This window comes from Dromiciops gliroides, chromosome 4 (genome assembly GCF_019393635.1).
Source record: "Dromiciops gliroides isolate mDroGli1 chromosome 4, mDroGli1.pri, whole genome shotgun sequence".
In the NCBI taxonomy this organism is placed as follows: Eukaryota; Metazoa; Chordata; class Mammalia; order Microbiotheria; family Microbiotheriidae; genus Dromiciops; species Dromiciops gliroides.
In genome coordinates, this window is record NC_057864.1 from 170,959,428 (window position 1) to 171,212,762 (window position 253,335).

Genomic DNA, 253,335 nt, shown 5'->3' on the forward strand with positions numbered 1-253,335 from the left:
TGACTCAGTGAGGCTTTGGAGAAGGACTCTAGTGGAGGGCACTTCCATTTGTGGTGACATTTTATGTATCCAGTTCTCACTTGTACTGCTGAGCACAGTATTGATTGAGTTAACACAGGTTTTACCCCTGCCCTTTAGTAACTTAAAATCTCAAATAGGCTCTTTGTTGTCATTCAGTCATGTCCAACTCTTCATGACCCCATTTGGGGTTTTCTTGGCAGAGATTCTGGAGTGGTTTTCCATTTCCTTCTCTGGTTCATTTTCGCAATGAGGAACCGAGGCTAACAGAGTTAAGTGACTTGCCCAGGATCATACAACTAGTAAGTATCTGAGGCTGGATTTGAACTCAGGTCTTTTTGACTCCAGGCCTGGCATTCTATCCGCTGTACTATCTAGCTGCAAATAGGCTCTACCAAGATGGATCCATCCTTTTTTTGATTCCATGCATTGTGAGTATAACCTGTGTATAGGAAGCAGCATGGTATAGCTAGAGGAAAATGAGCCCTAGAAACAGAGGAACTGTGTTCAAATCTTGTACTGGCTAATTTCTTGTGGGCCAGGATGGTAGTGGAACCATGGGGGCAGAGGTGAATTAATCCTTACATTCCCATGGCACCACCTGGGGTTTCTGTGAGCCAAGACAAATGGTGAAGCAACTGTGCAAGTTTCAATTATGGAAGTAGATTGAGATCCATCTGTTGGTCTTTTGGATAAAAAGTATTTTAAAACAATTCTAGCACTCAGTCAGGGAGTTTCTGAGACCCCAAGAACCTGCCTTGTGGACTGCTTTTATCTGTTTGCAGTCTTCTAGGTGGTACAGTGGATAGAGTGCCAGGCCTAGAATCAGGAAGACTCATCCTCCTGAGATCAAATATGGCCTCAGACACTAGCTGGGTGACCCTGGGCAAGTCACTTATCCTCATCTGTAAAATGAGATAGAGAAGGAAATGGCAAACCACTCCAGTATCTTTGTCAAGAAAACCCCTTCTTGCATATCAGAACCCTCAGGCTTTGAGTGGACCATTACACTAGCTATGAAACTATGACTGGGACATACTTGCTACCCATGTGACCATGGGCAAGTCACTTAATTTCCCTGGGACTGTTTTATCATCTGTAAAATGTGGCCATGGGCCTTTAAGGTCCCTCCCAGCTCTAGATAGAGAGTCTAGAATCCAAATGTGCTTAGAGGCACTGTCCAAGTGCCCAGGGCTCAGTGACATACTCAGACCTGGGCAGAAATGAGGATATATGAAGGTGAGAAGTGAGTGACAGGCTAACCTGACTAGGTAAATTTGCACTGATTGCACTCCATAGACTCCCCCAGCCACCATTCAGATACTGCTGGGATGAAGGCATTTTCTGGGAAGCATCTTGTCTCTTCTGAACACTCCTTTCTGTTGCTTAGAGTGAGGAGATTTGCAGATGGAGAGAAGCACAGATGTAACATAAATCTGCAGTGTCACAGCAGCACGAGCTAACTGGCCTCCTTCCTGCTTCCCATCCTTTTCATTCCACCCACCGTCTGTCTTCACATAGGTTGTATGCTAGACTATGTATGTCCTTTCTGCTCCTCAACACTTAGAATTCTGCTTTTAAGACCACCTTAGATTCCACCTTCTCTGAACCTTCTCTATAATGTTTTCCTCATCTCCACTACCCCCTTTTTGGGGGTTCCTTCCTCCTCATTTGTCTAGAATTTACTTATCCATGTCCCCCTTGCATCTCCCCAGTTAGAATGGAAGGTCCTTGAGGGAAGGGACCATTTCAGTGTTTTCCTTGCTTTCCCATGCTTAGTATATCATTGATGCTTCAGAAATGAGGGTTGAGTTGAGTCGAGTTGAGTTAGATTGAACCACATAAAAGATGAAGCAGGATCGATTTCACTAAATCTTGGAGCTTGGTGATAACGTCCTAAAGAATCATAGATTCTCCAAGTCCCGAGTGACTGAGAGGCCATCAAATTGAAACAGTTCCTCCATGTGAACTTCTTGGATATTATTCCTGACAAATGGAGATCTGGCCTTTTGTAGAAAACCCCCAGTAAAGGGGGAGCCTGCTACCTCCCCAGGATGCCCATTTTACTTCAGGATAACCCCTATCGGCTAAACATTCTTAGTTACTTCAACCAATCCCCATGTGGAACAGCTTTGAGTCTGCCTCATGTAAAAGGTTCAAGCCCCTCATTTTCAGATAAGGAAATGGAACCCGGGGAGGTGGGGTGAAGGAATTTGCCCAGAATCTCTTGCCTGCTGTTACTGAGTGACTAAGTCAGAACTAGAATCCAGGTCTCCTTATTCCCCATTGCTCTTTCTTCCCATTGAAGCAACATGCTTTTCCCTGTTTGGAATGAAAACTGGATATGTTAGGTCATTAGTACAAGGGAACTCCAGGTGAGGTGGGGGATAGTGGGATCTGGGACATTGTGCCCTGGGAACATTTTGTACTGTCTTCCCCATTAGAATGTGAGCTTCTTGAGATCTGAGTCTGTCTCTGCTTTTTAAAAATTTATTTGTATCCCCAGTACTTTGCACACAACAATCACTTAATAAATGCTTTTTCATTCATTCATCTATTAATTTGTTCATTCATTTATTTGTTTTGTCATCATCCAACAATCCATCCATCCATCCATCCATCTATCCATTCATCCATCCATCATTCATTCCTTCAGAAGCCAGAGCTCTCAGGACAATGAGAGATTACTGCTGTGAAGCATGTCCTGGGCAACTCTTTTTTTTTTTTTTTTTTTTTTTTTTTTTTTTTTTTTTGCAGGGCAATGAGGGTTAAGTGATTTGCCCAGGGTCACACAGCTAGTAAGTGTCAAGTGTCTGAGGCCAGATTTGAACTCAGGTCCTCCTGAATCCAGGGCCGGTGCTTTATCCACTGCGCCACCTAGCTGTCCCCCTGGGTAGCTCTTTATTTTAGCGAATCCTTCTTGCTAACTAGATTCCATGCTTAGTGTCCCCTCGTGCTATGGAAGGCATGTGTGAGTATATCTAAATATTGGTACCCTGGTTATCTCTGCCCTCACAGTCTCCTCCCTCTCTGCCTTTACTCACACTGTTCTTCCCAGCCAACCTAATATTGCCCTTGAGTCTTTCCTTCTTTCCCAAGCTCTGCCTAACTCTTAACTTCAAGGTCCAGTTTAAGGGTCACCTTTTCTCTGAAGGCTTCCTGGGTCCTTCTTGTTAGATAGAGAATATTATCTTTCTTTTCTTTCAACTCCCCAAGTATTTTGTTCTTCTCTTATTGTATGAGCATATTTCCCTTAGAGTTATGCATGTACTTCTTATCTCATCTTATTCTCTATTATACTATAAGTTCCATAAGGAAGGTATTATTCCACTTCTTTGTAGCTATCTCAGAAACAAGAACAGTACTCTGTTCTCAGCAAATGTTTGTTGACTGACTGACTGACTAGGGCAATTTTCCCAAGGTCATAGAACTAATTAATGATAGAGTTAAGACTAGAACCTAAGTCTTCTGACTTTCTACTCTGCTGTCTACTTGTGTTTTCTGCTGCATATCTTTTTCTCTGTTGTCTATTGAAATATCACCTCTTCCACAGAAACCTCCTGGATTACTCAGGGGGAACAGTTACCCCCTCTTTTTCCCCTTCCAGTATATAAAATTCCTGCCAAGTAGAAAAGCTTGCAGTTCCCCATACCTAATGTCCCCTCAGCTGCCGTTGAGCCACTTTCCAGTTTGTACCTCTTTCTACCTCTTGGAAATCCCTAGCTACCTTCAAGGTGAATGTTTTCCATTAATTCCAGCAGCTTCTTGGTTTGTCCTTCATAATTTGTATTGATTAACTATATAGTCAAGATTAAGTGCTAACTTCTAAACCAAGTTCTTTCTTGACTCCTCCCCCAATGATTACTGCAAATTATTTTGTGTAATGGGGATTGACTAGGATAGCCCTTAATCAACTTGATGAGGTCCAACCTTACAGGCTATGGACTTTTGCTTGAATGGCACCTCCCATGTAGGTGGTCATGCATCCTGGCTCCTAGAGAAATGGGCATAGGGAACCCCTATGATTGGGACTACCTCTAACTTGGCTGTCAACTGAGAGTCAATGAGGGATGAACCTGTTAAAAAAATTGCTCTTTTCTCCATGGTATATAAAAGTGAACATGATAGCACTTTGGCTCTTTTGGAGTTCCAGACCAGAATATAGCAGAGTGAGGTGGTAGTAGAAGGAGATGTCTCTTCTCCTGCTCCCCTTCCCCCCCTCTCCCTGCCATTCCCCTCCCCCTAAGTCAGGTGCAGAAATGGTGACTTACAGTAGAAGCATATGGCCAATCTTAGAGGTGGAATTCCTTGACTTCTAGTTCATACTCTGCCTTTCTGTTTCTTTTTCTGAACACAGGTCAGAGACTAAAGTTCCTGAGAATGGATTTTCCCAGTCTGGGGGGTGACCTTGTGGGTAATCAGGGGTTGGAGAAATCCCAAATTCTAGAGTTTCTTAGTTTGAGCATTAGGTACCAAACCTTCAAGAAGGAAATATTTCCTCAACAGTACTCCTTGGAGAAGAAATAAGATTACTTATGTGACCTCTGCTGCTGGATGACTAGAGCCACATCATGGAGGGCCATGCCAACCCTCCATTAAATTACAGTGAATTACTCAAATAGTGAAGGTGGAAGGTGATTGGGGAATGTTCATTAAACAGCCCCAAAGTATATTTATCTTTTGGGGAGAGTCTACAAGGCGATTTAGGTGTTTTATATATTTGTTCATGGACTCCTATGAGTCTTTTGTGTCTTGTGCATTTTCTGTTGCAGGTGAAAAAAGGGCTTTCCCATGCCATATGCCCATGCTATAAATTGCATGCTTATATAGAAGTTGGAAATCCTACAAACCTAGACATAAGCTGTACCAAAGCTATAGAGATTTCTCTGGAATAAAACTCTAGGGTGGGAGCAAGAGTCAGACAGACATAATGACCCTAGGGGCTAGCCTTGGGGCTAGAACTCAGTCTATGTCTATGTGAAGCCAGGAGAATTCTTAGGGAAAGAGACACTCTAAGCCATTGTCACACCCGCATTTACTTTCTACATCTTTGATTTTACAATATCTAACTTACCAGCTATATGACATTGGGTAAATCATGGGACCTCTTTGGACCTCAGTTTCTTCATTTGTAAAATGAGAGGGTTGGATTAAATGGCCTTTAAAGTATTTTTCAGCTGCAGATCTTTGATTCTTTGATCTATGTACATCTTGTGTCTCTCCCCTCCACATTAGAATATAAGGTATCTGAGGGCAAGGACTATTACTTTTGGTCTTTGAATGGCCTCTGTGCCTGGAACACAGTAAATATTTAATTAAATGGTTCTTGAATGAAACAATTTCTATGCAGGCTTTCTTTATTCTCTGCCCAATTAGGTAGTCACTTTGCTCTCACCCAAAAAGTATACTTCTTTCTGACCTGTGCACAATAAAAAATACTTCCTCATCCATTCCTCCCTTCCTTCCTTCCTTCCTTCCTTCCTTCCTTCCTTCCTTCCTTCCTTCCTTCCTTCCTTCCTTCCTTCCTTCCTTCTTCCTTCCTTCCTTCCTTCCTTCTTCCTTCCTTCTTTCCTTCCTTCCTTCCTTCCTTCCTTCCTTCCTTCCTTCCTTCCTTCCTTCCTTCCTTCCTTCCTTCCTTCCTTCCTTCCTTCCTTCCTTCCTTCCTTCATCTTTTTCCTTTGTTCCTCCTCTTCTTCCTCCTCCTCTTCCTCCTCTCCTTCCCAGTTTGCCTAGGCAGGCAGAAATCTGTTCTGGGCATCTTTCTTTGGATAGTAATGAACACAGTAACATGTGTATCTGGGCATTTATGAAATGTTTTTGGGTAAATTCTTATTAACTGACTGACTGATGATATTGACGGCATAAAATGGTGTAGTTTCCATGGCCAGTATGCTACTCATCATCCATTTTATGGAGCCTACATCACTATTTCTCAACCTTTTCAAGGGATAGGAGCACACTCTTTTTGATGTCACTATCCCACTAATACCAACATGATAATAGTTATGTTACTTTTTCATAATTGAAAAAATTAAAATGGCAAAAAAGTTACTGTAGATTTGGTGCTTTTTTTATTGCAACAGGATAGTGTAGTGAGCATAGTGTTGAAAACATGGATTTGAATGCCACCTTTGATACCTAATAGCTGTGTGACCCGTGGCAGGTCACTTAACATGTCTGAGCCTCACTTTCCTCATCTATAAAATCGGATCAATAATTACACTCACAGGCCCCAAAGAGATCATGTATATACAGTGCTTTGCCAACTTAAAGGCACCATATAAATGTGACTCAATGTGATTATGATTTCCTTTGAACAATAATAATGCATATATTACAACACACTATTTATTTGGTATTCCAAAGGCATCTTTACTTATTTGTTATACTGAATCATGAAGCATATTTTGTTTGAGCCAGATAAAAGATCAAGAGGATGATGTTTAGTGGTTGCTCAGAGCTCTTGCAATAACTTTGGGGCCCCTTGGGGATCCTTGGTTCCCAGGTTGGAACCTTTCTCCGTATTCTTCCTGGAATTTTGACACTTGAAAAAACTCTAGGTCATGGAGCCTTGTCTATATTCCAGATATCATGTAATTACCCTTTCAGGCTCTCAAGCCTCCTAAGACATCCACAGGTTTGGAAAGCCAGTGTTGGTCAAGGCCTCAGTTTCACCTCTTATGGGTCACAATTTGTAAAAATAATTTAGCACCAGTTGTAATTGCTGTAAGGTCCTGGTCTGTGGCTAAAAAAACCTCAATTTAAAATAAAGTTTTTAGTCTGAAGACAGTAAAATGGAGAAGAATGAGAAATAATAACTATCTACAGGTCAAAGGAAGTTCCACTACCCCTCATCCCCCATTCAATTCTCTACCCTTTCCTCATCAGGATTCTGCATGTGAGTCACCCAAGTTCTCTTAGCCTCACATGAACCATCAAAGCACGCCTATGGTTCCAGTTCCTTGGAAGCAAATCTCTTCAATCCTGTTACCATGGCAACCTCACCAGGCCATAATATTTTTACTAGCTTCTTCACCGTTTGAAAGCACAAAGATAGTGGAACAAATCAAGACCATATCTCTTTTACATTGTGAGTATTATTCACAGCAGCTATGGAATTCCTGTTTACTGTAAAGAACTCAATTGGCCATCTCAACTGTTCAGATGTAATGTAATTATTCTGGTGAGTCCTGACGCATCACATTCACAGTCTGAAGAAGATATAGATGATGTAGGGCTGATGTTCAATCCGTGCATGATGAATAAGAGATGAAAAAATGTACTCTGACTCCAGTAGGAGGACAAGGTAAATGCCTATTAACTGACTGACTGATGATACTGATGGTGTAAAATGGTGGTAGTTTCCATGGCCAGTATGCTACTCACCATCCATTTTATGGAGCCTACATCACTGTTTCTCAACCTTTTCAAGGGATAGGAGCACACTCTTTTTGATGTCACTATCCCACTAATACCAACATGATAATAGTTATGTTGTTAGTTTTTCATAATTGAAAAAATCAAAAGAAGGATGCCCAGAACAGATTTCTGCCTGCCTAGGCCAACTGGGAAGGAGAGGAGGAAGAGGAGGAGGAAGAAAAGGAGGAACAAAGGAAAAAGATGAAAGAAGTAAGGAAGAAAGGGAGGAAGGAAGGGAGGGAGGAAGGGAGGACAAGGAGGGAGATGACAAGTGTCTATCCCTCTTCTCAGGTTTCTACTCCTTAGAACTCCTGGATCGTAGACTTTTAAAAATTTTAGGGCAGGGGTTCTTATTCTGGGGTCCACAGTCTCCCCAAAAGTCTATGAATAGATTTTTTTTTATGTATAAGGTATTTTATTTTTTCCGTTACATGTAAAGATAGTTCTCAACTTTTGTTTATACAAGCTTTACAATTTCAGATTTTTCTCCCTCCCTCCCCTCCCTCCCCCCTCCCCTAGACAGCAGGTAATCTGATATAGGTTATATCTATATATCTCTATACATATAGATATAGATATATACACACATATACATACACATAATAACATTAATTCTATTTCTGCATTAATCCTGTTACAAGAGAAAAAATCAGAGCAGTGATGCAAAACCTCAAAATAGAAAAAAAAAAACAACAGCACCCAAAACAAAAGAAATAATATGGTTCAATCAGCATCTATACTCCACAGTTCTTTCTTTCTTTTTTTTTTTTCTTGGATTTGGAGATCCTCTTCCATCATGAGTTCCCTGGAACTCTTCTGTACCATTGCATTGGTGAGAAGAATATAGTCCATCACAGTAGGTCAACACTCAATGTTGATGATACTGTGTACAATGTTCTTCTGGTTCTGCTCATCTCACTCATCATCAGCTCACGCAAGACCCTCCAGGTTTCTCTGAACTCCTCCTGCTCATCATTTCTTACAGCACAATAGTATTCCATTGTATTCATATACCACAACTTGTCCAGCCATTCCCCAATTGATGGGCACCCCCTCAACTTCCAATTCCTTGCTACCACGTAAAGAGCAGTTATAAATATTTTTGTACATGTGGGTCCCTTTCCCCCTTCCATGATTTCTTTGGGAAAAAGACCTAAAAGTGGAATTGCTGGGTCAAAGGGTACGCACAGCTTTATCGCCCCTTGGGTATAATTCCAAATTGCTCTCCAGAATGGTTGGATCAGCTCACAGCTCCACCAACAATGCATTAGTGTTCCAATTTTCCCACAGCCTCTCCAACATTTATTATCTTCCTTTTTTGTCATTTTAGCCAATCTGATAGGTGTCAGGTGGTACCTCAGAGTTGTTTTAATTTGCATCTCTCTAATCATTAGAGATTTAGAGCATTTTTTCATATGGGAATAGATAGCTTTGGTTTCTTCATCAGAAAACTGCCTGTTGTCTATGAATAGATTTTAAGGGGTTTCAAACTTGGATTGGAAACAATATTTTCATAGTTGTAATTCAATGAATCTATTTCCTTTGTAATTCTATGTATTTTATTTTATGCATTTAAAAACAGAATTCTGAGAAGGGGTCCATAGACTTTACCCAATGGCCAAAGATGCCTAGGATACAGAAAATGTTAAGAATCTTTGTTTTAGGGGAATCTGCTGGATAGGAGGGTGGGTATGGGTTAGTTAGTCAGTCATTCAGTAATTATTTATTTATTTACTAAGCCAGGGAATGCAAATAATAACAACTAGTAATGACATAGTGCTTTAAGGTTTGCAAAGCATCTTAGAAATATTATCTTATTTTACAAAAATAATGTGAGGGTGAGAATGTGGGCAAGGGGAAGAACAATTGGGATTCCATTGAAGGCCAGATGGAAAGGAATACATGGAGTTGAAGGGTAATTTGGTGATGAAACAGTGAAATGTGGGAAATTTGTCAGTGCTGCATCTTACTTCTCCCCATCTCTTCCTCAGGGACTGAGCTAACATCATACCCTACCACAGTACAACAACTATTTATTGTCTACTCTGTGTAGTCTGTGCTAAGTATTGGGACTGTGGGTTGAATACAAGGTTGAAATAGAACTCATGGCAAAAAAAATAGAACTCAGCCCTTGCTCTTGGGAACCTCATATGTTAGTAGGAAATTAAGACACCAACACATGCAACCTTATTAAACAATATTTCATGATAAGTTCATTGTAGAACTACAAAATAAATGGCTATGTGAAATCCAAGGGGAGAAGTTTGTGATTAACCAGGAAAATGAGGGAAGGATTCATGGAAGTGTTCAAGTTGTCCTAAAAGATTGATTTTGTATCTCTCTTCTACTCCATCAGATTGGTAATCTCATCGATGTGAAAACTCCTTCAAACAATGAAGATCACAACCTATTCATGATTGATTATCCAGGGGAGCATTCCTTGTGGAGAAGAGCCCTCTGTCCCTGATAGTACCAATACCAAGTGCTGACTCACTGCTGCCATTGAGCGCATAAACCCAAGAGGACTGAGCACAATAGTTCCCTTCACTAAGACTTCATTCCCAAATCCTGATTTCAGCTTGGCCCCTGAAGCTATCTTCCAAGAGAATGACCTTTATAATGAAGGGTTCTGCCTTCTTTTCCATCATTAATACCAACCGTTGATCAGGGGCCACCAATGATTGGCTAAACTCAGGATCCTTGGCAATAGTAATACGCTAACCCAGATCATTGGACTAATTCCAGCCCAGGCACCACCCTACGGTCATCATCTAAGAAGCAACTATGGTGTATAAGAGACCTGGTAATTGCCTCTGGAGTGGCTGCAACCATAGCTACTGAAGACCTGGGAAATAGGAACTTCTCAACACTCAAATCCTTGGCACTGCTAAATTTTTGGCATCAGAGTCAATGACATTAAAGAAGATACGCTGCCACCTGATTTGTTGCTGCACTCTCGAGAGTACCGGGTCTTTCCATCTGACTTGCAACTTTAGCTTCCTGTATTGGTTATTTCCCTCTATTAGAATATGACATCCTGGGGCAGCTAGGTGGCGCAGTGGATGGAGCACTGGCCCTGGAGTCAGGAGGACCTGAGTTCAAATCTGACCTCAGACGCAACACTTACTGGCTGTGTGACCCTGAGCAAGTCACTTAACCCCAATTGCCTCACCAAAAAAAAAAAAAAAAAAAAAAAAAAAAAAAAGAATATGACATCCTGGAAGGCAGGGACTGTATCACTTTTCTATCTTTATCCCAGGGCTTAGCACATATAGTTAATGTTTAATAAGTGTTCTTTCTTTCTTTCTTTCATTCATCCATTCTTTCATTCATATACTCATTTCTTCATTCCTGTTCATCCTGTACAATTCTCATGCATGTTCTATAAATCATCCATAGTGCTAGGACTCTTCCCTGAATTCTCTTGATATTGAATACGGTCTGTCCAATGTCCTTGTTCTCACATCACTATGTGCTATACTGATGTCTATTTGTAGCATGGAGTTGGACCTTGGGTTTTCTTTTCTTTCTTTCTTTTTCCTTTTTTTTCGTGGGACAGTGAAGGTTAAGTGACTTGCTCAGGGTCACACATCTAGTAAGTGTCAAGTGTCTGAGACTGTATTTGAACTCAGGTTCTCCTGAATCCAGGGCCAGTGCTTTATCCACTGTACCACCTAGCTGCCCTGACCTTTGAATTTTCTAAGGTTATGTCAGTGGAATACAAGTTCTATCATACTGGGAAGTCTTCTAATATTGTCACAACAACAGAGTAAGTCTGCTTCCTGAGGACTAGCCTATTTAAGTACAGTAGGATGGCCACTTAATGGAGAATGGAGAATTCTTTGACTAGAGCATATAGTACTTTACATATAAGGCAAATGAGCTTACTAGGCTGTTCATGAAATCAGGATTCCATGTCCTATCATCTTCAATGGGCTCCTTCTTCACCTCTGCTGCTCATAATTCTTAGCTTCCTCCAAGACTCAGCTCGGGTTCTACCTCCTATGGGAAGCTATTCCTGACCCAGCCTTAGTTGTTGATGCCTGTTAGCTCCTCAAATTACCACGCATTTACTTGCGTACATCACTCACTCAATCAATATTTATTAAGTACTTACTGCGAGCTAGGGAATATACAAGTGTGATGAAACAGTCCCTTCCCTCAAAGGATTACAGTGAGGGAGTTAACAAATTCATATGAAAACAGAGTACAAATAGAAGGTGAATAAATACAAATATACACAGAGTAGTTCAATACATTGCATTTTGGGAAAAGAGCACTAGCAATTATGTGATGTATGAAAGGCTTCCTATAGAAAATGGTCTTTGAGGGGCTTCTTAAAGGGACAAAGGGATTTTAGGAGATGAAGGTAAAGGAGAAAGTGTATTCCAGTCATGGAATATAGCCAGTACAAAGGCATAGAGATGGCAGATAGAGTTTCACATAGAGGAATAGAAAGAAAGCCAGTTTGATTGGATTACCAAATGTGGGAGAAGTAATGCCCAATGAGACTCAAAAGATAAACTGGGGCCATGTTGAGTAGGGCTTTAAAAGCTAAACAGAAGAGTTTATATTTGATCCTGGGGTGATAGGAAGCCACTGAAATTGATGAGAAGAATCATGTGGTCACATCTGCCTTGAAGCAGGTCTGCATTGAAGATCTATTGGTAGCAGTATGTGGGAAGGACTGGAATGGGGAGAGGCTTGAGGCAGGGAGACTAATTAGGCAGTTGTAGAAATAATCTAGGTGAGGGGTGATGAGGACATAAACTATTAGTGATGGCTATATGAGTGGAGAGAAGGGGTCAAAGGGGAGAGATATGAAGCTAGAAATGGCAATATTTGGCAATTGATTGGATATGTAGGATGAGGGAGAGAGGAGTAGAGGATATTGTTGCAGTTACAAACCCAGGAGACTGAAAAGACAGTGATACCTTTGATAGAAATAGGGGAATTTGTGAAAAGGGAAAGATAATGAGTTCAGTTTTGGACGTGTTGTGTTTGAGATGTTTATAGGACATTCAATTTGAATATCTAATAGGCAGTTGGTAATTCTGAACTGAAGCTCAGGGTAGAGACTGGGACTGGATATATAGATCTGGAATCATCTGCATAGATATAATAGTTTAGCCTATGGGAGCTGATCTCATTGCCAAGAAAAAGACTGTAAATGGAGAGGAGAAAAAGGGCGTAGGATAGAAAGGGCCTCTGGGGCCACCTAGTCCAATTCTCCCATTTTATGGATGAGGACACTAAGGTACGGGGAGGTTAAGAGATACCCAAAGTCAGGCAGTTAGTCAAGAAGCAATTATTAAGCAGTTACTATATGCCAGGACATCACTTCAGCAATAAACATTTCTCCAGTTCAATGCCTTGCTAGGCATTATATAGCAAAAATAATATATATTATTAATATTAATATTAAAATATATATTATTAAGCAAATGCTTAATATGTAAGTGCTTGCTGACTAACTATTTGACTCTGCATGTCCCTTAACCTTCCAGGTCCTCAGTTTCCTCCTCCATATAATTAGAGAATTGGATTAGGGATGGGTGATACAAAGACATCACCTCTGATAAGAAGGCGTTTATAATCTAGGATGGATTGGAACACAACCACAGAGGCTGTTCTGAGTCTGTACACCAAGGATGACAGTGTATACAAGAGGAGGGAGATAAAAGGGAGCGATCACTTCCAGCTGTTGGCCTCTGAGAGAATTTGCGCTTGCACTGCTGATTTCCTGGAGATAACTATTGGCTGCTGTTGTGATGGAGAGTTGTTTTAGTCTGGGTTCCTAAGAAGGAAAAGCAATTTTTCTTTTTAAAGAATGGAGAAGATGATGAGACCCAGGGAGGAAGGCAGGGGCTTTGTGCTCTTCCCAGACAGGCTGGGTTGGAGAGAAGAGGTGGGATCAAAAAGGATGAGGAAGCTTTAGAATTCTCACAGTCAAGGTGGACTACTTAGGAAGGTGAGGATTCAGAGACATTCAGGATATAAACATGAGAACAATTCACTTTCCTCTGGCACTTTAAGGTTTGTAAGGTATGGGATGGGGGAGGAACATGGGCTTTGGAGTTAGAGAAACAGTTCAAATTTTACCTGTTCTAGCTGTGTAACAATGGGTGAGTCACTTCATTTTTCTGTGCTGGACTGTCTTTATCTGCAAAATGAGAGGGGGTTGGACTTGGTGGCCTCAGGGTCCCTTCCAGCTCCAGAGCTCTGTTCTTTACAGTAACCTTGGGAAGGGGTAGAATCAATATTATCACTCTCATTTTGTCATTCCCTGCCCCCTTCAATCATGTCTGACTATTTGTGACCCTACTTGGGCATTTCTTAGCAAAGATACTGGAGTGGCTTGCCATTGCCTTTGTCAGCCCATTTTATAGATGAGGAAACTGAGGGTTAAGTGCCCAGGATTACCCAGATAGTAAGTGTCTGAGTCCAGTTTGAATTCAGGAAGATGAGTCTTCCTGACTCCAGGCCTGGCACTCTATCTACTGTACCACCTAGCTGCTTCACTCTCATTTTAGAGATGACTAAAATGAGGATGAGAGAGGTTCAATGACTTGCCTATGGTCACAGAGTGTCTGAGGCATGATTTGAACTCTAGTCTTCCCCTTCCCACCCTATATTTATTCAGTTTAGGAATAGATTGAAAGGACTATAAGTATCCAGATAAAATTAAGGCCCTTGCTGATTAAATTTCAACAGTTCTCTATCACTGTTTGCTCTGGTCTTGCTTTTAATAATAATAATAATAATAATAATAACTGATATTTATATAGTACTTTAAGGTTTGAAAAGTGCTTTAAAATATCTTATTTTATACTCACAACAATTCTAGGAGGTAGTTGCTATTATTATCCCTATTTTACAAATGAGGAAACTGAGTCAGGGAGACATTAAGTGACTTGCTCAGGGTCATATAGATCCTAAGGATATGAGGCTAAATTTGAATTCAGGTCTCTTTGAATCCAGAAATTAAATTAATTTATTAATTCAATTGCTTAATTAGTTAATTAAATATTCTGAATGAAATAGCACTTATTTTTGTCTCATCTATGCTTCAAGAGTTCAAAAGCTTTTCAACAGTTTCCTATTTGCCTTCTTCAAGCTGGTCAACTCTTCTTCAGGATCTCAGAGAGGCTTAGCATCAAAATCTCTTAATTTCTTGCTTGTGATTTATCAGAGAGAATATTTCAGTCTGTTTAGTTTGTTAAATATTTGGTGTCTGGCCTGAAGATCCAAAAAATCATACAAAATGTTCAGTTCTAGTTTAAAGTGAGTGGTCTTCTTGACACTGAGTCAGGGGCTCATGAAACTTTCCCAAGCTGCCTTTTTTCTGCCATGCTACTCCCCTAAAAACAGGGAGATCTGCTAAGTCATGGTTTAGGTAGCATTGGGGGGAGCAGTTTCAACTTGAAATTTGGACCCAGGTGGAAACAAACTCACTTCAGTGACCAAAAGAACTGTGAAAAAGACCTTTACCAGGGTAAGGGCTTAGAGGTAAGAATGTATTAGGAAGAAGTAAAAATAATTGTGGAAGTCCAATCCATATCAATGAATTAATCAAAAAGCATTTATTAAGAACTTGGTGTTTAACAGACACTAGATGAGGATACAAAGGAAAATTAAAAAAAATTAGTTCCTGCCCTTTTACATACTAATGGAAGAGACCACATATGTGTGTGAGGTTGGAGGAGAGGGAGGGGGAAGATTGAACACTAGGAAGTTTGTTTGGGGTGGGTTGGTAGTTGCTGAGTTGTACTGGTTGATTCTGAGAAGGAAAGGCTTCTCTAGAAATAACTGGGTCAAAGTTATAATAAAGAGTATTCTTGGGGGGCAGCTAGGTGATGCATTGGATAAAGCACTGGCCCTGGATTCAGGAGGACCTAAGTTCAAATCCATCCTCAAATATTTGATACTTAGTAGTTGTGTGACCCCAGGCAAGTCTCTTAATCCTCATTGCCCCACAAAAAGGGTATTCTTTAATTTTTCTTTCTTTAAAAAATTAAATTTCTTTATATCTTTTTTTTATCACCTAGATTTCCTTCTGTCTCCCTCCTCCCACCTGTCCCAGAAATCCATTCTTTTTAAAAAAGTACTCTTCCCCACTACGGCCCCCAGGGAGAAAATAAAGTTCAGCAAAAGTCACTGACACATTGAAAAATTGTGATATTAAACACGACATTACACATGTACCTTCTCCCACCTCTTCAAAGAAGCAGAGGAAGAAGTATCTTCTCATATTTCTTCTTTGAGGCCAATTCTCGAGGAATCACAGTTATTTTTTTGTTGTTCTTTCCATTTTCATATTTGAAGTCATTCTGTATATTGTTTTGCCGGTTCTGCCTCAGTTCATGTAACTCATTCCATACTTTGCCATATTCATCACATTCATTATTTTTTACAGCACAGTCATATTCCAAGATGTACCACAGTTTGCTCAGCCAATCCCCAATTGATGGGCATCTACTTAGTTTCTGGTTTTCATCACCACAAAGAGTGCTGTTATAAATATTTTTGTGTATAAAGGATTTTCCATTTTGTCACTGATCTTCTTGGTGCATTTGCCAATCAGTGGAATATTGGTGTGAAATGGTATGGACATTTTAGTGACTCTATATAGTTTCAATCTGCTTTCCGAAAGAGTTTGGACCAAATTCACGGTACTACTAACAATGCATTTTGTGTCCATCTTTTCACAATTATTCTAACATTGACTGATCTTTCATCTTTTGTGTCTTTTGCCTATTTGCTGGGTATGAAGATTGTTTTGGTTTGCAATCTCTTCTTATGAGTGATTTGGAACATTCTTTCATATGGTGGTCAATAATTTGCATTTCTTTCTTAGGGGCAAGGGAACAAGCATTTATTAAGTGCCTGTTATTTATTCATATCTTTTCATTTATCTATTAGGGAATGATTTAAAATTTATATATTTCTACTAGTTATCTGGATATGAGAGCCTTGTCAGATCAATAAATAAACATTCATCAAGCACCTACTATGTGCCAGGCACTGTGCTAAACACTAGAGATACAAAAAGAGGCAAGAAAGTCTCTACTCTCAAGGTAATCCAATCTGAAGGGGGAGATGATATGCAAACAAATATATACAAAGTAAGCTATATACACAAGATAAATAGGAAATAATTAGCAGACAGAAGGCACTAGATGATATAAACATTTTCCTCCAAGTGCACTACTTCCATTCTTATCATAGTTGCATTAATTTTGTTCATGCAAAAGTCTTTCAATTTCAAATAATTGAAATGATCTACTTTTTTCTTTTGTAATTGCTTCCATCCCTTGTTGGTTAAAGTGATGTGATGTTATGGATAGAGAGCCAGGAATATTTGAGTTCTTCTCTATTTGGCTTCTAACACATACTGGTTATTTGACCCTGGGCAAGTCAATTAACTACTCAGTGCTTTAGGCAACTAACTCTCTAAGATTAGTGCCAAGTTACAGTAGTAGCAGGTATTTCCTCATCTGAGGGATCTCTATAGAAATGAAATCATTATTCCAGTCTTTTTAAATCTTCCTATACCTCCTATACCTGTATATATACATATATATATAATATACATTCCTGAAAATTATATAATCTGCTTCTCTTCTAATTTTTATGGTGCAATCTTTAACATTGAAATCATATATTAATTTTGACATATATTGTGTAAATTGATGATCTAAACCAAATTTCTGCCAGATTGCTTTATAGTTTCCCCATCAAATATTGTCAATATGGGAGTTCTTTCCCAGATAATTTATGTTTCCACCTTCATCATATAATGAGTTATTGAGTTCAACTATTTTTGATTCTTCCTTGTCTAGTCTGTTCAATTGATCTGCTTTTCTATTTTTAACTAGCTGATATTTTGATGATTATTGATTTATACTATACTGTGAAGTTTAGAAGTATCATTCCCCATCATTTTTCTTGAAATTCTAGATCTATTTTTCTTCCAAATGAATTGTATTATTATTATTAATATTATTATTATTATTATATATAGCCCTATGAAATGATCCCTTGGTGGTTTCATAATCATTCTGATTTTTTTCAATCATGTCCAACTCTTCATGGCCTCATTTGGGGTTTTCTTAGCAAAGGTACTAGAGTGCCTTTTTACAGCTCATTTTACAGATGAGGTGACTGAGAAAAACAGCATTAACTGACTTGCCCAGGGTCTCACAACTAACTAGTAAGTGTCTAGAGCCAGATTTGAACTCAGGAAGATAAGTCTTCCTGACTTCAGGCCCTGTTCTCTACCCACTATGCCACCTAGCTGTCTCAGTAGTTTGATAAGTATGACACTAAATCTGTAAATTAAATTAGGTAGTATTGACACTTTCATATGTTGGTAGAGCCTAGGCATGATAACTCACTATTCCGTCAATCATTTAAATTATCATCCATTTTCTTTAAGGAATATTTTGCCATTTGATTTATACACACATTGGGTATGTTTTGGTTTATTGGCACTTAGATATTTTATGCATTGATTTTTTAACTTGCTCTAGAATAAAAAGGTAGCCACTTCTGCAGAGAAGCCCTTGAATGTCATGCCTTTTGTATGTGGAGGTGATGCTTTTGAGCACCATCAGTAGAAAGCACCTTTGGAATTGTGAGGATGAATTTTCAATGAGTTTGTATTGGTCTAGTTCTTGTTCTCAAGGGATAGAAAAACAATCTCATAATCCTTTTAACTAACCACAGGATGTATTGATTATATATATATATATATGTATATATATATATATATATATATATATATATATATATAAGCCCCCAGTGGTATAATAGAAAAGATTATATTAAATAACAAAATATAAAATTTATAACATTTATTTATGATAAACATCTATTTACAAATACACAATATGAATACCTTCACAACAAACAAATATAAATACATATTTATAAATGTAAATATAATATATTTATATAGTATAAATTTATAATATAAACATAAAATAAAAATATAATATAAAATAAAAATATAAAAAGGATTCAAGGATACATGGTCTAATCAGCTTCACCGGCTACCCATTTTTTCTGTTGTCCATTCTGGTCCTTGACAGGAAAAATAGCATATAAAGTGGTCACAGAAAAACCATCCCTGTCCAGAACTTCATTCTAAGTCTGAGTGGCTACAATAGTTAGGGGGTAGCACTGTTTTATCCTTGGGGAGCAAAGGGAACAATTGGAACCTTGATCTAGGGTAAAGAGACCTCAGGTAGTTTTCAATACACTAATCATGACACACGGGTATTTGGGAGTTATTCTTGTACACTACTCTATCAGTTATTTTAGTTGTTTCTCTCTACCTTTTTCCACCTACTCCTTTGTGGGCAAAGGATACAGTTTCACCATACAACTCTGGGGTCATCTCTGCTTTCTTACCCAATCTCCCTCATGAAGGCTAGCCCATACTTGTGAGATGCTTGGCTAAGGTTAGAAGTGAAGTATGTACATACAGAACAGGTTTTCTTCCATGGGAAGCTAACTGATAGATTGGGGGATCAAACCCATGACCTTGGCCTCATTGAGGTTTATGTTTTAACCACCAGAGGTCATCAACTTAGACAGAAATGTCTTCTAGAAAATATCACTAACCATATCTGAGTCAGTTGGTACAAATGACAGAGACCCTCAAAGCCTGGTAAGAATCTGGGCAGGATAGGGAGGAATTCAACCTCAACCACTATGTGATGGTTTCCTCATTTATTTTATCTTGATAGTCTGAATTTAAGAATTCTCTCCTCCCATCCCCCTACCAAATGAGAGCAGTTTGGGCTTCCTCTTTTAACTAATTATTCCTACAAATTTAGTACTAAGATCCATTGTTTGATGGATAGTTCCTTGAAGGGAGAAACTGTTTCCCTTTTTGTTTTTGAGTCCTCAGTGTCTAATGCAGTGCCTGCCGGGGCATAATGAATACTTAAAGTGATTATTCAGTTGGCTAAATATACCATTAATACTTTCCAAATTCAGTGCTCTGTAACTTTAGTGCCCTAGGACAAAGCTCAGATTGCCCTTCCTTTGTTACAGCTCTGGGGAGAAGTTTAGTTGCTTCTCAGTCTTTTTTTTTTGGGTTTAAGCCCTATCTCTGGGAAAGACCCTAGTCAAGCAGCTTTTTACAACCCTCCTAATCCAGCATCCCAGGAGCTTTTGAACATCTTCCCCACCAGTCAAGAACTAATTTTTTCTAGGCTTCACCTTAGAGGCTGTTGATTAAATGCAGTCTTAGAAAATCCATGTTCTGGCCAGTCTGAACGCATATTAAAGCATTTCAAAATGTTGGAAGAGGAAGTCTGCATACTTAATATGTAATTTAACTGAAAGAACTGGAACAACTTGCATTTCAGTATGTTCCTCATTTTGCAAATGAATGTTATTTTCGTAATGGACCATAATGGTTCCCTCAGAGTTATTCTGGTCTGTCTTGGTAATGTGGATGATGGTGCTTTAATACGAGTTGACTTTTGACTCCCTGGGCTGTACAACATGTCTGCCTGGCTCCTGAGCACCACATCCCTAAGTTCGTTTTTGCCTTTATTAATTGATTTTTATTCCTCAGTTCACTACTTCCCCCAAGATGAGAAAGTATATGAATAATACATCAATAGGCTTTGAGCCATGTAAATAGGCTTTAAGTGACAAAGAGCTGGTTTGAAAGTCTTGATGAAACTGGGATGGAGAGAAACAGAATGTTCTTCCTGTCTCTGCTGTTCCACTTGTCTCTGGAGATGGAACCAAAAGGAATTTCCAGGTTTGCAGTTTCTCCCTCTGATTTAGTCTGTTTCAAAACAAGAGATGTTCGTGTGGCAAAAAGAACTCGAAGAAGCAGGGCATTCACAGGATAAGATTTCCTGGAAAGTGCCTTTTGGTTGTTATTGTTACAGAGAGTGGTTTTTGGTCCTGGTTCCTGGAAAGGAAAATCAACCCCATTTTCCTTCTCAAAAGATTATCTAAAAATGTCCTTTTGTAGGCTACCCAGGGCCAGGAAAATGGCTTCTGCTACTCTAGTCCCTGAAGGTGTGGCATTGAGAGATTCCTCAGGCTGCCTCTCTCTCCACCCCACCATGTCCTCATGGTTGCTCTATGGGTGACAACAATCAAGGGCTTAAATCTCCCTTTGATTGACCAGGGGCATTTCTGCCTCTTTGGCAAGAAGTCCTTTTCTCCCAGGCTTACTCTCCATTGCCGGTCTTTGTGTTCCCTATCTTCAGTCCACTGTTACCAGGCTATCTATTCTGGTCCTACTTGACCACCCCATCCCCAGTCCTTATTCGGTCTATATCAATTTCCCTTTTGTCAAGTCCCTCCTTCCTCTATTCCTCACTGTTTCCCCTCCTTCTTGTTGGTAACTCTTCATTTGCTGCTCTGGTATATTTGTAAAGCACTTTTAAGAGATGGGAAGGGGGTCCCCTCTTATATGCTGAGGACCCTCATGCCTTTCTGTTGCTTCTTGTTCTTGTTCTCCTCCTCCCCTCCTCCTCCCCCCTCCTCCTCCTCCTCCTCCTCCTCCTTCTCCTCCTCTTCCTCCTCCTCCTCCTCCTCCTCCTCCTCCTCCTCCTTCTCCTTCTCCTTCTCCTTCTCCTTCTCCTTCTCCTTCTCCTTCTCCTTCTCCTTCTCCTTCTCCTTCTCCTTCTCCTCCTTCTCCTTCTCCTTCTCCTTCTTCTTCTCCTTCTCCTCCTTCTTCTTCTTCTCCTTCTTCTTCTTCTTCTTCTTCTTCTTCTTCTTCTTCTTCTTCTTCTTCTTCTTCTCCTTCTTCTCCTTCTTCTCCTTCATCTCCTCTTCCTCCTCCTCCTCCTCCTTCCAGCTTTTCCTCAAGATCTCTCTGGCCTCCTCCACCAATTTTCTTTTCATTTCCACCCACATCCCAGAGAAGAGAGAATTATTTGTTTTGAGGCCAAACTCAACATTTACACCCAGAAAAAAACAAGTCCTGAAATATGGTCTATTATCATTTGAGCATTACATTTGAACAAAGCATTTTAGACTCAGCTGAAAATTACTGTCCTGCGGGGAGGCATCAACTGGAGGAGCTGTTGTGTGTGAAAGGAGGGGGATGTTTAATAGCTAGCTGGGAAAGAAGAGTCAAGTCATATTTTTGCTTGTTTATTTATTCATTCAATTTTGAAATTGGCAAGTTTTCAGGGCAGGGGGACACATGCTGTGTACAAGTAAATACAAAAGCGTAGCAATTTACTAAAGTGTTGGAGGACTCCAGTGGAAAGGATCCCTCCATAAGGAAGTAAAAAAGGCACCAATTAAAAAATGTGGGTCTTACAGTACAAGCTAGAGGGAAAACAAGCAGGTTGGATCCCATGGTGTGTGGATGCACTGTGAGAAAGGCTGTCAAGGAAGCCTCAGACATTACCTCTTGCTTTCATCCCAAGATTCACATACAAACATGCAGAGGCTCAGCCAGCAGTTATTGTACAATTCCTCCCCAACTGTTATTATTCAACTGGAGATAATGATCTGGAGCCAGGTATGCTGGGTTCAAATACTGGCTCTGCCACTTTTCACCTGTGTGATCTTAGGCAAACCACAAAGCCTTCTTCACCTTTTCTGTCACACACTGATCACTCTTTTTTCTTTTTCCCCTCTTGCATTTAGAGACAGTACCATAATTTATTTAACTGTGCTTTGGGCCTTGGTCTGCTTATTGGTAAAATGAGGTATTTGTACAAGATCAGTTAATCAGTTAGCATTTGTTAAGTGTCTTCTGCATGCCTGGTGCTGTTAGGCAATGGAGAAACAAAGTCAAAAATGAAAGTCCCTGCCTTCAATAAACATAATTCTTATTATGAGAAATGTACAGCTAGTTCTGATTAGTTTGAAAAATATATCTCCTGAAGTGGTCCTGCATTATCTGAACTTGAGCTACCTATTTCCTTTGGGTGGGAATCAATTACCATATTTTAAATAGTTAAAGCTTAGAATATGTGAATTAAAATACTTGTGACTATGTTAGGGGTTCAATTATTCATACCTTCATATTGTGTATACAGATATAGGTTATATATAAAATCTGTGTATACAGATAAGTAAAGTCAGACTAGGTACAGGGTGTCTCAGAAGTCTTTGTGGAGTCTTAAGCATTAATGGCTTAACATATACAAGAAACAGAATGTCCCAGAAATCTTAGTGCAGTTTTAAGCTTTAATGACTCAGATTTCATATACAATCTATATCTGTATACACAATTTTAGGAATTAGTGTGAATAATAAAGGGCATCCCAGAAGTCTTATCTTAGTTTTTAAGCATTACTTGGAGACAGTTTATATACAGTAAATGGGATGATCTGCAAAGGTCTTTTTTATGAGATGGCACTTAAGAGAAATTTTGAAGGAATCTGGGGATTCTTAGAAGTCCAGGGGGAAGAGGAATTACATTTTAGAAATAGAAGGCAGCCGGGGGCAGCTAGGTGGCACAGTGGATAAAGCACTGGCCCTGGAGTTCAAATCTGGCCTCAGACACTTGACACTTACTAGCTGTGTGACCCTGGGCAAGTCACTTAACTCTCATTGCCCCCAAAAAAGAAAAAAAAAGAAAAAATGAATAGGGGGCAGCCTATTTAAAAGTTGTTGTTTGTCCATCATTTTTGAAGAGGACCAATGACATCACAGAGTAATGTCTTGACTCTTGGGTGAATTAGATTTAAGTGAGTCAGAGTTGCACAAAGTTGTAAGACTTACTTTCTCATCCATACTCATCAAAGTCCAGTGGCAGGACAAAAATCAAGATGCCTGGTGATGGCCTCAGATGTAATGGATGACCTTGGCATCTCTGATGTCTAAGTTTTTTTTTTAAGGGTACAATAACCTTTCCTCTAATTTCTCTATTTCCTTTTTTTTGGGGTGGGGGAATGAGGGTTAAGTGACTTGCCCAGGATCACACAGCTAGTGTCAAGTGTCTGAGTCCAGATTTGAACTCAGGTCCTCCTGCATCCAGGGCTGGTGCTTTATCCACGGCGCTACCTAGCTGCCCCCTGACTAAGTTTTAAGTGCCTATTTCAGCATCCTTTATGGCCATTGGAATGAATCGTCTACCCATTCTGCCAGAGGAAGTCTTCACATGCTTGGGATAGACACCCCCCTAACTCACCAACAGCTTTGAGGTCTGTTGGTTAACCTCAACCTGGTCTAGCCCGTTCACTGAGATGGTTTAATGGGGTGTGTCTGGCTGTGTATACTATAGTTTCTTGGAGCCACGGGTAAGAGTCGAGTGCCAGGTAGACTACAAAGGTGGATGTCCAGCCTAGAAAGGGCAATCCCTCACAACAAAGGTGCTAGTCTTCCTTGAACACTCCATCTACCCCAAAAGGTACAAGAGATGAGAGATGGAATAACACATGTGATGAGCACGTGGCAGATGTGTGGCAAGCAGGCCAATCTAGTGAGAATGTAGAATGGAGGAAGGCTGGAAATCAGAAGTCACACCATGAAGGGCTAACGACCTAAACAGCGGAGCTTATATTTTATTCTATGGAGTCTGGCACTTTTTGAACCAAGGAGCGATATCATCAGACTGTGCTTTAGAGGTATTCCTTGGTCAGCTGTGTGGAAGGTCGATTAGAGAAGAGGGAGACTAGGGGTAAGGTAACCAAGGAGGAGACAGGCCCACAAAATAGGTGATGAGGGCTTGAACCAAGGCACTAGTGGTCTAAGTGAAGAGAAAGGTTAAGATGGATGAGAGGGTTGAGTCCTTTAAGGTCCCTCAGACTCTAAATCTCCAATTCTATGATCTGAATGTGACTTTTGGCAAATTCTTTGTGTGTATCTATAACATAGAGGCACAGCATAAGCTCTACTAGCTTAAAACTTCACTAAGGTGTTTGGATACCCTGAATATGCATGAATATTTATGATGATATAAAGTCTACTTGCATGATATGCATGCACATATGTAAACAACAATATGCATGGAATATATATATATATTATACACACTTAGAGATATAGGTGTTTATGTGAGTGGCAGAGAAACCTTAGCCTGGACTTGACAGTTCTCTTCCAGTATTTGGAAGATTCTCTTCAGGAAGAAAGATTGGCCTTGTTTGATATGGCCCCATTGGGCAGAATTAGGGGCAGTGGTCTGAAGTTTCAGATGGAATAATAATTCTAGCTTAATGTAAAGAAAAACTACCTGATGACTAGAACTCTTCCAGAGTGGATTGAGCTACCTCATAAGGTAGTGAGCTCCCCTTTCCTGGAGGTCTTCAAGAAAGGTTATTAAGGATGTTAATAGAGAGAATTCCTTTTTTGGTGTGGATTGGCCTTCTTTGAGGTTCTATGATATTATAGTTCATCTGATCTATACAGCTATATTCCAGTAGATAAATACTTGCTATCAATCAATAATTCAACCAACAGCAAAAATTTATTAAGTCTCTATTATGTAGGGGCAGCTAGGTGGCACAGTGGATAGAGCACCGGCCCTGGATTCAGGAGGACCTGAGTTCAAATCCGGCCTTAGACACTTAACACTTACTAGTCGTGTCACCCTGGGCAAGTCACTTAATCCCAATTGCCTCACCAAAAAAAAAAAGTCTCTATTATGTGCCAGAAGTAGTGAGACTAGGGGATACTGAGGGCCAGGAAGATGCATATCCCAAGCCTATCTCTGATGTAGAGTGACTGTGTGACCTTGGACAAGTCACTTAATCTTTTAGTGCATTGGGCAACTCTCTAAAACTATACATTTCTGAGAAAGAGCTGACCCAGATTAGTAAAAGAAATGTCCTCTCCCAGGAGTCCTCTATACTGCTGGACTCACAGGGTCTATTTCCTGTCCTGGTTACTATGTGCTAGGCACTGTGTTAGGCCCTCAGGACACAAAGGCAGACATGAAATATATCCTGTCCTCAAGAAATTTATATTCTCTCTGGAAAAACAACATATACATATCGAACTATCTATGTGATGGTTGTCATTGGGAATGTCCCATCTATCCTCAGTTGCTTTGGCTAGTGTATATCCCGTGGAGAATATCAGGAGTTGGTCCCTGTCCAGTAGTGCACTTCCTGTGAATTGGGTCTCTGCTGAAAGATTTGGTGCTTTGGGTTGATACATCAAGGCTTGGACGGTCCCTTTGTCCCTGAAATAGCTACTTCAGAGATCATCAGCCAGTGAGCCTGGGAGGAATCCAACTCAATATATCCTAAAGGGAAGTGATCTTGGTCTCTAGATCAGGGCTTCTTAACTTTTTTTGTGTCATGGACACCTTTGTCAGTCTGACAAAACCTGTGGATACCTTCTCAGAATAATGTTTTAAAATCTGCACAATAAATAACAGGATTACACATGAAACCAAATATATTAATAGCTAGCCTTTATATAGCATCTCCTATGTGTCAGGCACTGTGCTAAATGCTTTTTTTTTTTTGGTGAGGCAATTGGGGTTAAGTGACTTGCCCAGGGTCATACAGCTAGTAAGTGTTAAGTGTCTGAGGCCAGATTTGAAGTCAGGTCCTCCTGACTCCAAGGTTGGTGCTCTATCCACTGCACCACCTAGCTGCCCCTTGTGCTAAATGCTTTACAAATATTATCTCATTTGATCTTCGCAACAACCCTGTGATATAGCTCCTATCATTATCCCCATTTTACAGCTGGGGAAACTAAGGCAAATGGAGGTTAAGTGACTTGCCCAAGTGACATAACTAGTAAGTGTCTGAGGTCATATTTGAACTCAGGTCTTCCTGAATCTACTCTCAGAACTCTATCTACTAAATTAGCTAACTGCTTATATTATCTAACTATATTGAAATACAGTTACCCAAATATTTAAATTTTTATACCCTAGTTTAGGAACCTTTGCCCTAGGGTTCTTTTTTTTCCTGTCTGCTTAGCGTGTCAAGACTCTTTTCATCTTTCCTTGGAGGAGTGGAGGAACAAGTATTATAGCATACACAGATTCCCTGGTGGGTCCCAGGGGGGGTGGTGCTCATCTTCTTCCACTAATGAGTCCCTCAGCTCTGGACCCTCAAGAGGTTCAATCTTGGAGAGTCCTGGCTTCTAAAGAGAGGAGTCAGGCTCTTTTTCTTGAATGAACTCTTTGGCTCTTTATATACTAACTTTGAAGTCTTGGGAATAATTACTTAAAAGTTTAGGCTTGGCTCATATTTAACCTTTTCCCAAAATGAGGGGTGGGAGTACTAGAAATGTACTCATTGTACAATATAAATCAGGTATAGAACAGCTATTTGTTTTCTCCACACAAAAACCTCCTAAGACTCTTTGACAGGGACTTAAGCAAACAGTAGTAATTTACAACTACAATTATGATCTCCCAGGAAATTGATTCATAAAGTTTGAAACATTTTGTAGGCCTGATGAATTGGCATTTAACCTTCAACTCAGCTTTATACTGTCTTCTTCAGAGTTGATATTTGCTGCCAAGCCAGGCTAGGGGTTGGATTCATCTTATCAATGGTCATCTTCTCTCCCAAGAAGCACCTTGGACACCTCTTGAAGTGTAGCTGACACTGACTGAAGGATCCAGAAGCTCCCATTCTCTTCAGTTCTTTGCTAAGTCTGGAAATATCCATATCAGGATCACCTTTTAGTCACCTGTGTTGAAGAACAAAACAAAAAAGTATCAGCTATAGTTTTGACATCTAGTCTCATGCTTAGGTTGACTACCACAAGTGATAGCTGCCCTGTGTGAGTGGTTCCTGATTTCTTCCAGCATGGCAGAGGGTACCTTCCCAGAGATCCCCAAGGAGAGGCATTAAAGTTTAGACATGTCAGGCAGACGGTCAGGGGGGAAAGTCTAGAGGGAAAGGTCATTCCTACTGAGTGGGTGGTTCTTCCTGGTCAGTTCTTTCTGGAGTAGTTGCTTCACCCTGCTGCCACCAAAGGTATGAAGAGACCACCCAGGGTTTGCTGCCTTTCTCCCAAACACCATATCTTTAAACAGTGAGCCAGCACAAATGATCTATTGGAAACGTGTCACCAGAAGGGGCCTAGCACCAGGCATGCTACATGGGGTATACTCTGGCCCGAGGGTATGGGAGGGAATTCCCCTGATCACTCCTATTACATATACAGAATAAATACAAAGTAATTTTTATGAGAGGGCCACTAAGAGATGGGTGGGTGAGGGGATCAGAAAAGACTTCACATAGAAGTCAGTATTTGACCTAAGCTTGGAAAGAAAGATGAGGAATGAATACATCTCAGGCATAGGGGACATCCAGTGCAAAGACACATAGGTGGCAGATGGAGTATCATGTGTATGGAATAGTGAGAAGGTCAGTTTGGCTGGAAAGTAGAGTGTGAGAAGGTAATAATGTTTATTAAACTAGAAAAGTAGGTTGAGTTATTCCCCAATTGATAAATGGTCAAAGGATATGAATAGGCAGTTTTTAGATAAAGAAATCAAAACAATTTATAGTCATATGAAAAAATGCTCTAAATCATAACTGATTAGAGAAATGCAGATTAAAATATTCTTGAAATGTATTTTACACCTATCAGCTTGGCTAAATGATTGAAGGGGAAAGAGATGAATGTTGGAGAGCATGTGGAAAAATTGGAACACTAATTCATTGTTGGTGGAATTGTGAACTGATTCAACCATTTTGGAGAGCAATCTGGAATTATGCCTAAAGAGTAATTAAACCGCCTATATCCTTTGACCCAGAAATCTCACTTTTAGATCTATTTCCAAAGATGATTAAAAAAGGGAAAAAAGAAAAAAGGAACCTATATATTCTAAAATATTTGTAGCAGCTCTCTTTGTGGTGGCAAAGAACTAGAGATTGTGGAGATTCCTGTTAATTGGAGAATAATTGAACAAATTGTCACATATGATTGTGATGGAATACTACCGTGCTACAAGAAATGATGAGTCCAATGATCTTAGAAAAAGATGGACAGATGCATGAAATAATGAAGAGAAAAATGAGCAGAACCAAGAGAATGCTGCAAACAGTAACAGCAAATTTTTTTGGGGGGGGGGCAGGGCAATGAGGGTTAAGTAACTTTCCCAGGGTCACACAAATGGTAAGTGTCAAGTGTCTAAGGCCAGATTTGAACTCAAGTCCTCCTGAATCCAGGGCCAGTGCTTTATCCACTGTGCCATCTAGTTGCCCCCAGCAATATTATTTTTTAAAGAACAAATTTGAGGGAATAAGTCATTTTGGCTATTATAAATACCCAAATTAAAGGACCTATGAAGGAAGACTCTATCTTCATCCAGAAAAAGAACTGATAAATAGAATTTATAGAATGATTTTTACATATATACATACATACATTTATATATACATATATATATATATTTATATATACATATATACACACACTTTGTGTCTAATGGTAGGCATATCTAGGGTGGGGGGAGGGAAGAAAAAAAGGAAAAAAAGAAATTTACATGATAACTTTATTATATATTTACAAAGAATAGAAAGTTGTACCTATTAGATTTGCAGTTTTGTGTGCAATCATCTTTTTAAAAATCATACTATATTAGGGAAATGCTTGTCTTATTCCATAAATTAAAAAGGAAATAAAATAAAGGTAGGTTGTAGCCTGGGTCTCAAGTACTTTGAATGCCCAAAGAGTTCATATTTGATTCCAGAGGGAGTGGGGAGCCAGTGGGCTCAACAATCAGTGAAACAACATGGCGAGTCTTGTGCTTTAAGAAGATCACTCTGGCAGGGGTGTGGAGGATAGATTGGAGAGCAGAGATGCTTGATGCAGGGAGACCAATTTGAAGTCTCCTGCAATAGTGCAGGTGAGTGGTGACAAGAGCCTGAACTAAAGTGATGGGAGAGCCATAGAATAAGGTAGGAGGGGGTGGATACAGAAAGTGTTATGGAGATAGGATTGGCAAGATTTCCCCACTATGCAAATACTCTGTGCCTGGCACTTTCCTAGATTGTGTGGGGATATGGAAGAGATCTAAGACACTGTTTGGACTGCCAGAAAGCTTACAATTGAGTTGGAGAGAGAGAGAGAGAAAAAAACATGCAGGGACATGTTAGAAGACAATTGAGTTCTCAGCTGTATGATGTTGACTGAATGCAAGGGATTCAGTAAAGTGAGAGGTCAACGTGGGATGGATGAGTTTGGAAAGGCTTCATGGAAGAGAGAAAATTGGAACCGGTCCTTGAAGGCTGTGTAAAATATGGCTAAGTGGAGGGGGTTCATGCAAGTTTTTTTTTAAAAACAAAAGTAGGACAATGATGCCCCTAGATGGCGCAGTGAATTGCGTGCCAGGCCTGGAGTCAGTAACACTCCTCTTCATGAGTTCAAATCTGGCCTCAGACACTTGCTAGCTGTGTGATCCTGGACAAGTCACTTAATCCTGTTTGCCTCAGTTCCTCATCTGTAAAATTAGCTGGAGAAAGAAATGGCAAAGCACTCCGGTATCTTTGTCAAGAAAACCCCAAATGGGGTCATGAAGAGTAGGACACGACTGAAAAACAATTCAACAACAACAATATGACTTGATGCAAATGCCTTGGGGAGATTAATCTGGGAATAATTGTGCAAGATGGATTGAATGAGGAAGACACTAGAGGTAGTGATATCAGTTTTGAGCCTGGACCAGCATACCAAATAAAGACCTTAACTAGGGCAGTGGAAGTGGGAACGGAGACAAGAGAGAGTTTTTGAAGAACGACATTATAGGACTTCAGGACAGATCATATGGAGGTGATAAAGGAGAGGGACATTTATAGCTATCTCTCTATCTATACAGATCTACAGTTATCCCTTTCACATTTCAGTGGTTAGGGGTATGGCACCCTCTTGATCTGGAAAATTCATGTAAAAATTTTTGGCCCTCCCTTTGTACCAGAGAAGTCTGAATTTTTTTTTCTTTTATGGGGTGTTTACAGTACCTTATTGTAAAATTTGGGTTAAGTATTTGGTCATAGACTCTGTGTCGTCTGTGGCTTCCTCACCCCCCCCCAATTCCCGTTTAATTTTTTATACTGGCCCAGGATATATTGAAACCTTGCTAAGGAAAGTTGCAATGTGAAAGGGATTTATTTATATCTCTTTTCATCCCATACATAGTGACATCTATTTTTTAAAATATGTTTACTTTTACTAGTTGACCAGGGGATACAATTAATTCAAAGCAAGAACACTTAATGAAATAATATTGAAAGAAAACTCGCAAGACAATATTTTCCCCACAAACCTGGGGGACCCTTCCATAACTATACTTAGCATTAGTGGTACAAGTTGACAAACCTAGGGAATATGTATAGCCAGGACACATGCGTTGAAGGGTAACCCATACCTCCAACACGATAGAACTTCTACTGTTCTCTAAAGATATAATTACATGTCTATTAACAAAGAGGATGTGCTTAGGTTGTGACACTTTGTTGTTAGAGGCTTAGGAGCCCTTGTGAAATCAATTAATTATTGATTAATTAGTAGTTAAGAGTTTTATTAGTCACAGCAGTAACCATTATAACCCATTTCTAAAGGCTTAGATGTAGAACTATTTTGTATAGGCCTTGGTAGGAGACTATGCATGCAACTGAGTGTAACTGTATCTTGATGGAGGTGAAGATGGATGGAGAATGATTCAACCTGGTCAGGGGATGCTTTTTTTAGCACAGGGTTTCTTTGGTACAGGGGAGTATTGAGTTGGGGACTTTCCAAAGGGTGTTGACTATGTCATCATGGACTCTGGAAAACCCTTGTTGCAAGTCTCTAATTATGGACTAATCACAATCACCAATCTTAGTTTAGTTGGCACCAGTTGACATTATATAATGAATGCATATAAAGGATGTCTGATTGTGTGGTGAGTCTGATCACTGGGGGATCATTGTCTTCTATTTTTGGTAATTGCTAGCTTTACCAATAAATAGATTATGCTCTGACGTTTGTGCCTCAGTTTCCCTTAATTGCAGACTTATTGCAACATCCTTTGGTTCTAGGATGTCAGGAAAGGCTTCGTAGTAGGGGACAAACTGCTGAAACTGGAACTTATAAGATCATAGATTTAGGGCTGAGAGGGAGCTTGGAGATAATTTCCTCATTTTACAGGTAAGGAAAATGAAGCCCAGAGATTAGTGACTTGTCTAAGGATACATATTGTAATAAGAGGCAGAACTTTGACTCAAATCCAGGGGTTCTGGCTGCAAATCCAGGTTTTTTCTGCTCTACCACACTGCCTCCCTAGTTGGGGAGACCTGAGTTAAGATCTCATCTCTGACTTTCATTAGATATGTGGGCCTGAGAAGTTTGCTTCACATTCCTAAGTCTCAGTTTTGTCATCTGTAAAACAGAGATGATAATAGCATATAAGGTACTATGTATATATGCACACACATATGTGGATGTGTTTGTATATATGTGTATCTATCTATATCTATGTTTGTATGTATACAGGGCTGTGCTGGAACCTTCTTGAACCAGAGATGATTGTTAAATTTTCATTATGGGCATTTATGCCTCAGAAATCTGGGATCTGGGTTCAATTTCTGGTTCTGACTCCTGGCAGCTATGTGACCTTAGGTAAGTCATATAACTTGTGTATATTTTTATTTAATGTATCCTGATGCTATATATTTAGTATATAAAGGTTCTTACTTTATAAAATGAGGGGGTTGAACTCATCAGACTCTAAAATCTGTTCTGCTCTAAATCCATGATTACACAAGCATGGTATTATGATCAAATGAGTTGATTTAATTTAAAGTACTTTTTTAAACCTTAAAGCACTATACAGGGTATCTTCATTACACAAAGAGGTTTTGTTTTTGTTTTTTTGAAGGACAATGAGGGTTAAGTGACTTGCCTAGGGTCACACAGCTAGTTAAGTGTCAAGTGTCTGAGGCTGGATTTGAAGTCAGGTCCTCCTGAATCCAAGGCCAGTGCTTTATCCACTGCCCCACCTAGCTGCCCCCCTACACAAAGAGTTTTGGGAGACCCTATAGAAATTTTAGCTATGATCACTTTAATGATGGTGGTATAAAATTATCATTAAATGCTGACTCAAATAGAGTCAAATATTAATTATACATTAGGAATCTTAGGGCAGAGATTGGGGAGAGAACCCTACCTTTTCTCAGGCAGGCAAAAGGGAGAGAGGGGCTGAGCTTCTGCATTACATCACACTGTACCTTGGGCAAAGAGATTCTGGGACATGTCCTTCAGTCATGTCTGACACTTTGTGACCCCATTTGGGGTTTTCTTGGCAAAGATACTAGAGTGGTTTTTACCATTTCCTTTTCCAGTTCATTTTACAGATGAGAAAACTGAGACAAACAGGGTTAAGTGACTTGCCTAGGATCTGAGGCCAGATTTGAACTCATGGCAATGAGTCTTCCTGATTCTGCGCCCAGTGCTCTATCCATTGTAACACCTAGCTGCTCAGGGAGCTCTGAACACCCAATGAAATCAAAAGCCCAGACAAATACAAAACACATCAATTTCCTGTTCATTCCCCTTTTCTCCCTCATTATATTATTATACTCACGAATCACGAGTTAAGGGATCGATTTTAGCACTTGCTCAACTACCTTCCTCCTCACCTTTAGCTGCTTGATTTTTAACCATGGGACTCCCAGAGACCATATAGTGGAGAGGGTGTGATTGGGAGTCAGAGGACATGAGTTAGAAACCTGACTCTGCTATGTCCTATTCACAAAGCCTTGAGCAAGTCCCTCCTCTTCTTTGTGTTTCACTTTCCTCCTTATAGTGAAGGGAGTTGGATCAAATGACCTCTGAGGTCCTCCTCCTAGGGACCCATGAGTAATGCACTGAGAGACTCATTCTTTTTTTCTTTTTCTTTTCTTTTCTTTTCTTTTCTTTTCTTTTCTTTTCTTTTCTTTTCTTTTCTTTTCTTTTCTTTTCTTTTCTTTTCTTTTCTTTTCTTTTCTTTTCTTTCTTTCTTTCTTTCTTTCTTTCTTTCTTTCTTTCTTTCTTTCTTTCTTTCTTTCTTTCTTCCTTCCTTCCTTCCTTCCTTCCTTCCTTCCTTCCTTCCTTTCTTTCTTTTGCATGAGGCAATGGGGTTAAGTGACTTGCCCTGGGTCACACAGCTACTAAGTGTCAAATGTCGAAACTCTTATTCTAAAAAAGTCCATTTCTTCGAGGTTTAGGCCATGATCCTGAAATGGTGCTGGGTCGAAAGTATGCACAAAAAGTCATTAGTGGAGGGGAAAAAATGAGGAACAAGTGATAGCCACCACTGCTACTGCATGGAAATTGTTTCTCTTCTTCTTCTTCTTCTTCTTCTTCTTCTTCTTCTTCTTCTTCTTCTTCTTCTTCTTCTTCTTCTTCTTCTTCTTCTTCTTCTTCTTCTTCTTCTTCTTCTTCTTCTTCTTCTTCTTCTTCTTCTTCTTCTTCTTCTTCTTCTTCTTCTTCTTCTTCTTTTTGTGGAGCAGTGGGGGTTAAGTGACTTGCCCAGAGTCACACAGCTAGTAAATGTCAAGTGACTGAAGGCTGAATTTGAACTCAGGTCCTCCTGAATCCAGGGCTGGTGCTTTATCCACTGCGCCACCTAGCTGCCCCCTGTTTCTCTTTGTATAGTGTCCATGCCCCAGTCTCTGACCCCAGTGGGCACTGGGACCCAATAAAGACTTATATGGTTTGCCTTCTCTCTCCGAGCCTTTGAAGATCAACTACAGAGCTCATTTTTCTGGTTAATTTGCTCACATGCTGCTTCTCCCAGGGGCTTCCTCAAAGGCTGAGGTTGGTGATTCCTGGATGGTTTCTATTGGCCCAAGGCAGCAGGAACCTTGGCTTTGCCAACAGCAAAGTAGAACTGGCTGTTGGAGGCCTGCTCTAATCCAGCATTGGAAACACTTTCCATCCCGAGCTCTGGAGGTTTGTTCACCACAAACATCGTCATTGCATCGAGACACCCCCACCAGCAGAGGAAAAGAACCATTTTATCCTACGGGGGAGGGAACTTGAGAAAATGAGAGTCAGGAGGAAATGCATCAGGGATGCTCCTTGAAGAAAGGTCAACTCAAATAGGACAAAATTAGCTTCCACTCCGGGCTCACTCATTCCAGTCTGGTGGATCCAGAGGATAGAGTTCTTCAGGATGAAAAAACAAAACAAAACAAAACCAAAACCCCCCACATCTTATTTTCCCTAATGAAACTATCCCCGATTTATTTATCCAAGCAGTAACATTTTCCTGACATTGATGGTGTGAGTCATAGGTCATAGGAGTTAGAAATGGAAGAGGCCTTGTAGATCATCCAGTCAAACCCAGACATTTTACAAAGGAAGAAACTGAGGCCCACAGAGGGGTGGTGACATAGTATTATTGGATTGAGAGCTGGTTATAGATTTTCTAGTTCAGGGGTTCTTAACCTTTTGTGTGTGTGTGTGTGTGTGTGTGTGTGTGATGGATCCCTTCTCAGATCATTAAAAAAAACCCAATCGAATTTCACAATTGAAGGAATGATAGATTTCACTTAGAGGTTAGATAAATAAAGATGTAATTTTTTTTGGCCATCTAAGTTCATGGACTTGAATTTTAAATTGAACTTAAATCCTGAAATTTATCTAATCACTTTTGGGGTCCATGAAACCCAGGTAAAGAACCTCTGGTGTAGTAAAACCCCTTACTTCTCCCCTTCTTCCCCCTGTTTGTTTTTTAAACTGAGGCCCAAAGAGAAGTGACTTACTGATTGTCACATAGACCTCAAGATACTTGAATCCAGGTCATCTTATACTAGATCCATAACTCTCTTTTATGAATTCTATTAACTGGAATACCTAATTAATTGAAGCCCTGCACTCTCTGACAGGGGACAGCTAGGTGGTACAGAAGATAGAGCATTAGGCCCCCAATTCAGGAAGACCTGAGTTCAAATCCAGTCTCAGATACTTACTATCTGTATGACCCTGGGCAAGTCACTTAACTCTGTTTGACTCAGTTTCTTCATCTGTAAAATGAGCTGGAGAAAGGAATGGCAAACCACTCCAGTATCTTTGCCAGGACAACCCCAAATGGGGTCAGGAAGTCAGACACGATTGAACAACAACAACGAATTCCTCCGATAACAGAGCATTCTGGGTGAGCATGTGCTCATGAGTCTCTATGTATATGCAAAATATTTATAACTAATGTGGCTTGGTTACCAGTGAAGTAATAGGATCATTATTCAGAACTGGAAAGGACCTCAGAGGCCAATCCTCTGCTTTTATAGAGGAGAAAAGCATGGTCCAGAGAGAGGAAGTAACTTAGAAGATTTGGGGATTTAGAGCTGGTAGGAATCTTCTAGGTCATTGACTTCAACCCCCTTATCTTACAGAGGAAGAAATTAAGGCCCTAGAGAAGTGACTAGTCCCAGACACTTATCTGGTTAGGGGTGGGGGTGGGATGGGAGGTAAGGGCAGCTCTTGTTTCAATTTCTAAGACTCTGAGTACCAGACAGCTGAGGGCACTGAAATGTTTGCAGTACTTTTCAGACCTTTGTAAAGAGTGCATCCATTTGTTCTCTTTGCCTATCTTTCCCCTCTGCACACTACTGGCTGATGATTCCTACCAGGATAGCTTCTTGTGAGAACCTGGGATCGGCTTATGTTGTCAGTCAGAAGGCTTTTGGGGTCAGTAGCTCAAAGAAGGTGGAAGATGAAGTTCATTGACACAGGGATTAATTTCTATAACTTGGACCCATCCTAAATGTTTGGTCCCTGAGAAGAGAAGCAGTAGACAGTGGAATGTCTATTCTCCTTTATGTTTGTCCTCATTTGGGACTTAGAGGGAAAAAACCAGGAATTCTGGACGGATGTTTAGGGGACTCAGTAAACTCCAGTGGTTCCCTATTATTGTCTGTATCAAATAAAAAAATTAACTGGCTGGCTGCTAAAAGCCTTCATGATGTGTTCCCTTCCTTTCTTTCAAGCCTTCTTTATTCCCCTCCACACGCTTTATGTTCCTACTGTAATCGGCTATTTGCTATTTTCTTTTTTTTCTCTTTCTGTCTGTCTGTTTGTCTTTCTTTCTTTTGGGGCAATGAGAGTTGAGTGACTTGCCCAGGGTCACATAGCTAGTAAGTGTTAAGTGTCTGAGTCCAAATTTGAACTCAGGTCCTTTGGAATCCAGGTCTGGTGCTCAATATACTGCACCACCCAGCGGCCCCCTATTCCCAACTCTTAGCACTGTGCCTGACACATAGGAAATGTTGAATACATGCTTGCTGACGAACATTTAAATCCTCATGATATTAAACCTGGAAAGGATATTAGAGTTTATCTTGTCCAACCCCCCCTCCCCTCCACTTAACGGATATTCTACAGCCCACTCATTTTTCCCCTATTCCCTTCAGCTAAAGTAAGTGCCCTTCCCACCCCCACACCCCTCCGGGCTCTAGCCTTGGACCCAAGATTTCTCCTCTAAGCTAATGGTAAAATGGCAAGTTTAGCCTGAAGTCAAGTTGAAAATTCATATGAAGATGGAGTTCCGTGATGTGCTCAATGCCTTGGGCCATGGCGGTTCACACAAATAGGTTCAGTTTATCCACTCGGAGCTAGAAATGTATAGTATAACAAGATGACCTCATCGGGAGCTAGCCAGACGATGGCATCCATAAACAGCCATTGAGGCCAGCAGCTCAGGGAACAGAGAGGGAGCCCCACATGGGGCAGGTGAGCTGGGGAAAGAGAGATCTAATTGTTCAGTCTTGCAGGAGAGGCCCATTGAACAAGAAACCCCACACAGGCCTTACTCATAACTTCCAATTGCTGAGAGCTTTTTTTCTTTCTTTCTTTTTTTTTTTTTTTTTTACCTCCAAGCAGGTTAAGCAGGTTTTCCATGGAAAGGTGTGGAACATACCCAAAGCAAGACAATTACAAAATTTTCCTATTCAAGGAGCCTTCTTCCTTGCTGGCTAGAACTCTCAGCAAGTTCTCCTTTACCCCATCCCCCACGTCCTTCCACCACCTCTACCTCTTCCCTCCTTGCATCTCTCACAACTTCCATCCTTAGTTCTAGCTCAGAAGAAATAAGTTAAGTCACAAATTCGGCCTACCCAGCTGAATAAAGGCATTCTCTTCTCAAATGAGCTAAATGCTCCCTTTTAAAATATATAAAATGTTTATTAAAAGAAAAAAAAAGATCCAAATGTTATTGTAGGACTTGGCAAAACTAAGAGCCAGAATGAAGGAAAAAAACACTCTTGAGGGGTAGTGGTTTTCTCTTCAGGTGCCATTTAAAACACTGTCACCCAAATACATGCCACCTGTAGAATCTGCATGTTAGTGAATAAGGTTTCCACACACACCCACATCATAGGATTGCAGATCAGGTGATTGTCCTCTCCGGGCCAGGGAGTTTGTTTTCTCCAAACTTTTATTTCAACTTCAATGCACCTGCACCCTCCACCCAAGCTTTGGCCATTACTGTGCTGCGCCATCTCTGACTGTCAACATGGAGAAGTGAGTCTTAGGGTAAGCTTGGCATTAGGCAATCTGATTTCCTAAGGCAACAGTTGTTGCTGTTCAGTCGATTATCAGTCGTGTCACTTTTTGTGACCCCCATTTGGAGTTTTCTTGAAAGTGTTTTGCCATTCCCTTCAGCTCATTTTACAGATGAAGAAACTGAGGCAAACAGGGTGAATTAACTTGCCCAGGGTCACACAGCTAATAAGTGCCTGAGATCATATTTGAACTCAGGAAGATGAGGCTCCCTGACTCCGGGTATGGTGCTCTATCAAGTCCAAGGTAGTAGTGTCAAACTTAAATAGAAATGGGGGCCATTAAATCCTATATAAACTTCCCTGTAGGCAGCATATTGACTTAGAAGACCATATATGAACATTACCTATGTTTTATACTATTTTTTATCATTTTATTATTTTACTATTATTTTATTAAATATTTCCCATTTATATTTTAATCTGGTTCAACCAAACTCAGGAGTCCCGTGGGGCTGTGCTTACTGGCCATGTGTTTAGCACCACTGTTCTAAGGGATTTGAGAGGAAAACACTAAACCTTGGTGAACTGGGTTTACTTTGATTTTTCAGGTCCTTAATAATGCTTCACCTGCCTTTGGTTTGTTCTAGAGACACTCCAGTGCTTGGGTAGGATCATGGGATTGTAGAATCATAGATCTAAGGATAACATTTTTTCCTCCTTAAATAGCTACTTCCTAACACACAAGATAGGCACCAGTTAGCTTTGCAAAGGACAGAGATGAATATTTCAAGGACAGGAGGTGAATTGTGGGTGGCAAGTTTGGTTTTGGCTTCCCATCATTCTGGTCTGTTTGTTTGAATGATGGGGTGCCGGCGGTCTCAGTTTTGATGAAAGTTTTTTCATTTATTCAACATCTCTATGCTAAAGAATCCTATTTGCAAGTGCTAAGCAACCTTGCAAATATGGTTTGAATTATCAACCACAGCAGGCGAATATTTACAGTATGCATCTTGAGTTTAGAAGAGATTAGTGTCCCTCTGGGTGCAATCCATAGCCATTGATGTCATTAATCCAGCTCCCATTATGTGTATCTCCATCTCAGTGTATTCCCATCTCGGGGCACTTAGGGTTGTCCACAAGAGGACAGGCAGGTGTTCCTTAAATGTGGACAGTTTACTCAGACCTACTAAAGGAAAATCCCCAGAAAGAAAGTGAGCTCCTGTGATTCAAGGTTTGCATTAGAGTGGTGGGAAGCTCATTTTTCTGTGTTAGCCCAGACACCCAAGGTGGAGACATCACTGGTGGACAGTCATCAGGTAGGATGCCTCATGGCCCATAGGGACAACTTGGATAAAACTTAAGATAAAAACCTTGGCTCCATCAGTTTCCAGTCATTTATGTTCTATTAATGAGATGCTGTGGATATGAAGGCATTAATGACACTGTCCCTGTTCTTAAAGAGCTTACATTTTTTTATAACCCAAAGACATCCCCTAGAAAAGAAAAAGACCTATCTGTACAAAAATATTTATAACAGCTCTTTTGTGGTGGCTAAGAAATGGAAATCAAAGGAATGTCCATCAATTGGGGAATGGCTAAACAAATTGTCATATATGATGGTGATGGAATATTGTGCTATAAGAAATGACAAACAGCATGATTTCAGAAAGGCCTGGAAAGACATATCAACTGATGTATAGTGAAGTGAGCAGAACCAGAACATTGTGCACAGTGACAGCAATGTTGTTTGATGAAGAACTGTGAAAGACTTAATTATTCTCAGCAGTACAATGATCCAAGACAATACCAAAGGACTAATGATAAAGTATACTATACACCTCCAAAGAAAGAACTGATATTGATTGAATGCAGACTGAAGCATGATATTTTGCACTTTCATTTTTTCTTTTATTTGAATTTTCTTGTACAAAATGACTAATATGGTAATGTTTTACATAATTATGCATGTATAATCTCCATCTGATTGTTTACTGCCTCAGTGAGGGGGAAGGAGAGGGAGGGAAGGAGGGATATAATTTGGAACTCAAAACTTTAAATAAAATATTTATTATTATTAAAAAGCTTCCATTTTATTGGGGGAAACAATATATTCATATCTATATCTCTAGACACACACATATATATGCACATGCACAGATATACATACATATGTATACACACACATATATATCTACATACACACATATATACATAAACAAACACATTTATAATACCTACTAAATAAATTACAAGGGCTTTTTCTTTTTCTTTTTTTTTTTAAAGGGAAGGTATTGAGTGAAAAAACCCCAAACATTTAACAATGTTTAGCAACTGATTAGAGAGCTGCCAGAAATCTATTTCTCAGCTTTGAACATCAGGGAAGGCTTCATATAGCACAGAAATTCTCAACCTCTTCTGTGTCTTTCCTGGGCCTTTTTGGCAGTGGGGTAAAGTCTAGAGAGACCTTCCTTGGAAAAATGTTTTTAAATACATAGAATAAGATACAGATCACAAAGGAAGCCAGTTTTAATGAAATACTATGATAAAAAATATAAAAACACCCCAATTTCAAGGACCCCACGTTAAAAATTTCAGATATGGGGAGAGACGCTTTAGAATCAGCTGAGGAATCTGGGAAAAGTAGAGACAGACCGAGGCTTGTTACTGAGTAGAGTTGAGGAGCCTCGAGTTTCTTTTGTTTGATGAGATTTTGTTAAACTCCTGGTTTGATTTTATTTGGTAGGTTTTATTCACCAATGATCCTCATTTTATACCTCAATAAACACTGCCTTTCCCTTTTTAAACCAACCCCATCTCTAGGCTACCATCTTTATTTTGTCCATTTAGCGGGAGATTTCATAAGACACTATGTGCTTGCCTACAGCTAAGGCAAACAAGGTGGAACCTGGTGCCCCAACATATCAAGTGCATTGCTTTGGATCACTGCTTAGTCCTTACCCAATCTGTGTACTTCTCAATGTATGTGTGGGTGTGGGTGTGTGTTTGTGTGTGATTAGAAGCCAGTTTGCTTATCCATCCCTGGGAATGTTGTCATGCTGACACTGTTACCTTCTAGCTGTTTGGAAAGTGACTCTGTTTCTCCCCAGCCTCAATTAAAATAATAGGCTTCAGTAAAGAATGATCCCCAAGGAGCCTTATTGATGGGGATTGAAGAATCTGCTTTCTATGGAGGTAAAGAGTCCCTAGTTTCAAAGGAATTCATTTTCTGGGAAAAGATTAGGGGTTTTTTTTGTGTTGTTTTTTTGTGGGGCAATGAACGTTAAGTGACTTGGCCTGGGTCACAAGGAAGTGGCAAGTGTCTGAGGCCAGATTTGAACTCAGGTCCTCCTGAATCCAGGGTCTCTGCTTTATCCACTGTGCCACCTAGCTGCCCCCAGGATTTGAACTTTTTTTTTCAGGGCAATGAGGGTTAAGTGACTTGCCCAGGGAAAAGATTAGTCATATCCACTGATGTTCAATCTAGTGGTGCCTGGTATATAGTGAGTGCTTAAGAAATGCTTGTTGGTTGGTTGGCAGAGCTTGGAATGCAGAAGACACAGTATTAAACACTGCCCCCCACTTTCCCCCAATTCTTAAGAGGACAAAATGAACAGAACCAAGTCTTGACCACTGGGCCTTTCCCTTCTGGAGCTGAAATCTTCCATATATATTGTCTTTCCCTTATTAAAATGTGACCTTCTTGAGAGCAGGGATTGTCTTGCTTTTCTGTTTGTGTCCCTGGCACTTAGCACCTTGCTTTGTATGTAGTAAGCACTTATTGAATGCTTTTCATTCATGCTGGCTGTGACCTAACTTGGCTGGAAGGAAGAGATGGGACTTTAAGAAACAGGTCTTCTGAGGTCAACATGGATCATTCTCTTTTCTCCACCTGGTGGACAGGGTGGGTGGGAGTTTCTTGGCTCTACTGTTTTTTTGTTTTTGTTTTTGTTTTTTTTAGTGAGGCAATTGGGGTTAAGTGACTTGCCCAGGGTCACACAGCTAGTAAGTGTTAAGTCTCTGAGGCCGGATTTGAACTCAGGTACTCCTGACTCCAGGGCCAGTGCTCTATTCACTGCGCCACCTAGCTGCCCCTTGACTCTACTGTTTTGGTGTTGGGGAGAATGGAATATTGGGGAGAATTGGTGGTTCAACAATTCCCCATGGACAGCCATGAAGAGAAGTTTACCCTTCTGGAAAGCAGCAGAACTACCAGCGAGATTCATCTATACAACTCTCTCTGCTAGGAGTGGGGAAATCTGTGTGGCCTTGTGTCAATAACCAGGCCCAGGAGATCCTGGGCTCTGATCCCAGGCCCTGATCCTCTGAGAAATAATTGCATATTTCATACTTTTATGATTATTGGTAAGAATTCCTATTTCATTATAGAAGAGTTGTTCTGGATATATTTGGAGAGGTGGCCTGGCATAGTGATTTGGGTGTTGGATCTAAGGTCAAGAAGGCCTAGGGTCAGGTCCTACCTCAGGATACAAATTCTGTGGCCCTGGGCAAGTTACTAAACCTCTCTCTTCCTCACTTTCTTCATCTGTAAAATAAAGATGTTCATCTCAGTGGCCTCTAAGGTCCCTTTCAGCTGAAAAAGGTGTGATCCTGTTTGCAGGTGGGTGTGTGTGAGCAGGTATATATACATCTGATAGCCCATGTGCTTGATAGTCCCCATTAAGTCAATTCTCTCTCTTCTTTCTGTCCCTTTTTCTTTCCCCATCTTTCAGAATTTCATGATTATTTAGTAGGGTTTGGTCTTCTAGTCACTTGATTGGTCAGCACCTAGCAAGATCCCAAGAAGATCCTAAAGTCCTCAGTAGATTTGGGAAAATCCCTGCTTTCAAGAAGCTCACATTTTAATAAGGGAAAAACAACATATATGGAAGATTTCAGCTCCAGAAGGGAAAGGCCCAGTGGTCAAGATTTAGTTCTGTTCGTCTTTGTCCTCTTAAAAATTGGGCAAAAGTGGGGTGTTTAATACTGTGTCTTCTGCATTTCAAGCTCTGCCAATCAACCAGCCTCATTAACTCTCTCTCTCTCTCTCTCTCTCTCTCTCTCTCTCTCTCTCTCTCTCTCTCTCTCTCTCTCTCTCTCTCTCTCTCTCTCTGTATTCTATTGAAGTTCCCCTCTGGTGGCCTATCATGATGTGGAACTGATGCTTGAAGGCTGTGCCAGTGGGATGGAAGCTCCTACCAAGCTTGAAAAGATAACAGATTATTGTCTGTGGTCCATTTTAACTATATTTGGAGATCATTGAGTTAGTCATAGGATTGTCTTTCCTTCCTCCCTCCCTCCTTTCCTTCCTCCCTCCCTCCTTTCCTTCCTTCCTTCCTTCCTTCCTTCCTTCCTTCCTTCCTTCCTTCCTTCCTTCCTTCCTTCCTTCCTTCCTTCCTTCCTTCCTTCCTTCCTTCCTTCCTTCCTTCCTTCCTTCCTTCCTCTTGCCCTCCCTTTCTCCCACTCTCTCTTCCTCTCTTTTTCCCTTTTTCTCTTTCTCTCTCTCTCCTTCCTTCCTTCCTTCCAAAGGCCATCTCCCAAGATGGAAGTGGGTCTGAAATCTGCTTTCGTGGAGGGAGCACCCACATTTACACCAATAAAATCATTCTTCTTTTAAGTATTAAAGGTGCTCAGATCCCTTTCTGTAGTCTGAAGAGTCCCTTATTCTGGCTAGATGCCAATAGTAAAAACAATGACATGGCATTCAAAACAAACCAGAATACAAAAAGCAAGTACAGGAAATGAAATAATTTAGAAAAAAGAGATACAAGGGCTTTGCTTTTTGTAGTGTTGTCCAGAAAATTTGGGCGATAAACATCCTGAAGAGAACTCCATAGACTCACAAGAGGCTACGATGGAGTGCGGTAGGGGTAGAGATGTATGTGTTTTGGTGGCTGCAGTGATTTAGGAGATGGTGAGTTGGTGGGCATGGCCTATGTCTCCGTTATTTCTTTATAGTTTACAAAGCACTTTCTTTCTTTCTTTCTTTCTTTCTTTCTTTCTTTCTTTCTTTCTTTCTTTCTTTCTTTCTTTCTTTCTTTCTTTCTTTCTTTTTTGGTGAGACAATTGGGCTTAAGTGACTTGCCTGGGGTCACACAGCTAGTAAGTTTTTTTTCAGTGTCTGAGGCCAGATTTGAACTCAGGTCCTCCTGACTCCAGGGCCAGTGCTCTATCCACTGTGCCACCTAGCTGCCCCTACAAAGCACTTTCTTTATAGCCTCCCTATAGGACAGTCAGTGTGAGTTTTAATTATCCCACTTTACAGATGGGAAAAGTGAGGTTTAGGGAGGTGAAGTAATTTTATCACAGTCACACAGTTGGAAAGTATATACCTCAATAAACAAGAGGCTAAGTAAAGACTTAAAGTGACCCCTTATGTGGAAAAATTATCCAATTTGTGTAAAAGATACTAGGACTCTACCATCTTGGCCCTTGGAACCAGGATCAATCCTCAATCAATCAATTAATATACATTGGTTAAACACCTATTATGTTTCATGAAGTGTTAAGCATAAAACAAAATGAACCAGTCCTTGCTCTAAAGTTGTTAAGAATCATCAAGTAAGAAAACATATACACACATATATGTAGGTGTAAATACATACATGTGAATATAGAAGATATAAAAACTAATATGAGGGAATATCAGGGTAGGGCTCTAGTAGCTATGGAAATAAGGAAAGCTTGAAAGCCAGGGAGAGGAGAGGAACAGAACAAGCATTTATTAAATGCCTACTGTGTGCCAGGCACTTGCTAAGTATTTTACAATTACTATCTCATTTTATCCTCACAACAACTCTGTAAGGTAGGTGCTATTATTATCCACATTTTTTCAGCTGAAGAAACTGAGGCAGAGAGAAGTCAAGTGACTTGCTCAGGGTGGCATAGTCAGGAAGTATCTGAGGTCACATTTGAACTCAGATCCTCCTGACTCCAGGCCTAGAACTGAACTGAAATTGGAAGGAAATTAGCAATTTTAGGGGGCTTAGGAGAGGAGGCAACACATTCCAGGCATGGCTCATAGGATTTCACAGGATCACACTGATTTAGAACTACAAGGGATCTTAGAGGCCATCTTGTCTGTCTCCCTTATTTTGCAGATGAGGAAATTGAGACACAGAAAGTTTGACTTGTGCAGGGTCATACAGTCAGCTAGCTAGTAAGTGCCTGAGATGAGATCTGAACCCAGTCTTCCTGACTCCAGGTCCATTGCCCTGTCTATTAAGCCATTCTGCCTCCTTAGAGGGTTACGACCTATCAAAGGCACAGAGAGGGGAGGTGGAATGTTGTGTGAATAACAAGAAGACAAGTTGGGTTGGAAATCAGCATGTGTGAAGGGAAGTAAGTCTGATAATCCTGTAAAGGAAGGCTGGAACTGGAATGAACATGAAGGCCTTTAAATGCCAAACAGAGAACTTTGTATTTGATCGTAGAGACAATATGGAACAGTTGGGGCTTTTCAAACAATATGGTAAGCTGGGCTAGCTCTTGATAGGTCCTATATTTTTGCTCCTTGGTGAGCAGTTCAAGTTGCATCTTGAGCTTCTGAGACTCTAGAAAATGCCTTTGTATGCAACATCATATTCCTTCTGAGATCACCTCCTATTCACGCAGTATATATCTTGTAGTTGTTTCTATGTTGTCACCCCCTTTAAGACTGTAAGCTTCTTGAGGGTAGGGATATATTTTTGTTTTTCTTTTTATTCCCAGCATTTACCACAGTGCCTGTATATTGTAGACATAGAAAATGCTTGTTGACTGATTGACTGTTTTCCTCATTTTTTCTACATTAAATTCATTTTCCATTAGAGATATACTTTTTCTCCCTCCCACCCTACCCCTAATGAAAAAGCAAGGAAAACAAAACCCAGCTGACCATGTTCAAAAATTTTTCTCAACCCGAATTCTGTGAGTGATATGATGAAAAATGTCTCTCCTACATTGGATAGAACCCCACCCCCCTGCCCTTACTCTTATCCTCAATTTACAGTTGATTATTCAGTTATCTCATATGGTAAGTCAGAATGAGACTCCCCCAAAGAATAATGGGGGCCCTGAGAGGGGAAGCTTGATCTGAACTGTTTGATGGTGAAGTGAATAGAGTTCTGAGTCTGGAGGCAGGAAGACTCATCTTTCTGAGTTCAAATCTGACCTCAGACATTTACTAGCTGTGTGACCTTGGGCAAGTCACTTCACCCTACTTACCTCAGTTTCTGTAAGAGCAGCTGGAGCAGGAAATGGCAGACCATTTCAGTATATCTGCCAAGAAAACCCCAAATGGAATCACCTAAAGTTGGATTTGACTGAAAACTACTTAACAACAACAAAAACAATAGAAGCAGTGTCTTATACCCCACCCAGGGGCTTGGAACCGCCAGAAATATCCCCACCTTGCTTTGTGGGACTCAGTCTACCATGCTGTAGGTTCCCAGGTCCCTTTCTTTCCTTCATCCTCCTCCCTCCTGCTCATTGGCCCTCCCTGGCTCATCAGCACCTCCACTGAAGGGTAGAACAGAGGGCCTAATAAGAAAACAGGCAGAAGAAATTCAGAGCAGCCAGTGTTGCTCCCCATTGGTGAAACATTTGCGGTATGCGCCTAGAATGAGGCGTTTGTATTAATCTGTGTATTACAAATTAGCCACGCTTTCCCTGTCCCCCATTAGCAAGGCTAATCAAAAGCTGGCTGTCTTTAGGAACTCTATGCAGTTAAAAAAAAGTGGAGCAAATCTACTAAGGTTTCCCCCACCCCACATAATCTGGCTGCTGGTACGATTTAGGATCGATAAATCAGGACATAAAGTTGGGTGGGGGGTGGGGACAGAACGCGGAATGAGCTGAAGATTTGGTGACCTGGCCTTGGGGGAAGAGAGAAGAGAAGGAAAGAAGGGACCTGTGTCCATTTGACAGGCCCGGCAGCAAACTGTCTGCTGCTGCCCGCTTGGCGATGGCGGGCCAAACAAGTCCTGGAATTGCTTAGACCTGCCTCTGTACTCTTAGCTGTCCGGGTAAAAACATCACCTCTCTAGAGGCCTGTGTTGGAGTACAAACCCATGTATTGTCTGGCCCCTGGCAGGCGGGCCTGCGGAGGGGACACTCTAAGAGAGGCCTATTTTAATCTCTTGGAGTCAGGCCAGGGCTGGAATTCAGCTGCTAGCACGAGGGCCAGTCCCCCCCACCCCTGGCTTCCCCATCCCCCACCTCCTTGCCCTACCTCCCCCCACCTCCAGACCCCTCCCCTCCCCTGCCCATTTCATTTGCTCTGACCTCCCATCATGAGAGGTGCTGGTGTTCTTTTTTTTGAAAGTACCACGGCTCTTTCATTCCCTCTGACCTCCCAAAGTGAAGCAGAACAGGACTCCCTCCATGGGCTACTGGGGGCTCTGAGCTGGCAGGGGGCCAGCCCTTGAGTCTTGAGATTTGACTCCAGATGTGTGTGTTGTGTGGTGTGTGTGTGTGTGTGTGTGTGTGTGTGTGTGTGCGCGCGCGCGCGCGCATGCATGCATGCATGTGTGTGAGACCTTTCTGTCCTTTTTGAGGGGGAAACTCCTGGAGTGGGAGGTGGGCAGATAGAGGGAGTAGTGTGTGCATGTGTGTGTGTGTGTGTGTGTGTAGTAATGGTGAAAAGGAGAGGGCTCCCTAAGCATGATTGCCTTTCCAGATCCCCTACAAACCCTACTCTCATCAGCTGTTCCTCAGATACAACTCAGGTGCAGCTTGCAGCCAGACCCCTAGACCCTCCAATTCTTTGGAGGGGTGTGTGTGGGGATGTCTTAGTAGAATGTCTGACTTAAGAGTCAGAAGCCTTAGGTTCTAGTATCAAGCTTACCACCTACTAGTTGGATGACTCTGGGGAAGTCCTTTTATTTCACTGAGTTGGCTTAATTTGCTCATCTCTAAAATGGGGATAATCTTAGATTTCATCTTGAAAAGTCACCTCAACCAGTGGTGTTCAACTCAAGTGGGAACCTGGGCACTAAACCACAGATAAGGACTGCTGCAGGTGGCATATTGACTTAGTTTTAAAATGTAATGTTATCTATGTTTTATTATATTTTTATTTATTTTATTAGATATTTCCCAGTGACATTTTAATTTTGGTAGGGGGACTCAAGAGTGTTGCTGGTTTTGACACCTCTGATCCAGTCTAATACTCTCATTTTACAGACTGCAGTTCAGAAATGCCAAATGACTAATCTAAGGCCAAATGGCAGAATCAGGATTTGAAGGGGACTTTGCTCTCCGCACAGTGCTTCGTGAGGAAACAATGGGGTTACAGTGGAAGGAGCACCATCTCTGAAGTCAGAGGACCTGGGTTCACAGCCCATCTCTCCTGTTTACTATATGTGTGACCTTGGGCAAATCACAACCTCACTGAGCTTCACTTTCTCCATCTGTAAAATGAAGGATTTAGACCATGAACTTCCCTTCCAATTCCAGATTCAATTCAATGTAGTAAACATTTATTAAGTGTCTTAAGTGCCTACTTTGTCCCAGACACTGTGCTAAGTGCTAGGGATATAAAAAGAGGCAAAAGACAGTCCCTGCCCTCAGAAAGCTTACAATCTAATGGGGGACACAACATGCAAACAAATATATACATACATACATATATATATATATACACACATACACACATGTATATGTGTATATATGTGAGTGTATACACACATATTTTAGTATATATGTGGGTATATACATTAATGGTGGGAAGGCACAGGGATTGAGGGGTTAGAGAAGGCTTTCTATTCATGATACTATAAAACATCTTTCATATCTAGTCTGCCTATTCCAAGGAGCTGGGAAATTGTTTTCTGGGAATCTTATATCCCTGCCCTATGTGACCTTGGACAAATCACTAAATCTCTTTTGGCCTCAGTTTCCTTATTTATAAAATGAGGTAATTTAGTCCAATCTCTAAATATCGATAAAATGGCATTAGTTCAGTCCAAATCTTTCACTGGTCTAGAGGTCCCCCTTGGTCCCCTTCCAGTCCTAGACCTAGGGTTTTCTGAACTTTTGCCCCAAGACATCCTGACCCAGGCACATTGGGTTTTGTTATGAACATCTAATGAGATAAAGTATGCGAAAGTATTTTGTAAGCTGTGCTACCTTTACACAGGTAAGACATTACTGTGATTTCCCAGGTCTTAGCAATGAGCCTGTAGTTGAAAATTGGCTCGTGGATAGATGATATCCAGAGAGAGAATATCCAGGGTTCTTTATCAGTGGCCTACCCAGTTATCTGACCAGTCTAGATCCACAGAACACCTGCCTTTGCTTGCCCCTGGGGGCTATGGGAGTCAGTGATTCGACCCCACCTGGACTCTCCTGTTTTCTCCCTGGTCACTCTGGACAAGCAAGATTTTCCGCTTTGTACCAGCCTGGCCTCCCAAACTGAGTCATTACCTCGACAGGCTAGCAACTTCCAAAACAAAACTTTTTCAACCAAGGAAAATATAACGATGAGGAGGAAAACATTTCAGGATCATGTCCCCCTGGGACCTGCGGAAATGTACTGAATGTTTTTCAGAGTACGACGCTGCTGTCCGGACTTCACAGAGATGGCAAGGCGAGAACAATGACTGGAGTTTGGCACTGACTGAACCAAAATGGTCCTCACGAGACTCGTCTGGTTTTCAAATGGATGAAATCTGGAGGATCAGAATATGCTTCAAGCTATTGTTGAAATAGATTCTCCGGTGGTATTAGAAGTATCCAGGAAATAAGGCAACCTAGCCCCACCTCCTATACATTCCCTTTTGCCACTTTGCCCCCTTCCCCTATTCTGGATTCTGAAAGGGAGGTTCTCATTATAATCTTGTTATTCTGACAAAAGGCCTTCCTCAGAATGGGTTCTGGGAAATGGCAAATGGAGGAGATCTCTAAGGGAGAGACCCTTATCTGGCATATGCCAAGATGGGGAAGCATTGGGGTAGAAATCAACCCCATGCAACTCCAGCTTGCCTGGTTGGCTGCCTGCTCTGAGTCATGAACCAAAGACGAAAGCCCAAGGGGACACCCTGACCCCATCACCCACTCCCTCCCTCTTACATAATGGCACCCTGGCGCGCAGAGGGCAAGAAAATCAGAACCAGATGGCCATTTTCCTGGAGACATTGAGGGTAGGGAAGGGAGGGGGCAGAGAGCGAAGACCATATGGGTGAGAAAAACTGATTTGAGTTTTGTCAAGATTAATAGAACTTTAGATTTAGAGTTGAAAGGATGTTGGTGGCAATTTAGTCCAATTTTTCAATTTAATACTTGAGGAAACTGAGAATGGGAGTGATGGGGTGACTTGCCCAAGGTCATACAGGTAGTGGAGATGTAATTTGAACCCAAGACCTTTGATTCAAAATCCAAGTGTTCTTTGCACTATAGTGGAATTCAGATTGAATACTGCTTGAGCTTGGCTAATGGCCATTCTCCAGTCTAAATATAGATTCAACCCAGTCTCTTTCCTTTCATCTACCCCCATTTAAGTAAAACCACCAAGCCCCGCTGTTATCTCTGGATGTAAGAGTTTTGTTTGTTGATTGGGATTTTAGTTGATTTATGTCTCCATAGCCCTTACACATGTATGTCCATATTGGAATATCCTAGGATATAAGATCCCCAAGGACACTCTTGGTCATGAGGATTTCCTCTTGTAATGATTGGAATGACGCCACCTACTGGAGACTTGCTGTGGAGAGCTCCACCATGAGGAAAATGCCTCAGAGGCATTGTGGCTTTTCCTTGGCGTCAGGAAATGACGTTTGCTCATGGGTGCTGTCTATCAAATCTACCAGCCAGTCAACTGGAGGAGCCTCCTATGGTCTGGGAGGAGACAGGAAGGAGGAAAGGGAGCCTGCGCAGAGAGCGCTGGGCTTTTTGGCTTCCGGACTTGATGGTGGTGGCGGCAGAGGACTTCACAGGAAATTTGAGGAAAGATAGGAATGCCAGGCTGTTAGAATTCTGTTCTCAATCTTTTTCTTTCTATTTTCCAATAAACCCTTAAAAACCTAAACTCGTTTTATCAGTGATTTTTAGTCAGTTTCCCCCAAACTGGGGGAACACATTAGAATCCACATTTAGAATCTTAAATTACACACTCTTCTTACAGTCCCTAGCATAGTGACATCTAAATTTGGGTGCTCAATAAAGGCATGGTAACAATAATGAGAATGGGAAGACAAGTAGAGACTGGAAGTGTTTGTAGTTTCTTGTAACATCCAGAACACATGGCCTGGAAAGGCTGGCCTGAGGAGAACATTGGATTTGGAGTCAAGATTTCTTGGGTTCAGGGCCTGGCTCTGTTCTGTATTCCCTGGGCCACCCTGGGATTCACTGTAGCATCCTGGGAGTCACTGTTCTCATTTGTAACTGAAGAAGATTAGACCAGGTGATTTCTAGGGCCCCCTCCACGTTCAAAACCTTTGATCCCTATAACTGGCTATGCCATTCTCCTAGGCTGCAGAGACTTGGAGTATTGCTGCTCTGATTCCTCTTCTGCAAGCATAGGTTTCTTCCCCAGCCCTTGGGCAAACGACCTTGGCTTTCTTCTTGGGTAGGCTGACCTGGATCGGTGTGCTTTATGAGGGTCAATTGAAATAATTACCAAAAGGGAAGTTGAAAGGGACTGAGGGGTATAGGAAAAAGAGTACTGGACAGGCCAGGCGACCTGTGTGCTAGTCTGAGCTCTAACATTGAACAGCAGCTATACACAAGTCACAATTTCTCTCTGAGCCTCAGTTTCCTCCTATGTAAAACAACAACGACAACAATAACAGTTAGAATTTATAAAGTGCTTTAAGGTATGCAAAGTGCTTTACATATATCATCTCATTTGAGCTTCTCAACAGTATTGTGAAGTAGGTGCTGTTTTTACCCCCACTTTACAGATGAGAAAACTGAGGCCGAGTGAGGTTAAGTGATCTATTTAGGATCACACAGCCAGGAAGTGTCTGAGGTAGGATTTGAACCTAGGGAGGACTCCCTGACTCTAAGACCAGCACTCTATACACCACCTAACTTTCAGTGCTTGTTAGGGTTGAGCTAGATGACTTATAAAGTCCCAGACAACTCTAAATCCAATGATCCTCTAAGTCACTCACCTTCTCTGAGACTCCATTTTCACTCCCTGAAAAATGACGGAGTCGAAGTAGATGACCTCTGAGGGCTTTACCAGCTCTAAATTCAATGTTCCTGTAAGTTACTTCCATTCTCAAAGGACCACAGCTTCCTTCTCTGTAAAATGGTTTGTGAATATTTAGAGTTGAGAAGACCTGGGTTCCAGGCTGTCTCTGACATAAATTAGCCACGTGATACACAAGTCCCCTAACTTTAGTGTCCCAGGTAGCCAGGACTAAATGCTGTAAATCTCTTTTTTATAGAAGGACTCTGAGGGTGACTCCTAGGAAAGGAGGAGGGCTACTTCATAACGCTCAGGCCCAACATGTGTATGAGGGGCAGGCCTGTCAAGGGGATTCATTTGAGCAAAGGACCAAACCATCTTTTTTTAAGCCTCGTATGGGAAAGATGGAGCATAATCCTCTAGTTCTTTAGACTCTGCCATGTTATGGTGCCCCCCACCCCTCCGCCCCCTGCCATGCAGGAAGCAAGCATCGTATGTGAGGGAAGGATGCACACTCTGGCAAAACTGACCCTTGTCTGAACTACATTCCAGACACCTTAGGGCTGACTAGAGATTGGGAAAGTCCATTTGCGGATTTGTAGATTCTCATCAAACAATGACTTTTGCACATAGTCACAGAAGGAGTTAATGTAATTTTAATAAAAGCCTGAGCTCTTCTATTTTCAGGTTTTGGAGGTCATTCACTAGAAATGGAGTGATCAACGGTAGTATGCCTTGCTGTTAAGAGATCCAGGTGACTGCTGATTGCCCAGTCCCTTCTAGCTAGGAAGCCCTTCTCATGTGGTATGATAGAGAAATTATTGAACTTGAATTCAAACAACCTGGCTTTGAATTGTACCAGTCACTTTTTGTATGACAGTGACTATGTCCAAGATGTTTATCTTCTGTGAGCCTCAGGTTCCTCATCTGTAAAATGGTAGTGGGGTTTAATATTTGGAGCTGGAAAGACTTGGGTTCAAGCCTACCTTGACAAGGCATGTAACAAGAATGGGCAACTTAACCTCGCAGTGACCATCTCTATTTGTTGTCATTCATTCATTTTCAGTCCTGTCTGACTCTTCTTGACCCCATTTGGGGTTTTCCTGGCAAAGATACTGGAGTGGTTTGCCATTTCCTTCTCTACCTCATTTTTCCTTTACAGATGAGGAAACAGGAAAACAGGGTTAAGTGACTTGCTCAGGGTCATACAGCTATTAAGTGTCTGAGGCTAGATTTGAACTCAGGAAGATGAGTCTATCCACTATGCCACCCAGCTGCCCTGTACCTCTCTAAAACAAGGATTATCAACTTTTTGTGTATGTCTCTGTGTGTTGTAGTATGTATATGTGTGTTATAGACCCCTTCGACACTCTTGGGAATCCTATGAACACCTCAAAATATTTTTTTAAAAAATTCATAATGGAAGAAATGCTACACTTCACTTAGAGGTTAGTGAAAATAAAGGTGTATTTTCCCCCATTTAAGTTTACAGACTTTCTCTCCTTTCCTGAAATCTATCCATGGTGGACCCCAGACTCAAAACCTGGCTCTAAGACTAGAACAGATGCTGCTAACCTGGACTATTGGACCACTTCTGTGCTGGGAGTTTTGCAGTTTTCTCCTTCAGTCTTTAGGAAGGCACTTTGCATATTGTAAAGCAAGTAGAAATAAGCCATTTTAATCCATCTAAATCCCTCTGGATGCAACTTTATTTCAATAAGTATGTAAGGAGGACCTTCTAGGTACAAGGCCTCAAAAGCATGGACTGAAGTTAGGCTCATGTTCTTTTGCTCAGCCGGCCAGAAGACATCAAACAAAGGTGTGAACATGGGACAATCTACAGGGAAGAGAAGGAACTCCACTGCTAAGAAATCATTTAGAAGTTACAGCCAAAGGGACAGATAATATAGAGCCAGGGGATTTCCTTGTGAGCTTCTCTCACTTACAGCCTCTTCAAATGGACAAGAGAGAAACCTTGAAGGGTGTCAGATTTCCCAATAAGACCTTTTCCTTTCATTGAGAAGGGAAGTAAATATTTATTATCAGATATGTTAGTCTGCACTGTATGCCATTCGTGAGACCGAAGTGGAAAGACTCAACAATGCTATTAAGGCATATTTCTTATTTATTAGTGTAAATTTGAACATCTCTATCACCTCTCCTCCCAATTTCCCCAGCACAGATAGATAAAAGAGAAGGCATTAACGAGGAGCATAATCTGTTTGGTTTGGGGGGAAAAAAGGAAACTTTTATTTAAAGACAGAATTAGAACGGAGAAAGGTCATGGTTTGCTTAGAAAGATAACAATTTGCGGAGGGAAAACAGCACATTTGGATAGGACAACAAAACAGAGATCTGAGGACGTGAGAAGAGCCGATCACAAACATGCCGATAGAAGAGCTTAATTCCTTTTGTGTTTGCTTAAAAGTATCCTGTAAAACAGTGCAAGACCAACACATGATACAAAGGAGTATGTTTCCTTCTTGCTGGAATGCAGGGCAACCTTTGTCCAGGTTCTTGGAATTAAAATGATCTCTTTGTCATGTTCTTGCACACAGAAGAAATCTTAGACCTCAGCCAGTTTTTTTTAAAGGATTAAAAATAAAGGGGGGAGGGGGGAAGGTAACTTAGAGAGGTATGGGATACATGCAGAAATGCGCTGGACATTTGAACATGCAGTGGGAGAGAATGGGGAGAGGCTTCTATTGCCAACCTCTATGGTGCAATCTGGTAATGGTCTTTGCCAGAGAAATCCAAGGATGAATTTTAAGATTTGGCCAGTGACAGTTATGGTAGATAAATGGACAAGCTGTCTTTGGACATTTTAAAACCAGAGTGGTTCAGACTCATCACTGGAGGGCCAGTTAAGGTCTGAACCTTATACATAATAATGAGGGGGGTTGGTTGTGGGAGTGAAAGGGCAGTCATCAGTAAAACTTAGAAAGATTAACTAGTCTTAGTTGAGACACAGGATACACTTCAGTAATAGCCAAGCATTGAAAGTTATAAAGGACTTAGAAATTGTAAATTTACATAGCTAAAAATCTCTCGCGTCCAAAACAAATGACTTCTTCACTCTCCCCCAAATGAGATTTCAATAATATCAGGTTAGATAGAAAATGCTAGTATTAATGAATGCTTCAGAAACAAAGCCACTCACTCCAACGGAGCTAACATTTCTTTGTTTTTCTTGCAAAGACAATCAGATGAATATGAAATTATCAAAAATATTTGCCATCAGGAAAACTATTTTTAAAAAAAATTCTCTTGAATCTTCTACATCTTCTTCTAGATTAATAGGTGGAAGAGGTAGGTCCATTCCTGGGGCTGCCTTATTGAAGCTATTGGTTATTTCCAATAGCTGCTTGAATTTTTCAAAGTTTGCAAATGTGCATATGACAAAAATATTATTGTGTCAGAGTTTGGAGGTCACCATTAACATACTATATGTGAATAATCTGTATATTTACAGAGGTCTAAAGCACACAAAATTGTGCATATATTGTACCAAAATTTAAACTTCAACATACACTTGGTTGCATGTATAGCAACAAGATACAATAAAATCTGAACAAAGACAACCAATAAACAGCCAAATTACTATTTACACAGAAGGCAGGAAATGATGATTAAACATCGCCTCATAGAATATCATCAATGATTATTTTTTTTCCTTCCAAGGATGACAAAATCCCTCAACTTCTTAAATTCTCTTTTCCTGGACCACCTATGAAATAGGTGCTGGTGACAGGTTAACATCTTGATCCTTCTGGCTTTATCCCAATGAGAGACTGGGACCCAGGACAGCAGCCTGGAGTGACTTAACAGATCAAATATTCCATAATGAGATTTTCTTTTAAACCACTGAGTACACTGTCATCAATACTGGTCCTTTATCTTCTACCCACATATCCAGATTTCACTGTCACAGTTGGAAAGAACTCTAAGCAGGCATCATTTGCTAATCACTTGATACTATCCATAGCTAAATGAAAAATTGGGCTTTATAAAGTAACCCTGGTCCCAAAGTCCTTTGGTATGGGACTCTCTCCTAATTAGAGAAGATGGAATTGATCTTCACTAATAAGAAGAGATTTACATACCAATGGACTTTGCAACTGAGTTTACATTAAAACTATAGACCAATCCCTGGAAGATAAAGGTCTAAGGAATTTTTTTCTTATTTTAATAAAATTTTTTTAGGAACTCATATCCCTTATCAAAATAGAGAATTTTCATTGTCTGGTCAGCTGACTGCTTAACACAACACAACTGCCTTTTGCAGTGACCAAATTAGAAGTCCATAGATGATAGAAACAGAAGAATTGCTTTTTTTTTAAGGGGAGAAAAGACTTTACTGAAACCAAACCAAAGAAACAACAGCAAAAGAATATTCTAACTTTCGTGAGTTGCTATGGGGTAATAACCAGAGGTCTAATCATGGTAAAACCATATACATTCAGTGAAGTTTTCTAAAAGGACTTCTTCCTAATGGCAAAGTTCAATACTTGGGAAAAACAGAACAGAATGAAAGGAAATTACTCTGAATTAAGATCTTAGACTCAGTTTCCAAGTGGCATAGCATCATTTCAAGTACACTATCTTTGCTGTTGGTAAGGCTGTATTGAAGTTTTTACTTAACAGTCATGAGCCATGTGTCAGAACAGCTTATGGGAGCTGACTGGTCCCTTGAAGCTCTCCTGGGGAAGGAGGTATGCTGCCCTCCTTTCCCAACTCTACTTTACAAATACCCTAAGGACAGAGAGCTCAAGAGAAAATATCAGATCTGCTTCACTGGATCTATATTTTTTAAAAAAATATTTACACTTTAGACAGTGAAGTAATATTACCCAAAGTTACTCCTCCCCCCCCAAGTGTCCACTTGCCATATATGAAGATCTTGTCTTTAGTTTGTATTGTCTCAGTTGATAACATAAATATATAGGAGAGAAGAATGATTTGCTATAACTTTGTTATGTCTAACTTGGCTGTGAACAGCAAAACTCTGAAATCCAGTGACAGTGATTGGGAGGGGTGGAAGGAGAGGAATTGATTTTCAGATGGATGTGATTTTGATTTGAGTTTTCAACTTGGCTAGAAAATCCCAGTGTACCTCCATCCTATCCACGGATTTGACATAGTTTTCTATGCTGGATTTTTTTTTAAACTTTCAAAGAGAAAGTGAACATGACTTTGGTGAGAGGGTGGGGCCCTTGAGCACTATCTCTGCCCACTGGGAAAGGCTAACTTGTAAAGGATAACAGTACATCTACAAGGCCACCCACATGTGTGGAGAGAGAAGAATTTATGAGAGGTCATTGCTCTTTTTCCACTTGTCCTACATAGATTACTGGTGGCAGGTGGTGGGTGGGTGTTGAGGCGGTGGAGAATATGCTATTGGTCAGGCTCTTCCAGGACTAGGTTTCTTTGGAGGAAGTTTGGCCATATGGAAAATGTGACTAAGTTTTAGATTTTACTCTTTGTTAAGTGCTTTGGGATCCTTTAGTAAAGCGTGTTGGCAAAATGCAAAGCATTTTTTTACACGTGTCTGATCTCTAAAATTAAAAAGTACTATTTTATTCTTATTTCCAGTTATTGCATTAGATATTAGGCAAGGTAGGGAAGGGAAGGGAACCTTCATCCATAAGAACTTGCTTCTTACATGCAGTGGGTCATTATCATTAACCCAAATGCATGTTTCCAAAACCTTTTGACTCATGTTTCCCTCTGAGATTACTTCCCATATACTCTGCATGTATCTTTTACATACTTAAAAAATTCACTTCCCCATTAGATTGTGATCTTCTTGAGGGAAGGAGCTGTCTTTGCCTTTCTTATCCGTAAAGCTTAGTACTTTAGTGACACCAGTATCTGGCTACATAGTAAGTACTTAATAGATCTTGAAGACCCAACATTTCTCTCTAGTAGTAAAGTAAATCAGCATCAGGTCAGCAAAGATTGATAAAACTGACACCAAGTGCCTTCCACATTTTCTAGGTTGCTCTCTCACTCTCACACACAATTGAAGGTGATGGGAAACTCATTTGTACTTAGCAGTTGGATATTCCTCAGACACAAACTTGAGCTCTCCTTGGTCAAAGGGGCAAGTGCCTCTTTGTCAATTGTTATGGGAGTTAAAAGGTGTGATAGTTCCCTTATTCTTCAACTATACCATGATATGATAAGGGCTCACATTTGTTTTACTTCTTTTGTATTCCACAGTGCCCAGTGCTGACTTAAATACTTAGAATATGCTTGTTCAATAACCCTGGAAGGTTCCCACAATGGATGGAGGTTGGGCAATCTTGGCCAAAGGCAATTTAGGCAGAATTATGATAGAAAAGAAGATCAGGACAAGATAGTTTGCCTGGAGAAAATCAGTGTTGTTATTATGAGTTGTATATTAAATTAACCTGGGTATTTGAAACACTGTTTTTGTTGTTATCGTCATTGTCATCAATGTTTTTGAAAGGGGTTCAAGGAACAACAACAAAAAAATTGGAACCACCAATCTTGTCAAACCAAGTGATTTTACAGATGAAGAAATTGAAGCCTAGAGAGGGTAAGTGACTTATACAGGTAAAATAGCATAGACACTATTCTACACTTAGGTTTTCTCACTTCAAATCTAGTGTTCTCTCCAGTGTCACAGCTGCCTCTCCAAAGTAAGGGACTTGGGCTGTGGCCCATTACACCCCGCCAAGAAAAACTCAGTCACTGTCATGTCCCGCTAATTGGAATGAAGACCAGTAGGAAGTGGTAGATTATGAAATAGAGAATATTTTCTAAAGGAGTGAAATAGTCTTGCTTTACTTTCAAGGACATGTAATAAACCAGGAGTAAGTCTACAAACAGCTACAAGTAACTTGTAGACACCTTTAAAAATAGACACAGAACAGTGATTTATAATTAGCTTACACACTTAAAATGTAAATGGTGTCTCTAAAACAGGATAAAGTTTAAAAATTTTTGGTTAAATGGGCTTTCAGCAATCTTTTTTAATACTATTTAATGAATTATGAAACCAAAGAATGTTTGAACAGGAAGGGACCTTGGAGAGCATTTTATATGTAAGGGAAGCAGGAATAGGGTACAGCAGGGAAGAGGTGGGGAGGGTTAAGTCATTTGTGGAAAGTCAGGCAGATAATTAGTCATAGTCACTAATTTGATTAGCAGTCCTTTTCTCATAGATTTTGTGAAGGTAAACATCAGATCAATCCCTGTCTGGATTATTACAAGTTCCAAATCTGAGCTTTCTGAATTAATGAAGTTGTACTTCTTTTATGGTATAGTTTTCTCTTGGGCTCATGTTCTCTGATTTTTCTAGGAAGGATGGAGAAAAAGATAGCTCACTAGAGAATGTTCTACAAGTGGTTTCGGGTGACAAACTTGCTTTGGGTTAAAATAAGTCTCAAATGTCATTCAGTTAATTTAAAAATAATAACACTGGAACCTACTTTAATATATGTTAAAAAAAAAAAAACCTCGCAAATGCCCATCCTCATACCCACATACTTCACATGAATTGTCGATTAGATAACAATTTATGTGAAAATGACCTGTAGGTTTTATTCTTTTTTATTTTTTAAATTTAGAATTTTTTTTCTTTGGGCAGGGCAATGAGGGTTAAGTGACTTGCCCAGGGTCACATACCTAGTAAGTGTCAAGTGTCTGAGGTCAAATTTGAATTCAGGTCCTCCTGAATCCAGGGCAGTGCTTTATCCACTGCGCCACCTAGCTGCCCCCTGTTCTAAATCATTTTTGGGGGGTGGGGCAATGAGGGTTAAGTGACTTGCCCAAGGTCACACAGCTAGTAAGTGTCAAATGTCTGAGTCCGGATTTGAACTCATGTCCTCCTGAATCCAGAGCCCATGTTTTATCCACTGTGCCACCTAGCTGCCCATGACCTGTTGGTTTTAATGTAATTCAGATTTAATCTGCCTCAAGAAAGTGACATGAGGGTCTAGGAAAGATAGTTTAATCTTGGGCTGTCAGAAAGAGAGGTGTAGTGTCTAGAGTGAGGTAGAAGTTTGCCTCTTGGTTCCATTGACTTAAGACCCAGCTCAAATCGCATCTTCTGTAGGAACTCTCTTCAAGTTTATGGAGTTATCTGAGATTGCCTTTCATCTGTGCTCTCTCTCTATCTCTGTCTGTCTGTCTCCCCGTTAAAGATATTTATTTACATATTTGTCATTTGTCCTTCACTGTACATCAGGAAGGTGATATCTTGACTTGCAGGTGAATTGGATTTAAGTGAAGAAGGGCTGTGCAAAGTGACCATTAGGATGTTAAGTTACTTGAGGACAGGCTCTGTTTCTTTTGTTTTCTTAGTACCCTCATCATTTAGCAAAATGCCTGAGAAAATACTTAATGAATGTTTGCTGATTGATTGACACTGTCTTGGTTAGGCCACACTGGAGCATTTCAGTTTTGGACATTGACATTTTGAGGAGGGCAATCAAGCCGTGCCATGTAAGAAATAGCTCAAGGGAACTAGGGATGTTCAGCCTGGACAAGAGAAGGATTGTGGGTTGGGGGAGGGGAAGAAGGGGTATTTTTTATAACTGGAGAATATTGGGTAGAGGCAGTGTGGCAGGATGACAAGAGGGGAGATTGTGTGGGGGCAGTCAGGAGAGCCAACTTGTGATCACATGGCTATTATTTATCACCTTTGTGGCCTTAATTTCTAGGCCTCATCTATAAAATATATGGATTAGATATTATGATTTCTGGCTTTCCAGCTCTAAATGCTATGACCCTAAAGGGAAGCAGATTTAAATTCAATACAGAGAACTTCCTAATAGCTAGAATTGTCCAAAAGTGGATTGAAGCTGCCTCTGGAAGTAGTGAGTTCCCCAGCACTGTAGATCTTCAAGAGAAGGATGGAGGAGCACTTGTTGGGGATATCGCAGAAGGAATTCTTGCTTATGGGAAGGGCTGAATTAGATGGTCCCTGAGGACTTTTCCAACTCTAAAATGCTACAATTCTATATCCACTGATAATACACAGCCTTCACGATAACAGAAAAGGAATGCAACCAACTCTCAATTATCCAGATTAATAAATGGGAACTGTGGTATGGTTGATTCACAAGAATTCCCTTCACATTCAAATGACAACTGTATTTAACTGGATCCATTTTTTTTTTTGTTTGTTTGGCATTCTAGAGACCTTAAGCTTCTCACTTGGTTCAGGCTAATATTAAGATTAATTTGCCTAATTTGATATATAAATACTCTGATTGTAGAGGTGCGGGGCATCTGGAGCAGTTCTAAGGTGAGACAGGTGGGAGAAGGTAGATGGATGGGGGATCAGGTATTATGGGTGATCCACTGAGTCAGCAGCCCCAAGAGTGGAGTATACCTGCAGATGGGCTGTATAGTATTCTAGAAGGAACATGAAACTGGGCATCAAGAGACTTGGCTTGGAGTTCCAATTAAGGTGCAGATTTGCTGTGTGATCTGGGACAAGTTGCTTCATGCTTCCAGGACTCAGTTTCTTGGTCTGTAAAATGAGGGGTTTGAACTTGGAGTTGTCAAAGTTTTCTTCGAACTCTAAAATTCTCTCTTTTTAGATGCATACAATCTGTACCCTAATAGAAATTGCATATTTACATCCCTAGAAGCATGGAAAACTAAGAGCAGTGACTCAGAACAATATTATCTTTTTGAGTTTCACCAAGAAGAAGATCTTGAAGCAGTATGCTGTTGTGGATGGGAGGTTAGCCTTGGAGTCAGGAACACCTGAGTTCAAGTCTAGCCACTAAAGAATATTGATTGTGTTAGCCCTTGGCCAATCATCTTATCTCTTGGTGTCTCAGGCAACTTTTTAAGATGATAGAAAAGGTATCGATTGGCATTGGTGGATGGGAGTTCCCCATGCTAATGAAATCAGAGATATGGCCCTGAAGGGGAAAAATTATGGATTGATTTGTGGAGGCAGTGTGGAAAGAACGTTGACTCAAAAGTCAGAGAACATGGGTTAAAATCCCACTTCTGAGACTTACTCCCTGTGTGACCCTGGGCAAGTCACTTAACCTCTTTGTGCTTTAGGTTCCTCATCTGTAAAATGGGGGAAAATAATAGCACCTGCTTCACAGTTGTTTTGAGTATACAATGAGTATAGCACTTTGCAAACAGCTAAGGTGAGTGAGAGGCAATGTGATGTAGTGAGCAGAGAGCAGATCTTGGAGCCAGGAAGACCTGGGTTCAAGGTTTACTTCTGATTCATCCTAGCTATGTGAACCTGGGCAAGTTGCTCCTCTTTTCAGTGCTTTAGGTAAGTCTCTAAGGTGCAAAGGTGCCAACCTGCACTGGTAGAGGGAGTTTGTTGACCTGGGAATTCTCTAGACCAATAGAATCACAGGTCTAGGCCCCATCCCTTTGAGAACCTTAAAGTACAATATAAATGTTTATTATTATTACTATTATTCAGCCATCTCCTGGGGCCTTAAGATGATTTACAACCCATTTTCATGTCCAGGTTTTGAGTTGGGGACTTACTGACTGATCAGAAAGATATTTAGAGGGGCGGCTAGGTGGCGCAGTGGATAGAGCACCGGTCCTGGAGTCAGGAGTACCTGAGTTGAAATCCGGCCTCAGACACATAACACTTACTAGCTGTGTGACCCTGGGGAAGTCACTTAACCCCAATTGCCTCACTAAAAAAAAAAAAAAAAAAAAGAGAGAGAAAGACATTTAGGAAATGAGTCCTCAGGACACATCTCAGGATGTATAGGGCCTAGAAAGCATCCCAACCACTGTTCTGGGTTCAGGTTATGGGCACATGGCACAGAAAGAAGCAAAAAGTAGTCTTCCTAATAGGAAAAATACAGGCATTCAAATGGGCTCATTTGGGTCTTAAAAACACACACCTGGGTTTTAAAAGGGTCAGGTTTAGCTGTCTGAGGCAATCCCCTGGACTAGAGCATTCAGAGACCCCTGTGCCCTGTGGATGATACCCCAGGCTCCTTCTCTAGCCCTTATTGAGGATCTAGCTCTGACCGTGGCTCAGGGCGGTGGGTTTGGGATGAAGAGCCCAGTGTTTCAGAGGGAAGTGTGGTGGCTTTGGAGTAAGATAACCTGACTTTGCTGTTTACCACCTGTGGGACCTTAGACCTTACTGTGTCAGTTTCTTCATCTATAAAATGAGGAGGTGGTGGTGGGGTGAACCAGATGACCTCTAAGTTTCAATCCAGCTCTGGATCTGGGATACTATGATCTTGCTATGTCCCTCTACTGTCTTATCTCAATTCACCACAGGATGGAAGCCCCAGGACCTGGCCCTATAGCATATTCTTGGGCTGACGGTCAGCTGGCATCCAGCTGTTTGAGGTCATTCCCATAGGTAAAGGTATCATCTAGTGAGCAGAGGCACCATGAGTTTATATCACAGTTGGCTCTGTTCAGGGTTCTATGAGGAACACTGCCAACTCAATCCATAGCCCCTCCCTGTAACAAAAGACTAGCTAAATTCCACTCTAAGGACTTGGTGACCAGTAACTTTTCTACTTTAAAATTCAAATCCTTTTGAAAATGGGATGGGGAGATGAAGAAGCAGTGATTGGGGCTGAGCTGAGAAAATGGCAATGGTGGATGTTATGAGGAAACAAGTAGTTCAGATCCCTAAAGCATGCTACTAAATATTTCTGATACTGGAGAGGTGCTCTGGTCACCTGGGCTGACCTCCTGGTCCTTGGGCCTTTGCATATCACCTTGGTCTCCTGGAGGGGAATTGAGTCCAACCCATGGCTTATCATCATTCACCAAGGCTGTGGGGTAAGGTTCCACATAAATGCGTCGCACCATAGGTCGCATGTCCTGGTACTTGGTTTTCTTCTCTTCAGGGAGGCTTGAGGTATGGGGTAGGAGTAGGCCCCGGTGCCTATCAGTGGGGATCCTGATCTGCTTTGCCTCAGTGGTCTCCTGGGACAAGTCTGAAGCCCTGGAGAGGTGCTGAGTGTAGACTCCCTCAGAAAGGGACAGGGACTGTGTTTCACTGTGGATCCGGAGCCAGCGGTGGTGACGGCTGAAGTAGCCATAGTGCTGGTGTTTGCTCAGCTTTTTCCTCCCCAGGAAGCTCCCTGCTTGTTGGGAGCTGCCTGCCATCTTTTCTGGGTTCTTGCCCATGAAGCCTGAGAGTGTCAGGCTGTTGAAATACTCAGCACAGGAATGGTCGGCATCTGGCTCCAGGGTCTGGCCCTGGGTGTCCCCTCTCAAGGCCATGCAGGGCTTCATATCATGCACCTGTAAGACATCAGGGGCACTGCCACTCATGGCCTGATGGGAAATATCATGGGATGACAAGTATACCAAGTCCAGTTCTCGAGGGCTAAGGGCATCACTGGAATCATAGTCGCTATCCGTGGGGAGAAATACCTCTGAGCAACCTTCTTCATCTGAACAGGGTTGGGAGTCTGTAAAGAACAGACTATCATTAGGAATATCACATGTGAAACCCAGAAATCCAGATTACACTAGATTATTCAGAGGGAAATTTATGATAAACTTTAAAAAAATATTTTATTTTTAATTCATAGTATGAAACAAGCATTTCCATAACTTTATATAATAAAAAGATGATTGTACATGAAACTGCAAATCAACTATACAAAACTTGCTATTCCTTTCAAATATAGAAAATGATCATGTAAATTTCTTTTTTTCCTTTTTTTTTCTTCCCTCCTGCCCTAGAGATGGCTCAGTATGGCAGCAGACAGGCTCCTAAAACTCCCTTTGTAATCTCCTCTACCTTCTTTTACTTCTGTGTAACAAAAATAAAGTGTGAGGGTCAAATGAGCTAAAATGTGCTTTTTTGGGTTGTTTTAATTTTTTTTTGCTTTCATTTTTTAAAATATTATCTTCATTTTAAATTATATCCTTTTCTATCTCCTCCCTGGAGAACAAGTTCTTAAAATAAAGAATAAAAAAGAAAGAGAAAAAAAGTTCAGGATAACTAACCAATACTTCAACCAAGCCTGACAGTGTATGTATGCAGTGTGCCACATCTATAGTTCCCCACCTTTACAAAGAAGAAAAGGAGGCATGCTTGTTATTTAAACATAAACACCCATTTCTGTCTTTTTCCCAACTAGATTGTAAGCTTTGAGGGCAGCGGTCATGTTTTATTTTACTTTGTATATGTGTGGATTCGGATGGGTGAAAGTGCCTTGAAAAATATTATTACTAATAATTTAAAGTTTTAGTTATTGCTCCTTGAAGGCAACTTGACATAATGGATGGGGGGGGTTGTCCTTGGAAGCATAGGGCTGGCATAGAATGGATCACAGGGTTTGATCTGGAAGAGACCTTAGAAGCCATTTGGTAAAATCCCTTCATTTTACAGGGCAGGAACTGGGACATTAGTGGTATAGTGACTTGCCTGAGGTCATATGGGTAGAGTGGCAGAGACAGGTCAAAAACCCCAGTCTTCTGACTCCAAAGCTATCACTCTTTCCATTGCACCACACTGCCATATTGAGGCCAAGAAGAACCAGAGTTCAAATGGTCTCTCTGACATCTGTTACTTGAAGGGTGGAGCTGACAAAGAGCTGGGTTCAAATCCTGCCTCTAATATTCTCTGACATCTTGAATAAGTGACTTGCCCAGGGTAATGTAGTTAGTAATTGTCAAAGGTGAGACTTGAGTCTTCCTGATTTTGTGGCTAGCTCTCTGACTCTTATACCACACTGCCTCTCCAAGAGCTATGTAGTACTAAGCATTTGGTAAGACTTCTATCTGAAAGGGAAAGTTGGACCTTGCTACCCTTCTTCTACCCCTTGCAGTGGCCTAAGGTGGATTGGTTAAAAAAGTCTAGAGATCCAGCCAGTTTATCTTCCTCCCTATGTCCTTTTCCTATAGACAGCTTCACATAGGGAAGAGAGATCTAGCCTCTGAGTCAATAAGCTAGGTGGTCCAGTAGATAGAGTGCTGGGCCTGGAGTCAAAAAGACTCCTCTTCCTCAATTCAAAGCTGACCTCAGTCTAGATTCATGTTGATGTTGATAATAATGTCTATGGATATATGATGTATATGCTATATAATGTACATGACACATGTGCACATGTGATACACACATGATATAAATGTATATGTTGCATATGTATATGCCCTTGTGCATGTATCAGATATATTATATTAGTAGGTATGATTGTACATATCTATATACATATGTATATATGTATAGGCCTTTATGCCTATAAATGTATTATCTAAGTAGCTGTGTACACAGACACATGTATATACACATTTATACACATATATGCACACAATGCATATGTCTACATATGTATATTATACAAGTATATATCTATATCTATATACTTGATTCAATCTTCAAAGAGTGTGTGAAAAATCAAGTTGTTTGTAAGTCAAATCCTAGATATTAGAATCCTACTTTCCCAAGGATCTGATTTCAGAGCTAACACAAGGAAAGTTCCTGATGGGTCTTCCACAACTGTCTACTGTCTTTGTAAAGAGCTTCCTACTCCTTCTCCTTGACCTCCAAGAAAATCTCCTTGTCATTGTTGTGAGTCCTAATGAAGAGTTGAGCTGACGTGGCTGAGGATGAGCACTCCAAACACACCTCACCTCACCAGGATACCAAGAGCAGGAACTGGTGCATCTCTGTCTTTCTATCCTCAGAACCTAGCACAGTGTTTGGAACATAGGAAACACTTAAAAGATTGTTGGATGGACTTAACAGTCACTTTAAACCAATCCAGTTCAAATTAATAGGTATCTATTATTTACCAAATGTGAGATACTTTTTTGGGGGGGGTGCTAAGCATAGAAAGACAAAAGGAGAAAGTTTTTGCCATCGAAGTATTTATAATCTCTCCTACTGGGGGAAGATAATAGCTAAGCAGATAAGTATATACTTCATGACTTACAGATGAGGGAGAGAGTACTAAATAGCTGAGGCACCAGGAAAGGCTTCCTATTTAGGACTAATATCTTCTGTCTCCAGCTACTGGATCAAGGAGCTAATGTAAACAAATCCTTAAAACACGCCAGAAAAATTCTCTCCTTTTAAGCAATCTTGTGGTGAATTTTCTGGGTGATCTTGGGCAAATTATTTCATCTCTCTAGGCCCATTTCTTCCTCTATAAAATGAAAAGTTTGGATTAGATGGTCTCTCAGGTTCTTTCCAACTCTGGTGGTCTAAGATTACAAGCAGCAGGTCGCTTTGTACCCCTTTAGTATGGGAATACTTTGAAAAGCCTGAGACCAACTCTCACTGGAGAAGGGACAACAGATATTTACCAAGGACCCTAAATTTGGTCCCTTCATAATAGGACTTTCACGATTTTAGTTAATAGATACTTTGGGGGCATCTGCTTCATAGCAAGTGACGCAAAAACTTTGCACCCAATTTCCCAGGCAGGAGAATTTGGGGCCAAGGATAAGATAAGTTGGAAAAAAATCTACAGATTGAAGTTGCTGTTTCTTACCACTCACGGCCTTTCTCCTCTGGGTCTCTGGGGATGGGGATGGGGATGGAAGACAGTCTATAGGTGATGATGTTGAATTGACCTTCTTTTCATTCTGCTCATTGGAAGGGTCAATTAGTTTCATGATGGGCAAGCCAGTCCCTGGTTGTTTGTACCTTGCATACTGGAGTGCATCTGTGATCCATCTCATTTCACGCCAAATTTCATCTATTTGCTTTGGAAAAAAATTGTAGAAGATAGTGAATGGAGCCCACAAAAGGTATATTTTTTTCTTTAATTTCAAAACTGTGAATTTCCCAAAGTATTGGTTTTGAACTCATGTTCAAATATAAAGAGAACCATTTAGCTAAGGCAGAACATTCTACTTATTTTTGACCTTTTGGCAATTGAAAGACTTAGGTTATTGTCTTTGCCTTTCTGATGACTAGTTGCGTCCTTGAACAAATCATTTCACCTTTTCTGGACCATAGTTTCTTCATCGCTATAATGATTAGATTTAACTAGAGAATCACCAAGGTTCTTCTTAGTTCCTTGCTAAGTTCTTGAGAGTAAGGATTGGTTTTTGATCTTTCTTTGCATCTCAGCACTTAGTACAGTGCCTGGTACACAAAAGGCACTTAATAAATGCTTATTAATTTGACTTGACTTGATGATCTATGATTTTATGATCTAAATCCCTCATTTAAGCAGTTGGTTATATTGGGTTTTCTGAGATCCAAGATGTGAGTGATGCTAGATTAATGTCCTTTTATTTCCAGTTTATGCCCAGGTGCTTATGAGTATCAGATTGGAAGAAAAATTATACAATCACAGGTCTGGGGTTGGAAGTGGATTTAGCAGTTATCTAGTCCATGGTTCCTTAATCTTTTTTTTTGTGTCCTAAGGCCACCACCTTTGGCGGTCTGGTGAAACCTATGGATCCCTTCTCAGAATATTTATTAAATGTCTAAAATAAGATATATGGGATCACAAAGGAAGTCAATAATACTGGAATACAATTAATAATTAAAAAAAAAGTTCATGGGGGGCAACTAGATGGCACAGTGGATAAAGCACCGGCCCTGGATTCAGGAGGACCTGAGTTCAAATCCAGCCTCAGACCCTTGACACTGTCTAGATGTGTGACCCTGGGCAAGTCACTTAACCCTCATTGCCCCATCCCAAAATAAAGAAATTAAATTAAATTAAAAAAAAGTTCATGGATCTCAGATGAGGAACCCCTGATAGTCCATTTAAAAGATGACAAAACTAAAGCCCAAGGAAGTTAATTACTTGTCTAAGTTCAATGACTTGTCTTACAGGTCATCAACATCAAATAAGGGATTTAAATTCTGGATCTCTGACTCCAGATACAGGCTTCAAGTCTGAAGGTAAGGAAATAGGAAATGTTACATTTTATTTTCAAAAGCTCCTTAGTGTTTCATGCTTTTCTCCACATCTACCCTTAATAAACATCCAGAGCATTGGAGGTGGTGTGGTGGAAAGAAGCCCACATTCGGAACCAGGTGAGTAGGTCTGAATCCCAGCTTTGACTCTTGCTACTTATGTTACTTTTGGCAAATCACTTAACCTCTCTCTGATTCAGTTTCCTTATCTGTTAAATGAGTGATATGGAATGGATACTCTTTAAGACTCCATTTACCAGTAAATGTATCATTCTTTGACTCGTAGACACAAAAATCTTCAAGGAAACAGAAAATTATGCTGTTGCTAAAACCAGTAGATCAAGTACTAAGGGAAGTCAGAGAATTAGCAACTACTCTAGCAGCTGGTGTTTTATAAGGATAGACACAGGAAGCCAAGAGAACCTGGTGCCATGCTTACTCCCTCCTCCCATTTCCTAAGTAGAATGGAAGCTCTTTGAGGGTAGGTACTTTTAAAGTTGTATCTTTGTACTTCTGGCAGCTAACACAATACCTTGGACAAAGTATGTGCTTAATAAATGCACTGATTAAATGCTTGTTAAAATAAACATTCCTATCTTTGATTTCTAGTCCATGATTTTCTAGTAGGGTGGTTGAATCTTCTGGTTTGCTAAAACTGCAATTCCCCTAGGTTGGGTAGGTCTATCCACAAGGTTGGGTTTGGAGATCTTGAACCAAGATGGTACCTATCTTTCAGTTGCAGGAACTTCAAAAAGGTAGGTACAGGGAGATAGGCCTAGGGAGTTCATCAAGGGACACATGCAAGGCCTCTTTGAGCCTCAACTTGTCTTCTCTATAAAATGGGAAGGATGTACTAGATAAGGGTTCTTAAACTGTTTTTTGGGGGGTGGGTGTCATATACCCCTTTGGCAATGTGGTGAAGCCTATGGATGCTTTCTCAGAAAAATGTTTTAAAATGCATGGAATAAAATACATAGGGTTGTGAAGGATCAATTATATTGAAATCTATTATCTCCCTATCTCTATCTATCTATTTTTCTATCATCTATCTATTTATCTATATGTATCTATCTATTATTTATTTATCTATCTACATAAAAATCAAGTTCATGGACTCTAGACCCAATGATCTCAAAGAGCCTTCTCGGTTAGACATCTGTGGTCCTAAGGTTGACTTTAATGGGACTTTGCTAAGTAGTTTTAAAAGATGCCCAATTTTCACCCATTTTGCCTTCTACTGTTGATCTAAAGGTACCTGACAACATAATCCTTTCTGGACTTAAAGGTCCAAATTCAACTCCTAAAGACTTGCTGACACATTAAAAAAAAAAAAACAAAACCAACAACTGAAAAAACTCAACCTGTAAGCTTCATGGATCTATTTGTTACAATGCTCAGGACCCATTTCTTTTCACCCTGCCTTAAAAAAAATGAGTTTTCAACTCTTAAATTAATGCCCTCCCCGCCCCCCATTCCCACCACTGTACATAGGTGAGATATTATTTTTATTAAAACATAAGGGTGATCAGCTTTCTCACAACCCGGTTACAAGGTGCCCATGGGGATGATAGATTGGTCATATTAAATGAGCTGTGTTTCTAATACAGCTTAGGAGCATTTGAAGCATTACAGTATATAAATTATATCCTAATTGCCATCTCAGCTTCAGCAGCTCCGGAATATGCCAAGCTCGAGGCCTGACGATTTCTGCTCTGGGTGGGCTGTTTGGAGAGTCCGCAGACCTTATCTGTGATTTTCTACACTGCCCCCATTCCCCTCCTTTTTGGCTGTGACTGCTGGCTTCTCTTCATAACCTTATTTACATAGACTCCATTGCTCTCTACAATGTTTGGTTTGTGTAGTAACTTCAACACTGTCTTAGATCTGGAATCATACAAATGCTCTCGTGGCTTGTGGTCACCTCTGAAGGTTGCAGTATGCGGTGGGCTGAGACGTGTGCACCAATAGGTGAGTGGCTGCAGCTGGTTTTCATTTGGAGAGGGGTGAAAAAAATGCGGGTGAAGGAAAGGCCTGATCAAAATAATCCTAACCCAATACCCAAGGTTTCTTTCTGGGGGAAAAAAGAGAAATTTGGGGCTGAAATGATCCCACACCAGCAGGAGTGGGAGGACTCCCTGGTGCCTGGGGAATCTGGGAGAGAGTCTGACTTCTCTTTGGCCGGAAAAGATGGGTTTTTAACCCTTTGGGAACTGGCTTCTTTCCAGGGCATTTATGTCCTTTCATCTTGGCTGACTGGAGGAAGGGTATCCTGGTGGGGGAGGCCATGGTATAGAATGGGGGTGTTTCAAATTCCCTGCAAGGGGAAAATGAAACAGGTTGGAGCTCAGATGAATTCCCAACCTGTTCTGCCTTCTTACAGCTGCCTGGGTTGATTGGCTTGACTGTGGGAAGAGTGGAGGGATAGAAAGAAACATGTGGTGGAGAATGGAGGAAAGACAGGTGTAAGGGGCATATTGGAAATCAGGAACCGAGCCAGAACACTCATTTGGGACCTAGACAAATAGAAGAAGTTTCATCTGAGTAGAGAAACATATAGATCCATGAAGAAATAGATAGGGACCTGGACCTGGACATGGACATGGAATCATGTAGACCTGAGTTCAAATCTTATCTTAGATATTTGTTGGCTTTTCAATTTTGGGCAATCACTTAACCTCTCTCAACCTCAGTTTCTTCATCTATAAAATGGAGGTAAGTGATAGCATTTACCTCCTAGGCTTATCATGAGCAAATGAGAGAATCTGTGTAAAGCCCTTGGCATATCTTAAAGTGCTATATAAAGGTAGATATCATTTTGAGTTATGGGCAGAGTGGCTTATGTAAAATAGGAACAGAGTCTAGAATAATCAGTGAGGCACTGTCCTAAACATATTTAGAGCCATTTTGGAAGAATGGAAAACAAGAGAGGGAAGGGACCTTAGAGATTCCTTTCTGTTAATTCAATTTGACAAATGCTATTCCTCTAGGGGATGGGGATATTATGTGATATGTACCCAGAAAAGTAAAAAAAAATAATTTCAAAAGGGGTAAGAAAGCACTAATGATGGAAGAATAGTAGGAAATGTCATTTGAGCTAGTCCTTGAAGGAAGCTAGGAATTCTAAAAGGTACAGTTGAGGGAAGTTATACAGCCTATTCAAAGAGATGGGAGCTAGAGATGGGGAATGGCATGTGAAATAAACCTGGGAAGGTATACTCAAATCAGGTTGTGTGAGGCCTTAAATGTTAAACAGAGGGTTTTTATATTTAACAGAGAGGCAATGAGGAGCTGCTGAGTATTCCTGAGGAGGGGAGTGACATGGTCAGATTTCTGCTCCAGGAAGATTATTTTGCCTCTCTAAGGGGAGAGACTGGAAGCAGTAAGACCAATTAGTAGACTATTGCAGTAGCCCTGCCCAGAAAAGATGGTGTGGACTTGGGTAGCTGCATCAGTGGCAACAACACATTCAAATGCTTGTGAGAAATGCTATAGAAGGAGTTTTGACAAGACTTGACAACTGTTTAGATAATAGAGGTTAAGGAAAGTGAGGTGTTAAGGATAGTTAGAACATTGTGAATATGGGTGACTTTAAGGATGATTGTGCCTTTAACCAAACAAAGGAAATCTGGAGGAAGGGGAATTTCAAGAGAAAGCATGATGAGTTTCATTTTGGGGATGTTGGGTTTAAATTACCTACAGGCCATTCAGGTGGTGATACCTAGCAGACAGTTGGAATTAAAGCCCAGCAGAGAGATGAGGGCTGAATATGTAGATCTGGGAGTCATCCCCCTAGAAATGACAGCTCAATCCATGGGAACTACTGAGATCATCTGGATCCCAAAGGCAGAGGGAAATGAGAGGACCCAGGACAGAACCTTGAGATATCACTTCTTTTAGGGGACAGGAGAAGGGTGAAGAGCCTGCAAAGTAGACTGAGAAGGACTGGTCAGACAGGCAGTGGAGTAGCATTAGGAAAGCTAGGAAGAAGAGTGCAGAAGTAGGAAGCAGTGGGCCATTTCAAAGGCAGTAAGAAGGTGAAGAAGGATAAATTCTGAGAAAGTACAGATGACCTTTTTTCCTTCTGAGATTTTAGATATGAAAGGAAAAGAGAGATGAAACAATGAAGGGATTACAGGGTCAAGAAAAAGTTTTTAAGAGTTGGGAGAGGTTCAGGTGTGTTTGCAGGAAGCAGGAAAAGGGGGAAAGAGACACAGAGACAGAGACAATTTGTAAGGAGGAAAGAAACACATATATAGCACCTACTATGTTTCAGGTGATGCGCATTTACAAATTTTATCTCATTTGATCTTCATAAGAACCCTGGGAAGTAGGTGCTGTTATTAGCCCCATTTTACAGATGAGGAAACTGAGGCAGGCAGAGGTTAAATGATTTGACTGAGGTCACATGGCTAGTAAGTGTCTGAGACTGGATTTGAACTTAGGTCTCTCTGACTGCAGGCCCAGCACTTTTATCTACTACAGCACCTAACTTCCTCTAATAAAGCACTTAGCATAGCACTTGGTTCATGGTAGGCACTTAATAAATGCTTCTGTCCTTTCTTCTTTAACTTGACTAGTCTTGCAGGGCTTAGTGGCAGAGCTGGATCAGAGGCAGCTTAGTGAGTAGTGCTTCTTCCATGAGCTCCCGTTGCCTGTGTATTGCTTGTATTTTATCATATGACACTTTTAGGTCAGTAAGAAGCAAGTCCCAGAACTATGGGAATTACCTCATTCTTTGGCCAAAGAGCAGATTTCTTGACTAATGCCAATGCTGTAATAGGGTCCACAATACGTAAAAACTCCAGATATCCCTAAAAGAAGACCAGCATATAGAATACTTCCCCTCAAACTAGTTGACTTAACAGAAGCTGCCACCATCACATTCTCTTTCTATTGTTCTTTCTATTTCTATTTCTTTTTCTTTTTTTCTGAGCTCAACTTCTCTGAGATCAACCTATCACTCATTCTCTTGTTCTTTTTTCCACAGAAAGCTGCCAATGAAAAATAAATTATGTTACTCATCCCTAGGAATGAACAGGTAAGAGCAAGATTCTTCTACTTGTCTTTATCTTGTTCATTTTTACTTGAAGTTGAGAAGGTACTGTTGCCTATGGCTATGGCAGAAAGGGCTCTCTATGTAATTCTGACTGAGCTATAGATTTTCATGGAAACTGATAGGACTCTTTTGTTTTGTTTGTTCTGCCCTGGGCATTGTGCTTCCCTCAAATGGAATAGGAAATATGTTGAAAGTACAAGCATATTCTTTGAATATATGAACAATATTCTATATTTTTTCCAAGGGTATAATACCTCTTTTCAATTCAACATTTATTTATCAGGCATTTACTGAGTATAGGATGTTAGATACTGGGAATATGTGTACAATATAAGGATATGTGATCTTTTTTAGCCTGGGGGTGTTCCAGCCACCAAAGCAGATGCAACTTGTTTATGACTTGGTAGATAAGTTGTAGGGAATTGCTTGAAACGCATGGAAGTTAAGTGACTTTGCCAGAATTACCCAGGTAGTAAGAATCAGAAGGAAGACTTGAACTCAAGTCTTTCTGTTGCTAAGCACCCTATCCATCAAGTCATTCTTCACTAGTGATAAAATGATTAACACACACACAGAGACCTTTTCCTTAATGAATTTGTATTCCAATGTGGTTTGGGGGCAAGGAGGGGATAAAGACATATACAAAATAACCGTAAATTAGAAAATCATTAAACCCTCAAGAGAGGTTCAATAGAAATGGCTGATGGGCATATAAGGGAGAAGGATGCATAGATTTAGAACCAGAAGGGGACTAATGGTCACTTAGCCTCCCTCCCTCCCCACTCAACTGATGAGGAAATACAGGTCCAAGAAATGTGATTTGTCCAAGGATGCCCAGGTAGTTACTGGGGATACCAAATTCAGTCTTCCTTCCACTCCATCAGGCTGCCCCCATTTCTCTAGTGGAGGAGAAATATGTTGGGATGTCCGTTGGTTTCTCATCTCCCACCCCTCACTTCCTCTCCGTCACCTCAACAGGAGCCCACGGTTACCTGCACATAATCTAAGACTTGCTGGTGTCTTTGCTTGGCTGCTGCTACTTCACTGTCTGAGATCGCTTCCCGCAGGGATTGCTGGGTGTTCAGAGAATCGAGCTCTGCGACAGCAGAAAGGCGGCAATACAGACTAATAAATTTCTCCCTGTAGCTACAAAAATGAACTGGAAAATGGACAAGCAAAACAAAACATGTTAAGATCTGGTATCAAAATAGAGAAATTCATACCTTGGAGAAAACAAGTTGAATGAAAACATGATTTATTAATCCGATCAGTGGAAAATATTAAGCCATAAATAAATTATAAATGTGCTCTTAAGGGGCCAGTTGTCTGGCTTCAGTCAGACAGTTTTTCCTTTTAAGGTTTTTTACCCAGCCCTGGGTAAGACACAGAGAAATGGTGTGGGCTAAAGCCAGGGTTTATATGGACTTTTCCCTTGTGAAGGATATATATATATATGTGTATACATATATATGTATGTATACACAGATATACATATGTATATGTGTATGTATGTATGTATGTGTATGTGTATATATATATATATATATGTGTATATATATATATATATGAACATATACATTTGTCTGTCTGTCTGTCTGTTTTGTGGGGGAGATTTGGAACTGACATTCATTGGTGTAGGAAACTCCTGGTAAGGAAATATTATTAATAATAATAATAATCAACACTTATATACTGCTTACTATGTGCCAGGTATTGTGCTAGGGGCTTTACAATTCTTATCTCATTTGATCATTGCAAGAGCCCTGGGGAAAATGTACTAATAATATCCCCATCTCATAGATAAGGAAACTAAAGAAAATAGAGGTTAAGTGACTTGCCCAGGGTCACACAGCTAGTAAGCATCTAAGGCTAAATTTGAAGTCAGGTCTTCCTGATTCTAGGCCAAGCACTATATCCATTACACCACTGGACTGCCCCATAGAATATCACTCTATCAATGCAAATCAGAAAATGTTCTTTTCAGTGCCCAGGGCACTGAAAAGTTAAGTTTCTTGCCCATGGTCATAAAACCAGTATATATAAAAGGCAGGACTGGAACACAGGTCTTCCTGACTCTAAGTCCAGCTCCTTATCCAGTATGCTATGTTGCCTCATACATACATTCCTATTTTTTTTAACTTAAAAAGTATTTCTTCCCCCCCCCCTCCCAATTACATGTAAGGATATTTTCAACATTCATTTCTGTAAGATTTTGAGTTCCAAATTTTTCTCCCTCCCTCCTATACCTCCCCTCTCCCCAAGACAGCAAGCAATCCGATATAGGCTATACATGTATAATCATGTTAATCATATTTCCACATTAGTCATCATACATACATTCGTATTTTTGTCTCCAGATTCATCCCCATCCCCATCCCTATCCTCATCCTCTCTTTGTCCCTATTTCAATTTCTTTCTTTCTTCCTCTTTCTTTCTTTCTTCCTTTCTTTCTCTCTTCTCTCTCTCCTACCTTCTTCTTTCTCTCCTTCCTTCTTTCTCTCCTTTTCTCTCTCTCTACCTCTCTCTCCATTTTTCTCACTTCCATCCATATCCATGTATGATTATATCTACACAGTCTAAGTCTACATATTCATCTATAGGTACATTGACTTTATATCTATAGAGATGAGAGATTGTTTTGTTTTTTCTAGTTGTACCCTCACTGCCCAGCACAGTGATTGGCACATAGAAAGTACAAAATAACTACTTGTTGATTTATTGATATTTCACATTCATCAAATTAGAAAAATAAGTTTGCTTATTACTTTAAAAGGGAAAAAAAAAGCACAGCAGAAAACTTGAAACCTGGGTTTGATTTTTGAGTTTGACTTTCACAGAATGTTGAGATTTTAGCCAGGACTAGAAATACTGAAACAAAAGTAGGAGAGATTATTCTTCTGGACTCCCTATCACCCATCTTTGAAAACCTGAGTATCTCTTTCTCTAAAGGAGCCTGTCATGACTGGAACTGGTTTTTCTTTCAGTCCTCAACACTGCCCTGCCCCCTCACACACTTATCCCCCAGCCCCGAATACATTTAGCTTCTTTGGAAGTTAATGGAAATTGAGTTCCAAGTGGGGCATGCCAAGGTTGGGCCTCTTCCCCTGAGGGCAGTGGAGGCCCGGGGTATGGGGATGGGGAGAGTGGGGAGGGATCAGCTGTGGCCTGAGTCCTTGGCATCATGGGGATATGCCCGGCCTGCTTCGAGGAGGTAGCCCCACCCTGATCCATGGAAGGGTAGCTGGCCCCAGACCACATTCCACACCTACTGACCAGCTTCTGATGAACAAGCCAAGTCCTGGTTGCTTACTTGAACTGCCCTGACTGGCCACACCTTGAAGCTTACCCCATCAGTGTCTCCTCCGAAGGGGTGACATGACTGCTCTGAGTCTGTCGAGGGTCGTTCTTTGTCTAATCCTGGGCATTGTGCAACATGGAGTCACATTTTCCTGAAACCTCATTTGCTCCCTCAGCAGATCCCTGTACTGTTGTCTGTGCTCTGGATTCCAGATGGGCATGGCCAGTTAGGCAGCCCTTTGCAGCCTTTTTTATATTTGTTTCTCGGTTTCTTTGGTGAGGGGGACCAAAGGGAGCATCTACCTCCTGTTCTGTTAATGGTCAGTTTGGTTAACAAGAGGGACCTGCGTTTTAAGTCTCTGTTCCTGAACCTGAGGCCTGGATACTTGGGAACAGACCCTTGGAAGTAACCAAGCTCCCCTCCTTCAGCGGGCATAAAGCAAGCTTCTCTACTCTAGCATCAAGTGCCCGCTGGACCTGGATGAAGATGACCCTCATGTCTGTCCCTATCTCTCCATTTTTGCAACCATTACATGACTTCAGGCCTTCCTAACCTTTTATCTGAACAATTGTGACACTTTCCTAACTGGTCTTTCTGCCTCAAGTTTCTCCCCTCTCCAATCTACCTTCTTCCATATAGCTGATGGAGTGATTTTTCTAAATCTCAGGTCTTACCACAACACTGTCCTACTCAATAATTAACCTGCTGTGGCTCCCTGTTATTTCAAAGGCCCAATAAAAACTCCTGTGTTTGGCATTTAAAGTCCTTCACAGCCTGGCTCCTACCTTTCCAGGTTTATTACACGTTACTCCCCTTCACAAATGCTAAGATCCAACCAAGTTGGCCTTCATGATGTTTCTTACTCCATCTCTTGTTGCCGCTCATAGCTGTCCTCTATGCCTGAAATGCAATTTTTCCTCCCCTCTCCCTCTTATAATCCCTACTTTCTTTCAAGATGCATCTTAAGCTTTACCTTCTAAAGAAGTCTTTCTTAGTTTGTCCAACTGCCAGAGCTTCCCCCCTCTAATTTTTTCTTACATTTATTTTGGGCACATTGTATTTATACCTATATATGAATATGTTTTTTTCTTGATAAAATGTATGCTCTTATCTTTGCACACAGCAGGTGATTAATAAATACTTGTTGAATGATTGAGTATACTCTATGTCATTATTACTATTACTATTATTATTATTATTAGGTAGCATGAATGTAGATCTGGCTTAGAGAGTTCCTTGGGACCAGTGAGAGGCTAAGTGACTTGTCTGGGATCCCACAGGCAGTATATCTGTCTTTTATCCAGGTTTCTTGATTCTGAGAACCAATCTCTGTTCACTAGGCCTTGCTAGTTTCAGAAGCCATTTAGTTCTTCCTTAGGAATAGGCCACTGTTTTCATAGTTAATGACCTGAGACAGTGGACAACCTATCTAATGTACTGTCTAGTGAAAGAGCCCAAAGAGTCCACCAATGGATAGAATGAATGAGCCCTGTTTCCTTTGCAGAGGTGACAGAATACTAACTCTTAACCCAAAGCCAAGGCCACTTAGATCTTTGCTTCAAAGGACCCCTTTTACTCCACTTTATCTTGTGCTACTCTTAGATTATTCTTAATCTGAAGGGTCTTTCTGGGTTGTGAGAATTTCTGGGACTTACTGTAGGGTTACAGAATATGAGCCCTAGAAGTTTCTGCGACATTCTAGTTTTCTTTTGTCCCTAAACAGCCCCATAAATCTGACCTCATGCTTTTCAAAGTAGGGATTATGTCCTGTTAGCACTTAACAGATGTCGTCTTTTGGCAGGAGAGAGTGAAATGTCTTAGAGCCACTCTTTCTAAGCCAAACCAAAATTTAAAACTAACCATCTCTCTCTGTCTGTCTGTCTGTCTCTCTCTCCACTCTCTCTCTCTCTCTGTCTCTTTCTCTGTCTGTCTTTCTCTCGCTCCACTCTCTCTCTGTCTCTTTCTCTCTCTGTCTCTGTCTGTCTGTCTGTCTGTCTCTCTCCACTCTCTCTCTCTGTCTCTTTCTCTCTCTGTCTCTCTCTGTCTGTCTGTCTCTCCTCTCTCTCTCTCTCTCTCTCTCTCTCTCTCTCTCTCTCTCTCTCTCTCTCTCTCTCTCTGTCCCTCTCTACTCTCTCATCCAATCTCTCCCTCCCTCATCCCTTTCTGTCATCTCTGTCTCTTTTAGAAAAAAGGGAAGGAAAGAAAAGAAAGAAAAGCAGAGAAAAAAGTATATAATGAAAAGAGGCCTGGATTTGGAGTCAGAAGACCTGGATTTAAATTCTGGCCCTGCTTCTTACTGACTGAACAACCTTAGGCCAGTGCCTTCACCCCTCTGGGCCTCACTTCTCTAACATGAGGAGGTGGATCCAGGTAATCTCTAAGGTACCTTCTAGCTTTTCATCCCAAATTTCTACGATAATGACTTAGAATAGAAGAAAAAAGTTGACATAAACCCTTTAAAAAAGAGACACTAGACTACTGTGCCACATAAGGAATAAGAGGATTAGACATTTTCTTTGTACCTCATGGCCTTTCAAATCTTTCCAAAATGGAAATTAGGTACCCAAAATAAGGCAACTTCAGTTGTTTCCATAGTCTAGGACTCCCAGAATACAGAGCAAGGTTAAAAAAACCTCAAACCCAGGAACCTATGCTCACTGACCCTAAGCTCACTCAGCAACCCTTCCCTACCTCCCATACTACCAACAAACAAGGTTACTCTCATGGACCCAGGGACATGGCACAGAGTTTTTTTTGTTGTTTTTGTTTTTGTTTTGTTTTGGCTGGACAATGAGGGTTAAGTGACTTGCCCAGGGTCACACAGCTAGTAAGTGTCAAGTATCTGAAGCTGGATTTGAACTCAGGTCCTCCTGAATCCAGGACCAGTGTTTTATCCTCTTCACCATTGAGCTGCCCCATGACAGGTTTACATGAAAACCCACTCCTACACCCCAGTCCCCACTTCCCTCTTTCTATGGCCATGGAAACCCTGGCTCCAAGCTGAGGATATTTGCTCGGGCTTTGACCATTTGCTAGGCCACAGCCCATTCAGGAGCAAAAGCCTGCCAGAGCTGCAACCTGAAAGCACCAGTGCTGCAAAGCTTTGAACTACTAGTGCCAGAGAAAACTGACTTTGAATTGTCAGTGCAAGGCAAGAGAATTGAGGAACAGGGGGAGCAGACAGATCACCAGCACAGGACACTATATGTGTGTAAGTTCTGTGTAGTATTCTACAAAGTCTGAGGGAAAGAGCACAGTATCCAGCTGGGGTCAGTTCTGACTCAAAAGTCAGTTGGGGACTGAGACCTAGGCTATTGAATGGTGAATTGTCAGTGTGGGAGGAGCCTAAGATGCTTTGAGATTCAGTCTCCAAGGAAACCACAATCAGAGAGGATGGAGTCAGGATGTAAGTAATAAAGAAAATAAGGAGGGGGAAGACTGAAAGGACCAAAGATTTCAGGAAGAAGAAATCTCAAAAATCATAAACATAAACAGATAAATCAAAAGGGAAAACAGTAACAACAGAAGGAAATATGGCCTCCAGATCTGGTAAACAAATACAGAGATCTATGAATAAATATTGCAGAATAAAAGAAAATGACCCAATCCTTAACGAGACAGAGAACCCTGTGGAATTTTAGAAAAACATAGAACCACAATATGTGATTCCTGAGTGGTTTAAAAGAGAAATGAGAATGATGAGAGCAGAACTTGTGTTCTGCCCAACAAAAATAATGAACAAAATAGAAAAGCTTGAATCTGCAATGTCATACCTCACTGAGGAAACAAAATAGAGGTCAATAGATTAGAAGTGAAAATAAACAGAAGTGAAGGATAACTTAGAAGAAGAGAAGAAATAAACCCTAAGAGGAAATACGCTCACTCTGGAAACAAAACATATAAATCTCAAAGACAGGATACATAGAGACAACCTAAAGACCATAGGTATCCTGGAAGAATGTGACAGAACAACAACAACAACAACAAATCCTTAAGACTATAAGGAAATAATAAAGAATTGCCTAGGGGCATCTAGGTGGTGAAGTGGATAAAGCACCGGCCCTGGATTCAGGAGAACCTGAGTTGAAATCTGGCCTCAGACACTTGACACTTACTAGCTGTGTGACCCTGGGCAAGTCACTTAACCCTCATTGCCCTGCCCCCCCCCCAGAAAAAAGAATTGCCTAGAACTAATTAACATAGAAAATGAAATTCTAATTGAAATAATTCACATATCACCTCCAGAAAAAAAGTAAACCCCAAGACCAGGAAATCCACAACTTTCTTCTATTGTGGCTAATGCTACAGGAGACTTTGAGGAAGGGGTTATCTCCCAGCAGCCTTGCCATCTGTATCCATTTCCACAAGTAAGTTATGATGGTTTGCAAAGATGGATCTCATTTTTAAGTAGAGTCTTTAATATTACTTAATAAATGTTAAAGTAACTTTTTTGGGGTGGTTTAATGATGATATAATAGTGGTAGCTGTAGTGTGTGTGTGTTTGTGTGTGTGTAGGTGGAATGGAGCTACTGGAAACTTTTAATTAAAAAATGTGAATAACAGACATTTATTGACATGCTGGGATCATACCACAATAATCTAATCACCTCTATGCCACATGATTTGTTAAATAAAATTAATCCCCATGGGGTTCACCCTCACTATGGTCCCCTCTTTCCTTATGATTACAGATTTAAGAATCAAATGGGTCATTGGAACAGGAATTTGTAGATTCATAAATTCATGGAATTAGACCTCTAAAATATTTCTACTTTGAAATTTGAAAATTGGAAATTTTCTACATTTGACTACATTTTACAGTTGAGGAAGTCAGGGCTCAGAGAAATTAAATTATTTGCCCAACATTACATTGTCAGTAAGAGGCAGTCAGGATTTGAGCCCAGGACCTCTTTTACACCCTAAATTGCTACCTCAGTATTAGATATGGAAGGGATCTCTGTATTATCCAGTCAAATTCCTGAATTTTACAAAGGAGGAATTCAAGACCTAGAGAAAGGAAGTAACTTGCCTGGGGATTGTTCATAGGAAGTTAGTGGCAGAGTCAGGACTAAAATCCTGTGTCTCCTTACTTTCTTTTCAATATACCATATTGCTTAAGTTGGCTATAAGATAGAACAGCAGGAGAAGGTAGTTGAAACATAGAAAGAGGAGGGAGGAGGATTAGTAGAACATTCTTCTTGAAGGGCCCCAGATTAGAGTGACATTAGATGTGGTTTGAATGTAGACCTACCTGGGATGGCGGTGGGGGAAATGAAGGAGATGACCTCTTGAGGCCACTTCCAATTCCAAGATTCCCTGGTTTCCTGAGGATCTAGACACAACTCTACAATGGGAGGAGAGGATGTCCATCCCTCATGGGGTTGATGGAGGTGAAAACTTAGACCTTAGTCTGCACCATAGTAACATAGGTTTAGAACTGGAAGGGTCCACACAACTCTTTTTACAGAGCACAAGATGAAACTGAATTCTTCAGAAGTTTAATGAATTGGCTAAGGTAAGGGTAGAAATAAATGACAGAGCTGAAATTTGAAACTGGATGTCGACTCCAAAGAGAACCTGGTTATATTGATTCTTTTTAGTACTATGGAACAGTATCAGCAACCTAAATAAAGTACGAATGAAAGGAGAGGCTGGAAGTATTCCATCTCTTCTAAGTCTGTTGACTGATTTTCCATCAGATTGATTGTCTGATTTCTTATAGATTCTAGCCAAGATGATGACTACTTCCTATGATACCATCTGGGTCTCAACCCCATGTCCTAGATATTTGCAAATGGCCTCTGCTTTCCTGCCAATAGATGAGGATGAGGGCTGAGATGCAACACTGTATTTAACCTTCTCCCTGGTGTTGTTATAAGGATCAAATGACACAACATTTGTAAAATGCTTTTCAAACCTTAGAGCACTGTATAAATGCAAACTATAACAACAACAAAAATAATAATTATTATTATAATTGTATCTAACTCAGTATGTATCACTCCATATAAACCAGCAGAAAAGTCTGAAAAGCAAAACATCTTTTTTTCTTAGAAAAAATTAACCTGGATGTCCTTCCTTTAGGTCTTTTGGCCTGGATTGCACAGCTAGTGAAATCAAAATACCAATCAACTTTCTTTACCATTGGTCTGCTGTCAGTTGTTACTATCCCAAAGTAAGGATGAAACAAACTTCTCAAAATAGTAATAGTGATCCCTCAGGATGCCAGACCACTAGATAGAGTTTTCTCATTCCTTCTGCTTCTAGAAAATGCTAAGATCATAGATCTGGAGCTGGAATGGGCCTTAGAAACCACCTACTATAACCTTCTCACTTTACAAACAAGGAAACTGAGGCCCAGGGAGATTAAATGACTTGCCCAAAGTCAAGAATTGGTTGGTTCCTCATGTGAGCCCCTAGGCACACACAACTTCTTAGTGGAGGAGAAGTTCTATCCTATCCAAGGTTGTTTTGTGTTTATCAAGATATATGAATGGAAATTAATTTTAATGGCTAATGTGGAATTTTCCATAACTTGATTTTATTCATAAATGTATTGATTGATGGTCCATGACAGAATCTCTATCAGAAATTTACTTCCTTTCCCCTAAGTAAACTTGTGGAGGAATGTTCTCTGTAGATTTGATGTTCTACTCAATCTTTACCCAATAAGCTTCATGATAATCCTATTCTAATAAAATCCACTTCAGGTTGGAATCCGCACAAAAGAACCATTTCTGTGCCTGAGAAGCAGGCTATCAGTGATTCACTAAACTAATAACGAGAATATGATGTCTGCCAAATCTATTCTTTTGTGAGGACATGGATGACTGATACCAGTCAAATTGAAATAGAGGGAAACTTCTTATTATATGACAACAATGGACATTTTTCAATGATTTACACCTTTTAAAAAATCCATTAAATTTCCCATGTTGTTAATGGCTAGAGTTTCCTCACTTTGGGCTGCTTTCCCTACAATCCACCCTCATTTCTCAGAAATACTTAGCACATGTTCCCATTGCTTACTGTGAAACTATATTCAAGAGGCAGAAAGAGGGCCCTTTAAAAAAACAAACAAACAAAAATCTCAGCCACCAACAGCTAATGAATCGTTAGCACCCTCTTTAGTCAATCAGTCTGCAAGCATTTATTAAGTGATTATGATTACTACATATCAGTTACTGTGCTTTAAAGATGCATTATCCTCCCCTCTCAACAAAAACACATGCAGGCTTATGCACAAGCACACACACATATACATATACACAGAACAATTCCATAGGGGTTCCTCTATAAGGTATTACTGTGGGCTTATCATGTTTAGAGATGTTTTCAAGACTGATGATTAATTAAATGAAGAGGGAACTGTAATAAAATGCCTTTTGGAAGAGTCTTGCTTACCTGGAAAAAGCCTGTGCTTTCAATACTACTCTTGACACTCAAATATAATGAGCAATATACTAGTCAATTTCTTAATTGTTTGCTAGTTAGAATATGTGCCCTCAATCCCCAGAGAAAGCTAACAAATGGGACAATTATATACTCACAGGTTGATCAAAGTTAAGGGCATGATCTGTGGCCAGGGAACAAAGGCTGGCTGACTGAGCCCTTTAGCAAACCTGAGTCATGACACCAGCCTCCCAAATACACTTTTACTAACTGGGCCACAACCATTCTATTCATGCATGAGGATAAAGCAGCTGAGAGAGTGTGCTTAAATCAACGCTAAACTAGCTTCAGTTCCGGGAAAACAACTCGAAGCTGGTGTTGCAGTGATGATATAGATGGGGTAGCTGGGTGGTGGGCTTTGGGAGGCTGGCAGAAGGAGGATCCAGAGCTCTAGGCCCACAGGCTAAGCACCCTGTTTGTTAAAGTTTGTGCCTTGTGCCTCTAAAGTCAGAGGACCTGGGTTCAAATTTCTCCAGTGCGCCTTCCGGTCTATTTGATCTTGGGCAAATCACTTGATCTCCACAGGCCTTAGTTTCTTCCTCTGAAAAAAGATTAGATGACCTCTGAGGTCTTCTAGCTTTAAATCTATGAACCTCTGATTTTGCTGTAAGTGAAAGTTTGAGAAAGAAATTAAACAGTATAACTGATCAGTGGTCTCATGACCACCATCAGACCAGAGGAAGTTTGAATCCCTCTGCATTCATATCTAAATATCTCTTGTCCTGGGAATATCTTGTCATATCCCAGCTGGCTACAGTATGTCCAACTCCATCTTCTAAAGGATTTAGCAGGCTTACTCAGGTGATATGTATAAATCAAAGGTTCTTTACCTGAGACCTGCAAACTTGTTTTCTTCTAATACTTAGAAAGGTATATTTCTTCTTTTCTTTTCTTTTCTATTCCTTTCCTTCTTTTCTTTCTTTCTTTCTTTCTTTCTTTCTTTCTTTCTTTCTTTCTTTCTTTCTTTCTTTCTTTCTTTCTTTCTTTCTTTCTTTCTTTCTTTCTTTCTTTCTTTCTTCCTTCCTTCCTTCCTTCCTTCCTTCCTTCCTTCCTTCCTTCCTTCCTTCCTTCCTTCTTTCTTTCTTTCTTTCTTTCTTTCTTTCTTTCTTTCTTTCTTTCTTTCTTTCTTTCTTTCTTTCTTTCTTTCTTTCTTCCCTCCCTCCCTCCCTCCCTCCCTCCCTCCCTCCCTCCCTCCCTCCCTCCTTCCTTCCTTCCTTCCTTCCTTCCTTCCTTCCTTCCTTCCTTCCTTCCTTCCTTCCTTCCTTCCTTCCTTCCTTCCTTCCTTCCTTCCTTCCTTCCTTTCTTTCTTTTTGCGGGGCAATGAGGGTTAAGTGATTTGCCCAGGGTCACACAGCTAGTGTCAAGTGTCTGAGGCCGGATTTGAACTCAGGTACTCCTGAATCCAGGGCTGGTGCTTTATCCACTGTGCCACCTAGCTGCCCCAATATATTTCAATATAATTGATTTACTATGTAATTTTGGGTATTTTAGTTTATGCGTTTAAGCATATTATTTTGAGGAGATCCCCAGGTTTCACCAGCCTACCAAGGGGATCCGTAACACAAAGAACATAATCAACAAGGAATGTTAGCTCTTGGTCTAAGCTTTTAAAAAATAAGATAAAGCCTAAAGGAACTCAGACTGGGAATGTTCAAGAATCTAAAAGAAAAAGGAGATGATGGACTACAAGGCCATGTTGCTAGTTGTCAGCTTCTTTTTGACATGGATCCTGGCAAGGCCAGGGAAGGGTTGGGGACATGAAATGGGGGTGGGGTTTGGATAGACTAGCTAAATCTTTTAATTCTAAATCCATGAGGTCTGATTATCACCACCATGAAGGGTTGACTCCCATTCTTGCTAGTGGAGGGTGACATCTACACTGACCAGTAAACATTGTTCTATCCAGAAGGATGATTATCAACCATAGGAAACAAAAGAATTGGAGCTGGGAAGGGGTGCATGTCGCCCAAATCTCCCATTTTACGACAAAGTATACGTTGACCCAAACAGATGGACACATTTTCTCAAAGTCACACAGCTCACGAGGGGCAGAGTGGCATAGTTCATAGACAACTGACCTCAAAATCAGGAAGATCCAGATTCAAGTCCCACTTTTGACACATACAGGCTGTGTGACCCTGAGTAAGTCACTTAATCTCTCAAGTGTGCTAGGTACCCCCCCCCCAGCCAAGACTTATAGTTTGCAGAGAAGGTGCCAATCTGCACTAGTAGGGAGAGTTTCCTCACTTGGGAGTTCCACACACCAAAGAAATCACAAGTTCAATTTTGTCCCTAATCCTAACCATACAGGATTCAAACTGAGGCCTTTCACCTTCAGATCTTGAACCCTTTAACTTATATTCTGAGGCCTCCCTACCATTTGCAGAGTAGTTGTCCTGAATTTGGGAAGCTCAGTAGAAATACAGGAGTTCCTCTTATCATTTTCTCCCGATAGAGGAACTATCTTTCCAGGGTTAGCACTGCAATATGTGGTGGGATCCTCACCGGCCTCTACATGAGATGTCTTGCCCTGTTTCTGAAGGGTGAAGGACACATCCAAACTGCAGTACAGAACAGTGGTGCTATTCTGCCTCAAAATAACAAGGCCTCTTGGCTGGGGAGCTCATTAAATAGCGACATTCACATGGAGGCTTATTGGGAGTAGATGGCAAATGTTATTAGTCACAAGGCACAGAGGAGGTGCAAGAAAAGAGAAATACCTGCCATCCAGGTAGTGTCACATAACAGGCAACCTGGGACCCCCACTTCTGATTAAGAAGGCTGATGCATGTACTGGAAGGATTCTTTACCTTCTCTAGAAAATAGTAACTGCTAATCTTTTGTTGTTTTGGTGGTTGTTGTTGCTGTAATTATTACTGTTGACGGCTAGGAAAATCAAGAATATATTCCAAGCTTTGTGCTACAGTCCTGGACCTGGGCAATAGGCAACTACTGTTATCTGCTTCTAAATCTGGGGAGTGGGGAGTAATGTCGAGACCTCCCACCTCCATCTCACTCACCCACTCACAAATCATACAATTCACTTGAACTGACTGAACTCTCTTGCTAATTGCCTCTTACTGGTTTGGCTAAAAAGATGTAGCCTGGGAATATAGACAAAGCCTTGCTATTCCTATGCTTGGGGGCTGGGTGAGGCGGTATGTGACAGGGGCCTTCATGAATACATAGAAACTGGGGCCTAGCTATTCATTTTAGAAAGCCAGGATAAGATCTCATAATTGTCAGAAACAGGCATCCTTCTAACAATATTGCGTCCCAAGGAACCCTGTTAGTCATTGGGAGACCTCATTTTCTGAAGTGATTTCTCGACCGGAATTCTGTTTTTCAAATCCAAATTTCATTTAAAAAGAAACAAAAGAGAAGGTGAAAATATTGACCATCCAGGAGTGCAGAAATTTTCTGCAAAGTGATGCAAACTCCATTTTTTTTTTGGTGGTGTGTGTTGGGGGTGGGGGCTGGGGAGGAGTTCTTTTCATGACCACATTGGTTCTTGTATTTTCCCTTTTAAGAAAAGCAGGGACTGCCTGCAGCCCAGTGACTGTGAACTTTCTGTCTGGACTCCCCCTCTCTGGCCTGCCTTTGCAAGCCTTCAATAATTACCCCTCCAGCACACACCATAGGTTTTGCTTTCTCACTGACTTGTACACAGTTCTAGGGAGGGCTGTTGCCAAAGCTATCATGTGATTTATTGGCCCTCCACTGGGACAAGGGGGGAACAGATATCACTTTGTGATTCGATTCGAAGGGGGCTGGGTTACTATTTCTAGGTGGAATAAGCTAGTATGTACCAAGTTCAAACATTTGAAGAGGGAGGTTAAGAAATCCTGAGTGCGGGGTGTAAGGATTATTCTGTCCTGGGGCCGTACAGACGTCGTCTGAGGCAGGGAGCAGGAGAAGAAAGGAGACATTGTGACCCATTTCCAACACCTCCTGTGTGTAGAGACGGAAGTGCCTGGCCTGTAGAGAGACACGCGCAGAGAAAAAATAGGAGAGTTACAACACGGCACTTACATAAACAACACCAACCCGGCATAAAACATCTAACAAAATTACATGACTTCAAGCTTGGAATTTTTATACAACATAAATATTAGGGTTCAGCCCATTTAATAATGCTATATAAAATAAAGATTTGAGGCAGTAATGTTCCACATAAACGCCGAAAACAACATTTATGCTTGTTATAAAAAAAGCAGAAAATGATTGAATTCTGTGGGGTTTTTGAAATGATGAATATAATGACGTCGAACAGCAAAAATGGATTGAATTAAAAATCCACTACTTTCAATTTAGGTTAGTTGGGGGGGGGAATGCAGTTTCTGGCCAAGGTCTGAGAAAATTTTACTAGCATTAAAAAAAAATGTTGCATGCAGTTAGGCAGTCTTCTCCCAACATGTATATACAGCCCAAGAGAGTCACCAATGAAATGTGAGCCTCTTCGAACCTGCTAAGCCAAAGAAATCCTTTAATAGAATTGACTTAATAGAATTGACTTTAATAGAATTGATCTTAAGAAGAACTAGTTCTTCATTCCAAGAGTGGCTCCAACTGGAATAATATAGCTGTCTGCTAAATGACTCTGCTGTCAGCCATCTATCCATTCTGCAAATATTTCCACTCAACACACATTTATTGTACGCAATGAGCAAGGTACCATGTGTGATCATGGTCCTGTCAAGCACTGGTTATGGATTTCATTCTGCATCTTCCTGGTGATAGTGCTATGTTGACCTTGCAGTTCCAACTTAACATTGGATTATGGCAGGGATAGAAGGGCTCTCTCAAAGTTAACCAGTGCATCCCATTGCTTTCAAGGTGGATCAGTCCCAACAGGTGTTTGATTATGTGGTGCTTTTTAAAGGTAGCTTTTAAAAGATAAAGGCACGCCCACATGCTTTCCCCACTATTGGCAAGGTCTTTCTGCTCATAGGCTGAATCCTTTTGATTTGTCTTTAGGGAAGATATAGGACATTTCATAGGGAAAACTAAGTCAACTTTATATTAAAGACATTAACTCAGGAGATTGAATATGAGAAGTTATAGAACTTTGGATCAGAACCAAGAGACTCTTTGAAAACAAGTACTATATCTGAAGTAAGAACCCATGGCCTATCATTTCAAATAAAGCCACCCTTTAAAAGAGTGGGGTGATTAGGGTTTCATTCCAGGGTGTCAAATTTAGACAACACTGAATTTAGAGGGCACTAAAGCATTTACACTTTTTAGCACAGAAATATAGAACTTAGTGCCCAAATGGCAGCAATAATTACTTAAAATAGGAAGCTACCCCTCCTTTTTCTTTACACACTTCCTACAATCCTTCACCTGGGGGGTATATCACATATCTTATATCTTTGTGGTACTTGACTCTGATGCAAATATTCTTTTCTATGACTCTTTGCTTTTGATTATGTGTATGTGTACATGTATATGTACATGCATATATATATGTGTATGTATGTGCTATGAAGTAACACATCTGAATCCCAAAACAAGTCCTTGGTTTTTCTGTGCTATTAAGGCTGTGTACTTGGACAGAAGTCGGACAACTTTTTTTTTTTTTTAGATTGAGTCTGTCCTATTAGGGACTGGATGACCTTGAGGGGAAGGTGAGAAAGAGTTGTTGTATAAGAGTTAATGAGAGGGGGAAAGGAACAGAATGTGGAGACACCTATTCATTTAGATATCCCATTAACAACAAGGACATGCTATCCAAGGCAGCATACAAACACCTGTGACTTTTGATCCAACTGCCAGCGTGCTTTTTGTGCAAAGGAGGTCAGTATTGTAAAGTAGAATACCTGGTGTAGAGGTAGATTGATCTGTTTCAGTAGGGCCCTCACTGCCATCTGGAGCTCATAGAAGAACGACTGAGAGGGGCATTCAGGAGTAGGAGCTATACTCTCTGTAGATTCAGGGACAGAAAGCTTCTGGATCCATTCCCACTCATCTCTGTCCGGCGAGTCAAGTGAAAATGAGAAATAAAACAACAGTTGGGTACTCAGCTGAGAACCGACAGTAACACATGTGCAGAACCTGGTATAGCCCATTGCCGGTGGTGAAAAGTTCTCTGTGAAAGTGAAACTCAAGCTGTTTACCACCCAAAGACAGTCCCGGACTAGATGCCCCTCATCCGGGCTGCCTTCACCACCAAACCCAATGTCCTAATTAGGAGGGTGCAGGTTTTGTGTATATGTGTGAACATTCCCAGCTCTTGGCTCTGAAAGATTTCAGAATTATCTTCTTGACCATCTCTTCCCAGACCTCTAAAACCCCACCTTTGATGGCAGAGCATTTGGTGGTTAGATCAGTGATTGGGAGATCAGAGGGAGCTCTGGTGCCAGCTGAGGCAAATCAACTCTATGCCCGTTAGAACCCTGGAGATTTTTCTGGGTTCCTTTCCCTTCCAGATGATTCCAGTGGGGGAAAAGGGAGAGTCACAAACAGGCAACTTCATGAGGAAAACAGGGGCCCAACCAGCCTTGGTTCTGTTTGTTTTGTTTTTGTTGTTGTTGTTTTTTGGTGGGACCATGAGGATTAAGTGACTTGCCCAGGGTCACACAGCTGGTAAGTGTAAAGTGTCTGAGGCCAGATTTGAACTCAGGTCCTCCTGAATCCAGGGCTGGTGCTTTATTCACTGAGCCACCTAGCTTCCCCGGTTCTAACCAATCTTTACAAATTATGCATTTGTGCATTTTGCAAATTATACACTAGGAAGACCTCTATGATCAGAGGCAGCGTGAAGTGAGCAGAACCAGGGCAATAATTCACATAATGACAATAATATAGAGGAAAACAATCCTGATATACTTTAGAACTCTGATGAATGCAATTACAAAATAAGAGTGCAGAAGACTGAAACTGAATCATGCCACTCACCTCCTGTCAGAGAGGTGATAGACTTCAAATCCAGAATAAGACATACGCTTTTAGACATGGCCAATGTGGGAATTAATTTGATGCGTTATGTGTGGTGCAGTGGATAGAGTGCAGTTTCTGAAGTGGGGAAGACTCATCTTCCTGAGTTCAAATGTGGCCTCAGGCACTTATTAGCTATGCTACCATGGGCAAGTCACAACCCCATTTGCCTCAGTTCCTTTATCTGTAAAATGAGCTGCAGAAGGAAATGGCAAACCACTCCACTATCCTTGACAAGACAAACCCAAATGGGGTCATAAAGAATTGGACATGACTGAAACAACTCAATGACAACGTCAGCAAGTATTTGTTTGCTGTGCAGATTTTTTTTTTTAAAGAGAGCTAATAGGGGCAGCTAGGTGGTGTAGTGGATAGAGTACCAGCCCTGGATTCAGGAGGAACTAATTTCAAATCCAGCCTCAGACACTTAACAATTACTAGCTGTGTGACCCTAGACAAGTCACTTAACCCCAATTGCCTCACCAAAAAAAAAAAAAAAAAAGAGAGAGAGAGCTAATAAACATTTGAAAAAATAAAGAAAAAAAGAAAACCAGACAAACAAACTGCATGTACTGTCCCTATTCTGCTTGGTTTGCAGTTTCTCCCAATGAAATTATATCTATGAAGGTCACATGGTAGAGATGGTAAAAGAATGGTCATGCTGCTGGGGAGCACATCTGATCATCAGCCCCATGGGAGGTGGTGTGTGAGGAACATGCTAGTTTTGATGTCAATGGACCCAGTCCCAAATTCTATCTTTGCCACTTGCTACCTATGTGACCAGGGGGGAATCATTTAATCTCTCTGGGCTTCTGGGCATCTACAAAATGGAGTAGGACCCGATGATCTCTAAGATCCTTTCCAAGTCTATATCTAGGATCCCAAGAGCTGTCCCCCCAATGTTTCTGTTCAAAGAAGCTTGGAAAGGACCATCAAAGGGGTCTTGGGAGCAGCCCTATTTCTAACAGCCTCCAAACCCTCTCATTCACCCCCCATTATCCTATTCCAGTATTGCAGAGACTGTCAAGATGTCCTTAAAATCCCAAAAGTCAAACCCTCCTCCTGCCCCACCTGAGGAAAGAGAAAAAGGAGGTAATGATACATTTCCCACCCGTATGTAATCCCTGCATGGGGATTCTTCATGAAGGGTTATGATGGCCTGGCCACTAATCTGCAGATCAGAGAGAGAGAGACTAATTGATTATGGTATAAACTTTTTTTTTTTTTTTGCAGGGCAATGGGTGTTAAGTGACTTGCCCAGGGTCACACAGCTAGTAAGTGTCAAGTGTCTGAGGCCGGATTTGAACTCAGGTACTCCTGAATCCAGGGCCGGTGCTTTATCCACTGTGCCACCTAGCCACCCCTATGGTATACACTTTTAATCAAAAAACACATTTTCTTTTCACCAACCACCTCCTTTGAAAAGTCCCTATTCTCATAGTCACTGTGCTATTCCAATTGCTCTACAGGGGAAAGGAAAAACGTACCCTTTGTTCCAGCGAGAAAGGGGACCCAAATGATAATGAAACTATATTTGGGTGCATGCCCACCTTAAGTTTACTGTCAGATGTCACAAATGCCTTCAGCCTCTGATTACTCTCAGAAAATGAACATTCATGATTTCTATGGGTAATTAAAGAACCTGAAAATGAGCTGCATTTGATTGATAAAGGTTACAATGATCAAAATCATTTGGTTTTGGACCTAAAATAGAATCTAAGAATATGGCAGGGGGAGGAAGTGTTGTATATCAGGCCTGTCTCTGACACATATTAGCTGTATGACCATAGACAAGTCACCAAAACTCTTAGTGCTCTGTACTACAGATGGTTTGCCAATCGCCATTGATGGATGGAATTCCCTACGCTGATATCATCATAGATGTAGACTTGTCTCTCCACCACCCCTCCCTCCAAATTGGTGCAATTGTCACCAAACATTTAGTTTTCCTGAGCACACCAAGTACTCAATTGACTGTTCTCTAGCCATCATTGCTGGGTGATACGGTAGAATTGTTGTGACAATGATAGGCATTTGTTGCTTTTGCAAACCAAACTCTGACTAGTGAATATGGAAAATGTGTCAGGACCAACATCTGAAGAATGAATCCAAATCAAACTGGTGCTCTTTCCATGCCCTCTTAGGGATGGACATGGGGTAGGGGAGGGTGGAAGGTGGGTGGATGGACTGAATCTGTGATTTTATTGGTGTAGGGAATATCCAGTTGAGCAAATTTCCTCACCTAATGCAGACTGGCACCCTTTCAACCATTTAAGATTGGCAAATTACAGTCTTAGAGAGTTAACTATGACAGTTGGAGGTTAGGTGACTTGCCCAGGGTCACACAGACTGTATATATTTGAAGTAGTACTAGAACTCACATCTTCTTGGCTCCAAGGCCTTTATCCATTCTATCATGTTATCCTCTTCTATCCCCCAAATTATTATTTGCCACCAGGCCTTGTGACACTGGAGTTTGAAATCAGAGAAAAGAATAACATGCTTCTGAAGATCACCATGTTTTTCTACCTTCATTTTTATGACTATACTCAATGCACACTCTCGACAGGAAGAAGGTGTTCAAGAGAACAGTGGTGGTGACACTTATACATGGCAGATAGACTGGATTGGATGCCTTTGAGAGCTGAAACCTTTTTGGATGGCTATCCTGGGAATTAGAAGGATGAGGTGGTGTCTGAGGGCTTCCAGGCAAAGCCATGGTGGCTGATTGCTATCTGTTCTGGCAGCCCCTAAATCAGGGGATTGACTATTAGACTGGAGCATTTGCTTCAGCTGTGGCATATCATGTGGTTTTCTCTTTGGGTATGGAAAGCAGAGACAGAGGTAGAGAACTGCTGGAGACCAAGCAGATAGTGTGACCATTCATTACTGTTTCAGTCATCATTCCCTGGATGTACCAGTGATGGAACCTAGCCTGAGACCATTGCTACAATGGGAACACCAGATGGGAAGTAGAATGGTCTGGAGGAAAGGGTGCTGGATTTGTCCACAGTGGGACAAGATTGGCCACTGTTGCTACTCCTGTCAAGCCAGTGAGAAGGCAAGGAGTCATCATTCTTCTTGCTTTGTTTCTCTCTGTGTGCAGAGCTGACAGAAGGTCGGTCCTAAACATGGAACCCCTTCCCTCGATATTTCCCCTAACATACTGGAGGGGGTGGGCAATGAGTATTTCTGAATTTTTTTTCCAGCACCCTAAGAGAGAATGCCGGAAGGAGGCTACTGGAGAAAGTTTTGAGGGACCAAATGGGTAACATACTGCAGGATGAGAAGGCTTAAGCGTCCTTGCAGTTTTGCTATGTTGAATAAACTATGTGACCACAGAAAGTTAATTGCCCATGTAATTGCCTATGGCTCACTCCATTCTGCATCTGCTGCTCTGCCTGGTTTCAACTCCATGGAACAAGGTGCCCCTCCCAGTTAAGCTCATCACCTCTAATCTCCTCATCCTGCCTTAACTCAAGCCTTGAGTGACACCACCTCCCTTAGCCTTCTCTCCCTTCTGATTGGAGGGATGGAGGGTGGAGTATGGAACTCCTCCCAAAGCCTTCCTTTATAGAGGGTAGAAACCGGACTTTTTGGCTCACCATACTGTCTCATTTTTTTTTTTTCCTATTGAGCATGATTCAATTTTCCTTTTTTTCCCTTTTGCTTTCAATACCAGGGAGCATCACAGTATAGTGGAAAGATCTCTGAATTTGAAGTCACAGGACCTGTGACAAATGTCTAGGCCTGCTAAGGGCTGCTGAAGGTTACTACCATAATTTTAATTGGGTACTAGCTGTAATGCTGGCTCATGTCACCAGAACTGGGCAAGCTTTTCAAAAATGGTGGGACAAATGCCCTCAATGCCAAGTTCCCTGGGGTATTTCCAAAGGATTCCTGTCCTTGTTATTGTTCCTCCTTCCTGGAAAAAGGCTGTGACTGTAGGTAACCCTCTCAAGGGCTTCAGGGCATCTACCCTATTGCTGTCTAGGGAGGATCTACCTTGAATGTTGCCCTGGGGAAGATTTCCTGAAAATGTTTCATGTCAGTAACAGCTAATCATTGAATTCTATGAATGATTTGGCAGAAGAAACACCTTGCTCTCCCCCTACTGCCCTCCAGATAACTTACTTGGAAACGTTGCTGTTGTCTCGGATCTTTACGTGGCAGAGAATGTTGGGTAATTTCTGGGTGACAAGGACTTTGATCTGATCCACAGAACTGCAGAGTTTCAGGTAACCAAGGTATAATCCAGGAGGGAGACGCTGTTGGCTCCTTTTCTGGTAGGACAAGATGTCCTGAGGGAAGGAAAAAAAAATGTTTCACAAGGATATTCAGATTTTTCTCTTTGCTGAGACTTGGTCACAGAATGGTTGGCTCACTAATGCAATTTGGCTGAGAAATCAAGATTGTTGTCATCATTGTTGGGGACATGTGGGGTCTTACATTTGGGTTAAAAATGTCAACAGATACAGGGTGGGGAAAATAAAGCTAGGTTTCAGTTCATTAAAAAAAAAAAAAGATCTGGGGTTTTTAGTGAACCACAAGCTAAGTTTTAGCCTGGCCCATAGTAGGTGTTTAATAAATGTGGACTGATTGATGACAGACAAAAACCAAAACCAAATGAAATACTAGGCTTTAATGAAAGTCATAGTGCCCTGAAAGAGTTATGTGGGAATTTTACCCATCTTTGCCCTTGTCAGTCCATATTGGGAATACTGTGTTTAGTTCTGGGCACCATATTTTAGGAAAGACATTAATAAGCTGGAGAACAATCAGGAAAAATGAAAAGGATGGTGAAGAAATCATGCTGTACGAGATTCCTCTAGGGGACCTGGGATGTTGAGTCAAGAAACAAGTCTTTTTTTTCAGGGAATGTCATGTGAAAGAGACAGAATGACAACCAGCAAGTGTTTATTAAGTACTTCCTGTGTGCTGGGCATTGTACTAAATTCTGGGGAAACAAAAAAAGGGCAAAAATCCCCCACACCCTGCCCTCAAGGTGTTTACATTCTAATTACAACATGGAAACAAGCAGGTCCATACAAAATATATATAGGGTAAATGGAAGGTGATTGCCTAGGGAAGTAACCGGAGGAGGTGTGTGGAGAAGGGAGATCAAGAAAGGCTTTTTCCAGAGGTTGGAATTTGAGGTGAGTCTTGAAAGAACCCAGGGAAGCCAGGGGGTGGAAGTGAGGAAGATCATTCCAGGCATAGGGAAGGATAGCCAGTGAAAGGTTATGGAGTTGGAAGATGGAATGTGTTATGTGAGGAGCAGGAAGAAGGCCAGTGGGCCAGAATCAAGGAATACATGGAGGTGGTTAAGGATAAGGAGAGTGGAAAGATGAAAAGGGTCAGGTTGTGAAGGCTTTCAAAGTCAAACAAGATTTCGTGTTTGATCCTTCAGGCAATAGGGAACCACTGGAGCTGATTGAGTAGGAATGTGACACAGTCAGACTTGTACTTTAGGAAGATCATTGACATCTGAGTAGAGGAAGGACTTAAGTGGGGAGAGACTTGAGGCAGGGAGACCCACCAGGCTATTGCTATGGTCCATGAGTGAGGGGATACAGGCCTGCACCAGAGTGGTGGCACTGTGAGAGGAGAGGAAGGGGTATATAAAAGAGATGCTGAGAAGGTAGAAACCACAAGACTTAGCAACAGATTGGATACATGGGATAATACACAGGTTGCAAGCCTGGGTGACTTGGAAGATGGTAGTATACTTGGTAGTACTAGGACAATTTGGAAGCAGAGAGGGTCTTGGGTAAAAGATAATTTTTTTTTTTTTTTTTTTAGTGAGGCAATTGGGGTTAAGTGACTTGCCCGGGGTCACACAGCTAGTAAGTGTTAAGTGTCTGAGGCTGGACTTGAACTCAGGTACTCCTGAATCCAGGGCCGGTGCTCTATCCACTGCGCCATCTAGCTGCCCCTGGGTAAAAGATAATTAAAAAGAGGTTAGACTTGTTCTGTTTCACCTTGGGGGAAGAAGCAGGAGGAGAAGGCAAATTTCAGTTGTTTCTTGGCATTCCAATGAAATCATATGTGGTAGGAAAAAATTTCCTAAGTGCTTATGTGGTGACCAAGGGCATGGTAAGTCTCTTCTTGAGTAGAGGTTCTATGATTACTGATTTGGTATATTGAAGAGAGGATTCATAGCCAAGTTGGACTAGACGACCTATGTGGTCCATCTTTTTCTACTCTAAGAGTCTGATTCTGTGAGTTATCTGTGGCAAAAGTGGTGTTTATCATCAAGGAGATTTCTCCTTGCAGTCAGTCTGTATCCATCAATCAGGTATTCAATAACCATTGTGCACAGAGCTCCATGCGAGAGGCAGGGGTGAGCCACAGGAGGAAGGTTACATAAACTAAATTTAAAAAGAGTCTGTCACTGGAGAGACAGCTCACAGTCAATTGGAAAGATGGGACCCATTAAAGAACAATAATATTTATTTATTTATTTGTCTGTTTGTTTATTGCAGGGCAATGAGGGTTAAGTGACTTGCCCAGGGGCACACAGCTAGTAAATGTCAAGTGTCTGAGGATGGATTTGAACTCAGATACTCCTGAATCCAGAGCTGGTGCTTTATCCACTGAGTTACTGAGCTGCCCCAATAATAATAATTAATATTTATCTTCATAACAGCCTTAAGAGATAAGCTTTATTATTTTCATTTTACAAATTGGGAAAGTTTCACTAAAATAAATTAAATGATTTACTCAGGATTACTTAGGGAGTGCCTAAATCAGGATTTGAACTTGGGTCTTTCTGACTTGAAGGCATAGACTCCATCCACTGTGTCATCTAGGCAATTTGTCAATGTAATATGGGGGCACTTCTCCCATTTTTGATGATCTATCAGAAATGCTTGAAATTAGCCCAGCAGCCACATATGACAGTTCTTTCGGTACCAGAAGATGTAGTTTATCTGAGTCAGATGGCTTCAATTCATCAAAGTCTCTTGCTAGCTCCTTATTAATTTGGGGTTTCAACTACCAATTTGCCATTTTTATTCTGTCCTTAAGAGGCATGGAGACAGTGCAATTCATGTGCTTGGACTTAAGAAGACCTTTCAAATCCTGACTGGTATCCTTAGTAGCTATGTGATCCTGGACAAGTCATTTAACCAGGGCTGTCCTGAAGTCAGATCTAATGGGAGCTGGTTGTTAAATGTTCAGTATGAGTATTTATGGGCAGCTAGGTGGTACAGTGGATAAAGCACTGGGACTGGAGTCAGGAAGACTTGAGTTCAAATCCAATTTCAGATACTTAATAGCTGTATGATCCTGGGTGAGTCACTTAATCTTGTTTGCCTCAGTTTCCTCATCTCTAAAATGAACTGGGGAAGGAAATGGCAAACCACTCTACTGTCTCTGCCAAGAAAACTCCAAATGGGGTCATGAAGAGTCAGACACAACTGAAAACTGACTGAACACCACCAATTAAGGGCCAGTAAGCAATCTTATTAGTGCTCTGCAAGATGACATGGCATAGTAGATAGATCATTGAACTTGGGGTCAGGATGGAGTTCAAATCCTGCTTTAGGCACTGCATGGCACCCTGGTCAAGTCTCAATTTTCTCATATAAAATGAAAATAATACTAGCACCTACTTCACAGGGTTGTTATGAGAATCAAATGGGTTGTCATATGCCAATTGCTTTGCCAATGTTCAAGTATTAAGTCATGACCAGCTATTATTGTAGGCACACTAAAATTAGATATTCATGTAGGATTTTAGAGTTTGCAAAATACTTTCCTAGAGTTTCTTTCCATTGATCCTTACAATAACCCCATAAAGCAGACACCACCCCCATTTAAAAGGTAAGCAAAATAAGATGCACAGAATGCTGGGACTTACTTAGGGTAACACAGCCAGTATGGGATGGATCCGTGACCAGGATTCTTATGTTCCTAAATCTAGTGACTGTTATAAGGCATCAAGTTGGCATCATACTATAAACATGTAAACTATTATCATTTTTAAGGAGTGCTGTCCTACAAAATGTGCATTATATAGTTGCTTATGTGATGTCATGCAATAGGAAGGTCACTGAAAAACGCATCTTCCTCTAATCTAATCTAAATCTATGATCCTATCATTTCCCTCAGTTCTTTTTGCTGATATCTCGAGCTGACCTAGCCTACTGTCTGAAATTCCTATCACTGACGCCATTTCTTTGGATCAAGGCAGAACTACCAGAGGAAGAAATCTTTCTGGGAGGAAATAAAAAATATTTGCACATTGGACTGACTTATTAGGTTAACAGATCAACTTGCCCAGCAATGGGACACAGTGAGTCAAGTCAATTGGGATGGAGCTGGAGGGTGAGGGGATGAAGGATAGGGTATGCGAGGGGGAGAAAAAGATTTGGAATTTCCACCACAACAAAACCTGGAGGAGAATGGTTCAGGTGTTATTCTTATTTTACAGATGAGGAAACTGAAACTCAGAAGTGTACACGTGAAACTAACTACTACAGCATGGCAACAATTCCATTGAAGATTGTAGTACATGAATTGGACTATTCCATCATGGAACCCACAATTGGTGACATTTTCAACAGGAAAACTCAGCAAGCAGCCAAGGGCTGCCTGGGAGTGTTCTGGCTGTGTGTATGTTAGGGTGGGTGGGTGGGGGCAAATGGCACAGTTTATACTAGTCATGTTAGGCACTGTGGGGACCGTCCAGCCTGTCTGGGACCTTGGAAGTCACTAGGCCTTATCTCCAGCTTCATGCTGACATCTGAGCCTTGGCTGGGCCCTTTGCCACATAATGAGTACCTCACTTCCAGGAGTGCCGACACTTGCCTGGAAACCTGCCCCAGTGGTTCTATACCCCAAGAAAATGACCTGTAAAGGGGTGGGGCAAAATGGGGGGAGGGTTCAGAGGGGAAGAGAGCAAACGACATCAGGCAGGAATGTGCCAGTCAGCAGGGGTAAATTTTCCACTTGGATCTGGGTGGAAACTTGATCCCGCCTCTATTTTTGGTCTCCTTCTCTAACAACCTTTGCCCAGATTGGAATTTCTCTGCACCTGTAACACATTTTTAATGGAATAAGTCTAGCAGAAACCAGGTATTATATCATGCTGGGACCTGAATGGTATTTCTGGGAGCAATACTGAAAACCCAAGGTAGCCCAGACCTCAGTTTATGCCTTTGAGGATTAGTGTATTAGTCACCCCGTAAAAGCTCAATTGATTATGATTTTTTAAATGTTTCCTTGAGCATGTGTTTATAAATGATGAAAAAGAAATCTGCGAACGAGCTAGTGGGATTTTCCTCTGCCGTCTTTATCAATTTCATATGAATCAGAATCCTATAAAATCTAATCTAGAGGCTTTGGGTTTTTTCCCCAATTAGTCTTCCTGGCCCACACTACGGCTTGTCAGGGCTCAGGACAAAACAAAAAACTGAAACATGCACTCATACTGGGCAACCCTTTGGCTAGGGATTAAGTAGATTAGTGAGCCAGATTGCTTGATTGGTCAGAGCAGACCCAGTGGTGCTAATGGGACCAAGGTTAAAGATTTGAGTCTTTTATGGTTTTCTGACTCTTTCCTCCCCTCACCTCTCCTCCCTCTACAATTCAGCTCTACCAGCCTATTTGCTGTTTCTCATGTACAAAGTGTCACCTCTTGTCTCTACATCTTTGCCTTGGCTGCCCTCTGTTCCTGGAATGCTATCTATCCTCATCTTCACCTCTTGGAATCCTTGCTTCCTTCCAGATTCACCTGAACCTCCACTTTATGCAGAAGGCCTTTTCCATTTTGTCTCTGTCTCCGTCTCTCTCCTCTCTCTCTTCTTTCTTCTCTCTCTCTCTCTTCCCCTTCCCCCTCTTTCTTTCTCTCTCCTTTCTCACTTTTCTCTCTCTTTCCCCCTTCACTCCCTATATATACATATACTCTCTCTATTCTATATATATACTCTCTGTCTCTCCCTTCCTTCCTTTTCCCCCTTTTTCTTCCTCCCTCCTGCCACTACATTATGTACTCTTTATACTCTATATGTAAAATAGAAGATACATATATAATATATATTATATATATTTATATGCATGTGTGCATATATGTGTGTGTGTGTGTGTATACATTTACATATGTATGTGTGTATTCTCCATTAGACTAAAAGGTCCTTGAAGGCAGAGACTGGTTTTTTAAAAATATCCTTTCTTTGTATCCTTAGAGCTTACCAGAGTGCCTGACATACAGTTAGTGCTTAATAAATACTTATTGATTGATTGATTGATTATGTTTCCCTTAAAACTTCACACAAGATTAAAAGAAAACACAATCAAAACCCAAACCTGCTTCTGGCCCTAGCCTATTACAGCATCTCCAATTTGCATTGATGTGTATTACTGGTTATGAAGGAATGGAGGGGGGCAGCTAGGTGGCGCAGTGGATAGAGCACCGGCCCTGGAGTCAGGAGTACCTGAGTTCAAATCCGGCCTCAGACACTTAACACTTACTAGCTGTGTGACCCTGGGCAAGTCACTTAACCCCAATTGCCTCACTAAAAAAAAAATTAAATTAAAAAAAAATGAAGGAATAGAGAAAAACTGGGAATGGAGTGAGAAACTCTGGATGATGATGCAAAAAGCTTTTCACTACAGGAAGAACCTTTCATAGCACATACCCCTACTGAGGGTACCCCTTCTATCTCTCATGCCCCCCAAACATCTCATCAGCAAATTGAAACAGGTTAGCAAATGTCAGTTTTAGATCAGAACACTGCTGGAAATCAGAAATGTCTTCCACCCTTGTGGTCACCTTCCCCTATTAGTGAGTTTCTCCTAGCATCTTCATTCTGAGGAAGGGCTTTGGGCCAACCATCCTTGGTTCCTCTCCTGGCTCTCATTTTAACTTTCCTGATTTTCCCCTTGTTTTTCAGATCCCTTTTAAGAGTTGCCTTCCGTTGTTAGAATGTAAATTCCTTGAGAGCAGAGAGTATGTTTCTTTTTGCTTGTTTTTTCTAGGCCCACTGCATTAGTACAGTACTGGGCACATATTAGATGTTTAATAAATGCTTCATAAAAATTTGTTTATTTTGTTTTTTACACGAGGGCAAAACAAGGGTGTCAACATATATACTGAGTAATAATTATAACTGACATGAATACAATGCTTTTGAGGTTAGATGTTTAATAAATGCTTTATTGGCTAATCAACTGACTAACTTGGCCTCAGATACTTCCTAGCTATGTGATCCTGAGCAAGTCGCTTAACCCCGAATGCCTCAAGAAAAAGTCAGTTGGCTAACTGTGCCTTATTTCTTCTTTGTAGCCTTAGCTCTAAGCAAAAGCCCTTAACTTGTATTCACTCCCTCCCACCAATGCCTTTACTTTTGACTTACACATGCTGTCATTACCTAGTTACAATTTTAGAGTCACAGCATCCTAGTGTCAGAGAGGATCTCAGCAGCAAATGGGGATATCCTGTACCTGAAGTGAAACTCTTTCTACAACCTACCTGATGACTGATCATCCAGAGTCTGCTCAAAGATCTCCGTTCTCTAAAGAAGGGGAACTAAGCGGTGACCTCCCCACTCCTCTGTCTCCAACCTATAGCAGCCCATTCCACTACTGGATAACTCATTGTTTGGCTATTTTTCCTTCCCATAAAGTCTAAGATATTTTTTTTCAGGGCAATGAGGGTTAAGTGACTTTCCCAGGGTCACACAGCTAGTTAGTGTCATGTGTCTGAGGTCAAATTTGAACTCAGGTCCTCCTGAATCCAGGGCCAGTTCTCTATCCACTGTGCCACCTAGCTGCCCCCATAAAGTCTAAATTTGCACTTTAGCAACTTTCATATATTGCCCCTAGTTTTTGCCAAGGAGAACAAGCCTGATCAACTTTTGACCAGTCCTTCAAGTACTTGAACAAAGTTTCCATGTGTCCCCCAACACCCCTAATTCCTTTACCTAATCCCTCACATGGCCTTCCCATTCTGGCTTCTTTACTCTGGATACTGTTCAGCATAACAATGTTCTTCCTCAACTGAAGTCTCTAAGACTATTCTGGTTCTGTTTTATTGTCATCACCCATTTATCTGTCTCCATTTTTGTGTCTTAGAATATGACCTCCTAGGGGACAGGAGAGGAGCTGGGACCAAGTTATTGCCTTTGCACAATGTCTATTACTTCACAAAGGTCAGTTAGAGATGTGGACAGCATCAATTCTCTTTACTTTGGGATATGGGGAAGAAGTTAGTTGACATGGTAGATGGAATCCTAGATTTGGAGTTAGGAAGACCTGAATTCAAATTATGCCTCAGACACTATCTGTGTGAGCCTAGGTAAAAATCACTTCACTTTCCTGCCTCAGTTTCTTCATTTGCAAAATGAGAAATAATAATAGTGCTTACTTTATGAGGTTTTTGTGAGGATCAGATGAAATAAGTATAAAGTACTTTGTAAGCAAACCCTAAAGTACCCTATAAATTCTAGTTATTATTGTTTTTGTTATTATCTTTATCTATAAATGAAGATTCTGCTGAGCCTTATAAGATTCTGGCTGCAGGTTTTCTGTCCTTGCTTGTGTCTTCCCGCACCTCCCACCCTGACTTATTCCACTATTACTTACTAAAATGACTTGGTATTTACTTACTAAAGCTTGTGATACAGTTTAGTGGTCTCTAAACAATTCTGATTATGCCCTGACCTGTGGTAGAGCCTTCTGAGCTCCTATTGGTCTGATCAGCCACAGTCAGACACACTGTCCCTTGACCCTGACATAATAAATGCTATTGTGGTCCTCTTCAAGCACCAAGGATGAACAACCAACATCTAATATGTTTATGTTTATTTATATATCATAGTCACATGCTGCTATGATAAATATTTATACAAAAATATAAATTTTTTTTAAAGCATGAGATAAAGAAAATTATATTTGATCCTAGAGTCAGTAGGGAACCACTAGAATTTAATGAATAGGGGAATGATATGGCCAGATTTGAACTTCATGAAAATCACTTTGGCTTCAAAGTGGAGGATGGATTGCCCTGAGGTAGGAGACCAATTGTAAACCCTTTGAAATCATCTAGGTGAGATGTAATAAGAGTCTGAACTAGGATGGTAGTTGTATGAGTGTAAGAGAAGGGGATGTATGGGAGAGAGGCTGTAGAAGGAATGACGAGAATTGTTAATTGATTGGATGCACATGTTGAGAAAAAATAATGAATGGAGGATGACACTAAGGGTGTGAACCTGAGTGACTGAAGGATACCCTTTAAATAATAAGGAAAATTGGAAAAGGGATAGGTTTGGGGTAAATGCTTATGTGATGAAGATCACAAACTATACATGCCCGTTTATTCTGTGTTGATTGTTCTGTCTCAAACAAAACAAAAAAGTGAGAGGTCTGATTCTTATTCACTGATCACTTCTTTGGTAGAGTCTATCCTCTGAAGAATGCCTACTGTAACTATAAAGTAATCCAGGGGATGGGAGGTGGGAGTGTTGCATGTGGGGAATTTTCTCAATGATACCTGCCCCACTACTTTTTGTGAGTGCCTGGATAGGAGGTAAATGATAACTGCCCTAATGAACTAATATGATTCAGATGTCCTCTGAGGTTGGAAGTTTGTATGGTAAAGAGAGCAAAGTTGGGGAGCATTGGGAGATAAGGGTAGATTAGGTTGTACTGGAGAAAGCCTCATAACAGATCATTACTGGGATGGTGAAGTGTGGCTTATTTTTTCATGCTCCATTTGCTTGACCACACGATTCTTGAGGTCACACTATGTCTCCTAGTTTGGAGACTTATTATACATAATTTGGTACTTGGAGTCAGAACACAAGTGGGTTCAAATCCTACCTCCAATGTTCACTGGCTATGTGATCTTGGGCAAATCACTTGCCCTTTTTGGTTTCCCCATCTGTAAAATGGGGGTAATAATATCTGTCATAAGGACCAAACGGTACAAAGGGTGCAGAAGTGCTTTCTAATTCTGGTGTAATACAAACATGATCTGTTATTTTTATCTTTGTTTAAGGGTGTTTGAAATTACACACATACAGGTAAACAGAAAAACCCACTACCTGGATGGTGATGACTAAGATGTCTAGGGCTGTTGGCTCCTCTGGAGTTGACAGTGATTTTCTCTGGCTCTGTAGCTTTGATATCTGCATCCATTTACCATTGAAAAACGAATAGAGTGTTTCCACCTCTCTTATTGTGACTATGACGATGTTTCCATGCCGATCCTTAATGGGCTCATAGTAAACTCTTCCCAAGTTGTGGGTTCCAAGTAAATTCTAGAAATGAATGTGTTATTGAAAGCTTAGGTGAAATTGCAAAGAGAAAAATCTTTATTGTCATGAAAGACACAGGGTTATTCTTTAATAATTCTCAGAAGCTGCTGATGTAGATTTAACACTAAGATAGATGGCATCATCAAAACCTACTTGATAGAAGACCTCACGGACCAGCTTCACCATCTGGCTGTACACAGTATACCAAGAGGCACACAAATTACAATTAAAACTTCCAACTCAATACTTGTTAATCTCTCCCCACCACCAGGCTCTTCCCTTTTCAATCCTTTCTCTACAGAGCTTCTAGATTGATGTTCACATAGCAAAGGTCTGACTATGTCAATCTCTTTGTTCAATAAACCTCAGTAGTGTCCTATTACCTCTGGAATAAATATTAACTCCTCCTTTGGCATATAAAACCTTTCACAATGTGGCTCCCAAGATGTCCTTTCAGAGTGATCTGGATTATTTGCTGTTCCCTTTATATGATATTCCTTTTTTTCCAAATAAATTTTATTAATATCTTTTGTTTGCATAACCTACACTTCCAAGTATATTCATTCTACCTCCTTCCGCCAACCCTAAAAGCCATCATTTACAACAGAAAATGAAGAACAGGGGGAAAAAAAGCAGTTTGGCAAAACTAACCAATGCATTGAGAAAGTCCAAGTTCAAATGATGGAGGAGTTGACTGGAAGCAGTAAAGCCTACCTCCTAATCAGTCCTCCTCCACAAAGATCTAGAAGATGCATCAGACCAAATTCTGATCAGGAGAGGCAAGAAAAAGTCATGAGGAGTCATTTTCTTAGCCCACAGTGGCTTAAGGAGACAGACAGAGAGAGAGGTCTTTGGATCCTGGGCATGGGTCTAGCCAGAAAAGTGCCTGCATGCAGAGCATTTGAGCTCTCTCAAGAGTAAGATGAGGCATCAGGGCAGGAAGCACATGGACAGAGAGGTCCCAGGGGATCCTGGAACCAGTGTAGGATGCAAGAACAAATGCCATCTGATAGCTCTGTATTTATATCCCCAATATTCCCATGGTATAATGTATAACACACGGAAAGTACATAATAAATGCTTGTTGACTTGATTTGACTGTGGGACCATGGGCAAGTCACTTAATCTATCTGACTCAGTTTCCTCATCTGTAAAATGGGAATAACAATAAGATCTATCTTATTGCATTGTAGAGATAAAATGTAAAGTGTTTCATAAAATTTAAAGTGCTACATAATAATAATGTAGTTATCACCACCATCATCATTATCCCCTGGTAAGGAAAAAAAAATCTGGACATCACAGTGGACCCACAAGTTAAACAGGAATTGAGACTTAAGAATTATGTAAGCTGGCTAATAGCTCTGAATTAGGACTTGAAAAATAAGTATAATTTTCAGATATTGTGAGGTCACCTTCCTGCTATAGACTCAGTATCACTCCTTATCAGAGGGTGGAGTTGTATTTGAGGTGATATGGAGAAGTTAGAGGAAATAAACAGCAGAGATATGAGAACTCAGACAAAGATTTATTTTTAGAAGATAGAATTTCCCCAAGGAAAATGGAAAAGGTTTGAATTAAGGAAATTCTTTTTTTTTAAAAAAAGAATTATGTTAAAGTTAAGTTGTTTATGTATTGTGACAGCCCTTGACTACCATAGAATGATTTAAAAAAAACAACTATTCGATAGAAAACTTAAATGAGGACAATTTCAAGTTTTCTGTGGTAGTACCTCTGTTGAGGCAGCTACGTGGTACAGTGGATAGAATGCTGGTCCTGGAGTCAGGAGAACCTGGTATCAAATCTGGCCTCAGATACCTCCTAGCTGTGAGACTCTCAGCAAACCCCTTAATCTCTGTTTGCCTCAGTTTCCTCTACTGTAAAATGGGGTTCATAGCAACACTAACCTTGCAGGACTGTTGTAAGAATCTAAGGAGAGACTATTTGTAAAGTGCCTGGCACTGTGCTAAGCAGTAGATGTTATGTAAATATTTGTTCCCTTCTCCCAATATAAGAACAGTCCTTTTGTAGTGGAGAGTAAAGAACTGGATCTGAAATGGGAGGAACTGGAGTTGAGTCTGCCACTTACTACCTATTTGACATTTCCTGAACCTTAGATTCTCCATCAGCAAAAGGAGAAGACTTGCATTAGGTGATCTCTATGGTCCTTTCTAGCTCCAAACTTCTGCAAAGAGGACACCAAGGACAGGCAGCAGAGGACAACTCTCCAGGGCCGGAGTAAGATACTTATGATCCTCCAGTGGGCCCTGCTATCTTTGCTCATTACCTTCCTCTTGTTAACTTTTGATATAAAAATTGGCAGATGCCCTTCTATGCTTTTGACAGGGCCTCAAAGGACCTTGGGATTGGATTTATTGAAACATTGCTGATCTCTTCAGGTATCATCTTTTTGCCTGCTTTTATAAGCTGGCAAAAAAATGGAGAGAAGTCAGTTTCCCCAAAGTTCAACTTTTTAATAACAAAAAGTAAGAACATCAATAAATTCTGTCAAAGAAACACATTTATAATTATTGGCCGAATATTTGATAATATACCAAATAGGGTGATTCTACAAGCAAACCAAGCTTTGGCTAATGCCTTTTCATGTGTCTAAATTAACCAAGTTACTTTAGATATGTGCTTTAAAAGTATATTGAATGGCACTTCAGTTTTTGCCCAAACTTCCTTCATTCCTTTCAGCCAGGGTGGGGTTGGGGATAATACAACAGACTTTTTTTTTTCGGTTTTTTTTCATGGCTTTGACATTTCCAGAGATTTTACATTACTGGTTCTGGAGGAAAGCAGACAAAATGATGAAAAGTTTGGGTAATGGGTCCTATTAGCAAAGGTCAAAGAATTAGGATTACATTTTTAAGAGAAGTGCCAGATTAGACAGTCTCAGATTTCTGACAGGAGACTGTGTTAGGGAGGGTCAATGGCTATTTTTTGGTTGTGCTCAGAAATAGGACATGAGGAAGCAGAGAGCTGATGGTGAACCCATTAGATGGATGGGAATGAAGGAGACTAATCTGGATGGAAAATACTGCATCAAACATCCTTTTAGGACTTGGTATGTCTCATTGGGAGAATTTTCCTTAATTAAGTGGCTGAAAATGCAGACACTATGACCTCTCTGTCATGCTATCATTGGACTTGACATAGTCCAATAGCTTGCTACAAGAATATACTTCATAATAAGGTCCTTTTTGGTAGATCTGAGTCATAGGGTTATGGCTATAGAGCTGCAAGGGATCTTAGAGTCCAATTAACTCCCTCATTTTACAGAGGAAACTGAGGAATTTACCCAGTGTCTGGGCAACCAGTAAGTATCTGACCTCTTTAGGTGGTTCCCAAGGCAAACATACCAAACACTGACTTCTGAAGTACAGCAATGAGCACCCCCATCAGGGTTTTAGTGGATTGATGCTATAGACTTTTAAATAAAAAAGCACTTTTAAAGAAAGCCTTCAATAGAGGAAAGGCCTATTGAATTTTCATAAAAAAGGGGATAGTATACTAAGACTCACAAATGGATGGACCTGGAGTGAACATTTGATGATAGACAGCCGGAGACTAGGAAATCAAGTCCAGAAGTGCACAAAAAGTCCATAATCATTTCAATATGGCATGGTGATCCAGGAGCTAAGGGAAGTTTCTTCCTCCCTCTTCCCTTTTACTTAGAATAGGATTCAGTCTTTTGTATCTTGTTCGGCTTTTCTAATGGTAGCCGACAAGCAAATTATATTCACTTCACCTTCTCATCCCCGTCTTCTCTCTCTCTCTCCTTCCCCCATCCTCCCTCTCCCCTCTTTTTTCATATTTTCCCATGGCTTTCTATGAAAGTATTCTAGGAAGACCTAAAAACATTCAATTGTGTCAATTAAATGGACAACCCCACCCCCCACGCCCCTAACCTCCATCTCAATCAGCAATGGATAACACAGCAGCATCCCACAGACCAGTGACCCCACTCCAAGCAGGGGATAAGACTGAATGCTCAGAACCATAAATTCACATAATACCAGGAAACCACGAAAGGGAAACATAGCAGAGACAAATACTCTGTCTCCCCAGCCAGCTTGGAATTCAATACCATTTCTAGGAAGAGCTCTGTAACCTACAAGTATCCTTGGGGGGCTCTGAGACCTGATCTGTGTGGGCTGATGGTAAAGGAGGATTAAGAATAATTTCAGGATTAAAGATAAAACCTGCAGAAGCAAAAGAGAAAAAAGAAAAAGAAAAAGGCCACAAAAATACACTGGGAATGTCTACACTTTATCTTCTAAATCATTACATTGAGTCCACTTTACTCTATGGGACAATGCTAGTGGCTTTCTATTCTCCTGACACTTTCCTGGACTCTTCACAGATCCTTAGAGACTGTATCTGTGTCCCTGAAGGTGACCAAAGCCACATATGTCTGTGGCTGATTGTCAGGAAATAGAGTCCTTGTAGGCGCATAGCTGTTGAATAAGCAACAACCAGTGATACTTCTTGGAGACCACGAAGGGAGGAAACCACCTGTCCCCTTGCAGAGTTTATTGTGAATGTTTCTGAGAGGGAGCCCTCCCCACAAAATTTTTTCTTGGGCATTTAGAATAGAAACTCAGTTCCTTACCTGTAGCTGAGCTGTGGCTGCAAGCATCTTCTGCCTGGCCTGCAGTGCTGTGGACGAGGACACGGAAAGTGGTACAGTTTGGCGCAACCACCGGATATCTTCCCACATACAGGATAACTGCAAAACAAGTCATGGGGTCATTTGTTTTGCATTTTTAATGAACAGCCTCCCCACCCCCATTTTATTTATTTATTTTGGCTAGTGAGTGGCTCAGGTTTTGCATCAAGGTGTGGAAAGGGAAATTAAACTTGACCCAGAATGGGTTCTGGGTGTTCTACAAAATTTTAATTTCTATCTAGTTGAGACAGTCAGAGCCATTGTGTAGACAGCCATGATTTCATCTGGACCTTTTACCAATCTTATGATCAAGTAGTGGGGTAAAGGGGAAAGAGTGTTAGATTCGGTGATAGGGGAGCTGAGTTTGCATCCCACCTCTGCTACTTCCTATTGCTATGACCAGGGACAAGACAACCTTTCTGGGTCTCAGTTTTTTCACTTGTAAAATGAGGGGATTGGACTAGATGCCTCTGAGGTCCTTTTCATCTCTAGGCCTAGCATTCTACTTTGCTTGTTTTGAAAATTTAAAGCATAGGCATTATTTGGTAGCTTTTCCTTGAAACATGAATATATTATGGTTGGAAACAGGGGCCTGCTGGTAAAATATTTAACAACTGCTATCTGGAAAAATATATTCTTGATGTACTTTTAGGTTTAATTTGCATTATTCACATTCCATCACTCTCTTAATTCTAGACCATCATTAAAATGTTTTTTAGTGAGGCAATTGGGATTAAGTGACTTGCCCAGGGTCACACAGCTAATACGTATCGAGTGTCTGAGGCTGGATTTGAACTCAGGTCCTCCTGAATCCAGGGACCAGTGCTTTATCTACTGTGCCACCTACCTGCCCCCAAGCATTAAAATAAACCCTGATTTGTAGGTATTGCAGATTTTCAAGTTGTAAATGCACACACTGAAAATTTAGTCCTCACCAGCCAGTCTGAGCCTGCTCCAACATACCTATGGTGTGAAAGAACCTTAGGTCAGGTAGTTCAACCACATCATTTTATTGATGAAAAGGTGGAAGTCCAGAGAGGGGTCATGTTGGTAGTCAGTTGTAAAGCTGGGGCTAAGACCTGGGTATCCTATCTCTTGGCTTCCTTTAGGTTCTAGCAAAAGTCTCTCCAAGAAGCCTTTTCTGACACCACGGCCCCCTCCCTCCCATGCCAGGCCTTTTATTCTATTGCTTATCTCCAATTCATCCCATATTCAACCTGCTTGTACACAGTTGTCTTCATGTTAGACCATGAGGTCCTTAGGAGCAGGGAATGTCCTTTGCCTTTCTTTGTATCCCTGACACTTAGCACAGTGTCTGGTACACAAAAGGTGCTTAATAAATGCTTGTTGACTGACTGACTGACTTCTCCTTGGAAAACTGAAATGTGGAACCCAAGAACGATGGCTGACATTTATTTTGGTTGATTTTACTGAAATCGTTCCTCCTCCCAATTCAGGATACATAGACAATGATGTATTTTTGGGTGAAAATATGAAATAAAACCCCAGTATACCTTTGTGAACCACAGAAAATCTTGAGTAATGGAACTGGAGTGAGAATCATCGATTTCAACAATTGGTATTTGATCTTCATTGGTGACTAACATATTATCTTTATAATAAAATATAACAGCTATATAGAGTCCCCTAGAAAGAAAGAAAAAAGCAAAATCAAACTTCATCCTTAGTCTTCTCTGCCTCCCTTAATCCCGAATCAGGGAAACTATTTTTGCAAAGGCCAAATTCGATATAATTAAATTGTGCTTATGATTCCTGCTAAATATTTCCAGCGCTCTAGGGAGAACTAGTGGATAAATTACCATCTTCTCCAAACACTGAGAAGATTGAACTTACTACTCTTGGGGGTGAGAGGAGGCACCGAGGGTGGAAAGTTTCATTTTGCTGCTTCCAAACCAGTGGATTCCTGGGAAGGCAAGATTACAGCTGAAGGAGTTTCCTAGAAGTAATACTTAGAACGCACCGTTTTAAGGTCTTCACAAACTTGTTTGAGGAATGGAATAGATGTTTCAGGCTCCTTGAGACTGACTGCTTGCGTCCTGCGTTCTGTAATTTTGAACTTTCTGAAACACAAAAATGGAAATAAACAAAACTAAATCTGGAGTAGGATTTCAGTTGGGTAGAATAACACTAAAGGTAGAAAATATTTTCCCTCCACTATTCCTGCTTCTCAGTGTCATTTGGTGGGAGCAGGGGGAGGTTGTTGTCATTATTCTTTCCCCTTTTTTCCACTCTTCTGGCAAGATATACATCAGGACAACTGGAGATGGCCCTGGATGTTTGAGGCAATTGGGGCTAAGTGACTTGCCCAGGATCACACAGCTAGTGGTGTCAAGTGTCTGAGGCTGGGATTTGAACTCAGGTCCTCCTGATTCCAGGGCCAGTGCTCTATCCACTGCACCACCTAGCTGCCCCTTCTCTGGTCTTAGTTGACCCTAGTAGGGACCCTTTCACCTGGGCTATTATAATAGCATGTCCTAATTGGCTATTTTCCCTAACTCCAGCCTCTTCTCTTTCTAATCCATTCTCCATACAACTGTCAAATTGTTATTCCTAAAGCATAGGTCTGACCATATCATTTACCTGCCTGATCAATGTCTCTTAGTGCCTCAAGGGTAAAATCTAGTGTCCTCTTTTTGGTATTTAAGGTCATCTATAAGACTCTAACCTATTCCCCACCACCATCCCCACCCCTCCAGACTTACCACTCATTACTTCTGTTCATACATTTTACAGTTCAGCCAAACTGATCTCCTTGGTGTTCTCCATACATAGCAATTCTTTCCTACCTCCATGCCTTTGCAAACATTGTCTCCCTTGCTCAGAATGTGACATAATATAATGGAAAGAATGCTGGATTTGGACTTAGAGAAACTGGGTTTCAATGTTGACTGTACCACTTACTACCTCTGTGATTGGGCAAGGCACTTAATTTCTCTGGACTAATGTTTTCTATAAAACAAAGGTTTGTCTGTTGTTCACCCTTCATTCTTGAAGAGGACTAATGATATCAGCAGTCTTGACTTGCAAGTGAATTGGATTTAAGTAAGGCAGGACTGTGCAAAGTCATCAGCCTCACTTTTTTTCTCCAGTCACCTGAGTCTGATGGGAAGACAAGAGTCAGGATGAGTAGAGATGCCCCAGATGCTGTAGGTGATCTTGACCTTTTAAAATTAAGGTCTTTTCCAGGTCTCGGGAAATGCCCATTCAAACAAGGAAGGGTGGAACTAAATGCCCTTTGAAGTTCCTTCTAGCTCTAGACCTCTGAATCTTATGGACCTATCATCTTGACCTCTATGTCTTGCAATCCCTGGCCCCTATTCTAGGCCTATCCTGCTGCCCCGATTTCCTTGGATTTACTTTGTATATATTCTATTTATTTGTACATATGCTGTTTGATAATTTCTTACCACTCAGTAGAATGCCTCTACTGTGAAGGGAAGGATTATATTGTTTTTGTCTTTGTAATACCATCATCTTGGAAAGAGCCTGACACATGGTAGCCACCAAATAAATGTTTATTAAATGAATAAATCCCTCTCCATAGGAAACTCTTATACCTCAAGATGCTAGTGGTTTATCTCATTAATGAAAGGCTTTAAAAATAAAATTGGAGGTGAGTAGTTTTTATAACCCCAAAGGAAACCATTAGAAAACTTTACATTATACTTCTTAGATCAATGATTTACTCATGAAGTGGGGTATGGAAAGAGAGAAACTCCCTCTTCATATATCTGTATCCTGATTTTTTAATTTTCCCTTTTCAGAACTGGAAAAGCCCTCCCTTGGTTAATCTCTGATTTTCATTTTAGTTTGCTAAATACATGAATCAGCAGTGGATAGGGAGCTAGACTCAGAGCCTGGAAGAGACTTGGTTTCAAGTGTCATCTCTTTCATATACTGCTTGTGGGATGCGGGGTGAGTAATTTTACCTCTCAGGGTTCTAGGCAACTCTCCAAGATCATAAGTTACAGAAAAGGGACTTATCTTCATTGGTAGAGGGCATTTCTTCATTAAGGAATTCTCTGTACCAGTAAAATATCTTTCCCTAATCCCTTGCTAAATCTATCCCAGCACAATGTTGACAGGACCCAATAGTCCATTGTTCCAGCAAGGCCACTAGTGAAGAAGTACAATGCACCAAATCTAAGAGCTGAGATGTTCATTTCACATGTGAACAAGATGACCTATAAACTCTCCATACTACGACTACTATTACTACTACTAGCTAGTACTTATTTATCACTTTTAGGTTTGCAAAGTGCTTTAATAATATTATCTCATATTATCTTCACAACAACTCCTGGAAGTAGAAGTTCTTTCTTTCTTTCTTTCTTTCTTTCTTTCTTTCTTTCTTTCTTTCTTTCTTTCTTTCTTTCTTTCTTTCTTTCTTTCTTTCTTTCTTTCTTTCTTTCTTTCTTTCTTTCTTTCTTGAGGCAATTGGGGTTAAGTGACTTGCTCAGGGTCACACAGCTAGTGTCAAGTGTCTGAGGCTAGATTTGAACTCAGGTCCTCCTGAATCCAGGGCTAGTGCTTTATCCACTGCACCACCTAGCTGCCTCAATAGATATTATTTCTACCCCCATTTTACAGACGAGGAAACCGAGGCAGGCAAAGCTTAAGTGATTTGCCCAAGGTCACCCAGCTAGTAAATGTATGAGGCTGGATTTGAACTTAGGTTTTTGTTTTGTTTTGTTTTGTTTTGTTTTTTGTGGGGCAATGGGGGTTAAGTGACTTGCCTAGAGTCACACAGCTAGTAAGTGTCAAGTGTCTGAGGCCAGATTTGAACTCAGGAACTCCTGAATCCAGGGCCAGTGCTTTATCCACTGCGCCACCTAGCTGCCCCCTGAACTTAGGTTTTCTAAACTCCATATCCAGTGTTCTATCTATTACGCCACCCAGCTGCTTTAACTGGGAGGTATACATAAACAAAAAAGTGGTTGAACAAGAAAGTGGTGGTTTGTTGTTGGTTTGCTCTTGGTTTAAGATCATCAGACACTTTAGGTGATGTTTCATGGAGCTAGTATCTGCTATCACTGCTAAACCGCTGTCTAAACACCAGCTTGAACATTCTAAGATTGCCCAGTGATTAAGGTATGTATGAAGGGTGAAGGACAGACAAAATGGTGTTTTGAACTGCATTTAGTTATTTGTGTTGGTTCACACACTTTCTGTTCCAGCCAAATTGGCCTACCAATTCTTCCCTATGAATGGCATCCTATCCCCTACTTCCACACCTTTGCAAAGTGGTTCACCATGTCTGGGGCACATAAAGTTATTCAGAGAGACTTTGAGAGTATCTTTGTATCACTTCTTCTGATCTCTATATGAGCACTTGCCTTGTGAGAGTTCTCTGTAAAAGAGACTTTTAGGAAAACATACATTTGGCATTTGAACATGGCCAATCCATTGGAGATGTACTCTCTTTAGGAGAGTTTGAATGCTTAGCAGTTTAGCTCGAGAAAGAACCTCAGGGTCCAGTACCTTTATTTTGCCATGTGATTTTCAGAATCTTCCTAAGACAATTCAAATGGAAGCAGTTCAGTTTCCTGGCATGGCTCTGGTATACTGTTCAGGTTTCACAGGCATACAACAATGAGGTCAGCACAACAGCTCTGTAAACCTTCAATTTGTTAAGAATTCTAATACCTCTTCTCTCCCACACTTTCCTTTGGAGCTTCTTAAACACTAAGCTAGCTCTGGCAATGCATGCATTAAGCTTTTCTATGTGCGCATCCCTGGAAAGTATATTGTCAAAGTAAGTGGATATAATAAGTGGATAGCATTCACTATTTCTCCATTTGCTGTAACCAACGGTTTCATGTATGGAGAGTGTGGTACTGGCTGGTGGAGAACCCTTGTTCTCTTGGTGTTAATTGCCAGGCTAAAATTAGCACAGGTGGCAGAGAAATTATACATACTCTGTTGCATCTTAGCCTCAGAAGCTGTATTGACTGTACAATAATCTGTGAACAAAGAGTTGTGCACCAACTATCCCTCCATTTTTGTCTTGGCTTGTGGCTTTTTCAAGTTAAATAATTTACCATCAGTGAGGTAGCTGACCTTGAGGGCATTTTCATCCTTGTTGAAGGCATCCAACATCATTGATGAAAACATCATGCTAAAAAGCATAGAAGTAAGCACACAGTCTTGCTTCACTTCACTGGTGACTGGGAAAACACAAGAGCATCATCCTTTATCCAGAACCCATGAGAGCATGCAATCATGGAACTAATGTAGGATACTGATGAACTTCTCTGGGCAACCAAATTTTTCCATAATCTTCCATGAGTCCTCACTACTGACACTATCAGAGGCCTTGGTTAGACTGACGGATGTTATGTACAGATCTCCACTCTGCTCCTGGCGTTTCTCCTGGAGTTGTTTGGCTATAAACACCAGGTTGACCACTCCTCAGCCCTTTCTGAAAACATATTGGCTCTTGGGTAGATGACCATCTTCCAGGTCAAGAATCAGCCTATTAAGGAACACTCTGGCAAGGATCTTGCTGGCAATGACTAAGAGACAAACCCCATGTGATTGATGTTTTAATACAGCAGATAACAAATGATAGATGTTGGATCCAAAAAAAAGGAGGGAATAGAGGGAGCTTGATAGGCTAGAATAATGAGTCTGATCTGATATAATAAAAACTGAATAGGCATTAATGTCAAGTCCTACACTTGGGTTAACAAAAAAACATCTTCATGAATGCAGGATAGGGCAAACATGATGAGATAATAGTTCATATGAAAAAAGTTACCAGGTGTTTAGTGTATACATAGTGTATACATTCAATATATGTCCATAGGATGACATAGCATTGAAGAACACTAAATGTGAACTTAGGCTCTGAACAAACTTCAACAAATGGTCAAACAAACTCACTTAGAAGGTATATCCCTCCCCAGGCTAATAACCAGTATCATAAAAACCAAATATTGTTGGTTATTAACACTACGAAGGGATGTGCTCTTTAACTTTTGTAGTATGGCACTGATATTGGCCATTGTAATTGACCAGTGTTTTGTTGATTTCATGTATATTGCAGCCACTGCATATATTGCTCTGCTATCATTACCCTGGATCCCATCCTATAAGTCACTCCACATTTCTCTGAATTCTTCATATTGCATTGTGTTCCTGAATCTTCTCTAAAGAATTCTCTATAGCAGTTATTTAAGGACACTTCCATTTACAGAGGCAAAGGACTTATTTACAAAATCTCTGAACTGTACATATGTGTGGGTGAAAGCAACTTTAAGTTTAAAAAATGGTAGTTTAGGACAAGTATAGAGAAACACTACTTTATAAACTGGGTAGTAAATTTAGCTCATTCCTCCCCTCCCCCTAAGAGGTGATATATACAGGATGAAAGTATAAGAAGGTTCAAGAAAAGGTTACACTAATTCACAGATGAATGAATGATAAACATTTATTTAATCCTTATTGTGTGCCAAACATGGAACTTTAAGTGCTTGGGATAAGAACATAAAATCGAGATAGTCCCTGCTCTCAAGGAGCTTTCATTCTAATGGATGAGCCAACATATATATCCATAATGGGTTATTAAGGAAGGAAACAAATGTTTATTAAATGCCTACTATTTTCCAGGCACTATGCTAAGTGCTTTACAGATATTATCTCATTTAATCTTCATAGCACCCCTGGGAGGCAGATACTATTATTATCTTTGTTTTACGGAGGACAAAACTGAGGCAGACAGAGGTTAAGTGACTTGCCCAGGGTCACACAGCTAGTAATTATCTGAGGCCAAATTTGAATTTAGGTCTTCCTGACTTCAGGCCCAACACTCTTTCCACTGAGACATCTAGCTGCCATGCTTGTTGGGTTCTTTACTTGAACCTTTTGAGGTTGTTGTGATAGATGATCTCTAGATAAAGTTATTTTCTGATGTCTCAGAGTAGATGTGAAGGTGATACTAGGCTCTCAAAAGGGATGTTAGCGGAATACCCCACATGCTGATGGACCCTACCAACCCAGAATGGTTTTGGTGGTTGTCTGAGGACTTAGTCTAACTCAGTTCAGAATTGCTATTATCCATCCATCCATCATCTATCTATCTAACCATCCATCCATCCATCCATCCATCTATCATCTCTTTCTTCATTTATTTATTTATTTATCTATTTGCTTATCTATTTATTTGTTTCTTTGTTTATTCATTCATTCATCTATCTATCAATTCATTAATTCATCTATTTTTTTATTCATTTATTTGTTTGTCTATTTATTTATTTATTTGTTGCTCACAACTGCTTTTCTAAGTAACAGAGTGTAACTTGAGGTAAGTTCTGCTCTTGACACGGTGGCCATGGGACCCCAGGTAGGTCAGTTAACATCTCAGAGCTCCTGTCAACTTTCTAAGGCTTTAAGTTTCAGAAAGGGTGCTGACCTGAATGAGTAGAGGAAATTCCCCATGACAAGGACATCTCAGGTCTGGTCACTATCCCTTAACTCATGAAACTAGTTACTAAGGCACTGATGAAATCATGGGTCTTTTCAAACATTTAACTTGGCTTTCCCACAAATTCTCCTTTGCGTCACCGTTAGAGACAGAATACTGGTCTGTGACCGCGGGTGAGAAACCCAGAGGAGCAATATGTTGTGTTTTGATACATAAAGTTTGGAACATGGAAGGCTGAGCCAAACAGTTAATATGCATGATAGGCTTTAAGATTCTGCTGGCAGGGGATCCCAAATAGCAGAATGAAATCCAAATGATGTCACAGCTTTCTCTTTGGACTTCACCATATTGCTTGGCGGAAAACGCTGCCACCAATTAGAAAAGCAGCCAAATCTCAAGACAATTGCTTTTCACTAAAAATCAGCAAACAATGACTTGTGCATAGAGCACACTTGGCCGCCCTCATCTTTGACAGCCCAAAGGATTGAGACATAGTTGTAATTTTTTCCTGTAGGATTGTGTCATAGAGATAATGAGTGACTCTATGGATTGTAATTATCTAGGTTTTCCAGGGGATTAAGTTTGTGAAATGAGGAATTGGACTTCACTTGACCTAGTGGTTCCTTCATGCCAGCTGCTTGGGATATTAACCCTTAAGCCAAAGTTCAGACACTCACCTGAGTTCCTTATACATGGTATATGGGTTTATAGGCATCAGTGAGTGCATGGGCGCACGTGCACATGCGCGTAGGAGGTAGTACAAGTGGGATATTTTTATAACTTCTTCTGAACCAAGGGCCTTCTGAGAACCCAGAAGCCACACCATACCTGTGGCCAGGACATGCCTTATCTCCACTGAATTCTGATAATAAAAACAGCATTTATATAGAGAAACTTAAGGTTTACAAAGTGCTCTACAAATTTATAGACTTGAGAAAATGTTAATTAGTTTGATTAAACTTAAAAGTGTATCATGGGTACATTTATTTTATTCAGAGTCACCTGCTAAATATTTGCCCGCACATCTCTACCTCTGATGGAGGACTCATTGAAAGACAGAGTGGTGTGTGCCAGAGGACTGAAGATGCAAGTCTCACTTCTGATAATTAACTGGTTCTGTGGCCATGGACAAGTCACTTTGCCTTGAAATTAGTCTGAGTGTGAGATCATGGTTATTCTGAGATTTCTCACTTATACAATGGGGATAACATTAGCATCACCTTCCTCAGAGACTCATGAGACTCCAATCAAATCATGTGCATAATGAACTTTGGAAACCTTACAGCATAATATCAATGTGAATAGTATATATCTTTTCACTGCACCACAAGTGAATGATCTTGACGCTGTCTTCTTGGAGACACATGGAAGAGTCATATAGAATTGGCTGAAGTCTGCCTCTCTTCTATGTGAAGTCATTTATTCCCACACCTCTGGTTTGTTATCTGGTTTTAGAATGTTATATGTCCAAGTAACATGCGGTACATTTCAAGACTTAATAAGTCTCTTTGTTAGGAATTTCTTTGATAGACCTAGTCTCAGATAGTAGGGTGGTGGTGGTGATAGTAGTAATAGTAGTAGTAGTAGTAGTAGTAGTAGTAGTAGTAGTAGTAGTAGTAGTAGTAGTAGTAGTAGTAGTAGTAGTAGTAATGATAGAAGCTAACGTGCAGCACCTACTGTATGCCAGGGACTATGCTAAGCACTTTACAAATATCTCATTTGATCCTCTGGGAGGGTAGTGCTATTCATATCTCCAGTTTAGAGTTGAGAAAACTGAGACAAAAAGAGGTTAAATAACTTGTCCAAGGTCACACTGTTAGTAAGTATCTGAGGCCAAATTTGAATTCAATGCTTCCTGACTCTAGGTCCAGTGCTCTATCTAGTACTATCTAGCTTCCTAGAACTGGCAGGATCCTCAGAGGCTAACTAGTCCAACTACTTCTTATATATGAGTAAACTGAAGCTCAGAACAGTTAAAGGACTTGCCTAAAGTTATGAAAGGACCTAAGTCCCTACTGCTTAGTCTTATACTGTTCAATTTCTGCAAGGAGAAGGATCTACAAGGGGAAAGTTTAGTGGGAATAGCAGATTTTTTATTCACTCCTGATTATCAATGGTTTGGAGGTTACAGGGAGAAAAAAGTTAATCAAATCCCACACGTATTTTGACTTGTCATTAGAGTCAATAACTAGAGATCAAAATCTTTATTGAAATTCCCCAAACTGCTTACAGAGCAGCTAGGTGGCACAGTTGATAAAGTGCTAGGCTTGGAGTTAGGAGGACCTGAGTTCAAATCTGGTCTCAGATACTTCCTAACTGTATGAACCTGGGAAAGTCACTTAACCCTGTCTGCCTTAATTTCCTCAACTGTAAAATGAGCTAAAGAAGGAAATGGCAAACCACTCCATTATCTTTGCCAAGAAAATCCCAAAAGGAGTCACGAGGAGTTGGACACAACAAAAAACTGACTAAATAACAACAAACAAAACAGCTCACAAGTAATAAAGCTTGATCTGGTTTGGTTATACTCTTTTTTGCTTCTTTGCCTAACATGATAAACAGTGAGCAGAATGTCAAAGAATGGGGGCAGCTAGATGGTGCAGTGGATAGAGCACCTGCCCTGGATTCAGGAATACCTGAGTTCGAATCCGGCCTCAGACATTTAACACTAGCTGTGTGACCCTGGGCAAGTCACTTAACCCTAATTGCCTCACAAAAAAAAAAAAAAGAATGTCAAAGAATGCCAAACCACTCTTCCTCTCCTGGCCTCAGTTTATGACTTTGTAAAGTGAGAGATTGAACTAAAAGCTCTTTCTCTAAGTCTTCTGATTCTGTGATTCTATGAAAAGCAGCAGGCAACAGCAGGGAGGGATTCTTATATATTAGAGGCTTTGTAATACAGTGGAAAGAAAACTTAACTGGGAGTCCAAAGATGTGGGATTAAATCTTGATGCTTAATAGTCATGTGCCCATGGAAAAATTGCTGTGTCTCTCAGTTCATCCACAAAATGGGAATAATAAAACTTGTACAATGTACCTCAAAGAACTAGTCTGAGGAAAGCGTTTTATAAACCATGAAGCAACATATGGATTGTGATTATGATTATTGTGTAAACCGCTATTATGATTAATAGGAGGCTCTCTCCCATGTAGAAAGCATTATATAATAACAATGCTCTGGCATATATTTCTTCATCTGGTCCTCACTGTGTGAAGTAAGCATTGTTCTACCTAGGGAGGAGCCACTAGAACTTTGCCCCAGGGAACTGAGTTTAGAGGGCACCAAAGTTAGAGTGTTCTGAGACCACTTGTAGTCCCTTCAGTGTTTTAGGAAATGCCGAGATTAGTTCCTTGTCAGCAAGAATAGTTTGTTAAACTCTGAAGCTACCAGAAGGTAGGTTGGGATGAGTTTTTTTTCGCTGCCCCACCCTGCCTCTCCTTCCTCTCTACGGGGTGTTATCCTATCGACTTTGAATCCTGAGTGTAGTCTGTGGTACTTGCCTCAGGCACAGGAACCCCAAGATATTGCCTTGGAGGTAAGGCAGGGTATTATTGTTCAGTTGCTTTTCAGAGGTGTCCTGATATTCATGACCCCATTAGGGATTTTCTTTTTTCTTTTCTTTTTTAAAAAAATATGTTTAATTTATGGAATAAAAGAGCCATTTCTATAACATAGTACAATAAAAAAGATGATTGTATATGAAACTAAATCTACTATGTACAACTTACTATTTATTTCAAATATACAATAAAATTATTATGTAAATGTATTTCCCCTCACCCTCACCCCAGATGGCTACCATTAGGCACAAATAGGTAAACATAGAAAGATACTGGAGTGATTTGCCATTTCCTTCTCCATTTCTCTAATTTTAGATGAGGAACCGAGGCAAACAGGGTAAAGTGACTCACCCAGAGTCATACAACTAGTAAGTGTCTGAGGCGGGATTTGAACTAACAAAGATGAATCTTCCCAACTCCATGCTTGGCGCTCTAACCACTGTACCACCTAGCTGTTCTGCAAGCAGGGTAGGTATTTATTATTCCCATTTTATATCAGCACAGTTAAATGACTTGCCCAAGGTAAAAGACTATTAATTGGCAGAGAGAAGGCTTTCTGATTCCCATGTTGATATTCTTTCTACTGAACCACATTGTAGAAGGAGTTCTTGGATAATTCCCAGAGTTCCTCACAAATCTCTGTCTACCTAGCTCATGAGATCCTAGGATGATGAACTTGAAGGAAGGCACCTTACAGGTCATATTTTCCAGATAAGGAAAGTGCTGAAGAGAGAGATGAAATACATTCTGTCCAGTTATGAGCCCCATACACTGGTGCCCGTGGTCCTGGGCACTCAGGGGTGAACCCTCTGCCTACCGTTGATTCTCAAACCTCTTCTAAGTGCATCAGTATTGCTCGTGAGGAGATATTCATTGGGGGTGGGGTGGGGTGGGCAAAGCCTGTTTCCAGTTGGAGCTGGAATGTCAGGATGCGTTTGTTGCCATAACTGTGACAGGGCGATGTCGAGTTTTTGCTAATCTTTGGTCTGCCTTGTTTGTATTTGATCTACAGTCAGTGAACATTCTTTGGTTTCAACCATGGATTTCGGAGCACAGCCCTGCTGCCGCTGAGCTTCCCTCCGCTGAGAGTGCCATGGGTGATAGAGCGTGGAAGGCAAAAATGTTATGGCAGCTTGATTCCTCTAAATAAAGCTAAGTGCTTCTGCCACGAATCATTACCCATATTGGAAACCTGATCTGATCCCATCTGAGCAGCCCACCAAGGGAAGGACCTTACTAAGAGCTTCTCAAGCTAGAAGACAACACAGGCTTTGGAGTCAGGGGACTGGAGTTCAAATTCTTCTTCTCCCAGTTAGCTTCAAGTAGCTGGCTGGTGCAGCAGGTAGAGTGAAGACCTTGGAGTCAGAAAGTTGTTGTTGTTGAGTCATCTCAGTTGTGTCTGACTCTTTGTGAAGCCATTTGTGGTTTTCTTGGCCAAGATTGGTTTGCTATTTCCTTCTCCGGTTCATTTTACAGATGAGGAAACTGAGGCAAACAGGGTTAAGTGACTCATCTAGGGTAATGTGGGTAGTTAGTATCTGAGGTCGCATTTGAACTCAGGTCTTCCTATTCCCAGGTCTGGCACTCTATTTACTCTATTTACCTTTGCTGCCTGGAGTCAGGAAGACTTGAGTTTAAATCCAGCCTCAGACACTAACTAGTTGTGTGACCCTGGGCAAATCACATAACCATTCTTGGCCTCAGTTTGCTTATCTATAAAATGGAGATAATAATAGAACCTTTTCCCAGGATTGCTGTGAGAATAAAGTGAGAAAATATTTGAAAAGTACTTTATGAACCTTAAAGCCCTATATAAATATTATGGATTATTAATCACTACCTGTATGACCTTGGACAAGTTACTTAACCTCAGTAGAACTCAGATTTTTCTATAAAATGAAAAGTATTAGATTCTTGAAAATTCTTAAACCTTTTTTTCTCCCATTCCCCCTTAATTCTAGTGCCTTCCCTCTGTTGATTATTTCCAATATATTCTGTCTATAGAAAGACATATATATGTATATATATAGAGAGAGAGAGAGAGAAAACTATACTCAATCATATGTAGCTATGTGCATGTTTTCTCCCCCATTAGACTGTGAACATCTTGAGACCAGAAAGCTTTTTGCCTTCCCTTTGTATCCCCAGAGTGCTTAGCACAGTGTACACAGGTGCATTTAGTAGGTGCTCAATATTTATTGACTGATAGTTTTTGTGTGTGTCATGGATCGTTATGTCAGTGTGGTGAATCCCTTCTCAGGATAAAGTTGTTAGCATTCATAATGGAAGGAAATGCTGATTTCAATTAGAGGTGAGTGAAAATAAAGATATAATTTCCCCACCTCCTCCAAGTTCACAGACTGAATCCCTGAAGTTCATCCACACAGCCCTGGGGCATCCATGGTTAAGAACCCCTGGACTAGATACCTTCTGAGGTCCCTCTGATCTGAATTCCTATGAATTATGAAATCCCAAGGTATAGGTTGCCTGTGCAATACGCAGATTCAAGTTATGTTTGTCACTGGCTAGAGGAATATCTAGGGTGAATCTCAAAGTCAACATTTCTGTCCATTTTGGGAAGAAGCAGGAGAGCCAATCAACTGGTAAAGCTCCCTATGAAGACACCAGGGAACTGCTTTGGTATGTGACAAAGTTCTCTCATTTCTTCCCAAGCCATCACATTACTCCGGCTTATTGTGTGTGGACCCCAAACCCCTAGGCTCCATTGATGATTTCTGCAGGAGACACATTCAACAGGGAGGAAACTTAAAACATTTGTTTTTCTTTTTCTTTTTCTTTCTGTGCTTGTTTTTAAATTGTTCCTATGGAGAAAGGGGAGAGACAGAGGGGGGGGGAAGGAGGGGGTGGGTGAAGGAGGAAAAGGGGCAGGGAGGAGGCTCATCTTAAGGGTTAAAGCAAGATAGTGCTGTAAAGTGATTCCAGATGTACCAATATTAATATCTTTCTCTCCCTGATGAATGAGAAGGTATGACCCAGTTAGGAAACTGCTAAAATTACAGGCGCCACGGAGACCTCAGCTGATGCCCTACCACACAGATTTTTATCCTTACCCCGGCAACTGTAATGCTGATGAGCAGCCCGGATCTGCTGCAGCAGACGTTCCAAAGCTTCATTCTGTCCCTTGTGTCTGGGCTCTCTGCCGTCATAGTCTTTCCAGTCTGTTGAACAAAAGACACAAACAGAATGAAACATAAGGGCGAAGAGGGAGTACTCTCCTCACTCGGCTCTGGAAGTAGTGACTGTGCTTTTTTTTTTTTTTTTTTGGCTTGGGGGCGACGACTGGTACAGCACCCAGAACACCCCCCGGCGAGCTAGGAGTTAATGCCGATGGATTCAACGGCTGCCATCGCTCAGAACTCAGCCCTGTCTTATCTCTCCTCTGGGGCAAAACAGTCCTCAGAATTGGTTCGGTTTGGGTTCAGTTGTTTTAGGACGAAACAAAATGAGCTAAGGAAATAATAGAGTCCAGCGGTCCCAATTGCCCTCAGACTCCCTATCTTCTCTCCCCCAGTACGCCTTAACCCCATCGCAAAAGGGAGAAAAGAAAAGGGCGGGAATGGCACAGAAGAGATGAAATTCATGTTCCCAATGCTTTTATTGTAGCTTTCACACTTTTGGTCAAATTGAAGTTTCTTTCCAAGGAAAGAGTGCAAGTCAGATGCCAAGAAATAGAAATCTACATTCTGCTCTAATGAATGTCTGCTTTCGTTGGCTGGCACAGGAATCCTGTAGAGATTCTGAGCCACCAACCACCCTGTCTGTTCAGGCTCTAAACATACAGTATTAACTTACACTGCAAATTCAAATTGCAGTACCCATCTGAGCAACACCACTCTCCCAACCCCCCACCTCTACTCACTCCTTGAAATTTCATTCCATTGGTTTTAATGGAGATCAGAAGGAATGGCCCTTATAGGACTGGCATCAGTATTTTAATTGCACTGTCTGTGGCTTCTGATTTTTCCGTAGGTCAGGAGCTTCCATTAATTTCTCTCTCCCCTCGATTACCCAAATTAGTTTCTGAATTTATGTTTCAGATGCAGCAAATTGTAAGACGCTCTCTAAAATTGCAGCGTTGAATTCTAGCTTAAATTTAATGCAGGCAGTTAATACCCGTCACCAGGCAGACACCCACTTAGTTGGGGAGCCTCCATCACTATGGAGTTTTGACAGATGTCATAGGAGTTTTACATGACATAAAAATTACCTTTACTAATCAACAATGCACCAAAATTTAGACCTGCTTAATCCAAGAAAATTCAGTGATTTGGAAATCACTCTCAGTGACTGGTTGTTTGTTTGTTTTGCTAAGGAAGCTATATATGGAAAGTAGTTATAGCCATAGTGATCATAGATTCATAGATTTGGAGCCGGAAGGACCTTGGTGAACATCTAGTTCAATCTTTTCAGTCCTATAGATGAGAAAATAAGGCCCTTTGAAAGGTGAAGAGACTTGCCCAAGGTTATAACAGAGCCAAGACTCAGATCCAGGCCCTCTGAGTACTCCTTGGATCCTTTTCCATTGTATCACAGACACTTGGGAAGATGGAATTTTAGCACATGAAAGGATGGAACATTGGGAAGGGGCACTGGGCCAGGAGTCAGTACACTTGGGTTCTCAAGAGAACGTTGTATACCGTAACAGCAATGTTGTTGTAAGAACAACTTTGAGCGACCAAGTCATTTTGACTATTATAAATACCCAAATTAACTACAAAGGACCTATGAAGGAAGACATTATCTGCATCCAGAGAAAGAACTGATATAAAGAAGACGGTATAGAATACATATATATATATATATATATACACAAATATAATATATACATACATAGAAGTATATAGAATATGCATATATATGCACAAATAGAATAAATAAATATACAGGATATACATATACACGTATATATATATATGCGTATACACAAAAATAGAAGTATATGTAGAATATACACATATATACATATTTGTGTCTAATTGGTACCCATCTCTAGGGTGTGGAGGTCAGGAAGAAAAAAGAAGAAAAAAAGTTACATGCTAACTTGATTATATATTTAAAAGGAATAGCAAGTTGTATGTAATAGATTTACAATTTTATGTACAATCATCTTTTTTCTTATTCTACTATGTTATGCAATGCTTTTTAATTTCTTAAGTTCAGACTAAAAGAAAAAAAAACTTTTTAAAAAGTACACTTGAGTTTTAACCTTGGCTGGCTACTAATTAGGTATTTGACTTTGGGCAAGTCATTTTTTTCTCTTTGGGCCCCAGTGATCCCAGCAGTTAAATGAGGAGGTTGAAAAAGAAAAGGGATTCTTGACCTTCTTTGTGATCTGGACTCCTTAGATACTCTGGTAAAGCCTGGGGAGGCCCTTTCAGAAGAATGGTATTAAATATATTAAACAGGATACAGAGGATTAGAAAGGAAACAAATTATATTGAAATATAATTATCAGAATGTTTGCAAAAAACATTCATGCACCCCAGGTTAGGAACCCCTACTCTAAAGGAACTCTGAATCTTTCCAGCTCTTAAGTCTATGATCTTAGAGAAAGTCTAGTCTATCCAATACACATGTGTGCACACACACATACATGCATGCACATACAGACATGCACACAGTTTACAGATGAGGACACTGAAGCCTAGAGATATGGAGTGACTTTAATTAGGCCACAGAGAGTTAATAGCAGTGATAGGAGTAGAACTTGTGTTTCCTGACCTCCCCGTTCAGTGCTCTTTCCGTTATTCAACTCTAGATTGTTTTATTTGGTGCCTGGAAGTTGGGTTGAAATTCGATGTGGTATGATTTAGGTGTGGCCTCTCCTAGTTAGAGGAATGGACCAGATGCTCTTTCAAACTTTTTCTTCTTTCCTAAGATACTGCTGCATATTAACTGTTCATTGGAAAGGTGGGGTAAGAGGCAAAGATTTTAGGGGACTGGTTTTGAGATTTTTGAGCAATATTTCCTTACTTTTTCTCCACCTACCTGGAAAAACCTCAGTCTTTGACAGTATTTGTTACATAGTGAATCATACATGCCATTCATTCATTCATTCATTCACCTTTGACATTGCATAAAGAGAGAAAAATTGTCATTCCTTGTCAATTCTCAAAGGAATAACTTTTTTTCAAAGTCCATTCCATGTTATTATTTTTTTTTAACGTGATAAACCAAATGAAGATAGGCAGCCAATATTGCTTTCTCTGGTTAGACTCCCAGGAGGCAAAACGATCTTATCACCCTATAAAGGCCAAAAAGTTCTATTGCGAAAACCAACGTTCTCCTCAAAGTGTGGAGAGATATGATGCAGCCAGCCCCCTGTGGCAGGGAGCGTGGTTACGTCAGGAGCCAGCTTCCTCTCATGATTTTTATGATAGATTTATAAAAAAAAAAAAGGCAAATGCGAAAATAGGAGCCCAAAGTGAGTATTCTACACTATGCCAAGAGTTTTGGAAAGAATGAGTTTTCTCAGAGATGTTTGGAAGCCTTTGACTCCTACATAAAACAGGAGACTTCAGGGATGAGGGAGAAAATTGGAAATATATTACAGAAATCCGTAAACCTGACAAGGAACCGACTCAGTGTGGGAGGAAAAGCCCATATTGTTCTACATAATACAGTTCACTGTTCTTGTAATGAGATACTTAGGTTCCAACACAATGCAAAGCTTACATTTGCCAGTGATATTAGGTCTTTCCTGATCATAACTCAGACAAGTCTGTCTGGGTCCTTTTCTCATATTATGGAAGGTACCATATAACATAAGTCTATAAAAACACATTAAAACCTTTTTAAAAAAACAACTAAACACTTTAATAGTGAGCTGGAACATATTACAGAATTTCCAATTACTCTGTCATGTTAGAATACACGATCCCATAATAAATATCGAAATACTGAAAATCTGATGCTCATAATTTCATGCTTTGTTTCTAAATAGAAGCAGATTTTTTTTTTAATTGGACCTACAGAAGGATTGTGGATATTCCCATCAATTAGACTTAAATGATGAGATTTCAAGCCTTGTCCATCAACTAGAAGGACAAAGTTCATCTTTATTGAAAGCTCTCTAGCTTTACTCCTTGGCTGGTCTACTGGGATAGCAACCTCCACCCTATGCGGGGAGACCTTGTTCTAATGGGATCACTGGGAGGAATGTGTCTGAAAGGAAGATACATCTCAATCCCCAAACATGGAGCATTCAGAAAACTGACTATCTGATGGGAGAGAATAATCAGTCATGGGAATGTGAAATAGACTATTTCCCATGCTAATCCAGGGTATACTTATCAGTATTTTTTGCCTGCCTCTTACTGTTCCCTGAGTCATAATATCATAGATTAGGTTTTGACCTACAGGTACCTTAGAGCCCCAAAGATGAGGAAACTGAAACCCGGAGAAGTTAAGTGATTTGCCCAAGATCACAAGCTAGTGAGTAGCAGAGCAAGATGTCTTTTGTTTTTTAATATGTAATATGGGATTGACCAATAAACCCAGTTCATGTGAGCCTGCATAGAATGTCTACGCTGACCCCAAAGACTTTGTGGTGATTGCATCAGCCATTTGCTGTGAGTGGGAACATAAACTAGGCTTATTGCCTAGTCCCCTATTGCATATGAATTTGACAAACATCAATAAACAGGAACATATCCATATACAAAGAAAACAGAAAAAGATGATTCTATATGAAACCATGAATTTCTATTATATATAGCTTGTTTTAAAAAGTATGTATTGAACCTAATGCTTTGATACCTACACAGCTCTGTATGTGTAAGTTCCCCTTCAGTACTTCCTGTACTTCATGACGCTCTCCTGTGTGTATTTTTAAATGTTTCATTGACTTTCATTTTTGTTTTCTTCATTTTTAAAATCATAACTCCTCACAGTCCCTCTCATACCCCTCTCCTCTTCCAAAAGTAGCTCTCTCATTAAAAAAAAAAACCCAAACAAACAACATAATACCAGTCAAGTGAAACAAATCTACATATTTGTGTCTGAAAATGTATGTCTCAATTTGTGTCTTTAGTCCATCACCTCTCTGATAATAAGTGGGAATCATGACTTAATATCAGTTTCAACATTGCATTGATCAGAGTTCTTAAGTCTTCAAAGTTGTTTTACTTTATCATACTGTAGTGATCACCCCAATTGTTCTCTTTTCACTTCAATCCATATCAGCTCATGCAAGTCTTCCTGTATTTCAGTGAATCTATCTGTTTTGTCATTTCTTATGGTATAATTGTATTCCATTACATTCACATACCATTATTTGCTCAACTATTCCCTGACAGATACCTTCTTTGTGTCTACTTATTTTGTAAGACAAAAGGGCTCATAAATATTTCTGTAGAAATAGGTCCTTTTCCTTCTTCTTTTGCTGTCTTTGGGGGTAGGGTCTATGCTTAATAGTGTGTGCACAGTTTAGTGACATTTTGGGTATAGTTCCAAATTTATTTCCACAATGGTTGGACCACTTTACATCTTCATTAGCAGTATATCAACAGTGCCTGTTTTCCTGTACTCACTTCAACAACTATCATGGGCATGAGGTGGTGCTTCAGTCTGTTTTCACCAAACCCATGATCTAATTACTGATTATTACTCTTTCTTTCTTTCTTTCTTTCTTTCTTTCTTTCTTTCTTTCTTTCTTTCTTTCTTTCTTTCTTTCTTTCTTTCTTTCTTTCTTTCTTTCTTTCTTTCTTTTCCTTCCTTCCTTCCTTCCTTCCTTCCTTCCTTCCTTCCTTCCTTCCTTCCTTCCTTCCTTCCTTCCTTCCTTCCTTCCTTCCTTCCTTCCTTCCTTCCTTCCTTCCCCCCCCCTCTCTCTCTCCCTTCCTTCCTTTTCTTTCTTTCTTATCTTCGTTTTATGATCCACCTTCTAAAATATCTATCTTCTGCCTGATTCTGCCCTCCTTTTGGAGACTCACTCTCCCTATGCCCATACATTTTCCTTCTGAACTTAATGTATTTCCACATTAAACTGTATGTGCACATATATGCTTGCATGTGTATATGCATTTGATTCATTTTTGTCTGGTTCAGAGAAAAGTAAAGTTTATGAGGTTCTCACTCCCCCTACCCTTTATTTCCATGCTTGCATTCTCTTCCCAAGCACCCCATATGTGAGAAAACACTAAGTTCCTCCCTTTTCTTTCTTAGTGCATTCTTATTTCCCTCTATTTTCCCCCTCTCTTAAAACCAATGAAATAGAACAAAATCATGTCCAAGCCCTGTGCCTGTGTTTCTTAACTCTCTTTATGACCTCTGGAAACAGTGGAGTTCTGAAAGGATATTTGTTTCTTTCCCCCCTTTATCATAATTTAGCTTCACCCAACTGCTCATATGTATTTACTTTTCTAAGGCTTTTTGTTTGTTTCCTTTATTCATGTTTCAAAGATTCTACTTAGCTCTTGATTTTAAAAAAAAATCAGGAATCGCTCAAAATTTTTAATTCCATTAAAGTTAATTTTTTTCTTGTAAATTTATACTCTGCTTTATAGGGTAAGTTATTCTTGGTTTCAAGCCTTTCCCTTTTGGAATATAATATTACAATCTTTTCTCTCCTTTAGTGTCATTGAAGCAAAGTCTTGTGTGATCCTAATTGTGGCTCCCTGGTATTCAAATTATTTCTCCTTGGCTGCTTGCATTATTATTTTTTTTCTTTGACTTAAAATCTCTGAAATTTGGCTATGACACTTCTGGTGTTTTCAATTAAGTTTTTCTTTCAGTAAGTGACTGGTGGTTTCTTTCTATCTTTATACTGCCTTTTAATTCTAATAGATGTGGATAGCTAACTTTTGTGATTTCTTGAAATTCAAGTTTTTTGTTTGGTCATGGTTTTCAGGGAATCTGATAATTCTTAAATTATTTCTCATAGACCTATTTTCAAGGTCTGTTGTTTTTGGTAGTGGATACCTTATGTGTACCTTATATGCTTTTTGACTTTTTAAGCTTAAAAAAATCCAACTTTATTCTATTATTTCTTATTACCTCATGAAACCACTGAGTTCTGTTTGTTCCATTGTATTTTCAGAGATTCTATTAATTGAGTAGTGTTTTTAACCTTCTATTCTAAACTATTTATTCTCCCTCCAGTTTTCCCCTTGTGAGTTTTAATTTCATTTTCCATTTCTTATTTCATTTGTTCTATCCCCTCCTGGAGTCATTGGAGCTAGGGCATTCTTTCTCTAAGGCTCTCTATATACTTTTTTTTTGTGGAGTAGCTCTTTTCTTTTGGGTTAACCCCTAAAGGTTCTCTTACATCATGGTATTCTTCATTGTCTTCTATTTCTTTATTCTATTTGTTCATACCCCCAGCTTCAGTTTCTGGATTATAACTGTGCTAGGGCCAGGCTCTGTCCTCTCCATTACTCTCGGGTTGGGTACTTAGTCCCTGTTTGGCTTTGTGCTCTCTGTCATCTGGGTACTGCTGCTGTAGTTCTGGATGGGGTGACTGGGTCTAGTCTCTTCCCTGTGCTGTGATTACTAGCTTGTCTTCTCTCTATGTGGGTGTTGGCCTTATCCCATCACTGTGTCTTTCTTCTTGCACAATTCCCACCTAGGAGTTGCTTCCATTTCCCTACTGTAGCTGTGGCTCTGACAGACTCCAATTGGATGTTGGAAAATCATATGGTTTTCAGGCCTCCTGCAAGGGCCCTGGTCCCTGATGTGGCCTGGTCTCTTGCTATGACCCTGAGTGTTTCCTGGTGTGTATTCCCCCACCCCAGCTCCCAAAGCAGAGATAAATGGTGGCTTTCTCTGTCTCCATTGCTGTTCTGACAGGCCAACATTAAGATCCTGTAGGCTTCAAGGTCTGTGACGTTGGGTTGCATTTAGGCCCCCTAGCAAGTCCATGGTAGACACCATATATGCAAGTTGCCCCAAAAGTCTTTTTTTTTTTTTTGGTGGGGCAATGAGGGTTAAGTGACTTGCCCAGGGTCACACAGCTAGTAAGTGTCAAGTGTTTGAGGTTAGATTTGAACTCAGGTTCTCTTGACTCCAGGGCTGGTGCTCTATCCACTGTGCCACCTAGCTGCCCCAATGTCCCAAAAGTCTTAAGGCTGTTTTCAGTTTATTGAAGCTTAATCTGTGACTTTTGAGAAACCCTGTATTTTTTTGTTGTTTTTGTTTTGCAGGGCAATGAGGGTTAAATGACTTGCCCAGGGTCACATAGCTGGTTAAGTGTTAAGTGTCTGAGGTTGGATTTGAACTCAGGTCTTCCTGAGTCCAGGGCTGGTGCTCTATCCACTGTGCCACCTAGCTGCCCTGAAACCCTGTATGTTTAAAGTCTCTGGAACTTATACTTCATACATTCTATCCCCTTCTCTCTACTCCTCCATCACCATCCTGGTTTAGGCCCTCATTACAGCTTGTATGAACTATTAAATCATCCCATTGCTCTCCCCAACTCCAGTATTTCTTCTCTCCATTCCATTCTTTATAAGATTGATATTTTTAAAGCATAAGTCTGACCATGCATGTCACCTCTCTAATTCAAGAAGCTTTAGTGGCTACCTATTGTCTTTAGCTTTTAAAATCTCACATACTGTCATTCCAGCCTATCTTTACAGACTAATTTCTTTCTCTTTCCCCTGAACAGCTTGCTTGTGATTCCTGGTACACATCATTCTATTTCTTACCTCCATGCCTTTGCTCAGACTTTCCCCCTTATTTTGAATAGTCTCTCTATTCTCTGACTCTTAGAATCCTTGGCTCTAGTTAAGGCTCAGATCGAGTGCTACCTCTTATGGGAGAACTTTCCTAAATGGTAGGTAGGACTTCCCCCCTCCTATTTTAAATATATATATATATATATATAATTTGTTTTTTGTGTGTTTATTTTGCCTCCTTCCCTCCAAGGACAATGTAAATGCCTTCAGAGCTGCTTTTTCCCCTCTTTGTATCATCAGTACCTAGCACAGTGTCTGGCTCATAGGAAGCACTTAATAAGTAGCTATTGAATGATGGGATCTTATTGAACAGGGTCTAAATGCTATAGCATCCTCAACTCATGGTTTTTCTAACTCCCCCAAAAGAAATGCCTACGCTAGACTTTCAAGGTCTGTCAGGACCTCCAGGTTTCCAGTTTATCAGAGAACTTCCCTTTCTCTATTTGATTTTGTGCTCTGTAGAGAAGATGAGTGGCAGCCTCCAAAACCTACAGGAAACACATGAGTATGAAGCAGAAGATTAAGTTCCCCCCTCTTTTTAGGGGGAAGGGAAGGGAGGGAAGACTGCGTTCTCCCTAAGCAATGGCCGCTTTTCAATCACCCTGAAAGCTTTATCATGGTCCATTTCCAACTTGGGTCAGTTCGCTCATCCTTTGGAAGCCTTGTGGTCCATCACTTCAGAGGCTCACTAAATTGGGGCTGAACTTGGAGCAGTATTCCTGAGCTCAAGTAATTCATTACCTTAGTCTTTCCAGTAGTAGGGATTCCAAGCAAACACCACCAGGTTTGGTGATAAAATAAATTCTTAAAGGAGGATGGGTCATTGCCCCAACCCTTCTGTCCAACTCCTTATTGCAAGGTTAGTAGGTAGTTTTCACTGTTGCTTTCCCCTGCTTCTTTTAAATCTTTGCTCCCCAACCCCAGCCTTCCTTAAAATATGGTTGGGAATAGTTTATCTCTAAGACCTTTGAGAAAAACACCTGTCTGCCCTCTGGGAGAGACTTAACCTTTCACACAGGCTTATTGGACAGCATCTTTAATTTGTCCTCACAGCTGGGATCTTATAGACTGCCCTTTTTTTCAATTGGGAGCTCTAGAGCATGGAGACCTCTCCAGTTGAAAAGCAGTTCAATAATCCTCACCAAGAGGACTACATATGAAAGTCTGTGATAACATGTGAAAAGCTCTCCTTATCACTCCCCAGGAGATTTGCAGTCACCTCCTAATTTGACTCTGGACTCTGGCTTCTTCTAACTAAAATCTAACCTTATTTTTCTTTTGTACTTATTCTGCTCATGTGTACATGTTGTTTCTCTTGATAGAATAGAAACTCCTTGAAAGTAGGGATTTTTAAAATCCTCTCTCTCTCTCTCTCTCTCTCCCCTCCTTCCTTCTCTCTCTCTCTCTCTCCCTGTCTTTCTCCCTCCCTTCTTTTCTTACTTTTCTTTCCTTCCTTCCTTCCTTCCTTCCTTCCTTCCTTCCTTCCTTCCTTCCTTCCTTCCTTCCTTCCTTCCTTCCTTCCCTCCTCTTCCCTTCCTTCTCTTTCTCTTTCTTTCTTTCCTTCCTTCTTTCTCTCATTTCTTCCTTTCCCACCTAGTACAGTGCCTGACACATAATATATGTTTAATAAATCTTGTTAAATGATTGACTAAGCCAGCGGAAAAAATTGCATATAATAGGCACTCAAAACTTTGAGTTGAATTAGGAAGTTAAAAACAACAACGATAACCCATTTATCTAGTATAACTGGCAGAGGTATAACCAGAAATTCTTGTACTTGGGGGAAGTTGAATTGTGGAAGAGCTGACATATAGAAGGTAGTCAGCTCTCAGGCAACTCTGGGGAGGAGACAAATGAGAGAATATAGAATATGGAGAGCCCATTTATATGGAGGGAGAGAACTGATGCCTTATATATAGTGCGTATATGAATAGTGTATGTAGTAGGGAGGGGTTTAGAGAGGGGGGGATGGAGGACCAGAGTCTAGAGGAAGTATGTCCTCAGTGTAATAGGACTTTGGGGCAGAGTCCCAATCCCTCTATGGCTCTGTCAAGAAATAGGGTGTTTCCATAATGGAAATCTCTAGGTAATGGAGGTTCACCCCATGAACACCAACTGTTCTGTATTTTAAACATTTTAAGTAGATGCTTTTCTTAAGTGGATGACACACTGCTTTGCCTTATTAAACAAAGGTTACTGAACATAATTTAACTTTTCCTTGATGACTCAGGGTCATCATTTGGAACGTTAATCATTGGGCTGTGCTGTGATACAATGGTATTCCTGTCTCCTTCCTTGCTGTCAAGCTGTCATCTGTCACTTCTTGTTGTGTTTGGTGTACCTGTTTCTGCTATAGTAGTCACCTCTTTCTCATTCACCTTTTTTTTTTTTAAATTGCATCTTCTGTGTGTCAAGAAACCAGGTAAGTAAGCTTGACAGAATTATTTGTAAAATAGAACAAATAGGCTGAAGGGTTCTTTCTGCTAATGGATTTATTGAGAGATCTTTCTTATTTCCAGATTCATGACTATTTTCTGGAGTATAGCTATAACTAGGGTGGGGACAATAGAACTTTTCTTTAGAGTGCTAAAATTTAGAGGGTGCTGACAACACTTGTTTTCCCTCAGCAGGGTAGAAACAACTGAGCTTAGCTTAGCACCTACTTAGTAATAACAGTTAAAAAAGGAAGCTACCAAATGGGGTAAATTCTTCCTCCATTCTGTAACCATACTCTAGATAATGAGATTCCTTCTTCCTCTCCCCATTCTCTGGTCCCTTAACCAAACTCATTCATTATATTTGTTTCCTAAACAAACACTTTCACTGTTGAGGGCATCACCAACATTTTCAGTCATAGGGGTTTACAACCTCAATGCCATCCTCTACTCCTCACTGAATCCACATAACCAATTTGTTCTCAAATCTCGTTTTTAACTATCACATTTCTCATATTCATTCCCTTCCCTCCACTCACATATCCACCACCAATCTTATTACTTCTCTTCTAAGATTCATTCTCTCTTTAGTTCTGTGATTCTGTATCATTTCACTTCTCTATGCCTGTTTCCCTCAGTAAAGATGAGGGGGTTGGGGTAGTTGATCTCTGACCATTCTGACATGTCATTCTCAGCTTAGATGCAAAATATTACCTATTATACAAAATAGACCTATTTCATTCTGTAATAAATGTTATTTCCCATTTAGAATGTAAGTTCCTTGAAGGAAGGGATCATGTCTTGATTTCCCAAAGCTTAGCATTATGCCTGAAACAGTGAGTGTTTAATAAAAATTCTGTTGACTGGATGGTGCATAGTAAACACTTAGTTTACTATGCACATAGTAGGAACTTAATAAATCCTTTTTGATGAATAGATGTGCCTGTTCTGCAACTTACAGTCAGAAAATGTCCTGGGGTATTCTTAAGCTGAATGACTTGCCTAGCATCACATAGCCAGGAAGTAATAATAATAATAATAATAATAATAATAATAATAATAATAATAATTTTAAAATGAAAGCTAGCATTCATATAGCACTCTAAGCACTTCACAGGCATTTTTTCATTTTATCCCCATAATAGCCTTGGGAGGTGGGAGCTATTACTATCTCCATTTTACAAATGAGGGAACTGAGGTAGACAAAGGATAGGTGACTTGTCTAGGGTCACACAGCTAATAGGTGTTTAAGGCAGGATTTGAACTCTAATTCTATCACTCTATCCACTATGCCACCAGCTGCTTCTATATGTCAGATACATTATTTGAAACCAGGTCTCCTTCTAAGGCTAGCTCCCTAATCACTCTGACATCCTGACTCTCTGAGAAGATTGGTTATGGGCATTTATTGCATCATGAAATAGGTACATTTTGGGGTCTAAACTTAGAATAAGAAGATGTCAGAATGGGCAGAGATCCAACCCCCTCATTATTATAGATAAGGAAACTGAGTTCCAGAGAGGTGAAATGATGCAGAGTCAGAGAACTAAAGATGGAATATTCTTAGAAGCGGTCTATTTCAATTTCATCCAAGCTCACAGGACCAGTAAGAGGCAAAAGCAGGTTTCAAACCCAGGTCTTCTGACATCAACCCTATAAATGATAGAGATGTAAGCAATCATAGGGATATCATCCAGTCCAACCCCATCATCTCATGGAGAAGGAAGTGGAGGCTCAGCCACATATAGTGATTTGCCCACAGTCATGCAGCTAGTGTCTGGAAGAGGTGAGCCTGGAATTCTAGTCCAACATTCCTTCCCAGTCTAAGACTGTCTCTTCATCTTTGCTCAGAAAACCTTTGGAGAGCCTGTTCTTGCTAATTACCATGGCAGCCTGGGAAATCATACTTTTGAAGCAGCTACCAGCATTTACTGCTTTCAAAGAATTATCCCCAAATATTACTCTTTATTTACTCCCCATCCAAGTCCCCCCTTTTTTTCATGGTAAAAATCTGAAATAAAAAAGAGAAACCCATGTGAATAAATATAGCATTCTTTCCTTTTCTAAGCCAAGATCAATATGGTCTCAATTTATAATAATGGCATGGGCCCTGTTTGCCAAGTTCTTTGTGATGCCTGATGGATGGAATAGATTTTTCCTATTGATATGGCAAGTATTCAGAAAGTATCAGCTTTTGGAGGTATTTTTCCTCAGGGAATTTAAGTTCCCTGAGGGCAAGAGCTACTTTTTTGTCTTTGTATTCCTAGCACCTAGTACAGTAAGAAGGAAGGAAGGAATATCATTTACATAGCACTTACTATGTGCCAGGCATTGTGCTAAGTGCCTTACAAATATAATCTCATTTGATCCTCAGAACAACTCTATGGGGCAGCTATGTGTCACAACGGATAGAGCACAGGTCCTGGAGTCAGGAGGACCTGAATTCAAATCCATCCTCAGAGACTTACTAGCTGTTTGATCCTGGGCAAATCATTCAACCCTGATTGTGTCCAAAAATTAAAAAACAAAAACCAAAAAACCCCTTAACTCTACAAAGTAGATGCTATTATTATCATTCTTATTTTGTAATTGAGGAAACTGAAGTTAAATGAGCTGCTTAGGATCATACAGGTAATAAATGTCTGAGGCTGGATTTGAACTCAGTTTTTCCTGTCTTTAGGCTCAATACTCCAACCTTGAACTACCTAGCAGCCTCAAAACCTTGCATTAATAAATGCTTTCTGATTGAAAATCTGATTACTTCCCCATTCCTCAGGATGTCTGAGTAGTATATGACATAAATTTTACCCCAACCCATTCCCAATGGACAGATAGTAACTAGCTTTGATTTTGATGGTTTCCCCTTTCAGGACATTTGTTGAATCTCTTCTTTCAAAGCTATCTTATTTTGCTTTAGATGGTTCTAGCACTTAGCTAGCATAGTGCCTGGCACACAGGGGCTTCATAAGTGCTTGTTGACTTTAGGAGGTAAGGTTTTATAGTGGTTAGAATGCCAGGTGTGGAATTGGGAACATATGTTCAAATCCTGCCTCTGACACTATTAGCTATGGAACCTTGGGCCAGTCCTTTTACTTTTGTGCCACAAGCAACTCTCTAGAGCTTATTGGCTTAAGCCATTGCCTGATGACATCCTACTTCATTAGAGGGCATTTACACACAGAGAGTTCCCAACTCACACAACTATAGCTTCTTCACAAATTCCTGTGTTTATTGATCTTATCTATGCAGGTTTATAGATAGAACACTGGACATGGAGTCATGAAGACTTGAGTTTAAATATGTCCTCAGGCACTTAGTAGTTTTGGGACCCCGGACAAGTCACTTCACTTCTGCCTGCCTCAGTTTTCTTAACTATAAAATGGGGATAATCACAGTACCTACCTCTCAGGGTTGTTGTGAGATAGAATGAGATAATAAGCCTGCCATGTAGAAAGTGCTATATAAATACTATTATTATTAATTTATAACTGGGTATAACAGTTTTTTCTTCATTATAATTATAATGTATAAAACCGGGGTCCTTAACCTTTTTATTTTGTCATGGAACCTTTCTGGTGAAGCCTATGGTTTGCTTCTCTGAATAACATTTTTTAAATGTACAGAATGGAAAACAAAGGATTATGTTAGAAACCAATTATATTGAAATACAGTTATCAACATATTTAAAAAATGAATTCACAGATGCTTGATTTAGATGAATGTGAGCAAGAATATTTTTTTTCTCCTCAACCATGCCACTCGTTTCCAACATAAATAAATAAATACTGTTGTTTAACATTATCAGCCAGATTTTCCCTGATGGGGGTGAGTCAGGCAATTCAGGAGGAGAACTTACTCTTCTGGGCTTTGGGGCATTCTTTTGTGCCTGGTGGTAAGAACAGTCCAGCTAATGGTACCCTGGGGGTTGGAAAGCGTAATGTCTTCCCTACACTAAATAGGACCTGGCTTAATAGGATTCTTTTAAGGAGTAAAGGAAAAAAATGTGATATTTTTGAAATACAAACTCTTCTTACACTTCTTTGGATCCCCGACAACAGCAAGTACAAAGCCTTGCCCATAGGAGATGCTTATTAAATGCTTGTTGAATGAAATCAGGCTTTACTCCATAGGTGGGGACTACAGGATGCCAAAATCCAGGTGACTGGCTCACTTTTTAACTTTTCATCCAAATATTATGGCATTGTAGAAATACAGCCCTAACTCACTTAGGATGAGTTATTTATTCAACAGTGGTAAATCATAATAGCTTCATGTCTATATATATTTTGAAGAGAAAATTTTGAACTACAAGATGTCAAAATGAAAAAGGGTAACATTCTTCACCTAAGTCTTTTGCCATTGCATCAATGTAGCATTGGTAGACTGTCAGCTTTGGCAGACCATGCTAAACTTAAAAAGGCTTTAAGCATAGGTCCAGAATTCTGGCTCATTGAAATTTATGTGTAGCTACAAATTGCCTCTTTTGAGTAGTGGTATCACCCGGTAGTAGAGTCCTGGATTTGGAAGCAGGAAGACATGAGTTTGAATCCATTTATCCTTACTCATTGTATCTGAACAAATCACTTAAACTCTTTGAACCTCAGTTTCCTTGTCTGTAAAATGAGAGTTGGACTTAATAACCTGTAAGGCCCTTTACATCTCTAATTCTATGATCCTATTAACCTATGTCCAGAGTAGCTAAGTTTATAGAGATTGATTATGAGAAGATGGACTCCTAGGTGATATATTATCATCTCTATCCCTCTTCTATTTCTATTATCTATATCCATATCTGTGTCCATGTCCATGCTTATGTCTATATTCATATTCATATCCATATCTATGTCTATATCTACATCCATATTTAAATCTACATCTATGTCTATAGCCACATGTATGCCTAAGACTATAATTATTTGTTTGCCTATGCTTATATCCATATCTGTATATATACCTATGCTTACATGTGTATCCATATCTATGTCTATAGCTGTGTTTATATCTATGTCCATGTCCGCATCCATATGTATATCTATACCTATGTCTGTGAACATTATAATCAAAGGATCACAGATCCAGAGCTAGAAGGGACTTCAAAGCTATTCCCTTTCATTTTTCAGGTGAGGAAACTGAGGCCCTGGGAATCAAAGTGACTTGAACCAGATCACAGTGCTGGGGAGCAGCAAACTCAGTCTCATGACTCCAAGTTCATCCTTTCCCTTGCACTCTACCATCTCCCTGGTTCCTAAGGAATGGAGTTGTGTTTAGCATTAGTGCAAGGAGTCCCCATATTGATGAAATTGTGGATTTTCAAAAAGTTGAAATTGGGGTCAGAGGACCTATATTTGAATATCAGTTATGTGTCTTATGCGCTCAGGGATTCCCCAGGCAAATCATGTCCCCTTTGTGATCCATTTTTCTTATTTGTAAAATGAAGGACTGGATGGAAGTACCTAAATCATAGGATCATAGATTTAAAGCTGGCCAGAGACTTAGAGGATATTTAATCCAATCCCCTCATTTTACAAATGAGAAAACAAGACCCAGAGAGATGAGATAACATACTGAAGGTCACACACATAGTAAGTGGCAGAACCAATATTCAAAATGAGAGCCAATGATTCCAAGTCATACTCTGTTGTCTTATTATGTTAAAGACAGGTTATTTATTTGAAAATCTACTTCTAAATAAATAGATTGCAACCTTAATTTACAACCCGCACATTTTCCCCCTATCTTTCTGACCAATTCAGAAGAATAGTTTTCATTATATTGAGATATGCATGATCTGGAATGGTGAGGGAATAGGGTATTCTGTTCTTTTCTTACACATTCTAGTTAATAGAGAGTCACTAGATATACTAGATACATTATAGTTTTTTTTAAAAGAAAGAGAATAGAGTGAAATGGACTCAGGAGCCTGAGCTTTCTTGTTATTAATATAACTTATCATTGTGCCATATACATAAAGACATCTTATTAATAGAAAGTTCCTGGGAAGGATGCTTGATAAATCAGCAGCTTTTATTGTTCCATTCCCTTATTAAATAGATCTGAATCTTGAGATCAATATGAAGACCTACAGTTTATATCAGATAGCCTTGGCAGAAAGTTACTCATAGAGGGGCAGCTAGGTGGTGCAGAGGATAGAGCACCGGCCCTGGAGTCAGGAGGACCTGAGTTCAAATCTGGCCTCAGACACTTAACATTTACTAGCTGTGTGACCCTGGGCAAGTCACTTAATCCCAATTGCCTCACAAAAAAAAAAAAAAAAAAAGAAAGGTACTCATAGATATGCAAACTGAAACCTTCATGCTACCTCCAATGCCAGCTCATCTTCCTCCTAGGCAACAGGGGTGGTTGGTGAGAGGATTGGTAGCAATGGATTGACTAAAAGCCAAACAAATAAACAAAAAAACCAACAAACCCATGCTGATGGAAGAGGAGGCCAGATAATAAAGCTTGGATGATTTCAAAACCATCACCTACTAGAAGGAGTGGCACAGACAGGAGCTGTGGTCTGAGCTGGTCCCCATCCTTTCATATTGTAAGCTGAGACTTGGACAAAATAATGTTGGCCCTGCAAAAGGATTGAAATAAAGAGAAAGATTCATCAGGCATTTTATTTCACAAAATGGCACGATGATAACAGTGTGCTGTCCTTAGGGATCTGAGTGAGAGTACACAAAGAATTGAATTCATATATTAGGAAAAATCTCACTGAAAAGTATGCAGGTCCCCCCCCCCCCCCAATATTCACTTTTTCTTTTAATCAATGGAAATTCACACCCTCTCCATTCCCCCAAAGGTCCTCTTTATTTCCTCTTTTAAGACACAAGCTATAAGAGTTGGGAATCTGTCCTCAGCTGATCTTATCTCCAGGCTCAGGGGTGGGATTGTTGACCCTTGAGTAAATCAAATGTACATAGCCTATAGATAAGTCTGCCTACTCAAGTGTTGGTCTGCTTGAATCTATCTACACATTTGGCAACCTGGAAGTGGACAACCAATATTTGTGACTGAAATTTACAATTCAGTGACCATGTGCAAATATAAGCATAGTCACTGCAAAGCTATGAAGATAGCCTAGATTTACCATTTGGTTCCTTCCAGAATCTCCATTTCAAGGAGGATGCCAGACTGGGTCTTGTTTTTGTTCCTTTGCAGTCAGTGCTCCTGAATCCTGTGTTTTCTCTATAATGTGCATGTGCCAGGTACCTACATTTCTTCTCTCCCACCCTTTCTCTCTCTCTCTCTCTCTCTCTCTCTCTCTCTCTCTCTCTTTCTCTGTCTCTTTTCATTTTCATTTTATGTATTGTCTTTCCTAAGGGCATGGACTATCTTTCTTTTAACTTGTATTTGTATTCTTAGTGCTTAGCATAGTACCTGACACATTGTAAGTGCTTAAGTGCTTAATAAATTATTATTGCTTTGACTTAAAACAAAACAAAACAAAACAAAAAAACATGACACTTAGGAAGTGGAACCAAATAAAGGTATTTATCCTGGTTCTGAGGACTGTGCTTTAGAATAAGTTCTAGTAATTGACTAGCTTTACATACTATCCAGGTATACACATACGCCTCAATAAATGGGTGTCTATTTACATATGTGGATACAAATAGTAAGTCTTATACTAGAGACTCATGGTGGTATATTAGTGACCCTCAGTTCTTGAAGGTCTTGTTATAAGGGGTAGTAGGGTCTAGTAGATGGAAAGGTTTTTAAGAATGGGCTTGATAGGGGCAGCTAGGTGGCGCAGTGGATAGAGCACCGGCCCTGGAGTCAGGAGTACCTGAGTTCAAATCCGGCCTCAGACACTTAACACTTACTAGCTGTGTGACTCTGGGCAAGTCACTTAACCCCAATTGCCTCACTAAAAAAAAAAAAAAAGAATGGGCTTGATAATGTCCATTAGCTTATCATTCAAGAACCAGCTTCATAATTTCTGATGAGGGTCATCACCATATTAACCACTGAGGAATGAATATTTTTCCTCTGGACAACTCTCCGAGGTCTTCTATATAGTCAAAGAGGGGCTAAGATGTATGTCAGTGAAGACAAGACCTACACCAAGGAAATGTATGTGTGTATTAGATAGATACCATATCATCACAGTTACAGTATGATATGAATCGATACTCATGATGAGAAACTTCAGGCTTCTGAGTGCATTTTACTCTATTCTAATTCTTCTTAAAAGTAATAATATGTGTCTAGTATATATGGTGACATTGTTAGCTAGAATTTGCAATTAAGTAGATTACCTTATTTCTTAACCACAAAGATTAGCGATACAATGAAAAATATTGTTTTCAATGGATCAGAAAGTCAGGAACATATGGGTTATAAGTCATAAAGGTTCTGACACATTTACATAGGAGGAAATTTTTTAATAAATAACCTGCCTTCAAATTAAATAGTGATTAATAAATGCTTATTGGCATTTATAAGATAGAAAGCAGGCCTTGAAGCCAGGAAGATATGGCTTTAAATCCGGTCTGACTGTATGGCCCTGGGCAAGTGATTAACTTCTCAGAAGGGTAAGGCACTGTTAAGTCACAGAAAATGTCAACTTGCTTTGGGCTGAGGGTGTTGACTTACTGAGGACTTCTTTAAATTAAACAAAATCAGAGGTCAGAATGTTAGTATCACTGTTTTTTTGGTGAGGCAGTTGGGGTTAAGTGACTTGCCCAGGGTCACACAACTAGTAAGTGTTAAGTGTCTGAGGCTAGATTTGAACTCAGGTCCTCCTGACTCCAAGGCAGGTGCTCTATCCTCTGCACCACCTAGCTGCCCCGTTAGTATCACTATTAATTAGATTATGTAACAAATAGAACACCCTAGTTCCCAACTATAACAGGTTATATTGGGGATGGAGAGAATAAGTATTTACTGAGTACTATGTTAAGCACTCTACAAATATTGTCTCATTTTCTCCTCACAACAACCATGGGAGGTAGGTGCTGTTAATATCTTTGTTTATAGTTGTGGAAACCTAGGCAGGGGTTAAATGACTTGCTCAGGGTTTCATAGCTTGTAAGTGTCTGAGGCTGGATTTGAACTCAGTTCTTCCTGATTTCAGGTCCAACATTCTATTAAGAAGTTAGTAGAAATTCATAGACACACCCATTTTTATGCATACACACATGCACATGTTTTGTACAATACACACATACACAGGGTGTCCCAAAAGTTTTAATCAAGTTTCACTAAGACTTTTGGGATGCTGTGTGTATGTATACACATTTATGTGACCATATACAAATACATATGTGCATTTGGATTCAAACCAAAATGCAACAGTGGTTAAAGAGGGAATATATTTTGATGTTTCAGTTTTGCTCCAGTTCAATCATCTGAGAAAATATGTTTGGTTATGGTTTGATCCGGCATTTTAATTAAAACAAAACAAAACAAAAACTCTTTGGGTCGGTATGGAGTTCTGAAAAGAGGATCCGACTGGCCCAACAGAATAGTACTATTTGGTCTCACTTTGGTTCATGTTACTAAGTCATACATCTTCCATGATATACAGTTTCTTACTCTTGAAAGTAGATTGAGACAGATATTTTTATCAAGAGGAAAAGATTTCTCTCGGGAAATCGTGTGACAGAAATTGATGACTGATCCCAACTGAGCAAGGCTGGGTTTGTTATGTTAACCAGCAGACAGGGAGTCAGAATTGGCTCTATCAGGAGCCTTTGATCCCCATAAAGATTAGACCGGGATCCAGAAAACAGCAGCTTTCACTGCCTGCCTGAGGCCAGTCTTTTCTGATCTCCCTAGAACATGACAACTTACAAAATGGTTCATGCTGTCTGCTTATTCCTTTGTGAATTTTAGATTATGGATACCAGACATATCACGCTTAATGAGCGGTAGATACTGCCAGAAGAATGACGGGGAGGGTGGGTGGGGGAGAGTATTGGCAGTTGCTACCCAAATTCCCAGTGCAAATGTCGGCAATGGGGGAGTGGGCAAATCCAACGGGATGATTTGTCATTTACCGTGGTGAGTCCGGTGATTGTGCATCTCAAATACTGAAGATTATCCATGATTATTTCCCCAGCCAAAGGAGAAAAGTCTTTAGAAATGCTCCACTCCACTGGAAGAGAGAGAGAGAGAGAGAGAGAGAGAGAGAGAGAGAGAGAGAGAGAGAGAGAGAGAGAGAGAGAGAGAGAGAGAGAGAGAGAGAAATAACTGTTAGATTTCATGGAGATCTACTGAAACTCCCGAACCTTATCCCCCTTAAGGATGAGCAAACTTTTTTCCTCTTTGTTGCATGGGTTAATTTTATTCTCTACCTTGGGGAATGGTAACTCAGTGCTTTCTGAGAAACTAGAACGAAACTAATCTTTAAAGGGGACTGTAACTGATTTATCTAGGCAAGGTTTGCACAAGAGGTACCATTTTAATGTTTGCTAAGCACTTTACACAAATCATCTCATTTGATCTCCCCGACAACCCTAGGAGGTACATGCTATTATTATCCTCCTTTTAAATTTAAGGAAACTGAGGCAGACAGAGGTTAACTGAGCTAGTAAATATCTCAGGCAAGATCTGAATGTAGGTCTCCCTGTCTTCAATTCTAGCACTTAATTCATTAGGCTTCTTAGAGAGTATGTGAGATGCTTAGGTGTATGAGAGATATATGCCAAATGTGGGATAGGAAACATTTTATGTGATATATGTGCTAGCTAATAGAGATGCTGTTTGTTAAATATTTATGTGGAACATATGCTGGTTGTTGTCCTTTGTTCTTGAAGAGGGACCAAAATGACATCACTATGTTGGGGTCAAGGTACAGTGTGTCAGACTGTGTCTGAGCAGACCAATCAGAGCTCAGAAAGCTCTACTACAAGTCAGACATATTCCATGTGAACATTTGGGGTGGAGATGTCTTTACATGTGTGCATCTCACTTTTCTTTTGAGTATTGCATTAGCTCAAAGGAACATATGTGACATAGGTGAGAAACATAGAACAAGTTAAATGCCAACAACTATCTATACATTCATATATACATGCATAAATTACCTATGTGTGCACACATGTGTATCCACATATATCAACATGGCCCAGTGAATAGAGGGTATACAGGGTGCATCATCACTTTCATCATGGTTAGCTTTATGAAACTCCAATTGACATGATGTAGAGTAGAGCAGTTTCCAATTAAGTGCTCAGTAAAAGAAGATCAAACAATAAAAGAAGGATTTTTGGCTTCTAAAATAACACAGGCTTGTAAGTGACAAGGCTGTTCTCTTAGAATCTGAATTAGGACCTAGAGGACAACTAATTATAATACATGAAGGATTTATGCTAATCCTTGGGAAATTCACAATGTTGTAACTCTCTTCCCCAAACACGGATTGCAAAACCTGTCTATGACTCTAGAGACCAAGAGTCTTGTCTATAGACAAGTCCTAGAGAATTGCTTGAAGCACATAGAATGAAATGACTTGTCCAGGGTCGCACAGCAGCACGACAGGAAGCATTTGAACCCAGGTCTTCCAAACTCACATAGCTCAGCATTCTCTCCATTCCTCTAACATTATCTTAATAATAATAAAAACAGCAACTACAAGAAAATATGTTTGTAAAGTGCTCCAGAATTCGTAAGCACTTTACATCCTTTACCTCTGTTGAACATCTTGATAATCTCATGAGGTAGATACTCCATTTACTATTTTATGGAAGGGCAAAATGGGCATCAAAGAAGTCAAAATTCTTACCCAGGACCACATAACCAGCAAATGTTGGAAGGAGAATTTGAACTCAGGTCTGACCTGCTTCTGAGTTTTACATGTTAGGCACTATACCATGAGGCTTTGATTAAATTTTCTTCTTCTTTTGCATAAAGAAAAAATGACCTGGAAACTATCTTTTCGGGGTACTTTGAGAGCTAGCAGCATTGGTAATAGCAGTGAGCAGAAACTGAAATAATTGATATATGCAGATTGTTATATAAGCTCTGGTTGAAGAAATAAAGGAGAAAGGTGTGGGTTTTTCTAAGATTAAGTAAAAAAAATCCAGTGATCAATTTGAAAACCAAACTAAAAACAAAACAAAACAAAACAAAACAAAACCTTCTGTGACCGGGTAGAACTTAGTGGTGATATGTTTCATGTTTCCTAATCATAGAGCTGCTTTTTATCTTCTCTTTCTTTCTTTCTTTTTTTTCTTTCTTTTGCCACATGGAAGAGAAGAAAGAGGAATTTGGAATTTGGAATTTCACCAGGGAATGACTTCAGAAGTGGTTTATGAATGAAAGAAGACGTAAGAATGATTCCTAAACTTAAATATCCATATCTGTCTACTGACAGCTAAGAGTCCCCAGGTACTCTGACACAGTGTCACCCTTAAGGATAAACAGAAAGGAATGGAAATGCCTGTGGTCCTTTGGGTACAACAGCTAAGTAAATGGTAATGCACTTTTTGTCATTTCCATAGATAAAATCCTGTGTCTTATGTGGAACCATTTGACAGAGCCAAGAACTTTCTTTTCCATGTCTTCTATAGCCCAGATAGCTGAGGAGGTGTGTGTGTGTGTGTGTGTGTGTGTGTGTGAGTATGCACTTATGCATGAATGCATGCTACTGCTCCTGGGGCTCTTGGGCCCACTTGCCATTGGACTGAAGGGAAGTGGTAGTTACAGCGTTTTGACTTGCCTAGCACATGCCAACTCCTATCACTGTCCTAGGTGACCTTGTTGCTTCTGTCAGGTCTAGGAGATAGCAGTTGATGAGTAGTTGACAGGGTTGACTAGTCCCTTCTCTACTGGGGTTTGCTTCCCTGGATGATGACTTCAGGGGCTGGGCTAGTGGGAACTAGGGTTGGTGGTCTGGGAAATGATGCTATTCTTAAGGCTCTTTTTTTCCCCCCACCAGGCAATGAGGGTTAAGTGCCCAGGGTCACACAGCTTAGTAAGTGTCAAGTGTCTGAGGCTAAATTTGAACTCAGGTTCTCCTGAATCTAGGGTTGGTGCTTTATCCACTGCACCACCTAGCTGCCCGCTCTTGGGTTTTCTTATCAATAGGTCAAGGTTGGCAGCAGACTCTGGCCTTCTTGCTATTCTTAGGGCAGGCTGCTCTATCTTCTGACAGTGACTTTTTGTTGCCTGTTCCCCATGCCTAGAATGCTTTCCATCCTTACCTTGACTCCCTGGCTTCCTTCAGGACTCATTTCAAATCCTAACTTCTACCAGAGGCCTTTGCTGATCCTCCTCTACTAATAGTGCCTTCCACCTGAAATCACCCTGAATTTATCCTGTCTATATCTCTAATCTACATAGTCATTTGAATGTTTTCTCCTCTATTAGAATTTCAACTCCTTGAGGACAGGGGCCTTCCCTTCCCTTCCCTTCCCTTCCCTTCCCTTTCCTTCCCTTCCCTTCCCTTCCCTTCCCTTCCCTTCCCTTCCCTTCCCTTCCCTTCCCTTCCCTTCCCTTCCCTTCCCTTCCCTTCCCTTCCCTTCCCTTCCCTTCCCTTCCCTTCCCTTCCCTTCCCTTCCCTTCCCTTCCCTTCCCTTCCCTTCCCTTCCCTTCCCTTCCCTTCCCTTCCCTTCCCTTCCCTTCCCTTCTTTTCTTTGTATAACCAGTACTACAACAGTGCCTGGCACACAGCATGAGCTTAATAAATGCTTCTTGATTTGGTGTTGGTGAGGAATATGGGACCTTTCGCCACAGAAATTGCTCTCCTCAATGATAGCCGTGGCATTCAGGCCAGTCTTGGGGCAGGGGGAGGGGTGCCACTATTCCCAAGGCTCCAGGGTTTACAGTCCTGGACAATCTTCACTGGAATTTGAGGGCAGGTAGTAGAGGTAGTTTGATTTACTTGGCATATACCACAAGATCTCCAGATGTCCAATGCATAAGACTGTTCTGGCATAAGAGACAATGTTGGAAAGACCAAAGGTATGCAGAGATATGCCACCCAGATAGTCAGATTGCTATAAGCTCATTGCTCTGACATAGACAGGTTTTACCTGGCTTCTCACCTTCCTATACAAATAATTCTCCAAACATGCTATTTATTATTCTTTGTTGACAAGGGACAGCTCACTGACTACAGCAGGGGAAGAAAGATCTATTAATAAATGAAAGTGACGTAAAACCAAAAAAATATCAATAACATTAAAAAAATTTAAAAATAAACCAGCACTCAGAAGAAAACAGAGCCTCCCTGGCCCCCTTCAAAAACTAGAAGCAGGTTTTTAAGGAGCTGGGAGCCCAAAAAAGTATTATTGGGTAATCTTAAGCATTTGATTCAAATTAGTTTTCATTCCCACTTTGGGCTTCAAAGGGTGGGAGGGTTAGGGAAGAAGAGCCACAAAGAGAAAAAAAAAGTTTCTGATTGGAAAGGATTATCATGGGGAAGTCACACTGCCTCCTGTCTCTGTGTACATACTTGGGCAATCTCCCTTCTCTCTTACTTTAAAGAGACATAGAACAGAAAGCAATTTCTTTCTTATGTAAAGAAGAGGCAGGGGTGACAGTGTGAAAAGAAATGTTTGGGGAGCTAATCAGGAGTGCAAAGAAAGCAATCTGGCACCTTCTCTCTGATAAAATGTAAGCTGCTACCATAGTTGTCCAAATACAGACTGCGGGGTTTTCCCCTCCCTAATCTGATTTTATAAACCCTGAGCTTGAAGCCATTTTCTCCCAGACCTAACTTGAAAGAAATGTAAGGAAGAGTTCATTGTGTGTATGTGTATGTGTGTGTGTGTGAATGTATATACATATACAAATATATACACTACACCATGGTACTTTACATTAAAACATGTTCATGTGTATATATGCACACATACACACATATACTATATACACTATGCCACAGTGCATTACATTAAGATGTGTGTGTACACATAGGAATATACATATATATAATAAATACACATATACATATTGTGTATAGTGTAGATATAGATATAGACATGGATATGGATATGGATTTAATACAGATATAGACACAGATATGAGTATAGATATGTATATGTATATAGATATAGATATGGATACAGACATAGATAAAGATACCGATATAGATACAGATACAGATATAGATCCAGATGATATAGGCTTGGAGTAAGACTTGAGTCCATATGTTGCCTCTGATACTAATCTTGTGACCCTGAGCAAGTCATTTTCTTAATATTTGTGTGCTTCAGATACATCCCTAGGACTTTTCTACTAAGTGTGGGGATCTGGGGGTTGTGATCTGTGTTGATGGACATAGTTTCTATAGAGAGAGCTCCCTACACTGAGGAAATCACAGATCATTTGGATCTCATATGGTCTTTTTTTTTTTCTTCTAACCTTTGTCCCTATGATTTTGTAAGTGTAAGAAGGAAAGAAACAAACATTAATTAAGTGCCTACTATGTGCCAGGCATTGTGCTAAGCTCTTTACAGATGTTATCTCATTGGATCCTCACAATAACCCAGGGAGGCAGGTGTTATCGTTATAATTTTCATTTTACGGAAGGAGATGCTGAGGCAGAAAGAGGTTGAGTGTCTTGCCGAGGGTCTTACAGGATGTATTTAAGCTTAGATCTTTCTTACTATCTACCTACGGGGCCACCTAGCTTCCTCTAAGCATAGAGGGCTCCCAGTGGGGAAGTCCCTTTCCCAATGCAGATCAGCTACCATCCTGCCATGTAGAGTGCTGGTAAGGTAGGTTATATAGCCACAATATACAACAGAGGCATCCCTGGAATGCTGGCCTTCCTTACTTTACCATCTAGCTGCCCTGTCTAACCTTAATGCACTAAATAAATATCAATGCTGCTGCTGCTGCTGCTAATGGAAAATATATAAGGGAGGTTAAACATAGCAGCATGTGAAATTTCAGGATCACTTCTAGAAAATCAGGAATACACAGGAATTTGTATTTCCTTCTTCAACTGAAGCCCTACTCAGATGCTTCCTTATGATCTAGAAGCCAGCCTGGATTTTGGAAGGCTCTGCCATGGGACTGCAGGTTTTAGAAAGTCCTACCAAGGCTCTGAGTATAGGCCTAGGGATGGACTGTGTGGCTATCATCTCAAGACTAGCCCAGATAAACTCAGATACGCTCATGATTGGAAAACCTACCATTAGGTGACTTAGTTTTTGACTGCAGCAAACCTAGGAGACTGTCAATGCAGGTCAGGAGGGGCTATGGTTGGGATGGAGGGAGGGAGTGAGTGAGTGATAATGTTGATAACATCAAGGGTTCCTGAAGTATTGACATCAGTGCACAGCATTTCTTTAAATCTGATTCTAAGCTGTGTAATGCTGTGCTTATAATTAGTAATTAGAGAGAAATCAGATGTCATGCTTCGTTGTTTTAACAAAGCGTTTGTTCTTCTAGACAAGCATAATTGAGTGGAACCAGTTGCTAAATCCATGCCCCCAGTTACATACACCTTGAGAAATTGAGCTTTTTGGGTCTCTAAACCAAGAAAATGCAGAGTAGTGGAATGGAGAGAGGTGGCTTTGGAGCTAGGAAGACTTGGGCTCAGATCCTACCTTGGACATACTTGCTCTGTGACCCTGGGCAAATCCTTTACTTTTCATGGCTCTGGGCACTTCAGAAAGACTGTAAGTTGGAGAGAAGGGGAAGGCAATAAACATTTATTAAGTCCTTATTATGCCCCAGCTAGGCAGCTAGATTACAAAATGGATAGAGTTTCAGGCCTGAAATCAGAAAGACTGAACTTCCTGAGTTCAAATCCAGCCTCAGACTCTTACTAACTGTGTGACCCTGGGCAGGTCACTTAACCCTGTTTGCCTCCGTTTCCTCATCTGTCAAGTGAGATGGAGAAGGAAATGGCAAACCATCCCAGTAATTTTGCCAAGAAAACACCAAATGGGAGAGTTGGACACTACTGAAAATTACTGAACAACAACAAAACACTATGTGCCAGCCATAGGACTAAAGGTTTTAAACATATTATCTCATTTGATTTATCGAGAAAGAGCTAACCTGTCCTGGGAGAGGGAACGTCCTTATCTGGGAGTTCTGGATTTCAAGGAATTCAAAGTTCTAGTCCTCTACCTAAAACAACTGACAGATCATTAAGCTATAGCCAGGCACCAGACAGCATCCAAACTTGAGGAATGGTGCCTATGAGGAAATAAACAGTCTCCAAAAAGGATAACCTTGCAGACTTTTGCAATGGAAAATGTCACCCCAAAATGGGTGGTTAATGTCACTTGAGTTAAATTCTATTAGTAAAGAGTGATCTTTTTAACAAGGAAAAGTGGAAGAGTCTGAGCAGAGAAATCTCAGGCAAAACCCATATTGGGTCTATTCTGTCCATATGGCTAAGCACTGCCACCTGGTGACCGCTTACCTGAATTGCAGGATCAGATTTCTGATGGCTGAAGCTTGCAGACTACATATATAACTAAAGGGGGAAAAATTGTGAAAATCATCACAGAAACTTTATATGTGATCTATGACTTTCTCATTTCTATTGGGGTTTTATTTACTCTCAAAAACATGAGTATCCCTCAAATTTCCCAATGTCTTGCCTTCTCTTTTTTGTTGGCATTGGAGATGGGGGTGGGGTGGGGGTGGGAGGTATTGGCTTTTACATAGTTACAAAAATTTATCTTCAAAGTTTAGCTTCTAGGAATGGGTCTGTCTCTAAAGGGTAGTGGCTTCCTCCTCTTTGGAGGTCTTCAATCAGGGAATGGATGACCTCTCGTTGGGTATGCCATACAGTAGGTATATTCTAGTCTTTAGTGGTTAGACTAGATCACTTCACAGGTCCCTTCTATAAGTCACAGATTCCATGAGTCTACGGACAGTATAGTTACACACACACACACACACACACACACACACACACACACACACACACACACGCACACACATACACACACAGAGTGAACATTGAGATAGGAAGGGAGATACAGAAACAGGGTAGCTGGAAATCTTAAAGGGCTGGAAGGTGCCAGAACCATCCAGTGAGTCAGTGGCTGGGTCGGGAATCTGACCCAAACTTCGGATTCTCAGCCCCATCTACTTTTCCCTTGTCCACACGGCCTCCCAGGAAACAGGAAAGGGCTTATTCGATATTAGCACTTCTGTAGAACCAAACCCAGCATTCTTACTGGCCACACTCACCCTGGCGCCTTCACTAATGAACGGAATTTGGCTAGACTGCCTAGTACTGTACCAGAGCATTAGGAAATCTTCCCCGATCGGGCCTAATAGTGCTTTCTCTAACCTTTTAGGCCAACCATAGCAAGAAAGGGAGAGAGGGGGGAAGAGGGACATACATAAAAAACCCGGAGAGAGATCAAATATAGTCATTTCTAGAGATGAGAAGATGTGTCTTGCTGAGGTCTGAACCCACTCAACACTTGTGGCTTTTAAATTGAGAACTGACGCGAAAACTTTAGAGCTGTGAATTCTCTTTGGCTCTGACAAAACACAAGTTCTGGGCCGCTCAAATGTTTTTTTTTTCCCCCAATTCCCTTGGTAGTCCTAGAAGCAGGGGCATGAATTACTTTCAAACAAGAATCTTTATTGTTTGCATAGCACAGTCTTCCATTTAATTAGAAAAAGATTTTTTTTCAAATTAAATTTCCCTAGAAAAACAATGATTTAAATTAAGGGTAAAAATATTTTGTGGGTTGGTTTTTCTTTTGACACTTGAAAGGACTTCTCCTCCCTCTCCTCCTCTCCCCTCACCCCCCACACATTTCAATCTATATTGAGAAGTGTTGAAAATGAAGTTGGAATCCTAATGCCGTACACAGGGTTAGTTTCTCTCATCAAATTCGATTTCAATTCAATTCAATTTAGCAAACTTCATTAAATGCCTACTACAAAACCGACAATTCATATCTACATACACTACACATTATATCTATAATCTGCCATAGACATACATACAATGTGTTTATATATGACATATAGACATATGTGTCTACGTACATTAGTACACAAATGATTTTCTAAGTATCTGAAGAAATTAAAATCAAACCAAGAGGTCTTGAAGAAATATTTGCCCAAGGTCACTGGTGACTTAATCTTCCTATGCCTCAGGCAACTCCTTTGGATTAGGAGTAAGAGAAACTAGTTTTAAATCCTTGAATAAGCCAACCTAGCCAAAATAACAAAGTGTTCTGAAGAAGAGATAACAGGCAACACGTACCTGGTGGGTCAAACCACTACCACCTCAACTACCACCTCCCCTTAGGCCTCAGTGAAGAAAGACCAGGACCTAAGCCTAAGGGTCTTTGAAATAGACGTACTCCTCACAGCAAGGCCAGTGGAGAAAGGGCCTTCCATCCCTGCTACCACCAACACCGACTGCCTCTGATTGGCACCTAAGTTTCAGGATCAGCAATATCTCACAGATCACCAGTCCTGTTTCCAGCACAGCCTCCACAGCCATCAATAATCAATCAATAATAAATGCACCATCAAACAGATCAACTCTTAGATGTGCCATGATAACTTTTTTACAGGTGCAGCACCACAGGCTACTTCCAACTCCCCTCCCTCAACAGCCAAAGTTACTGAAGATTCAGAAAACAAATTCTCGGGGCAGCTAGGTGGTTCAGTGGATAAAGCACTGGCCCTGGATTCAGGAGGACCTGAGTTCAAATCCGGCCTCAGACACTTGACACTTACTAGCTGTGTGACCCTGGGTAAGTCACTTAACCCCCATTGCCCTGCAAAAAACCAAAACCAAAACAGAAAACAAATTCTCAATACCAAAATCTTTGTCATGTTGGTTTGTCAGATCCGGTTTTATTGATATCAGTGACACTAGAGAAGATGCATTACCATTTGCCTGGCTGCTTTGCCTCAAGGACCAGTAGGTCTTTCCAAATCGTTTGCTGCTGTAAACTCTGATTTTTGTTTTCTCCCCCAATAAGCATTCCCCATCCTAATAAGAACACACGCAACTTGAGATCAGGGATTGTCTCACTTTTTTCTATTTATCTGTAGCACTTAGCATAGTACTTTGCAACTAATAAGCAATAAATGCTTATTCATTCATTCACCTTCCTGGACCTCAGTTTCCTCATTTGTAAAATGAGAGAATTGGACCAGATGGGTATAAAATGATGATCCAATGACTTACCTACTGACTGATTGTGATGGTGGAGGGCATTTCTGTACCAAGAGTTCCTATTTACAATGAAGATACCACAGCTCTTTTGTGTATTCTCATTACTTCATTTATGGTTAACCCTTCTCTGTGTACACTCTTTGTCTTCTAGATGAGCTCCTTGAGGAGAGGGACTCTAGTTTCTTCATTTCAGCACACAGTAGGTGTTCAAGTCAGTACACATTTTTTAAAGCACCTACTCTTTTGTTTTTGTTTTTTGTTTTTGTGGGGCAATGGGGGTTAAGTGACTTGCCCAAGGCCACACAGCTAGTAAGTGTCAAGTGTCTGAGGCCGGATTTGAACTCAGGTCCTCCTGAATCCAGGGCTGGTACTTTATCCATTGCGCCACCTAGCTGCCCACCTACTCTTTTTTCTTTTTCTTTTTCTTTTTTTTAAGCGAGGCTATGGGGGTTAAGTGACTTGCCCAGGGTCACACAGCTAGTAAGTGTCAAGTGTCTGAGGTCGGATTTGAACACAGGTACTCCTGAATCCAGGGTCAGTGCTTTATCCACTGTGCCACCTAGCTGCCCCCCACTTACTCTTTTTTCAAACAGAGTATTAGACTCAACAGATGTCTGCTAAAAGAATGGTCAGGACGTACTTCCTTCTGGAGAATGCTCAGACAAATGGCTATGGGGTAATATACTTTACATAGTCGATAATACACCAATAGATAACTAAAAAAATTGATTGTAATTAGCACCTTAATATAATACCCTTAATGGGTTGACATTTCTTTTTTTTTTTTTTTTGGTGAGGCAATTGGGGTTAAGTGACTTGCCCAAGGTCACACAGCTAGTAAGTGTTAAGTGTCTGAGGCCGGATTTGAACTCAGGTACTCCTGACTCCAGGGCCAGTGCTTTATCCACTATGCCATCTAGCTGCCCCCCTGACATTTCTACCATACTAAAACATTATTTCTCTGGGCTCTGCTAAACAGAATAGTGTGTTGATATTGATAGAGCACAGGACTTGAAATTGGAAAGGCCTGTTTTCACATATGAAAAATACTGACTTTGTGACCTGAGGAAGTTATTTAACTACTCTGTGCTCTAGGCAACTCTCTAAGTTTATAAAATCATAGAAAAGATGCATTGGAAGAGGACGTCCTTCATGGGGAACTCTCTATCCCAAGAAAATCACAGTTCCAGTATCCACCCCAAACTCTACTAAATAGATAATATTAGGAAATGAGATGGGCAGCTAGGTGGTGCTGGATAGCACGTTGGGCTTGGAATTAGGAAGGCCTTGAGTTCAATTCTAGCCTCAGACACTTGCTTAATCACTTAACCCTATTTGCCTCAGTTTCCCCATATGTAAAATGAGATGGAGAAGGAAATGGCAAAACCACTCCAGTATCTTTGCCAAGAAAATCCAAATGGGGTCATGGAGAGTAGAACATGACAAACAACTCAACAACGATGACAGGAAGTGAGAATGCAGGTTAGTGGTGTAGTGGATAGAATGGTGGCCTTGGGATCAGGCAGACCTGAGCCCATGCCTTGCCACTGACACCTTCAGGCTTTGTGACCCTGAGCAAGTCACAACTTCTAAGAGGCCCCAAGTAACTCTAAAATAATGTTACTTATGGAGAATTATGGAGCAATTGAAATTGCCTCGCCAGAATGGAAATCAAAATTCAAGGTGCTGATCTTCACTCTCTACTTGCTAAAAAGAAAAATAAAATAGAACCGTGATGCCTGAGGGTTGGTCGACAGAACAGTGGTTTAGATGAAATTTTCCCATACTTCACCACTATATGGGCAGCTAGGCGGCACAGTGCATAGAGTGCCAGACCTGGAGTCAGGAATACCTGATTTCAAATCCTGCCTCAGACATAGATGTTTGACCCTGAGCAAGTCACTTAATCCTGTTTTCCTCAGTTTTCTCATCTGTAAAATGAGCTGGAGAAGCAAATGGCAAACAACCACAGTATCTTTGCCAAAAAAACCACAAATGGGGTCACACAAATTCAGATATGATTAAACAACAAGAACACACCAACTTATGGGAAGCACATATTCCTAGATTGTAAAATATCTAAAGAATAGATTTTTTTTTACTTATTCAAGATTATTTAAAAGCATAATATTCAGATGATAATTAATATTCATTTAAACAAACTCTTCCTGGTCAAGAATGCATGTATCTGGCCAAAGATAATTCCACCAAATTATAAATGGCAACTGGAGATGACAGGACCAGCTGAGATGAGGCAGCATCTTAGAGTCAAATGAGTACCACATTGAGGGACAGGAGACTTGGGCTCTGGTTCCGATTGTCACTAATTTGTTGTATGACATTGAGTAAGACACTTCATTCCAGTTTTCTCCCTCTATAAAACGAGACAGTTTGGACTTGATGATCTTTGATGGTTTCTCCCTGCTCCTACAATGGATTTCAAAGGTTCCCAATATTTTTCAGGTCCCATCTCTCTTGGTTTTCAGTAAACCTTCATATATCTTCTGGTGAATATGAAAGAAAATATGTTCTAAAGTTTATAATGCATATGCACATAAGAAAAATCTTCCCATACTCTTTATTCAAGAAGAAAGGAAATCAGCTTTAGATTTTACCATGGATATGCACATATGAAATAAAACAAATTAATTCATTTTACCAAGATAATATTTTTGTTTTTACTAAATATTCCCTATATTTCCTTGACAAGCTTAGCCCCTGGAGATATGCTTACCCCAGGCTAGGAACTCCTGATATAATCCCTTTAGCAAGTAATAGATTCTGGATTTTCTCTGTGGATGTAAATTATTTCCCTGTCTTTTTTTTTTTAAATGGTGAAATGGAATGAGAAAGTATATTAAATGCTTACTATGTGCCAAGCACTGTGCTAAGTATGGCAATACAAATCCAGTTATCCCTTCTACACTTTGATTTTCCCCATTGTCGTTTTGATATATCATGGCTCAGCATAAGAAATTAAATGGGAACTTTTTGAGTTTTGCAGAAGCCACAGACATGCAGAGGCCAGCAGATAACCCAGAACCTATGGTCAAACACTTAACCCAAATTTTATAATAAGGTACGGTCAACACCCCACAAAAGAAAAAGAAAAAAAACTCAGACATCTTCTCTGGCAAGATTTTCTAGATTATGGGGGTGCTACACCCCTAATCCTCGTGATGTAGAAGGGATAATTGTAGAAAAGTAAGATAGTCCGTCTTGAGGAGTTCATATTCTAGTTAGAGGAGAGAACTCTTAGAGCAAAGTTCATTTACAGGGCAAGATGACAAGATCCAGGAATTGAGGTAAGTCAGATGGCAGTAACTAGGCATTAAGAGGCCATAGTAATGGCACAAATGGTAATGCCCATTGGATCTTGGATGGGAATTCTCTTTTAGGAGAAGCTTTACGGGTTTAAATGGTGATAAGTTATTTTACAAAGGGCCACCCTTGTTACAAGAAATGCATTATAGAATGAGAGACTTGGTGAGCATCATCGAGAAACTGATAGAAAAAGAAATGTCAATTTTAGTATAACAGTCTGAATTGTATATCCTAGATCATACCCGTTTGCTGAATTTTATGGCTTTCTAAATCATCATCACTACCACCACCACCATCACTACCTTCACCACCACTACCACCATTATCATCATTATCATTGTAATCATTATCACCACCCCCACCATCTCCAACACCATTATTATCATCATTCTTAAATCATCTGTGATTGTCCTTGAATAGGGAGCCTCTAGTTAGGAAGCTCCCTCTACCAATGTAGATCCGTAGCTATTTTACAGTTGCCTGGAACACTGAAAATTAAAGTGACTTGCCCAGGGTCATAGAACCTGTAAGTGTTGGAGGTAGGATTTGAACCCAGGTCTTCCTTTTTGCAAGGCTCTCTAACCATTACTCCAAGCTGCCTTTCTGAATTAGAATGATAATATTTTATACTTTAAAATTAAAAAAAAACTTACATGACTTCATCTGAGCCACATAATAACTCTGTGAAGTAGGGAGGTCAGTGTCCTAATGCCCATTTTATATATGAGAGAAATGACGCTAGAGAACTAAAATTATTGGCATGCTGTCTATCACCTGTTAAGTTAACCCAGGTCCTTTGCTTCTGAGTACTATGTTCTCCCCACTTCATAAGTTTATTGGGTCTCCTTGAATTAAAACAATAATTTTCAGGGGTTGAAGATCCCCCAAGACCCTTTACCTCTTCTTTCCCAGAAGAGAATTCTTTGTTTGATAATGATAATAGAGGTAGGGCCTAGATATGTTATTTAATTGATTCAGTAAACTAAATGTGGAAACTGTCCTTGTAAATGGGAATTATGGTGAGGAGGAGGAGGAGGAAGAAGAGGAGGAAGATGAGGATGATAACGTGGTCAAATTGTATTGCCAACAGTTCTCCAAACTCTTATTGCTCTCCATCTTTAATCCTTTTTTTGCGTTGTGCTACCATCAGGAATGCCCTCTTCCTGTTTCAACCTTTTGAAATCCTATCATTCATAGGATCATGAGATCACAGATTTAGACCGGGGAAGGGAAGTTGGAAGCCATCTGGTCCATTCTAGTCTCTCATTTTACATAGGGGGTAACTGGGGACTAGAGGGGTCCAGTTGATTTGCCTAAGGTCACAATGGTAGCAAGTGACAGAAGGAGCATGTAAAGGCAAACCTTCACCCTTTCCTGTACCAAACCCAGTTTGTGTGAGTTTTGTATTTGTGGAGGTGGTAGTGCCCCTGGATGTGGATCATGATGTTATGATATGCAAAACCTATTAAAGGGGAAAGTAGGCTTCACTTGAAAAGAAAAGAAGTTTTGGGTTTGAATTCCACTTTCAACACTTCCCCTTTTGTGACTGTGGTGGACAAATCACTTAATCTTTCTGAACCTCAGTTCCCTTAGCTGTAAAAGGGGGATAAAAATTTTGCAAGGATGGAGTAAAGAAAGAATGAGACAATATATGAAAAACTTTTTGTCAGCCTTTAAATCCCTATAGAAATGTCAGCAATTCTGCAGGTTACTACTTGAGTGACCTTGGGCAAGTCACTTAATCAATCTCTTTGGGTTTCATTTTCTTCATCTATGAAATGATTAGACTAAATGAAGGTTCTTCACAGCGCTGAAGCGATGACCTATGATTTAACCTTTCTTGTCCTGTTTCTTCATCTGTAAAAGTGTAACGATTGGAATGACGCCACCTGCTGGAGACTTACTGTAGAAGAGTTCCGCCCATGAAGGGAAGGTCTTTGAGGGCAAGACCAGGAGTCTTTTCTTTGGCATGAGGAAGTGACGCGGGCAAGTGGGAGGAGGAGGGAAGAGACTGGCGCTCAGTCTCACTCTCTTTCCTCTGGACTCTGGTGGAGAAGGGAGCTAGAAATGTGCTCTCCCTTTAATAGATAGGAATCTAGGCCTTTCTCTCTCTTTACCAAATTCTTATTCTCCTTAATAAATGCTTAAAAGTCTAACTTTTGCTAAAGCTTATAATTTATTGGCGACCACTCATTAGATATTTTAGACAGACTAGCTAGAATTTTAGCCCTTAACAAAAGCAAGGGCAGGATTAGATGACCTCTAAGGTCCCTTCCAGCTCCAAGTCTTATGATCTCCTGTTATTATATGATTGTCTTTAAGAGAGATGAAAGGGGGAGGGGTGGGTGGAGAAACCCCACCCCAACACCAACCATCCCAAATGAACAAAAACAGAGAGAGTGGATTCACAGGAATCCAACCCCCCAGATATCTTTGAGAACAAAATAAACACTGGCTAATCTCTTGTAGTGATTTATTTAGATGTTGACCCATGGAGAGGTTGAAGGGATGGGCAACTAACCTTGGAGGTCTCTTCCAAACCTAGAAATCTCTGAACCTTAGAAAAAATTTCACTCCAGCCTTGGCAGTGGAAGATTGTTATTGAGTGAAGCTTGGGTGAGGGCACTAAGGAGACTGTCTGGAACCCCTTCCCCCTCCAAAGGTCAGAGTTGTCTTTAATACTGTGACGTCCTTGTTGTGGCTTCCAAGGGAAGGTGGGGGAGTAGGGGAATGAGGAGATGGGGGGTGGGGACCGTGACCACGGAGCAGAACAGGGGTTTGTATTGAATCTGGGTGACTCTGGGTCTAATGAAGGTGTCCAATATTTTTATGTCAGCTATGGGTTGTTGCTGCGGTGGCCAAGATAAGTACTGATTTTTAAATAAACAGCAATGTAAACAGTCACCGAAACTCGTGTAAATTGCTGGCACATAATTTGAGGCTGGTTCATGTTATGTAACCTTCTTCGTGCCAAGTCCGGCCTCCCCCCTGCCAGTCCTCCCCCAAGTCCCCCCACCTCCTCATTGAATTCTATGCTCTGAGTCCTTCCCTTTTGGGAATGAACCTCAGCTTCTGTTCCTTCGTTCACCTGCTTCTCTTTTTCTTGGTCAGGGACATTTTCAGCTAAGGTGTGGCCTGGGACAGGGAGAGAACACTGTTGGTGAGAAGGGAGAGCTCATTGACTGGACAATTATCTCCATTTTAGACCCTCCTCTAACCCTTCCTCCCTCTCTCTTCCCACTTCTCTAGAGGGGAACTGTGATAGTTGGATTCACTGTAATTGTTTTCTCATTTATTTCTTTCCAATTTACCTATTTCTCCTCTAATTTTCAACATTTCCTCTTTTGTTCTCATTTGGCATTTATTTATTGATTCTCTAATTTTTAACTTGTATATTCAGTCTATTCCTTTCCCTTTGGTCTATTTTGTTAATGTATATTCTCAGAGATCTTTTTGTTTGTTCGTTCGTTTTTAAATTTTTCCTTCTGAGGACTGGGTTAGGTCCATCTCATTAATTTTAGTATATAGTCTCACTATTATAATTTTCTTCCACATAGTTGTTAATTGTTCCTATGATTTGTCCTTTTGTCCATTCATTATTTAGTACAACACTATTAAAGCTTCATTTAGTTCTGTATCCTTTGTGTTCCTTGTATTAATGACTTTTTTTTTGTTTTCTAGTATATTTGTAAATTACTTAATGATATGCTTTATGGATTCTGAAAGGTCAGACATCCCAACTAGCTCCTCATCTGTAGGCTTCCTTATTGTACGACTAGAGGGATTCCCATGGGAGACTCCCCATAGTAGCTCTGTTCTTTATTCTCTCAAAGAATAAATCATCATGTTCCAAAAGCTCTAAGTTTTCTTTTGTTCTTTTGTCTGGCTAACGTGGCACTAGAGATAGAATCTGTGTGACATACTTCCCACTTGACCCAAGGAGGCTTACTGTTTTTCTTTTTTCTTTTTTGGACCATATGCTGGAACTGGAGTTTATTCTATTTGCCTTGCAATTTGGGATATTTGAATATGCATTTCCATATGCAGGATGCCAGCACAAAATAGATTGCCTAAGATATTAATGTACAAGCTCATTGCAATAGCTCCTCGCTCCCTGAATATACACATTTAAATGTATAGCTTCATCTGGTTGGGTGCCAAGCTAATCGGATACATACTATATGGTTTTGGTATATTAACTTCTCAAAAAAAGGGAAAAGCAAAACGGCTGTGAATTACATCAGGGCAGAAGTTCAAAGAAGATGACATGCCGCTATGGGGAAATAAGGCTCATCAGTCTCTGTAAGGCTAAATTGATCTGCCCTGTAGGGAGTTCCATTTGATTTAAGTGGACATGGGGGAAAGGTATCTATAAGAAGCAGGGGGAGGGGCGGGGACGAGGAGAGTTTCCAGGATCAACCCACAGCCTATCGTTGTATTTACATCACTATATATATATTGTATCTTCTCAATGGAATGTGAACTCCTTGAGAGCAAGAACTTTTATTTTTGTATCTCTAAGCCCACTAGAGCATCTTGCATATACTATCAATCAATCAATCATTATCCATATTAATTATTAAACTCCTACTATGTGCTAAACACTGTGCCACATGCTGGAGATAGGAATACAAAGAATAGAACACAGTAGGTACCTAATAAACATTTATTTGTTGAATTGAATTGTAAGCCAAATTTGTACTTAGACCATGGGTTCTTAACCTGGTTGTTGTTATTATTTTTATTACTATTATTCTTATTAATCATGATAACTGTATTTGAACATAATTGGTTTCCTTATTAACCTTATGTATTTTGTGTACTTAAAAACATTATTTTGAAAATAGATACATACATTACACCAGATGGCTGAAGGGGTCTATGACACATAGATTTAAATGGTTAGAGCACTGGACTCTGAGTCAGGGATACCTGAGCTCAAATCCAGCTGCAGATACTTACTAGCTATTACAACCTTGGTGAAGTCACTTAGCTTCTGTCTGCCTTAGTTTACTTATCTTTAAAATGGGGACAATAGAATCTACCTTCCATGATTGTTGTGAGCATAAAAATGAGATATTTGTAAAGTGCTTTGCAAACCTTGAAGCACTATACATACACACATATATGTTAGCTATTAACATCTTCTTTATCATCATAATCACAAATTGGGAATAGAGAACAAGTCTCTCTACATATATACACACGTGTTTATATTTCTATATTTACAGATATACACACATATATTTCAATTTAAAGAGTTACATGCTACACTGTATTCTTAAAATTTTCCAAATTAAATATCATATTTATATCAAAATCAGGCCCTCTCTCCAAGTGTATGTAACTGTGATCTTAGCCTTGTTCAAAGTTCAAACAGTAATGAAACACTTTTAATCTCATTGCTCATTTAATATTTATGTAGCTGTCACAGTCTCAGTTTAAGGCACTCAAAGTCTCAGACTGTTGGATTCACGAACTGCACTCACATTTTAAGGTGGGTATTTTTGGAAGGAGACTTTAATCCCTAAATAATTTTCCAAACTGCCCTCAGATAGTGGTAAGAGATCAAAGAAATTCTCTGTCAACTTGGAGATTGTTGAGGCTGTGAAGTGTTACTTCCCCCATCAAAAGTCCCCACTTAGAGGAGAAGAAAAGAGGCTTGACTTTATTAGAACAAACAGCTCCCCTAGGAAAAGACAGACACAAACATGGGCCAATCTGAATCTACATTGTGACTCCTGCTGGGAGGGAAGAAAATAGGAAACAGCTTAGAAGAGACAAAGAAAGGTGAAAGCATGACTGGAGTGGAGGAGACATGATTCTATGTTACCTTGAGGAGTCAAGGATGGTGATTTAATGGGTTAGGTCTGTAGTTCATGTGACTCTTGGAAGCATGTTGGAACAAACGCTGGAGTCAGCCTGGAGATTTGGGTTCAATTTCTGACTGACGCTTGCTAGTTTTGTGATCACTTAACTTCTCTGAATGGTAGCTAGGTGGCACAGTGGATAGATTGCTGGGCCTGGAGTCAGAAAGACCCGAGTTCAAATGTGACCTCCGATGCTTACTAGCTGTGCTACCTTGGGCAAGTCACTCAACCCTGTTTGCCTCAGTTTTCTCATCTGTAAAATGAACCAAAGAAGGAAATGGCAAAACATTTCAGTATCTTTGCAAAGAAAACACCAAATGGGGTCACAAAGAGTCAGACATGACTGAAACAACTGAACGACAACAATAACAACTTCTCTGACTATTAGCTTCCTTGTCTGGTGATAATCCTTGTATTACCTACCCCATAGGGATATTGTGATTAAAGTGCCACTATATAAATGGAAGCTATTATTATTCTAATGAAAGAAGCATTTTTGTAGTTATGATGTTTTAATAGAATATGAACAAACCAATTAAGAGGAATGAGGGTTGGGGCCCTAGAACATAGGAGGCAACCCAATCCAGTTCAATTTACTTCTATAAAGACAGGGGTTATTAACCTTTTATATGTTAAGAATCCTGGCTGGCACGTTGGTGAAGCCTATGGACCCTTTCTCAGAATAATGTTGCTAAATACACAAAATAAAATACGTAGGTTTACAAAGGAAGCCAATTATATGGAAACGCAGTTATTAAAGTATTTTTTACCCCCCCAAAATAAAAAAAATAATTCATTGATCAACTTAGATTTTAGAAATACATGCATAGAAGATGAAGTAACAGAGCAAGAATATGAGAGTTCCATAGAGCTGTAATAGTAACTACACGAGACCTAAAGCTTAGTATATAAGCTGAGGTTGGCAGTGCGTGTAAAGGCTGGGGAAAAAGGGCCTTCTAACACTATCATGGCTAAGAAGAAGGTCAACAAAGGGACTGGACAGCTGCTTAGTGCGGATGAGATGATCTTCTATAAGACAGAGAAGGCAGAATTACTCAACTCTTCATGTTCTTCTGTTTTCTCTGCCAAAGAGAATTATTGATCATTAGATGGATTTGAAGAGATTAAAAATAAATGATTCACAATGAATCAAAATCTAAATTAAATGAAGAGAAAGCCAAAGAATGCCTAACTGCCTTTAATGTGTTGTTAAGTCACCAGGCCTGGATAAAGTTATATCCCAAGGCACTGAAAGACCCGGAGGAGGTGATTCTTCATGGGCCAGCTCTGATCTTTGAAAAATTTTGGAGAATAGGATAGGTACTATGCGACTAGAGAAGGAAAAATGTTGCTGCAATATCTAAAAAAAAAAGTGGGTGGGAATTTTAAATTATAGGTAAGTGAGTAATCAAATGCACTAATTTGATTCCAGGAAAAATTCTAGGATATATTATTAAAGGCTTATATTATAATATATTATTAAAGGCTTAGCATGAATGGCTTATGAGCATTTAGTTAGGGAAGTGGTTGGTTCCTAAGAGTCAGTGGGGATTTATTAAGAACGGAGGGAAAAATGATATAATATTAGTAAAGTGTTTAACAAACCTTCAAGTGCTATATAAGTATTGGCTATTATTTCAGTGAAAGTTAGCAAGGAGTATCATTCTGTATCTGTGGACAAGATGGAGGGGGGGCATGCCTTACATCATAGTTAGGTAGATTCTGACCTGGTTAAATGGTCAGGCCTGAGCTATTAACAAGCACATACTTTTTCTCCCCTTTTATTCATTCATTCATTTATTTATTTATGTATCAACTGATGCATTTATTTATTTGTTTTTTTGTTTATTTGTGCATACTTTACAAAAGAACAAGCTAACCTCAGAAAAAGAGATATAGGAAGAAACCTTCTACTCATTTGTAGAGCTGGAGGATCCTTGGGTATGAAACATTGTACATATAAAATGTCAGATTTTTTTTCAATGTACTGATTGGTTTTGTTGATTTAAAAAAATCTCATGGCCCATTTAATATTTATGATGTAATGAATAGAGTACTGGGCCTGGAGTCAGGAAGATTTGAATTCAAATCTTACCAGTCTCACATTGAGCTCATACTAGCTGTGTGGCCCTGGGCAAGTCACTTAGCTGCTATTTGCCTCTGTTTACTCATTTTTGAAATGGGGATAATAATAGCAGCTACATTTCAGGGTTGTTTTGAGCATAAAATGAGATGATATTTGTAAAGTACTTAGCATATAATATTTGCTCTATGTGTTTTGTTGTTGTTATTTTCCCTCTTTTAATAAAGAGCTTATGAGATGTCTTTTTTAGAAGGGGTTATGGGGAGGGATATAGAGGCAATGTAAAAACAAAAGCTATCAGTAAAAATTTATTTAAAAAAATCAGCACATGGGGGCAGCTAGGTGGTGCAGTGGATAAAGCACCGGCCCTGGATTCAGGAGGACAGAGTTCAAATTTGACCTTAGACACTTGACATTACTAGTTATGTGACCCTGGGAAAGTCACTTAACCCTCATTGCCCTGCACAATATATCTCTATCTCTATCTCTATCTCTATCTCTATCTCTATCTCTATCTCTATCTCTATCTCTATCTCTATCTCTATCTCTATCTCTATCTCTATCTCTATCTCTATCTCTATCTCTATCTCTATCTCTATCTCTATCTCTATCTCTATCTCAGCATGGATTAAGCACTTCCTATATGCAGGCCACTGTGCTAGATCTGGAAGAACAAAATAAAGATGAAAAACAGCCTGCCTCCAAGGAGCTGGCATTGTACTGGGGGCTAAAACCAAGAAAATGGGTAAGTCAACAAAGGTGATTTGAGGAAGAAGATAGCCTTAACAATCAGTGGGTATCAGGACAAAACTTCCCATAGGAGGTTTTACAAGAACTAATCCTTGGGGAAGGTTAGGAATTCCAAGAGGTAGAGGAGAAGGAAGAAGTATATTCTAGGCGTGAGGACGGCCCATGCCAGAGTGCGGAGGGGGTAGATGGAATGCTGAGTTTGGGAACAGCAAGAAGCCTAGTTTGGCTGGAATGCAGAGTCCAAGAAGGGGAGTAACATGAAAAATTGGGCTGGAGTCAGACTGCGAAGTTTTTAAGATGCCAAACACAGGAGCTTGTATTTTATTTTGGAGCTAACATTGAGTCACTGATGATTCGTGAAGAGGGAACGAATGTGGTTAGACTTATGTTTTAAGATGATTATTTTGGAAGCTGTGAGGAGGATGGATAGGATAAGGGAAAGGCCAGAATTGGGGAGAAGTACAATGGTGGCTATGTGAGTGGAGAGAAAGGGATGGATATGGGAGATATGGAGGGAGACTTGATAAGACTTGGTAATTGATTGGCTATGGAGAGGGAAGAGTAGAAGAAGAATCCAGAGTTAAAAACGTGCGTCACAGGAACAATGATGTTGCCTTTCAAAGAAGTAAGAAAATTTGAGGGGTAGGTTGGGGGTACATGTGTAGGGAGATAATGAGTTTCATATTGGAAACATTGAATTTGAGATGCACATGCCCGTGATACATTCCAGTGGAAAGGTTCATTAGGTAGTTGGTGATGAGAGTTTGACAGAGAGATTAGGCCCAAATATACTAATTTGGAAGTCATATGCATGGAGATATTATTGAACTTTTTTTGGGGGGGGGAGGGAATGAGTGTTAAGTGAGTTGCCCAGGGTCACACATCTATTAAGTGTCAAGTGTCTGAGGTCAGATTTGAACTCAGGGCCTCTTGAATCCAGGGCTGGTGCTCTATCCACTGTGCCACCTAGCTGCCCCCTCACCATTAGAATTGTTAATGTTTATAAAGGGTCTAAAAATTTGAGGTTCCTTTGCATTGTTTTAAAAAAATTTTTTGGTTTTTTTTTGCAGGGCAATGAGGGTTAAGTGACCTTCCAGGGTCACACAGCTAGTAAGTGTCAAGTGTCTGAGGCTGGATTTGAACTCAGGTCTTCCAGAATCTAGGGTCAGTGCTTTATCCACTGTGCCCCCTAGCTGCTCTCCTTTGCATCTTTTCACCCATTTGCACCCTCCACCATCATCATAGCGGAAGTAGAATAGGGATGCCCAGGACCAAAAGTTTTTTGTATTTTTTTTTGTTTCAGGGGTTGCCATGACCAAATATTTCATCACTCAGTATCCAGATTCTGGGTGATGAGCTGCTCCATACTTAGCTGTTCTGGTCCTTAAAATCCATTCTAGTCTGTTTCTTAGATAGTGGTCAACACCTTTCCAACTCGTAGAACCTGGAAGAATGCAAGTGCTACTGGTATAACCTTTGATCATGATTATTTCAAAGTAGTTCTTAATCTTGATTCTTTATGATTGCTTTTTTCCCTAGTATTTTAGGAACTTAGTATTTCACCAGGCATCACAGAAGGAGAAGGTAAAACAGAGCTCTGATTTGTCTTGGTTGAGGCAGAATCCATAGAGATGAAGTCACAGATGTTTCAGAGTCAATTATCAAGGCAAGTATAGTCATTATCAGTTTAATGATAGTATTGGAGTGTTAATATTTAATTCCTTTATTCCCTGCATGTGCTCTTTTTATAGCTTTACTGCTTTGTTTTGCTTTTAGTATTTTAAAACAAACGGTCAACTCCCAAGGCCTTTTTTTAAATACCTTAATTGAATTGTGAAATTCTGTTTTTATATTCTTGAAATGGATTGGAAAAAGTGAGCAAGGATTCCATTAAATCAGGCCATTATCCTCTGCCCCCAAACAACTCCAAATTGATATAGTCTTTTACTCTATTAATTTCTTAACAAATGGTAATGAATTTGCTATACTAGTGTTAAGTATATTTAACTGTTTAAATATAGTAGAAGAAATTCTCAGAACATGAGAAGGTAATCTTATCAGAGATAGCATTCTCTAGCTATCATACTCACAAGAGCATCACAGACTTAGAACTGGAAGGGACTTTAAAGGACATCTTATTTAACCTCTCCTCATTTTACAGATGAAGAAATTGAGGACCCAGAAAGTTAAGTGACGCCTCCAAAGTTACACATATAAAAAGTGGCAAAGGTGGGGGATTTGAACCCTGGACTTCTGACTCTAGATCTAAAAGTATAAAGTAACTTGCCCAACGTCTTACAGTCAGTAGTTGGTAGAGAATGTATCATACTGCCTCCCAATATATACTGCTAAACTAAACTCATAAATGTTGGAGAAATTTAAAAAAATATTACAGGCTCAGGGGGCAGTTAGATGGCATAGTGGATAAAACACTGGCCCTGGATTCAGGAGGACCTGAGTTCAAATTTGACCTCACTCAGGGCAGGCCAGGTGTGGCTATCCCAATCAGTCAGCCAAATTCCAATAATCTTACCACAGGCACTTGACACTTACTAGCTGTGTGACCCTGGGCAAGTTACTTAACCCTCATTGCCTGGCATATATATGTATACACACACACACACACACACACATACATACACACATACACACATATTACAGGCTCAGCTGAAACTATCCAAACATTATGCAACATGAGTATCTGCAAATAGGTAGTTTTCTTTCTCTTAGCTAATATTTCAGACAGAATAAACTATAATTTGTAGAAATCTGTTGTAGGTTGGGGAACCATTTACAGGCAATCAGAAATTTAAAGCCCACCCAATCCATCCCCGGGAACCATGTTCTCTGTCTCTCAATCTCTCTCTCAGTTTCTCTCTCAATATCTTTGATTCTCTTATATAAGATGAGGAAAAAGTTTCAGATACCTATGTTTTTATCTTGCAAAAATTTGCTATTTTATGCTTGTAAGAAATCTGGACCCAAAAGACAAAACAGAACCCTATCTCTCTAAAGCAGTCACTTGTGTTAAGTACCCATAGTAAAAACCCATTCAAAAAAGGAGAGCAAGTAGGGATGAGCTATTCTCGTAACAACAGACCTAAAGGCAGATTTATCTGAATACTGAACTCTTCTCCCCAGCAGACCCAGTCTATTTACTCCCTAGCAAATGGTTAAATGACCAAATTTGTATGAATGCTTATGCAGTAGAGACTGAACTGGCTTATAGGGGTCATCCCTGGGTTCTTGTACCTTAGAGCTCCCCAATTCATTTTCTGCTGCACTTACATCCAACTTAACATTCAAACTTCCATATTCCTACTTATTTGGGACACTCTAGTAGATCTCATAGGAAACCACATACTGGGAGGTGATTTTAATTCCAGAGTTGAGATTGGTTCTTAGAATGCCTACAGAGAAAAATAGCACACATCAGTTCTTTTCACTGGATAGGATGTTTTCAGATAAACACAAAATATGTCAAATATGAGCTTCCTTGAACTTTTGTCCCTATATCAATTGTACTGTCTTTATGGAATCAGATATAATAATGATACCTTCTTTAAAATTATGCCTATTTAACTACCAGGGTGCCATCGTTTCTCTTCCAGTTTGGCCTGTCATCAATAGCCTCAAAATCTATAATCAGAATAAAAGTGATCATTATCCATTAATTGTAACATTTTGTTTCCCTGACACTCCTTTCTGGCTTCTTTCATAAATTTGGTCAGAATACAAATCAGGGAAAGAAGAATTCAATGATCATTAGGTTTATATTTCTTTATCACCAAGATATTAGAGAATAGTTAGCTTTAAATCCTTATGTCAAGAAGCCTTTTTTATTGATCTAAACATCTCAGTATTACAGCTCCATTACCCAGCACCTCAGTTTGTTCATGGTCCATAAGGAAGAACCATTTCACCTCATTTTCTGGTCATTTAAATTTGTGATAATATAATTTTTTCCTACTTCTTTTGTGCAAGCCATTATAGCCTCTTAGTACCTACTATCCATCTTTTTCATTTCACTTTGGGTTATTTGTAATTGTGATTCTTTTGAGAAAGTATTAGTGTTAAATAAATGGAGTTTTCTGGACTTCACAGTTTAATCTTCTTAGAGGCCATGTATAGTTCCTTAAACACAATCCAGTCCAATGACTTCCTACTCAAGTGTGGTTTCAATTTATTGCCTAGCTACAGTACCTTCCCAAGATATAGGATGCATGTCAAAATCTGGGTAACATATTTTTCAACCATTTTGTTTTTCCTTTTTGGATGATTAGACTGATAATCTCTTTTGTATTTGTGGATTATCACCAAGAGCACATTATTAGTTATAAGTTATTAGGGTTTGGTGTAATTAGTAGAAGGCATTTGTGAATAGAAACATTTTTGAGAATCTTGCCATCAAAAGAAAAATCTTCTTTTGATTGAGCTTTGCCCTTGATATGTTTCATGACACTGGTCATGGCCTAGGATGAGTTTCTATATCCCAATTTTCACTTTTTTGATGTAATATTTTATATTTTAATAATTGAACAAGGTTATTTCCTTAGCATCATCCAAAACCTTGTTTAACTTTAATGTAGCTATAAGGAGGTCCTTTATTTGAGGAGAGACTTCACAACTATATTTTTTCCTACTAAATTTTATACTTGTTAAGGGTCAAAATTCTAGCTAAACTGTCTAAAATATCTAATGAGTGGTCACCAATAAATTATAAGCTCTAGCAAGAGTTAGACTTTTAAGCATTTATTAAGGAGAATAAGAATTTGGTAAAGAGAAAGGAAGGCCTAGATTCCTATCTATTAAAGGGAGAGCACATTTCTAACTCTGCTCTCCACCAGAGTCCTCAGGAAAGAGAGTGAGACCGAGCGCCAGTCTCTTCCTTCTTCCTCCCACTAGCCCGCGTCACTTCCTGACGCCAAAGAAAAGACTCCTGGTCTTGCCCTCAAAGACCTTCGCTTCATGGGCGGAACTCTTCTACAGTAAGTCTCCAGCAGGTGGCGTCATTCCAATCGTTACATACTTAAAAATCAATAGGCAACAGATCCAGTGAGATCTCATGTTCTTTGCTTCTTTTGGTCAATTATATGGCTATAAAGATGAATTATTACTTAGAAAATTGTGAAAGCCTGTGGTATGATGTGAAAGGAAACAATTACTATAGGAAAGGATGAAGGCCTCATTGCATTCTTTTCTGCATCAGTGAAGGCTGTGTTGTCCTTAGAGACATTTAAGCAGTTTCTTGACTGGTGGACACCAACTTGGGTCCAATTATCCCACCTGTATTATTTGAAAAGAGTTTTGGCTGTCAGGCTTAAAGAACATGTAACACCTCTGTATTTAGAAGCACAATCTAGGTAACTCTTACACAGTAAATCTCTTGGATAGAAAATGTCCAAATGGCCCTGCAAATATATTCTGAACTACCTTGAAGGTGAGGGTAAAAGCCACCTTGAATAGGGAGGCTTCAGAAAGGGAAAATCAGCAAGCAACCTACTGTAGTATTATTTACTTTATTATTTAGCCCAACAGGGCACATGGGTCCCTACTGAATATCTCTATTTTATTTTTGTAGATTTAACCACAGCCTTTGACTTGGTCAATAGAGATTTGCTCTGGCACAAATATTGATAAATATGCCTTATTTCTGCCCCAGCAATTTCATGTGACAACACTGCCAGAATGAAAAGAATTGCAATTTCCTCCAGAAGAGATTTTTATAAACCAAGGGTGAAGTAAAGTTGTCTGTTATCTCTTTTATTCAATCAGATAATAATCTGGGCCATTTTCCACCTCGCGAGGCTCTTCTGGTAGACTGTATAAATTGTAACACAATCCAATAATGCAGACCTGACTAGGTTCAATCTTGAGGGCTTCTTTCTCAAATTATATATTTTGGGCTTCTCTTGTCTCATCCCACTCCCCAAGTTTTCTTTGGGAAATATCAGATTATATATAGCTCAAGCATGGCTTCTTTGTAAGTCTCCACAGATGTGGGTAAAAAGGGTTCCATAGATTCTGCATAAGAGCTCAAGGTAACAATGTAATGTCCTGAGGGTAGACTAGCTTCCATTTTACACCACAAAAAGTGCAGAAAATGTGTAAGACTCCCAGAAGCCTATACACAATTCACACAATTCTTGGACCTCTCCATTGGGAGGAAAGATCTGATGAAACAAAATATTAAAGACAGAATTAAATGAATGAATAAAAAGGGATTTATCAAGCAATTATATGCCAACTGCTTAGTGCTTGCCATACAAACACCAGTCTATGCCCTCAAGGAGCTTATAGTTGAACAGAAGGAGACAATATATAAATGGGTGTGTGATGGTCAGGAGGCACTTTTTTTTTTTTTCGGTGAGGCAATTGGGGTTAAGTGATTTGCTCAGGGTCACGTAGCTAGTAAGTGTCAAGGGTCTGAGGCTGGATTTGAACTCAGGTCCTCCTGAATCTAGGGCCAGTGCTTTATCTACTGTGCCACCTAGCTGCCCCTGAGGCGCTTCTTAATTATGACTATGAGGATGGTGAATTGATCCAGAGGCCAGTCAGTCAATTGACACTCTTCCTAGAAGCAATATCATTTTCAATTTTGTTCTTGTTCCCAGAGGAAGAGATGGAAAAGGGGAAGGGATATGGGTGCAAATTAAAATTAAAAGGCTATAACACTGTAGTTGAATGAACTAGACCTCTAACTTAAGTTATCAGCTGTTGATTAAGATTAATAAGATATGTGCCAATACCGGTACATATTGGGAGTTACTAGAATATATTATAATCTTTGGAATATAATTAATATAACATATAGTCTGTGGAATCTGACTAGTAAGAGAGGATAGAGATAGGAAGGAAGGAAAGAAGGAAGGAAGAGAAGAAGAAAGAGAAGAAGGAAGAAAGGAAAGATACAATAAGATCTTTTCTGATCATTTACTCTAATCTAGAATCTTGGTGATTTGAAATGCCTTTTATCATATCCTGCAGTTCTTGAGGCTCTATGTTACTGATTTTTTTTTGGGGGGGGGTGGTGATTTACCATTACAAATATATCTTTGATTTCTTTCCCTTTTCTGTTAGACCAGCATTCTGTTCTTGAGTTTTTAATTCTAATGCAAGCTTTGTTGCATGAGGGAATTACTTAGAATTCCCTCGAAAGCCCTTGGAATGGATCAGCTAGGTGAGGTCATGGATAGAGAGCTGGGCCTGGAGTCAGGAACACCTGTGTTCAAATCCAGTCACAGACGCTTACTAGCACTAGCTTCTTTACTACTTACTCGACCTTGGTCAAGTTCTTTGTCTCAGTTTCCTTTGTAAAACAGGAATAATAATAGCTTCTACCTCTCAAGGATGCTGTGAGGATCTCAGATAATAATTATAAAGCACTTAGCAAGGGCCAGTGTGCTATCCACTTAGCTATCTGGAAGAAAGAAAGAAAGAGAGAGAGAGAGAGAGGAAGGAAGGAAGGAAGAAAAGAGGAAAGAAAGAAAAAAGAAAGACAGAAAGAAAAAAGGAAGGAAAGAAAGAGAGAAAGAGAAAAAAGAGAAAGGGAGAAGGAAGGAAAGAAAGAAGGAATACAGAAGTGTTGTATCACATAAACACAACTGACCAAAATGTATTCTCATGTTAATTAAGTCCAAAAATTATTTCTTTTTGTGCATATTAGTCCATCATCCACTCTGTCATGTATCCTGATTCTATTATCCAATATCTTATCTCTACCCTAGGCACATTTGATAAGCCTGCCCTCTACATCTAGCCAAAGAGTACTGCTTTCTTTTCCCTGAGTATAGTCTGGTTATAATCCCTATTTGTCATTGCTTGCATTGACCTCAAGCTTATGTAAGCCTTTACAGCAGTTAATGTCTAGACCATGTTCACTGCCATGATTAAAGGTGGATGCCACCAGATTGATCAAGGGAACTATATAGCCAGGTCCTGAATAGGGCAAATAATGAATTCCCTGAAGTAGCCACATAAATTTAAATCCCCACTATTCAAAGTCATAATCATGTAAAATATGGTATTTGGATCCAGTCCAGTGGAAATATACAGTGGGAATTTGAATAAGACAACCACTTAAGGCAATTCATTATATGTAGTAGTTGGAACCCAGTTGTATTTATGGAACCACTAAACTATCCAGCATCTAAAGGGGTAGCTAGGTAGCACAATGGATAGAGTGAGGGGCCTGAAATGATGAAGATCTGAGTTCAAATCCAGTCTCAGACACTTACTAGCTATGTGATCCTGGACAAGTTATTGAACCTCTCTGCACCTCAGTTTCCTCATCTCTAAAATGGGATGATAATAGCACCTACTTCCCAGGGTCTTAGGAGAATCAAATGAGAAAATAATTAGAAAGAACTTAGCACAGTGCCTGGTACATAGTAATTACTAAATAATTGTTAATTATTATTATTAACTAGGGGATGAGGGGGTTGAATTTGATGGTCTCCACAGTCCTTTCCAGCTTGATATCTATCTATCTATCTATCTATCTATCTATCTATCTATCTATCTATCTATCTATCTATCTATCTATCTATCTATCTATTTGCAGGGTAATGAGGGTTAAGTGACTTGCCCACGGTCACACAACTAGTAAGTGTCGAGTGACTGAGGCCAGTTTTGAACTCAGGTCCTCCTGAATTCAGGGCCAGTGCTTTATCTACTGTGCCACCTAGCTGCCCCTCAGCTTGATATTTATGATCCTATAATCCAAGCTTCTACAAAAAGCCTTTATCGATCCCCCTTTATGTTAGTGCCTCCCCTTTGATGATTATCTTCAATTTTCCTTTATGTAACTTGTAACTATGTAACTTTCCTCTATGTATCTATGTAACATAGTCATTTGCATGTTGTCTCCTGCTTTAGACTGTAAGCTCCTTGAGGGCAGGGATTGTCATTTGCTTTTCTTTGTATCTTAGAGTCTTGTAGCATAGTGCCTAGTCTAAAGTAGGTGCTTAATAAATGTTTATTGACTTGATTTGACTTGATTAAGATCTTTCTGATATCTGTTAATCTTCCCCAGAAATACAGGATGTTCCCAAAATCTTAGTGCAATCTTAAAATAGTAAAGCTTAGGGTCTATTCCAGAAGTTTTCTTTTTTTTTTTTTAAATTAAATTCTAACCAGGATTTACTCATGATCATATTCAGAATATGAAAGTGTGATATGCCTCCATATCTAACTTTTAGATTTTCTCTTTTTGCTCCGGCTTCTTTAAAATCGAAGTGAAGGCTATATAAGCACTGTAATAAAATGAAATGGTGATGGCTACTCTGATGTTGATTTCTCTGAAATGTTACTTCTAAAATATTAAATATTTCCAAGCTCAGGAACTCAACCTAAGTCAGGGACTCGCTCTAAAGATCACACTGTACCTGATCTTTGCTCTGCAAATCTCACAATGCCTTTGGCCAAAAGCAATAAAATTGAACTTGATCTAATCCTGGTGGGGCAGTGGATCATGTGTATATTTTTCATTCAGAAATTTGAAGTGGAAATTAAGTGCATGTGTCCCCTATCCCCCATTTTAAAGAGGGAACTTTTATGGTTCTAATGTTACATCAAAATTAAATATGTTAACACCCTGGTCATTTGAAATTCTCCACTTTCCCTGATAGCTTTAAAGCATGGCAAAAAGGCTCCCTTTGTGAAGTGCCTTGTTTTGTTTTGTGCAGGAGCCTCTTCTATAAAATTAACCCCCTACAGTCTCAGGAATTATGGAAGCAGATGTTTCTTCTTCCTCAAAGATTTAAAACCATTTCACCACTTTGGTTTAACTGCATTATTCTCTTATTTGTCAATAAGGGGAAAAACATAGTGGAATTTTACCAACATTTCTCTACTCTCCTTCTGCATCCAAGCATCTCTATTTCTCTGTTTTTTTTTTCTGTCTCCTTTTCTCTCTGTTTCTGTTTCTGTCATCTCTCCCACTCCCTCTCCCTCTCTGTCTCTATCTGGCTCTGTCTGTCTTTCTGTCTGACTCTCTCTCCTTGCCCTTTCTTCTTTGGTTCCTCCTTTGAGCATAAGGAATAAAGTTCACTTGTCATGTCTCTGTCTCTCTGACTCTGTCTCTGTTTGTTCTTCCTCCCTCCCTCCCTTTCTGTCTCTGTGTCTGTCTCTCCATCCCTCCTTCCCCACTCCTCTTTGTCTCCATCTTTGTTTATCTGTCTGTTTCTTTGTCTCCCTTCCTCCCTCCCTCCTCCCCTCTGTCTGTCTGTCTCTGCCTCTCTGTGTCTCTCTGTCTGTCTCTCTTTGTCTCTCTCTTTGTCTTTCTGTCTGTCTCTATGTCTCTCTGTGTGTCTTTCTCTCTCCACCCTTGTCATGCCTTCCCCTTTGATTTTTCTCTGAGATCGGAAGAAAGTTCACTTGCCCTGTTTCTGTCTCTCTGGCTGCTATTATATTCTGTTTGTAAGCAATTCCTTCTGTATTGTCTTTTACTTTGTTTAAATTTTTTTTTTCAATTCAACTGTGACAGTCTAGAAAACCTCTGGTTTTTCAGACTTAGTTTTTCTTATAACAAGCTGCCTTTACTCTAATAATGCTCTCTTCTCCTTACAGCAATCTCCTCCCATTCTGGGATCTATTGGGAACCTTTCAAACTAGAAACTTCTATTTCTCATGCAGCCTCATTGATGAACCTTTCCTTGACTGTTTCATTGGAGTTAGCCAGCCACACCTGACTTTTGTCCACATTAGACAATGACCTCATTATGTGGGACTGACCCAGGTACCCAGTTAGGAAGCTGAGTCTAGAACTTGAAATTACCTGGGTGTCAGGCAGAGAAAGATTTTTCATTAGATCATTGATACTCTTCCTCCCTCCTTTGTGTCCTGACATTCACTATATTCACGATTCTAATTTTCATGTAATTTTTTTCATTCTGTATTCTGGTTATATCCTTGCCATTTGCACCCTTGTCTCTCTGATGACTGTGATCTAGGTATAGCCTTGTCCCCTCCCCTCACATACTTGGGTGTCTCAGGTTACCACACAAGCCCTTCTTTCCAAGTCAACATGTATGCAAAATAAGGCCCCATTGTTGTGTATTAATGACCTTTGTGATTCTGTTTTGAAGCCCTCTTGAAAGCACATTAACAGACCAGAACGTTAATAGATTTTTTTTGGTAGCTCACTTCCCTTCTTATCTATCTCTTCTATACCCTTACTTTTCTCATTACCCTGGATTCTCCATTTGTTGACTCCTCAATGGATAGAGTGCTAGACCTTGATTCCGGAAGATCTGAAGTCACATCTGGCCTCAGACACTGACTAGCTGTGTGACCCTGAGCAAATCACTTAACCCTGCTTGCCTCAGTTTCCTCATCTGTAAAATGAGCTGGAGAGAGACTTGGCAAACCACTCCAGTATCTTTGCCAAGAAAACCCCAAATGGAGTCACAGAGAATTGGACATGACTAAAATAACTCAACAGCAACAACTGGTCAGAATATACTTAATGGGTTTTATTGATCAAAATCACAAAGACAACGTGTAACCAGAACGATCTGAAATCACATAAATCCATCTGTATCTTTCTTTCCATTTGAGGTTTCTTAGGTCATGGGATCTCAGGAAGAGAGTCAACTCAAGCTTCATTGTCAGTCAAATACATAGTACAACCATATTCATTTGGCTTCTGCTATTTTTTAGTAGGAGTTTCTGTAGGCTTTTGTAGTCCCTTTCTCACTACAAAGCAACTTCTAACCATCTCTGCCCTCCAGGCTAGTGAGATATCTTGAGGTCCCACAGGGGTAAGAGATTCTTCTCTTGTTGATTGTAAGAGAATCTTAGAACACTAAATGTACAAGACTTCATCTTATGGACATATATCTTGGGAACATTCTTTTAAATCATAGAATGCCAGAGCTAGAAGGGACTTCAGAGGTCATTTGGTCCAATCCCATCATTTGACAGATGAGGAAAATGGGGCCCAGAAAAAAGTGGAGGGATTATTGACCAGAATGAGAGTTAGGCTTAGAACTCAGCTATATGGATTCCCAGGCCAGTGAACTTTCCATTACACTCTATTTTCCTGCAATGTCCCTTCTAAACAGTCTGAACTTCTTTATATTTCTTTTTTCATGGTTCAGATAAGCTATTCAAGACAGTAGCATAAATTGTAAAATTAAAACTTTCTTTGAAAAAGTACTATGTTAATTATTAAGAGCAAAATTCTTATCTGGAGTCCTTGGATAGATTTCAGAAGGTCTATGAATTTGGATAAGAAGAAAAAAAAGAGACATCTGTATTTTCACTAACCTCTAAATGAAATTTAGCATTTCCTTCAATTATTTTAAAATATTATTCCATACAGGAGTCAATAGGCTTCACCGGGCTATAAGAGGAGTCCATAACACAAAAAAAGATTAAAAAAACCCAATTTAGAGAAAGCTTGGTGGACTGGACCAAGGAAGATCTGAGTTCAAACTTCTATGTGCCTGTGGCAACACTTTAGAACTTACTTGCTAAGTAATAGAGACAGGATGAGATCTCCATGCTATCATAAATAATAAATTAATTAATCAATAAGTACTTATTATATGGCAGCCAATGTGCTAGGTGCTGAAGACACACAAAAATGAAACAATCCCTCACCTTCAAGAAATTTATGTTCCAGTGGAAAGATATATATATATATATATATATATATATATATATATATATACACACACACACACACACACACACACACACACACACACATATATATGGAGAGAGATCAAAGTGAGTTTGTGAGTGTGTGTGTGTGTGTGTGTAGGGCTGGGGCATGGTGGTTTCTAAGAACATAATGGATCTGGGTGGGGTTTTCTGCTAGTACTCAAGTTGCATTTGAAGCTAGGAGTTCAGAGGTCAATGTTATTCAGTAATTTCAATCGTGTTCAACTTTTTGAGACTCCATTTGGGATTTTCTTGGCAAAGGTACTGGTGTTGTGCCATTTTCTTCTCCAACTCATTTTACATATGAGGAAACTGAGGCAAACAGAATTAAGTGATTTAACCCAAGATTGCACAGTTCAGTGGTCAAGAAACTATACATTCCTTTGGGGGAGGAGGAGGACAGCCTTTGTAAGAGTATCAATGTGAGAGATGTAGGGAATAGCAAATAGTCCATTTTGGCTGAAGGGAGTAGGTTCAGTTGGTGAAAGGAGTTCCTATCATTCACAGTGGGAGTTCCCTCTCTTTTGTGCATTAATTATTTAGGTGAAATTTGATGAAATGGACTTAAATGACTGAAAAAAAATTGGATTAGATAAGCAGAAAAATTTCTAGGAAATATAAGTGATTCAGAGACCCTAGGAAATTCTGGAGAGATTTCATTCAATTCTTTTCACTGGAAGCATTTAAGAGCCAAGAAATAATAATATTATTAAATAAAATCCTATTTGAAGTTAGGGGACTGGCTTAGATGATATCTTCCTCCTTGGAGATATGAAGAGTCTATGATTTCTACCCTTCCTTATAAGTGAGGGTATTTTGTTTGGTTCTGTTGAGTTCCTCTCTATACTCTTCCCCCAAATTACTTTATGAATACAATCCTTGATACGTGATCAATGATAAAAGGAAAATCCAATGAACTCTTCATTAGGCTATGGCCACTCAACTGTAGAGTTGGGCACAGTAACAGCACCCTCTGCTGGACATTCAGCTGTTCCTTGTACCCAGTGATTACCCAAGAGATATTTGTCTCCTGAAATTTTGGCCTTATTTCTTGATTGTTCTTTGCTCTCATTGTTATTTCTGTGCCCTAGCTACAGAGAATTCAGGAATGAGAGGACTAGGATATGGATATATTTTGAAAACACTAAAACGCTCAACATTCCTCTTTCCTTGTGTTGTTCAGAGTCTATAATCTTAGAGGGATTTCCCCCCCCCCTAATTAAAACCAGTTTCCAGTGTCTTTTGCGTCATTGAAATGAATCTATAAATGCCAAGACCTTTCTTTTTATACTTAATTCATAACACCCAAATAATAATAGCTTCCAAAGTCTAGGAAAATTCAATCTGAATGTTCTCGTTAACCATATTTTATGGTCTGTAGATACAGAGGCATGTATCCATGGGGCACAGGAGAGAACCTGATTTTTCTGGGTGAAGGGTGTGGAGGAGGGGGATGAAATAGTGGCCTGAATCCTGGGGCATCACTACCTAGAATCTCAAGTAATGGAGGCATACTGGCCCACTTTGGAGGGGCTTCTCAAGCTTGTCCTTAAACAGTAAGGACCCAGACAATTCATGTGTTACTAAGTAAGACTCAGCCTCAAGCTTTGCTTGATTAGACTGTAAGCATCTTAAGGGCAGGTACCATCATTGCACCAACCACAGCACCTAATATCTTGGGAGCTGGATAGTTTGTTGAAGGCATGAAGAGATTATTTCTGCATTTTCTCTCATATTTATCTGCTTGCTTCTAGGCTTTACTCTTTGTGGTTAAACCTCTCTTGCCTTGTGCTGTCCTTGAGCAAATGCATGTTGTGAAACATGTGCATGTCTTCTTTTTTTGGACCATGGACATGGAATTCCTAGTAGCTTGAACCTGTGTGACTTATTTTGTATGTTACTTTTGCTACTGTGAAGGAAACAATAACCCATTTCCTATGACTTCACTCAGTATCCCTCTCCTTATGGATAGTCTAGAGTTCCCTTCTCTCATCACTATTCCCTGATATCTTCTACCCATCTACATTAGCCCTATCTCTCCAGTGTCCTTAAACTACACTTTACACCCATTTTACCCTCTGTTACTCTTGTTCTTTTATTAACAAAATGTCTGGGGGCAGCTAGGTGGCACAGTGGATAAAGCACTGGCCTTGGATTCAGGAGGACCTGAGTTCAAATCCAGCCTCAGACACTTGACACTTAACTAGCTGTGTGACTCTGGGCAAGTCACTTAACCCTCATTGCCCTGCAAAAACAAACAAAAAACCAACAAAATGTCCTTTATATTAGACCTATTTCTCCCCCTCAAAAAATTTTGTATATTAACATTTTTTTCTTATGTGCATATATTGTTTTCTCTCAATAGAATATGAGCTTCCTGAAGGCAGGGACTTTTTCATTTTGTATCTCCTGTACTTAACAACATGACTGGTATGTAGTAGGTATTAAATAAATGCTTGTTGAACTTTATTCTGTGGTTATTTGTATTTGTTATTTTTATATATATTCTGCATATACTTACATATGAACTTGTCTTCCCCATTAACATGTGAGAAGCTTGAGAATAGAGACTATTTCAGCCTTTGCATTTGCATCCCTAGTATCTACCAGAGTACTGGGAATTCAGTAGGTGCTAAATAAATCCCTGTTAATTGATTAAACTGAATTTGCTCAGAATCAGCATAGGTAGGTATGTAACTAACATAATTCAGGGAAAATATGGATGTTTTTCTGTTTATCACATTTTTTCTACTTAATCGGTGGAAAATGTGGTTTAGAGGAATGGGATGAGCTCCATGGCCAAGCGTGCACCTTTCCAGGATCGTTTAAAGTGTACTTGATGGCAAATATCCTCACCCTCTTTTTGTCAATTGAGCAGTTAGACTCTGGGCAGCTAAAAGTGCTTTGCACAGGGTGTCCTAATGTGTTTATTGGTTCCCTTTTTTGGGCTCTAATGCTTAGCAAAACCTTCCTCAAAAAGAAAAATAAGTGGGTGAACAAAGTAGGGGAGGAGGTGGGTTTAAAAAGACAGGAGAAATCTTCAATTTGATCAAGTTATTATGATTGTGATTATTTTTGATGGAGTTCTAATTAAGGACAGGTCACTCTCCTGCTATTTTTTGTGTGTCCTGCTATTCTTTCATGTTTAATGTTCTGCAGACTATTGCACAGGTAGGAGCATTGTGGTACAGTGGGGAAATCACTGGCTCTTGAGACTCCAGCATCAGATGACATCTTTATTGGATATTTACTACCCGTTATGGTCTTAGACAAGTCACTTAAGCACCCTGGGTCTCTGATTTCTGGGTTCGGATTACCTCACCACGAAAGCCCCCTTCCACTTCTATTCTCTGCTCCTATACTTCAAGCCAAGTGGAGGACATAATTGCTTTGTCTAACTGGGATGTCAGTTAATCTTCTGTAGTTTCAATGAAAGCATCTTTGGGACAGACAGGACAATGGGGTGATGTGTATCCCATTTCAACATCCCATGGATTTTGGGGCATCTAGGTGGCACAGTGGATAGAGCACTGGCCCTGGATTCAGGAGGACCTGAGTTCAAATCCAGCCTCAGACACTTGACACTTACACTTGACACAGCTAGTGTGACCCTGGGCAAGTCACTTAACCCCAATTGCCTCACCAAAAAAAAACCCCACCCCCCCCAAAACATCCCATGGTTTTAATTTCACCACTTAAGTTTGTATATGTTGAAAGTTTTTTATTCCATGTATTTTGGAGCTGGACAGTTGAAAGTGCATTGGCTTTGGGATCAGAGGGGCTAGTTCATAGTCCTCCCTCTGTTGCGTAAGCTCTTATGGCCTCAGGAATGTCATAATGTCTTTGAGTCTCAGTTTTCTTATCTAAAAATGAGGGGGTTGGATTAGATATTCTCAAAGGTTTAAATCTACTGTCCAATGATCATGACGATTGTGCTTTTATCAAAATGAAAACTCCATCCATCTATCCAGATATGCAACACAGAGAGTATTGGAGAGTCACCTTGTTTTTTCATCAGGAATAAAAGTATGAAGAAATGCCTGGGTCAGTATGCTTTTCCCCCTCTTATCTGGGGTGGGGAGAATCTTGGTAGTGATTGTTATTTCTGCACTCAATATTCATATTTGGAGTGCTGAAAATTCCAAGTGTAATTTAGAAATGAGGGAGAAGCCCCTGAAAAGTGCTCATTCTAAGGGGCAGAAGCACCTCAGTCCCCAGTCACAGGGGATAATTTATTATTTTTGCTCCTGACATGAAACTAGACTCATGGTTCGAACAGTGATTTCTTAGGAAAACACACTTTGCCCCCTGGGAGAAACTCTAGAAAGTCGTCTCAGGCTATTGACAAACTTGAACGCTCCAAAGGGATTTGGCCAAAAATGAATCAAGAGAAAACTCTTGATGGGGGAGAAGGTGATCCAGACAGCTGCTCATCGTTTTCGGCTCCTGTCGGGTGCCAAGCTGGGGAGCCTCACTCGGACAGGGCTGTGTTTGAGTCTGCCTCCAGGGGAGACCTGCCACTGAGACTGTTGGAAAAATATCAGCCTCATGGCGTCGGGGCTTAGCAACTGCCAGTCTCCCAGGGGGTAAGTGATACAGTTTGTTCTGTCTGGGGGTGGGGAGGGGCAGTGTGGAGGCAGTGGTCTGGTGGATGGAAAGAGCAGAGAAGCTTTGGCACATCCGGGCTCCCTACGCTCTCCTTTTAAATCTGAATTGGCAGGCTGAGTCTTTTTCAGATGCAACTGTTGGGAGGCATGTCCGAATTTCATGGCAAGAAGCAAACAGCCTAGTGGCTCCCCCCACTCTCTTCCCAGGGAGTCTCTGTAGCTCTGAAGTTTTCTTAGACATATGGGCATTTTTAAGAGAGAGCCAGGGGGCGGCTAGGTGGCACAGTGGATAAAAGCACCGGCCCGGGATTCAGGAATACCTGAGTTCAAATCCGACTTCAGACACTTGACACTTACTAGCTGTGTGACCTAGGCAAGTCACTTAACCCCCATTGCCCTGCAAAAAAAAAAAAAAAAAAAAAAGGAGAGAGCCTTATGTTATGGGAAAAGCCTCAGAGACCTGGGCTAGACTCATGCCTTAAACGCTTAATAGTCGCATGACTCCCTGGACGAGTCACTTAATGTCTCTTAGCCTCAGTTTCCTCATCTGTAAAATGAGGCTAACATTAGCACCTACCCCACAGGGTGGTGAGAGAATGTATGAACAAATGTGGGGTTGATGAGGAGACATTTGAAACCTTTAAAGAACTATGTCATGTTGGCTTTTACTGCTTGCTTTATTGATGGCTCAATCACTTTTTTTTTTGAATGGGGCAATGAGGGTTAAATGACTTGCCCAGGGTCACACAGCTAGCAAGTGTCAAGTGTCTGAGGCTGCTCTCAATCACTTCTGCAGAAAATTTCCCGTTATGTGTATGTGGAGAAAGAGCATATAGGGAGGGCCAGACAGAGAAGGGAAAGAAAACTAAGGAAGGCGTAAGAGTTGGAGAGTGAAAGAAGATGAAAGAGAAGAACAAATAAAAGGGGATTGTAGACAAAGTGGCTTAAACTCTTTAGGGTCCCCACTTTGGGTTTATGTTTTTAAATTGGGGGAGGGGGGAAAGCTAGGTGGCACAGTGGATAGAGCACTGGCCTTGGATTCAGGGGGACCCAAGTTCAAATCTGGCCTCAGACACTTGACACTTACTAGCTGTGTGACCCTGGGCAAGTCACTTAACCCTCATTGCCCTGAAAAAAAAATTAGAGGGAAATTCTGATACTGGAAAGTTTCCTTGACAACTAAATAATAATAGCAATGACAATATAAGTAGCACTTATAAGTTGCTTTAGGGTTTGCAAAGAGTTTTACATAAAATATATCATTTGATTGGAGGCTTTGTGAGTCCAAGGGCCAAGCTTCAAATGGGTCAGGCATCCTTGTATCCTTCACTGTCCCTCTTTCATAGTGGATGTTCAGTAAATATTTGTTGAATAAATGAATGAACAAATGATTACTAGAACCTTGCCTTCATGTGAAATGTTAATTCTCCAATGAGGTATTTCACATTTTCTTCTATTTTTTTCATTCTTTTGATTCTGTTTGATTGATTCCTGGTGTCTCATGGAATCATTAACTTCCATCTGTCCAATTCGGATTTTTAAAGCATTGTTTTCTTCTGTAAGCTTTTTTACCTCCTCTTTCCATCTGGCCAATTTTTCTTGTGTTGCTTTCATTTCTCTTACCATTTTTTCTTCCACCTCTCTCAGTTGATTTTTCAAGTCATTTTTGAGCTCTTCCAAGAAGGCTTTTTGGTCTTGAGACCAATTCATCTTCCCTCTTGAGGCTTCACATGTAGGCAATTTGAGAGTGTTGTCCTCATCTGAGTTTGTGTTTTGCTCTTCCCTGTCAACACAGAAGCTCTCAATGGTAAGAGCCCATTTGTCTTTATAATTCATATTGTAGCTTTTTTTTTTTTAAGTTGAGGTCTGCTCCTGGGGCACAAAGGTCACTGTTTCAAACTTCTCGTGGGGAATAGGGGCTGTGTCACTGGCTTTCTACTCTGAGGCCTCTGTAGTTTGTGGATTCCTCACTGCCTTGGACTTGCTCTCAGTGCTTGCTTCAGGCACTGGGATGGCCTGACCCAGTCGAGCCTGTCTTGTGAGTGGCCCTCCAGTTGTCAGCCTGCCCTTTCAGCTGGTACTGGGGGATCTCACAACTGGACTGCTGTGCCACCAGCTTGCTGAGCCAGGATTAAGGGACCTCAGTTGCTCCACTGTGGTGAAGAGCTTCCTGCTGACTAGCCTAGACCCCCTCCATGCTGAGCTGGGCTGTGCTCCCCTTTTGCCCAAGTGAGACCGACCTTTCCTGAAGTCTTCTAAATTATCTCAAGTTGGACGATTGTGTCTCTCTGTCTTTTTGTAGGTTCTGTAGTTTCAGAATCAGTTTAGAAGTTCGATTTAATGTTCTTTTTGAGGGAACCGCAGGAGAGCTCAGACAACTTTCTGGCTTTTCTCTTCCATCTTGGCTCCGCCTCCAAAATGTTAATTCTCAAAGCCATTTTCCTTCCACATTTAGAGTCAATCCAACATTGGTCTGATCAGCCATAGTCAGACATACTGTAACTTGACTCCAACAGAGTGATGTCATTTTGTTCCTTTTTGAGAATGAAGGACGTTGACCAACCAAGATGTAAATCTTGTTTTGAGAAATTTCAGGATGGATGAATTTTAGGTTATATTAATAGAGACTTATAAGTCTCTTGGTATAAGTAGATGGCAAGTTGATCTTGAACACAGGAAGACCTGGGTTTGAGTCTCAACTCTGCCGCACACTGGTTGTGTGGCCCTGGATGCATCATTGAATTTCTCAGAGCTCCCTTTGGGCAACTTTCTAAGAATATGAGACTATTCTGCAGAGAAGATGCAGAGGGAGTTTAGAAGAGGGAGTTTCTTCACCCAGGTATGCCTTATACTAATGAAATCACAGATCCAGTCTCAAGTCCCTAATGGAAATAGAGGGTCCAGAGAGTGGCATTAATGTACCTTTCTTTGTGCTGCTCAAACCACATCTGGAATATTGTGTCTAGTTTGGGGCAACACATTTAAAATAAATTTATACTGACAAACTCCAGATTGTCTCGAGTGAAGGCAATCAGGATAATAAAGAGTCAACCATAAACATGGGGATATTCCAAATAAAAAAGGGAGACAATAAGAACTATTTTCAAATAGGTGAGGGACAGTTCCAGAAGGCAAAAATAAGGTTAATGGATATAATACCACCACCACCACCACCACTACCAATAGCTAGCATTTATGTGTTAATTTAAGATTTTCAAGGGCTAATTCATTTGATCTTCACAACAATTCTATAAGGCAGGTGCTATTATTATCCTTATTTACAGGAGGAGGAATGGAAGCACAGAAAAGTTAAATGACTTGTTCAGGGTCCCACAAATTTCATTAAGAAGTTAGTGAAAATAAAGATGGATTTCCCCCCCTCCCCAAGTACCTAACCCCCTTGAAATCTATCCAAGGACCCAAAGTTAGAAACTCCTGGAGTACGTTGAAAGTCCCTTTAAATTTTAAGATTCTGAAATTCTGTAATGATCTGCACTTAAAAAAGAGGGAGAAAGTAGAAGCATAGATAATCTGCAAATAGCTGATATACCAGAATTAATTTATGTTGGCCTAGGAAAGATTAATTGGATTTTTTAAGGGCAACAAACAAGCTTTCACAATTTCTTTTTTTTGGCTTAGGTTAATATCAGCATATTGATATTAGTGTGCTTTTCCTGAACACACTGGCCCAGTGGCAAAGAAAACTAGTAAAGTTATTCTACATGGAAGGTAGAGATTATTTTGGTGTGATAAATTGGCTGTGAATAATATCAAAGGTGTATAATCCATACAGAGTTAATCAAGAATTGAAGTGGATTATCTCATTACTGTAAGTTAGGGACAGGAAACATTAGTGTTCCCATTATAAGGTTGATGAAACTGAGGCCCAAAGAGATTAATTAATATATTTTTTAAATAACCACTCACCTGGTAAGGGTTAGAGCCAGACTTACTGAGAATATTTATATCAAGCATAAACTTAAACTGGATCTGAGTTGTTGTATATTGATATAATAGTTGAAAGTGAAGTACTGCTTGGTACTGTTTCAAATAGAATGAGATAATTGAAAGAGTAATAACAATTAACAACAACAACAATTCACATGTTTATAGTGCTTTAAGATTTATAAAGTACTTTCTATACATTATCTCACTTGATCCTCACAACAATTCTGTGAGGTAAGGGACTATTATTATTCCTATTTTACATGTGAAGAAACTGAGCAAAGAGAGGCAAAGTTAGTTGCCTGAGGTTACACAGCTTGTTAGTAAGCATCTGAGACAAGATTCAAACTCATGGCTCCCTGATTCAAAATCTGTACTAGGAAGTAAGACACTAGGTTCTGCTACTGTTTAGGCTCTGCTAGTAACTAGTTGTATAGCTTTAGGAATCTCTTCCACTCTCTGGACCTCATTTTTCTTCTCTATGAGGCAATTGGACAATATATTCTCTAAGATCCCTACTAGCTCTTAACAAATCAATTCCATCTTTTCCCTTCCCTTCCCTTTTCTTCCCTCCATCCATCCATCCATCCCACCCCACCCCACCCCATTGTGTCCCATCCCATCCCATCCCATCCCATCCCATCCCATCCCATCCCATCCCATCCCATCCCATCCCATCCCATCCCATCCCATCCCATCCCATCCCATCTCATTCCTTCCCATCCCATTTTATCCTATTGTATTTTTCCTCCTAGTCTTATACTATTTCCACAGTGTCAGTTCTGTATTTCAAAATTATCTATAGCAATTGCTATATGCAAGGAGGATACAAAAAATCCCCAGTAAATAGAAAACACATAAAAATGCTTCCCATTTCTAGAAACATTATTGCCAAAATCTTAGCTAAACAGTTGAATACAACTAACCACCACTGTTATATTACTTATTCATGAGATTTCAAAAAAATTTGCTATGAAAAAGCTGCTCTGGATAGCTTCACTATTACCTTAACCCCTGTTCATTGAGAAGACAAGAATATAGGTTGGTAAGGAAATTTGCTGTATAGCAATCTTGAAGATTGCTGGTCCTCCCAAACAAATCTATCCTAGAAGAAGGGAGGCAACAGAAAGACTGCTGTATTTGGAATCAGGGGACATAGGTTCTTATTTTTGTCACTTAGCACCTGTGTGACCTCAGGTAGATTATTTAACATCTCTGGGCCTTAGTTTTCTCATCTGAAAAAAGAGGGGATTTGAAGAGATGAACTCCAAGGTCCCACCTACCTCTGTATCCTATTGTAGTCTTTCTGTGCCAGTCCATGAATAGCCTTGAAGTAGGAGGTAAAGCCAAAATGGAAAAAAAAAATATCTTTTCCATCCTCTGCCCTCTGCCTTTGGAATGAGGGGATTGTTTTCTATGTCTATACATTTTTTTCTTCCCACCAGAGAATCCCTATGCTTTCATCTCTACAGAGAGTTTTTGTGGGAGGAAGGAGGAAAGAGTGAAAGAGGATGTCATATGCCTTGACAGCTGTTGTGTCCCAGACTACAAAAGTGACAGAAAGGTTCATTTTTTACATAGGGTAAAGGAATAAAAATGACAACAACAACTCAGATCCAGTTTAGGTTTATGCTTGGAAAGTTTGCCAAAATTACTATAAATCAGAACCAAACGATTCTCTCTGTTTGGCTCAGTCCCCAGTCAGGAGAAAGAATAGCACTTTGGAGGACCATGCCTCAAACACTGGGTTTTAAAAAAAATAATGTAACAGTTCTAAACACTATTTATTCTTCATTGCTATAGCACTTCTGTTTGCAAATAAGGTAACACACAGATCAATTGAATTTATTCAGCTGGTGAAGGAAATTCCAACTACTTAAGCAGAGGCTTAAAAAGTATTTTATAGGACAAGGAGCAGCTAGGTAGCTCAGTGGAAAGAGCACTGGCCTTGGGTTCAGGAGGACCTGAGTTCAAATCTGGCCTCAGACACTTAACACTAGCTGTGTGACCCTGGGTCAGTCACTTAACCCCAATTGCCTCACCAAAAAAAAAAATTATAGGACGAAATAAGCTTTGGAATCAGCTTCCATTCTACTTGGGAGAGGAGGATGAAGAAGAAAAGAAGTCAGGACTTCTCTTTCCATTTTGTCTTCTGAAAGCCCTGGACTCTATCTGTTGTCTCACAGGCTTAGGCCTCAGAAGTCATTTATACTGTTCTCATTTATAGGTGTTAGGAATTATAAGGTGTGAAAGCTGAGGAATGGGGTGGTGGTGCTAGAAAGAAGACAAATAAAAATTGCTTATAGATTTGTTGTTGTTAGTGTTGTTCAGTCATTTTTAGTTGTGTTTGACTGTCTGTGACCCAATTTGGGGTTCTCCTAGTAAAGATACTGGAGTGGTTTTGCTATTTCCTTCTCCAGCTCATGTTACAGAGGAGGAAACTGAGACAAACAGGGTTGAATCACTTGTCCAGGGTCACACAGCTAGTAACTGTCTGAAGTCATATTTGAATTCAGGAAGATAAGTCTTCCTGACTCCAGGTCTCATATTCTATCCCCTGTGCCATCTAGCTGCCTACTGTAGATTTTTTTAGATAAGCAAATTTACAGCAACCTGCATGTTGGATCTACCATATTTATTCTCTATAGAGGGGAATTCAATCTAGGGACTTTAATAATCAAGGAGTTTGTTACTGAAATGCCCAAACCATTCTATTACAAAATGACTTCACCTATAGGGAATGCAAGAACCTAAAGGATAATTAGATTGTGAGCTCCTTGAAGGTAGGGACTGTCTTTTGCTTTTTTTTGTATCCTCAGCACTTAGCACAACGTCCACCACATAACAGGTGAAAAATAAATGTTTATTGATTGATGGACTGATAGGGATGTTTCTATATAAGATGGGTATAATAAAAGGATTGGGGTCAAAGATCATTGGACTTTAGTCCAATGACTGGATTTGTAAACCTAACTTTGCCATAATGTAAATTGTATGACCATGGACTATTCATAGGATCATATGGATTTAGAGGTGGAAGATCCAGACGTTTCAGTTTATAGTTGAGGAAACTAAGTCTCTGAGAGGTTATTGAATGTCACACAGTCACAGGAGCAGATCTGGGCAAGATTTGAATCCAGGTTCTTTAATGCCAAATTCAATGCACTTCCCATGAAAAGACATTGACTGAAACTCTCTCTGTCTTGGTGTCTTTTTCTACAAAATATAGGGGTGGGTTTGGACTGGGTCCTACTTGTCCACCCTGAGGCTGTATGAAACCCGCCTGGTCCTAGGGATACAGCCCAAATGAGATTTTCTTTTAGTGGAAATTTTTTGCCTAATTATCTACTATTAGGTCCTAACCACCTGCCCACTGCTACTGTTGTGTAACTGATTATTTCCAGGTGTCATTCCTCCAGGCTTGAATCAATTAGATTGTTATTGAAATTAGATGTAGTTAATGATTTAATTAAACTCATGCAACCTGCTCACATGTGGAGTTTGGATGGTGTGGGATGCTGTGGAAAATCTCACCCCCTCAGGGCTAGGTGGTCCCTAAGGTCCCTCCCAGTTTAACATTTGAAGATTCTGTGACCAAATATTATTGAAAAGAAAAGCTAGAATTTATATAGCATCTTAAGGTTTTAAAAGTGCATTCCATATTTTGATCCTTATAACAATACCATGAGGTAGGTGCCATCACTATCCTTATACAGACAAGGAAATGGGCTGAGAGAGGTTCTGTGATTTGCCCAGAGTCACACAGTAAATACCTGAGGCAAGATTCAAACTCCAATATTTCTGACTTCAAAGCCAATACTCTAATCATTTCATCACCTAGCTACCTTAAAAGAAATGACAGAAAAAAGGCAGTGAGCTCCTGAACTCATGACACGATCGCTCCAAAAACCATCCAAATAACACCATAGGAAAATGCCCGGAGCAGCAAAACTCACAGAATAATGTGCTGAAATCATCTTCTAACCAAGAACGGCTTGGAAGGTCAGAAGGAGGGACCTGCTGTGCTAATACAGGAGTAGAGCCCAACCCCACAGTCACCCTGACACAGATCCAGTCCCAGGAAGGCCTCACCAGAGACGGAGACCCCCAGAGCCTCTGAATCAGCTGAAGCGCCAGTGTTGTCTGGAACTAAGCTCACAGTCTGGTGAGTGGGCTGAGCCCTGGGAAGGGGTGAGACTAGAGGGGTCTATGCTGGTGCTAAGGCAGAACTTGGATTTTACACCCCTGCTGAGAACCAGGAGGTAGGCTTGACTAGCAGTGGCCCAGGTGGGGGAGGGGCACAGGATCTTTGGAGCTAACAACCACAACACACAAAGCTGGTTGATTAGCAAGTTGGTCTGGGGTCATCTAAGGACCAGGGAACAGGCTGGGCAAGTGAAGAACCTGATTCTCCTTAAATCATACCACCTGGGGCTTCTTAAGCTTACGATACTTCAGCCTAGAAACAGTGCCCCACTTTAAGGAGCTAAAGGTCAAGTAAAAGAAAGGAAAGATGAGCTGACAGAGAAAGGTGAGGACCATAGAAAGTTTCTTCAGTAACAAGGAAGACCAAGGGGAACCCTCAGAGGAAGATGTCAACATCAGGGCCCCTATATCTAAAGCTTCCAAGAAAAATATGAATTGGTCTCAGGCCATAGAGGTGCTCAAAAAGGACTTTGAAGATAAAGTTAGAGAGGTAGAGAAAAAAATGGAAAGAGAAATGAAGGTGATGCAGGAAAGACATGAGAAAAAAGTCAACAGCTTGAAAAGTCAAATTGGCCAAATGGAAAAGGAGGTACAAAAGCTCTCTGATGAAAATAATTGCCTAAGAATGAGGATTGAACAAATGGAAGCCAGTGACTTCATGAGAAACCAAGACACAATAAAACAAATCCAAATGAATAAAAAAATAGAGGGCAATGTGAAATACCTTCTGGGGAAAACTGCTGACCTGGAAAATAGGTCCAGGAGAGATAATTTGAAAATTATTGGTCTATCTGAAAACCACGATCAAGGAAAGAACTTAGACACCATCTTCCAAGATATTCTCAGAGAAAATTGCCCTGAAATTGAAAGAATCCACCAATCACCTACAGAAAGAGATCCCAAAAGGAAAACTCCTAGGAATATTATAGCCAAATTCCAGAGCTCTCGGGTCAAGGAGAAAATATTGCAAGCTGCCAAAAAGAAAGAATTCAAGTACTGTGGAGCCCCAGTCAGGATAGCACAAAGGATAGAACAAGACCTAGCAGCTTCTACATTAAAGGACCAGAGGGCATGGAATATGATATTCCAAAGGGCGAAGGAAATGGGGTTACAACCAAGAATCACCTACCCAGCAAAACTCAGCATAATCTTTCAGCGAAAAAATGGGACTTTAATGAAAAAGAAGACTTTCAGATATTTGTGATGAAAAGACCTGAACTGAATGGCAAATTTGACTTTCAAATACAAGACCCTAGAGAACCATAAAAAATTGGAGCTGGGGGACATACCTGGGGTCATACAGTGGGTGACTGTCTTGTGTTTGAGGGCCCAGGTTTTGGATGGGATCCCCCTGGGTTCAGGGGTGATGCTTTGTCAACTGTTTCACTTAGCTAGGTGATGACATCTTTAGGGTTAAATTGAGGGGTGAAGGGAATTCGTTAGGGGAGGGGGAAGGGCAGAGGTGAAATCCTACATGAAAGAAACAGGAAAAGGCTTATGGAGCGGGGGAAGAGATGGGACAGGAGCAGGGCAGTAAATGAATTTTACACTCATTAGAAAAGGCTCAAAGACCTTAAACTCATCAGATATGCCTCAAGGAGGGACTAACAGACACACCCAACTGGGTGGAGTAATCTGTTTAATCTGGGCAGTAAATGAGCCTAACACTCATCAGAATTGGCTCAAAGACCTCAATCTCATTAGAAGTGGCTCAAGGAAAAAAAAAAAAGGGGCAGCTAGGTGGCGCAGTGGATAGAGCATGGGCCCTGGAGTCAGGACGACCTGAGTTCAAATCCTACCTCAGACACTTAACACTTAACTAGCTGTGTGACCCTAGGCAAGTCACTTAACCCCAATTGCCTCACCAAAAAAAAAAAAAAAGAAGTGGCTCAAGGAAGAAATAATGTATACACTCAATTGGATGGAGTAATCTCTCTAACCCTGCAGGAAAATAGGAGGGGAAGGGGATAAAGAGAGAGGGGAAAAAGAAGGAAGGGCAGAGTAGGGGAGGGGACAGACAGAAGCAAATCCCTTTTGAAGAGTGATAGGATGAAAGAAGATGGATAATAGAATAAATATCATGGGGAAGGGAATAGGATAGAAGGGAAACAGTTAACAATAGTAATCATGAAAAAGAGAAAAGGGGGAAAATTGTACAAAAAATATTTATAGCAACTCTTGGTGGAGGCTAAGAATTGAGAATCAAGGGAATGTCCATCAGTTGAGGAATGATAGAAAAAGCTGTGCTATATGATTGCTGTGGAATGGTCTTATGCTACAGGAAATGACAAACAGGATGATCCCTGAAAAACCTGGAAAGACTAATGAACAATGATGTATAGTGAAGTGAGCAGAGCTGGGAGGACATTGTGCGTAGTGATAGCAGTATTGTTCAATGAGCAATTGTGAATAACTTAACTACTCTCAGCAGTGCAATGATCCAAGACAATCCCAAAGAACTATAGAAAGAACTGATAAAAAGAACACTTGTGCATTGTACATATATAACCTGGTTGCGATCTTGTGGAGGGGGGAGGAAAGGGAGGGAGAAAAATTTGGAACTCTAAATCTTATGAAAATGAATGTTGAAAACTACCCTTACATGTAACTGGAAAATAAAATAAATGTTTGTTGCTAAAAAAAAATAAAATAAAAAAAGAAATGACAAATCTAAAATCTAGAAAACAGGCCAATGAGGGGGAGAATACATAACATTGATAGTAGTCGCCTATGGGAGTTTTCCTAATGGGCAGTAGACAGCCTGGGGCAGCCAGGGGTCAAAAATCACCATCTTTCCTAGGCAATCAATAATATTCTTCAGATGCAAAGATACACCAGGACTGTGCCAATAGCCATACTTGAGAGGAATGGCATCATAGATGACAGATCTTGCCAACTAATCTCCCCTTCCATTTTATAGATGAAGAAACTGAGACCCAGGGAAGTTAAGTGACTTGCCCAAGATCATGCAGGTAATTAGCATTGAAGATGGGATTTGGACATAGTACCTTTGATTTCAAGGCCAATGATCTTTCACGGAGCTGTGATGAAGCTAGCTCACTAGAATCAATCGTTAAATTTTCAGCGTGCACGTTTATACCTGGGACATTGACAACATTAAAAATCAGGGCTTGATTGATTGTTTTGCTGATTGTCTAGTCTTAAGAAAGTGATGGAGAAATTGTAAATAATGCAAATTCAACTTAAAAGTGGGTCCTGTGTACTTATCTTCCACCCAGAGCCAATAGTTAAGCATTTACCAGCCCCCTTCTATATTTCCACCACACCGTGATACTTTCCAAAACAATGGGAATATTCAAGAATGTTTAACTTTCTCTTTGGAGGTATATAAGAGGTTGTCTCACTATGCAGTTGGGATCATCCCGTAGGCTTTCATTTTAGTGTGGATGGCACTCCAATCTCTTAATTTATTATTTTTTTTCTTCTTATGAAGCTGGGCCAGAATTATAGCAATAAATAATAAGAGTTGACAAGTATATAGTGCTTTATGTTTAGAAAGCATATACCGTCTCATTTGATCCTTACAACCTCCCTGTGAAGTAAGTAGTCCATGTATTATTTATAAATGAAGGAATTGAGTCTGAGAAGCCATGGACCTTGCCCAAGTTCACACAGCTGGCAAGTGTCTGAGCTGCCCTGAACGCTATGACTAGCTCCCTTCATGGCATAATTTGAAGAGCCCTCCTACTACAAAATTTTCCCCTAGTTGTCCATGCCATAAATTCCCACTTTAATTTTTCTTGTTATAAAAATAAGTAAAGGATCTATGATTTCATGTAGCGGTACCTCCCAGTATGGGAGCTTGTCCATCAGTATAGATTGAAACCCATCTCTGACGTAATAGTTAAGTCTAAGAGACTTGTTTGGGGTAAAAACATGTTAAGTTTCTGTCCCTGGGTCATGCACCTAGGAAGCAGCAGAAACCAGATTTGAACCCCAGTCTTCCTTTCTCCAAGGGACTCCTTGTTCTCAAAACTTCAAGCCTCAAATCTTCTGTAGATTAAAGATATTAAAATGCAAATTTTGGCAGGGAAGGATAATATGAATGATACAAGGCAGCAGTTCCCAAACTGATTTGGTCTTAGAACACTTTTGGGTTTGAAATATATCATTAGAACCCATAAATGTTATTCCAAAGAGTCTGGGGGGAATGGAATACCTACCTCCAAAACAAAAGTACGGTTGGAGAAACTTTGCAGCAAAACTGATAACAATTGAACCTATTTTTGTACTGAACAATTGCCATGGCTAATAAGTATTTTGATAATACATAATTTAATATTTAATATTTTGAGAGGAAAATATCACTATCATTGACATTTTCTCATGGAACCTTTTTTCTTAGGTTTCTGTGTCCCATTTTCAAATACTGTTTGGGAAACTTGCCCTTATAATATTCTTAGTTCTAATTAGTTATCAGATTAATGGCAAACCTCATTAAAGGGATAGCAGAAGATGAGATGGATAAATAGTGTCTTGGAAATAATGAAAATGAACTTGGACAGACTTTGAGAGAGTGGAGGACAGAAGGGCCTGGCATGCTATGATCCATGGGGTCATGAAGAGTAGGACAAGACTGAATGACTGAACAACAACAACGACAACAACAAGGACCTTATTAGGGCCTTGAAGGAATAGGTTACTGCATAGATATGTTTTGATGAGATAAAGGGTCTAAGATATGCAAAGTTTCTTGGGCGGGATGCCACACTGGGGATTGCTAGACACCCAGGGGTCAGTGGGTACCTGGGAAAGGAGAGATGTTGATGTGATGGGTTTGGAGGGGCAATGGGAAGTGGCCAAAGGTTGGATCGTCATCACAGGTAAAATTGAGCCATATTTCATAGCTAATCCCTTGTGAAACATCTACTCTGGCTCAGTAGAAACATACTATAAGAGACCAAAAGCTTGAATGGACCTTAGAGGTCAACTAATGACAAAGGGGCAAGAATTCAGTGAAGTAAAAAAGCAACATCACAGGGCAGGGGCAGCTAGGTGGTGCAGTGGATAAAGCACCAGCCCTGGATTCAGGAGGACCTGAGTTCAAATCCAGCCTCAGACACTTGACACTAGCTGTGTGACCAAGTCACAACCCTTATTGCCTGGCAAAAAAAAAAAATTAAAAAAACAACATCACAAAATCAGATCAAAACTGTTGCCTCAGGAAAATAGTCCATCTATGAATATGATCCTCAAATGGGGAAAAGGTGGATCAGTTGCTAGATCTTAATCTCCCTCTTTTGCCAATTGTACTTCCTTCTGTAAAGCTATATTGGTAGCTAAAGCCTGGGAGTGAGGCGGTAGGGATTGGAGAGCAGTATGGGAGATGGTATTGAGTTGGTAGAGATGCTGGCACTGATAGTGAAGCCATGGTCTCAGAATCAAGTCAAGGAGAAAGACATGATGATGGCTCACACTCAACACAAGAAGCCAGTGCATGAAACATGCACCATGAAGCTGCCTTAGTAATGCTTGGCCAAGGTTAAAAGCAAGCTGATTTTGCTCCTCCTCCACAACTTTCCAGTCTTCTCATAACCTATATCCCACAACATACTCGGTAGTCCAGTGACATTAACTTTTTTGCTTTTCCTTGAACAAGACACCCCATCTCCTGACTCTGGTTATTTTCATTGGCTGTTCCCCATACCTGAAATGTTTTCCCTCATCTCCATATCCTGACTTCCTTCAAGTCCCAGGTAAAATTTCCTCCTCTACAAGAAGGGTTTTCTGATCCCATTTAATGCTAGTATCTTTCTTCTGTTGGTTAGTTCTTATTTGTCCTGAATATAGCTTGTTTGCACATGGTTGTTTCCATCTTGTTTCTTCCTTCAGATTGAGAGTTCCTTGTGAACAGGGACTCTCTTTAGTTTTTTTCCCCCTAGCACTTAGTACATGCCTGGCACATAATAAGTACTTTATAAATGTTTGTTGACTGACTGACTAAATTCTCCACATCACCATACTGCAGAGAAAAAGAGCCTGTTAAACCCTTCAATACTAGAGTTACATTGTCAGTGGGCACTGGAAAAAAGGGCCTGGAATAGTTTAGGGATAGACCATAGTGAAAATGGAGATGAACAATAGAGAACAGGATGGCCATTGGGAAGGAAGGAGCTTTTGGACCTCTTCAGACAACTCTGGGAATAGCAGAAGTATCAAGGAAGTAGAATAATTGGTAAGATGTTTGAAGACATTCTAGAGGATGAATGAGGTCCATTGTTTCACCATTCCAAGCCAGCCACCAATGCTGCAGCAGGGGATTGAAAATGTTGGGTTGGGGCAACTAGGCAGCACAGTGGATAAAACACCAGCTTTGGATTCAGGAGGACCTGAGTTCAAATCAGGCCTCAGACACCTGACACTTACTAGCTCTGTGACCCTGGGCCAGTCACTTAACCCCCATTGCCCTGCTAAAAAAAAAGAAAAGAAAATGTTGGGTTGAGAGCTAAGTTTCCCCATTGGGATCAAAGATCCTGAGTTAGAAAGGGCATCAGAGGGCATCATGTGCAACCCCTTCATTTTTCAGATGAGGAAACTGAGACCCAAGATGATTTAATGATACACCCTAGGTCATATGGATAGTAAGCATAAAGAGATGAGATTCAAACATAAATCCCTTGACTGCACAGCCAGCCTTCTTTTCAGGATATGACCTTGGCAACTTGAAACAATGGGAGATGATCTTTACCTAATGAAGTCAACACTGGTCAGAACATCAAGAAGTACCTCTCAATTTGTGTCTGGGTGGTGATGCATCTTTGCCCATGACCTTCTTCAGCACTCTTGCCACCAGAGCAACTGGTGATATTGTTGCTTAGAGGGTATGAATGCCCAAAGGCAGTCTCCCAAGAATTTCACTTGTGGCCAGGGAGAAACTTAAGCCCCTGGAGGCTTATTGAGTCTTATTCACCCTCAAACATCGAGATAGAATGCCTTGAGGCCAATGTTCAAGACCAAGATCAGAATCCCCTTGTAGGCCACTGGCATTTTCTCAAGTGATGGTAGCTTCCTCCCCGGAGAGAAATTTGTTAGGAATTTTCCTTGGAATCATCATGATCTGTTCCATAATGGTCCCACCTCCACAATGGGAAAGGAACTGGAGGGAAGGGCTAGTATACTAATTGGGGGAATGACTACCAGAGGGCCAAATCTGATCACTGTAAAAAACAGCTACACAAATACCCAGCTTTTATAATGTCCTCATACTTTATGAAATGTGAAAGGATGGAAGCCTTGAAAATTGCAAAGGCTTTGCCATAAGGCAAAGAAAAAGGACAGGGAGATATTATACCTGGAGGTATCTAATCCATTAGAAGATAAGTTGGCAAAGCAGACCATTTCAGACTTTGCTTATTGCCCTTGCTGGGAGGTTTTGATAGTTATTGCATTGCAATAATTACTGCAGAATCAAATCATTAATAAACCTCCAACTATGAGTATTCCCAGTTAAAAAAACAAAATACAAACCATCTAGAAAACAACCCATCCAGTGGATGCAAACCAGATGCCACCCCATGAGTCAACAATGGAACCAGCAGGAGGAATCTTTTCTGAAACTCCTGCAAAGAGCAGCAAAATGTAATTTTGATCGACTGACTGCGTTTTGGTCACGGGCCTAGAATCAATAGACCTTCATAGAAGACCAAATGACAACCCATTTCAGCAACTATGTGGGAGCAAGGAATGTACCTAAGGTAAGTGAGAAGAAGACACGGAGTGAGGCTCCTGTCCAAAGAAGTGAAGTATCTGAAACAGCTTTTGCCTTCCTCCACAGCTCATGCAAATTGTTCAGATGAGAACCAAAGATCCCTTGAGCTTTTGGGGCCAAGGAAGAGGCAAGGACTGCCCAACAGTAGCGTGCTACTGCATATACATTTACATCACAGCTTCTATGGGATATATGGTCAGAAACCAGACAGACTGGAGTTGGGGATGCACATCTGGCAGAGTGAAGAAATCCCTGAAGCCTTCTGAGTCTCACGCTGAATTTGAACTTCTTGAGACCCAAGTGCTGCTGGCGGCTGTCACAACACACAGCCCCAGGTCTGAAGGAGAGGCCTTATAAAAAAGATGCTCTTAAAAAGCTTCTTGGATATCTTCTCACTCTTACCAAATAGTATGTTGATGAGTTGAGTGTAAACAAATGAGAAACAGAAGGATCAGATTTTTTTTTCTTACAAACACACACAAGCTTAAGCATTAAGGGGAAAAAAAGTGGTTGACCAAATAGGCTTGGGATTTTGCTGAACCCAGAAAGTCTGGAAAGTAATGTGAGATGTTTTTGCCAAACCCCAAATACTGCTTGGTTAAACCTTCCCTCTAACCAATTGGATAATTGCAATTTTATTCAGTGGATTGCTCCAATGTTCCTTCTTTTTCCCCTCTCTCTCTCTCTCTCTCTCTCTCTCTCTTAAAAATAAGGAAAACAAAATAATTAACCATGTCTCAGAGTAACTTTGCTGATATTCTTATCTTAAGTGACCCAGACCAATCCATGGTTTCAGAGCTGTCATGTTGTTTCTATGGGTACTGTAACTTGTCATCTATTTTAAATAACTCATGAATGGTCAGGTTGAAGACTCAATTATAAATTAACATAAGGAAATTCACTTCATAATGTAACAGACAATTCTATTCATAATTCTTAATTAATCCCCTCAAGTCACTAATGGAATATTTGTGACCTTTCTTTTTCAACCCAAGTTAAATACAAGTCTCCTGAGAGAAGGGTTACAATGGAAATGCTGATGAAATTTTCTGGTATTCATTCATTCATTCCATTTTTCTTTCATTCATTCATTCATTCAAGTATTTGTTGGGTCCCTACTATGTGCCTGTCTTGCTTGCTTGACTTTGGGGATGCCAAGCCAAAAACAAGGTAGTCCCTACCCTCAAGGAGCTTAGTGGTATTGAGGTGAGGTATGAAAGAGTTTTAATTTGGATAAATTAAAGCTTTCAGAGAATTCACAAATAAAACAAAAGAAGGTAACATCTGTTTGGCCAGCACTTTTTTGCCTTTTATAAAAATGCAAAGGAAGAAAGAGGTGGACATTTAGAGAAATGTCTGAACTTGATTTAACCCTCAAACACTCGCTTAACTCCCACTGAATATTTTCCCTAACTTTCATCCAGTGAGGTTTACTGTGATCATTCCCAGAAGAATGGATGAAAGCAAAGAACCTAATGTGGTCACACTGCTCCTTTGAAGACCTCTAACAGCTATAGCAGTTCCAGGAGTTTCTGTTTCTCCATTTTGAAATTGGGTGTGTATCTGATTGTTCCTTCACTAATTATGCTCAGGTTTTTCCAATGGACACTTGTTGGGGGTCACCCCAATCCACTTGTCCTGGATAGTGGGGTTCAACATTCAGTCAATGAACATATGCCATTTACTGGGGAAATAAAGTATCTAAAATTTCAAGGAACTTCTATTCTACTAGTGTGGGAGTGGAAACTGAATGTACAAAGATAAGTCAATACAAAATGTGTAGAAAGCAATTTAGGAGAAGACACTAACAATTGAAGAACCAGAAAAGGTCTTGTGTAGGAGGAGCCACTAGATCTTTTTGGAAAGGGTAGCTTAGAGATCTCAAAGGATGGTGGTGAAGAAAAAGAATATTTTAGGTATAGGGACAGAGGAGCCCTATGCAGAAGAATGTGACCAACCCAGAGGGTTTCAACTCCTGGGAATAAGATGCAATCCGCCCCCCCCCCCCCCATTAAGAGCATCACATCTCATCTCATCACCAGGCTACTGAGTCAAGCTTTGATTGAGCCCGCCTACCTTAGCCTCCTCTCTCTCTGATTGGAGGATGGAGTACTGAACTCTTCTCACTGCCTTCTTTTATATTCAGGGCAGTCCCTCTATTCTCAATTCCTCCACTTTGTATCAGCTGCTTGGCCTCTTTTCACATCCATGCATCCCTGCCCTCACCCCCAGGTGTCTGCCTCCACTTTTCTGCTTTTTTTGTGTGTGTGTTTTCTCTCTTGTTAGATTATAAGCTCCTTGATGGTAAGGACTGCCATTTTAAAAAGAAATTAATTGTATTTCCTTGTGCTTAGCAGGGTGGTTGGTGTATTGTTCAATCTTGTCTGACTCTTTGTGACTCCTGCCCAACCATAGAAGGCCAATACTGTCCGTGGAGTTTTCTTGGCAAAGATACTAGAGTGGTTTGCAATTTCCTTCTCTAGTGGATTAAGGCAAATAGAAATGATTTGTCCTGGATCACACAGTTAGTAAGTGCCTGAGTCTGGATTTGAATTAAGGTCTTCCTGACTCTAGGTCTAGCAGTCTATTCACTGAGCCACCTAGCTGCCTTTGCTTGGCACATAGTAGGTTACTTAATAAATGATTATTGAATTGGATTGGATCACTTTCCCTCTGAGACTGTCTCCAATTCACCCCATATACATTTTGTTTCTACCTAGTTGGTTACATATTGTCTCCCCCTTTAGAATGTGACCTCCTTGAGAGCAGGGGCCTTTTCATCTCTACTTAGCACAATGCTTGGCATATAGTAAGCTCTTAATAAATGCTTGTTGACTTGAAGGTCTTTCTGAATCAAGGCAGCCTTCCCGCAGAAGATGGTGGGTATGGGGGCTAGGAGAAGGAAAAGTAAAGGAATGCTTAGAGTTACCTGCTCTCTTAGGGGAAGAAGGAAAGGAGTAATAGTGGCCCACTCACCTGGAAATTCTACCTTTGGGCCTGGCCCTTTTCAGTATGCTTGGCTTGGCTCCATGGAAGCCGGCCTACCCTGCTCACACTTGACCACTGAGAGTACAGAAAATATCTTTGAGGGTACCAGGACTCACAGTCCAGGCCCCTACACTGATTTTCTTCCTATCTTGTCCACTGTCAGTCCTTTGCTCCCAGTAGGAAATGTTTCAGTACTGAAGGCTCATTCATAGAAGAAGATTATATCAGCAATGAAGACAAACAAACAGAACAGAGGACAACTCCATCCCTAAACAGCCCATTTTTTTTCCTCAGGAGGATCAATGAAGGGAAAAAAAAATGTCTGAAATCCAATACCTTTATATTTGGTCACTACAGCTGCGTTGACACTATGAGGCTCTTGAAAGGTGACAGTGAGTGATGTGTTACTGGTTACCATGAGACAGACATTGGTTGGCACCTCAGGGGGTCCTGGGATGGAAGAGAAAACACAAGGACCTCATCAGAGCAAATCCCTTTCAAACAGTGCTCTCCCCTCTTCAAAGAGTGCCCCGAAACACACATACCATGGAAGCTTTTGTCTCTTCTGACTACTAGACATTCCCGTTTAGAAACCTAGTTAGTTGACCAGCTCAGACACCATTCAGTGCCATCATGGACTTATCGAGCTGTGTCCAATGTACCTCATGCTCAAAGCAAATAATCATGCCCATTTAGCTCAAGAGAGAGTCCAAGAAAATTTGTGGAATTAAAAAAATGTATTCATTCATTCATTTCATGAATTCATTCATTATCTGCCCTGTGTGAGTGCTGTGTTAAATGTTGGGGATACAAACATAAGTATGGCTGTGAAACACTGTCACCTTCTACATGAGTCCTTTCCCTAGAGTCCCCAGCTTCTGGAGCCATCTCCCCCAAGGTGAACTTTTCTCTTCCTTGGGTATGTTTTGTGTATACTCATATGTGTGTATATTGTTGCCTCCATTAGACTACTACTCTCTAAGAGTAGGAATTTCATTTTTTTTGTGTACTACCTCCGAGGCAGTCGTATAATAGGTACTTAATAAATGCTTATTGATTGGTTGATGAACACGTTTTTTTACATTTGCATCAAGGTGAGTGAATAATTGAGGTTGCACTGTTCACAGTAGATGGATAATTCAAGAAAGTGTTGCCAGAATAATAATAATAACTCTTTAAGCTTGCAAAGCACTTTATAGATAATATTATGTCTTTAATCTTCACAATAACCTTGAGAGGCAGGAAACTGAGGCAAGGTAAATGACAAGTCCAGGGTCATACAGCTAGCAAATATCTAGGACTGGATTTGAAGTCAGATCATTCTGATTCCAGAAATAGCACCATCTAGCTGCTTATGTTTGATATAGAGTCAATGTCTACACAAGCCTACAATGTCTACACAATGTCACAGCCAAGCCTAGAACTCTGGCTAACCCCTGCAGCCTGGAAGAATAATTAGCAAATGAATGAATTAGGTTTCTGTTTACAATTAGATACCAAGACTAACTGTTTAAGTTAGAGTGTCTACATACTTAATGATGACTCCCTGGTTTTTTCAAGTGTGTTTGAGTTTCATCTGAGGGGTGGTCTTAGGGAAAGTTTCTTGTGCTAATAGCTTTAAGGGGGGAAAATACTTCACATTAACAAGTAATTATCCTCCAGAATGGAAGTGAGGAAAAAAGAAAACAAAATTAATAAATTTGACAATTATTTTTCTTCGCTGTCTCACATTTAGCAGAAGCCAAACTTCAGTCATATCTGATATTAACAGGTACTAAGACAACCTAGATCCAGTGCTTTTTGCCAGGAGTCTTATAATTAAAGCAAAAGTTTTTTTTTTTTTAAACTATGTACCTTCCCCCTCCTCACTCAGTTTCTTTAGGTCACAAGGCTAAGCAGGTCAACAGGCCCATTTTCGCGCATTTCTAAAACTCATGGAGGGAGGAAGATGAAACAGAAGAGTATGTCCAGCCTCGGAGCCACTGGAGCCACACGTCTATGGACATAGGACCTTATTAATAAGAAAATGGAGCAAGAGAGCTCTGCTCCCCTCCCCCTGTGACCCTCCCCCCAGTTTCCTATTGTCCTTGCTCTGAATGGGTTGTCTACTAAAGTGTAGAGCGAGATTTAAAGTTATCCCCCCAAAAAAGATAGAAGTTGATCAAATTTGGAAGTTTGCTACTACTCACTGGCATGTTCGAAGCCTGTTTTCATGCGTTTGTAGAGCCGGTATCTCCACTCCCAAGCTTTCAATTGTTTCTCTTTATCTGTACTATCCATACCGAAGCCTTCATTCTCCACCTGGGCAGACAGCTCATTTACCCTCTGTTGCGCTTCTTGGACCAAGGTATTGAGATGTGTTGACCTGCTTTCAAGGCTGATGACTGCAGGGAAAGAGATTCAATTTAACAAGCATTTATTAAGTGCCAGTTATGGGCAATGCACCGTGTTAGGCCCTTGGGGATACAAAGACAGAAGAGAAAAACAACCCTACTCCCCATGCCCGTAGAAAGCTGACATGATACTGTGAGGGTATAATCTGAAGAGAGAGAAAGAGTGCTTAATAAAGAAGGGGATCAGAAAAGGGAACTGATCTGTGCTGGCAAGGAAGTTGGAGATTTTAAATGGAAGAGGTGAGAGAGAGAGCATTCCAGATATGGGTTTCAGCCTGTGTGGAATTTAGGAGGTGATGAATGGAAAACCAAATGTGAGAATCAGTAAATAGTTGAAATATCAAGGAGGTAAAGGGGAGACATGTGGAATAAAGGGAGGCTGGAGCCAGCTTGGTCAGGGCTTTAAGGAGTTTGTATTTTATCCTTGAGTCAATAAGGAATCAGTGATGCTTCTAGAGTAAGAGAGTGACATGATTAGAGCTGTTCTTTTTTGCTTTGTTTTGTTTTGTTTTGCAGTAAGTGACTTGCCCAGGGTCACACAGCTAGTAAGCGTCAAGTGTCTGAGGCTGGATTTGAACTCAGGTCCTCCTGAATTCAGGGCCGGTGTTTTATTCACTGTGTCACCTAGCTGGCCCCTAGAGCTGTTCTTGAGGGAAGCTGTGGGGAAGATGTATCAGAGAGGGAAGAAACAAAGCAGAAGGTTATTGCCATAGTACAGAGAAGTCACAAGGACCCAAAGCAGGATGATGACTGTGTAAGTAGAGAGAGAAGGAGACAAACAGAGGAGATGTTGAGGTGGGAAATGATAGGCAACTGTGAATATGAGGGTGGAGTAAGGGAAGGTAAAGAGTAGACAAATCTGGGACTGTGAACTTGGATGACTGGATGGATGGTGGTGGTATCTTCAACATAGAAAGGAAAGTTTGGAGGAAGGCAAGGGTGAGAGAGGGAAATTATGAATTCTGTTGGATACATGTTGAGGTTGAAATGTCCATAGGATAGTCAGGTAGAGATGTCCAGCAGGTATTGTGTTCATGCTCAACTAGATTTTGGGAAAGAGGGTAGGGTCAAATATATGGTAAATGCCCCTTCTCTTTAGGGAGGATGATACTCTTTTGGCAGGAAGCCAAAGTATTTGGAGAGAATGAGTTCTGTATTTCTTGATTAGTCAAGTTACTAAAACGAGATATTATTAGTGGCATTTACCAGGATGTTAAGTATCAAGGTCAAAATATCATATTCCCCACTTACTGGTTCTCTGAAAATACAATGTTAGGTGGAACAACGTTACAAGGGGCTGTTTGTTCCATAGGAACACGTTTAAAAGTGGTTTACATGGGGGAGTAGAAGTTGAAAAATCATTTTAAAATGAAATTTCCTAAATTATTAAGAGGAAGCATGGTATAGTGGATAGTAGATAGGATTTAGAGTCAGAAATAGGTCTCTGACATTTATTATCTGGGTAGTTTGTGGCATGTCACTTACCCTTTATGTGCCTCAAGCAGTTTGTTAGGACTTAGCCCTAGATTATAGATGGGTTGTAATCTGAATTGGTGAAGAGACTTTCCACAAAAGTATTCTCCCTCACCCTAATCCTCCACCCCACCCCCTCTCCCTGACAAAATCAAGAATCCTTCATGAGTTCCTGTCAACTATAATGGACTACTGAAGATATTTCAAAACTATGGGGGGGCGGGTATAAACTTATTCTTGGCATGCCTGTAGCAGGGTTTTTTTTTTGTTTGTTTTGTTTTGTTTTGTTTTTTGCAGGGCAATGAAGGTTAAGTGACTTGTCCAGGGTGATACAGCTAGTAAGTGACAAGTGTCTGAAGCTGGATTTCAACTCAGGTCCTCCTGAATCCAGGGCTGGTGCTTTATCCACTGTGCCACCTAGTTGTCCTCAGCAAGAATTCTTAACTAGAGGTTCATGGACCCCCAAGAGGTCTCTGGGTAGATTTCAGGAAATCCATGAACTTGGATGAGGAAAAAAATACATCTTTATTTCAATATACAGTCATTGATTTTCTCTGTAATCCTATGAATTTTATTTTATTCATAAAAAAAAAATCATTCTGAGAAGGGGTCCATAGGCCTCAGTATCCTGGCAAAGGAGTCCGTGGCACAAAAATGCTTATGAATCCTTGCTTTAAAGAGAGCCATTTGAAATCTCATCACTAGGCAGCTGAGACAAACAGTCCTCATTTAGATGGAAGGACCTTGAAAATAGGGGGAGAAAAGACAGGTGTGGTATCCTGGAGGCTCCAGAGGAATTAAGAAGATCAAGCAAATCAAGAAGATCAAGTTTTGAGACTTCAAGAACCAGGTTCCCCAGTTGGGTCTTTCAGATTGAGTTCAACACCTTCTTTCAGTCTATGACCCTGTGGCTCCCAAGGCCCAAATAAGATCTTCTCAAGTGAAAGAGAGCAATTCCATTCTTTCACTTATGGGGGTGAGCAGGGTGGTGAAATTTATGAAGATAACTCAAGTGGAAATTTGTTAAGTTGTATTTTGAAATGGAAATTAGGTGGTTATATATTCATATTCTCTGTGTTCATAGTCATGTTTGTTTTAATTACAGGAAATGAATACTAATTTATGATTGCCCCTGCTCACCATCAAACTAAATTTATTTATAGATGAGGTCAATGAAAAATTAGTTTAGCCTTTTTTTCTTTTTCTTTTTTCTTTTTCTCTTTCTTTCTTTCTTTTTTTTTAACTGCTATTTAGAACACTCAGGACTGTGTTTTCCTGCAGATTTGTCATGGTTAATGAATGTTGCTCCAGCAGTCAATCACGCACTCTGAATACTGTCACACTTTTTTTTTTCTAAGCCTCAGTCATGAGCCATGACAGAAAAATAAACAAATAAATATAAAGCTAAAAAACTCTTTCACTGAGCAGCTACACTATATGAAGTCCCTGGGGAAGGCTAAAGGAGGCCAGAATAAATGATAATATAAGTGCTGTGGATGTAAGAAAGCAGTGATGGTGTATGCACATGGAGGGTCTGAAGAAAAAAAATACACACACACACACACACACACTCACACACACACACACACACATACACACACACATGCCCGCACACACTCCGGTGGAAAAATTGGCAATATTAGTAGCCTCAAGGTGCAATTTCCTGGAACACGGAGATTGACAAGCCAGTCCTAAATGTTGTTAATTTAACTAACTTCAGATTAATGGTAGAGTCTGCTGTGACTGAAGGTCTCAAACACAGTCTCATTATAGCCTTGCTGGGAATGTCCTAAATATAGGCTTGGACAGTTTCAAACAAATCCGTATACATTTGTGTATTTTTAGACACGGGTTCGGCGTCAGAGTGCATGTCACCGGTTTCTGGTTGATGAATTGACCCAGTAACTGTACTCTCAGCCCCCTCTCGATCCCTACTCCCCCCTTCCCCAAATTGTATAGAAAAGGAGAGATTGTCCCTTGCCTAAGCCAACCAGTGAATTTTTTTATTATACATGTGTACATATGGTGGAATTACATGATTGTACATATACCTCAGGGGATGAACGCGTCATTTAATAAATTATTTTTTAAATGCCATGACGCTACCTTAAATCCATACATAATGTATATATATATAATATACACATTGATGTGTGTGTAATTGTGTATGTATAATATAAGTATATTTCCACTGAAATCAGATTTGAGAGGCAGTTTGTTATAGTGGATAGAAGGCTGGCCTTGGAGTCATGGGATCACATAGTTAGAACCTGAAGGGACTTCAAAGCTCATTCAGTCCAATTTCCCTCCCTTAATTTATTTATTTAAAATTTGTTTTATTTTTATTTTACTTATTTATTTATTTTGCAGGGCAATGAGAGTTAAATGACTTGCCCATGGTCACACAGCTAGTAAGTGTCAAGTGTCTGAGGTAGGCTTTGAACTCAGGTCCTCCTGAATCCAGGATTAGTGCTTTGTCTACTATGCCACCTAGCTGCCCCCAATTTGTTTTATTGTTTCACTTACATTTAATGCCAGTTTGTAGCTCTAGAGATTTAGGACCCTGGAAGCCATCTAGTCACATCATTTCATTTTACAGGTAAGGAAACTGAGCCGCCCTCCCTCCCTCCCCACCCCCTGGTAATGTGACAGCCAAAGTTGCATAGGTAGTGTCAGAGGTGGAATTTAAACCCAGGTCTCTTGGGTCCAGGGGGGATGCTATTTCTCCTGTACCATACAGCCTTCATTTAGTAACTGTGGGCAAATAGCTTGAACCTCACTCTCATCATCAGTAAGACATGTATTTAATAGTACATCTATTACCTTCTTACAGGGCTTCTGTCATAGTCCTTTCTCTGGATCTACTTTGTATCCTATCAGCCTCTTCATTTTATAGGTGAGGAAACCAATTCCCAGAAGAGTTAAGTGACTTAACCAAATGTCAGGCAGAAAGGAAGAAAACCAACATTTATTAAATACTTACTATGTGCTAGGCACTGTGTTAAACTTTAGATATACAAATATGAACAAAAAAGAAAGATGGTCCCTGCCCTCAAGTAGCTTATATTCCAATTGGGAAAGACAATATGAAAAAAAGGAGCTCAGAAATGGCAGCAAGGAGAATAAAGGTACCCATTGTAGGGACATGGTTTTGATGTTAGGAATGTCAGCAGAGAGGCTGGGAAGGGAATGAGGGATGGCCAACCTGGGCTTCTTCAAACAGCAGCAGCAGCAGCAACAAAATTTAGCATGTATATAGAGCTTTAAGGTTTGCAAAATGCTTTACAAATCTTATCTCATTTTATCTTCACAACAACCATGGGAATAAGGACTATTATTATCTTCATTTTGCAGAAGGGGAAACTGAAGCAGAGGTTAAATGACTTGCCCAGGGTCACAAAGCTAGTTAGTGTCTGAGGTAGGATTTGAATGGAGGCTCTAAGGAGGCATTTATCAATGGACAGAGGGATATTCCAGGGTAAAAAGGCTGCATGGATGACCAGATGTTCCAAGGCAAGGAAGTTCCAGGTGATGGAGGACATTACAAGGTGTAGGTAGTAAATGGCTAAGCCAGGATTCAACTCCAGTCCTCTGAATTCATACTCTATGCCATTATCACTATGTCATGTTATCTCTGGAGTAAGAAATATCCGGGTGTGGGGCAGCTAGGTGGTGTAGTGGATAGAGCACCGGCCCTGGAGTTAGGAGGACCTGAGTTCAAAATCCGGCCTCAGACACTTAACACTTACTAGCTGTGTGACCCTGGGCAAGTCACTTAACCTCAATTGCCTCACTAAAAACAATCAAACAAAAAGAAATATCCGGGTGCAAGCCCTGTCTTTGACATACACTAGTTGTGTGGCCATCTCCAAGTCACTCAAACTCCTAGGACCACAGGTAGTCTTTTAAGACTGTAAATTTTTGGGAACTGTCTCTTTGAATCAGTGGAAGGAGTTTCCATACTGGAAATTCCTGACCTACATGAAATTGGCCTACACCCATCAAACTGTTGTCTCATCATATATAATTAAATACACACACACACACACACACACACACCCACACATTGAATAACAAAAAAGAATCCCAAATCACTTTCCCTTCATGAACCCCACTGCTCAGTAGGTAACCTAAACTCTTGCCACTAAGAAAAATGATTTTTAAAAAATACAGTGAAGTAAAGGTGATGGGAACTGGCAAAGGCACAGATGAGTTACATTCAGACTGGCTCTGGCAATCCTTAGAATTACTTGATTTAATAGAGAAATCCTAATGTCTTCTTTATGACTGCTTGTCCTGCCCATTTACTTTTCTTCTTGGCTCTATCTCCTTCTTCCTTTACATTCTGCCCTCCCCCCTCGCCACCTCCCCCCACCCTCTCATGCTCCGCTCTTTCTTTTTCTGTCTTACAAGAACTGGAGACCTCCAAGCTGGGGCCTCCCTGACTCGTTCCTGTTTGTCTCTCCTCCAGCCCAGTAAAGTTCCTTCTGTGTTACCTTCCTCACCAGTACAATAGAGGGTCTGTGAGTGGGTGGTGAGTGGGCTGGCTGCCGGGGCAGGGACCCCTCCCCAACTCCTGACGTGGGCTTCATGCTATTGTGGTGTTAGATGACCAACAGCATGGTCACCGAGACCCAGGGAGTTAATTAATGGGAGGGGGAACTCAGTGTGCAAAGCAGACAAATTCGGAGACCTAGCCTGTGAACATGAAGATAAGGAATGTACTCAGTACGAATTAATTCCCTTACCAGCAGAGTCTAAGGGCTTAACTCAGTACCTGTAACTGCAACTCCTCTTCTGCTTCCCTGTCTTTTTACATGTTGGTGAATTTAGGCCCTAGATATTATCTACTTGAGGCCCAGAAAAATACCAAGGACAAAAGATGACATAATATTAATTTCTATCAAGGGCATGGGGCAAAATTACTCATAGTAAGGTAAATAAAATGAGATAAATGAGACCATGTGGTATGGCAAAAAAAAGAACAAAAAAAGAACATTGGCTTTGAAGTGAGAGGAAGTGTGTTCATATACCAGCTCAGAGATTCATTATCTCTGAGGTACTGTTCAAGCTTTTCTGGGTCTCAGTGTCCTTATCTGTAAAATGGGTGTGTTAGATGATGTTTAAGGTGTATTCTAGCTTTAGAGCTATGAATTTAGGAAGTCTTCTAATTCTTTTTTTTCCTTTATTTTTTTCTTCTAACCCTTATTGTAAGATTTGGAAGAATTTACCATTGGGTACAGCTGCCTTGCAAAAACAGAGATAGAGAAAAGAACAGAATGCTGGACTTGGAGGTAAAAAAGACTTGTATTCAAATGATTCCTCAGATATTGCTTTGCTATGTGACACAGGACAAATCACTTAACCTCTCATAGTCTTGATTTCCTCATCAGTAAAATGGGGTTATTGTGAGGATCAAATGAGGTAAAATCTGCAAAATGCTTTGTAAGCCTTAAAGCATATACAAATCCTTTATATTATTGTTGTTGATGTTGTTATTGCAAGATTAGTAATGTCTTTGCCTCTTCAAATTGTGGATGGAGAAAATAGAGTATGGTAGGGTTAAATATTCTATTCAAATAAGTTTGTTCCCTGTGGGCCACAAATAGGTATCCCAAAAGGCTGCCATGTGCTATTCACAATAACTCACCAAAAGGACTTGTCCTTTAAAAAAATCAGTGACCTGGTCAAAAGCATAGATGCCAAATATCAAATTTTCCAATGACACTAATCTGGGAGGAATAACTAACATAGAAGATGACAGTCAGTGTCCAAAAAGATCTTGACAGGCTAAAATACTGGGTTTCATCTAATAGAATGAAACTTAATATGGATAAATATAAAGTTTTAACATTCTGGTTTAAGAAATCAATTTTACAAGTATAAGATAGTCAACTAGCATTTATTAAATCCCTACTATGCACCAGGCACTGTGCTAAGTGCTGGGTATCCAAAAATAAAGGCAAATGATAGTCCTTGCCCTTAAGGAGATCAAGTCTAATGGGGGAGACAATATGTAAATAACTATGTACAAATAAACTATCATCTATAGGATAAATTAAAGATAATCAATAGAGTGAAGGCATTAACATTAAGGGGCATCAGGAAAGATTTCTCATAGAAAATGGGATTTTAGCTGGGACTTGAAGGAATCAAGGAAAACCAAGAGGTGTAGATGAGGAGGGAGAACATTGCAGGCATAGCAGCCAGCCAACAAAAATGCCAAGAGTCAGGGTGTCTTCTTTGAGGAATAGCAAGGAGGCAAGTATTACTAAGCTGCAGAGTATCTCAGGGACAATAATATATAAGCAGATGGGAGAGGTAGAAAGGAGCCCAGTTATGAAGGACTTTGAACACAAAACAGGATTTTATATTTGATCCTATTGGTAATAGAGAACCACAGAAGTATATTGAGTAGGGAAGCGATATGGTTGGACCTGTCTTTTAGAAAAATCATTTTGATGAGTGAAGAGGATGTTCTCAAGAAGAGACTTGTTTATTGAATGGGTGGGCATGACATGAAAGAGGAGGCATGACTTGATAGATATTTATCTTTAAAAATATTTAGGGTTTCTAGTGGCCTCCAAGCTCCCTATCATTCAACAGTTTGATATGGAAGCCAAGAAAGTTGGGGTCCATGATTTTATACAAAGATAGACACAACTTCGAGGATTAGGAAGACAATAGACTGTACTCTTCCCTAGGTCAGAGCACATCAAGAGAACTCTAGGTACTGAAGATTAGGAAAGAAATTGGTAAATTGTAGAATGGGCCAAATAGGGTCATGGGAATGGTGAAGTAACTTGAGCTCATGTAATAAGAAGATCATTTGAAATAAATGAGGGGGCAGCTAGGTGGTGCAGTGCATAAAGCACCTTCATTGCCCCATGCAAAAAATAAATTAAGATATTTGGCTTTATGAGGAGAAGGCTCTGGGTGAACATGACAATTATCTTTTTTGGGAGGGGGGACAGGGCAATGAGGGTTAAGTGACTTGCCCAGGGTCACACAGTTAGTAAGTGTCATGTGTCTGAGGCCAGATTTTAACTCAGGTCTTCCTGAATCCAGGACTGGTGCTTTATGCACTGTGCCACCCAGCTGCCCCAATAAGTACCTATTGTAATTGTTATTTATTAGTTTTCAGTGATGTCCAACTCTTCAGAATCCCATTTGGGGTTTTCTTGGCAAAAATACTGGAGTGGTTTGCAATTTCCTTTGGTAGCTTATTTTACAGATGAGGAAACTGAGGCAAAAAGAGTTAGGTGACTTTTCTAGGGTCATACAGCTAATAAGTGCCTGAGGCAGGATTTGAACTCAGCAAGATGAGTCTTTCTGACTCCAGGCCTGACACTCTAACCACTATACCACCTAGCTATCCCAAACTATTTTAAAAGTTGTTTTGTGGAAAGAGGATTATACTTGTTCTGTCTGGCTGCAGAAGGAAGAACTAGGGATAATAAATGGAAGTAGCAAAGGAGCAAATTTAGACTTGATGGAAGAAGAAAAAACTTGCTAAGAATCAGAGCTATTTAAATGTATATTGGGTTGTTTCAAACTTCAAAAGGTGATGGGATCCCCTTTATTGGTGGGTCCAAGTAAAGTTCAGGCTGCAATTTGCTAAATGTGTTGCAATTAGGTTTCTTAATAGGGTATGAGTTGACGTAGATTGGCATTGAGATGCCTTCCAAGTATGGAATTCTTTGATTTCATGTGAGTGTATGAAACTATAGGCAGCTAGCTTGGTGCAGTGGATAGAGTGTTGTGCCTGGAGTCTGGAAAACCGAAGTTCAAATCCTGCCTCAGACACTTACCAGTTGTAGAACCCTAGACAAGTCACTTAACCCCTGTCTGCTTCAGTTTCCTTAACTGTAAAATGAGAATTATAATAGTATCTATCTTCCAGGGTTGTATTGAGCATAAAACAACATATTTGTAGTACTTGGCATACAGTGGGTGCCATATAAATGCTGTTTTTCTTCTTAAATCCAACTGTGCATATTCTACTTCTCACCTGGATTATTCCAAGAGATTCTTGATTGGTCTTTCTGATTTGTTTCTCTCCACTCAAGTCCAATCTATATCCTGCCACCAAAGTAATTTTCCTTAAGCACAGATCTATCTTTGTCACCCCTACTTGATTATCTTAGGAACAAAAATAAACTCTGTTTAGCTTTCAAAGTCTTACCCAATCTGTGCATGACCTACCTTTGCAGGCTCAGTGGATTTCACTCCCCTTCCTGCACTCTGAGAGCCAAATAAATTGACCTTGTCTCTGTGTCTTACACTCAATAGCCCATTTCCCATCTCTGTGCCTTTTTACTAGTTGTCTCTCATGCCTGGAATGCACTCTTTCTACCACCACCTCATTGAGCTCTCTTCCCTTAAGATGCTGCTCAGTCTCCATCTTCTCCATGAAGCCTTTCAAGGTGTTCCAAATACTAATGCTCTCTCTCTTAAACTACCTTGTATTAACCCTTTGGGGATATATTTACATGTATTCACTTTCTTCTTCTTCTTCTTCTTCTTCTTCTTCTTCTTCTTCTTCTTCTTCTTCTTCCTGTTCTTGTTGTTGTTGTTCTACTTCTTCTTACTCTTCTTGTCTTCCTCCTCCCCCCTCCCTAATTGTTTCTTTTTCTAATATACTCATCTCCCTCATTATAATGTAAACTTGCACATATGGATTATTTTATTCTTTGTATCTCTGGTACAGTGTCTAGACCACAGTTAGTATTAAAAAAGTGCCAAATGATTGACAGATTGATTGAATGCTTCTTTTAATGCTGGAGATATTTGAGGGAAAAAAAGCCTCATTGATGACCCAGGTTTAAAGGGTAAATAGAGGATTACAGGGGAAATTATTATACTATATACTCTGTTAATTTATTGAGCAACTCTAAAATACAGCTAGATGATGTCATGGTGCACAGAACACAGGGCCTGGAGTTAGGAAGACTCATCTTTTTTAATTCAAATCCAGTTGCAGACATTTGCCAACTTTGTGACCCTGGGCAAGTCATTTAAGCCTGTATGCCTCAGTTTCCTCATCTGTAAATTTATCTACAGAAGAAAATAGCAACCCCCTGTAGATTCTTTATCAAGAAAACCCCAAATGGAGTCACAAAGTGTTGGACATGATTGATTGAAATGACTGAATAACAACCAACAAAAGTGCATTAGCCAGTGAAGTCAGATTACTCAAGGATGAAACAAGATAGCTGCCTACTATATCTATACTTCAGATGTGGCAACTTTGACTTGGACTCTGTCTACATGATGCCTAAACAATGGGTTGAAGAATGGGGGAAAAACCAACCTGTCAATCTTCCCATATGTTTATTCAAATGGTTTCTGTTTCCACTGAATTGACATTGTTGTCTTGACAACGGCTCAGATGTGTGACTGTAAAATCATGGGATTGATTTTTTTTTAAACAGACAGACCAGAATTTAGGATTGCCATCCTTTTAGAAAGGAGTCATTTTAGGAGGTGACTCATTTTCTCCAATGGTGCTGACTTTGATAAAAAAAAAAAAACATAGTTCTGGAGTTCATCTTTGGGACTGGCTTCACAGGAAAGGCATGTTCTTGTGAATGATCCTTCTCAATAATGGCAAATCTCTGTCTCTTGTTTCTGAGAAGGAGAAATAGCCTAGTCTGAGGGGTTGTCTAATCAAGCTTGAGACAATAGTAAAATCTGGTCAATGAGATGCTTATCTTGGGGTTAAGAAAGAGTTGCAAGTATAAAGTAATGACATCAGTGTTCTTATGTAGCCCCTAAATGCTTCTATAGGGAATTCCAGATCATTTCTCAATTTGGGGTCAGAGAGTCTGGGTTCAAATCCTGCTTTTGCCACTTAAAAGTTATGTGACCTTGGGCAAGTCACTTAATCTTTATGGACCTTAGTTTCTTCATTTGTAAAATAATTGGGTTGGCTTAGATGACCTTTGAATTTATGATCATCTTATCCTTTAGATACAGTCCCCCAGAGGATTTATCCTGGTTGCCCCATGAGTTAGGAGAGAAGGCAAAGCCCCACTTGTATTGCTAGTAGTTATAAGACTAGGGAAGAGGAAGAAGTAAGAGAAGGGATGAAATGGATTTCTTCCTTTTCCCACAGTCAATAATCTCAAACATACTGGGGATTACTTACCTTTTTTTGTTTGTTTGTTTTTGTTTTTTGCAGGGCAATGAGGGTTAAGTGACTTGCCTAAGGTCACATAGCTAGTAAGTGTCTAGTATCTGAGATTAGATTTGAACTCAGGTCCTCCTGAGTCCAGGGGTGGTACTTTATCCCCTGCGCCACCTAGCTGACCCCGGGTATTATTTATCAATGAAACCAATAATCAGAGGGGGAGATAAAAAAACAAAACACACTGAACCTATAATGTGGCCTCTATAAAAAGATAATAATTGGAGGTAGGGGAAGGACAGCAGTTTTCTCTGCTTCAGAAGGAAGGGGAAAGGATAGAGTAAGAGGCAGAGAAAGCCATCCCTTTCTCCCTCTCAACATCTCCTAATCCTGTCAGATTTCCTTGTATAAAATAGGATGTGGTAAGGTTAACATGTGTATGGTTATCAGCACTTTCCAGTCCTGTGTCATTATTGTCTTCCTGTTGTGAACCACAAAGCTTTTGGTGGAGCAATGTTCCCAGGAGTAGCTGCAAGTGACTTTTTATTTCATTGACATGCTCTATAAGCACTTTGAGAAGTAACATGATTTAGTGGAGCCTCTGACTATAACATCAGAGAATCTAGATCTAAATTCTAGTTCTGCTAATACTTTTATGACCCAGAGATGGGAATTGTATCTTCCCAAACTTCAGTTTCCCTTTCTGTAAAATAAGGGATTGGACAAAATCAAGGGTTTTCAACCTATTTTAATGTCATGGACTCTTTGGTATTCTGGTGAAATCTATGTACCTCTTCTCAGAATAATGTTGCTTTTTAAAAAATTTATAAAATAAACCATGTAGGATTTCAATGAAAACCAATTACTTTGAAATATAGTTATCAAAATATATTTTTTAAAAGTTTTTGGATTCAGGTTAAGAGCACCTGGACTACATTCTCTCTAATGATCTAATCCAAGGCTATACCAAAGGTTATAAGTGTGGTAATGGGAGAGAGGGGTAGACCAGGGAGAAGGGGGAATGTGGGGGATTAGAAGGTAATAGGGACAGCTTTGGGTCATGTCAGATTTGAAAGAATTCTTATAGGTCTTCTAGTCCAACCCACTCATTTTATAGATGAAGATACTAGGCCCAGAAGGGTTAAATAAATACTCAAGGTCACACAGAAGAGCTGGGATTTGAACCCCAAACTTAATGTTCTTTTTACTGCACCCTATGTATTTATGTAAGGCTGTGTGTGTGTGTGTGTGTATGTATTTGTATTTGGGAATATTGATTATAAGAAGAGAGGTCTATAGGCTCATTTATAAATTTACAAGTCTTTAAGGCCATCCATATATACTGATTGCCATTTTATAGGTATAGACTTTCCTTGTTGAAGTCTCTTATAGACACTCATGCTTGGTTGCTATTCAGATATATCCTCTAGGTCCATCCCATTAGGTAAAGAGGAAGTAAGGAATTCTATTTCTACCCCAATAATCCTTGAAGTAGTTGTTTTGGTTGTTTTTTAAAAAATGTATAAATGCAATTCTGCACTACTGGACTGCCACCTAGAGGCAGGAGGACATAAGAAGCAACTTAATAAAGATAGCTGACTAAGCAGAGGACTATATTTTTGTCATGCATTTTGACCCTGGGGAGGTTTGCAGTTTTGGATGAGTATTTCTTGGGCTGTTTTTATGATTCAGCAAATTCCTGTTCTTGAATTGCCCACCCCTCTATAGGACCAAGAATGAATTTGAGGGTAAAGTCTGGGATACTTGGTAGCAAGCCCTAAGCCTAGGGCTAGAATCAAAAGGGTTATAGAATCAGAGTTAGAAGAGACCATAAAGGTCATCTAATTTACCCTCTCACTTATAGATAAGGAAAATGAACCTCAGGGTGATGAAGAGCAACTGAGGCAACATGGTATCATGGGGGGAATGTTGTATTTAGAGTCAATGGAATTGGGTTCTTATCATTTGTATGACATTGGGCAAATCACTTCTCTCTGAGCTTTAGTTTTCTTATCTGTAAGGTAAGGGGATTGGACTAGATGACCTCCAAATGACCTCACAAAGTGCTATGATGAAGGTCACTAGATCTCTCAACCTCTCTGTACCTCAGTTTGTACTGCTATGAAATGGAGACATAATTATATTCCACTGTTATAGTTTCAAATTGCTTTTAGACCTTCAGATGAAGGATGCTAAATGTTGTAGGCATCTTCCACACTCATAATATGCCTCTGTATCTTCCAGGAAACCATTTATTGAAAGTATTTGCTTATCTGGTTTTGGTGGCAAGCCATGGTTTTTCTCGTGGGCATGATCACTCTATTGAGCTGAAGCAGTTTTGTCCCCATCTGAACTTCTTATAGAAAGTGAATTGAAAATCCTAGAGAACAGATTGCCTTCCTCCATCCTGACCTTGTCCTAATTGGAACACCTTTGTGCAAAGAACAGAGCCAAGGGAAACAACACTGTTAGATTCTAGAAAACGGGAAAAAGAGGGAAGCTGGGATTGTCAAGTAACCAGTGGCACCACAAATTTCATTTTCCATTGTGTTTGTGAAATAATTGGGAGTCTCTTTTTGCCATGATGATACTTTAAACATTTTTTTCTGGGTTCCTAAGATCATAGATTTAGGGTTAGAAGAGACTTTAGCATCATGGAACCCAAACCCTTCATTTTTACATATGAGAGACCTGAAGCTCGCCAGGTTAAGTGACTTACCCAAAGTCACACAGCTAGTGTTTGAGGGACAATTTAAATGTAGATCTGTCAGGCTCTGAGTCCAGTGTTCTTTCCATTAAACTAGTTTGTGTGGCCTAATGGAGACAAAGAGCTCATGCAACTTCTTATCAGTTTAATCAGCATGTGATCACATCATTAGGGACTATCCCATAGGGGGTCAAAGAAGACAGGAGGTTTCTTATGCCTGTATTTTGGCTAGTATTGGTGCTGAAGATTTGCCCGCTCCCCCTTTTAATGAGGTTTAAATGTTCACGAGAGGCTTGGGGGTGGGGGGAGTGTCTCACTATTTTCATGGAAAGTGCAGAAATCTCTGCAGAGTCCAGGTAAGTAGGTCTAATGTTTCATCCAGCCCACTGCAGAGATGGCAGTAGCAACATCTGGATGAATAGTCTCCTTGTTTCTTCACACAGAATGCTGCTCAGTCTGCATTCTCAGTATTCAGACCCATTGATTCTCCATCCAAGCCCTCCCTTGTTGGTTCATTGGGATAGACATTACTGCAGAATAAATTCCACAGTGACAAAAATGTCCCCTCGCCAACTTTTTTTTTGTTTAATTCCACCTTCACAAGTCCAATTCTTTAAATCTTCTGGTTCCCTCAAGAGAGCAGTAAGCTCTTCTTGAAAATGTCATTCTCTTAGACCCAGATCCCACCAAAACCAATTCCTCAGGTTTCTGGACAAAGTAGGGGAGGGTTATAGATTCACCAAAAACAAGAGATGAGCTTCTTAATACAAGGGCTGTCCTATATGCCTAGTGTGAGGAGGCTCTTGGGGTGGAAAATGCCTGAAATTTGGGAATAAACAAATGGTTTCCAAATTATTCACCCTGTACAGATCTTTAACCTTTGGAGTCAAGTGAACCAGTGTTACCTGCAGTTAACCCTTTGGAGTACTGAAGTGATGAAGGTATATTGAACAACAACCCTTTGGTCATTGTTTCATTTTCATCTTTGTATGCCCAATGCCTAACATGGTACCTGATTTCTTGACACTTTTGTTTTCTGGTGAGATGGAGGACCACCATACTTTACCATCCTCTATGCCTTTATGCACTGCAGACCCCTGGTACTCTCATATGACCTGAAGATATCATCTAACTGCCTTTCAAATCTGCTAAATCTTTAGGGTTTCAGGACCTTTTTAATCTACTCTACAGCTAAGCTTTCTTTTAAAAGTTGTCTTTTCCAATCAAATTGTGAGCTCACTGAGAGGAGGGACTGTTTCCACTTTTTTGATTTGTATCCCCAGAGTTTAGCACATAGTAAGTGCTTAACAAATGGCTGTTAATTCATGAATTCAATGGAGAAAACATTAAAATGTGATTCTAAGCCAGTGTGGACATTAAATGTCACAGAGTGTTTACAGTCACATAAAGGCTTCTAGTCGGGCTTGACTCATTCCAGTGGAGCCATGGGTCACACACATAACTGTTTACAAATAATATACTTCTTGGGCAGTCCCAGTTGGTTCTCTGGTGTTTGCTTTGTGGAATAGTAAAGTAATAGCTGACATTTAGATAATTTATTAAGGTTTGCCAAGCACTTTGCAGGCATTATCTCAGGTGGTCCTCACAACCATGTGAGGTAGGTGTTGTTATTCTTTTTTTTTACATATGAGAAAACTGAGGCACATAAAGATTAAATCATGTAGCCAGGGTGGTTATACAGGTAGTTTGAAGCAAGACTGAAATCCAGGACTTTTTTGTCTGTTTGTTTTGAGTCTGGGTCTACCTGTCTTGCCTAGGCTGAAAGTGCAGAGGTGGCCAATGGGACTGATCCCACTGCTAATTGACTTGGAAGGTTTGACTTGCCTCTGTTTCCAGTCTAGGATGGTTGGCTCCTCTCTAGGTAGCCTTGTGGCCCTTGGGTCCCAGGAACTCACCATATCAGAAATAAACTTAATGCAAACCCAACTGACTTAGTTCACTACAAATCCCATCCTTGATTGTTCCACCAGGCTCAACCTCTCCCATAGCAGCCTGCCCCAGGTCTAGATTTTTCTAATATCAAGTCTAGCACTCCATCTTGTGATGGATGACTAATTAGACCCCTATTTTGTTCCAGTATTAATTAGTTTAGTGTGATTCTATAGGGGAGGTGATTATTAGCAATTAATATTATACTCATCTACTCACATATATTTTAGTCAGTCTAGTTTTTCTTATTATTTGAATTACAAGCTCTAAGTTCACCTGCTTGTTATGAAGTTCACTTGCTTAATCACAGTAAGTTAACCAGAGGACCTCCACCCTTTCTTCCTACTGAGTAGGGGACCAAGCCCAGTGTGGCAGAGATGACTCAATGATATGGAAAATCCCCTCCCGCTATTTTTGTTGCTTCTCCACCCTTCATCACCCCTCTATTGCCCAACACAGGGAGATAGCCATGAGTACTTGGTCCACAAATGACCCTGTTTGCCAGTCAGTGGTATGCCTGTCTACTGGCCCATTGGCCCATGTGGATGCTTTGACATCATGACCATTGACTCAGCCCATAAGTCTACCTGTCAGCTCAGGAGGCTGTTCTGAAAGGTCAAGACATAGGTTTATTAACAAATGAGAATCTGTATTTTATGTAGACCCTTCTGGAGGATGGAGGTAAGGATCTATCAACCGGTGAGACTCTATTTTACTTTGCCTCTTCTGTATTGTTTAGGTATCAAGCACTATAAAACTAAGGCCCTGAAGGAAGTGGGGGCAACTCAGATTGTGAGGAAGATCTGGGCCCTATTCATTAAAGGTGGCCAGGTCCCTTTTAAAAAGTAGTTACTGGGGGGCAGCTAGGTGGCACAGTGGATAAAGCACCATCCCTGGCTTCAGGAGGATCTGAGTTCAAATCTGACCTCAGACACTTGACACTTACTAGCTGTGCGACCTTCGACAAGTCACTTAACCCTCAGTGCCCCACAAAAAAGTGGTTATTGTCTTGGAGCTTTGCCTCATTGCAGATTAGACATTTTGGGGCCCACAATCTACTGTACCACACTGCTACAACAAAAGAAATTATAGGAATACCATGGGAATGGAACAAAAAAGACCAGGCTTTGAATCCTGGCCCTGTTTCTCACTGCCTGTGTGATGTTGGCCCAGATACTTAGCTCTACTGAGTTTTCTATATCTCCAAAATGAGGGGCTTGACTTGGATGACCTCTGTGGGTCTTGTTCAGCCCTAAATTTATGATCCCAAGAAGAGCTCATATGGTACAGGGATATATCAGCACGTGTACTTACAGATTCACACAGAGATTCTCTTCTCTCCCACACATCCCTTTCCTTCTACTATCACTTTGTGAAATCATCAAGAGCATTTGAAGCTCTGGATAAATTATTAGGTGGAAATTCCTTCTCTGCAAGAATAAATGTGTACTATTTTAAAGCAACCCCTGATGCCCAGCTTGGCAAATAGTTCTCCGCCTCATGTGTCAAGCCTGCTATTGGCAAAGGATTTGCACATGAAAATGAATTAAGGATTTCAAAGTCAGGCCTTCCCTATTTTCTTCATCTATAAAACAAGTGGCTGAGTTGCGCTAGGTGAGTTCTAATATCCCTTCCAGTGTTCGAGAAGAGCTTTTAAGGGCCTTCCTTGGCTTTAAGTTGAGAGACATTTTAGTAGCCTTAGTGGTGTCCCTGCCCTGAGTTTTACTTACAGTGTGGACTCTCTCTGGCCCCTGTCTTCAGGAGGAGTCTTGCAATAGGCACGTTGTTGGTCATGATGGCAATGTCCAAGGGCGTCAATCCCTCACTGTTGGGTGTGTTTAAGTCTAGCTCTTCAACGGTATACTGATACAGAAGGATCTGCACGGCATCCATGTCCTGCTGCTCCACAGCCTCAAACATTGCTTCATTGCCCTGGAAGTTCTAAAGGGGGATAAAAACACAAGGAAAGTCAGCAAGAGAAGAGAGCTGCCTTTGGAGTCAGAGGACCTCAATTTGAATCTTAGTTCTATAGCTGACTCTACCTGTGTGAACTTGGACAAGTTCCTAGGCTTCTCTGGGCCTTACCTTCCTCATCTGTAAAGTGGGTTGGTTCCATTAGATAAATAATCATTATAATTTTTTTTGCAGGGCAATGAGGGTTAAGTGACTTGCCCAGGGTCACACAGCTAGTAAGTGTCAAGTGTCTGAGGCCAAATTTGAACTCAGGTCCTCCTGAATCCAGGTCTGGTGCTTTATCCACTGAGCCACTTAGCTGTCCCCCCATTAGGTAAATTCTAATGCCCCTTCCAATGTCAACCTAAGATCCTAAGTTATCACAGTTCCTTAGGCTAGTGAATCTTTGTGGCATTATTGTTGTTGTCGTCCAATATAACCTAACAAAGCTAAGTGAATTGCCCAGGGTTACACAGGCAACATGTGATAAAAAGTGCTTCAAGGGCAGGTCTCTCAAAATCTTTTGACAGAACACACTGTCCTTCATGCAATACTTTAAGGTTTGTGAGACATCCTTTCTCATACATTCTCTCATTTTAGCTGTACAACACTTCTGTTGTGGTAGGGACTATAGTTAGTTGATAAGAGTTTATTGAGTGCTTACTATGTATCAGGTGCTGTTTTAAGTGCTGAAAATGCAAAGAAAGTTTGGTTCTGACCCTTAGAAACTCGACATTCAAACCACTATGTACATATAAGATATATACAATGTAAATGGGTAATAAAGTCAGGGGAAAGGTAGTAGCCGTTGGGGAGGGGAAAGGGGGAGTCGGGAAAGCTATTTACAGAAGGTGGGATGAGTCCTCAAAGAAGCTGGGGAAGACAAGGAGGTAGAGATTAGAGACAGAAGCTCAGGGAGGTTCAGGGAGGCTCAGTGGCTTGGCTGTGGTCTTATACATGGCAAATGTCAGATGCAAAATTTAACTTAGATCTTCCTTGCAACCAGTCTATTCCTCTGTCTACTCAACTGTCTGCATCTTAGCTGGATCATTAGGCAACTGCTCTACTGTGTGTGGCAAGACCATCTCAATGACCACATTTCCCCCCGGAATTGTCTGGAATGGGATTCAACTGTGATACATTAAAGATTCTTAAAGTAAATACTTTTATGCCCACTGTTACATTGCTATCTCTCCATCATCAAATAAAAGGCATTGACTGCTGGATCAATCTGTTCAGTAGAGCCTTGATAACTTGATAATAAAGTACCATGTAGTGAGTCTATATGACAAGACATAATATGACCCAGGTAATTGGCAGGCAGGTAATGAAAAGCTGGGAGCCCAAAGTGCATTTACACAGAGAAACAATATTATATGGTAGGCGGATTCCCAGGCCAGCCAACATAAATTAATTTAATCCATTATGTAAATCAAATATGGTAGCTAGGTGCCATGGTGGATAAAATGCTGGCCCTGGAGTCAGGAATTCCTGAGTTCAAATCTGGCTTCAGACATTTCCTAGCTATGTGACCCTGGGCAAGTCACTTAACTTTGTTTGCCTCAGTTTCCTCATCTATAAAATCAGCTGGAGAAGGAAATGGCAAACCACTCTAGCATCTTTGCCAAGGAAACCCCAAATGCAGTTGAGTTGGATGTGATTGAAAATCACCCAACAACAAAATTAAATGCATAGTTGCAGAACTAGCCTTCAGTTGTGAAACAACCTTGATACCCCAAATTCTGAGAGCTATTGGATCCCAAATCTTTAAAGTGTCATAGATCTAAAACTGGAAGGAACCCCAGAGGTCATCTGACCCAATACCCTCTTTTCATAGTTGCGGTTATTGAGGCCAAAAGATGTTAAATGTGTTACCCAAGGTCATTCAGGTAGTAGTGGTAGAGAGCTTTCAAACCCAGGTGTCCTTCTGATTCTAGATCTAACACTCTTTCTCCTATACCATACAGTGCCTCCAAATCATGAGGGGGAATACATCATACTTGGGGATAGCTCTTGAAACAGTGGCAGAGTAGATCTCTGATAACAGGATTAGGTGGCAGTGGCTGTCTGATTGGGTAGCCCATGAGTTTACTGTTATCAATCAATCAATCAAAAAGTATTTCTAAATTGACCATTATATACAAATACTGTGCTAGGTTCTATAACGATTGGAATGACGCCACCTGCTGGAGACTTACTGTAGAAGAGCTCTGCCCATGAGGTGAAGATCTTTGAGGGCAAGACCATGTGTCTTTTCTTTGGCGTCAGGAAGTGACGTTTGCTTGTGGGAGGAAGAATGGGGAGCAAGGTGCTCTGACTCCCTCTCTTTCCTGTGGACGCTGGCATAGATCGGAGCTAGAAATGTGCTCTCCCTTTAATAGATAGATGAATGTAGGCCTTTCTCTCTTTACCAAATTCTTAATTCATTCATAAATGCTTAAAAGTCTAACTCTTGCTAAAGCTTATAATTTATTGGCGACCACTCATTAGATGTTTTAGACAGACTAGCTAGAATTTTAGCCTTTAACAGTTCTAAGGATACAAATCTAATAGGTGAAGCAACCCCTGTTCACTAGGACCTTATATTTTAATGCGGAAGACAAGTATATGTGTAAATATATAGAGAATAAATATACAGGGAATAAATGCAAATAGATACAAAGTAGGTAACTGCAGGCTTATTTGAAGGGAAGGGCGCTATCCATTGAGGGGATAAGGAAAAGCTTCATTTTGGTGTTCTTGAAGGAAGAGAGGGATTTTGTGAAGCAGGGGAAAGGAGGAAATACATTCCAGGCATAGGGTACCACCACTGTAAAGACATGGAAATGGGAGATGCAGCCTTATGTGTGAAGAACAGAAAGAACAGCTTCAATTTCCTTTTCTGAAAATTGAGGGCTTAGAATAGCTCTAGAGGGTCTTCCCACTAGATGGTGGTGGTGGTGGGGTATCTTCCAGCTCTAGAGCTATAATCCTAGGAAAGGAGGGACATAGGGTATTAAGTAGCACATAGTTTGGCTGGATTGAAGATGGTGGGAGGGGAAATAATCCTCAGTGGGGATGGAAAGCTTGAAGGCAGGTTGTGAGGGACCCGAAAAGCTAAACAGAGGCATTAGAAGCATTAGAAAGCCACAGGAAGTGCTTGAGTCAAGGAGTGACATGGTCATATCTGTGCTTATGGAAAATTACTTTGGCAATAGCAAGAAGGATGAACTGGAGTAATGAGAAACTTGAAACAGGGAGACCAGTTAGGTGGAGGTTGTTGCAATAGTATCTGAGGGACAATGAGCCTCTAGTCCAAGATGATTCCTGTGTGAGTTGAGAGAAGGGGTTGGATATGAGTGATATTATAGAGGAAAGAATAGCATCTGTTTGGACAATATTGTTCCCTGAAAGTTCTTGGAGGATTTGTTTTTCAATTCAACAAGAATTAGGCACTTATTATTTATAGGGCACAGTGTAGTGCTGAGGACACAGAAACAGAAACAAAAGCAATCCCTGTCCTCAAAGAGGATACATGCTACTGAAAGAAATATTATGTATACAGATAGGTAACTATTTTTTAGTTTTATTTATTTTATTTTTAGTTTGTGGAATAAAACAAGCATTTCTACAATATAGTATAATAAAAAAAGATGATTTCACATGAAACTGCAAATCAAAAAAAGGAAATTATAAATAGCTAAGTATGACATATGTATAAACTAATTTCATATGGAGAAGAAAATATTAAACTTTGGGGGATGAGAGTAGGCCTCATGGAAGACTTGGCACTTGAGCTGAGCTTTGAATGAAGCTAGGAATTTAAGAGGCAAAAGCCAGAATAGAGAACATTCCAAACAGGGAAATAGCCTATGAAAAGGGGTGGAGGTAGCAAACAACAAATAGGGTCAGTTTGATTGGAATCCAGAGTGCATGAGGAGGAGTAATTAAACTGAATGGTTGGATACTAATTGTAAAGGGCCTTAAATGTACAATAGAGGGGTTTGTATTTTATTAGGCAACTATGTGGTCTGTTGGGCAAAGCATTGGAATTGAGGTCAGAAAGACTTAAGTTCAAATCCTGTAGCAGTCACTTACAAGTTGTGTGACCTTGGACAAGCCCCTTAACTTCTGTCTGTCTCAGTTTTCTCATCTCTAAAATGGGAATAATAATACTACCTGCCTCCAAGGATTATTGTGGGGATCAATTGAGATGATATTTGTAAAGTGCTTAGTATAGTGCTTGGCACATAGTAGGTATTATAGAAATATTAGCCATGATGATGATGATGATGATGGTGGTGGTGGGGGCAGGGGCACAATCAGAAAGCTATTTTACTAGTATGGGTGGGAGGTGGTAAGAACCTGAAATAGGTTTGTGGCCTATATGTGAGAAGTAATGGAGGCAGATAGAAGAGACATTGTGGCAATATATCCAACCCAACTTGGCAAAGAATTTGGAAATCTCTCAGATAAATGCTTCCTAGAACTTAGAAGAAAAACAAATCCTAACAGACATCAAATCTCAAAATCAAGCCAATGCCATTTCCAAGAAATGCTCCTTCCTTGACCAATGATGAAACAATGCAGAGAATCACTGGGATCTAGTAGCATGAACAATGGGCTTGCAGTCAGAAGCTACAAGTGCTGGCTTGGTTAGTTGATTAAGTGGTGTGAACTCAGGAAAGTAACCTTTGCTCTCTCAGCCTCATCTTCCTCACCTGCATAATGGGAACGATGACACTTGGACCCTCAGTGGAATTGTTTTGCAGCTTTGAGGAACTTTTGTTGATGAGTCATTTTTGTCTCTTTGTGACCCCATTTTGAGTCATGGAGTTGGATGTGACCAAAACATCTGAGTGCATCAAACTGTATGTTTATTTATTTTGTTAAGTATCTCCCAATCATATTTTAATCTGGTTCCAGCTTGGATAGGCCAGGTATTTGACACTTCCAGAGTAGATGACCTCTCAGGTCCCTTCTAAATGTACAAGCCTAATATCTATCTTTCTGTCCTGGTGGGGCAGAGTAACATGGCAGATTCAAATTCAAAAGAGAACAGCCAAGATAGTTACCTCAGGTAATATTTATTTTTTTGTCTCATTAAAAATCTCTTCTCCCCTGATTGCAACAGGGTGAGAATATGTTTGATGTGAAATTGAAGTGTGAGGAAGAAAAAAAACCCAATGAGCAGGTGTGAAAATGTTTTGATGATGGGGAACTAAGGAATAAAGTTTCTTTGGAAGGACCAAAGGCTTGCTCTGATGCCTCCTTATGGCTGGAGGTCACGTTGCATTCTTGAAGCCTCTGCCAACAGAGCATAATCTGGAAAACCTCCAAATTCAGCTGGACAACAGACTGTTGTCAGCTGTCTAAGGACCAATCCTGCTACACATTGAGAGAGGCTTATCACCACAAGGTAATGCATTTTTGGCACATCCTGACCCACAAAACAGATAAAACCAGAAATTGAACCTTAGTCTGGGCTGATTCCCTTCTATTTCTGTGGGGTATTGGGAGAGTATTTGCGATATGCTAGAAAAGGCATTGAACTAGGAGCACTGATATTACAGACATGTGATGGGAATTCAAATCCTGTTTCTTTTGCTTGTTTCTCGTGTCACCTCAGAGAAACCTCTTTTCTTCCTTAGGCTTCAATTTCCTTATCGGCAAAATGAGAGAGGTTGGAATTGACCACTTCTAAGGTCCCTTTCAGTTTTAGAGCTATTATTCCATGAAGGAATGAGTGTTGGTGGGTAGGTTTTGGGGAGGGAGTCACAGGGTGTTAAGAAGCCTACAGTTTGTAGACAATTTATAAATATCAATCAAAAAGTCAATTCTCATTTTTCCACTAAAGGTCTACTACTCAAACACCTTTTTTTGTGGCACAGAAATGATGAGGTACTCAAAGTATAAATAATGAGAGCAACCACACTGGCAGGCCCTTCCTACCAAACTGGAATGACTTTTAGAATGGCCCAGGGATGGCCTGCATGTCATAGTATACCTTGTTCAGTCATGTGTGACCCCATTTGAGGTTTTCTTGGCAGAGATACTGGAGTGGTCTGTCATTTCCTTCTTTAGCTCCTTCTACAAATGGGGAAATTGAGTCAAAAAGAGTTAAGTGGGGGCAGCTAGGTGGCGCAGTGGATGGAGCACCGGCCCTGGATTCAGGAGTACCTGAGTTCAAATCCGGCCTCAGACACTTAACACTTACTAGCTGTGTGACCTTGGGCAAGTCACTTAACCCCAATTGCCTCACTAAAAAAAGAAAAAAAAAAGAAAAAAAAAAGAAAAAAAAAAGAGTTAAGTGATTTCCCCAGAGTCACACAGCTAGAAAGTGTCTGAGGCCAAAATTGTAATCAGGAAGATGAGTCTTCCTGACTTTAGGTCTGGCACTCTATCCACAGCACCACTTAGCAGTTCTCTCAGAGTTACATAGGCATTACATGGAAAAGTCACAATTTCAACTCGTGTCCTTTGACTTAAAATTAGTGTTTTTTTCCTATTGAATCCTTAATTGGATTATTAAAGACAGTTGGTACCATCATTGCCCCATGATCAACTAGTAGATAAGATATTGTCAAGACAGAATTTAATCCATATCTGTAGTCTTGCTCTACATGAGACCAGAAAACTTACAAAAGTTACAGTAAAATGAAAGAACAGTTCAAGAGTTCTCTATATTGTTATCAGTCAAGGAGATGATTCCATCACATTTCAAGAGACAACAAGAAAACTTTCATGAGGTGTTAGGGAATCTTGCCATGCAATTGCAGGTAAAGCAGCAGTAGCAACAGATGCAAAACCAAACCAAACCAAAACAAAAAGATTTATTAAGTCTCTATTTATTATAAGTTCCATGGAAAGGGGGCAGCTAGGTGGCACAGTGGATAAAGTACCAGCCCTGGATCCAGGAGAACCTGAGTTCAAATCCAGCTTCAGACACTTGATACTTACTAGCTGTGTGACCCTGGGCAAGGCACTTAACCCTCGTTGCCCCGCCAAAAAAACCCAAACAAAAAAAAAATTAGTTCCATGGAAAGGATAGGTGATGCAGTGGATAGAGTGCTGGACCTGAAGTCAAGAAGACTCATTTTCTTGAGTTCAAATCTGGCCTCACACAATTATTAGCTAAGATACCCTGGGCAAGTCACTTAACCCTGTTTGCCTTAGTTTCCTCAACTGTATAATGAGATGGAGAAAGAACTGGCAAATCACTTCAGTATCTTTGCCAAGAAAACCCCAAATGGGGTCATGATGAGGTAGATGTGACTAGAAGCAACTGAAAAAAAAAACCAACCAAACAAATATGAGCCCATCACTAGTACTTGGCAGCTAGGAAGTGTAACAAATAAAGTTCTGGGTCTGGAATCAGAAGAGCCAAAATTCAAGTTCTGCCTATGTCACTAACTAGCTGTGTGACTGGGCAAGAAATCTTCTCAGACTCTGTTTCTTCACGTATAAAATGGGGATAATAATAGCACCTAACTCATGGGCTCAGTAAGAGGACTGAATGAGATAAATCCAGCAATTGTCAGTCTTTTGGGTCTTAGGACCCTTTATATTCTAAAAACAATTGAGGATTCCCCAGTGAGTTTTTCGTTCTATAGATTATCTCTATCAATATTTACTGAATTAATAAAGAAAACATCTTAGTATTATCATGAAAATGCTTTTGACCTTGCATATACCCCCCTCCAAAAAAAGGCCTTAGGTACCCAGGGGGTCCATGGACTGACTTTGACAACCACTGATATTTGCAAAGGGCTTTACAAACCTTAAAGTGTTATTATAGTGGTTGTGGTGGTTGTGGTGGTTGTGGTGGTTGTAGTTATTTAGGCCAATCTAAGATTCCATTTAAGAACAGTATGGTGGGTTGCTAAGTGATAGGAATTAAATAGACAAAATGGAAAGAATTCCTGCCTTCAAGGAACTTACATTCAAATGGGATGTGGGGAACATAAAATGCAATGATAGACAAATAGAAAATCCATAAAAAATTAATACAAAGAAATTCCAGGTTAGGATGAGCATTAACAATAAGCAGAGTCAGAAATTCAATGTAAAGGTGAACACAGAAGAAGCTAGTGAATAAATAAATTGGAAAATATCAAGAGATTAAGAGACTAAAGGAGTCAAAACCTTGCAGACTGGTCAGAAGTTTCAGGCCGATAGTTTATGAATACTTTCCTCAAGAAGTCAATTGAGAAAATCTAAACATCATAAAAAAATCAAGTGAACAATATCTTAACAGATAAGGAACAACAGGTTTCTATGTGCAAGATCAGATCATTGGTTAAAGAAAACATTAGAACCATCATTAAATTAGAAGAAAGAACAACTATGAGGAGGTACTTCTTATGTGTAGAGAAAATAGCTGCAATTCAACCTGTTTAAGCAATCTGGTAGCCAGGAAAATACTGGTTTAAATTACAGACTTATTTTAAAAACCTTAAAGAGGGGGATTACAAGTAATAATCTTCACAGCATAGAAATGTGTGAAGCAGCTCAGTGGATACAACACTAGGCCTGGAGTTGGAAAGGCCCAAGTTCAGGTGCAGTCTCAGATCCGTCCTAGCTGTATGACCCTGGGTGAGTCATGTAACTTCTGATTGCCTTTCAAAATGGATCCATTGGTGAAGGAAATGGCGAACCACTCCAGTATTTTTTTTTTGCTAAGAAAACCCCAAATGGGATCACAAAAGGTTGGACATAAGTGAAATGACTGAACAACATCAATAGATATAAGTAGTTGAGGGGAAAATGAGCCTGCAGAAAGCTTGAAGGCAAAACAGATACAAGTACATTTGTAGAAGGAAGCATATAAATGGAAAAAGAACTACTAAGTATTTCTGTGTAGTAAATCTTTTAATGAAAGGTCATAGTGGAATTACATTTGAACTCGACATCTCAAGATCTAATGCACTATATGAAGAAACAACATTAGCAAGTAAGATGATATAGTTGGGTAGAGTGACTAGACCTGATGAAATATTTGTGAAAGAAATCTTTTCCGGAGAAGAAACTCATTGAAAGGCAGCCAGGCACCAGTTTTTGAGATGTCTTAAATAAATAATTTCAGAAGAATGGAAAAGATCACTTTTACCAAAACCAAACCAAACCAAACAAAAACCAAACAACCCCCCCCCCAAAACCAAAAACCCCAACGCTAACAGATGAACAGCCCAAAGAGTTATACTGGTAGAATTACTATATTAAAAGGATCATAGGAAGGTCTCATGCATTGATTAAAATACTTTATGGAAGATTTGCAGCAAGACATATTCAAGAACTGTGTAGAATGAGACAATATAGAAGGGTCACAATCCATACCATTAAAACAAGTACCTGTGTGGATCAGATCATGGAACATTGTTGATGAAGCAGTGTGGTGCTTAAGATTCAAGGGCAGCATGTAAGCACACCAATAGCCCAAGATTTAACTGGGACAGTTTTAATTTTTATGCTCATTTAAAAATCAGTTGCGGGGGCAGCTAGGTGGTGCAGTGGTTAGAGCACCGGCCCTGGAGTCAGGAGTACCTGAGTTCAAATCCGGCCTCAGACACTTAACACACACTTACTAGCTGTGTGACCCTGGGCAAGTCACTTAACCCCAATTGCCTCACTAAAAAAGAAAAAAAAACTAAAAAAAAAATCAGTTGCCCCTTTTGAATGCCTTGCCTTACACAGGGTAGTTGGAACAGGGGGCAGACAAAGATGGAGATTGAGGAATATGTGGCAATGTTGTGCAGCTGCTTGTTTTGACATTGGGGATGGGGGAATTAAAGCAACTTTGGCTTCAGAAACATTTACTGCTGTGAGACATGAGGCATTCAGCTAAATAGGAAAGTATCACTGAAGGTCTCTGCCAAAATTGAGATTCAACTACAATTCAACTATAACCAAATCTTCCCTCAAGATAAATTAGACTTGAGAAAACAAATTGGTTTAAAGCTGAAAGTGCAGTCAGCGTGGGGCTCCAGTGGAAAGAACCCTGGCACTGGTATCTAATGGATTCAAAGCCAGTTTTATGCCCTTAGGCAAATCACTTAACCTATCTGGGCCTCACTTTCCTAATTTGTAAGATGAGGAGGTTGGAACTAGATGGCCTTTAATGTCCCTTCCAGCTTGAAAGATTTGACCCTGTAGTTTTTTTATTTTTTTATTTTTTGTGGGGCAATGAGGGTTAAGTGACTTACCCAGGGTCACACAGCCAGTAAGTGCCAAGTGTCTGAGGCTGGATTTGAACTCAGGTCCTCCTGAATCCAGGGCCAGTTCTCTATCCACTGTACCACCTAGCTGTCCCCTAGTTTTATTTTAAAAATAATTTATTAAGCACCTACTATGTGTCAGGTATTGTGCTAAGTGCTTTCTAAACATTTTTTTCATATGATCCTCGTAACAACTCTAGGGGAGTATCTTCATTTTACATTGGAGTAAAATGAGGCAAACAGAAATTAAATGACTTGCCTAGGGTCACATAGCTAGTAAAGCATTTGAGTCTGAATTTCTTTTTGTTTTTTTGTTTGTTTCTTTTGTTTTTTTGTGGGGCAATGAAGGTTAAGTGACTTGCCCAGGGTCACACAGCTAGAATGTGTAGTGTCTAAGGCTAGATTTGAACCCAGGTCCTCCTGAATCCAGGGCCAGTGCTTTATCCACTGTGCAACCTAGCTGCCCCCTTGAGTCCGAATTTCTACTCAGGTCTTTCTGACACCAGGTCCAGCACTCTATCTCATTTCCCCTAGTTGCCTAATTATTGCATGTTCTTTACATTTCTTGATTTTTCTATTTTTTACCCATGCCATATGCATTATCATTTAGGTTACCAACACATAATTTCCACACCTAGGCATTAGCTTGCTTGTCTGTGCCACATAGCTGATTGGGGCTTTTAACAAATGGTGTCCTCTATGATTGGGTAAATATGGCTTCTTTCAGCAAACCAGTTTAAAATGCCCTTCTTAAACAGTCAAACTAGTGTTTCCAGAGACCTCATAGTGAAATGAAGGCCCAGGGGTAGCTGAAGCATCACCAGATAACAAAAAAGTTGGTAGCTTCTGCCTTTATTTCCTCCACTTGCTTAGCCTTGGGGCTATTGTATGTGTGATTGACAAATGTTATTGCCCAAAGCTAAGGGGACCTATTCTGGAACCTTTAGTATCCCAAGCAAAATAACCAAGAATACCCAACCAAGGATGTAAGCAAGAAATTGCTTACCACAGATGTCTTTCTAAGGCTTAGTCGGTCGGTTCTTGCTCTAAAGTATGCTTCATCAAAGGAAGAATGACTCCCTTTAAGTTTTTCAGAAAGGTTCCGATACAGGCGTTTGGCAGCATTAGGAGAAGATGGAGCACTGTTCTTTTTAGTCTGGGAAAGGTGTAGATTCTGCATTTGCTGGGTCATTTTCACGTGGCTGGTCCTGAGGGGAAGGAAATAAGATAATTTATTATTTTTACCTTTTAAGATTGCAAAGAATATAAAAGAAAACATCTTTCATTTGCTATGTGGTTTTAAAATCAGTCATTATAGTACTACTATCTAATGTTCATTTGGTGATAGTATTTTTAGTAAGTAGATTTACATATACATATACATACACATGTATATGCCGTTTATATTTCTCTATGTGACGGTAACAAGTGATTGGACCCATTTGAGCCCTTTCTTTCTTCTTTCTTCTGAATACTGAAGAATGTTACAATAATTACTGTAACAGCCAGGTCTCTATTAGTGCAAATAATGAATTCCATGAAGTGGGATGTGGATATATTTGAATTTTCATTATCTGAAATTATAATTATGTAGAATATTTTAATTGCTTCTAGTCCATTGTGAATGCAATGTGAATTCAAATAATGCAACTGCTTCACAGGATTCATTATTTGCATTAATTGGTACTGTGGTAAAAAGTTTTAACAGTCGGTTAGATAATGGAGAGATGCCAGTTTTTTTTAGGACCACCCTTTTGGGGAGGAGACCAACAGCATGAGCTACACACACCAGTCTGCCTGCAACGCAGGCCAGATTGCCTGCTGAGCATTCGACTTCCGGGGTGCGAGCTTAAAAGGCAAGGAGAGAACGGAAGTGGGGCCTTTTTTCCTGCTCCGCTGGTCTCCTGGCTGTGCTGCACAGACAGACGCGGACTGGAGTTTGACTCAGCCCGGCTCAGCACGCGCTTGACTCAGTCTCTCGTCCCAAAGGTGGCCTTCCGCTTTTGGTGAGTTTTATACAGAATATAGACTAAGCCTAGACTTAAGACGATTTGTATTATATTTCTACTTTCCTATCCTTCTAATCAACATCACCTTGTGACTACCATACAATAAAAGGTCTATCTAGAAAACCAGAAGCTTCTTCCATTTACTAGTCTGGGAGATAAATTAAGGGAAAGGTTAAGTAGGGTAGATTTATGATCTAATATCCAATTTTAATCTCACAGTACCTAGGCGTACAGCTTAGCTATAGCATTATAACTATGGGTAACTATGTGCCTATATACTGCAACTATGTAATTGTATGTAACTATGTACACATGTAACTATAGCTTTCTGTTGATGTATCAGTTTAGAACCCCAGTCAAAAAAAGGAAATAAGATTAGACCTTGTTCTTTTAGAAGACTGTTATGATCTCTGTTACCCTTTCTAGCTATTCACTAACCATCTTTTTAATAACATCTTTTAGGATTTTGCCAGAAATTAATGTTAAGCTCATTGGCATACTGTTTGCGGTCTCTCTCTGTCTTTCTGCCTCTGTCTGTCTGTATTTTGGTCTTCCTCTCTCTCAATATATCATCTCTTTTTCTACAGTCACCAAAAGTGGTTTAACAGACATATCTGCCAGGTTTTTAAAAAATTTTTTAATTTTTTGTTTTTTCTTAGTACCCAAGACAAGTTAATATGGCCCAGATGACTTGAACTCATGCGAGGTTATTATCTTTTCACTTATTGAAAGTATTAACTCCATATTAGTCATACTTTTGTCCTTCCAAGCTCTAATATTATTCTCATTAACAGAGATAATAGAAATAAAATACAAATGGAAAGACTGCCTTCTCTCTATCATAAGTTACCATCACCTCATCCATCCTGGAAACATCTTTTCTCTTTTTTGATCCCCCCAGTATAGCTTTAACAAAACAAGCAAAACCCTCTCTCTCTCTCTCTCTCTCTCTCTCTCTCTCTCTCTCTCTCTCTCTCTCTCTCTCTCTATATATATATATATATATATATATATATATATATATATATATATGTGTGTGTGTGTATATACACTTAATTTTCCTTGCTAGCCACAGCTCATTCTAAGCTTCTCATCCTTGGTTACTATTCTTATTCTTTTCTTCTCTTTTCTTTTTCTCTTCCTTCCTTCCTTCCTTCCTTCCTTTTTTTGTGGGGCAATGAGGGTTAAGTGACTTGCCTAGGGTCACACAGCTAATAAGTGTCAAGTGTCTGAGGCCAAATTTGAACTCAGGTCCTTCTGAATCCAGGGACCATGCTTCATCCACTGTGCCACCTAGCTGCCCCTTTACTCTTTTATTTTCTATACATCCTTTTTTAAAGAGTGCAAGTTGTGTGCCCTGTGTATTTGCAATGATCTCTTTAGACAATTCTCATTGTTCTTTTTACTATCATATTTTAAAATCAAATAATTTAATTATTCAAATATTTACTAAATATACATTATATGTAAAACACTCTTCTAGGAACCAGGGGAAAACAAAGACAGAAAAAAAAAACCTGTCCCCATCCTCAGTGGTTTCTAAAACATTACTCTACCCTGACTCTTTTTCTACCTTTCTGGAGGCACTTCTCTCTTTCCTTGGCAGGATCCAATTTCCTCCTACTGCCATTATAATAGGGGTATAAACTAAGATCTAGTTTTCAATTCTCTGATCTTCTTGTTTTCTTGGGGACACAGTAGAGTGATGTCTCTGGAATCAGAAGACCCAGATTCAAATTTTGCTTCTGACACTTACTACCTGTAGGTTTTTGGGCAAGTCACTTAGTGTCAATGGATCTCAGTTGGTTGGATTAGAGGTCTAACCAGATCCAAACCTATTTTTGCTTCCCTTTCACAGAGCTTATCACATGCCATAACCTCACTGGCCATTTCTACACATTTGACACCCGCATCTATAGTTCAAGCCCTGCTTAATTTCTTAAACTTCAGGCCAATATTTCCCACTGTCTGTACTTAAACCTGAATGTCATACTGTTACCTCACACTCAACTTACTTCATATCATAAGATGATGCATTTAGAGCTGGAAGAAACCTTAGCAATAATTCAGTCCAATATGGCCTTTAGGGTCCATTTGAGCTTGAAATCTGTGGTTCTGTGGCTCTATATGAGACAATATCATATATACGGGGCATGTTGTAACCCTGTGAATATTGTAACATTGGACAGAAAAATCTAAAATTATATAACAGTGAAGGAAAATGGTTTATTTATTTGGAATTTTATTTTTGCAAATTACATGTAAAAGCGAATTTTGACATCAATTTTTTAAAACTTCATATTCCAAATTCTCTTCCTTCCTCCCCCAAGGACTCAATCAATTCAATATAAGTTACATATGAATAGTCATGCAAAACAAGGAAAAATGTGAGAAGACATATTTGGCTGGGCCATACTTTTTAGTTATTTTGGGAGAAAAAAGAAGTTATACTATCCACAAATTATTGTTAAAATTTCAAGTAAAAGAAGACATAATCAACTCTAATTCCTTCAGTTTACAGATGAGGACATTGAAGACCAGAGAGGAAAAATGACTTGTCAAGAATTAGACGGCTAAAATTGTTTCTGATACAAGATTTGAACCCAGATCTTCCTAACACCAGACTTACCACTCTAGCCACTATACTTGTGGTCGCAAACTCAAATAGAAAAAGTAAACCATATGAAAATTTCCCTTAAAATATTGATGTGAAATCACATTGTGGTGGCAGCTGGGTGGTGCAGTTGATAAAGCACTTGGCCCTAGATGCAGGAGGAACTGAGTTCAAATCTGACCTCAGACACTTGACTTATTAGCTGTGTGATCCTGGACAAGTCATTTAACCCTCATAGCCCTGCAAAAAAAAAATCACATTGTAAGATTGTCCATGTTCTATTACATATATGTGTGTGTGTGTATATATATATATATATATATATACACACACACACACACATACACACACACATATATACATATACATATACATATATATATACATATATATTGGGGTTAAGTGACTTGCCCAGGGTGACACAGTTAGTAAGTGTCAAGTGTCTGAGGCTGGATTTGAATTCAGGTCCTCCTGACTCCAGGGCTGGTACTCTATCTACTGTGCAACCTAGCTTCCCCCAGCAATATATTTTAATCTATGCTTAAGCTATGCTTAAGAATATTTCTGGCCTTAATGCCCCCTGCAGCATGTTGAACACTTCTGTATTATACTATGCTCTTTCTCTTCTCAATCTAGTTTTTCCTTTGGACTTCACTTTTTCCATAAAAAAATATTCTTTAGATCACCTAGGTATACCCTTAGCCTATGAATTCTTCTGTTATAATGAAGAATTGACTCATTCCTTTCTATTTTTATGGTCTCCATCTTGGTCCTGGACCTTATTAGCTCATACCTGGACTATTATGCTAATCTCCAAAGCAGCATCCCTGATTTCATTCTCTCTCTACTTCAACCCATTACATACAATGCTTCCATTACCTTTACTAAACCTTCACTTGAAGCATACCTCCCTGCCCCAAAACCCTCAGTGGCTTCTTCAATGTTTCCTTGGAGTTTGGATAAACTTGACATTCCTTAGCATGGCATTTAAATCTTTCTACAACAGAGGTGTCAAAAACATGGCCAGCAGGCTGACCCAACCAGATTAAAATATAATTTGAAAGGGGCAGCTAGGTGGTGCAGTGGAAAGAGCACTGGCCTTGGATTCAGGAGGACCTGAGTTCAAATCCAGCCTCAGACACTTAAAACTAGCTGTGTGACCCTGGGCAAGTCACTAACCCCAATTGCCTCACCAAAAAAAAATAATTTGAAAGATGGGATATATGTAACAAAATAGATAGAATAGAATATAGATATTCTTAAATATGTAGTTTTCAAAGTCAAGACATGGTCCAAAGTTATCCTTATTCATGGCTTAATGGTCTCCATTTTTATTTGAGTTTGAAACCACTCTCCTACAATTTAGCCCTTTCTTCTAGTATCTGCCCAACTTTATTTATGAATATTTCCTTATACAAACCTCCTCTCTAGTGGAATTGATCTCTTTATTGGTCTTTGAATGTTATATGAGCATTCTTACCTCTGTGCCTTTTCTCAAAGCATTCCCTCTGTCAATTTGCCAAGAATGCTCTAAATGATAGACAGACCGACAGACAGATAGATAGATGGAGCCTTTATTAAGTACTTATAACATTCCAGATGCCAGGGTAAACATTGGGAATATAAAGACATGTAAGTAAGCCAATCCTTGCCTTTAAAGAGTTTACATTCAAACGGGGGAGATAAAGTATAAGGATAAGAGGGAGAGAATAGGGATACTTGTGTTACTCTTAATATAACCTGCATTCCTTTGATTATTGATGGGCATTTAGTTAGATTACTATTTTAAATATTAGAATTCAGGCAACATTTTCAGTCCTTTATGAAAGTGTAATTTAAAAACTTAACCTGTGATGTGATAGGTATGAAAAAATAAGTTACGACTCTGGAATGAGAGCTGCTCAGGTCTTTGAAGTGCGAGACTACAGACTTTTTTTTTTTAAGGGACAGGAGCAGAGGAAGGAAGAGAAACAATCAATGAGGCCGCATTTCTCATGTAAAGAAGATGAGCCAGCCATTTTATGACCTCAGGAAATTTTGCTAGTGGATGAGACAACATTGAAAAATACCCCTGAATTGCTTAAAAAGAGGCTTTGGGGGCAGCTAGGTGGTGCAGTGGATAGAGCACCGGCCCTGGAGTCAGGAGTACCTGGGTTCAAATCCAGCCTCAGACACTTAACACTTACTAGCTGTGTGACCCTGGGCAAGTCACTTAACCCCAATTGTCTCACCAAAAAAAAAAAAAAGAGGCTTTGGATAAATAGGAGTGATTAAACAAATGCCATTGTAATTAATAAAATATTAATCCATCAATTATCAACCATTATACATCTACTGTGTACCAGATTCTTTCACATAAGGGTTTTCATGTTGCTTTGGTCATGGCATAAGGCTGTTTTACTCAACTAATTAGCCACTGTTTGACTTGATTGATGTGTGGGCTGGTTTTACTGACCTGACCTTGGTATAGTGGATAGAGCATAATGCCTGCAGTCATGATTTCAGATAGTAGCTGTGTGACCCTGGACAAGTCACCTAACCCTGTTTACCTCAATTTCCTTATCTGTAAAATGGTCTGGAGAAGGAAATGGCAAACCACTCTAGTATCTTTGCCAAAAAAACCCCAACCCAAATGGGGTCACAAAGAGCCAGAAAAGTCTGAAAATGACTGAACAACAACAACACCAACACCAAAATTTCTCTGTCTTATTCACTCTTTATGATAGGTGAGGGAGGTGACTCTCCAGGGAATGAAGGTAATGTGAAAGCAAAAGATATCAATAACAATGTTTAAAACAGTCCAATTCACATTGAAGTGACAGTGACTTGTTGTATCATCTAATACCTACTAGCATCTTAAACTGTGTTTTAGGACCCCATATGGGGTTGCATAACTCAATGTGGGGGGTCACAAAAAGTTTGGCAAGAGTAAAAGTTTATGCATATCTATTTAATATACTTATAAACCTGGGGTCATGTAAAAATTTTTCTGGAGAAAAGGGCTCAAGAATAGAAAAAGTTTAAGAAGCTTTGCTCAAACAAACATTTACCAAGTACCTACTATCACAAAGCAATGTAATGGATGATTCAAAAACAAAACTCCAAATAACCTTGGCCTTTAGGTTTACATTTTAGTCAAATAGGGCAAAGCAAGACATGTAGGCAAAACAGGGAAGGTTTGAAAGTTATACCTCCTACACATTACTGATACCCTAACCTCTTTCCCCACCATCATACAAGGCTTGATTTATCACAGAATAAATAAGTACAGTTGTCCCATCATCATCATGAAGGTTAAGGTCATGGCATCCCCACAATCTGTAAAATCCATGTAAAAATTTAGGCCCTCCATATGAGAGAAAAAGTCTGTATTTTTTCTTTTTCTTTTATGGGATGTTTATAGTACCTTGTTAGAGAATTTAGGTTGATATTATACAAAACCACACACATATTTTTATGCATTTCTGAGTTTCTAAATCTTTTCTGTGTTGTCTACTGGCCTATGTGTGTTATCTGAGGCTTCCACAAAACTCCCCCCAAATTCCCATTTAATTTCTTATGTGAATCTGCAAGATATCAAAAATATGTTGGGGAAAGTTGTAATGTGGAAAGGATAACTGTATATTCTAAGAAGAGCAACTACTTTCTGGGTCATGGTCTTATGCTGCTGTCAGCTGACCTGCTGACATGGTACCCCAAACTACTACTGTAGGACCCTGAGTGCCACATCTAGCCTGGAATCAGCTCCATCACACTTATTCCAAGCTCCTCTGTATACCACCTTCCATCACTGATTTGGAATTCCATGCTCCTACTCTGAGATTTTGGTTTTTGGGTTGGTGAATATTTGTTATATTTATCCCAGTCATAGACCTACCATGCTCCTACCTAAGCATCTTCCTGCTATGTCTCTATGTATGTATCATTCCTTCCTCCCTCTTAGTCTCTGTCCCTTTCCAATTTTCAAGACAGTAATCTGGTCAACATGGTCAAAACACTCCTCTCTGGTAACTGCTTTCCTACATGTGTTGTCTTCCTTTATTAGAATGTAAGCTCCTTGAAGGTAATAACTATTTTGGTTGCTTAAATTTGTATTTCTGGTACTTAACACTGGGCCTTGTATAGAGTAAGCATTTAATGAACCTAAATAAATGCTTTTTGTTCCTTCCTTCCTTGTTGTGTTTGCTTGTGTATTGTCCCCTAGGGCGTGGCTAACTCTGTATCTCTGGTCCTGGCTCTGGGAGAGGGCAACACATAACTCAAGGGCACGAATCCCCAATATTAGGCTCCAAGTATTGCAACATCCCTGCAGAAGAGCTTTTCCAGGATTCCAATCATTTCCTGAAAGTAGCCATTAATTCAGTGTATGGGAAATCTTACTTTGAGGAGCAAGTGATGTATTTCAATTGGCTTTCTTCAAAAATATTTTTTCATTTTTCTAAACTTGACAAACACTAATAAACACAAACATTTGCATGTATAAAGAACAGAAAAAAGGGCATGCATACAAAACCACAAATGTCATTACATACATTTTTTTTTGTTTGTTTGTTTTTGTTTTTTTGGCAGGGCAATGGGGGTTAAGTGACTTGCCCAGGGTCACACAGCTAGTAAGTGTCAAGTGTCTGAGGCCGGATTTGAACTCAGGTACTCCTGAATCCAGGGCCAGTGCTTAATCCACTGCGCCACCTAGCCGCCCCCTACATACATTTTTTAAAGCACTTACTTAATTCAAGTTATTTTCAAAGCTGCCTCAGTTATTTGTATTGTGCTCTGAACCAGCAGGTGTCTTCTGTACATGTATTCTAAATTCTCCATTGATGCTCTTTCTTTCTTCCTTTATTTGGCATTGTTATTATTGATGTCCCCTACCACCAATCTTTCTGTTTCTCCTAACAAAAACTCTTCCTTGTAACACATAAGCATCACCAAGCAAAATAAATCTACACATTGATCATGTCTGAGAATGTATGTCTAATTCTGTATCTTCTGTCTCTGTCAAGAGGTGGGTGGCATGTTTCATTATCAGTATTAATCAGTCACGGTTGGTCATTGATTTGATCTGAATTCTAAAAAGCAAAAGTTTCTTACTAGAATTATTTCTTTTATATCTTCATTTGTTGTGAAGCCAACTTTTTCATTTTTGAAAATGGTAATTTCATTTTTCTTTCTTTTAAAAACCAGATTAGCTAACAATATATTTTCTTAGTTTTTCTTTTTCTTTTTTTTTTCAAAAAAAAAGTCTCTAGTGTTAATTATCAACAAAATTTTTGTTGTTGTTTGTTTTGGCTTTCAATTTTATTAGTCTCTTCTATGATTTTAGGATTTTTATTTTTGTGCTTAGCAGGAGTTTTTGATTTGTTGCTTTTGTAGTTTTTTTTTTTAAATTATAGGCCCAGTTCAGTGATCTATTCTCTCTGTTTGTTGATGAATGTTTTCTTTTTTTCGTAGGAATTACTTGTTCTGTATCTCCAAAATTATGGGATCTTGTTTCATTGTTATTATTTTCTTTGATGAAATAACCTATTGTTTTGTGATTTTTTTCTTTGATAGACAATTGGTTCTTTTTAATTGGCCATTGTACTTTTATTTTAAAAGAGAAAGAGAAGACCACTGCATTGAGTATGCAATCAAAAAAGATATTCAAACATAATATAGAAATGAGCACAAAAGTAGAAATACTGAAAATCAAAGAATTAAAGAAAAAACTATTGAATTGACAAACAACATAGATAATTGTTTGTTGAAAGGACATCACATCATTTAATCATTGTTAACTTTATCAAGAAAAAAAGACAAATGACCAAAATGAAACAAAATTAGGGGGAATGAACATTTGAAAATATGTATATACACACACACACATATAATATATACATATGACACTACCACACACAATTGTGTATCAAAAAATGAAATTAAATAAAGTAAATAAATATTTGCAAAAGTATATTCTCAAATGAATCAAGTGACCTCCTTGAGTGGGAAGTTTCCTACAGTGATAGATTGTATTCCATTCTTGCCTACACACCCTGTGCAATTCTATCTCAAGTCAAGTGCTTATTAATATTTATTAAACATTTATTAAGTGCCATATTCTTCATAATTTTAGGGTAAGCAACCAGTTCTTTAGGGTTAAGTTATTTAGTATCCTTTTAAGTTAGAATTTTGAAAATCCTTTCTTCAAACACCTTTAAATGATCATTGACTATTGTGTTTGCAATTCAAAATTTCTATTTAGCTCTAGTCTTTTAATCAGAAATGCTTGAAAGTACATTCCATTAAATTTTCTTTTTTTCCCTGTAGGATAAGACTCAGCCTTTCAGGTTGTTAATACTAGTTGTAAACTTTTATCTTTTACTTGTAGGAATATCATATTCCAAGAGTTTTCTATCATTTTAAGTAGTTGTTTTCAAGTCTTGTGTGATTCTTCTGTGGTTCTTTGGCACTTGATTTTTTTTTTCTGACTTCTTGTAGTATTTTTTCTTTGCCCTGAAAGCTCTGGTTTTTTGGTTGTGTCATATTCCTGGGAGTTTTTAATTGGGAGTTTCTTTCAGGAAGTGACTAGTAGATTCTTTCTATTTCCACTTTGTCATCATTGTAATAAATGTTGGCAATTTTCAATCATGATGTATTGAATTATGATTTCCAGCCAGGGGGTGGTTCCCACCTGTAATCCCCATTCCTCAAGGAGGCTGAGTCTAGTGGATTACTTGAGTTCAGGGGTTCTCAGCTAAAGCTGATTAGGTGTCCACACTAAGTCCAGCACTAATATAGTGAGAACCCAGGAGCAAAGGACTACTAGGATATTTAAGGCAAATCAGATCAGGAAAATGGAAGAAATTAAAGTTTATACCAATCAGCATTGGGATTTGACTGGTGAGTGGCCACAGCACTGCACTTAGTGAGATTCTGGGACCAAGTATCCCCTCCCCCCCCAAAAGCACATAAGCTTTATTTTTTGAATCATAGTTTGGGAAATCTAATGATTCTTAAATGATCTCTCCTTGATTTGTTTTCAAAGTCAGTTGGTTTTGATAGCACTTTTTATTTCTTCTATTTTCTTTAGTCTTTTGATTTTGTTCTAATATTCCTTGTCTTATGGAGTAATTGAGTTCTGTTTGGCCCATTCTATTTTTCAAGGATTCCCTTACTTAAATAAGTTTTTCATCTTCTGTTCTATTATTTTAATTCTTCCAATTCTTTTCTCCAGAACTTTCATTTCACATATGATTCCATTTTTTATTTCTTGCTTCATTTTTTCTGAGGAACTCTTATAGTCCTTATGGTCAAATAATTTTTTTTTCCTTTTAGGTTCTACTTGCAGTTATGGAATTATTATCTTCTTCTAGGTATTCCTTTTGGGTGTCTCCTGACCCACGTTGTAACTTCAGTATGTTCATTGTTCTGTTTATTCAAATCCCTAACCCTAGTTCCTGAGTTGAGTTTTTGTGCTGGGGCAGGAGTTATATTTCCTCCTGCCACTTTTATCACTGGCCTCAATTTTAGTTTTTTTTCCATTAATTTCCACTTGCCCTAATGTGTCTCTTGTCAGATAGCTTGCAGGCTTTAGCATCTTTGCTCAAAAGTATACGGTGAGTTGTCTCCTATCATGTTGCTGCTTCAGGTTTCCATCCCCAGAATAAGGGTGAAATTTGGGGTCTTAATAGTCTGAGTACTTCTTCTTTCTTCCACCTACTGTGGGGCTTTCCCTGTCTGGGAGCTACTTTGGGCTTTTAGCCTGTTCTCCAGGGTTTGTGCAGTCTTTCTTGGTGGGATGCTTCTTCCAGGTCTTGTTGCTTCTTATTGTTTTTAATGCAATCCTGAGCTGGATGAAGTAGCTAACTAATGTGTTTCTTTGAATTTTTGATCATTATTTTATTTGGTGACCTTTTTTTAGATCATTGACAGAGTAAATGTGGGAGAGTTTGGTTCCTTCATGAACTTTCATGCATCCATCTTTTGTTTTTGTTTTTGTTTTTGTTGAGTGAGGCTATTGGGATTAAGTGACTTGTCCAGTGTCACACAGCTAGTACGTGTCAAATGTCTGAGGCCAGATTTGAACTTAGGTCTTCCTGACTCTAGGGTCAGTGCTCTATCCACTGTGCCACCTAGCTGCCCCTGACGCATCCATCTTAACCAGAAGTGTCCAATGAATTAACTTTTACAGTTAATTGAACTGTGTAATAGATAGCCTATATGAGTTACCAATTTTATAACAATTAAAATATAATAAAATGTACTTCATATGTGAATACAATGGCATGTAAGTATTTTTCTTGAAAATTTAGAAGCTCATGACCCAATCATTCTGGAGAAAAATTTGGAATTATGCCCAAAAGGCAATCAAACTATGCATAACCTTTGATTTAGCAATACATTACTAGGTATTTATCTCAAAGAAATCATAAAAAGAAAGAGGATCTATATGTATAAAAATATTTATAGCAGCTCTTTTTGTGGTGGCTAAGAACTGGAAAGTGAGGGAATATCTCTCAATTGGAGAATGGCTGAACAAGTTGTGGTATATGTATGTACTGGAATACTACTGTGCTATAATAAATGATGAGCAGGCAGATATCAGAAAAGACCTGGAAGGACTTACATGAACTGATGCTGAATGAAGTGAGCAGAACCAGAATATAGTATACAGTAATAACAACATCGTGAGATGATTAACTATCATAGACTTAACTCTTCTCAGCAATACAATGATCTAATACAATTCCAAAAGACTCATGTTGGAAAATGCTATCAACATCCAGAGAAAAAAACTATGGAGTCTGAATGCAGATTGAGTCATACTATTTTTTATTTTTGTGGTTTTTCCCTTTTTCTATTTCTTCTTTAACAACTTGATGACTATAAAATGTGTTTAACATGATTAACCAAAAATATAACCTATGTTAGATTGCTTGCCATCTTGTCAAGGTGGTAGGGAGAAGAATTTAGAACTCAAAATCTTGTAAAAATGAATGTTGAAAACTATCTTTACATGTAATTGGAAAAAATAAGATGCTATTTATTTGTTTCCCCCAGAAAAGTATTTTATTATTTTCCAGTTACATGTAGAAATAGTTTTAAACATTTGTTTCCATAAGATTTCTAGTTTCAAAATTTTCTTCCTCCGTCCCCTCCCTCCCCCCTCTCCAAGAGAGCAAGCAATCTGATATAGGTTATATATGTACAATCACATTAAACACATTTGTGCACTAGTCATGCTGTGAAAGAAGAATCAGAGCAAAAAGGAAAACCTCAAAAAAGAAAAAAAAACAAAATAGAAATAGTATGGTTCAATCTGTATCTAGATTCCATAGTTCTTTTTTTTCTGGATTTGGAGAGCATTTTCCATCATGAGTCCTTTGGAACTATCTTGGACCATTGTATTGCTGAAAGGAGTCAAGTCTATCACAGTTGATCAATATAGAATGTTGCTGATAACATGTACAAGGCTTTCCTGGTTCTGCTCATCTCACTCGGCATCAGTTCATGTAAATCTTTCCTGGTTTTTCTGAAATCTGCCTGCTCATCATTTCTTACAGCACAATAGTATTCCATTACATTCATATACCACAACATGTTTAGCCATTCCCCAATTGACGGGCAGCCCCTCAATTTCCAATTCCTTGCCACCACAAAAAGAGCAGCTATAAATATTTTTGTACATGTGAGTGCTTTTCCCTTTTTTATGATCTCTTTGGGAAAAAGACCTAGTTGGGGTATTGCTGGGTCAAAGGGTATGCACAGCTTTATAGCCCTTTGGGCATAGTTCCAAATTGCTTTTCAGAATGGTTGGATCAGTTCACAACTCCACCAAAAATGAATTAGTGTTCCAATTTCTTGACAGCTTCTCCAACATTTATTATTTTCCTTTTTTTATAATATTAGCCAATCTGATATGTGTGAGGTGGTACCTCAGAGTTGTTTTAATTTGCATTTCTCTAATCAATAGTGATTTAGAGAATTTTTTCATATGGCAATAGATACCTTTGATTTCTTCATCAGAAAACTGCCTGTTCATATCCTTTGACCCTTTCTCAATTGGCGAATGACTTTTATTCTTATAAATTTGATTTCGTTCCCAATATGTTTTAGAAATGAGGCCTTTATCAGAAATACTGGCTGTAAAAAATTGTTTCCCAGCTTTCTGCCTCCCTTCTAATTTTGGCTTCATTGCTTCTGTTTGTATAAAACCTTTTTAATTTAATATAGTCAAAATCATCCATTTTGCATTTCATAATACTCTCAATCTCTTGTTTGGTAATAAACTGTTCTCCTTTCCATAAATCTGAGAGGTAAACTATTCCTTCCTCCCCGAATTTACCTATGGTATCATCCTTTATGTCTAAATTTTGACCTTATTTTGACCTTATTTTAGTATAAGGTATAAGATGTTGGTCTATGCCTAGTTTCTGCCATACTAATAAGATGCTATGTATAAAAAATAACAAAAAAACAATTCTGAAAACCCCCTTCCCCATATTTATTATCCTATTGAAGAAAAAAAAAAGAAAATTTAGAAGTTCATTTGGTTCTACACACACATATACACACAAACACATATGCATGCCTTATGAGCACCATTTCTGACATCAGTTATTAATGACCCACCTTTCTTCAAGATGGGAAATTTCTATTATAGGAGTTCTCTCTACCTAGTACATATGACAACTATCTTGTTGTTGTTGTTGTTCTTGTTGTTCAGTTGTGTCTGACTCTTTGTGACCCCATTTGGAGTTTTATTGACAAAGATATTAGAGAGTTTTGCTGTTTCATTCTCCAGCTCATTTTACAGATGAGAAAACTGACTTGCCTAGGGTCTGAAGCCAGATTTGAACTCAGAAAAATGAATCTTTCTGACTTAAGGGCCATCATTCTATCCACTATTCCACTTAGATTCCTTATCTATGACTTAGTAAATGGAATTAGTTATCTGAGATATGTTGAGGTTAAGTGACTTGCTGAGGGTCATAAATATTGGAGACAGGATTCTAACCCAGGTCTATTAGACTCAAAACCCAACTACCTTGTCTGCTCTACCAGCTGCCTCTATAATGGATTTGTATAATATTTGGCATATGGAAAGCATGTAATAAATGTTTGGAGTGGGGAGGGAGGGAAAAAACATAAAAAGTGCATAGCCCAGAATAAAAGAAAATTTAGAAGGAAGCATAAAAAGTAGAGTAGCTTTGAAAATGATATGCAGAACTTATCATATAGTTTTTTTTAAAGTAAACAATGTGAAATGTAAATTCATTGTTTTGTAGTGAGTCCTTTTTATGTTGTGCTGTATACATGGGAATGTTTTGTTTTTGTCTTTAGGTATTTAAGTTCAAAATGAATAAAAGTTTTTTTTTGATTGATTCTGGGCTTTTTGTTTGTTTGCTTTTTCTTTGGGTTTAGGTGAATGCTAATTTCTTCTGCTACTCTTCTGCCCACTCTGACCTGCCTGATTATGGAAGTGTTTTGTTCAGAGATACATAATAAAGAAAGGCCTCTCTTCCCAACTTCATTTTTTTGTGAAGTGGAAATAAATTCTCTATCCACAGGAGAACAAGGATAGTTTCACTTTTGTGCTTGTGTCTCCAGTGCCTATGGCATTGCCTTGGACAATTTTGTCCCTAGGCTTGTGCTTTTATCCCTATAGGAAATTTCCTGGTAAGAAGCCCAACCTTTACCAAAGCAGATCAGCAACTACTTTGCAATTCATAGTCCTACAGGGTTGCTCTAGATGAGAGGTTAAGTGCCTTACTCAAAGTTGTGGCTAACATATCTCAGAGGTAAAGCTGGAACCCAGATCTTCCTGACTCCAAGGCTACTTCTTTATTCATTATGATGGGCTGCTTCTTGCCTTGTACATAGAAGGCAATGACTACACTCTTCCTGAAATTGAGTTGGAACTGGCTGAGCCCTCTGTGTGGCAGTCAAATAGCCTAGCTTTTGGTTGAGATAATTGGGTTGATAATTTTGAGTTTCCAAAGTACCTTTTCTTTAACTCTCTTAAGTACTATTTACTTGTGGGTCTAAGTTTCCTCACCTGTAAAATGAGTGGGTTTGAATAGGTGACCACCAGGGTCTGTTCCCTACTTAAGGAATTCTATGACAATGTACCCCACTGAGTGGTGAAGGGCCAGTATGATTATAGATATGGACTAGGTAGGGTACAGAGAGGAAAACTAGCAACAACAACAATGCTGGCCTGGGAGATGGAAAGCCTGGGTTTCACTTCTGGCTCTGCCATTAACTAGCTTTTTTTTCTTCTTCTTCTTTTTTTTTTTTGGTGACGCATTTTGGGGTTTATTAACTAGTTTTGATGTTAGACAGGTCAAGTTGGCTTACTAGGATTCAGTGTCTTTCTCTGTAAAATGATGCCTTTACCTATAATACTCTCTAAGGTCCAGTCTATGATAATGATATTACTCAAATTAGACAATTAGCTGAGGAATCAGGATTCCCTGTCAATTGATCGAAAAATTGGGGCATATAAAAGCTAGCTACCATTTATATAGCACAACAACAACAACAACAACTATCATTTGCATGATTTAAGGTTTGGAAAACACTTTACAAATATTATATCATTTGATCCTCATAAAAATCCTGTGAGGTATTATGCTCCTTTTACAGTGAAAAACCGGAGGCAGACAGAGCTAAACTAACTTGCCCAGGGTCAAATAGCTAGCAAGTGTCTGAGGCCAAATTTGAACTTAGGTTTTTCTGACCTCAGTACTTGTGTTCTATCCACTGTGCCACTGAGTTGCCAAGACCATCCCACCTTCTTCCATTTATCACAGATTTTCCAAGTTGGAAAGGACTCCTCCAAGGACATTTGGTTCCACACCTAAAGAAGAATTCCTCCTGCAAGAGGGAATTACCACTGAGAAGTCATCCAGGCTTTGTCTGAAAACAGCCAGTGAGGGGGAACCTACTACCACCTATGGAATTCCTACTTTGAATAGTTCTAATAAATTGATTGGAAGGTTTTTCCTTAAAGTAAACATCAAGTTTCCTCTTTGAGATCAAATGGGATCAGTCAAATTCCTTTTCTAAGTGACATCCTTTCAAATACCTGGAGACTGA

General features: G+C 40.0%; 1 protein-coding gene across 1 annotated transcript; it reads right to left on the bottom strand.

Annotated features, from left to right (window-relative positions):
* Window positions 1-63,513: 63,513 nt before the first annotated feature.
* On the bottom strand, window positions 63,514-236,839 carry LOC122752646 (ankyrin repeat and fibronectin type-III domain-containing protein 1-like). The gene is made up of 17 exons (XM_043999522.1): window positions 236,639-236,839; window positions 225,217-225,427; window positions 207,024-207,218; window positions 205,171-205,284; window positions 146,591-146,688; window positions 143,070-143,160; window positions 125,524-125,631; window positions 112,427-112,526; window positions 111,960-112,092; window positions 110,389-110,505; window positions 105,558-105,773; window positions 95,644-95,810; window positions 90,393-90,543; window positions 88,380-88,548; window positions 74,813-74,979; window positions 67,380-67,593; window positions 63,514-64,343 (listed from the first exon to the last, which is right to left on the bottom strand). Exons 1-17 carry the CDS (start codon window positions 236,822-236,824, stop codon window positions 63,553-63,555), a joined length of 3,228 nt encoding a protein of 1,075 aa, XP_043855457.1. The 5' UTR covers window positions 236,825-236,839; the 3' UTR covers window positions 63,514-63,552.
* Window positions 236,840-253,335: the final 16,496 nt, after the last annotated feature.

What these genes read in the sequence shown, in the direction of transcription:
- LOC122752646 (XM_043999522.1), bottom strand. Translation starts at nt 236,824, where the DNA reads ATGACCCAGCAAATGCAGAATCTACACCTTTCCCAGACTAAAAAGAAC. An exon ending in CAATCACCGGACTCACCACG is followed by an intron (nt 143,161 to 146,590) that starts GTAAATGACAAA and finishes ATCCTTTTGCAG; the next exon opens with GGCCAACATTATTTTGTCCA. An exon ending in TGTCTGTGCCACTCCTTCTA is followed by an intron (nt 125,632 to 143,069) that starts GTAGGTGATGGT and finishes TTTGTTCAACAG; the next exon opens with ACTGGAAAGACTATGACGGC.